Consider the following 279925-nt stretch of genomic DNA (forward strand, 5'->3'; position numbering starts at 1 on the left):
GAACAAACGGTCCTGACGCAAAACACACCTGAAGCCGGTACTTACTCTCACACTTCCTCCATCAGCCCCACAGGTGTGTGCATGCCACACACGCAGGGCAGGGGTGTGTAGGGCTCGTTTTGTGGGGGCTTCCTGGAACCATGTGCTCTGGAGAAGGCGGTCGTGTTGCTGTCATATCCTGCAGAAGCTGTTGACTCAACATCAGGATTGTGACACAAGGTCGAGCATGAAAAATACCAGGGACACTTATGCATTTTAACCACTAGATGGCAGAATAGCCTTGAGTATTTTAACAGTTATCTAAGCATCCAAACTATGTATGCTCTGATGATTAAATGATCTGAGATGACATACAGAATTACCCAATTTTGCCATAAGTTAAATATATTAAGGTTCTGCAATATATAAATATATTGTGGAAACTTAATTTCCTGTAGAGCTGCTTTGCAACGATTTGTATCGTAAAAAGCGCTATAAAAATAAACTTGAACTTGAACTTGTACAGAAAAATATGCGGTCATGAATTTTTACAAACATTTTATGCAGGTACAGAATAGTCTATTGGTATTAAAAGTAGTCAACATTTGAAGTGGATCAAAAAAGTTCATCAAAGTTGTCCTAAGACAAGAACACATTTTGGCTTTAGGTTTTAGGACAACACTGATGAAAGGTTTTGATCCACTTCAAATGTTGACTAGTATATATAAATATATATATATATATATATATATAAATTAAAAATTAAACTTAGAATTATTCAAGCATGTATTGATAGCCTATTGCATAATAATAAATTGTTTACAATAAATTAATTCATATATTGCAAATACGTGTATTCTTTGTATTTATAATAAATACACCAAATTAAACAGATACATGTCTTGTCCTCATTGGTTCCCCTTATTTAGAGGCATATCAGAAACAAAAAGTTAAAATAAATATAATAGCCTATAAAAAACATTGTTTCATAACAGTTTTTAGAATCACACATTTAGCGATTTCCAGTTACATTGTAGCATTTAAATGATCTTTATTCGTAATAACCGCTGTGGTCAACGAAAACACCTGGGTTGAAAGTCGATGCTGTTTCTGTTTCTTTTTGTTTTCTCTCTTTGTTTTCGATTAGTTACATTTTGTTCCAACATTATTAAACAAACCAAAAATATGCGCGTCTGTAGAAGTAATATCATGAAGCAAGAAGCCATGCGGTCAAAATCGCGAGTGTTTTCATAACATCCCAACTCCGTGAAAGTTTGTTTACTAGTTTTTAAAGGACGAAAACACAGCTTGTTTCGCTTTCAGAAGCGCGCCTGTGATTGGTTGTCGGCTCTTGTCAATCACGTAAGTGGGCGGTGTCAGGTGACATATGAGCGTGAGTTCCAGTAAAGCGCTCTTAAGAGTTCTGGTGCAGAGACATTCAACAAGCGACAGCAGCAGGGCTATCACATAATACTGGACTGGATTACAAAACTTCATAACAACACCAATCTGATGCCGTTCTTGCCACGTTGTGACTTTTCAGCCGTTTCCAATGTAACCAAGTAGCTGCATTTTCTTTCTGTTTGTTCTTTCGCGTTTCACGTCATATTTTCTTGTGACTGTCATATGTGACATTTTAAGAGACAAACAGTATTGCTGGTACCATGGCTGACGCAGCCCAAACCCAGATGGTCGAGATCGACCCGGACTTCGAGCCGCTCTCCAGACCCCGCTCCTGTACTTGGCCGCTGCCGCGTCCGGAGTTTCCCAACCCCGCCGCCACCGACTCCAACACATCGTCTCCGGCTCCGTCCGTCAAGCAGGAGCCCTCCAGCAACACGGACTTTATCAACAACCTCAGTTTGCTGGAAGAGAATGAGGACTACCCTGATCAGAAGCCCCTCATGCTATGCGGCGATTTCCAATGCCAGGAGAACTGCATCCACCAGCAGCAAATCCCGAGTCACCAGCAACAGGTGCCTGTGCTCTCCTCTCCGGTGGCCGCCGCCGCGGCAGCCGCTCAGCGCAAGAGCAGCTCGTCCAGACGCAACGCCTGGGGAAATATGTCATACGCGGACCTGATAACCAAAGCCATCGAGAGCACCCCCGAAAAACGGCTCACCTTGTCTCAGGTCTACGACTGGATGGTGAAAAACGTCCCTTATTTTAAGGACAAGGGGGATAGTAACAGCTCCGCTGGTTGGAAGGTATTTATGTTTTCAGTTTTGGTCTGCACACTCGTGCGTGAGTCGGTTGCACCTTGTGTTTTGGGTTTTCACGCCAAATAGTTTAACTTCTATAAACGCGTCTCGGTTCCCATGGTTTCCATTCAGATGCGCTCCCATCCAGCTGTTATGAAAACAAATAGGCTACGCGTCTTGTGCGAACGCCCCCGCGTCATGCGAACTTTTGGGTTTTGCTCAGCTGGTATTAATTCTTGCTGTCCCGTGTGACCTAATTACTTAGTTTAGGGGCTGATTATTATGCATCCTTCACTTATTGTTTTAGGATTGTCATGGGATTCACTGTCGTATAGGATAGATGATTGCCTCTCGTTACATGAGGTGGTGCACTGCAGTTAATAGTTCAAGTGCTGACCCATGTCACATGACAGGTCCCGAGTAACAAGTGTTTTATAGATGCCTGCTGACAGCAAAGACGTCTAGGATCTTTCCACATTTCCAGATGAAACTCGTTGGAGTTGAAGTTAGGACAAGAAAAAACTTGAACCCAGTTCAAATACCAGACCCCCAAGTGCCAGACCACTACAAACCCCCCTAAAGGTCTGGTCACATTTTGTGGGATGTGGGAAAGGCGATTTGTCTATTGTAAATAATGAAGCACCGCTCAGACCGATGTCACTTTTATATCAAGCACACAGTGAATTCATATGACTAGCATATGACACTGTATTTCATCTGCAAAATTTGCATAACAATGGTAATTTGACCACAGCTTGAGTTCAGGACTCATTCAAGAAACCCTAAACCAATACAAAACCCCTCAAGGCCCAGATACAGACTTAGACTAGCACTGAGAAAATGCTGCATGTATAGGGATTAACACTTATGAAAATTCATAACTTTTTATCTATTTTTTGGTAAATTGGTGGCCAGTATTAATTTGCATGAATCTCAGTTGTATTTTTTTATACAATCTGCCCACTTATGGTTAGATTTAGGGGTGGACCTTCATATTAAAAAAAAAAAAACTGTACATTTTCGTACAAATCACATTGTACAAATTCATACGAAATCATCACCTCGTAACTTATTTTAGGTGATGTTTTATCATCAGACCGGGATAAATTTATTGCAACATTCCTTAATCAAGAGAATCAGGTTTTCACATTATTTTAATTTGTCCAAAAATAGAAATTCTATTATAGGAAATAAATGTTATATGAATTGCTTTACCTAAATTAATAAGCATTGTAAAAAAAAAAAAAAAAAAAGTTTAAATGGGTTAATAAAGTTTTGAGGTCATGAAAAGACACCACACTGACTAGATGTTGAGGTTTTTCGTACTCTCCAATAAGAGTTCAGCGTAAGTGTGACACAGATCCATAAGACTGAGCTTTGGTCATGTTTATGTGTCATGAAGATCAAGACGTCAAACACAAGATATGTGATAAGATGGATCCTAATAAATCAGTTCGGGTGACAAGCTGTCTTACGTTGTTGTACCACCGGTATGCCTGAACCACCCTGGCAACCGGAGAAACAGGAAAACAGTGCTTTTTATATCCATGGAAACCTCTTCATTAAGTGGGTCCAAAGTTGTGTTGTTAGGTGTAGTGCATCATCACACCGCACGCTATTAATATCCGTGGGATTAACTGTCAATACCCCCCTGATGTTTGCCAAGTATGCAAGCATGGCGGTCTACGCATACAAGGAAAGATCCGCTCCACCCTCTGATTTATTGTGTGTCTGTGTACCAGCATTCCTCAATTGTCATGCTTTTGTGTGTCCATTGGCGAGGCGTATATGAATTGATGACTGAATGCATTTGGAAACGGGTGCGTTTAACCTCTCTTACCTCTGATGACACATAATTCTTAGTAGCACGGGCAGCACTCAGCGCCTTTCCCACTCTTATCGGAAGCACATCTGATAAACCCAATGTCAAATCATGTGTGTGTTTGTTTTATGGTAGTAAAACTGATATGATCTGTGCTGTGATTGGATGCTCAGTACATGTGACTCGTAATGGGGCAATGTTTTTGAGAACCACAGGAAATTTCCCGCAGGAACTGTTCAATTTTATTCTGATCTCATAAACAATGTGGCGCTGGTAATGATCAGTTAAAGGGTCCCTTGGGGGCACAGCTTCTGTCACTCCAAACTAATATGCTTGAAAGGAAGTTTGAAAATCATCGGGTTTGAATTGTTTTAACAACCAGACAAATACATAATTTCATCTGAGATTGTTTTGTTGGCGAATAGCTATTATGCAATATATTTAAGATATTATCATTATTAATATCAGTCGTAGTAATATCTTAAAAACAATTCATTTTATATTTAATTATTAAATTATTGCATTATTAAATATTTTATTAAATAATAATTTTTTGCATGTAATTAACAACAACAATCATACATTGAGTATAATAATTATTGTTTTAATTAAATAAGTGACTGCATGGTTTATTTGTACTTTTAAAATGTATTTGTTTTGCAGGTTATAATGTAACTTTTAACTTAAACTGTAAGCTGTAACATGTTGGCAGGCATCTTTCTCCAGGCAGTCAGTCCTCTTGGGGAAGACACAGGGACGCAGGCACTTTAATTTTTGCCAGCTTTGTTTTCTCCAGAGAGCTGGTAGTCACACAGAGAAAAAAAGCAAGGATGTGAGAGGGGGAGAAATCTATCAGCGCTGCTCCTTGCACGCTCTGATCGTGACAAGAGAATTGAATCTTTGACAGCCCCCTAACACCCGCCCAATCAACCCTAATTGCTGAATCATCTGGCTAAATTGTCAGTTCGTGAAGCAGAGAAGAGCTCTGTATTGCTGCAGTCTGGGCTTCAGTCCAGGGGATAAAGTAACTCTTTTTGACAAAGTAACTTACAGTTTAATGTCACACTTCCAAAGGGTGAATTCTTGAAGCCAGGTTACCATACACAGGTCACCCTTTATCCCGTTCCCACAATCTACTAAAAACCAGTGTTAGTTACACTAGTGCACTGATTTATTTTTGTAACAATATGTTCAGGAACTTTGGCATGTGAAATTTACATGGTAACAGATGTGCTTAAAGACTAACTGTGCATTAGTTAAATGCTGATGTTGGTTGTTTAATGAAGGGAAACAGAAAACAGTTCAAAGGAAAAGTGCATACCAGACACAAAATACACATTCCTCAGTGATCAGTTGAGATAAATCTTACATTTGCTGACTCTAGCTTCAGTTAAATCAATGTTTTGTAACTTTTGTTCAGGTTGGATACCTGCTTCATACTTGAATTTAATATATAATAATAAAAAACAAAACATATTTAGTCAGACAATTATTTTACTATACAAAGGTAACACAACAGGTAGCATACAATTATATATATATATGTGTATGTATGTATGTGTGTGTGTGTGTGTTATAATATGATCTCTATTTTTCATTTAATATATCTAATCTGAATAAATCAAATCTATTAATTTTATTAAATAAAATTAATTAATTAAATAACAATAAGAATACAAACCATTTATGAAATAATAGTAAATATGAAATAACATATTTGTCATATGTATGAATACATACAATTTGTTAAATAATAATAAACATAATTAAATACAATATTTGTCATCTTACATTCTTTTTAGAGTTCTGACTGTAATAACTGTTGTAATATCTAAAGAGAAAACTGTCACATTTAGACATGTATTGTTTAGAGCATTTTTCCTTCCAGATTTTAGTGAATGACAAATTACCTCTATTAATAGGAAATGGAAACTAGTGAGTCAACCATCTCCGAGCAACTTGACATGATAGCTCATCTCTTCTCCGCAGAGAACGTCCATAGCACATCATTTACCATCAAGGGACATTTGTTGAACAGATTTCAACAGATTTTGTACCAGATTATTGTTGTGATTTATTTATTTCATTATTTTTACTCCTCTATTATGAATAACCATTCACAGGTTCAGTCTGAGTTTGAGTTTTCATCAGAATTTGCAAAAGCACAAGCTATGACAATGCATATGAGTCTGATGCTTTCTCTAGAGAGGCTCTTGTGTTGTGCTGTGAAGCTCCTGTAGTGTATATCTGAAACTCTAGTTTCTCTTGCATGTGTTTTGTAAGGTTACACGTGATATGAGGTCTCTGAGTGTTTCTAAACAAACGTGCTTAGATGGTTCAGTTTGATCTGTCCTGTGTTGTTCCTCCATCTGCTTTTGCTATATCTGTGAAACATACGTCACTCTTGATGTGTAAATATTTGATGCAGGTCTCTGTCGCCAATCACTTGAGCGCTCTTTGATGTCCGCAATCGATTTTGCTGTCCTGTGGTACGTCACACTTTGCTCCTGTGATAACCCATCCTCCAATCAACTGGCATTTTTTGAAAACCGTTTTCAAAACATAGACCTCAGTTCAGGTACATTCACCTCGACCATCTAAGAAAACTAGCTCAGAAATGTAAAAGAGTTTTTGTGGATGTCATGTCATGATAAGATTAAAATATCAATGTAATACAGTTATAAGTAACCATAATAATATTAATAATTATTATTATTATGCTTATGTAATAATTGTATAATATTATAGAATTATAATACTGAAAGTTAAAAAATATTTGTAAACAAAAATATGCATTGTACATTAAGCTAGCCTATTTAGTCTTAAGTTTGACTGGTATATTTATTTTTATTAAATTTGAACGATGATTATTTTTATCTTGTAAAAATTTAGTTACATCTATCATGGTCAAACATTGGGTTGATATCAGTGTGTAACTACTAAGTTAATGTGTTGTGCAGATGTTTGCCCAGTGAAGATAATCTGAAAGAAAAGACTCTGCATATTTTTATATAATTGATGCAGCGAAATGCAATTTTTACTGAAACAAAAGTAAAAGTTTTCAGTTAGCGAAAAACCAAAACCAATACCAATACCAATACCAAAGTGTATTTAATAAGCAATTAATGAATCAAATTTATTTAATTATAAACACAAATGAGTCGTAAATAAACATTTACATTGCACATTAGGCAATCACTTAAATAATGAATATTTATTTATTTATTTAATGCCATATTTAAGGCTTTTTTTTTCTTCGAGGACGCTAATTGGGTTCAGACAGTGCCGAGACTAGACTACGCAAAATGTTTATTTTGAAATAAAAATGTTTATTGGTGAAAGAATGCATGTACCGCATTTGTCCGTGTTTCAACTCGTTTTTTTAGTCTCGAGCAAGAGACTGTATGACATTCACATTACTTTTGACTGATTTTTACATAGAGAGGGTGAAATGATCATTCATATGTTTTAATTTCAGTTTCGTTTTTGAGTTTGGCCAGTGTTTCGGGGTCCTACGCAGCTTGCGTATTCTGCGTATAGGGAGGATCGGCTCTGGGTTCTGAAAATCTGACCACATCTGCTCCCTGTGATGCTCACATTGCCTTCTGCTCTATTACTGCGAGAAAGAGCAGTTAATTCCTTGAAGAGCTGAGAACATTAGATGTAACATCATTCCAAGAATCTCATATTTTGGCCGAAGGAAATCTGTGTCTTGCTTGTGAAGCTCCTGCTGGGACAGTGCAGTCAGCCCTTGTACTTGAGTATGACCAGGATTCATTGCATTCATCCAAAAGCCCTGACCTCCCCTCCGTTCTCACCCCTTCCTTTGGCAACAGCCTCTCTTCCGGCTGTCGCTTGTGCTTACTCATGGGTCGCTACACTTAATCAAATATGACTCTGCATAAACTGGGTCTTTGGCTGTTATTTTTTAACTGTAAAAGCTGGACTAGGCCAAAGCGACGGATAGAGCACTCCTCAGTCATCCCCTCAGGCTTTTGCTGCCTGACGCGCGCTTTCGCTGGAGTTCAGATAAGGCGACACTCATTAAAGGTTGCATAATGAAACGTTTACTGGAATCCGAGAGCTTCAGGCCAAAGTCTGGTGCCACTTGTTAGTCAGTGGAACTCCTTCAGCGGAGAGTGAGCAAGACGGGGTGGTTCTGCCTCTCTTGTGCACTAATGTGACCTGCATTTCCAAATGTAGACCCAACAAACTGACATAACAGGGCCGGTGGACATGTAATTTCAGAGCACATTCCATCCCAGGCCTTTAGTCTTGCAATAAACCTCTTTTAACCTTTCCCTTCCTCCTGTCAGCTTGAGGTATCGCTATCCTTTCTTTCAGTCTACACCCTGTTATGGTGAATGTTTTACGTGGAAAAAAAAAGTGAGCTGAATCACTATTCCTGGCATGCGTGTAGTAGCCATGTGTGCATACAAGTGCATACATGTGTTAAGGTGTCCTGTAGGAAAAACCAGTGTCATACGGTTGTGCTTTTTGATGGAACGTTTAGTTTGAAAGGCTTGTTTGGTTTACTTCAGACTCTTTAAGGCCCCGTCCACACGAAGACGGGTTTCTCTGTATACGCATACATTTTTTACCGTATAGGCGTTTCGTTCACAGGAAACCGGCGTTTTCGAAGAGTGAAACCGATCATTTTTGAAACCGGGTCCCAGGGTGGATAAATTTGAAAACGCCGTTTTCATAATTTCGTGTGGACGGCGAATCCGTATATTTTCTGAAACGATGACGTCATCAGACCACGTCTCGCCCCTAATCAGACACCGCTACGTTACATAACAACGACAACAACAACAATGTCAGACTACGTGCCTGTGTTCGTGCTGTAGAACCTACTGAGCTCATTAGTTTTATTAAAGCAAAATCTTCTGCTTTGTGTGTTAGTTTATATTCAGCGCGCAAGGTTTACGCACATGGTCCAAGTCTTCTTCTCTGTTTTTTGTGTATCTCTGTGGCAGAATTACAGAGCCACATATTGGTCTGGCATGTGTACTACATCGTTTTCAGTCGGTTTCAGTGATTCCGTGTGGACGCAGATATTTCCTGAGACGACTCCGTGTTTACGGAATTTGAGGCAAAAAAAAAGATCGGATACGAGAAACCCGTCTTCGTGTGGACGTAGCCTAAATCAGGGATATCAGGGATTTATCCTTTTAAATCAGGGATAGTAATCTTGAAGTCCCTGATTAGCTGGTTCAGGTGTGTTTAATTAGGTTCAACGCTAAACTCTGCAGGACAGTGGCCAGGGACGGATTAACGCACGGGCCTACTGGGCACCTGGGCACTGGATTTCGATTTCAACCGTGCCCCCTCAGATTTTTGAGGCAAGTGGATTTTGAATGCAGCATCCAAAAGACAAAAAAAAAAAAAATTGCCGAATAATATTTTTTATATTTAATAAACGATCACACCGGTGTGATTAGATCATTCAGTGCAGCACATCACCAGCTGCAAAATTAAAATCTGTGTTCGCTCAACTTCGCTGGCTGGCAGCCAGAGACTAGAGCCCTGCAAGGGCTTCAAATTTAGGCCCTAGCCCGGCCCTGGCCCGAGACGCTCAGGCCCTAGCCCACCCCGTGTCAGACAGCTTATCAGAATTACCGGCTCGAGTCCGACCTGAGCCCGTCTTTTTTTCCCTCTTCTCCTAAAACAGTTTATACTACTGTTTCGGCTATTAAAATAGTTCAGTTTTCTATGTAATGGCAAAATGATTATATTTCGTTTCGTTTTTGTATTAAGTTAATTTAGAGAAACGTTTGGAGCATATTTTTTCCTTAAATAGCCTATAGTAATAAGTCCTAAGTTTTTGTTTTTTAAAGTAACGGCCAAGTGGCCAGCGGCAGACAGTGAGCTGATCATAGCCTATGTTTGATCAATTTAGCCTTCTCAAATCATCACGACTTGCCTAAAATAAAATCTATAGATATACTAAAACAGTTCAAGCATATAACAATGTTTAAACGTTAAACCTGCGCTATAATAATAATGTGCGCTAGCCTATATCTGAGTTTGTGCGGAGAGTGGAAGCTAAAGCGCGCTCTGCAGGACATGGAGGTACCAGCGCAAACATTTGCATTTATTTCAGTGGAAACAAATTAAAATAGCCTACGGCATAATTTATTTCTGATAAAGGTAAGAGTAATACATCATTCGGAACTGTAAAGAGTCTACTTTTATTTGTGGGCACTCACAATATCAACAAAACGTGCTTTTATAAAACAAAGAAAACAAACATGATGCGCTTTCTGCCGTCTTGAACAGGAGCGCTTCACAAAAATGAACCGAAGCTGAGCGAATACATGCCTCACAGACATGATAAATATATCTATAGAAAGCTTTAAATTATCACTTAACGAAATTAAAAATTGAAAACAAAAACTCTTTTATTATAATCTTGATCATAATCAATAAAGATGCATTTCTCTCTAAAGGCGCGTCTAATGAGGAGACGGCGAGTTAGGATCAGCAACTTCATCCTTGCGACACGGACTCAGAAAACCTAGTAGCTATATTAGTAAATAATTCAAATATCCCCTTAATATTTCACGCGGACACATTCATGGTTATTATATTTGCTGGGGCTTTGCAGCAAGCTTTAGCCTATTGCGTGCATTTGAACGCAGAACTATTCAGCCACGCTGAAGTCACTTGAGCACGCTCTCTGCTGCTGCGGGACGCTAAACACCGTCGAGTCGCTCTTGACACCAGTTTCCACCAGCGCAGCAATTTTTTTCATCACTAATTGATGGATGTCTAAAATATAAAAATAAGGAGAAACCTAAAACAGGCCCGAGGCCCGGCCCGCATCTGAACTATGATGTGAAAATTGGCCTTTTGCCGAACTTTATTTCCCCCTTTTCAAATCTCATATCACATCGTAAAGGCATTTATTTTTAATAAAAATTAAAGAAATAACCAAAAAGTTGAAAATAAAGTATCGGGTAGGTGTAGGGAGGGCTTTATTATCAATAAAGTGTCATCCATTTAATAATCTGAATTAAAATGATAATTTACACTCAATACGTTATTATAGCGTACTGTTTTATAAAGTACTACAACACTGAAGTGCAGATAATTGCCACTATTTTGCAACAAGTAGTATAAAAAGCAGAAAATCCTGCTATTTTAACATGTAAATATAATCTATAGCTATTTGCACTTAGTGTAAATAGAATCCATTGCTATTTGAACTTTGAAAATGGCCGCGATTTTAACTGAGGGGGGCCTTTAATCAGTCCGTGCCCAGGGCACGTCTGCGTCATGATCCGTCCCTGACAGTGGCCCTCTAAAAGTAGGATTTGGACACCCCTGCTTTAAAGAGTTCTCCCAAAAATGTTATATCTGTCATTATCTAATTAGCTTAACTCGTTCCAAATTACATACAGTCAAGTATGAGCTCTGAAGAAAAATTATTTATTTTGAAGAACATCCTGGTCACTCTTTTCTATTTAATGAAAGTGAATGACATAGTGCTGTCAAAGTAAAAATCACCATAAAAATGGTCCACATGAATAACGCACTATATTCCAATTCGAAACCTTTTGATGTGTAAATTTTTATTTTTCACTCAATGTCTTGACGTTCTCCCTAGCTCTCCTTGGTGCATTCATGACATTTCATAAGACAAGTAACATCTGAATGGTCAACACTTCATTGGAGTTGGATTTAGAATTCATTCAGTATTCAATTAATCAGTTCATATCTAGATTTAAAAAGAAAAATAGTCTTAATACTTTAGGATTTAGGAATCAAACTGATCTGGTCACAGTGGTAAGCAGCTCATTGGAGGGGAAGTGTTTTAGTGAAAAATGACTTAAATGACTTAAGTCTGTTGTATGGCTTCAGAAAATAGCTCACAAGTCTGTCACAAGTCACATATTATGGTCCTTTTTCCATCATTTTAGAACCTGAGAGCCCGAGTCCTCATTCACTTTCATTACATGGAAAAGGCCAGAATATGCTTTAAAAAAAAAAAAATTAAATCACTTTTTGTAGAATGTGAGGGAATAAATAGAAATAAAAAGAACTAAAACATCCAATCCTGTTTCTGGAAGGTAGATGTCCTGTAGAGTTTAGGTATAACGTACGGTGTAACACACTTAGCCAATTCCGATATGTTTGATTAGGATTTTAACTAAACTATTCACCCCTGCACAAAAAAAAAAAAAGATTTGGCTTGGCACATATTCTTTGCGCGGAAGTTGAGATTACTATCCTAACCCTGTATTTTTTCAATACTCTGTTTACCTTTTTGACCTCAGAGAATGCAGCAGAACCAGAGACAAGAAGCAGAGATTTATGTTGCACCCTTTTCCAGACTAAACATACCACTGACAGAGAATAAGGAATTAACAAGAGCAATGTTTGATATTCTTCAAGTACCGTGGGATCCAAGGGACACATTTGCAAGTGCTGAAAATATGTACTGCAGATTTCTGCTCTCCCGCAAGTTCTTGGCAGTACAGTGTCCAAAGAAATCAAACTCAAGCAATTCATTGTCATTACACTATTTTGTTCTGAATGGCTACACAATTTCCAAAAGGAGAGACCTTTGCGCGAAATTGTCCGATCCTTAACCTGCTTCAGAGTTTACTAACAGTTGTTCTTAATTTGTTTATCAACAATGAGCAAGGCAGTGTATTTTGAGCCATGTTACATAGCGATCTGAGGTCCCTCACCTATGATGTAAGAGTGCACTCTGGTAAAACCTTCCAAGTAGGACAGTTCCGGCAAGTCCGCAGCAGACCTTTAAAACCATCTGCTGCATTTAAACTGTGGACAAGGTGGACGGGGGAAGTATTTTGGGGCTCGACAGAGCCAACGGGGGTTAGCATGCCTCTCCCCACACCCTCCTGTGCCCATCTGCCTGTCTGGGCAGGGTGACAGGGTGGCGTAACCAGTCTCGCTGTGGTCAGAACACGCTGATATCTCGACGGACTGCTGGCCGCAGCCCAGGGACAGAACATCACATCCTCATGATTCAGTTTAACAGTGTTGGGGATTGCATGAGGCCACAGAGCTGCATGTTGGCAGGATTGCTGTTTGGGTTGCAACATGCTCCCCCAACCCCATAACATATAAATTCAAGTAGAAAGATGGCAAATATTTGGACATACATGTCGGACAGTTTCACCACTGATTATATGTTTCAGCGGTGATGTAGATGTTTGGAGCCTTGGGCTATTATAAGGTGACCAGATTTCTGAAATGAAAACCGGGGGGCGTTTCTAGTCCAGCGGTCAACATATAGTTCAGATTTCCGTGAATAAAAAAAAAAAAAAAGGATTGTCTGACTTGGCTGTTACCACACAAATAAATTTAGGTTTCCCGGTCAGTATTTAGGTAGTAACTGATTTAAAGTTTGTGGCTTTAAGTTTTGTTTTCCACTTCTACAGTGTTACAACATGGTTGCGTGACTTGAATCACGTAATATTAACCTACAGGTCAGAGATATTCTGGAAATTTGGCACAGCAAATCCCAACTGAAGGAATTTGCACCAACAGGTTTGTTTTTCCTTCTCTTTGCTAGATTTAAGAGCCCATCTGATGCTGAGGGTAGACATACTGGACCATTTAAAACCAAATAGTCATGGGGAGTGAGTCAGAGTGAGTCACAAAGTTGTTTGGTATGATGGCAGTAGGTGAGCACGGCACCAGTGTAAGAAACTCATCTACTCTATCTTCACTGTAAATCAACACTCTCAATAAAGGGCTCATCATGTGATGAAAAACAAGATTTTCCCTGAGTTAGAAACAACATAGATATCCTCTAACGTTCACAATGTTAAGCTTGCTGTACCATTTATTGAAAATATTATTCAAAAACCATATTCATTCAGTAATGCCGTGTGTTGTTGTGAAAGACAAAGCAGTTCTGGCTTTGTTTGGAACTATTTCTGTCGGTGACATTGAGCAAAAACAGACAATATTATGTCCAAAATGATAAACAATATTAACTTTTTTAACCATTAACTGTTTTATACAGTAGTTCAATAAACAAACAAGATCACATGTGCAATTATGCAGATATTCAAGAAAAAACATTTGCACTCTTGCACTCCTGCTCATGTAATATTGCTAAACTATATAATATTATATAGGTAAAAGACATTTGTTTTTACATACCGGTATTTTTTTGATCACTCTAATGACCAAAAGTTGTGCGTGTTGTTTAACAGAGACAGCCAAGCTAAACTTACTAGGTTATACTGTAAATATTTAAAAAAATCTTCGTCCTTATCGCCTGCTTATGAATTTGCTGGCTTCTGTGGCACAGCAGCTTATAACAGAACTTGTAAACGGTCATTTTGTTCATAGTGATTTTGTTCTTTCGCACATGTGGGTCAGTTCAGGACTGTCATTCGTTCACACTGAAATCTAATATTGGCCACATTTAAAAATGATAATGTGAACAGCCATCCAAAAAAAATCATACCTGAGCAATAAATCGGAATTGAGCACTAATGCTTGCAGTGTTAACGTAGCCTAAGTCTTAGTAAGCCTTTTTGTTGAAAAAAACTAATACTTTAATTGAGAAAGAGACTATAAAGGCTTTTACACTGTCACATAAAAATCCAAATTAAATACTTCTTCCTAGTCATCCAAAATCCTGAAATGTATTAGTTTCCACAAAAATATTAACTGTTTTAACCTTGATAATAATAATAAATACAGTATTTCTTTGGTTTTACTTTATTTTTATACATTTAAACACAGTATTTCTTAAGCGGCCAATCAAATGATTTCTGAAAACTGGAGACAAATGTTGACCCTCTTTTTGACCTTGTATACAGCCACTTTTATGTGTATGTAGGGCAGCACAATGTTATGGAAATATAACTGGTGTATAGGTGTGGAGAGCCGAGTTGCGATGAAAAGAAAATCACTTTGTGCACTTTGCCAGTAGAAATGATGTTTGTTATTAGGCAGCGCTTCTTCTGAAAAAGATTGAGCTGTCACGTCACATTTCCTGTTAAAAAGAAGAGGTTCATCTGCTGCTGAGTGACAAATGAGGGGGTCAGACCGATAAGAGCGATGGACGGGACCACCCAAATTGATCACAGGGGCCACCACTCAGCAAGCTACACTTTGCCCCTTTTTGGGTCATTTTTGTGCATGGAAGTGAAAGAGAGAGAGAACTATGCACCTTCATGGCAGAATTTGTGTGCAAGTATATTGTAGCCGTCACTTTTATGAGCCCGCCGGCTGCCGAGGCCCCAAACCGCAGGCATTACCCTCTCCACTGTTGTGCAACTCCTGCCCTAAAGCGATTATACGTGGTGCCTGTTAGACTGGCCCACTATTATGACACATAGACACAGAGTGACTGGCTCATGCTCACACAAACACACTCTCACACACATAGACATGCCTTTCCACACAATATTCAAACGTTGAACCACTTCTGTGCCAAAAAGCATATCAAGTACTTCATCTTGATTTTGTATCAAGATTGATAGAGAATATGGAGATGTTAACATTTTAGTTTTATCTGGCATACACTGTGGGATTTTATTTGACATAATTTACATATCTACATTTGCGTCTTCCTGCCTTTTTTATATATAAGAACAGACTATTTGTGTAACTGGTTTTAAAACAACCTCTGTAGTGCCAGGGACTGAATCAGAAATCAGTCATAAAATGTAATTCATATTGCAGAATGTCATGAAATTTGGCACATTTTTGATGAATAAATAAAAAAAGAGGTCTGTACAATCAGTCAAATTGTGATATAGACAAGTGTACGTAAATATAAAAATGTAAAAATCTGCTATTTAAATGTGAAGTCTGCCCATCAAAATAAAAGTTTGCTTGAAGAAATTGTGACAGAAATATAGGTTACACTTTATTTTAAAGTGTCCTTGTTAGTACTGATTAATATTATTTAACTACATGTACTTACTATATGGTTAGGGTTAGGATTTGGCTTATAATAATAATAATTTGTTACAATTATATAACGCTTTTCTGGGTACTCAAAGCACTTTACATGGAAGGGGGGGATCTCCTCATCCACCACCAGTGATATGGGGTTACTTGCATGTAATAATGCATAATTAATTGTGATTATAATAGTAAATACATGTAACATACAGTGCCCTCCACTTATATTGGCACCCTTGGTAAATATGAGCAAAGGTGGCTGTGAAAATAAATCTGCATTGTTTATCCTTTTGATCTTTCATTCAAAAAATTCACAAAATTCCAACCTATCATTGAAGTAAAACGATTGAAAGTGAGGGCAAAATCTAATTGTGAAATAAATGCTTTCTCTAGTTCATGTTGGCCACAATTATTGGCACCCAATAATTGCAACGTTCTTTTAAACTGAGTTTGTTTTTGGATGAGTGAGAATTTTCCTTGAAACCCTCCTGAACAACATGTTGTGATGTTGAATCTCTACAATTCTTCAGCTGTGATCTTTGGAGAGTCTTTGGCCACTCAAACTCTCCTCCTCACCGTGCATTAGGACGATATAGACACGTCCTCTTCCAGGAAGATTTTTAACATATTTAATTGATTGGAACCTCTTAATTATTACCCTGATGGTGGAAATGGGAATTTTCAATGCTTTAACTATTTTCTTAAAGCCACTTTCTATTTTGTGATGCTCAACAATCTTCTGCACATCAGAACTATATTCTTAGGTTTTACTCCTTGTGATGGATGATTAAGGGAATTTGGCCTCTGTGGTTCCTCATCTTTTTAATCCTGTGGAACAGGAAGTCATGGCTGGTCAATTTCATGCTCCTAGTCACCCTGGTGTGCTAAAACTGTAAATATGAATGGGAATATACTTCAGAGATATTTTACTCATAAGAATTTCCAGGGGTGCCAATAATTGTGGCCAACATTCCTTGGAGAAAAACATAAGTTTCATCATGATATTTTCTCCCCACTTTCGATTGTTTTACTTCAATGATAGGTTAGAATTTTGTGAATTTTTGAGTGAAAGATCAAAAGGATAAACAATTATTTTCACAGCCGCCTTTGGTAATATTTATCAAGGGTGCCAATATTATGTAATATATAATATTATCTATGTAATATATTACCGAAATATATTACTGTTGTCCAGTAGAATGTACTTAGTAATATAATAATCATGATCATCATCTTCAGCTCTTTTGAATTTTCATTCATTTTCAACAATTGTTAATGTTTTATGTCTTTATTTGTTTATCACCAGTTTTGATAGTTGTTTTGTAATAAATGATAAATCTAGAAAAATTTAAACCGACAATGCAGAATTAATTACTAATTAAATGATTATTGCAATGTGTCTAAACCATTCAAATGAAATCTAGGCATATTAAAACTTAAAATGGAAGAAAAATGAAATATGGGGAAAAAAAATAATAATAAATTAAATTGGTCCCTAAAAACGTAAGTTTTAGTTTCAAAAAAGGTTGTTAAATTCACAATGCTTATAATAATTATTAGTAGCTTATAATAATTAACAGTAATTAGACATGCTTCTTGATGAATAAAAATGAATTTAACTATTAAAACGGAAGCAGGAAAAATGTGAAAAAAAAAAGATTTGAGGAAAAATAAAACAGATTCATAGGCCCTACCCTGTGACTATAACCTGTTTTCACTGGTTCTTTTGAGCTGTGTGTGTGTGTGTGTGTGTGGCAGCTGTTTTTGTGATAGTGAATTCCTGGGTTGAGGCAAAGCCATTTGGGCAGATTAAACGTGTGCCCACATGTGTGCTCCTTTTTGTTTCAATGAATCATTCATGTCGTTGTTGGCCTGCCGACTCACTGACTCAATGTTAACTGAACACAACACAGTAGAATGAAAAAACAAGTGGCGGGAGTTTTAAGCCTCTTCGCTGTGTTTTGTTTTGTTTCTGCTTGTTCGCTCCATTTTGTGGATGTTTTGGTGACCAATATTTCCATGCGTCAGTCTCTTCCTGTCAAAGGCGCTGGGGTTTCTGTGACTCATACACAACTTGGAGTGAAAAGACCTCTATAGGAAAAAAACAAAACAATGAAATATTAAATAACATTACATTGTAATATTGTAAATATTTTATTATTAATATATTCATAAATATTATTTATATGTATTATAAGTGTTTTATTGTCAAATACATTATTAATTAAATATTAATTATTACAAAGTAATCAATTGTTTTCTATTATTTTTTTATTATTAAACTAATATTCTAGATATTATCATTTATAATATGCCAATAGTAATAATTGATCACCAAAAGTATATTGTAAAAAAAAAAAAAAAAAAAAAAAAAAAAATATATATATATATATATATATATATATATACTATAGTAGATGTAAAATATAATATGTAATAATATAATACAATAGATTATAAAATAGTTATATATTATTATATAAAAACTTAAAGAAAAAAATGATACACTGAATCCACATAAGTCAAAATAGGACCTTCAGTTTAAGTTCTCTTCTGTTTTGAACTCATGACTTTGAATAAAGTCAAGGCTATGTGGCAGTGCACTGTTGATTTCATCACTGAAGGAGAGAGTGCTGACTCTTCCTGTTCTCCCGTTTCCTCTAAATCACCTCCTAAGCCTTCCTTTCATCCTTCCCTTTCTTAACCTCTTTCCTCTTCCACATTCATTGTCTCCCACAAGGAACCGTCGGAATGTTACAGCAGTTGAAGTAGAATCTGCATGATAGGGCTTTTGGCTGATGCCACATGGAAGCCAAGAGAGATCGAATTCAACATGCAATTAGATCTGGCCTCTGATCCGCACATGTCTTTACTCAATCTGATCCAGAACCGCTTGTGTTATTACAAATCATTGCATTTAGACACTAAACCTTTTTATTCTCATTTATATAACTGCTCATTAATAGTTCATAGTTATTTTCCCTGCTGTAATATTTTTTTTAAGTCTGTATTATTTTAGTATCATTATATATTATATAACAATACTACTTGTATTTAATAATATTTTTAATTCGTTTTTATTTTTAGATTTTTGTTTTGTTTTAATTTTAGTTTGAGTTTGTTTTAGCTATATCTTTAGCTCTATTTCATTTCCGTTTTAGTAATTTTTTACTACTTCAACTTAACATTAAATACAACATTACTAATATTCAACATTCATGTAATTATATTTATATTTTATTTAAGTTATTTCTGTCAGGGTTGTGGGGAGAAGGGATGAGGCGAGGACTCAGTACTGCAGAGAATTGGCTTTATTAATAATAAAAACAAACAAAACCAACCAAAACTACCCTGTAGGGGAAAACAGGACAGCTGGCAGGCTTGGCAAGGCAGGACAGGACAGGACAGGACAGGGCACGACAAGGCAAGGCAGGATCAGCACACGACAGGGGAAGTTATGACGACGAACTGGCACAGGACTGCAAACACAAGGAGATTATTTGTAAGCAAATGAATTATAAAGGGAGCAAATGAGGAGGGTAAGGAGGTAACAGGTGGGGCAAATAAACCGATAATTAGAAATATTGACATGAGAGCACATGGCACATAGAACTAAACAAGACCAGCCATGTGCTCAAACAAAACAAAAACACAAGCACATGGCCAGCAAAACAAATCACTAGCCATGTGCAAAACAGGACACGAACACGCAGCTAATGAGAAGACTCATAAGCCGCGTGTTCACAAAAACAAACATAAAAGCACGCAAACAAAACACACACACACACAGAGGACTCGAAATCGCACGCTCCCCAGCAAGAACAAACAGAAACCAGTGTCAGAAACCAGAACCGAGTCTGAACAAGACAGGAGTGCCGGGATCCGAACACCACGCCCCAACATGAAACAGAGCACGCAGACAAGAGAGCGCGCAGCTCGAGCACACTCGAAGCCGCGCGCTCACCAGAAACAAGACAAGAAGGGAGTGTCAGGGCTCCGTCACAAAACCATGAATAAACTACACCGAAGTGACAGAACCCTGACAATTTCAATTACAAAATCATTTTTAATAGCTTTAGATTTAGCTAGTGCTCAACCAATATCGTCAAAGCTGATATATTAACCGATATTTGGGATTTATTCATTATAGACATCAGCAATCAGTTCTTCAGAAAAACAGTTGTTAACAATTTACTTAAAGCCTTTATTGTACCTAGATTGTACAATGCATCATAAGGTGCATTACAAGGCACAATTAATGCACTAAAACTATTTTTATAATGCATTATACATAAAGGGTTTAAGTTAATTATTACCAAACAGGACTTTCATCTGATAAGCCAGTCACCTACTACCTTCTGGTTTCAGACTACAAGTCTTACTTTTCTCACCTAATGCTTGTGTGAACTACCTCGATCAACATCTCACTGTTTTCGTTCTCTTTAGGCCAGAGGAGAACTTGTCCCCTGACTGAGTCTGGTTTCTCCCAAGGTTGTTTTCCCCTTAAATGTAATAGTATGGCTTCCTTGCCACTGTCGCCTTCTGTCGCCGCATTAACTGACATCATCAGATATTAACAAAATTTGAACTGAATTAAGCAGAATTGAATTAATCTTCCTGCATGGACACTTGTACTTTACCGAATTGAATCAACATGACAAAATGACTCTTGAATAAAATTAATCTGAATAATAACATTGCTGCATACTGTAGAACTGTCTGTAAATGATTGATTAACCTTAAACTGTTATTGATCTGAATTGACTTGCGCTAAACAATAACACTATTGTCTTTTAGAGTGGTTGCATGGCAGAATCTGAATTGTCTCCATAGCTGGGTTTCCTTAATTAATTTAGCTAATTTGCTGTTGAAGCTGCTTTGGCACAATCTGTGTTGTATAAAGCGCTATAGAAATAAATGTGATTGCTATTGTAGACCAAGCGAGAACGGAAGGCGTTATTATTGTAATATTATGCGCTTTGTACTGTAATGTTTTCTCAATGGTGAATGAGGTAATCTGACAGCATTGCATTCAACCCTCCACCAACGCCGTCTCTCATCGTGTGTCGCTGGTTAGCCTCTGGTCTGCCTGTGCGCGCGTTCATGTGCTTTGGAGGAGTCAAAGCTTTGGAGAGTGATTCGCAGGGAGGGTGGGATCTTAGGGAAGTCGTGGCCTAATGGTTAGAGAGTCGGACTTGTAATCCAAAGGTTGCGGGTTTGAGTTTCCGGCCGGCAGGGATTGTAGGTGGGGGGAGTGAATGTCCAGCGCTCTCTCCACCCTCAATACCACGACTGAGGTGCCCTTGAGCAAGGCACCGAACCCCCAACTGCTCCCCGGGCGCTGCAGCATAAAATGGCTGCCCACTGCTCCGGGTGTATGTTCACAGTGTGTGTGTGTGTTCACTGCTGTGTGTGTGCACGTTGGATGGGTTAAATGCAGAGCACGAATTCCGAGTATGGGTCACCATACTTGGCTGAATGTCACTTCACTTCACTTACACTTTCAAAGCTAGATTGCTATTGTTAGTCTCTCTGAAATTGCCTATCCTACATTTAAAACAGTGGTCTCAAACTCAATTCCTGGAGGGCCACAGCTCTGCACAGTTTAGCTCCAACCCTAATCAAACTCACCTGATCCAGCTAATCAAGGTCTTCAGGATCACTAGAAACTTCCATGCAGGTGTGATTTGGAGCTAAACTCTGCAGAGCTGTGGCCCTCCAGGAATTGAGTTTGAGACCACTGATTTAAACAAAGAAAGGAAAATACAAATTAAAAAAAAAAAATCTATTATAGTATTTGCTGCAAAAATATGGGTGACCAAACAGTTTCTGCTCCCCGTTCACTTCCATAGTATTTTTTTTTTTCACACAAAGTCAATGTCGACCAGCAACTGTTTGGTTACCCACTTTCGTCAAAATATCTTCTTTTATGTTCAACAGAATCTTCATTTTATTCAGAAGCGTAATAAACAAAATATAATTGTTTAATTCATTAGTTTGATTTCAGGGAAAAATATAACTCAGACAAGTCTGAGACATTTACTGTAATAAGGTTTTTCTTGCGTCATTACACCTATGAATATTTCACTTACTTTGTGTTTTCCATAAAAAAGTAATAATGTACAAAGAATTGCACTTCCTAAACTTGCAATATATATATATATATATATATATATATATATATATATATATATATATATATATATATATATATATATACTGTATATACATATATAAATTTACAGTCTGTAATCAAATTTACCTGCATCCTTGATTTGACCACTTCCTGTTGCTTAAATTAAGCGTTCCTTTCAAGTACTAAATCAAGTGCTAATTCTTTCACCATAAAGTGCGTCTTGACATTCATATATAACTGTCAGTTTGTATGTGCCCTGTAAACTCAGACAAATCCACTCAAGGCATCTGGTATGTTTTTTTCACAAAGCCGACGGACATATTCAATGCAAACCAAGCATCGTGTAATTAGAGTCTTTTTTTCCCTCTTACACATATAGTGGCATGACGAACTTAAGCAACTCACCGTTAGTCATTTATTTTGCGCAACAACACATTCATTCTACCTATTGTCATCGTCCGTCTATTGTATAGTGCTGACTTGCTTTATATCTCACCTCTAAAGAGACCTACATTGTTGGCATTTTAAACTGATTTTACTGAAATAATTAAATATGATGCAGTGTGAAGCAGCAGCATTAGCCTCATATTTGTTGCATGAGTTGAATATCTAATAGACCTCACAGTTAGAAATGTGCTTCATCTAAAACCCTGCAGGCCAACCACTCACAGTTCAAACTTGCATGACCTCAAATGAAGTTTAAGAATTGTTAACTTGCATTTAAAGTGAACGCATGTCAGAGATCATCACTCTTGATACCATTTGCATTTTCCTCAGCATGATCATAGTATGCAATTTCAGCAAGAATGGGCAGTGCTGCCAAAACAACCCAAATTTTCATATTTGACAAATTAGCTGAACAGTTATTAACACGCTCACTCTAAACTGTAATTCTTACTAAAACCATGGTTCAAGGTTGCGTGATTGTTAGCACCTACGGCACTCAAATAAGTTCTCTTGCAGCCTGGCTGCAATAACACCGTAGAGGCAGACATCTGTCAGACTACACTTGTCCACTGTGCCAACACTCGGACCCACCTATGAAACCCCACCTCACCACAAAGACATGAAGCAGTGTGCTGTGACCACACAGAGTCTTTATCCATGCACAGAAAAAGACACTTTCTCCTAAGCACACTCTAAAATGTCTCCCTTCATGACCGCCACAAACATGACTTTGTCCATGCACAGTGCCATTCTGTACAACCATTGGCTATATGGATACTAATACGATATGTGCAGCCCAGAGGATGCAATTAAACATCATCTGAAGTCACTTAAGTAGTTTTAAAGTTTGTTAATTGTGAAATTTGGGTGTAGAAGCAAGCAATACGCATGGCAGTGTTAAGGATGTGATTTATTTTTGGTCACTGTCACTTCATCACTGCATAGAATAATATGAAATAATATTTTGCATGCATATCATCAGCATATGGATTTTATTTCAAACACAACTGACGTTATGAAGTGAGTTTGGAGTAAAACATGCTATTAAATGTTGATTAAAAAAAATACCTAACTGCATCCCAAAGACCTTGATTAGCTGCTTCAGGTGTGTTTGATTAGGGTTGGAGCTAAACTCTGCAGGGACACCGGCCCTCCAAGATCAACTTTCCCCACCCCTGCAATAAACCAAATGATTCAATTGTGATTTTGATTTGATTTTGATTAGTTTGTGCAGCCCTACTTGTAGCATAGTGTAGTTACAAGTAGAGAAATTTAAGATACTGTACAGTTATTATATAGTCAAGACATTTGAAAAAAACTTACAAATAAAATTGAATTAACCAATTATTTTGCATACTAGCATAATACTTGTAATACTGTTTCTGCAATTTTGAAGGGATAGTTCACCCAGAAAATAAAATTCTCACCCCATGTCATTACAAAACCATAAGGGCTGATTGATATCATTCATAATATTTCTTTCAGCTCCTTCTGCTAGAAGATTGGGGTACAGCATATGAGGGGAGTTGAAGCTGGCCATAAAGATCTGTGCAGAAGACGTCTGGTTCTCACAGTCTTCTGCACAGTTGCTAAGTAGCACAGTGACTTCTTGTAGATTTAGGGTCTTTCCATTTTAAAATAAGCAACAAACCTGATCTCAGAAATTACAAGGGCAAGTTGGTACAGGGTTTTCACTGCAGAATCGCTACAGCAAACCGCCAACTAAAAGGTCACGTTGATGCACTTCCTGCCAATGAGGAAGCATCCACAACCTGCAAAATGTGTGAGAAAATAAGTGTGAGAGGTGCTATATCTATTTCTTTCTGAGACCGCCCACCCTGGCTCTGGCAGCTCTCTTGGTTTAATTCATCACCTGCATTTGCTGACGTCAACCCGATTCACATCTTGCTTGACACCCTGTGGCCAAAGCACGCTTTTCCACCAGTTAACTGCAAGCATAAATAAATATATGTAGTGTTCGTTTGCAAAACCAGATAACTTTTAACGTTTTTAAAAATGTTCAAAAATCATGTTTTTTTTTTGTCTTGCGTTCCAATTAAAAACAATCAAACTGCAGTTGGGTTGTTTTGATTAAATAATAATAACTAATAAAATGCAGCTAACAAACACAATAAAAACATGATAACAATAAAAAACATGATTTAAGAAAATTTATAAAAACGGAGTGATCTGTTTTTGCAAATAAACGCTTCATATAGAATTTTGTCCTTACATAAAGAGGCTGTGTTGTTTGTGTGTTCATAAGAAAGGTCACTTAGATTAGCGATTGAATCTTCTCCAATGACGTTAAGGTGACTCCTTTGAGACCAAAACAGGACCTGTATTTATAACATTAGCATGTTTTCTGACGGAACAGCTGTACAAATGCTCAAAGGAAATGACTTTTAGAATGAGGCTCTTAAAATATGGTGTGTAGTACAGTCATGGAAGTTCATTGTTAGCAATGCTGTTTTTATTCCAATGTATGCCTTTGGTAATAATTGTCGTTTGTTAGAATTACCCTGTGTTTTTTTTCCTCCCTTTCTCCCATATTTTCTGCTATCGGACGGGTATGTTTTGATAAGGAAGCATTCTTTCTCGAACCCGTCCTCTTCGGGGCCACGCGTGCTACTTGCCCTTGTGAGTTGGACTGTGGCTCCGGTGTTTTTGCATGGAACGGTGATATTAGCTGGATGCGTATCAGGGCTAGCCAGTACTTCCTGCTCTAATACAATGGAGAGGAAGCCAACTAGTAGTGCTACTCTCGACGACTTTGCTTTGCTCTTTGAAACCCTGTTAACCTTCCCTCCATCATTTTGTATGCCATGACAAGGCCATTGAGGGCATAACATACACCCGTTTGACACTCGATACAGTGTGGGTTGGCCAGGATGGTCAACTAGTTGACGTCTTCCTGACTATTCCTAACTAACTAATTTGATTAGTGTAGCTGATTAGTTGATTAGCTTCAACCCTTGTTAGTACTTGTTAGAAAATGTATTAGTTTAAATTTATATTAAATTCATTTACCTGAACTTTATATAGCTATAATTAGCATGTATGCAAAACTAAAATATACTGTATTTTATAGTTATTTCTTTGTTTGTGTTTAAATATATTAAAATATATATTAAAAGTATATATACTTTACATGTGCTTTAGTATGTTAGTCAATGCATCAAAATAAGTGTTCTTCTTTAAAGCATGACAAAAGATTATTAAAACATAATGATTTATAAAGTACTTTGAAGTAAAACCTTGAAATTTTACAAAAAATCACTTTTTAAAAGTGTACTGAAGCATGTTAAGAAATAGTCATGTAAGTGTATGTACACTTAGGCCTAAGTGGCCTTTTATTTCATATTGTGATACCTGCAAGTACAGTTTTTCAAAAATATATTTCTAAGATTTAAAGTGCATTACAAGTGCACATTCAGTACATTTAAGTGCCCTTTTTCACAGGTAATGTTTTTAGTAGTGGTGGTTAAAATTCTATTAATTAAAAGACAAACTCTCAGAAGGCTGTTAGCATGCTAACAGTATAAAAATAACTAATCATTTAGTAATGTTGAATATTTGTTTATCGACTAGTTCATTTTGAAAATATGTAAGAACCAATCGTTAGAACCAATCTTCCAACCCAGATAAAGATTTCAGATATATTTAGGACTCTGCCTGCTATGGGTATTTGTCTTTGCAGGCTAATGGGTTAAGCAGTAAAACCTAGAGCATGAAGAATATTTATGCAAAAACAAATTAGTTACTAGTTTGCATAACACTAAAGGACTGCCTTAGGAAACCACTGCGGTGTATCTTAGTGGGAGTTTGATCTCAAATGCTGAAGAAGTGCCCTTTGGCAAGCGCATAAAGTGCTTGGCTAATGCTCAGCTAAGCTAGCTGACTGATATTGTCTGGGTTGTGTGTACCCAGAATCTTTTTGCAAATGTTAGGAAAGAAATTTGCCAGCAAGCCTTCAGTAATGACAGACCGCTCTGTCTTTTCACACAACACATCAAAACTCTTTAACTCAAATATTACTTATGCGAGAATACATTTTCAAGCTAAATGCTACACGCAGGGAAGGGATTCGGATAATCTTCTGCTCTTCATATTATATAAAGTATGGAAGTATGTGGTTTGGGAAGCAGAGATGGAGTTCTAAAGGGAAACTATAGGTGTCCTCAAACTCCTGATGATAATTTTTCAAATCAAGTAAAAAATCTAAATATCTTTCATTTGAATCAGTCACGTTATTCATTTCAGACTGAGGGTCAGACTGTAATATAGTTTAGTTGTAATAAAGTTCAAAGTTATGGTCAATTTGCTCACTCTCTATGTTAATTTTGCATCAGAATGTTGGTAATTTAGTAGAAAGAAGGGTATTTCACGGATACCAGCAAAAACTAGGTTTCTTCCAAGAAAAATGAAGCACATCAGCGAGGAGCCCCCTCACATAAGAGAAAATTGGATTGAGGAGTTGCACACTGGGATCTCTGTCTGCTAGCTTCTCCTTGCCCATAATTCAATTAGTAGGAGCTGACATCATCGCGTAACATAGGTTTTCTTTTGTGATGGCCAGCCATGGCAGCACGAGTGTGTGATCAGCTGGCTCATGAGCCGATGGTGTGTCAGAGCGGCATGTTTCTAGATGACACTGAGAGAAAAGGGGGACAAAAGAGAGGACTCAGAAAAAAAAAAAACAGTCATGTCTAAATGGTAACTGTCAAAAAATGCATTGCGGGGTCAAAAGTACATTGAAATTATTGCAGTGTTGTTAGCAAAATTATTATTAGTAGTAGTAGTATTAATACATACTTGCTATAGTAATATATTATATTACAACCAGAATTCTAATAGGTTATGTCATTATATTACAAAAGAATTTCAAATCACATGAGCCAATATTTTATTCACAATAAAACATAGATAACATAACAATTGTTTAAACTGAGAAATTTTTAAATTTTACGCACAAAATAAGATAAATTCAAATTTGATGCCTGCTACAGGTCTCAAAATAGTTGGGACGGGGGCATGTTTACCATGGTGTAGCATCTTCTCTTCTTTTCAAAACAGTTTGAAGACGTCTGGGCATCGAGGTTATGAGTTTCTGGAATTTTGTTGTTGGAATTTGGTCCCATTATTGCCTGATATAGGTTTCCAGCTGCTGAAGAGTTTGTGGTCATAGCTGCAGGAGGTGGCTTTGCATTGTCCTGCTGAAATATACAAGGCCTTCCCTGAAATACACTTCATCTGGAGGGGAGCATATGTTGCTCCAAAATCTTTATATACCCATCAACTGAACGCTGATGACACGCTGGAAGGTCAAGTCACCTTTATTTATATAGCGCTTTTAACAATACAGATTGTGTCAAAGCACTTAACAGTATCAAATTGGATGATAATGATAATGTATAATGATAAGATTAAACACTCAATTTTCAGTTAAAGGCATTTAATTATTGAATTCAGAGATGTCATTGTCTAGCTCAGTTTAGTTTACATAGTATCTGTGAAATCAAATTGACGATAATCGCTAGAAATTAAGTGTCCCTAACTGAGCAAGCCAGAAGCGACAGCGGCAAGGAACCAAAACTCCCTCTGTGACAGAATGGAGAAAAAAGCCTTGGGAGAAACCAGGCTCAGTTGGGGGGCCAGTTCTTCTCTGGCCAGACGAAACCCGCAGTTCAATTCCAACCCCAGCCATGTCAGATTGTGCAAACGGCTTATCTGATTCCCGTGGTCTTGTCCCGATGGGGCATTTTAATTTATAATTTAATGTATTTATTATATTTGTGTTTATTCATTATTTTAAGTTTTTCATTTATATGGTTTATTCATTTGCTATAATTGTAATGTATAGTTTAATGCATTTATTGTTTCTCAGTCTATTTTTATAATATATATTTGTTTATTATCATTTTAATTTCTAGTTTAATTCATTTAATATAGAAGGTCTCCCTCCTCTTTAGCCCAGAGGACACAGCGTCCTTGATTTCCAACAAGAATGTTGAATTTGGACTCGTCTTACCATAGAACACTTTTACACTTTGAAACAGTCCATTTTAAACGAGCCTTGGCCCACAGGACACGACGACACTTTTGGACCATGTTCACATATGGCTTCCTTTTAGCATGATAGAGCTTTAGTTGGTATCATCATATGGCACGGCGGATTGTGTTTACCAACAGTGGTTTCTGGAAGTATTCCTGGGCCCATTTAGTAATGTCAATGACAGAATCATGCCGATGAGTGATGCAGTGTTGTCGAAGACTACGGGCATCCAACAAAGGTCTTTGGCCTTGTCCCTTACGCATGGAGATTTATCCAGTTTCTCTGAATCTTTTGATGATGTTATGTACCGTAGATGATGAGATTTGCAAAGCCTTTACAATTTGACATTGAGGAACATTTTTTTTTAAGTATTCCACAATTTTTTTACGCACTCTTTTTCAGATTGGAGAGCCTCCACTCATCGTTACTTCTGAGAGACTCTGCCTCTCTAAGACATCCCTTTTATAGCTAATCATGTTACAGACCTGATGCCAATTAACTTAATTAGTTGCTAGATGTTCTCCCAGCTAAATCTTTTCAAAATTTCTTGCTTTTTCAGCCCTTTGTTGCCCCGTGCCAACTTTTTTGAGACGTGTAGCAAGCATCAAATTTGAAATGAACTCATTTAGTGGATACAATTGTAAAATTTAAACATTTGTTATGTTCTCTATCTTCTATTGTGAATGTGATTTCAAAAGCCTTTTAGTCTTCATTTTATAAAAAAATAAAAATAAAATAAAACGTCCCAACATTTCCGGAATTCGGTTTGTATTTATAATAATAATATTACATTTCTTAGTTCTTTATTTATTTAATTATAATTTAAATAATAATGAAATGTAAAATATTATTTTGTCATATTAAATAGGGGAAAACAGATTTTCCTTTTATTTATGTCCTTAGCTTATCACATGCCTGAAATTTGTATTCTTTAATATAGTTTAAAAGTCAATAAGAACATTACACCCAACTGCCCAAACCACAAAATCATGCTGGTTCATTTTTACACTACTTTCTTCAGAGGTCCACCTTCTGTTCAGGGATTTCCTCTTGGACTGTCACGTTTCCTTAGCTGCCTTTCCTTGGCAACAAATTGCAGTTGCCAGGTACGTGAGGACTGTAATGACAATTGTCATTTCCGCCTCTGTGGATGGTTTTTAATGAAAGCAGATATGTAAATACAACAGGACGCCAGGTGCGTCACATTTCCCCATCCGCCTCTCCCTTGCAGGCTGTTTAAGAGCTCCTCTATTGACTTTCAAAAGTAGGCCAGCGCGTATTACCGTGATTGTGCCCTGTTGGCTAAGATAGCTTATCAAAGTGCAAACACAAGCTCGGAAATCAACACAAGCTTGAGGAGACACCACTGTCTAATGTGCACATAAATGCTGGAATAGTTATGATTTTTTTTGCACGCTTTTCCTTATGAGCAGCCCAGGAATTGACTACATCACTAGGCCAAAGTGTAGCAGTAACAGGTGTGGTCAATGTATTTAAGTTCAGTTGACTGATTCAGGGATAGTTTGTATTTATAAGCACACTAAATAAGATTAGACCAACCTGGAGGAAATCAGATGCTAAATCGGTTCTCTTACACCAGCATGATCCAGGATTACAGAGCGTGATCTTTATTTGGAATGAAAATGAGCCCACACTGAAGTCTTGTGTTGCGCTATTGACTGGATGTATTGAGTTCAGCTGGAGTCCAATGTTTCATTTGTGGAATCCGAAACAGAGAGACAGACTAGAGGCCTGGCGAGACCTTGGTTGGAGCTGGTTCTGATTTGGGAAACATTCTGATCCCGTGAGTCAGGCGGCCCCACAGACACACATTCAGGCCAAAGTCAGTCACGAAGGACTTGGCAACTATCACTCCAAGCTGGTTTAGTGCCCTATTCTGAAAGGCTTTGAAAATTTCACCCCTTTCTGAAAAAGTTATCTTCAGTAATCTTTAGTGGAATACTCCAGGTTTTTTACAGCTTAACTTAAAAGGACAGCTCCATTTTTTACTATGCAAATATAAATTTTTATTGTAGAAATAATAAAAGTGCTTAAACAAAAATACTTTTAATTTTTGGACTTTGGTGGTTTCCATAAGTAATGAACTTCCTGTTTTACTATGTCATAAAACTGTACTTTAGAAGTTGCATAGAATATGGATTTTTGGTGCCAAAGATCCCCATAAAGGACCATTTCTGTTAGACAAGGGCCCCCTTAAATAAAAAATAAATAAAAATATAAATATATAAAAAAAACTGGTAAAATATTAGCATTTAAAAAAAAATACTATTCAAGCATAAAACTCAAACATGCTTTGCACAATAAATACTGATCCCAAGACAATTTTTAAGTTAATCTATTTTTTTTAATCTTAAGAAATTTTTCACGGATTTCAACCCCCCCCACCAGAGATCATTTTTTAAATTTCTGGTATAGCATGTCAGTGGTAGAAAACAAGGACATGCTTGAGTAGGTTACTGCATTTTTACCATTCTGATTTGCACGAAAACCATTGCAGTCTAGTGTATGGACATTGTTGCATTGATGCCAAGTGAATTCAGAATAATTCTTTTGATAATGAATTGATAAATTACCATTGATAATCTTCATTTTGTTTGATTAATTGTACAGTCGTACCATATTGTCAGGAAGCTGGCGATATGCAGCCCAATTGCTAAATTAATTAATTGCTAAATTGCTAAGATTTTGATTATCAGGTGTGAATTTCATTTCAATTATTTATTCTTCTTCAGCTTCAGCATGCACTGACGGAATTTACAGGAAGTGCGCAACAGGAAGTGGCGAGCACAGTATGCCTGCCCTGCACAGTGCAAATCTAAGAGAAGGTTGTTTCCTTGTTAGTGCTGAACACCTGACACTCACACTGACCTGACTTGGCACGCTAAAAAACATGTGCACGTGTGTCTGTGTGTAAGGATAGAGAAAGAAAAAAAATGACTGGAATTTCTGCTGTTCTGAATTTCTGTACGTGTATGTATGCATGACAGGAAGACAGAGTTTGTGTGTTCACTTTTATGTGGCAATAAATCAATGTCTCCTTCTCTGCCGAGCACAGAGATATACTCGTGTGGGTGTCTTATCTGTTCCTGTCTCTTTATAATCTCTGTGCGACTGCATACTCGCCCTGTTCAAAGGCAAACCCCGTGCTATGATTAAAAACATTTTAATCATATCATATTTACATGATATGGTGAGTAATTAATCGAATGTTTCACAATTAATCACATGTTTCAATATTTGCTTTTAAAAAACTTAAATGTATGCATGCACTACACTATAAAACAAAATTTTAATTTGTGTCTGTCAAATTACATCTACTTTGACTAAAGGTTACTGTGACAAAAAATGAATGTTTTTTATTACAAATCAGCACAGTGTGATGCATACTCAAGAACTGAGCAACTGAACAACATGACAAAAACAGTCATCGAATAGTGTCATGTCTAGTTGGGGACGTAGAACAACAACAACTGAACATGAAAGTTGTATGCCACAACAAAGTTATAGTATTTGTGAACTCTTAACACATCATATTAGCATGCAGTATTAGTGGTCAAGGTAGACATGACATCTCCTGAAAGGCATGAGCTAAGTTTTGTAATGACACTGTTTTTTTTTGTTCAAGTCGAATGGGATTACCTTCTGTTTGTAAAGTATTTAATATGTTGGATTATCCAAAATTGTGCATTAGCAAATGAGTAATAAATACAGAAGCCATTTTTTTCCCATGGAAGTCCCCACAAAAGTACCTTTACTTATTGTGATGTAACAATACTTGATAATGTAATTTTATAATTTTGATCATAATGCTAAATTTCCCGTTTTTCTTCAGGGCTAACGCTTTGGAGCATTTGGGTTTGTTTCCACCTGACTGCTTCAGTTCTGGGGCTTGGGTTATACTTAGTACGTGTGAGACCTGCTGAGCTAGTGATGAGCTAATGACAGGTCTGGGCGCTCTCTCTGTCTCCTGCTAACCACACTCACACATTCTTGACGTCTGTCAGCAGAAAGCAGCGCTGTCTACACCAGACATGACCCAACACGAGGCCAACGTTCTAAATGAATGCATAATTAGACCCTCGATTTATGCTGGACTTTTTTGACCGTTGTGAGGAGCACAACTTCATATGTTGTAACCTTTAGCGGCCCCATGACTGCATAACACTGCTTTGAAATCCTGTAGGAATGAGGTTATGTCATCACAATTTTTGTGTTATTTGTTGTTTAGTCTTTTAAACATCTAGTTATCTAGAGCAGGCTGGAAATTGTCTTTTGTGTATTTTAACCAAAACAGAAGCTCTCACATGTAGCTACATCTGAGCCATAACAGCCTTCTTTTTGCTGTCTTTTCCTGGGGAGTTTTCCATTTTAGAGCATAGAGGACGATTATAGTGGCATTTAGTTCTGCTTTGGAAGTTGTTCCTTGCTTCGGAAGGCCTACAGGTTCTGTCATCACATTGAAATCAGACTGCAAACTCACAAATCAGCTAAAACACATTTTTAGAAATTATGCTGATTCGCCAACTTTAGTACATTGCACCTTCATGTAAATCAATTGGTTGAACCAGTGTTTTGCTTAGAATTTATTTTGTTAATTTATTTCAATAATTTTAGTTTTTGGTAGTTTGTTTGTTTTAGTTAAAATCATTTAGTTTTTATATGGTTTATATATGTGTTCCAGAGTTCAAGTGTGGTGAACTCTGACCTGCAAATTTGTATCACGTGAAGACGTGTGACCAGTAGAAAATCAAGATGTCATGGCATGACCTCTAAATTAAAAGAACATAAGAAACATCTATACCCCAAATCAGCCTTTGAGACTTTGAGTTAAGTCTGAAATAATCAACTAATTGTTCAGACAAGCCACCTTCTAATCAGTTCTGAAATGTCATTGTTTTAATGTTATTTTGCACATCCGTAGTTCTGATAAAGAACTAGATTTTGATTCCCAGTGCTGATGCCTTCAGTAAGTCTTGGATGCTTAGAGATGGAATGAGAGGGGGAAGGAGGGGTTGCAGTCACAGAACAGTGTGGCCTTTCAGGCTCCTTGGAGGAAGGGATTGAAGTAAGGAGGGAGAGAAATAGAAATGGAACTCTGTGTCCTTGGCTTGTGGACTGCCCCGAACACATGACCTCCATCTGCCTGTGCAGCTTACAGTGACACGCACACTCACTCAAATACACACACTAGTGTATGTTAGTGTGTCGCGTAAAATCACTAACATTTTAATGTATACTCAAATAGACATATACAACCACGCACCTAATCCAGACCAGAAATATACTTTACACAAGTATGCAGACACGAATGCTTGGTCAGCATATTGCAAGCATGCGTATTTGGCGGAATCCAACATCAGTACTCAAGGGGATGATAGAGTTACTTTGAAAAACCTGCGCTATATTATTCAGTTGGCTAGTTATAAACATGTCAACAGTTTAACTGACTTGATCCATGCTGCGTTATAAAGGCAAAATGCAGTAACTACACTTATGGACCAAAATTGTCCGTAAGAAAATTGGAAAATTTATATAAAATCAAAGTTTAATCAAAAATATTTGAAGCCATTTTCTCTGTTCCATTGTTGGTTTAATTGTTACAAGTTCAGCGAAGCGAAGTTCAAAATCCATTTGTACTGTTGTCAAAAATAGGTTAAGCCACATGGATTACATAAAAATTGAATATGGCACCAGTTTACTGTTGACGTCTCATTGTGCTATCACTAATTATAATGGTTTATCTATAATTTTGGCTCATTGCACAGACACAATGTAAGAGTGTCCAAAATAAAGACAAATTAAAATGATATACTTATTGTCCTTACATGTGTAATTTCATCATTATTTTAAATAATAATTGAATAAAATGAAATATTTTTCAAGGTAAAAATTTCTGAGTTTGTGTTAATCATAGAAGAAGTGTATATATGAAGTCATTGTATATAAATTACATTTTTAAGGTATTTCAGAATAAATTAATTGCTCAAGACAAAGAGAAAAAAGTCACATCAAAAACAATGTCACGTCATTAAAGCAGTTACCTACATTTCACTGCTGGTTATACTCTGTATAATTGTGTATGTGACAAATAAAAATCTTGAATCTTGAACTGTGCCTGTCATGAGTCCGGGCTGCAGTTCTGCACCATCTCCCGTCCTCCCGGACTCCACTCCCCTAACTGCACACACCTGCCGCATATCATTCACCTGACACTCATTATTTCACCCTCAGCTGTTCCCCATTGCCACAGACTATATAGTCTCCCCTCTCTCACCACTCTGCCTGGTGAATTAATTGTTATTTTGTGTATATGGTAATTGTATTATTGTAGTGTTTGCTCTGGTCTGGGGATACATGCACTGTGTTGCCGTCTCGTATCCCATTCCATTACTGCTTTGTTTTTGCCGTGTTGGCTTTTTGTTTTGAATTAAAAGAGATCCTTACTTGCATTTGGACCCTTACTTCGTCTTTCCACGGCGCTCTCGAAGTGTGCCGTGACAGAATTCACCCAGCAGACATGGGTCCAGCAGGGAGGTTGCTCAACATCCGCCAGGGAGATCGGAGCATTGAGAAGTATGCCAGGGACTTCGTTGGAGGAGCTCGGCGGTCGGCTACTGAGAAGACCCGTCTCATGGTCTTTTTCTGGGTAGGCCTAGCTGAGCCCTTCAAGTACTTTATGCCATACTGGACCGCAGAGGAGTCGCTGGAGGACTACATAAACCTGGCTCTGCATTTGAGCAGCTCGGCTTCAGGATGGAGTTAGCTGCGGAGCCCGTTCTCAGTTCTCCCGATGCGGCGATCCAAGGGGCGTCAGAAGCCACATCGGCCGCACCCAGTACTGTTCCCGGAGCGTCCTGGGCTGATACGCAGCGTGCAGGAACCCCCGCTGATGTCGCTCCCGAGGCGACGGGGCCCGCTCACAAGGCTTCCGAAGCGGCGTTGCCCACTCACGAGCCTCCCGAGACAGCAGAGTTCACTTTAGGCCTTCCCGAAGCGGCGGTGCCCGCTCACGAACCTCCCGAGGCAGCGGAGCTCACTTTAGGCCTTCTCGAAGCGGCGGTGCCCGCTCACAAACCTTCCGAGGCAGCGGAGCTCACCTCAGGCCTTTTCAAAGCGGTGGAGTCCGCTGATGTTGTCTCCGAGGCAACGGAGCTCGCTTCAGGCCTTTCCGAGGCGGCGGAGCTTGCTTTAGGCCTTCCCGAAGCTGCGGAGCCCGCTGATGTTCCCTCCGAGGCAGCGGAGCTCACTTCAGGCCTTTTCAAAGCGGCGGAGTCCGCTGATGTTGTCTCCGAGGCAGCAGAGCTCGCTTCAGGCCTTCCCGAAGCGGCGGAGCCTGCTGATGTTCCCTCCGTGGCCGCGGAGCTCGCTTTAGGTTTTCCCGAAGCGGCGGTGCAGGCTCACGAGCCTCCCGAGGCGGTGGTTCCCGCTCACAGATCTCCCGAAGCGGCAGTATCCGCTCAAAGTTCCCTCGAGGCGGTGGTGTCCGCTGATGTGCCCCCCGAAGCGGTGGAGCCCGCCATTACCCGCTCCAAGGTGGCAGCTCCACACACACCGCTGTGGTGGTTGCTGGTTCTGCCCTGGGTCTCCACCCCGCAGGCGCTGCCTCAGGCACCAGGTCCCCCTCCAGCACACGGACCTGGTCCCCCCCCATCCCACTGTTTCCGCCCCCGCTCTGCCATCCCCCTGGATAGGCTCTTGGGAACGTCTGGAAGCCGTTCCTTAGAGGAGGGGTCCTGTCACGAGTCTGGGCTGCAGTTCTTCCTTTCTCCACTAGAGGTCACCATCTCCTGTCCTCCCGGACTCCACTCCCCTAAATGCACACACCTGCCGCATATCATTCACCTGACACTCATTATTACATCCTCAGCTGTTCCCCATTGCCACAGACTATATAGTCTACCCTCTTTCACCACTCTGCCTGGGTGAATTAATTGTTATTTTGTGTATATGGTAATTGTATTATTGTAGTGTTTGCTTTGGTCTGGGGATACATGCACAGTGTTGCCGTCTCATATCCCATTCCGTTACTGCTTTGTTTTTTGCCGTGTTGGCTTTTTGTTTTGAATTAAAAGAGAGCCTTACTTGCATTTGGACCCTTACTTCGTCTTTCCACGGCGCTCTCGAAGTGTGCCGTGACAGTGCCTAGTAGGGAAGAGCGAAACATGATGTTTTTCAAGCTAATGCCCACAATATTGCCCCTTGTGGCAACACTCAGAATGCATGTGCACTTGTGCTGCATTATAAATTATGATTAAGTATATTTCTAAATGTAATAACACATAAAAATCTAAGAATTTGAGTTCATATACTTGGGTAGAGTATGCATACTTATATATCCTATATTTAAGTTTTTTTCACCCTAGTGTATCACAAGCATGGCATGCTATCAGATGCTACATGTGGAGTACTTTTGTTATAAAAACCTGGAGTATTCCTTTAAAGCTTTATGCTCTCTGTAAGATGTATAGTTTTCAGGCCATGGGGCAATGTTTTACAGAGACATTTTAAGGCATATTTAATGTCTAGATGTCCATTATTTAAGGGGGCAGTGGAGAGAGCACTGCTTTGGCTGTAGGTGAGCTCTTGGGTTTGTATCTGTGGTCTATAGGGCTTTGTTTATTCTCTCTGGAGTGAGAATGACTGCGGCTGAATCTGGTGCCAAACAGAAGTCTGCCAGAGGAGGAGTGCAGTAGGGCAGCTCTCTCTCCACCCCCAGCTTGGCTCTGTGGCCTGGCATTCCAGTCCGTTCCACACACACACACACAAACTCAGAGCCTCAAATACACAACCACTGCTTCCTGAAAGACAGGAAGTGAGGCCGGCTTCCTGTGACAGTCCTCTTTCATGTGGTCACTTCCTGGTGTTTGGCTCTTGCTGTTGACTTTCTTCATTGTTCCTGCAACAGGGGCTTCAAATCGTGTGTATGTGAAAATAGCTCTTGGAGTATGCAACAGCTGTACATGCGACAAATGTTGACACATTTGTCAGGGTTTGCATGATTATGGGCAACCTGGAATTATCAGGGAATTTAACATTTTTAATTTTCTTGACTTTTTTCAGGCCTAATCTAATAATCTGTATCTAATAAATCTTAAAATGGCAAGGGAAAGTTGTGGAAATTGTGATATAACCTAATAAATAATAATATATAAATGCAATGCATGATTGTAACTTTGACAGCCAACAATCGTCAAGCAATTTTGTTTTATGAGAACAGCAGATTTGATATTTTGATAATAACTTGTTTCCAATGCCATGTACGTTCAGTAAGCAAGTGATCTGCGGAAGTGTGACTCAATTGGACTGTTGAACACAGTAAACAATCTCCTCTTTTTTGTCAATAATTATGCACATGCAAAACAAATAGCGCCATTTAATTGTTTTTATTGATTTAAGTCACTTATACCAAATAAGAATTTCCTACTTTGAATGGAATACAGCATAATACCAAGTTACTACAACTTTATTATAGTATAACTGTAACAACTGTGGTATTGTGGACACCATAAAATAATTAATCTAAATTTATTGTATGTATTAGTTTAGTTTAATTAGAGTGAATAAAATATATAACCATATGAAATGACTGAAAGGTGGACAATTTTTAGCACATTATACCACATTTTCACCGTAGGTCAATATAATAACATGATTCAGTTGCATAGATGACACATTGTGTTCTTACTTGATCATAACATTCTATAAATTGCTCAGTTTTATATAATGCCATCTCATTGTGTGTACTGTTGTGGTATTTGTGGAATGGCAGTATTGTTGCAAACCCAAGATTATAGGATCTTCACACAACAAGAATGATAGTTGGGGTTTAGTATCCACAGACAGGAATGTGGATTGGGACACTGTAGTTCCAGAAGAGATAGGGTATTAGCGGGCTAGCTGTGATTACGTTTGAACTTTAAACACAGTGATTAGTTGGAATGCTGAAGTTCCTGTGTTCTGCCGCTACTAATACATCAACTATTGTCAAAACAGGCAAAAAATGTGTCAATCGGGAAGGAAGCTGCAGACCTGCACACAGGATGAACACGTTTTGATATAATTTGGGTTCTCTTTGTCGTTTTTCTGGCCGTTTGTTCTCATACTTTTAGGGACAGATTCAACTGCGGCTTGGAGAAACTCAGTTGACTTATGGTTTTTAGAGGACACAAACATACAGTGCAGCAGTCAAACAGGATAAATGGACTCTCTCATAGCTCCAGTTTGTCATCATTCCTAGGTAGCATCAGAGAGGGAACTGCTGTTTCAATAGTTCACCGCTAGTGCACGAACACTTTGATAACTCTCAACAGGAACCGTTTTGAGCCACATCCAAACATACTGATCTGCCAGACTGTTCCCACTCAGAATGCCGTGTTATGTCCTGGTATTCCCCTGACTCCCAGGGCTCACATTCTCCCAAACCTCTCCATATATCCATCAATGAATCCTCTTCTAATGTATTTGTGGTTAAATTTGTCATGCTATAAATATTTGCGGACTGGCCAAGATATATTTCACATGACATGCAAAGTTGTGTTTTAAAATAGCGACGCTGTTTTCAGTTCAAAATTTGAGAAAGATGGACAGTTTTAGTTAGCAGAGCGAAATGACTTCAGTTGGTATTGTTCTTCTTTGGATTCATGCGTGCATTGCTCTAAATTGTTGTGATTCATTTGATTTTTAGATTTTGCTTCACTCTGCAAATGCTAACGCACATAATGTACGTCATCATGTTATTTGAAGTTATTCTGATAATTTCCCCTTTTTGTGCCATGTGATGCATACTGCCCACAAGAATGGTGAGAGGTGTTTGCAATTGGCTGGCTTTATTTCAATTTCTGGGAGTCTAGTTGTTTTCATGCATTTTTGAAAATGGTTTTTTTTTTATTACCATTTTTGATCAAAATTATGATTTTGTTTTTTTTTTAAATGTAAAGTGCTTAAGCCATGCATTAAAAAGCACTTGAATGTGAAGTAAAAAGTAGTTGACCTATCTTGATGTTTAAAAAAAAAAAAAAAACATTGTGTGTGTGTCTGTTTTTTTTTTTTTTATTATTCCCAAGGTTACTCCATTTGAATATTTTAACTTAAAAAGGTCAAAATATGTGATAGTTTTAAAAATGGACTGACATAGTCATAAATGTGTGCAGGGCTTCTTTCTGTGATATAATTTCCTTTCTTGTCACATGACAAGAAAATGGCTTCCTGCATGTTGGCTGACTTGGGTGTTTCTCAATGTAAAGGCTGCATCTTAGTAAGGTTGTATATCTAGGCTGACACCTCATCAAGCTCCGTTGAAGATCATCTCAATTTGAAAGATCCTTTGGAGTCAGCCTTCTTTTCACGTACTTTGTTATTCGTATTTTGTGCTGTGACCATGGACGTGGAAACTTTAATGACGTAGCCAGAAGACTTGCTAGACTGTCTAATTTTAGAGTTTAATGCTGAGGAGGACTCTCAGAAAAACAGGACTAGGAGAGATGCAACCTCACTAGGATTACGATTGATAAATTTGATTTAATTTGATTAAAAATATATATTTTTTAAGAATAAGAAAGAACACATAGGTTATTGTTTATATGAATTGCATTCGATCTTTCAAGATCTGTTTCTGTTGGGCACGTAAGATTTATAGGCTAGATTTTCCAAAAATAAATAAATTAATTAATTAATTAATTAATGTGTCTCTGCATGTGCTTCATGTAGCCTTTTAGTTCACAAACAACTGCAAAGACCATCTTAAGCTGCCATCACATCCTGTAACTATCCATTAACAACTCTAAATTAGACACAGGAGGCATTAGGCCAGCATTTCAAAAATCCCCCATTTTCCACCTCTCTAGGGAAAATGGTACTAATGATTGAGATCACCATGACAACATAGGTAATGTGTCTATGCCAGGCTGAATGTTTACCTTTGTTTGCCAGACATTATGGGATGTGAGCTCATCAGGGTGAAAGAAAGCACATAATTTTTTACTTCATTACATGTGCCCTAGTGATACAAATATTCATTGGCTAGAATAGAATAACAAGCACAGAAATGGCTGTTTTGGTTGGTCATTAAGAAAGGTTGCTATTTAAGTGATATGTTGCTAATTAAGTCAGACCACGTGGCAGTGCATAGTTTCATTTATTTTTCTTTTATAATTGTTGCGCTCCTATAAATAAACATGTCATTGGTCGAAGTTGACAGGCCAAGCCATTCAAATAAACAAACCAATGTTCTGAAAACATCACAGTGTTTATGCTCTTTTGGTAAATCAACTTACAAATGGCTTACTCATAGTTGCATCTGCACTTAAATCTAAGAGTGCACATGTCATCTTTAATACCTTCAAATAAATCAGTTCATCCATTTTTGAAGGAAGAGGTTCATCAAGATGTATCATTTATAATATTCAGAGCTTTGAATCTGAGGATTTGGAATGTCCTTTGTCACTATGTAACGATCGGCCTTATCGGCCGAATTACATGGATTTAAAATGGGGTTAGATTAAACTGTGTGAGAGCGTTGCGTGTTTAAAAAGATGAGACAGACAACAATGTTAAAAGTGAAAATCATCCGATAAGGCTCATCATTACAACTAAATTTAGAATTATGTTTTCATGATTCACAGCAAAACATCGAAGGCACTCTCTCGTTCTGTTTGAATAGACCACTGAGAGCAATTTGTAAATATTTGCACGAATATGTTTATAAGAATGGCCAAAAGGAAAACTGTCCTCAAGTCTCCTTTGAATGACAGAAAATTATGCATATAGGTGAAGGAAATGGTGAGTGGACAAAAGTGGAGGTGAAGAGAAAAAAGGCTTTAATAGAAAACAGCTGCTGTGAGGATTTGCACTCTGCTGATTTACTGTCAGAGGGGAATTTACGGGAACAAGGCAAACTACTAACATAACACTCACGCTTTTTCTCCTTGCTGTCTCTCTCTCTTCCACAGAACTCAATCAGACACAACCTGTCCCTACATAGCAGGTTTATCCGAGTGCAGAATGAGGGGACAGGTAAGAGCTCTTGGTGGATGCTTAACCCTGAAGGCGGCAAAAGCGGCAAGTCATCTCGACCCCGGGCTGCCTCCATGGACAACAACAGCAAGTTTGCCAAGAGCAGAGGACGAGCAGCAAAAAAAAAGGTAAAAGCTGCACACTAGACCTGCTGAATTCTCTTCCATAAACAGTACACACTATACATTTGTACATACAGTTATTTTTCTTACAACTTTTTTCTTTCATCTCTAACTTTATAGCTGGCTCTTCAGGGTGGTCCCGAGGGGGGCGCAGATAGCCCAGGCTCTCAGTATGGCAAGTGGCCAGGCAGTCCGAACTCCCACAGCAATGATGACTTTGACGCCTGGACGGCTTTCCGTCCCCGCACCAGCTCCAATGCCAGCACACTGAGCGGCCGTCTCTCGCCCTTCATTGACGATGAAATTGGCGACTCTGATGTCCACATGGTCTACCCAGGCCCCGGGTCAGGTGCCAAAATGACCTCCACTCTCCCCAGCTTGTCTGAAATGGCTGGTTCTCTGGGTCACAGTGGCTCTGAGAATGTAATGGAGAACCTTCTGGATAACCTCAACTTGCTCTCACCTAAGAACCAATCAGTGGGGCCCACAGTAGGACCTGGGTCAGGATCCAACCAGTCCTCGCCCTCTTCGCTCATGCAGGCCAGCCCTGGTTACTCCCCCTACAGTTCCCCAGGTCTGGCTGCAGTCAACCAGCAGACCCAACAAGACTATCGTAAGTGTCTTTATGGCCAGGCAGGAATGGGCAGCATGTCCCCCATGTCGATGCAGCCTCTGCCAGAAAGCATGCCAAGTTTTGTTTCTGGCCCAGGAACCATGGGCCAGTTTAATTGCACAGCAGGGCTGCTGAAGGAGCTTCTTACATCTGATGGAGAGCCTGGAGAGCTCATGCCCTCAGTGGACACCGTCGTCTCCCAGTCAGCTGGAGGCAGTGGATGTATGTTGTCGCCCTACAATAGTGGGCGGAGTGAACTTATGGGAGGTGGAGCATCCCACAGCCATGCCCTTTCTCATCCACACAATATGCACGGACAAGCCACATCTCTGGCATTGAATGGGCGATCGTTGCATCCTCTGACCGGGATTGGTCACAGCAGTTCTGGTGGACGCTTGGGAAGCATCAAGTCAGCCATGCATATGCAGTATGGAGGCTCCAGTCATCTTGGAGGTGGGCTTCCTCCTTACTGCAGTGTCAGCAGCAACGGATATGGGCGCAGCCCAGGGATGATGCCCCACCTGCAACAGCAACACCTGGAGAAGCTGCCCAGTGATCTAGACGGGATGCCTGTGGAGCGATTTGAATGCGATGTTGAGTCCATCTTGCATGATACGCTCATGGACGGAGAATCCCTGGACTTCAACTTTGACCCCATGGCCACCCAACAGGGGTTCCCACCTCACAGTGTAAAGACCACCACCCACAGCTGGGTGTCTGGGTAGGAGCTACTTTTATTAAATTTATAATATTTTCAAAAGGACTTTTTGAGTAGTGTTTAAAACACATTTAAACACTTTGTAAAAACTTTGACTTGTGTAGATGATATATGAAGTGGCTTCTTTGACATTTTTCCTTTTATTTTTACAGGTAAGAAAACCTCTCAACTGGAAAACAGCAGCACGGAGCGGCTGTCCACATGCATCCAAACCCTTCGTCAGGGAACGTAGCCCCCATTATTCTTTCGCTTTGTTTAGCTGAGGTGGCTGAGATACGACCTCACACTGCCAAGCACACTGGCTCAGTACAGAGCTAAATTGCAAGGACTTTCCTCAGACATTGGGACTCACGTTCAAACTAAGTGCCAAACCAGGTGCCTGTGCTCCATTGCCAAATTGACAAGCTTTATTTTGCTGCCTTCTTCTTGCTGTAGAGAATCAGTCGTCAAATCAGGGCAACGAATACCTGAGGCCCTTACATCTGCTGCAACACAAACTTACCAATGTCCACACCAATTTTCAGAAATGATTTTACAGCCGCATTTCAATTAAGGGCAAACTGTGATAAGGTATAACCATAAAATCCAACACCAGGCAGCACACCTCAAGTTCATTCGATACACCTCAGAAAAGTGACTCCCAAGGTAATAGCTCATTCATTGTTGCGTTGTCAGTTCAAAACCCTACTCTGCAATTTTTGCTGAGAGTAACACATTCAAGCTGTGCTTCATGGAGACTCCACGATTGGCCTTATTGGGAAGAAGAACTGGAACAGTGGTAGGCAGGAATGACTGTAAATAGATTTATTTAGAAATAGTCCTGCACAAACATGACCTTGAAAATTTTAGGGAAATTGCTGCAGACTAGTTGAACTGTGTCACATACAGCACATCATGACACTTTCATTTCTGTCTTGTAGCACTTTTCATTTTGTCTCAGCATTTGACGTAGGGAAGATGTACTACATTTCTAAACAGTGTGTTACTATTAATTGGTGGACTGACAGTTTGCACGGTATCAACAATCAGGGCAACAGATTTAATGTTGTTTTGTAAATCTGAGAGAAACTGGACTTGACATTTTACATTTTGGTAGGCTTACATGGAATAGTGTTTCTCATCTGAATTATATACATCTTTCCACATTTCTTGTAAATACATGAAATATATTTCAAAAACATATAAAGTAGAAATATAAGAAAGCTATTATATATAGAAGTTTTTTATTCCTTTTGCAATATCACAATTATTCTTATTGCTGTTTATTATTGGCTTCAGGTTGAGATTTTTAGTTCACCCAATAATGAAAAACTTTATAAAATAATTTCAAATCAATTTATTTATTCTGTGAAACACAAAATAGTGACATTTTGAACAATATCATGGCTGCTCCTTCCCATGCAATGAAAATGAAGGGACTCTGTCAAGTCTTTTGAACTACAAAAATGGTTCATCTTTGCCATTTGATGGCAAACACCATTGGTTTTTGTGTGTTTCTTTGCACATCTTATAGTCAATTTCGATTGACCCAATACCTAAATTTTTTCATTGTATGGAAAAGAGGAGCCAAGACATTATTAAACAAAATGAATTTGTGTGTCATGGAAGAAAGTCACACAGGTTTTGGAATGACATGCAAGCAAATAAATGATCCCAGAATTAGAATGGTTGGATACATTACTTCTTCTAAGTTGTTTATAGTAGATTTTTTTTATGAGATTTGGGTCTTTAAAATCCTACAAAGATTAGGCCTCTCTGTGTTGTGACCCATATAAGAGCTAAATCCCAGGGTAAGACGCCTCCTCAAAATTAAAAATAATAATAATAAATCAATAAATAAACTCTTGTATTTGCTCTTCATAATTTCTCATGGGGCCGGGACACCACCAAAGCCTTTAACAGAGGTTAATGTAGTTTAGAGATACAGCGCTAGTAGACTTTGATGCCTTTGCCACTGTATTGAATTTGTGGCTGTAGTAAAGCTACAGTTCTCTGCCTTTAAGAAAGTGTAGAGACATTGGCAACATTATTTGGCTGAAGGAAAAGTGGTGTGATTGTATCATGTCGTGGTGTATTATTTACACTTGTATTATATTTCTATTTTAATTCACATCTCTCTCAAACTGCAGGCACTGTGATGTATATGTTCTACAAGTTTGTGGTGATTTTCAAAGTCTGTGGTGCCTCAACTTTTGTTTTTCATTTCCATTTCATTTTAGTTTCTTATTCCCTTTACCAAGAATATGCTGGGTTAAATACAACCCAGTGCTGGGTAAATATTGGACAGAACATGCTGGGTTGTTTTCAACCAACAGTTGGGTTAAATGTTTAACCCAACCTTCTGGGCAGTAACCCATTGCAAAATCTCATTGGTCCAAAATCCCACTCTACATAACTCTATATGTAACTTAAAATATGATTGGCTGTGCCATAATTTTCACTTTTTAGTATGGACAGACGAATTTCCTGTCACACCTGGTTCGGACACAGTGAGGTTCAGTCATGAGAAGAATGCCAGACGTTTGTTAACTTAAGCTCACATCATTAAAATATTATTATTAACCTCTGACCCACACTGTCTCACTCAGCACAAGAAGAAGACCAGATTACTTTGTGCCCAATTATCATGAACATGCATTTGCTTTGTGAATTTAGCAGGTGAGCCCACCTATGCACATCCATGTACTTTAATGATTATTAAGATTATTGTCATCTCCAGTATGTTTTTACGATGACGAGATATATGATATTTCATGTTTGATAGAGCTGTGGAGTCATGTTAATGTCACAGATGTTAGTTCATAGTTCTGAAGAATATGAAGTATATTTAGAGAGTAGAAGATCATTTACATGCACAGCTTTTTGTACATTGTACACTGTTATTCTTGTATTTAGCAGCAGTTTGTAAAAAACATGAACAATTGAAAAAGAAAAAAAAACTAATAATGATCATTGAAACAAATTTGGAAGAAAATGTAGCTGTTTTTCTTCAGATTGTGGAGTTTGGACCAATTTTTAATGAAAAAATAAATAAATTAATTAAAATATTGCACTTTGTCTATAGATGTAATGAGTTCTCCTAGAGAGATGAAAAAAGTGAAGATCATCTATTTTGAAACTAATTGTTACATTTCTTAACTTGTGTACAGAAATGATTTGATTCACAATCAAAATATGATATAACTAAAGGTGCAATTTGTTTATGTAGTTGAGAAAGTAATAATCTATAAGAGAGAAATGATATTGTTAATCTGACATGCAAATACTGACATATGTATATTATATCTTTATTCTTTAAGTTCATCAGCAGTGAGCAAACGTTTGTGAAATGTGAGGCCATAGCGCTCTGATTTTGTTCTTTATGCCGATGTTGTGCTTGTATTCCTGTACAAGAAACATGCTGCCGCTGTAAAAAGCCATGTGTATATAAATTATGTTATATAAAGAAGAATCCAATGTGACTGTCTCTTTATTCAATCACAAGGAACATTGAAACACTTTGAAAGCTTTGATGGCTTGTGGGAAATGTTGACACCAAAAATTTTAAAAAGGTATGTGACAAACCTGGATTATTTTGATTATGTAAAATGTCAAACATACATATTTAAGTGTATTATTATCAGGGATATCCACTCATTTTAGCAGATTTATTGAGTGTACACACACGCTCAAAGATGTTCCTCTAAGCCAGTAGCACTGAAAGAGTCATGCCAGATGATCATCTGTCAGATAAGGTCAGTCGAACTTTTAAATAACATATTTTAGTCTCATTTTGTTTTTCATAACTCAGCTAGAGGATGAGTACTTAAACATAGAATCAAACTGCATTATACGGCTAGTCTTGACTATATTATGTATTATGTTTACATTGCAAAGCCATTAAAATGATTATTATTAATGTGCAAATTCATATAAAAATTGAACATTATAATTTTACATTTAGTTTCTGCTTTTATACTTTTTAAATTTTACTTTTCAATGTTAATGCAAGAATAAAAATTGAATTTTATTTCCAGTTCCAAACATAAGTCCTTTTTTATCAACACATATTTTCTATCTTCAGGGATCGGTCATAGTATGTTCTTGAAGATTATCAATGGTCTGGAAGATTTTGTGTTATACAATATATATTTCTTAAGATTCAACACATGGTTGTTGAAATGCCCAGAAAGAAATGCTCTGAGGGGCACACAAGGAAAGAGGCGACATATTTTGGAGGTTATAAAGAATAAAAGAGTTTCTACAATTTCTGAAGTTTGGGGGGTTGAATAATTTTGTACATTAATGTTTAGAGCCTATTTGATCTTTTCATTTTTCATCAACATTATGTTTTTAGAATCACTCTGTAATTGAATGCCTTGGTTGAATTGTTTTCATAACATAGCAGTGGAATGTCTTGCAGGACAAGGGGGTTGAATAATTGTGATTGCAACTATATATGTGGCCCTGGACCACAAAATCAGTCATATGTAGCACTGGTATATTTGTAGCAATAGCCAACAATACATTTTATGGGTCTAAATGATCGATTTTTATTTTATACCAAAAATCATTAGGATATTAAGTACAGATCGTGATCCATGAAGGTATTTTGTAAATTTCCTACGATAAATATATCAAAACAAACAACATTTTTGAATAGTAATATGCATTGCTAAGAACTTTATTTGGACAACTTTAAATGCGATTTTCTCATTATTTAGATTTTTTGCACCCTCAGGTTTCAGATTTTCAAATTGTTGTATCTCAGCCCTATCCTAACAAACCAGACATCAATGGAAAGCTCATTTATTCAGTTTTGAGATGATGTATAAATCGCAATTTCAAAAAATTGACTGGTTTTGTGGTGGAGGGTCACATATGAGTGTGTGTATACTTTTTTACCTTTTAACAAATTATGAAATTCTGTACAGTGTTCAAGAAATAAGATTAAAAGCAAATGAAAAAAAACCAATGAAAATAAAAACAATGAAAAAAAAGGGACCAACCTTTTGTGGAAGGCTATCACTACTATGACTGGCGAGACTGTTTTTTGAAAAAAATAAAAAATAAATAAATCTTTTATGCTCACCAAGAAGGCATTTATTTGATCAGAAATACACTAAAAGCAGCAATATTGTGAAATGTTATTACAATTTAAAATAACTGTTTTCTAGTTGAATATACTGTAAAATGTCATTTATGTGATGGCAATGCTGAACTTTTGTAAAAACCTAAATCTGTGTCTAAAGAATTAGTTATTTGTTAAGGTGTAAAAATTGTTACAAAGCAAAACCTGACTTGCTGGAGATTTTTCGCTAATAAATTCTAATCAAAGTTTGTAAAAAGAGGAGCGCATTCACTGTTCTCCCCTGAAATAGCCCTCTGCTTTTAATCAGAATGAACTCAGTCACCCCATTTCAGGCTTTGGGTTCTTTCTGGCTCCTCCTCAGCACTGAGATGTGATCAGCTTGGAGGTTTCTGGAGCCAGATGGTCCTGTGGAAAGCAATCGTGTGAAAAGCAGTGGGGATCTTTGTCCTGGCTTTGATAGTAAAGGACGCCAGGAAAAAAAGTGCTTAACTGGCACTTTTTTCTCTTTGCACTTCTCTCCAGGTCTGGGTGTTGGATTTCTATTATGGTTCGGGCTTCCAGCTGGTCCGCGTCACTAGAACGATCTTGACATTGTGCCGTGATCTCTCTGCTTTTGGACAACACCCAGCTAACAGAGTTATCTGTTATATGGGTTATCCAATATATATTTCTTAAGATCCAAATGATTGTTGAAATGCCCAGAAGTGGGTCACCCAAGGACTTGAGCTGGGTTTTGGAAGACAATCAGGTGGTAAAGCTTGATGCAATATGAGAACTGACATGTACAGTACTACTTTTTCTCACTCATTCCTGAGTTTTTGCCTTGCTCTCCATCTCAGTCCTTTGTGTAGCAGTGTGGTCCAGCGTTCTCTTTAAACTGCGTGTGTTGACAGAGGGAAGGAGGAAGTGCGAGGAGGAGGGACGCCACCCCGCTGAAGGCCCCTCATGAGCAGCTCCTGTGGAATGCAGTGCGTGTGAGTTTTCCACGTATGTGCATAAGATTGGTGTGGACGGCAGCCAACCGCATATATGGCCCTTATATTGCAGAGGGCACAAGGCAAGACAGGTTACGTGAGGACACATGTCTGACGCTGGTACAGTCTGGAGTCTTTTAAAGTGGTTTTTCAGGTTCTTTTCAACAACCTCCTGCATTATTGAGCAAAAAGCTCAGGAACAAAATATTAAGGCAATGTGTGTAAAAAATTTAATACTGTTTACTATGCAGACAACTGAAGCATTTGGAGGTCGAATCCCCTGGAAAGATGAAACAATGTGTCTCTGTGGCACTTTCAAAACATTTCTTTGTTTGAATTTCCTAACCAGCCCAACATAGCAACATTGTCTCGACCAATGGCGTTAATTTGGGGGTGTTTGGGAAACCTGTTTGAAAATATTGTCAGTTTCATGCTGCTAGTAGTGCAGAAATCATACACTTTACTTTTAAAGAGAAACTCAGAGTTTGTTTCTGTCATCTTTAACTCTTTAACCCTGCATTTAGAATACAATGAAAGAGACTCTACAGTGCAAGGGTGTTCACAGTAGTGATGCCAGCTTTTCAACAGAATCCGAATCCAACTGAAACCGAATCACTGGAGCACTATCAAACTGCCAAAGTCACATAATTTCAGTAAACAAGGCTTCATTACATCTGATCTCGGATCAGTTTTATTAATTTGCAGACGTTTCAATGAGACATCTGTATAATTAAACAGAGTAATAGTAGTTGGTCTGTTTAGATGAGCCATCCATAGAACAAACAAAACAAGCGCTGAAAATTGCTACATTATACCTACGGCATTTAAAAACATTATACGACACATTATACCTAGATTTAATATATAATGGTATAAGATGATTAGTTAATGACATTTGATAAGATATATTTTGAATAAAACACTTGTATGTTTTGTTCATGTATGTTTGGCCTGAGTTTTCATTGCATTTTCATTATTTTGACTAGCAGGTGTCAGCAGTGTGTGGTGTTTCGAGCACTTCGAAGCGAATGGTTCAGTTGATTCAAAGCTTTGAAAAGCTTTGTTTGTCCCATCACTAGTTCATAGCGGTGATGTTTCTGTGTCTTTGTGTTTTGGTCGTGTTTTGGATGTTTAGTTTGTTCCGGTTCCTGTTTCCTGTATTGTGTTCACTTTATCGTGTGATTATTTTCACCTGTTTCTTGTTAGTCTATTACTCTGTGTGTATTTAAACCTTTGCATGCTTAATTTGGTTCTTTATGGTCCTAGTTTCTGAGTTACTTGGTTTTCTTTCATATTTTGTTTTTGTTTTTAATAAATCAGCTCAGTTGGCTCCTACTTTCCTTTGTCTCTACACCTGCATTACAATAATAGTAATTAACTCATTAAAACTGTAAAATAATGTATTAATATAGCTCTTAAATTAAGAAAAAATACTCAGAACTAAAGAAAAAAAAGTGTAAATAAGGACATTTAATTTTAAGTCTTGGTAAAACTTTAGGCATTAAACAACAGCCATCTTTTTCATGCTCATCAAATTTGGTGCTGCAGTAAAATAATGACCATTTTTGTTTTTGTTTTTTTCAATATACAACATTTTTTTACAAAATGCCTCTACAGCCAAGCTTTCACAAAACAGGAGCATCTTAAAATATGAAGTCATCATATGGTTTGCGTTGCAGGCTAAGCAGCAGCCTGGTCCCATGTGGTATATATATGATGGCAGTCTTTGCATGGAATTCATTCTGCTGGCTGGAGATGAGACGCTGAAGTGTCTCACCTTGCTTCTCCATATGGAGCCAGTTACTGACTCTGAAAAAGCATTCAGGCCCTAAATTGCGCACAATCTGCCAAGAGCAAACGTAACTAGCACATTCATCAACCCACTTGGAGAGAGAAAAGGATGAGAAAAAAGAGAAGCAGATGTAGCGGATGGTTATGTGAAGAGAGATGAGGCATCTCATCGTCCTGTCCTCAGTTGACTCCCCACTGTGTGACGATCACTGGACTGGGTGGGGAAAAATCTTGCAAAATTACATGAGTGATGTTACAAGTCTGAGTCTGAAATTTCATTGACTCATGGATATGGACATTTTCTATGCCTAAAAATTTAAGTTCTGTCACCAGTTTCTATTTCATGATGTTATAAACCTAAACAAATCTGTCTTCTGTGAAACACAAAAGCTATTTTGCAGAATGTCCAAGCTGCTCTTTTGCATACAACTTAAGTGAATGGTGATTTAGTCAAGCTACACAAAAGGCAACCGAAATATCATAAAAAATAATCCAAACAAGTCATGCACAATATCACTAATCTTGTAAAAGCATTTGAGTTATTTGTTGAAAATCTTTTTCTCTGCTGAAGCTCTCAAAATTCTTGCAGTGGGACTCATATTCAGAAACATGTCATTAAGATCACTCATATAACATGCAATAACTAATGATGTTTGATAATTGCAATCACCTGAACATTTTTGGAGCATGACAACCCCAGTTCCCATTCTCCTTCTTTGCATGGAAAAGCGCAGCTTGGGCATTCTGCAAAACATCTACTTAATGCAAAATAGAAGTTATATGTATTTGGAATGACCATCTAAATGATGAGTAAATTATGACAGAATTAGCATCTTTAGGTAAACTGTCACTTTAAAGCAGATGAGAAAGCAGATTTGTGATAAACCCTTCCAAATCACCTCCCGCTGTTTCAGCTGCTTAGGAGGACAATTTGACCGTTTGAGATTAACACAATAAGATCTCTTAATATCACACAACACATAACTACCCTTCTTGAGCTAATACAGTATGGTCTGAACAATCTGGTTTTAGAGGGACCTGGTTTTCCAGCTTTTAACCAAAGCACTGCGAAACCAGAGAGTCCTTCTGCTCCTCAACTTCAAGTTGATGTAAATAGATGATATAAATTCATTCATACTGCATATTAGTTTTTTATTCAATCAGTTATACAATTTTCACTTAGTGGGCGATGAAACAGGTGAAAATGTATCATAGACTTATTGAAGGAGGGACCTGGGTCCTAACTAGAGTTATCAGATCATAGAAAATTGTAGCTGGGCTCTTCTGATCCAGGCAAACCACCAAGAACATCTTAGTGACCACATATTAACACCCTGGCAAACACTAAACAACTCTAGAGCAGCATTTGAATATACATGCTTCCTTGTATACATTTTGGTGCTAAAGAGGACCATCTTTTTTAAGGTTCCATAAAGAATGCCTTGAAAGTGCTATATAGGATTTTTATGCTGTTATGAATAACCTTTTCAATAAGAGGTTATTTTCATAAATAAGCCTTTAAAGTATATTAGTATATTTGATTAGTATTAATATTATTTTTTATTATTTGTAGGTATCATTTATAGATTTTTTACCCCTCTATTTATGTGGTATTTTGTAGTACTTTGTAGTACTTTTCTTGAATCATCTTTTAAAGTACATAAAAATGTATCGCTTCAGATGAGCATCAAAACCAAATATTTGTATTTAATATACACTCACCTAAAGGATTATTAGGAACACCTGTTCAATTTCTCATTAATGCAATTATCTAATCAACCAATCACATGGCAGTTGCTTCAATGCATTTAGGGGTGTGGTCCTGGTCAAGACAATCTCCTGAACGCCAAACTGAATGTCAGAATGGGAAAGAAAAGTGATTTAAGCAATTTTGAGCGTGGCATGGTTGTTGGTGCCAGACAGGCCGGTCTGAGTATTTCACAATCTGCTCAGTTACTGGGATTTTCACGCACAACCATTTCTAGGGTTTACAAAGAATGGTGTGAAAAGGGAAAAACATCCAGTATGCGGCAGTCCTGTGGGCGAAAATGCCTTGTTGATGCTAGAGGTGAGAGGAGAATGGGCCGACTGATTCAAGCTGATAGAAGAGCAACTTTGACTGAAATAACCACTCGTTACAACCGAGGTATGCAGCAAAGCATTTGTGAAGCCACAACACGCACAACCTTGAGTCGGATGGGCTACAACAGCAGAAGACCCCACCGGGTACCACTCATCTCCACTACAAATAGGAAAAAGAGGCTACAATGTGCACGAGCTCACCAAAATTGGACGGTTGAAGACTGGAAAAATGTTGCCTGGTCTGATGAGTCTCGTTTTCTGTTGAGACATTCAGATGGTAGAGTCAGAATTTGGGGTAAACAGAATGAGAACATTGATCCATCATGCCTTGTTACCACTGTGCAGGCTGGTGGTGGTGGTGTAATGGTGTGGGGGATGTTTTCTTGGCACACTTTAGGCCCCTTAGTGCCAATTGGGCATAGTTTAAATGCCACGGCCTACCTGAGCATTGTTTCTGACCATGTCCATCACTTTATGACCACCATGTACCCATCCTCTGATGGCTACTTCCAGCAGGATAATGCACTATGTCACAAAGCTCGAATCATTTCAAATTGGTTTCTTGAACATGACAATGAGTTCACTGTACTAAAATGGCCCCCACAGTCACCAGATCTCAACCCAATAGAGCATCTTTGGGATATGGTGGAACAGGAGCTTCGTGCCCTGGATGTGCATCCCACAAATCTCCATCAACTGCAAGATGCTATCCTATCAATATGGGCCAACATTTCTAAAGAATGCTTTCAGCACCTTGTTGAATCAATGCCACGTAGAATTAAGGCAGTTCTGAAGGCGAAAGGGGGTCAAACACAGTATTAGTATGGTGTTCCTAATAATCCTTTAGGTGAGTGTAAATAAACAGAATGCAACACAAAATATATAACACAAAAATAAACAAACACAGATTAAGCGGAAGGTTCTAGTGTGTAAATTTGTCTTTTGTGTGGGAGATTTTTTTCACACTGTTTATAAAAGCTCTTCCATCTACACTGTAAAAACTGAGTCAACTTAAAATAATTTGTTACCCAGCTGCCATAAAATTTTTTTATTTTAAAACACTTTTATTTTTTACAGTGCACCTGACTCTTTCAGTCCGTGTTGGTCATGGTGTGGCATGAGTCTTTGGTTCTCTTACGGGAAGTGCATGAGACCGTGCAGAGTCTCATGGTTGATCATAACGTGGTATTTTGGAAGTACCACAGCACTATAACTTAATCTGTTTCCTCTTTTGAAGACTGTGCGGTTAGGATACTCCTGTTGAATTTCCAGTCAGCACCTCATGTTACATGAACAAAACAACAAAACTAACTACAGCAAAGTTTTTTTTTTTAAACTGCACTTTGTAAATCAATAAAACAAATTAAAATAGGTGACATTAATTTTTGGGAACCTAAGCGTGCGGGAATCACACTGCTCTATGTGCCAGTGATATTTCATCACTTTGAAATGATGCAGCATTTCTGCATCTAAGAAAGACCAGTTCCAAAGAAGGTCATGGAGTTTACACAGGGGAAGTGAAAGATATCTGGCCACATGTTAATAACCAATGAAAAAAATACACGAAAACTGCATCTGTATGACTGTAGCTAAGAATTATTTCACCTCAGGGGCACAAGTTTCAGAATATATATATATATATATATATTTTATATTTGTATCATGAGTGAATGTTTTGATGATACATATTTTGTTTTAGAAAACTAAAATGAATTTAGTCAGTCTTGTGACTAATTCTAAAAACTGGTCTAACCAATTTGAGTTAATTTGATGTAACACATCAATTTAGTGTGATTAATTTAATCTAAAGACACAGGAAAATTGATTAACCATGCCCCTTGATATATTTACAAATTCTGTTATAATGGATTTTCCAACCATTAGGGTAATTCAAGCTTCAAGTACCACATTCATATTCCACAGCCAGTGCAGCCCACCAGTTTTAAAAAATTGTTGGAGACCATAGTCACATGTTCACTGATATGAAAATAAATCATACAATATATTGAAATTCATATTAACATTGCCAAAATATTTAGCCTGATTAACTGTACACTCATCTTCATCATCTATTTTTTTTTTACCAAATAAATATATCCAGTAGTGTACAAATTTCCTATGTGAATATTAATATAAATTATTGAATATTATATACATTTTATATAAATTAAATTAATAACCATAAGACATGTATTAATATATAATATATTAATATCACACACACACACACACACACACACACACACATATATATATATATATATATATATATATATATATATGTATATATATATATACATTAATGTGTGTATTTTTAAATATAGAAAACATGTACATTTATTTTATTTTTTTTAAGTACTATACACACACACGATCAAAACAAAAATGTCCAAAATGACCAACATATCTGAAACTCCACTAATTTAAGATGTTTCTGACTCTCACAGGCAGTAATTGTCACCCCAAGATTACGTTTTAAAATGACAGCAAGCTGCACACAATTAGGAGGTAGAGGAGGAAGTGTGTTCTGCACGGGTGCAGCGAACTGATGATTACACGTGAGGCAGAAATGGGACTCATGGGTGGTGCTGTGCTGATACCCAGCACCAGTCTCATGACTCTCTTCCCTGTATTTTTGAGCAAAACACAGCTCATGCTACCCTTGTTGTATGGCTCTTAACATAGTGCGCTTAATAATATTTATGGCTTTTATTCATATTCAGTATATTTAGTTGCATTTCATTTGTTTAAGATCTGAAAATTGCTGAATCTTATGAAAACTGTCAAGAACACATCCATGTCACTAGAAAGGATTAAGAAATTGTTTTACTCAAAGAAAATGTTTGCACTGTAATATTATAGAGTGCTGCAGGGGAAAACATAGTTTTGTAGGCTAAACCCTAGAAACTTCTAATTCCATCATCCTGAAATCAATGTGATTTTTTTTTTTATATATATATAGATTTTTGGTTAAATGCCTAAAATAAGGTCAACACAAGCTCAACAAGAATATTTTCATGGTTTATTCTGCAACATTAAACACATCAATATAATATCTGCTTTTAAAAGGTCTAATTGTCTTGAAAAAGGCTGTTTGTTAACAATTGGTTAAATGTGACTACAGAGGTTATCGGGACATTAAGCATCATCACGCTGAATAGGTACACCCATCTACTCACTAGTCGCTCAGTGTGAATACTATAATCACACTCGTGCAAATTCGTCCAACTCAAACTATAATGGAAAATGTTTTGTTTTTTAAATTTAAAGAGTCTGAAGCTTAATGGTGGTGATGTTGATGTCATGTGACTGTGGTGTAGTTGGTTTTTAAGATTTTTACTTCTGGTGATTGTATTAAGGCTTCATAAAAGTTGAATTCATTTGTGTGTGAACATTATGATGAACAAAACGTACACTGTAAAAAAAAAGAAAAAAGGTTGGGCAAACTTAAAAGTTTAAGGCAACCAGCTTCAGCAGATTTTTGAGTTTTCAACTTTTTGTTGTATAAACTTAAAACAAGAAGTTGAGAAAACTCAAAAATCTGCTTAAGCTGGTTGACTTAAACGTTTAAGTTCTCTCAACACTGTGAAGATAAATAAATAAATAAAAAGTTGAGCCAACTTAAAAATTTTAAGACAACCGGCTTATGCAGAATTTTGAGTTATCTCAACTTCTTGTTTTAAGTTCATACAACAAAAAGTTGAGAAAACTCAGAAATGTCCTAAAAAAAAAAATAAGTTGAGAAAACTCAAAAGCTGAAGCTGGTTGCCTTAAAGGTGCCATAGAATGAAAAACTGTCTTTACCCTGGCATATTTAAATAATAACAGTTCTGTACATGGAAATGACATACAGTGAGCCTCAAACACCATAGTTTCCTCCTTCATATGTAAATCTCGTGATTAAAAAAGACCACTGAAAAACAGGCGAATCAGAACATAACACCGACTGTGACGCAACAGTCGGGATCACTACGCCCCCAACATTTGCATAAACCCGCCCTTGTTCTAAGCCGGCCGAACCATCAGAAGCTCTGCAGGTATTATAAATAAACAAGCGCGGACAACAGCGAAAATAACAAAATTAATTTTATGTTCCAGGCCGTGCAGGGGGTGTGAAGTGCAGGGATGGGTTGGTGTCTGTATTCAGAAAGGCACAGAAAGCAAATAACGCGAGCCACTAAAGGGACATGGTTAGCTCCTTGCTAGCGGTAGCCTGCTACAGTACATAAGATTTCACTCTCAGTATGGAGAGATGAGGATGATGGCGAATGACTTACAGATCCTGAGCACCACTGACAAGCATCTGATCTTGTGAAATGTGTGGTAAGTACTGTTGCTCCATAATGTAAACATAGTTTGTGTGATCGCGTCTCTTGAAAGTGAACTATAACGCGATCGATGGATCGTTCAAAAGCAGTTTCAATGCCTTTCATATTAATTACGGCTCCCTGATGCCCGCGTTTTATATACAGTATAATTACCCGACGATATAACTGCGAGAGAAAGTATTTAAATATATATTTTCCTCCCTGTGCTTCCTTCTTGCTGATGAGCCGTACTGTGAAACAGCCAATCAGAGCAGAGCTCAACATTGAGCAGCACTGTGAAACAGCCAATCAGAGCAGAGCTCATTATTATTCATGACCCTGCCAAATAAGCCAATAACAGACCATTTCATTCTAGGGAGAAATCCTAGGGTTGTAAATGGACATGTAAAATCGTTTCTGGAGATTTTTTGCCCTTACCTAAGCCACATACCTTCTGTGTAGATATCAGAGAACAATTTAAAATACTATATCAATGCATTCTATGGCACCATTTTATATACAGTGTAGGAATCATAAACATTTGCTGGTCACAGACTAATAATTCAAAAGCCAATGGCAATATCCTATTGGGTTTTTGTATTTGCAGTACTGCCTATAATTTATTATTAAATAAAACATTCAACACTATGTTTTGCAATGTCATTGAATTGTCATGGAAATATGTCACAGTGTGAAAAACAAAATCATAATTCTCCTAAAACAGGCTTCATTTTCTTTATGCAAATAAAAATTATAGCTATTTTTTATTTTTAAATTATGACTGTTTCTCAGTTGTCATGGTCTAAGGTTCCACCTCAATGAACAATTTTGCCTCTTTTGCAAATTGTTTTGAAAAAGTTTATTTTTTATACAAAAATGTCACTATGGTGACAAGTGTTGTGTAGAAAAAATTAAAATAATATCAATTTTATTTATATTGACTATAAACATTTATTATGTATTAGCCCAACAGATATAACAATTTAATCTGCATTATATTATATCTTTAATCTGTATTATATATCACCCACCCTGCTCTCTAGATATCAGCATCTGCCAATTGGAAAGGAAAAAACAACAACCAAGAATACATAGGAAAATCAAATGTTAATTAAATATTAAAATTAAATATATTGTATTAAATAAACACAGTATTACATGTAAATTAAACACCCAATACTGATGCCGCAAACAATAATTTCTCATCTGGAGAGTTTGCCATCTTTGCCCACTGATGTTTGTAATCGTGGCACAATGTTCTCAATGGCAGGACCCATGGTTACACGGCATCAGCACATGAGGCCAGTCAGAAGTCATGTAGATATTAATGAGTGTAATGGTGTCTGTTCTGCCTGCTGACCTCCAGTGTTTGTTTTTGTATTAATCGGGAACACATGGCGTTACCTGAACCCTCTCCTCACACTCCAACATGCCACGTGGGTGGCAAAGGATTGAAAACAACACCTCGTAGTGCAGCAAAAACAACCGTGTGTGTGTGAGCGTGTTTCCTTCCCCTGCTTTGTTACTTTACTCCAGCACGCTCCATTCAGAGAGGCTTTCAGGCCACGCTCTCAAAATGCAATAACAACACTGACCAATAACAAGCATGTTTGCTAATAACAAATTTATTTGCAGCACTGTAAAGGATATAACTTTCACCATGCCGCTCTGCTCTCACGAAAGCCTTTGTCGACAACCAAACATGTTATTTCCAGTTGTGTGTTAAAGCTAAATATTTGCATTCTAAGCCAATGAACAAACTTGGAAAACTACCATAAAGTTAAACAACTGTTTTTAATTAGTGTTACAAATTTGTCTGAGCTTTTTTTTCTTTGTATGCTTTGCATGTTTAAGCATCTCAATAAATCAGTGCAAGCTCTTTGTGTTCAACATGGACACTAAGGTATGTCTTTATTTTGTATGTTATTTGCTATTTTGCAATATAGAGGACAATCATATTTTTCTGTTTTTGTTCTTCAGTCTTTAGTAAAGTAGTTGCCCTTACACAGGCAAAAAAATAAATAAAAATACACGCTACAAAAACACTAAACTATGTTTAAAAATCATAATTTAGATCCATGGCTGGATGATAGGAAGCATCAGTTAAATATTTTTGGCAATGAAGTCCAAATCAAGTTTGTGAATCACTCGTTTGGACAGCTCATTTGAATGGTTTATTTGAGTCATCGCACAATATTGTTCCAGAAGTCCTTGTATTTTTACGCATTATTCATTAATTTATTTGTGTAGTGAACTTATTATTTCGTTAAATATTGCAGATTATGACCATGCTTTCAATTAAGCTACAGTGGGGAAAAAAATATTTGATCCCCTGCTGATTTTGTACGTTTGCCCACTGACAAAGAAATTATCAGTCTATAATTTTAATGGTAGGTTTATTTGAACAGTGAGAGACAGAATAACAACAACAACAACAAAAAGTTATAAATTGATTTGCATTTTAATGAGTCAAATAAGTATTTGACCCCGTCGCAAAACATGACTTAGTACTTGGTGGCAAAACCCTTGTTGGCAATCACAGAGGTCAGACGTTTCTTGTAGTTGGTCACCAGGTTTGCACACATCTCATTAGGGATTTTGTCCCACTCCTCTTTGCAGATCCTCTCCAAGTCATTAAGGTTTCGAGGCTGACGTTTGGCAACTCAAAACTTCAGCTCCCTCCACAGATTTTCTATGGGATTAAGGTCTGGAGACTGGCTAGGACACTCCAGGACCTTAATGTGCTTCTTCTTGAGCCACTCCTTTGTTGCCTTGGCCGTGTGTTTTGGGTCATTGTCATTCTGGAATACCCATCCATGACCCATTTTCAATGCCCTGGTTGGCTTCAATTCCCTGGCCCTGATGGTACATGGCCCCTTCCATCGTCCCTTTGATGCAGTTGTTCTGTTCCCTTAGCAGAAAAACACCCCCAAAGTGTAATGTTTCCACCTCCATGTTTGACAGTGGGGATGGTGTTTTTGGGGTCATAGGCAGCATTCCTCCTCCTCCAGACACGGCAAGTTGAGTTGATACCAAAGAAAATTTGGTCTCATCTGACCACAACACTTTCACCCAGTTCTTCTCTGAATCACTGGCAAACTTCAGATGGGCCTGTGTGCTTTCTTGAGCAGGGGGACCTTGAAGGAGCTGCAGGCTTTCAGTCCTTCACATATTTTTAGTTATTTAGTTTTATTTTTTATTTTTATTTTTATTTTTAGCATCATTGACAAGATGCTCCCGAGTTTTGGGCTGATTCCTCACCATTCTCATGATCGTTGAAACTCCACGATTTGGATCCTTGCATGGAGCCCCAGTCCGAAGGAGATTGAGAGTTAATTTGTGTTTCTTCCATTTGCGAATAATCGCAGCAACTGTTGTCATCTTGTCACCAAGCTGCTTGGTGATGGTCTTGTAGCCCATTCCAGCCTTGTGTAGGTCTACAATCTTGTCCCTGACATCAGTAGTAATGACTTTATGAACTACTTTACTTCCAAGATCGAAACTATTAGAGATAAAATGTAACCATGCAGCTGTCAGCCACAGTATCGCATCAGATAGTGCACTATAGATCCCCTGAGGAACAATTCCACTCATTCTCTTCCATAGGAAATGAAGAATTGTGTAAAGTTGTTAAATTATCTAAACCAACAACCTGTATGTTAGACCCTGTTCCATCTAAGCTCCTAAAAGAGGTGCTTCCAGAAGTAATAGATCCTCTTCTGAATATTATTAACTCATCATTGTCATTGGGATATGTCCCAAAAACCTTCAAACTGGCTGTTATTAACTTAACCTTGCTTTACTTTACTTAATTTTGTCATTTAGCAGACGCTTTTGTCCAAAGTGACTTACAAATAAGAAAAAGTAACTAAAACTAAAAGTTACAACTCTATAAATACTATATACCCACATATTTAAGAAAATAAAGAAATTAAATAAAATTGACACATGCATATAACAACATTTCAATAATAAATATATAAATGAATAAACTAAAAATAAAAAGCGATACTTCTATCCCTTGCCGGTGTCCCTGCCCGGTGGAGTCGCACGGTAGAGTTGATGGTCTTTACACTCTTTACTTTTTACTTTTGTCATTTAGCAGACGCTTTTGTCCAAAGCGACTTACAAATAAGAAAAAGTAACTAAAACTAAAAGTTACAACTCTATAAATACTATATATCCACATATTTAAGAAAATAAAGAAATTAAATAAAATTGACACATGCATATAACAACATTTCAATAATAAATATATAAATGAATAAACTAAAATAAAAAGCGATAGTTCTATCCCTTGCCGGTGTCCCTGCCCGGTGGAGTCGCACGGTAGAGTTGATGGTCTTTACACTCTTCGGTCTTCACACTAAGAGGGCTTCACACGACGACTGCCGCGACCGCTACCGTGGTATAATAACCTTTTTTATACCAATCCAACAAATCACCATTTCAATTCAGCAATACAGATTAAGCCTCTCAAAAAGAAAACACAACTTGAATCCAAAGAATTAATTAATTACAGACCGATAGTTGTGATGATACTACCTTTTCTAATATCTTTGACAGAAAAGGAAGATTCGGGATCGGTCTGAAATTGATTCTTTGGATTCAAGTTGTGTTTTTTTTTGTTTTTTTTATGAGAGCCTTAATAACATATATTAAGATTAATATAATATTCCATAATATTCCTTCTTTGAGAAAAATTATATATGTGAGGATTTCCAGTCAGGTTTTAGACCATATCATAGTACTGAGGCTGCTCTCATTAGAGTTACAAACGACTTGCTCTTATCATCTGATTGTGTAATTGATTGTAACTCTCATCTGATTGTAACTCTCTATTAGTGCTACTGGATCTTAGTGCCGCGTTTGACACTATAGACCACAACATACTTTTAAATAGACTAGACAATTAAGTTGGCATTAGAGGAAGTGCACTGGCATGGTTCAAATCGTACTTATCTGACCGCCATCAATTTCGTGGCAGTAAATGAACCGGTATCATACCAATCACAAGTGCAGTATGGATGGAGTACCTCAAGGCTCAGTACTTGGCCCCTTACTTTTCACGCTTTACATGTTACCCTTGGGAGATATCATTAGGAACATGGTGTTAGCTTTCATTGTTATGCTGATGATACTCAGCTCTATATTTCTTCGCGACCCGCATGTATAGTTGATATCAAAAATTGGATGACTAGCAATTTCTTAATGTTAAATTCTGAAAAAAACTGAGGTGTTAATTATTGGACCAAAAACTTTTGCATGTAATAACTTAGATCACTGTCTAATACTTGATGGCTGCTCTGTACGTTCTTCGTTATCAGCTAGGAACCTAGGCATACTTTTTTACAGCAATCTTTCCTTCGAAAAACATGTTTCTAGGATTTGTAAAACTGCATTTTTCCATCTTAAAAATATATCTAAATTACGACCTATGCTCTCAGTGTCAAATATTAATTAATGCGCTCATGACCTCCAGGCTAGATTACTGTAATGCTTTATTGGGCTGTTGCTCTGCACTTTTAATAAACAAACTCCAGCTGGTTCAAAATGCAGCAGCTAGAGTTCTTACTAGAACCAGGAAGTATGACCACATTAGCTTGGTTCTGTCAACACTGCACTGGCTTCCTATTAAACACTGTATACATTTTAAGATCTGGCTAATTACCTATAAGGCCCTGAATGGTTTGGCACCTCAATATTTGAGTGAGCTCTTATCACACTTTAGTCCTTCACATCCGCTGCGATCTCAAATCTCTGGCCAATTGATAATATTTAGAATATCAAAATCAACTGCAGGAGGGAGATCGTTTTCCTATTTATTGCCCAAACTTTGGAACAATCTACCAAACGCTGTTCGGGAAGCAGACACACTGCCAGTTTAAATCTAGATTAAAGACCCATTTCTTTAACCTGGTTTACACATAATACACTATCGCATTTCTAAAATTCTAATCCGTTAAAGGATTGTTAGGCTGCATTAATTAGGTCAACCGCAATCGGGAACACTTCCCATAACACCCAATATACTTGTTACATCGTTAGAAGAATGACATCTTCGCTAATATTAGTCTGTTTCTTTCTTATTCCAAGGTCACCGTAGCCACCCAGATCCAGACTGTATCCATCAGATGGTGGATCAGCACCTAGAGATGACCTCTACAGCCATGAACGTCAGCGGAGACCAGGACAACTAGATGAGCCCCAGAGACAGATCCCCAGTGAAGACCATGTCTCCTAGACGGTCATCGGGACAAGACCACAGGAACCAGATGAGTCCTTATGACTCCAGTGTGTCACCCACACCATAATGCTTTGCAAATCGATTCTGGTGTGACCAAACATGGCACACTCTTTTTGATTTCTGGAAACTAATGTCCCTTGAGAAAAAAGTTTGCTTAATTATATTGAACTTGCATTGTACAGTACTTCATGACTTTCATATGTTTCTTAACACATTTATATATACTTTTAGAAAGCACACTTTTTTGATAATGTCAAATTTAAAGTTTTACATTAAAGTACATTTTTAATCATATTTCAGCATTACAAGTTAATATATTAAATGTAGTAAAAAGCAACAATAGCTGTTGTGAAGGACCAGACTGGGTTGGATCCATTTGCAGCTTTTATTAAGAATGGTCAAACAGGCAGAGTCAAATACCAGCAAACAGAACAATAGAGGCAAGGCAGAGAGTCGAGGCAGGCAGCAAGAATCAGAGTCCAATTAACAATCCGGGTCGGGGCAGGTAGCGAACAATCAGCAAGGTAAACAGTCCAAGGTCGAGAGGTATAAATCAAACACGGGTAATAAACGCTCAGTAGTGACAGCCGGGGCAAATCAAGCCTTCGCAGTGAAGTGCTGTGTGTAAGTGGCTTATATGTGCGTGTAAATGAGATGCAGGTGTAGAGTGCAATCAGTCCCAGGTAAGAGGCATGATGGGAAATTGAGTTCAATGAGAGAGTTAATATTCGGGAGACGGATCCCTCTGGTGGTGAGAGGGAGGCGGTGCAGGAACCTCCTCTGTAACAGAGCCCTCCCCCTGCGACCGGCTCCTGACGCAAGGAGGCAAGAGGGTTCTTCCTCGAGGTCGAGGGGCCGGCTTCTCCGGGTGGGTCCGGTGAAATTCCTCAGTGAGTGTGGGGTCTAGGATATCCCCTGAGTTGACCCAGGACCACTCCTCCGGACCGAACCCCTCCCAGTTAATCAGGTACAGTCAACCAGGTACGGTTCCCTCCTCCGTCACTCCTCTCGGACCACCAGCAGGTTTCAGGAGAGAAACATGGAATGTGGGAGAGATGCGATAATTATTGGGCAGTTCCAATCGAAATGATACAGGAGAAATTTGCCTAATAATTTTGAATGGACCAACATACCTGTGACTGAGCTTTTTGCAAGGGAGTCTGAGTCATAGATCCCTGGTGGAGAGCCAAACCCAGTGCCGATCCCGAACCCCGAGAATCCAGTTCTCAAGCCACGGTCAGGAGTGCTGATCCCGAATCCCGAGAATCCAGTTCTCAAGCCACGGCCAGGAGGGCCGATCCCGAACCCCGAGAATCCAGTTCCCAGACCACGGCCGGGAGTGCCGATCCCGGACCTCGAGAATCCAGTACTCAAACCACGGCCAGGAGTGCCGATCCCGAATCCCGAGAACCCAGTTCCCAGACCACGGCCAGGAGTGCCGATCCCGAATTCCGAGAATCCAGCTCTCCAGAGCCCCTGCTGGTCCCGTCCAACTCTTCTGCGTCTCCGCTGGTTCCGCCCAGCTCTCCTTCGTCTCCGCTGGCTCCATCCAGCTCCGCACCTCCCGAGCGCCCTCAAGTGTCCGTGCTTCAAGAGTGTCCCCCTGTGTCTCCGCTGGTCCCATCCAGCTCTCCTTCGTCTCCGCTGGTTTTGTCCAGCTCCGCGCCTCCCGTGCGCCCTCAAATGTCCATGCTGCAAGAGCGCCCTCCTGCATCTCCGCTGGTCCTGTCCAGCTCTCCTTCGTCTCTGCTGGTTCTGTCCAGCTCCGCGCCTCCCGTGCGCCCTCAAATGTCCGCGCTGCAAGAGCGCCCCCAAGACACCGCTCCTCCAGAGCGCCCCCAAGAGCCCGCTCCTCCAGAGCGCCCCCTAGTGTCCGCTCCTCCGGAGCGCCCCACCGAGCCTGCTCCTCCAGTGTGGCCCCTAGAGGGGAACATCCCAAAAAAGATTTGGGGGGGGGGGGGGGGGGGGGGCATATAGTCTCTGCCTGTGTGGCCGGGCCACTGAGGCCACTGAGCTCCCTGATTCACCTTGGGCTCCCAAAAAAATAATACCGCCATGGCCATCCAAGTTCCCTGACCCATCATGGCGTCCCGAGTCTCCTGATCTGCCATGGCCTCTCGTATCTCCTGATCCGCCATGGCCTCTTGTGTCTCCAGTCCCGCCATGGCCTCCCGAGTCTCCAGTCCCGCCATGGTCTCCCGAGTCTCCAGTCCCGCCATGGACTCCCGTGTCGCTTGATCCGCCATGGCCTCCCGAGTCTCCAGTCCCGCCATGGCCTCCTGTGTCTCCTGATCCGCCATGGCCTCCCGAAGTCTCTGGTTCCGCCCTGGATGCCTCCCCAGTGTCCTACTCCTACACTTACCTCTGTGTCCGGCAGCAAATGTAACAGCGAGATACAGTATATTCCACTATTAACTTTTATTTATTATTTGTAGTCCACAAAGAAATAACGTGTATGGGTTTGAAATGACATGAGGGTGAGTAAATATTACTAGAATTTGTATTTTTTGGTGAAATGTTCCTGTAACACTGCAGGCTTGGGTGAAGTCAATCTGTTTTAAATACGAGGGAGTTGTGGACTACTAGCTGACCACCAATGAGAATCTGATGGTGTCTAATGTACAAGAAAGAGAGGGAGACGGAGCACAGGGCCAAACAATTAATCCTGGAGAAATATGTTATGTTGGCTCCATCTCAGCCCATCTGCTGTGAGTCTCTGCCTCCTCAGCAGATTTCTGGAGTGAAGAGAAATAAGCTCTGAGTCTTCATGAGTCGCCCACTGCTGAGACACACACAGGTGCTTCAAGACCAGAGCTTGAGAAACTGCTCCAACACTCCAAACCAAACCTGATCCATCATTTACAGCACTAGAATTACTCAAACAAATCTATTACAGAAGCAAAAGCCATGACCCCAGCCCATCGCAGCATCTGAAGACCTGTTGAACGTGATATTAGAGACACAAGCCTATCAGATACTTTAATTTTGCTTAAATAGAAATGTAAAATGTTTGAGCCATGTTACATAACATTTTATGCTGGTGTAATACACAAAAATTAAAGTAAACACATATGAAGAAACTCTACACACCCTATATTTTGATGTCAACATGTTGGGGTTGCCACAGCGGCATTATCCACATAACCATTTGGCCCTGGTTTTATCCTGACACAACCCAGCACAACTCGTGCAAACCCAGAACTGCGACACACACCATGTTGCTAAGATAATGGAATAAATACTATAACAGAAAATAAAACGCATACAAAAACAAGTATAAATGCTGAGTAAACTATTCCACCTTTAGTTAAAATTATCTATTTTAATATTTTTAATAATGAAAATATAAAAAAAAAAACATTTCTCAACTCCACCCACCATGAAATTTGGTAATTTGTTAATTTGAGTTTTTGTCCCAAACAGTCTTTATACACGACAGGAATTTAATTGTACAAACAGCATACAAACTATAACAATGATTATCTCAGGTATTGATTATATACTTTAATGTTCAAAGTATTTAATGTGAGTTTGAATATCAATTTCCGTGAGCTCACTCATACGCAAGTCATCTTTGTTTATATAGTGTTCTATACAATATAGATTGTGTAAAAGCAGCTTCACAGCACTAAACGGGAAAATAGTGCGTCAATAATGCAAGAGAATGATAGTAAACACTCAATTTTTCAGTTGAAGTCAGTTCATTGATGATTCAGTGATGTAATCATCCAGCTCAGTTCAGTTCTTTTCTGAAAGCAACAATGTATAATTTAGCTCAGATCTTTAAAGGAACACTCCACTTTTTTGGAAATAGGCTCATTCTACAACTCCCCTACAGTTAAACAGTTGAGTTTTACCGTTTTTGAATCCATTCAACTGATCTCCTGATCTGGCGGTATCACTTTTAGCTTAGCTTAGCATAGATCATTCAATCGGATTAGACCATTAGCATCTCGCTCAAAAATGACCAAAGAGTTTCCATATTTTTCCTATTTAAAATTTGACTCTTCTGTAGTTATATCGTGTACTTAGACAGACGGAAAATGAAAAGTTGCGATTGTCTAGGCCGATATGGCTAGGAACTATACTCTCATTCCGGCGTAATAATCATGGAACTTTGCTGCCGTACCATGGGTGCAGCAGGCGCAATATTACGCAGCGCTTGAAAGTAGTCCCCAGCTATATCATTACTAGTTACCTTGTTGGTCATTTTGATGACCAAATGCTAATGGTCTAATCTGATTCAATGATCTATGCTAAGCTAAGCTAAAAGTGCTACCACCAGACCCGGAGATCGGCTGAATGGATTCAAAAATGGTAAAACTCAACTGTTTAACTCTTGGGGAGTTGTAAAATGAGTCTTTTTCCAATAAAAGTGGAGTATTTCTTTAAAATAAAATAAAAAATAAAAAAATACAAGTGCTTATTAAATGTTTAGTGAGTCATGGCTCCACAGCTCAGGTCGGTCTAACCTAATATTCTCTTCTGGGCTTCTCATGTTCCCTAGGAATGTCTCCAGAGAGAACAACTATCACGGGATGGAGATTACAGCCATACAGGAACAAATGTTAGAAAATCTCTAATATATTGTCTTCTATTTATTAATGTGACATTTTTAGAAGGAAACAGACATTTGCCAAAATCAAGGGAACTGATTTTATTTGTCCCCATATATTAGTATGGTCTTCAAACCTTCAAAACTTCAAACCGCGTCTGACCTATGGGTTACACTGCCGTGATGTGAATTATGTGAAAGAATTACCTCAACTGCCACATGGTTAATTCAAAGGTGTTTACCACAGGTTTGGTCTCATTGATCTCATGTGGTCTGTATGCTCGTTCCGTGATGTTCACCGAGCTGCAGTCTCCTCTGTGTGAGTGCCGCAGGGCCGGGCCGAGCGGGATGCACAGCGGGAAGCGTTGAGCTGTAATTCAGGGGACAGATGAAGGCCTGCTGCTGCTGAATTAGAGATCCAGACTTCTGGAGACACTCTAATTTGCCCTGCCATGTGCAAAGGCATGCGTGGCTCGGAGCACTGGCCTGATCGCATGATTAGCGGGTTTGGCTTGGTTTTAAAGCGGAGGATGAGTCTATTAGAAAACATATGAAGGGGGATTTGAAAATGGTTTAGCCGAACAAACAGCATATTGGTTGGCTGTAAAATGATTAATAGTTTTAACACAAAGCATATTCTGACCATAAAGTCCAGTATAGCCAAATATGATCTGTGGTAGATTTTGTGTTAAATTTGCTGAACATTAACGGATGGAAATTACAGCCTCCTGAAATGTAAACCACACCACTGTTACATGACTTTATGAGTGATTATGTTAAATATGGATATGAAGACATCATATCATCCCAACTATATTGGGATGTGTCCTATGATGATGGCAACTTCTGTCTGAAAATCAAGTCTAAAGTTCAGCTGAATTTCACTGCTGTTGCATCGAGAACCCAGAAAAAATTCAACTGAGTGCAGAAACAGCAAAACAGCGGAGAACAATCCTTCCAACAGAAAATGACATAATTAATCAGAGCAGGATCATTAATCTTGAGCTGTGGGCCTCTTAAAAGGTTTTGATTATTACTTCCACAAAACTCAACATGAACACTATTGCAGAAACTCGAAATGAGATAAAAGTTAATTAAATCACATATAAACTTAGCAAGGGTCTTACAGCCTAAAAACCTTTTTTAATTTGACAAAATGTCATAAGAGATCATTTTGTCATTTTTATAATGCCAGGGCTTCACTTTTCCTTAATAGCAGATGATGCCTAGAACAATTAAACTGATCTGAAGACACATCAACAACTTCAGGTTCCTGATAAGAAAAAGGTTCTTTCCTCAACCTAATGTGTTAAAGCTCATTCATACCAAGAAAGATAACAATAATTACGGTAACTATAATGATATATTTATGCCCGCACTAAGCGACAATAATATTCTGTTTATTATGGGGAATTGGCAGTTTTGTCGCCTGATGCTTAAGTCCTCAAGCTTTTTAAAGTGGAAAAATCTGTTAAGGCCATTGCACACTGAGTCCAAAATTTTTGCGTGGGTTTTTACGTATTCCTCATCCTTTCCTATCAAAATGCATGCTAGGGAAAATCGAACCTGATCCGATTTTTTTTATGACGGACGTAAGTTTCGGAGGCAGTGTGTAAACGTGATTGATACAACGTGAGGTCGAACGTGCGAAAATTTCAAATGAAAATGTGCAATGACCTTTAGTTTGAGAAACAGGGCAAAATTTAAGTGATTAGTTGATTTCAATTAAAATCAAATCAATCAGTTCCAGTATGCAGAGCTCAAATCAAATAAGGAGACTGGTCGAATCAACAAACCTCATGGTGCTTATCTCATGATGTCATTATGTTAAGTCATGCCCTACATTTCACTGCTGGTTATACTCTGTATAATTGTGTATGTGACAAATAAAACTCTTGAATCTTGAATCATGTGACCCTCAAGAATCAATGAGGTTTGAAGCACTGCCATATCTGATGAGTGAATTAAATTATAAATAAAACCACTGGAATTGTGTGGATAACTTTTATGTTACCAACCCAATTTCTTGCAAAAATACATCTATTTTACAAAGTGGAAATTTTGTATGCATTTGTACAGTGTGATTTCTTTATATAGAAACAAGCATGAATGTCAAACCCTAAACCGAAATGTCAGTGTGGTGTGCAAATGAGATTGTACAAATTCATATGAATTAGCCATCAATTTGCCAAAACGTAAAATACAGCAGTACAGTCATGAATTGCCATTCAGGCTTCGTTTTGGACTTAGAACCTTTGGATCCTATATGGGTGAAAACAGTTGAAACCATTTTTCAGGCATGTTAAAATTAATCACATAAATTTGGACAACACAAGGTTGAGTAAATGATGACAGAATTAAATTTTTTACATGAGCTTCCCTTTAAGCTTTGGCATGTACAGTGACTCTTCCCGTATGTTTGTGCCAGTATCTTAAACAGTTTTAAAGAACAGTAAATGCAGCTATGACTCAAAAATCAATTTATGCTTCAAACAGTGAAAGTAGTTTTTCCTCCATTGCAGAGTCCAGAGAGGTGGGGCCTGAGGTGATTTTGGGGCCCTTGAGATGCTTTGACATACCCTGATATTTGTGCTTATTTCAGTTTCTTATAACATACTGAATTGACCAACATGTATTTTTTTTTGTATTCAGCACAAACTGTGCTACAATAATATGTGACCAAGATGGATGTACATGTTTGCATTTTTTAGAAAAAAAAAATATTATGCGTGGTTAGTAAGTTTTGGGAAACAAATGTAGCTGAAATAAGGCCATAAAACCCATACTAAATCGTCCTGAATAAGACAATAAGACGATGAGTAATCAGTCTGGTAGGCTAGAATATATACTTCACAATTATTTGAAAATCATTCTGCTTAATCATTCACAGAAAACAATACATTAATTTAAATGTTTAAAGCCAGACTTCAGTTTCTAGAATGAATGGAGTTGGGAATACAATCTTAACACTAGAGTGACATATATTCCCAAAACATCCAGAGCAAAGCACAGCTGACGGCCCTCCTCTGAGATCCACAGCTGAAACCATCAGATCATCCTATATCTAACAACTACACAGACAGTTACTCAATGTCAGACAGTGAGTTAGACATTTGAAATTGAAAGCATGTTATCACAAATTGAATTTGTATTTACCAGCAGTACATTGGGAAATCCGGCCATGTATTGTTTGAGGAATGCTCTGAGATGAGTTATAAGTGGCCTCTGGGCAATCCAAGTCTGGTTTCCGTGGTGAGAGGCCTCTACAGTGAACCCCACACCTGGGAAAGAGTGAATCGGGAAAGATCTGAAGCTCTAATTAGCAAACGAGGGAGACGCTTAAGTTTGGAGGTGATGGACTGCCAAAGGGGACTCGTTAGTTTGAGCATTACTAAAGAAAGCACACTGTATAAAGCATTTAAAATGTGCTTTGTGTAGCATCTACATGAACAGATTTTAGTCAAGTCTCATGTGTTATTACTATATCATCAACCTGACAGTTTACTCCATTTTAAATATAATATTTAATATTTACGTTCAATATAATATTTTTAATTACATATTTTAATTTTAAGTTCACATAAATCTAACTGAGTTCATGATCTGCCTCTGTGGGTTTTATTCATGAATAAAAATGCTTGCAAAAGTGGTATAAACTACTAGTCAGAAATTTGGCACTGTTAAAGATTTTGAAAAAAAGTTACTTATTCTGACCAAGGCTGCATTTATTTCATCCAAAAAACTAAAATAATGCAAAATATTATTACACCGTAAAAGTTTAAAAGTGGTTTATTATTATTATTATTAAAATCTATTTCCAAATGTACATTTTTGCTGTGATTGGCAAAGCTGAATTTTCAGCATCTTTACCCCAGACTTTAGCGTCACATGATCCTTCAGAAACCAGTCTTATGCTGATTTGCTCCTCAGAAACATTTCTTCTTATTATCAATGTTGTGCAACACAAACTTGTGACACCTTGTTTTTTTAGGATTCTGTTATGAATGGAAAGTTCAGAAGAACTGCATTTGAAATAGAAATTATAAATATCTTTAATGTTACCCCACTGTCTGTTACAGTAAATTTGATTAAACATTCTAGAATGTCGTAATTATATAATTTAACAGTTATTGAATAAATGTTTCATTTATTTTATTTAGAAAACATTTAAATTTAACTACACTGTGCACATTGTGCTTTTACTGCCTGTTGCATAAAAAAGGAAATGAAAGGACACGTTTTCTGGTATATACCATGATAAATACAGATACTATGAATTTTATTGCTGTGCATGTCTGTGACAGACTGCCCTTGTGAAATACAAGCGGCATTTCCAAAGCACTTAAAAGCAGGACAAACTGCCATTAATATTAAGACAAACCATTATCTTGAAGGTAATGACAGTTATTTGCTGCAAAATTCAACTCTCCCAAAATCCCACATCTTCAAGGTAGTCATTACGCAATATTATACCCTCTATCTACTTTGTTACTTCATAAGTGCAAATAAAAATCTATTTGAAGCCATTTTCTTAAGCATTCATTTTACAAAAGTAACACCAAATATCTCGCTTAAACTTCTTAAAAAATTATGATCTGTATCAATTTAGAGATAATTATCTTTTAAATTAACTAAGAGCTAATCAAGTTTTTATTAGTATTGTAATTAATGATCAAAAATACATTGTGTAATACATTGTTTATGAATTAAAAGGGATATACTATATACTATAGGGATATCAAAAAAGTTAAAAAAGTATAAAATGTTTTAAAAAAATTCAATGTATCCAAGAATACTAAGTAATAATTTAATATGAATAAATATAATATCAGACCGTGATTTAAATATGTGTATGTAGTAATATATTTAGACAATATATTAATATTTTATGAATATATTAACAAATATGTTTAATAATATATTTATCATATTATTACGAACTATAAACAGATATGAGATGTGAAATACTTTTTCACATCTCACATCATACTTTATGCCGACACACACACACACACACACACACACACACACACAAAGTTCAACTGAAGATGGTTGATGACTGATTTAAAATATCAGTGAAAGAGGTGATGAATGTGCGAGGAAGAGGTAGAGAGAGGGAAGCACTCAGCCGCACTAATGACTGTGCTCCCATGAGCCTAATCAAAGATTTGTACATCTAATTGCTGTCAAGTCAGCGCTTGCCACCTGCTACGCCATACAGCACATGTGCTTTCCTTCTCTATCAGGAGATTTTCCAAACCAGTCCATCAGTGACTGGTTAGAAAGAAATTACAACGCAACCTATAGTGACAGACACACAGCACTAAGCTCTTAAGCACACACAGTTGTGAACGTGCTATAAGTTAAAAGACTTATAGGGCTGCTCCAATGAAAGGTGACGTTGTTGCATCAGGGTCACTGCTGAAATTCACAAGGCCAGAGACATTTTAAACTGATAATAAAGGCCATATGAATGTTTCTTAGAATCTAAGAGGGTTACTTAGCAATATAATCTACTTATCTACAAAAAACATATCCACAAAATATGAATCATATGTTTCATGAATGGTATGCGAATGTTATATGTCACATTTTCCTTTCGTGTGTGTGTGTGTGGAGACTTTGTCCAGTGTTGGGGAGTAGTAACATTAAACAGTGATGCTATTAACAATATTTTTCAATTTGTGGAGTAATGTTTTCTTTATTATATCAAGTTTAGTTTTCCTTCAAGAATTGCTGGTTTTTATGTCAGATTGTATTTCAGCATCTGAGTGAACAAGGCAATAATTAAACGATCATTTGATTACAATAAAAATGTCTCTCTCATATGTTAGGAAGACTGGGTTAATTTAGTGAATCAGTTAATTTGAATGAATTATATGAAAAATAATTTATTCCCTGTTTGTTCTTATATTTTCTGTTTTTCAATGAGTGAATGAATGAACAAAAAAAGTAAGTAAATAAATAAATGATTTGCTCATTCCTTGGGTGGCTTTTTTTGTCTGCTTTGAATGAATGAATGAAAATATAATGTCCTCAGTTTTGTACTGAAATACTTATTTGCTGCTATTCATATTTTTGACTAAGTTACATAAATTACAGAGTTGTCTAGTTCCGTTGACTGTAAATTGATTTGTTCAAATGCTCCTTAATACTCTACAGCAAGTTGAGATAGTTGTTGAGCAGTGTACATACTTATTTGATATTTTAGGTTCAATGCAGTTAGCTATGTTTTGTCAGTAGCTTATAGTGTAACTTAATTCTTTTTTTTTTTAGGTAAAAAGTAGCTTGACTGTAGATTAACTTGTAGCTTTCCCAACAAAGACTTTGTGAAGCTGGGGGATCAGGTGTGCCCCCTGGACAGTTGCATTAGCATTATACAAGCTGGGTGAATGACAATATTGCATTCACTATTACAAATGTACTAAAAAGTACTAAAAAGCTTTACATAACCTGATTTAAGATTACTTTAACAAGGGATAAGATTGCACAGAATGTCCCGTAATGAATTACGTAAGCCAGCATGCACCTGTGGTGTTCTGAGTGGACTATCTATAGTTTAAGCTCTGATAACCTCTAAGAAGAGGTGTCTGCATTTTCCTGTCAACACACACACACACTGTCTCTCTCTCACGCTCCTGGATCCCAGGAGAATCAGTCTGCTTTAATTAATATGGCCTGCCTTTGGCTTGCTGAATCCAGGCCGCAGTAAGAGAGCTGTCTCGAGAGCTTTGAGCCCTTGAGCTGAAATACTAACCCCTCATTAGCCTCATACTAGGAGACTGTTAAGTATGGCCTGTGGTCTGGAACAGAGAATAGCCATGCTCCATCCATCCATCTATTCAATTCAATTCAATATTGCTTTATTGGCATGACTATAAATGATACAATATTGCCAACGCTTAGTATACATGTACAAAAAGATAAAAAAAAACAAAAACAAATTAGAATGTGTCACTTACATAGAAACATACATACATACATACATACATACTAAGCATCACTGTGGTGGACAATAGGTTAATACACATGCAGGTCAGTTCAGACACAATACACATCCACCTGCTGTCTCTCAGGCTGTGGCACATCCACATGTATCTCACAGCAAGTGCTGTTGTCTGTCCCTCTCCTAATAGTATCTTTATTTGTTTCCGTTTCACTAATGGCTGTAAAGTTTTTTTATTAAGTTGGTGAGTTTGTTGAAGTAGAGGTTTCTTATGGATATGTATTTATGACAGTGAAGTAGGAACTGTGTCTCTGTCTAACAGTGAGCACACACTCTTTGCTCTTTTGGTAACCAGCTCTTTCTGTGTCTGCTAGACTGTGCTCACTGAGCCTGTACTTGGTCAAGATCCGTCTCTGACACTCTGGAGATAATCTTCCAATTCATAATTTGATTTTATGGTCCGATATAGTTGTAATTTACTTTGTGTTTTTTGATCCCTATGTTCCAGATATGTATTTTTAGATTGTTTGATAATTTGATTTATTTTGATGTTTAGGTGAGAAGCAGTGCTGTTCTGAGACTTGTTAGTGTTAGTAGAGTTAGTCAGGTTAGTACGTCTCAGAACCAGCTGACTGAGTGGACTCTTTTGGGGGCTCAGTTCTTGGGTTTGTATTGCTTTAAAATGTAGCGATTCCGTGGGACTTGATTTAAGATGCATCCACAATTTGAGGGACCTTTTATGCATATTAATAATCAATGGGAATTGGTCTAATTCTGCTCTATATGCATTATTGGGTGTTTTACTTTGTAGTTTTAGAATCATTTTGCAGAATTCTGCGTGTAGGGCTTCTGTTGGATGTCTGTCCCATCTAGTGTAGCTCTGATCACTGAGTAGAACCCAAACCTCACTTCCGATACAATGCTATGGGCTGAATCACACTATCAAATATTTTACACCAAACTGGAAGTGGTATTTCAATATTTTGGAATTTTTTCTTGATTGCGTATAGAGCTCTTTGAGCTTTATCTTTGAGAGCATTCACTGCCATACTGACCCCCCCCCCCCCCATCTATCTATGTATCTCTGTCTGTCTCTCTATCTGTATCTCTATCTGTCTGTCTATCTATCCATCATCTGTCTGTGTATTTTCTTTTAATACAGTATTTTAAATATTGTATTTTAAAAATTAATGTGTACAAATATTATTCAATTATGTATTTAGGATACATACAATTACATAAACATAAAATGAATAGGGTAAAGGACACAACAAAAAAGATTGATGTGAAAATAAAAATATAAATTAAATTAATGTCCACCACCATCATTTCAGTAACAGAATGCTATTAAACACAATACATAATTTGAGGTGTGGTGTAAGAAAAAACAAACACATAAGAACAAACAAGTACTTATAGATAAACAGGCATATAAAAATTACATGAAAGAAAGAAAGAAAGAAAGAAAGAAAGAAAGAAAGAAAGAAAGAAAGAAAGAAAGAAAGAAAGAAAGAAAGAAAGAAGCTGGGTCCATCGATCTGAGTCAAAGTCAATTAATCATTCCGCAAAATGAAGATGATGTGAGTTACTCATTTCAAACCAAGTTAAAAATCCCCACCTGCAACTATAGTGTGAAACCTTCATTCTTGACAACACCTGATCCATCTGATGTTACAGTAAACAATATAAAATACTGTAGACAGGTCTGACTCAGCCTCATTGCTCTATTTTGGGTTCTATGATATAAGCTACTATATGACAACAGGCTTGATCGATACCAGCGGGATTTGGATTTGCTTCAGATCAACAAGTCTGAGCAGGATGCGTTGTATCTCTCGGGATGTATGTGACCAGGTTATGCAAACAGCTGGAGGGCTGGTTGGGTGATAGTAAAAAGTGTCACTGACTTCTTAATGTGGTTTCTAATCAACTTATATGAAAAAAAATGAGTGTTAGCGAACACATATTATGGTTGATATTATGGTTAATCAAGTCTAATCGCATGCTGCTTATTGAATGCCTACTTTTCCAAATCAAATTACGGTAAATGAATTAAAGCCCTGCTTCTCATTATTTCCCATAAATGTTCAGTTGCACTCTAAAAATATGCCTTTACTGAAGTTAAATCAACTGTTAGTAATGACTAGAACAGATATTTTGGTCAACTAGACATGTTTCGCCACTCATTCAAGTAAATTATAAAAATAGTTGTGAAATGGCAGTGGTGATTCCCAGCATTTAACGTAATCACACAACACAACTTCACAGGATTCTATAATCCAAAGTATGAGTAATAATTTCTAGTATATAAAATGAGGAACATTATAGTTTAGGTCACAGAGACTGAGAATGACTAGTTTATTACATGACAACCTGAGTAGCCAACACACTCTCATGGAAATTTGCATTATCATTGTTACATTTTTGTATCTGCTTACACACAACTAAAGGTTAGGTCTGTGGTGGACCTTCAAGCAGTTTTATATATTTATATATTATTATTTAATATTTGTCTTATACACACACACACACACACACACACACATATATATAGCCAAAAAACAACCGTTCTATATGCAAATTCTTAAATTATATATTTACAGCTGAGATAGACTTTGTTATCCGTAGGGAAATTTTTATTATAATAATTAAACATATTTAAAGACAGATCTACAATTTGTTTACAGTTTAATACATTTTTTAAATTATATTTACAAGTGATTTACTAATAAAAGTACAATATTCTCAGCACTGTTTAACTTTTGTCATATTTCAATCCATTATGCTGACACAAAATCGGCACTTATCTTACTATAGAGCTACCTTTGGTTTTACAATCTCAGTAGTAATTATTCTTGGTTTCGAGACCCTAGTTGCTCCTGATGGCTGCAGTTGGTGTACTGTAATTTGATTTGCAGGAAAAAAGCATCTGTTAAAATGGCAAGTAATTATATGAGTCGTGATGGCAATTATGCAATCAGCAGCGTTCTCTTCTCATATCGTGACAGCAGATGAGATCTGAGCAGTCACATCACTGACTCATGCTAGGTGGATCATCTGATCAACGGTTTCTATAACGACCAGCAAGCAGGACTAAAAATGAATCTGGACCAATTTGGTTTCTCTTGATATGATTCATAGCCACAGTACATGACCACAACAAAGCTCTAAAAGTGCTGCTACTATGGAAAATTGTCTGAATTTAATTAATAAAAAAAAAAAAAACTATTATCAAATCAAAATCTAATTTTAGACAGATATATAAATAATTGAAAAAATTGATATCTTAAAATTTTTAACGTTTAATTATAATATTACACAAACTACATATTTCTTATAAAATATACTTAACATCTTTAAAAAAAAACATAATATAAAATATATATAAATTATTGTTATACTGCGAACGAATATAATTGTTTTTTTTTAACTCTAGCTTAGTTTTCATTTACCATTGTTCCACATTATTTGCTTACCAAGCTTATTTTCAAAACTAGCTTGAAGCATGTTTGCCAGCGAAGGACCAAAAGTGAGTGGAGATCTGTCGCCGCTGAATGGCAGGAAATGACCTTAAGAGAGCTTTTCCTCAGTAACAGTAACTTAAAACAATATTAAACATTTCTTAGCCGGTAAATGGCCATGTTTTTCCGAGCGGACACTTAAAACTGTTTATTTTTCAACCTGTTCCGAAGTGGCCACCGAGTTCATTTGTTATTGTGAAGAAGACCAGCTGAACTCTCTCAGGCCAAATATCGAAAAAGGAATCCAAAATACACCCACAGATTGATAGCCATAAAAACACACCCCACCGCGAGTACCGATGGAGGCTCGTAACCTCGGTGTGTTGAGACAGCTGCTCTGATGACTTGGGCTCTCAACAGGTTGCATGATTCATCTTGTGAGTCAGGACTCGAGACTTAATCTCCATCCGTGTGTGATTCACCCACGGCCATTCATTTACATGGCTGTCCAAAGTAGAGCAGGCAAAGGAACAAAACGAGGAGTCATGTAGAGTGTGAGATAGCCTTTTCACAGTGGCGGTGGACAGTAACTTGCTGTAATGGCTTTGCTTATTGTCTTTACTCTGCTCTTTGTAGGGAAGTCTGTGAATGAAGCTTTTGTTCAATAGACCATTATTGATGCAACGCCAGGGAAGAAATGTGGGATTTCCATAGCATCAGCGTATGCATTTATGTGATCATTTTAGAGAGCTTTTGATTGGGCCAAACTTTGTATACACCCTATTTGGTTGATTTTCCCTGAGAGAGAGAAAAAAAATGATTGTAGTTTATTTTTTTCAACTTTGAATCTAAACGGTCAAATCTAAATTTTGCTTTCTTTGATCAAAGAGAAAAGGGGGGGGGAAGAGAAAAAAACATTCAATTAGTGCTGCTAGGCCTGGCAACGGTAGGAGAAACACCAGAGAGAGAGTGTTCATGTTTTACTTTTACAATTACAAGTCATCAGTGCTTCGCTGTACCCCTCGGTGACAGTACTGAAGTTTAGTTTGTTTCAATTAAGTCCCCTTCCCATTACATACTGTGTGGGGAAAATTTTTACAGTAACTTGAAATTTGTTGAATCATTTCTAGTCTGCTTTTGTTACATGACTTAAAGCAGCAGACCACAACATCTTTATCGGCGTTTTTAAACTGTATAAATACTGTTCTTGAATTACATATTCTGTCTCTGGTTGTTTTCGGATGGTTTCCAATGTTTATAAAATTCAAAAGGTTAAATAAGAGTAATGGTAAACAGCATATTCAACCACCCAGAAATCGCCACAGACACTTTTCTGTAAACAAAAAGTTCAAAGTTCAGTTAAAGCTCTATTATAGATTTAAGTATAATAATTTTTATAGATTTTATTATTTGTACATATACATATTCATTTTGAAAATTTAGAAGTTTTAAAAGTAAAAAGTAAAACAAACCCAATAATTTATGAAATACAATAATTATTTATTGTTCACACATTATCATTATTTAAAAAAAAATCAGAAAAGGATTAAAGTTTCTGATGTCAATTTTTATCTGTTTCATACAATATTATTTTTGTGTGTATTGTACATATTAGAATTATTAAAATGTCATATTTAAATGCAAAATATCATTTGTAAATAAACCAACAAATAAATAATTGTATATATTTTATTTACTTTTATTATTATCATTTTATAACTTTGTTTTCGTGATCAAAAAAAATATTAAATTAACATTATTACATATTTGTAAATATATTGTATTTTAATACAATATATATTATCCTTTTTTATGACTTTACATTTTATTATCCCAAGAACATGTTGCAATGCGCACTCATGACCTGGATGAAATTGAGCTACAGAAACTATAAAAAGCAATGTATTTATTCTTATTTATCTGTTTATTTTTTTAAATATTCTATGGCATCAAATAAATATTAAAATCACTATTCCAAACATGGTGTAGTCCAGCAACATATTATTATTATTATTATTATCACAGTGGTTCTCAACCTGAGGATCATAGGCACAGTGGTATTACATTGTCTTCATAGAAAAGTAAACAGCAAACATTGGGGCATCCATCATAAACAGCTCTTTTATTCCTGAGTCAGTCCTAATGGAATTACCCTCACCAGTCTTTGTGTTTGTACCATTCCGTGGGTTAGTCAAAATCCTGGCCTGCAAACAGCCTTCAGTCACACCCTCCCTGGCTGTGGAAAGCAGTCTCAGAACTTTGACTGGTTCAGTCTGGTTCCTCTTGCCACCAACCGTTCAGCACCTCCCTGTGCTAGTCTGGACGTGTGTGTATGTGTGTGTGTGACAAAATCCCAACATGCATCTAGTGCACAAAAGCAACGCCACTCCTCCAGTGAGTCACCCAAACCTCTTGGGCCTCTGGATTATGGTGCATGCGGTGAAGCTATCCGTGCATATTTCGCTGTATTATGGCTTTGGTATTGAAATGCAGAACGTCAACACAATCGTAAGAAGAATTGGTTGATTTGACAAGCTGTCATTTAAATAAACGCTCTGATCCACCACACCCAGCCCTGAAAACAATTGCAAAGATCACAAGGAGGAAGTCTATTTATGATCAAAGTGTTTTAGGCATTTCACGAAGGCTCTACAAGTCTCTCCCTGAAGGGTAACCAGCTTTCAAGAGAGAAAGAGAGCTGGCTGGTTTGGAGCAGTCCCTCTTCACGTGGGCCTGAGGGTGAAGGGTATTAGGGGAGAGGTGAGTGACAACTGTTGCTCCGGGTTACTGAGTAACCAGGGCGATTGCCTCCCTCTTAAAGGCCTCTCAGGCAGCGCTTCTGCATTTATCTATCCTCCTCTTCTAACCTCAGCCTTTCTGTCTTTCCTTAATATAGTTGGGCAGCACCCCACCGAGTGCTCTTCTAAGCTATTCCGACCTTACTAATGACCAAAGAAACAGATTGCATGATAAATGATCCAGTATCACGGTGGGAAATGTCTCTGTCCCCTTTCCTTCTGTTTTGTCATCTCTGCTCTGTTTATTTACTGACCTTGACACCCACAAGACGCAGCACAACAGTTTACCTCACCTGTCATGACCCTGAGATATAGATCTACACTAGTGAGCTGTTGACAAGGAGAACTGACTTCTGCGTGACAAAGCAAATCGAGTGGAAAGGATGAAGCTGTTTACAGTTTTTGTACTTGTAGTTGTTGTTGTAAAAATAACAAGTCAAGTTTTAAAAGTTTTAAAATAAAAACTAGTAAAATATATAGATAGTCCTAATAACACCACAATATTAATAATTATAAACCAATTAGTCACTGTTATGGTGAAAGTAACTGTCAACATCATGGTTTCTCACTGCCAGACATAAAGTCATGAATGAGTAACCCGACTCCACCCGAATCTACTATCAGCCCTCTGATGTAGTACACCATGTAATCATGACTCCGGCCAAGAGAGATTACGCCGGAGCTCTCAGAGCTGAATATTTACAACTGTGTCACCACCTTCCTGCCACTCAACAACAACAAAAACAATAACAGCATCACAGAGAGAAAAAAGAGCACAACAATGATCCACGACACAGCCAAAAACAGGGTCTGAAGTGGCACTATTTGGAAATTATGTAAGCGGTTTTGTAAAGTTTCCAGGAATCCGGACAAAGTGTTCACATTAGCAAAGCAAACATATTTCTTTGGTGTCGAAAGGACAATATTTGCACAATAGGGCATCGTTGGCATGTTCAGTACAGTAAACGCATTCTGGGGCACTGCGAGGGGCGTCCGGCTGTAGTGTGCATACTGTATCAACACTGTCTCATCTGTTTCCCCTAAAATTCCTTAGGAGAAATAAAAAGACGTACTGAGACAAAAGAAAGACCAATTGTTTACATAAGGCTATTAAATTGTATAGAAGCTTGGTTAATTTGATGCAAAATGTTGAGTTCATATTGAGATATATCAATCCCTGGAAACAGTTTTGAGACACTTCAGATCCCTTTTGAAACTCTAGAGAACACATGTGAGGGTCTTTTTCTCAGAAGAAGCAGAAGACTTGGTGGGCGTATCGATCCAAATATCGATAGTATTGATACCAACGTTGGTATTGGTATCAGATTGATACTAGCCTGATAAGATCGATACTTTAGGTATTTTTTTTCTCCTATACACGTAATAACATTGCTTAATACATACAACAAAGTGTAGACATGTCTGTGGGTGTATATGCTGCTCTTTTCACGTCTCATATGCAAACATTGCTGCTCCTCTCCTGCTACGCTGTGTTTGGTTGTCATGCCATCACGTGACTCAGCGGCTCCGAGCGCAAGCAGCAAATGGATACCTTTGGCTCCAGTGAGAGATGGAACGGAACTCCGAGATACAAAAGAAATGAAAAGGGAAGGAAGGAAATCCTTCACATAGTGCATATTACACATGTATACCGAATTTGTCCTTTTTATACAGTATCACTGTAAGGTGTGTACTGAGTTTAGCTTTTTAAAATTATTTCTTAATGCATTAAGACACTTAAAATTTGCATTATAACGGTTTTCTATGGGAGTAAAATGCTTAACGTTGTTTAGCATGTTTGCATATATATTCTGGGCTCAGCTGCTTGCAACATATTATATTTTTTTAACAAGCTGTATACCGAATTTAGTCTTTATTTATATATTTGGTCTTTATCACTGTCTTCCTCCATTCATTAATTGCACCATATTAAATGTTTTTATATTGCAATTAGAGAAAATGAAATTCAGCGTGTTGCATTCATGTTCTGGGTTCATCTGCTTACCTGTGCATACATAGTAGGCCTATATATTTTTATAAACTATACCGAATTTGGCCTTTTCATATCAGTTTTTTTTTATTGTGATAATAACAAACACATATTACAGTATGTATAAAACAAACAGAAAATACAGTACGTACACAACATACTAAAATCCTTTCAATAATAAACGAGTTATGGTTTAATGGTTCTTTTTCATATCAATGTCTTCATTCAATAAGAAACTTACGTTAAACTTTTCTTTATAATGGATATGGGAGGAAAATGCATAATGTGAAAACTTTGAGCGTTGCTTTCATATTCTGGGCACATCTGCTTGTATATCTAGTTTGTATATCTATATCTGTGTACTTGTATATCTAGTTTGAAACATTAATAAGGTGTTTACTGAGTTTTGGCTTTTAATATTACGTTCTTAATTTATTAAGCCATGTTAATTATTTTTATAACTCTTTTCTATGGGAGGAAAATACTTAACATGAAACTGTTTATTGCTGTCATGTTCTGGGCTCTTCTGCCTACAAAGTCCTTTTAGAAAGGCAAATAATATCCATGTAGCTTTAAGGTGAATATAATATTAGTCATATCAACATTAGTATTGTTAATTTTTTTAATTGTTGTTGGTCATTTAAATTTATGTTTTTTTTAAATGACAAGTATCGGAATCGGTATCGGTATGGGCGATACTGGCCCTGTATTTACTCGGTATCGGATCGATACCAAATTTTGCAGTATCGCACACCCCCTATTGTGCAATTTATTCTCCATTCAATTCTCAGTTCAACAGCTGTCTAAGAGAAACAACTGAGATTAAAGAGAAATCATTTAGAATATGTATTATTGTCACAGAAGGGCCAGGCTCATCCCAAGACCAATTACCACGATCCACCTCACCTGAGTTTTGAGCACCCTCACCTGCACCTCATCACTGCTGCAATCACCTCTCACATAAAGCCACCATCCACAGATCACCAGTTGTCCGATCTGGTTGTTTCTACAAGGACCGACTCCGTACGAAGCGTCTAGCTGAGTATACCTCCTGACATTATCACTCATTTATACTTACCTGTTTCTCTGTTCCTCTTCATCTTCCGACCGCAGACTCCAACTCCTGGTTCCCGCTGCCATTCCCGCACGCTCTGAGATTCCCATCTCATACGGACCTATAAAGGGAAAAAGGACTGTTAGTATCAAGCCTCAAAGATCACCGTCACGTACGGAGAAGAACCACTCACCTGACCCCACGTCCTTCACCGTGTGCTGTGTTCACTCACGATCTGTAAATAAACCACTTCACTGAAACCACTTACCTCTGTGTCTGACAGTTCCATTACAATTATATGAACTTGTATCTATTATAAACTATTTCGAATTTGCATTATACTGTATGGTATTATTCTATATATAAACAGTATATTGCTCAACAATATCTTAGATGTAGGATGAGATTATTTTTCTTCATAAGTATCATCTTTGTCTCAATTGTGACTCCTAAAATACGAATGAATAAAATAAAATAAATATAGTAGAGACAAAATAAAGACATTTATAAGACACTCATACAGTGAGATTATAGCCCTCTGAACTTGATGTGTCCATTTAATCTTTCTCTCTATTTGTTTAATCTCAGACTTAATGGTTAAAAAATTATTTTTATTTTTTTCTCCATTTGTGTCACCGATGGAGTTTTGGTTCTTTGTCACCTTTGGCTTGCTAAATTGTGGACGCTTGACTGATTGCACAGACATTATTGGAAGAGAGCAGAACTGGATGATGACATCAATTAATCATCAATGAACTGACTTTAACTGGAAAAATTACTCTTTTTATTGTCCTCTTGTATTATTTACAAACTAGTTTCCTGTTTGACACTGTAAAGCTGCTTAGGTATATAAATAAAGGTATAAAAAAGGTCAAGGTAAATGTAATAAAGATCATGTTTCTCTCGAACGTTTCTCCTATAATACTTTTATGAGAGGTTTCAGTTCATATTGAAATTTATGATTAGCAGGCTAAGCACAATTGTTGAGATTGAGTTTAAGTATCATCTTTGTTTCAGATGTTTCTCCTCAAAACCTTTGGGACAAATGTGACATTTGCTGACATACAACATAAGAGTATAGAGCTAGGAAATCAATCTCCATTTGCTTTTCATATAATCTCACTGCGTATAGGAGAAGCAAGTGAGATCTCATTTGTGATTCTTATCTCTAATGTGTTTATCACTTTATAACTGTGCAAACTTTATAACTATTTTTCTCCTAAGCAAAAGTAGAGCATCTATTTTTGTCCTCAAATTAAAGGGAGATTGAAAACTCTAGTATAATATTGACGTGGCACTGAGCGGCCCAAATTAGTTGGAGAGTGTTATAAAAAGTTCCACTCCCATTTAGTGTGTCAGAAATGCAGGCAAGGTTTTTTACAGCTCTTTAGAGTTAGTCCAACCATGAGCGTCTGGCTCTCTGACAGAGCAATGAATAACCACATGAAGAAGAGACCCGAGAGCTCCACTGAGCTTCCAGCTACAATCTCTGGGACACCATGTCTCTGTTTCATGTTACATTAGATACGCTTATTTTCTCATTCTCTTTCACTTAGATGTCATTCATTTATGATAATAAAGGGCACAAGTACTGCATCTACATATGCTCAGCCGCTGGATAGACGCTGCCTTTTCTTTTACCGTGTTGTCGGTCTTGTTTTGCCAAAAAAGGGAAGATTATTGCGAAGCTGTCTTGGTTTTGGTATGTTTCATTTTGAGTATTATTTCATTTGTATGTTCTTTCATCTTTATTTTTAATATGATATGTGAGTTTGTGTATAAATAATAAATATTTTTGGTGAAATTGCACCTCACTCCAAATGTCCTTCTTATGTTGCTTAGCCCTTTCAATGAGTGTTTAACTATGGGTCCATAACAAACTTAAGAAGGATTAAGACAAAAAAAACAACAACCCTAAAATCAAAATAAAATCTAAAACAAAAGAAAAACTCCAAACAAAACTTAAAATAAAACAAAAAACCCAAAACAAACATTTGTTTAAAGATGTATTTTTGGTGTTTTTATTTTTACCTTTTTATCATAGGACAGTTAGTTGACAGGAAGTGAAGTGGGAGAGAGAGAGAGGTCCAAATTGGTAAAGGTCCAAAAGCCAGAACTCGAACTCGGGACGCCCAGAGCACAATGGTGCTATACGAGGCTATCGGCATCGACACAAAATGTTATTGTTAGGATATTTCAGTAAACATGTATAATTTGCTATAGTGGACCTCCTATTTAAAAACAAGCAAACGAACAAAAAGCCTAAAACAAAACCATTATTCAAAATAACAAAACCCAACCCAAAACTAAAATATTAACATATTTTATTAAAACATCATACTTTAGATAGATTATATACTTAAAAAGGTAGAATTATGAACATGTTTCATTGAAACATGTTCAATGAATTCATTAACAGTTCATTGTTTCATTGAAAATCTGATTTAATGTATAATGTATAATTTATGTGTAAATGTTTTTTTTTCTCTCCATTTCTGTCACCGATGGAGTTTTGGTTCTTTGCCGCTGTCACCTTTGGCTTGCTAAATTGTGGACGCTTGACTGATTGCACAGACATTATTGGAAGAGAGCTGAACTGGATGATGACATCAATTAATCATCAATGAACTGACTTTAACTGGAAAAATTACTCTTTTTATTGTCCTCTTGTATTATTTACAAACTAGTTTCCTGTTTGACACTGTAAAGCTGCTTAGGTATATAAATAAAGGTATAAAAAAGGTCAAGGTAAATGTAATAAAGATCATGTTTCTCTCGAACGTTTCTCCTATAATACTTTTATGAGAGGTTTCAGTTCATATTGAAATTTATGATTAGCAGGCTAAGCACAATTGCTGAGATTGAGTTTAAGTGTCATCTTTGTTTCAGATGTTTCTCCTCAAAACCTTTGGGACAAATGTGACATTTGCTGACATACAACATAAGAGTATAGAGCTAGGAAATCAATCTCCATTTGCTTTTCATATAATCTCACTGCGTATAGGAGAAGCAAGTGAGATCTCATTTGAGATTCTTATCTCTAATGTGTTTATCACTTTATAACTGAATTCATTAACTGCACCAAGGGGTAATAATTTATATTGCGTTACTAAAGCATTCATTCTGATTTGATTAATGCAATAGTGAGGAGACAGGTGCCAAGATTAGCCACAGAGTAGCAGTCTAAGAATTTGGCTGCAATGGTGAATTCCTGCAGAAAAAGGTCTCAGGCACTTTCGAAGAAGCGTGAAGAATGGGGGAGAACAAGGAGGAATGCACAAATCTATTGAAGGAGATTAAACTAACCTCTGATATCGCCTTGAAAACAGATCAGTATTATTGACACCGATAGACTGGATGCCTTTCACTTTAATGAATTTGATATGCAACAGATCAGTTGGATTCAGTCTGAAGAATGTCTGACATCATCCAGAGCTCGTGGCAGCCCTGGACAAAGTCCAGCACCACTCAGCGTTTTAACCACTGCTTCCTATTGAACAGCTTTATCACATGGAATTGAGCTGGCCTTTCTGTGCACTTCCAACATCAGTTTGACCCAAATCTTGACTCTCACGCACCATTCCTTATTTGCATACTATCCATGTGTGTAAAGAATGAACAAGAGGCTGTGTGGCTAAAGATTTATGACATTTTAGCCCAGTATCATTTTGACCCAAAATGCTCAAAATATTTGTCAATATATAATAATTTAATACAGTGGATATTATGAAACAATTTTCAGGCATTCAATTTATTCAAACACAATTAAAATAAATTCAATTCAAAATGAAATAAAAGCAAATAAATATGCACGAGAGACATAAGTTGTACTGTATCTTTCAATATTCCCTTTGATATTCATTCATATGGTTTTTGTATATTTAAAAAAATAAGATATCATTGGTTTGCATAAGCATTCATATTGTCTTTGTATAATAAAATGAAAGAGATTATTGGTTTGCGTATGGTAAGTGCTGCCAGTGGAGGCTACAGCAATCTGTCACACATTAAAGAGAAGAAATTATGTTTATAAATGGAATTTTGTAATAATGTCATAATTCGAAACTGAGACACAAACAGGTTTTTTTGTTTATAACTGCATTTCTCCACAAATAACGTGTTATTTTTGTATTATTATTTTTTTATATATATTATTATAATATTTATTACTATTTTGGATTAGCTTTTATTTTTAGAAATTTTATGTGCTTTTGTGATTTTTATTAGTTTGTTTAAAATATTTCTATTTAGCGTTATTTTTTATTTCCATAATAGTTTTAATCAGTTTAGTACTTTTTCATTCAGTTATATTTGATTTCAACTTTATTTCAACTAACAAAATAAATGTTAATAGTTTTACTTTTAGTTAACAACAACCCCACAAAAGACTCATTGTGACTTCCAATTTAAAATGATCGCATCACATATTGTCTAAGAACACACTCAAAAGTATGTACCTAGTACATATTACAGTGAATTGGGACACAGCATGGGGCAAAGTGTTCCAAGCAAAACTGATCTCCTGTCAGCTGTAACAGCTAGTTTAATGTATACTGAAACTGGTTTGACTGCAAAGTAGGTCAAAAGGGCAAATGCTATTTCACATTTCTAGTTAATTAAGATAGAACAGACAGAGAAATGGATGGATGGATGGATATGTCAGCTGTGTGCGCTGAAGTGTTAACCCTAATGGTTCCTCTTACACCTGTCAATGGAACACAACACCTGTTGCACACTGCTGCAGCCGCCATATAACACGTGCTAATGGGAAGGAATGAGCGTGAGCGCGTCTAGTTAAACATGGCCACGTGCTTCATTGCACACTGATACATGCGCAAACCCAAACCACCAGCTGGTGTAATACTCATTAACACAGAACACTTTCACCGACATGAGCAGGTATAAATGTTTATAACACAGTTAGGCACTTTTTACGAACCTTTTAGTGGGAAGCGAAGGTGTAAAAAACAACTGATAACAGGCGACCAATCAAAAGAGTCATGTTCGTAGGTGGTATTTGTGTACTTGTTGTGGTAACAACCTGAGTTTGAGTCAAGAGCAGACAATACAAGACTTTATTTTAAGGTGTCTTTTGTTACATGTACACGTACTTACTATTATAATAACAATAAATTATGCAAAATTACATTTGAGTAACCCTAAACCATACCCTAATCCTAACCATATAGTAAGTACATGTAGTTAATTAATATTACTCAGGACTTAAATGTATAATTAGGACACCTATAATAAAGTGTAACCCAAGACCTAGACCATCCTAAACCAGACTAAAGCCTCGGTCTCAACAAGGGCACTAACTATAATGATAACTGTAACTACAGTGTTTACAGTCATTTTAATTCTGAGAGAAATATATATATATATATATGTTTTATGGTTTCATGCTTGAAGTTTTTAAAGTTTGACAAATGATTTTAGTTGCAACAGGCTACGAGTCCCTATACAGTTAATTTTCGTTGGATATACAGCAGCGTTATTGTCACTAAAGTGTGTTATAGTTTTTTTATGTCAATGTGAATGTCTATTTTCCAAAAACAGATAGAAAATCTATTCTATAATAATATATTATTATATATATCTAAAAAAAAACTTAAAATTTAAATTTGAAAAAAACAAAACAAACTATAATAGTATATCAATGCTACTAAACTAACGCTGCTCTATGTCCAACAACGATAAACTCTATATGTACTCACAACCTGTTGCAACAAACCACTAACGTTAAGAAGGCCCTTAGATAATACCCTTTAAATGATCATTTATTTTGAGCAACAAAACTCATCTGCTTATAATATAAGGACCTCATCAACTTTCGTTTGCTGGACTATGTTAGTCTGTGTTGATTGTGGGTTTGGACGGGTCGGGGTGGGGTTAGTCTAGATTTGAATCCAGCGGTTTCTCCACAGCCATGATGTCATCACATTACAGAGTCCCAACACCTCAGTATTGACCCCACTTAGATAACGTCTCATAGACTAACATTTAAAAGCATGTAAGGTTAAGAGTTGTGGCGGTACAGTGCAGCCTGCAGGGAGAAACTTAAAATAAACGTAATTGTGAGAAATATGAGTATCAATGTGAGTATGCTACATCTTGCTTTTGAGGAATGCTTATTTGTACAACTCTGAATCATCATTGCATTATATTCTTTGCCCCACAGAATTAAAAAACTACAGAGACTTTGATCATTAAACTAAGCATTTAAATATATCTTACTAAGTAATATTGGGATATATTTAGTGACAGCTGATGTTTATATGCATTTTATTTAAGTAGTCTGGTATACTATTATTTGCTATTATAAAGATCTATTGATTTACATTAAAGCTATCAGAATTTTATCTTAATGTTTGCCCATATAAATATCATCAACTGTACCAACTTGCAAATTTTTGGTTAGTTTGGACCTCTGAATAATACTGAGGTGTTTCCTCTTCTTCCTTAACTATGAACTCCATATTTTCACTATATCATACTACAGATTTTTTAGTCTCACTTAATATTAAGTGGCCTTAACTACTATGTACTTACATTTGGTACAATGCACTTATTGTGTACATGCATTGTACTTATAATTTAAAAAATACCTGCATGTAATTATATCTGTAATTAATTTCTGTAATTACATTTATAGTTACAATACTGTTGACCTATCCCTTACTCCCTAAAGGGATACTCCACCCCAAAATGATTGACAAAAATGGAAAGACATGGGGGTAAGTGATTAATGAAAAAAAAAATTATTTTGGCGTGGAGTATCCCTTTAACCCACCCTTAAACTTACCCATACCACCAAACCTGACCCTAACCTTACCCATATTGCATAATACAATATGAACATAATAAGGACATTGTACGGGAAACAGAGGAGTCCTCTGCACAATCTGACTTTATTGCAGCCTGGAATTAAACAGCTGGTTTCATCTGGCCAGAGGAGAACGATGGAGTTTTGGTTCCTTCGACACACTATTTTCCTGTTTGATAATATAAAGCTGCTTTGACACAATCTGTATTGTAAAAAGCACTATATAAATTAAAAAAGGTAACACTTTATTTTAAGGTGTCCTTGTTACAAGTTACATGTACTTACTATTATAATATCAATTATGTATAATTACATGCAAGTAACCCTAGACCGAACCCTAATCGTAATCCTAAGCATAGTAAGTACATGTAGTTAATTAATATTACTTAAATGTATAATTACACTGTAACAAGGACAACTCAAAATAAAGTGTAATGATTTTTTTTTTTTAAGTACATAGTTTAGGCCACTTATATATATATATATATATATATATATATATATATATATATATATATATTAATATTTTGTCTAAAAGCTCAGTAAATTGTACCATTTCCAAAAATGAGATTTTCTGACTATTATTTCACATGTCAGGCTTTTCCGGGTTAAATGTACGTATTACGCCACTGCACTTCATTGCTTAAATACTTTTTGCAACCAATGACTGTAGAAAACTCAAGTGCTTTTGAAACCTGCTCAGACTGATCCTGCACCGCACACAAAATGTTTCCAGTTCAGATGATGTGTAGCAGGTTTAGATGCTGTGTGATAACCAAAATGGGTTTCCATGCCTCCCACAGATGTGATCTGGGCTAAAAATAGTCATCTATATTCATAACACATTTCACAGTAAACCACACCACATTGTCGCACTTGTACTTCACTTGACTTTGCTTTTCGCTAGCTGAAAGCCTCGAGCTGAATGCGAGGCATGTGAGGGTTGGCTACGGGCACCGTGGGGAGATTCCCTTTAATGTGGCCATGTGACACGCTCAAAATATTCCACTAGATGAGAGGCCATGTGGCCCCCAGCGACTCTCACACACTGAGTTTACTGTAGTCTCCTCATATCCTAATGGTCTTTATCTGTCACCCTTCACTTCTGCTAGGCCTTACAATTCGGTCTGCTTCCATTTCAGAACTGGTACAAATTTCTATTAATAGTCTGAGAGTAATACAGCTTTTTTCTCTACTGTTTTTCTGTGTTCTGCTAAATTTAGTTGACGAACGAGCACTGGCAGGCGTTTTGTCGGCAATTAAATGATGGCGTGACTGCCCATTGGGCCGCTGACATGAAAGCACCATTGTCTGAGAGAATGCCTTCGACTTTCTCCCCATTGGTCAACTTCGCTGGGTGGCCACAAAATTTCATTTAACTATCTCTTTCAAAAGAGGCTGAGAGGGAAAAAACTGTGAGAAAGACAAGTCTGTGAACTTTTAAGTGTGTATTTTAATGCAGTTTAAAAAAAAAAAAAAGATTTAAAGAAGATAGATCAGTGTTTCTGATTACTGACTGACGCTGAGTCATACCAGATGCTTCTGTGGCGGTGAACGAAAAAGCCCCTGTGTATGTAATGTAATGACTGTATGTATATTTCAGTGCATGTGAATCTGTATGTGGCAATGAAATGGTCTATAGTTTGCTTCCCTGGGCTAGTGGAGATCTCCATTCACATGGGAAGGAAAAATAAATATTTTTTTGTCTCAGTGTGAGCTGTCCTCTCCTCTACTCTGGCAAACAGCAGCATCCGCAGGGCAACATTTGAGAAATCAAGACAGACCATTTTTCTGTATATACTCATTATCACTGGAGTATCTTTATTTCACATAATTAACTAGTAACAATGATAAACCCCTCCCCATCACCAGACGAGTATTTGAATATGGTCTTGTGGCCAGAATTCAGTGTCAGTCCCAGAACACTGAGTGTGGAAGTTCCTTGCTTGTCACAGTTTGTAGGGTGTGTATGGCACATTTCAGGACAGCAGGGTCTGTACCTGCTGTGGGGTTCTGTGCAGGACAGACTCTGCATCTTTATAGGCATTTGTAGGGTTGGTGACACCTTTGTACACCTCTGCATACGCACGACACATCAGCTCTGTGGACTGTTTGAAGATCTGCTCCCTGTGAGAAAGAGAGAGAATTATTCGGCATATACTTTGTTAAATTTACACATTCAATTTGAGTTAACTTATATTAGTTACAGATCACATTACAGTACTCATGTCACACTGTTGATATCATTGTAATTAAATAAAATGGACAACATTATGAATTTATTGTAGCTGACTACACCTTCATGTATCATGTTAGACAGACACAAGAGTTTCCCAAATAATAAAATTAGTAGCCGTTGAAACTTTTTTACCATACATGATTAAAAAGTGAAAGTGACATGACATACGGCCAAGTATGGTGACCCATACTCGTAATTCGTGCTCTGCATTTACCCATCCAAAGTGTACACACACAGCAGTGAACACACACACAGACACACACACCGTGAACACACACCCAGAGCAGTGGGTAAATAAATAAATTAGTAAATAAACCGGTCAAGGCTAACTTGACAACTATATTTTACATTTTGTGACTGAGCAAACTAAGTGAATCAAAACAACTTCATAGATAAATGACTCAAGGAACACTGCGGTAGCCATAACTCGGTGCTGTTTTGGTTCTTGAGGGTACATCCATTGATCTGGGTTCTTGGAAACCCATCACACATGAATCGCCTAATTGAAAACTACATAAACTGGTCCGAATATTGCTGGATGAGTGAGCAAAGACAGTAGAGCCACACAAAACACTGATCTGGATTCAGTTTAGGACTACTGTAACACTGCCCTCTACAGATGCACTTCTGCTTGTACAGCTACACATATGTACATGCTGCAGTCTGAATGGTAAATAAGCAATTAACATGCATGTGAACCTTTATATCATACATAAATAGGCCTCATATCTAATTAAGGCTTGGCTTTAAAATCACTCAAAAATAAAATGTCTCATTTATTCACTCTCAAGTTGTACCAAACACGTCACATTTTCCATTGAAACACAAAATGTTGCTCTCTTCCATGTGATTACAATTAAAAGGACTGCAGTCTTCATAAAGGATGCAAAAACACCATACAGTTATCATAAAAGTATTTCATATATCTTCACTTTACACACCGGCCACTTTATCAGGTACATCCCATTCTGCATTTAGAACTGCCTTAATTCTTCATAAATTAAGCAAGGTGCTGGAAACATTTTTCCGAGATTTTAATCCATATTAACATGATAGCATAGCATCAGACAGTTGCTGCAGATTTGTCGTCTGCACATCCATGATGCAAATCCCCTGTTCCACCACATCCCAAAGGTGCTCTGTTGGATTGAGATCTGATGACTGTAACTGAGAACATTTGAGTAGTGATCAAGAAGCCAGTTAAGATTATTTTAAATTTGTGACATGGCGCATTATTCTGCTGGAAGTAGCCATCACAAAGTGGAGGAGTCAGAATTTGGTTATCAAGGGATGGACATGGTCAGCAACAATATTCAGGTAGGTTGTGCTGTTTAAACAATGCGCATTTGTTACAAAGAGACCCAAAGTGTGCCAAGAAAATCTCTCACACACCATTACACCACCACCAGCATGAACTGTCGATACAAGACAGGATGGATCCATGCTTTCCTGTTGTTTACGCCAAATTTTGACCCTACTATCCAAATGTCTCAACAGAAATCCAGACTCATCAGTCCAGGCAACCTTTTTCCAAACCTCTTCTGTCCAATTTTGGTGAGCCTGAATTACCTATAGTCTCAGTTACCTGTTCTTAGCTGACAGGAGTGGCACCTAGTGTAGTCTTCTGTTGCAGTAGCCCATCTGCTTCAAGGTTCAACATGTTGTCTGTTTAGAGATGCTCTTCTGCATACCTCGGTTGTACCGAAGGGTTATTTGAGCTACTGTTGCTCTTCTATAAGCTCAACCAGTCTGACCATTCTACTCTCACATCAACAAGCCATTTTTGCCCACATATCAGCAGTTTCTGAAATCTTCAAACCAGCCTGCCTGGCACCAACAATGATCCCACACTCAAAGTCACTTAAATCACCTTTCTCCTCCATTCTGATGCTCAATTTAAGCTTCAGCAGACTGTCTTGACCATGTCTGTGCATTAGTCAGCAGCTGAACAGGTGTACCTAAAAAGTGTCCGGTGAGTGTATATTGCTATATTTATTCAGAAGCCATCGGGGTTTGTACAATAAATAAATTACTATCAGTGAATAACAGTCATTACTCTTTCATTCTAGAGAGCTGTTAATCAGTGAGGAACTGGATCAAGATAAATCTGATAACAGGATCAGTCAGATCCACAAACAAATCATTCAGAAGAGGTTTGTGAATTGGATCCAACAATTCACTACTATACCCGACCCAAAAGAACAATTCCTATATGAATCAGACATGAAAACATGGGCAGATATCAAGATTTTCAACAAAAACTACTTCATGAAGTTTTGAAAAGACACAAGGCTGATTAAATAACAGCTATTTGGTTGATCTCTTTAACATGAAATGTACAGAACAAAATTATGTGTGTGCAAATGGATCCATCTCTATTTAGTTTGTCTTTGTATCTCATGCAGAGTTCAGTCACGTGTGGCGTGTTTATGTGTGGGAGAGATAGCTAGAAAGTGAGAGAGAGAAATGGACCAGGAGCTAATTAGTTGTGCCAAGCCTGTGCACGAGTCCATCTCCATTAATAGAGAACATTAACCTGAGGGACAGTGAGTGCTCCTCAAGCCTGTTACATTTCCCAGTAACAATGTGACTCAGTGTGTGCGCCTCTCTACCGCTCAAATAGCAACATCACACTGATGTGCTGATGCTAAAAGCACCAGCTACAAGGAAGAGGGGGAAACAAGAACCATGACAAATGCACGAGAAACCTCTCATGCTCATCACCACTTCGTTAATGCGATGACGGTCGGATCGGTTTTATGGACCAAAACATTATTTGTTTAGGTTAGATGTGACTGAGTAATAAGAAATCGTGTAGCAAGCTAAATGATAGCTAGTAAACAAATGCATGTAAGAAAAAAAATTGAGACAAGAACTGAAATGTCGTTCAGTTAAATTGCATGAGGATTGAATATGTGATGTGTACTTTTACAAAAAATACATTTTAAAGGGATAATATTCTACACTAGCAATAAACTGAAATTGGCAGTTCCACTTCAGATGAACTTAACTGTAAAATACCAATAAATTAATAATTTTTTATTGTTAATTTACACTATCATTCAAAAGTTTGGGGTCGGTAAAATTTTTTAAAGTGTTTTATAGTTACCAAGGCTGCATTGATCACAAATACAGTTTAACGGTAACAATGGGAATTGTTATTACAATTTTACTGTCTCCTATTTTAATTTATTTTAAAATCTCATTTATTCCAGCAATGTCAAAGCGGAATTTTCATTAGCCCTTACTTCAGTCTTCAGTGTCACGTGATCCTTCAGAAATATTTCTAATATGCTGATTTGGAACTTAAAAAACATTCTGAAAAGAACATGTTGAAAACAGTTGTGCTGCTTAATATTTTTGGCAGAAAAACCTTTCCAGATTCTTTGATGAATAGAATGTTCAAAAGCACATCATTTATCTGCCCGATTTTTTTACATTATTAATGTCTTTACTGTCACTTTTGATCAATTTAATACTAAATAAAAGAATTAATTTCTTAAAGTTTCTTGTTATAGGAGATTATGATCCGCACTCACGAAAACAGTTTAAAGTTTCTTATTGACTCCAAACTTTTGAACTGTAGTGTATGTAGAAATATTATTGTAAAGTGTTACCATGAGGTTTTCGTGAATGATTTCTTCCTTCTCAGACTTAGAATCAAACATGCTGTTTTGAAATTTTACTTATATACTGTATATAAACTGCCTCTGTTATGATGGATATCTACAGTATTATGGGCTTTTTTTGGTCAATTTTATAGGTTATTATCCCCAGTCCTACTTTATTCTCATTATATGGAGAGCAGCAACTTAGAGATCTACATTTGAGTTCCACAAAAGAAAGAAAGTTATACAGTTTTGGTTTGACCTGACATTTTTTGTGAACTTACCATTTTCCATCATTCTTGAGCTCTTTGTTTATAAAAGGGCTTAAGTGTGTTTTGAAACAAAATGCTTCATGTTCTTTGCAATTGGCTGTATTATCGACAGAATATGTGTGCTAAATGTGAGCTGACTCATACTTGATAGCAGCACTGAGCAGGAAGTTGAGTTGCGGCATCACATGTGTATCAGGAGAGGACAAATAACGGTCAAACTGGACCTGTGAGTACAAGAGACAAAACAAGAATGTGAAGAAAAGGCTTGATAAAACTGTAAGTACTATTCGGAAGGGATTTGTTTTGATTTACAATTTTTAACAAAAGACGTCTGTGATTTCATATAAAAATTAATGTGAAATATCATTTCACCTAGACAGATCAATAAAAAATAAAATACATCAGGAAACATGAATTTATCTGACCTTTTGAAGAAAAAGTAGTCCTGTTCAAATAGAACTTAATAAAGAAACAGGTCTCACCATGGCTGTTTTTAAAGATGTGCTGTCCATTCCAGGGAGGTTGGCCAAGGGACCCTAGGAGGGAGAACACAGCAAACCATAAGTGATGAATACACAACTACTTTTCTTCAGCTCCGTGAACTGAGACAACCTGTGGCACAGATATAACACAAACAAACAAGAGAAAGAATAGGTGCAACAGCTTGAAAACAGACTAGGTGAGAGATTTCACATTTTAACCAAATTCATAGCTGCTATGTGACACTTGAAGAGACCAAAATAAATAAATAATAATAATAATAATAGGAGAGGAAAAAGAACAAAAAAAAAAAGCTAAAGTTCAGACCAATTCCCAAAGGTCCACTTGACCATCTATTGTACAGTGTGCAATGGTTCAAAGCTGAGGATTCATAACTTTTTTAGGGTTTTATGTTTTATTTAGACAAAATAGTAATTAACATATATCATACACAATCTTGGCCATTTATTAGTTAAAAGCCATAACATTAAAATCATTATCAACTTTGTATATTAATATAATTTCATGATAAAATAATTACTTTTTACTTTTACCATATTGCTTTTTCCACCACTTAATAACAGCAATAAAATATGACGGGACATTTATTACACTGAATTTTACTAAGTTTTAGACACTTTGAAGTGCTGTAACGCACAACCTCTTGTGAAGTCCGGGTGCTTTATTATAAAAATAATAATTCTGATCATGGTTTTAGGAACTTCACATTGTGCCTAACATGCTACTGCAACAGTTTAATGCACAGAGGACAAAGATTCGTTATTAGTGTCAAACATCAACAGGATCTTCATTTAGTGTCTAGTGGTCCATTTATTGTACACACAATTTGGAGGGTCATAACATTTTTTAAACGATGCCATCGACATAACACACAAAGTTGGCTTTTGAGGGCCAGATTCATGAATCATGTCTGATGTGGGCAGCATGAGCCATATAAAGCGAGACAGGCCGTAATTAACAGCATGAGTGGACAGAGAAGACATTGATGCAGTAGGCGAGACAGTTGTGGCCTGTGCTATGGACAGCAGGTGTCTAAAGACGCTTAGTCACACGCCAGCCTTTTACGGGGGTGTGTGATGAGGACAGGCGTGGAAATGCCCAGACTGCACTCCTCTGCCAAGACCCACACACAAACCTGTGCTTACTTTCAATGCTTCTGCGTTCTCGCCTGTCTTCTGTAATATAACACCTTGCTTAAAGTGCCTGTACATGTCCAAAAGAGTCACAAAGTTCACTGGACTTTTTTTTCACCTGACAATTACTCAACTGAACTCGAAAAACAAAGCTGGGTTGTAAACTCGAACACCCATAAAAGAGAGTATGTTTCACAAGCCGTAGGAACAACATAAAACAGTAACAATTCAAGTAATGATGAAAGTAGTACATTTTTAGTAACAATTTTTGTAGTTGGTTTAAGTGATTCATTAAAGAACGGGCTCATTTGTACCAGTTCATTAGCAGAAGAATAATTCATTTGAGAATCTGACTAGACTGGTCTCACTGTGTTTCTGATTCACTAAAATAAATGTCACACAATGTTGCACACCGAGTCTGAAATTCTCGTCCGAAATTTTCACACATTAAAAAAATAAACACAACCTCACGTTTATAACACTGCCTCCGAAACTTTTGTCCATCATAAAAAAATTTGAATCAGGTTCGATTTTCTGTACTTTCGCATTCGTAGCATGCATTTTGATAGGAAGAAAAAAAAACGCATAATGAGTTTCTGATTTACTCAAAAGAATCAGCTCACAAGATTCATTCATTCGAGAATCAGACAACACAGGTTGAGCAGTATGTTTCTGAATCACTAAAAATATTGGATCATAAGAGTCATTTATTTTGAGAATCAGCCCACACTGACTGCACTGTACTGGCTCAAAACAAACAGATTCAGAATCATTCACTCAAGAGTACACGGTTTCACTAAAATGAAAAATCAGACTACATAAGTTCCACTGTATGCTTCTGATTCATTAAAAAACAATCAGCTCATGAGAGCTATTCATTGTTCTTAGAAATGGCAAGTGACATATTCCAATAATCTTTGTTTTATTTACAATAAAAATTAATTTTAACACTGTATAATACGTCATGCAATTTTAGAGAGATGCTGAATGCCCTGAACATAAGCTGTGAGAAGCCAAATCATTAATGAACAACAACAAAACAAAAATAAATAATTTGCTCTGTCTAATCTGTAAATGCACAGGCAATGTGGACACAGATGTGGAAAGGTAATCGTGTTTACAGAATATGCTCTATTTTGTGTTCTTTTTCAGTCTCATGCCATTTCCTGCCATGTGATGAATTTGAGTGAAAATCCGCACTATGTGATTTTATTAATGAGCCTCTAACCGTAGGGTAACCATGGTAATAAGGTCCAAACAGGAGACATATAAACAATAGAGACTATTCCTGTGAAATGAGAGAAAGATAATAAGGAAGTAATGTGCGCTATTAGTGTGTGCGCTATTAGTGTGTGCATGTGTGATGGAGGTGATATGAAAGGGGAAAGATGGCCACAAATAGTGTTTTGCAACTGTCAGAAGTTGCAATGTCACAAACTTCAAAATACTATTCAAGTAATAAGCCACATCATTTGGCATCTTTCCCATCTGCATCTCCTTAACTGTGGTAAAATAATAATAATAACAAACAGCCTCTCATAGCTTCTTGCTTTTACAAAACAGCATCAAGAACAGCTGTTTAATAAATAATTACAATTATTAGTAATAATTATATATTTTTATTATTAATCTTTCATATTATGTGAATGAAACTTCAAATAATGTAATAAAAATATTGACAGATTACTTTCACCATGCAATATTGTTCATTAGACAACTTTACCATTTACATTCACATTAACTGACAAGATATATCTGATATTTTACAGCAGCTTTGATTATTCAATAATAATAATATTCATTCAGTCAGATGAAACTTTCTGTTTTGTAACACGCATTTGCTCTTGTGCCCTTGAGAAGAAGCGAAAAACACTCAAAATGTTCAGGCCGTGATAAAAGCAGCACTAATAGAACTGATAATAATAGAAAATGAGCTGCTCTGTGGAGATAATTTCTTTAAAAGCTTTATTTCTGGGTCTTGTGGAACTGTGAATAACTCCTATAATTCCCGTAACGCTGGGAAACTTCTGCAGTTTTAGAGCGGGCGACTGAGCAAAAAGAGAGAAGGAGAGTTGTCTGGATTTTAACATGTGTCAAACACTGTATTACAGCAGCCAGTTCAAGCTCTATCTAGTACTTAATATGTCCTACATAATTTTAAGTATACCGCTCTGACTCTACACTGAAGGATTTTCACCATGGGAGGATGAACTGTATACAGTCATTGTCATGTTGAAAAATCAACAACACATGGTAGCATCTACTGTTTCAAGTTTTTCTATTACATCACACAATGGTGTGTGAATTCACGACACCACTGATAAAGCACAACTCCCCCACATCTTCAGCACTCATAAATCCCTATATAAGAACGTCATGACCACTGAACTTCACTGTGGGAACCAGGCAGTTCTCACTATACTTCTCCCCTAGCGATGCCATACCATTTTGGATAGTTAGATCCAAAATGACTGACTTGGTCTCATGAGACCAGAGCATGAATTCCTCAATATTATATATATTGTAAATATTTAATATTGTGTAAATATGTGACTTGGGAAAAGCAAAACGAGTTAATTGTGCTTTAGTTACAGTGCGAATTTTCGATGTGGACAACAACCATGAAAAAAATCACTCATCACAAAATGAAAACTTAAAGTGAAGGCCTGATTATTTCAGGGACCTTATCATAAGTCTTTTTTTTTTTTTAATTGTGTGTTAATTTTGCTATTTTTTTTGCTAAATTTTGTTAATTTTTATGATTCCTCTATAGTACCACTGTCCTCTTTTGTGCAAAGAAAAAGTCTCCCGACAGTTCTCTCTCCAGTGTTTCCATTATGTCTGAGAATGATTCAGTGGGTTCAGCATCATCTTGGAGAGAGTTTTAGCATGTCATAACTGTTTGAATGCTGAATGGAGAATGACATGACAACTGCAGCAGGGGGAAAGGCTTCCAGGAACATACATTTGACAGCTTTATATACTTTCTGGTCCTCAAATAAAGCTATTGAAATGTCAAGTAATAGTGTTAAAAATGGAAAATAGCAGAATCAATAATGGAATTACAACTATGGAACTCTAAAAGATAATATCATTATTTACCTCAAATCAGTTCAGAAAGTCTTCAGAAGAACTAGAATATAATTGTTCTTTTATTATCATTTTTTTGCATCCCTTAGCATCCCTTTCTATTTAAGAAAAGCTGTTCCTTACCAAATCCTAAGCGGTTTTCACATTCATTCTCACCTGCTCTGCGGTGTACTGTTGGACACAGCTGTAGATGTGACTAAGCCCAGCTCTGGTCAACACGAAAGACGCCTGCTCATTGATTAGAGTGTCCAAGTGAGCCTCAATCTAGAGTATGTGGCCAATAAAAACAAATACAAATGTATTACATTTTAACACAGTTTGACTCATCACAATTTTAACTTATCTACATTATCGTATAATTTATATTTTTAAAATGTAACACACCTGAAACTCCAGCATTTCTAAGCGTTTGTCTGTGAACTCAAACAGTGCCAGTGTGGTCTTCATCATGTATAGGGAGTTCACCATGTAGGTGGCCATATCTGCTGTGCCCAGGTTACTGGCTGATACTGTGCACAGCTGCAGCAATGGGTCAAGGATGCAGGACAATACCTGAGAAACAGCATTGAGGATGATGGGATTAACAAAAAGCAAAAACTGTGACATAAATGTATCTGTCTGACATAAATATGAGTAAAGTACTCCACACCTAACTGGAATAGTGTATAATATTTTCAGTCTACTAGTGTAGTTGATAATATTGCACATGTACACTCACCTAAAGGATTATTAGGAACACCATACTAATACTGTGTTTGACCCCCTTTCGCCTTCAGAACTGCCTTAATTCTACGTGGCATTGATTCAACAAGGTGCTGAAAGCATTCTTTAGAAATGTTGGCCCATATTGATAGGATAGCATCTTGCAGTTGATGGAGATTTGTGGGATGCATATCCAGGGCACGAAGCTCCCGTTCCACCACATCCCAAAGATGCTCTATTGGGTTGAGATCTGGTGACTGTGGGGGCCATTTTAGTACAGTGAACTCATTGTCATGTTCAAGAAACCAATTTGAAATGATTCGAGCTTTGTGACATGGTGCATTATCCTGCTGGAAGTAGCCATCAGAGGATGGGTACATGGTGGTCATAAAGGGATGGACATGGTCAGAAACAATGCTCAGGTAGGCCGTGGCATTTAAACGATGCCCAATTGGCAATAAGGGGCCTAAAGTGTGCCAAGAAAACATCCCCCACACCATTACACCACCACCACCAGCCTGCACAGTGGTAACAAGGCATGATGGATCCATGTTCTCATTCTGTTTACGCCAAATTCTGACTCTACCATCTGAATGTCTCAACAGAAATCGAGACTCATCAGACCAGGCAACATTTTTCCAGTCTTCAACCGTCCAATTTTGGTGAGCTCGTGCAAATTGTAGCCTCTTTTTCCTATTTGTAGTGGAGATGAGTGGTACCCGGTGGGGTCTTCTACTGTTGTAGCCCATCCGCCTCAAGGTTGTGCGTGTTGTGGCTTCACAAATGCTTTGCTGCATACCTCGGTTGTAACGAGTGGTTATTTCAGTCAAAGTTGCTCTTCTATCAGCTTGAATCAGTCGGCCCATTCTCCTCTGACCTCTAGCATCAACAAGGCATTTTCGCCCACAGGACTGCCGCATACTGGATGTTTTTCCCTTTTCACACCATTCTTTGTAAACCCTAGAAATGGTTGTGCGTGAAAATCCCAGTAACTGAGCAGATTGTGAAATACTCAGACCGGCCCGTCTGGCACCATCAACCATGCCACGCTCAAAATTGCTTAAATCATCTTTCTTTCCCATTCTGACATTCAGTTTGGAGTTCAGGAGATTGTCTTGACCAGCACCACACCCCTAAATGCATTGAAGCAACTGCCATGTGATTGGTTGATTAGATAATTGCATTCATGAGAAATTGAACAGGTGTTCCTAATAATCCTTTAGGTGAGTGTATAAACAAATACAAATATATTAAGAAAAGTTATCCTTTTCTTAGCTTCTTCTACAAAATCATTTAATAAATGTATAATAAATACAGTTGACAAACAAAACAAAACAGAAACATGAGTATTTCTTTTTGACACTGTCTTTATATCAGCCACATTCCAGTCAGTGGAAACACTGGATTTTGCCAAAAAAACATGAAAAGAAAAGTCACCTGTGCAAAGTCAGCCTGACGGGCATCAAGAGGCAAAACGGATGAATCATGGGAGGCCAAAACCTCTCTAAGGAGAGACAGAGTTTGAGTAAGGGAGGAAGTGGGACCCAGATCAGGAGGTGGAAGCTCTACCTGAGAAAACAAGAACGCAAGAAGTCTTTTAAAAATCTTGTTTTAAAAAAAGTAGTATATACAGGTGCATCTCAATGAATTAGAATATCGTGGAAAAGTTCATTTATTTCAGTAATTCAACTCAAATTGTGAAACTCGTGTAATAATACATTTCGTGAAATAATAAATTCTGTGTGCATTAAATAAATTCAATGCACACAGAAGTAGTTTTAAGTCTTTGGTTCTTTTAATTGTGATGATTTAGGCTCACATTTAACAAAAACCCATCAATTCACTCTCTCAACAAATTAGAATACTTCATAAGACCAATAAAAAACATTTTATTGAATTGTTGGCCTTCTGGAAAGTATGTTCATTTACTGTATAGGTACTCAATACTTGGTAGGGGTACATGCCACGCTGCCTCAATTCGGCGTGGCATGGAGGTGATCAGTTTGTGGCACTGCTGAGGTGGTATGGAAGCCCAGGTTGCTTTAATAGCGGCATTTCAGGTCATCTGCACTGTTGGGTCTGGTGTCTCTCATCTTCCTCTTGACAATACCCCATAGATTCTCTATGGGGTTCAGGTCAGGCGAGTTTGCTGGCCAATCAAGCACAGTAACACCATGGTCACTGAACCCGCTTTTGGTACTTTTGGCAGTCTGGGCAGGTCCTGCTGGAAAATGAAATCAGCATCTCCATAAAGCTTGTCAGCAGAAGGAAGCATGAAGTGCTCTAAAATTTCCTGGTAGATGGCTGCGTTGACTGTGGACTTCAGAAAACACAGTGGACCAACACCAGCAGATGACATGGCAGCCCAAATCATCACTGACTGTGAAAACTTCACACTGGACTTCAAGCAACATGGATTCTGTGCCTCTCCACTCTTCCTCCAGACTCTGGGACTTTGATTTCCAAATGAAATGCAAAAATTGGTTTCATCTGAAAAGAGGACTTTGGACCACGGAGCAACAGTCCAGTTCTTTTTCTCCCCAGCACTCTGTAAACAGCCACACCTTTCAGTAATGACCCTCTGTGACTTACCCTCTTTGTGGAGGGCGTCAATGTTCATCTTCTGGATCATTGCCAAGTCAGCAGTCTTCTCCATTATTGTGGTTTCAAAGAACAAGAGATACCCAGAGTTCTAATATTTTGAGATACTGATTTTTGACTTTCATGAGCTGTAAGCTCTAATCATTAAAATTAAAACAAAAAACTTTTGAAATGTTTTACTTTACATGCAATGCATCTAAAATATATGAAAGGTTTACTTTTTGAAATAACTTACAAGAAAAAATTAACTTTTTCACAACATTCTAATTTATTGAGATGCACCTGTAGTGTATAAATTTCACAGGAAAATTTAAAACGTCTATTGTGAGATGTATTAATATCACAGTGTATAAAGTGCATTTTAATTATTATTACTTTTTTTTACATTCAGACAAAAAAGAGCATCATGTCACTGACCCTTTAACAACACATTTTGAACTCCATACATTCAGACTTTTAAAAGGGGTTTTTACCGTTCAAGACCATCAAAATCAAGCCAAGCATGTCTGACAGCGAGACTGACACCTCTGAAGGCTGACTAATAAACACCCTGCTATGCGAACACTACCTAGAGCTCTGCTGCCTCTAATATAGCTTATTAGCTCAAGCTTCTGTTCCCGGCACCAAACAACATCAGGGAGTGATACGTAACGTCCTAAGCCTGAGGTGATTTGATTAGTGTGCTGCTAAGGTGATAATTCTCTCAGAAGCGTTGAGCGGAGGCCATCTTGTTCTGGTTATTGATCCACTTATCAATGAAGTGGTGTTTTTTATTTTTTTAACTAGCCTGTTCGTGTTCAAGGATATTTTGGGGATAATTTAAAATCCCTGGTGTGAGAATGTGTTTTTTCAGCCTGGTAAAAACCAAATCCAACTGATGAATGACTGTGAGGCACACATTTGTTTTGTTGATCACTACAGAGATATAGGGGTAGGATGCTGTTTATTCTGGCTTTCATTAGCCAAGTGTTTTCATTGGCTGGTAAGGCATTGTTTACTGGTTTACTGGTATAAGAGTGAGTCAAAAATTCAGAATTTGTACACCTTTTCATATATGTGGGAACATTAGAACAAAATGAGAAATTTGAAGAAAAAAAAAAACAGGATGAGTGAGAGTTATTTAAGTATTGTTTGAATACTATTATAGTATTTATAAATATTTAGATTTTTTTTATATATATATATATATATATATATATATATATATATATATATATATATATATATATATATATAGTTTCAATAATTTTGTTATGTGCTGTTGTATCAGTTTCTGTTTTTTTTGTAATTATCTATATACGAGTTTAATTTATTTTAATGTTTTAGTAATTTTAGTACTTGAACTTACATATTTTAGTTAGCTGCCAAGGCAACATTTCTAATTTGTTTAACTTTTTAGGTTTAAGCTTTTTATTTAATATTTACATTTTATTTTATATTAGCTTTATTTCAATTACCCCAAAGTTTTATTTAACAAAAACAACATTGATAAGTACTTACTTTATCCATCAGGCGACTGGCGTGGAGACTAAGACTGTTGAAGAACATCTTCTTACTGAGCATGTTCATCTCATCTATGCTCATCAACAGAGAGGAAACACTGGTACCCATGATGCCACTGAGAGAGAGAGACTTATGCATTCAGAAAAACTGGAGCATCTTGCAATACCTAAAACTGGATCTATATTTTTGGATCTCTGTTCTTCAGTAAAAGAAGAACGATTTGTCTTCCATCAAATGTAGTATAAAATAAAGACAATAAACCCAATAAAGTAATTCACAGAGATGTTTGTGTACCTGATGGTGTGATGGTAGAACTTGAGAAGGTTGGAGAGTTTATACAGAAGAACAGCACCTGGCTCTGCAATGATCACCTGCTCAATTCGCACCTGGTAGAGGAATTAAAAAAACCAAAAAAAAACAATTCTGTTTTCACTATTCACTGTTGAGTAAGTAAAGAGTCTGTTAAAATATGAATCATTCACATATTACACTACAGTCGCAAGGAGAGCACAAAAAATTGATTAATAAAAAAAATATCAAGGAGTTTATGGGACTGAGATATGTTGCAAGCAGAATTTAAACTTGGGCTGCCCATTTGAGCATTAAAGCACAATTATTAACCAACTATGCCACAGCTTCAGGCTGATATTTTTTTAATAAAAGTTTAAATATCAGTCTGAATGACACAATTTCCATCTCACCTTGAGTGGTCTGCACACTCCTTCAGCGATGTGGCCAACTACTTCCTGCATGTTTTCTTCAACCCCTACACAAACACAGCACAACAGATTTATCTACAAAATCAACTAGGCTACATTCAGAAAAACAAGTAAAACCCCAACATGGTTTTAACCAGTTTTAAAATGTGTATGGTCTTAAAGAGTTAGTTCACCTAAAAACAAAAATTCGGAATAAATTGTGTCAATAAATTCTATCAACATTCTGTCTGCTTCATACATGTCTAAGTTATTGACAATGGACAGTGGACCTTTTATTGGCCAAAATTGTATTAATGTGACCACACCTTAAAGTGATAGTTCCCCCAAAAATTCTAATTCTGTCATTAATTACTCACCCTCATGTCGTTCCAAACACGCAAGACCTTCGTTCATCTTTGGAACACAAATTAAAATATTTTTGATAAAATCTGAGCGCTTTCTAACCCTCCATAGATAGCAATGCAGCTGAAATGTTCCCAGGCCCAGAATCGTAGCAAGGACATTGGTAAAATAGTCCATGTGACATCAGTAGCTCAACCGTAATTTTACAGAGCTATGAGACTACTTTTTGTGCACAAAGAAAACAAAACAAAAAAAGACTTTATTCAACTATTTTTCTCCCCCGAGTGACTTCCTCTGCTCGTAAGCAAGGTGCATGCGTCTTGGTGCTCTCGATAATTGTGGAAGATGGTAACCCGGGGGAGAAAAATTGATGAATAAAGTCTAATAAATCAAAGTCTGAATAAATTTGTTTTCTTTGCACACAATTTTCTGGGCCTGGGAACACTTGGTGAGCGAAGGTCTTGCAGATTTGGAATGACATGAGAATGAGTAATTAATGACAGAATTTTCATTTTTGGGTGAACTATCCCTTTAAGGTGTGAGCACAATAATAACATTTTGGCCAATAAAAGGTCCACTGTCCATTTTCAATAACTTAGACATGTATGAAGCACAGCTCACTCAGAAATCACTTGCAAAACCTTTCTGATGTAAGACCAACATGAAGCCATGTGAAAGTTAAAATCGCACAGATTCCTACTGAAATTGGAACTGACCTTTTTTACAGTGCAGTTTTGCTAATGTGACCGCACAACTGTACAGTGGATGAATGCATCCATTGATGTAAAAACTGATTTTCAAGGTTTAATTTTCAATTAAACTTAAATAATGTAATGAAATACATAACAAAACATATTTAAAAATCTAGATTAAATCTATAACAATCAACTGACATATAATGTATTTAATCTTTAGATGGACAAAAAAAAGTTAAGTGTTATAAAAATGGGGCACCAGTCAAATGTGCCTGACGAAGACCCGATGGTTGAAACACTGCAATAAAATATATATTTTTATGGAGCAGCCAATTCAGTGTGCAGACATTATGTGTGTTCCTTTGCTATAGTTTGAATTTTTTTGTCCTGCACCTGAGCCCTATTTGGGTTTGTGGGATGTGCGCAACTTTCTTACACTTTGGCACCAGTCAAATGTGACATCCAAACGTAGACAGATTTGTTCATAATGAAAGTAAACTAGTTCTGAACTAGAAAAGCTCTCTTCCAGTGCAAACACTGTGTTTGTGCAGTATGACATTTAGGCGAAAGATGTACCTTGCACGGTAACTTGCTTGAGCAAGGCTTCCAGGTGCTCCTTCTCTGAGGCTGTAGCTTGGTGGAGCCAGGCCAACATGTCCCCAACGTACCTGGTTGGATGATTGTATATGTATAAGCATAAACAAAGATAAAAATGCATGGAAACTATAAAGGCTTCCATATCATATTTGATAACAAATTTCTAAGGCCCCTAAATTTGTCATTCCAGGGAGTTGTTAAAATGAAATTAAAAGGAAGAAGTAAAATGAGAAGAGCCATCTGAGTGTGTCCTCTTGACTTTGTCATTTGCTTGCTTTCATCACTTCGGGTTTTCTTATGCACTGGTTCACTAAGTTAAACAAACCAACCAGACTGATCTCTCTCACTAACTGCTCAACATGCATCTGCTGTTTTAACATGCTCAAATAGCCAAAAAGCCACAGACAGGGTCCAACTTGTGCCGACGGTAAGGAGCATGCAACAAAAACTGAGCAGAGACTCAATGACAGTTCAATAATGGACAACTGTTAGCTTGGTGTGTAATGGCCTTAACCCTAAAACCCAAAGTATATTTCGTTTTTTACATGTATGCTTGGATATGCATATAGTAAGCAAGATGCAAATTTCATCATAGTATGTGCACAGTCAGATCTTCTTAATCATACATACAATGTACGCTCAACAAACTACTGAAGATGACAACAACAGACACCCACATGGATGAGTGCTTGTGTGAGGGAACTAAAAGATACTTGCAACTCTAGGTTAATCAAATAGAAATCCATTTTGAACTCTAGTGCACGTTGAGTGCCTGTGTTCATAAATGCATCAAATAGCATATATTTTCAGCATATTATGTGATAGAAACATCACTAAAAACAGCTTGGTGCTGAATTGCACAGTCAGGAACTGAATGGCTAGATGAATAATTATTTGGACTGTCTTCTAGATTTGTAGTTATATCTAATAGAGTTATAGATTTCCTGATATTTGAGGACATCACACAGTCAGCTATCATTACGTCGGCTCCATATCCTTTAATACAGGGCAGCAGGGGAAAGTGCTGTTCTGAGAACCACCGCTTCCCACTTTTATCGACGTTCTGCCAAGAACCTCATGTTCTCTCCTCAGGTTCCAAACGGGATGCGGGAGGAGGGCGTTCGAAAGCTTGACGGGGTGCTGGCCTGGAGCGCGTGTGACAATCCATAGATCTCAACAGCCGACCTTTCTTTGAACCTGCACTAAGTAATTCTCTGAAAGAGGAAGCACTTCCCTGAAAGAATCAGGTTGGGTTTAATGTGCTTAGACACTGAATTGGATTTTCAGCTTCGGGAGATGCGGCACATAGAGGGAGCATGGCGGCTCTGCGTGTGAAGACGTTAATCAGCAATGGAGAGGCTTTTACCTGCTAACAATGGCGTGACACTCAAAATGACCCCCCAATTATACCCGGTTTGAAGTAATTATTTTTAGTGCGCAGAAGAGAAAATGTCATCCGTTGTCTTTCCGCAAGCTTTTGAATGGAATTATTGGGTGGGAGGGTTGGGATGTGCACTTGTCGTAGACTCTACCTCATCGGATCATGAGAGTGCATCTCTATGGGTCTTGGGGTGCCGCCCGGTCCTCCACGGGTCAGGGCGTCGATAAAGCCTCGGACCACAGCAGACCGCCGAGCAGTTCCAAACTCATCCAGTGTGTATCTGAGAGAATGAAAACAAAGAGTGAAAATTAAATATGAATTCAAGAGATCATGGTTTGTCTGGTAAGCATGGCCCTGTTAGCTCAGTCGATGTAAATACAAGCTCTGCAGGCAAAAAGGATCTTTCTGTATGAAAGCCATTTAAAATGAGATGTTTTTCCCAAAAAATATTCTTTTACAAAGCCACATACAATATATATTGCTGTTTTACTAATGTCAATGATTCAGCAGTGCCTGAAATAAATAGATAATAATGAAAAATGTTCCATTCTTCTTTTAAAAATTTTTATCTGTGAATTCTTTTTTTTTTTTTTTATACTTTAAAATAAATGCAGTCTGGGTCAGCAAAACACATTTCTTAAAATAAAAAAATACAAATTTATTCATTTATTATTAATATATATCCAGGATTTCCTGCTTTTATTCCTAGTTCTAGCTTATTTTAATGCTTGTTTTGTCTTTGTTAAGTCATCGTATGGCCCCTGGCCAGTTCTGTGAGTTCTGAGGTCTCATAAGCAAAGATTGCAAGATTTCAAATCTCGCACTTCTGAGGGGACCTACTGCAGACCTCCTTGAATGAATTTAGAGATGCAACAACTTGGAACACAATAGCACATGCATATGATCATAATCCTCCTAAAATTTTACAAGGCATCCTTAAGACCAACTAGTTGGAAAGATTAGTTTATTTACAAAAAATATTATGTCATTTTGTACATCTCTAGTATAAATCAGATTAAATGGGCCGCAAAACAAAACAAACATTGCAAGACCTTCGGAACAGCCACTGAAATCAGCAAGAGAAAAATACTTTAGGTTAGAGACACCCAGGGTCACACACACAGACAAAAACAATGGAGGGCCCCATTTGCAGTTAGGAAACGTGGCTGTGTTTTGATCTACAGGCTGCGAACGGCCCTGTGTAGACTAAACAGCAGTGACCACAGCAGCCAGAGAAAAAGGGAGGAGAAGAGGGATGTAGAAGTTTGGCATGGTTTCCAGGAACTCTGGAGGCCCTGTCCTCTCACTCTTTCTCCTCCGGCCTTGGACTCCCATAGATAAAAAGGGGGAGTGAGAGTGCAGGACAAAAGACAAGGGCACACAAACACAAACACAAAGAGAGACAGAGAGAGAGAGAGAGAGTGTTAACAGTATGGTCTATGAAAAGATAAACTGAAGTGTTGCAAATGGTAGAAATACCAAACAGTGTGAGAGAATCTGAATATTTTGGAACTACTGAAAGATGCTTTTACAGATTGTCAGCAAAAAAAGTACCGACAAGGAAATGAGATGAAATATGACAACTGCATAACTGGGAAAATGTGACACTAAATATTTACTTTGTCTAAAGCAGTGTTTCCCATTAAAAAAATCAAATGCACAATTATTTAAATTAAAACTGAAATAGCAATATATATTGTGAAAATTCTAAATATTAAAAATCAAAGGTTCAAATTTAATTAAAGAAGTCTATACAGCAGTCTTTGCTGTGTGGTTCAGTGTAAAGAGTGGAACTTATTTACACATATGCAGCTTAAAGGGTTAATTCACCCAAAAATGAAAATTAGCCTGTGTTTTACTCAAGGCATCCTAGGTGTATATGACTTCCTTCTTTCAGACGAATCCAATCAGAGCTTTATTAAAAATTGTCCTGGCTATTCCAAGTGTTATTATTGCAGAGGGTGGGTGTTTCTGTTGAACAGTACAAAACACGTCAAATAAAGTGCGCGAAAGTTGTTCTGGCGGATGACGTAGGACGTCAGCGTTGCGTGATTAGTGGCAAATGCAGAGAGAGAACAAAACAAAATGCCGGTCATGAATTAGAAGTAAAAACCGAGGATTTGTTAAGAAAAATGTTGGATGATTTCGATATAAGCCAAGAGGAGATAAAAGAAAGGAAACTTTGCTTCCTTTGCTCCTGTAAACAAACTCGTGAGACTAGCATATCTCAGAGGTGCATGTGCGACGCACATGTCGTACGCCATTCGGAACGACTTCAGCGTACAACAGTCAACGGAAGTTAGAGAAAAGTGTTTATTACGTTTGAAATATGGATATTTTTCTTACAAAAATGCATGGATTTCCTACAGGAGGCCTTTATTCATCGCCCGGAGCCATGTGAGGCACGTTTTATTATAGTTGCGTGCACTTTATTTAACGTATTTTGGACTGTTGAACAGAGACACCAGCTGACTGCAATGATAGAGCTTAGAAGTGCCAGTACAATTTTTAATATAACTCCGATTGGATTTGTCTGAAAGAAGAAAGTCATATACACCTAGGATGGCTTGAGGGTGAGCAAATAACAGGCTAATTTTCATTTTTGGGTGAACTAACCCTTTAAGATACAGTGTTTTTCAGAGCAGCTCTGTTCACAGGGGTGTGCGATAGAGCTGCACGATTCTGGATAAATTGAGAATCATGTTTTTTTTTTTTTTTTGCCTCAAATAGATATCACGATTCTCCCACGATTCTGAAATTAAATTAATACGGAATTTACAAAAGGCTGTGACAAAATATTAATTGTTGCAGTCAGTTTAAAAGTGTTTAATTAATAACATTTTTAATTGTTAAGTGTTTAAATATATAAAATATTTATATTTATATATACGCAGATTTGAATGTTCCGGTAAAACTTTTTCAAAGGTTTAATAGGCACAGACGAATCATTGAGAAACGAGATCGCGTGGGTGTTTAAATCGACCTTTTAACGATTAATCATGCAGCTCTTGTGTGCGATATCACAATTTTTAATTGTGGATGATTAAAATGTTTCCACAATCGGCTTTTGAAGAAATATCATAGTATCGTGCTACAGCGCACAGTCTATCAGTTGCAGTTCTGGCGCCTCCATCTCAATATACAGTACTGTACAAAGCGACATACATTCACATCAAATGTTAACTCAGCAGTAGTTACACTCACAGGACACTGCACTTAATGACAATCAATAAAATTCATTATTGCATGAGCTTTAAAGCCTTACCAGTTAAAAATTTCATTTGTGTGCCATTTCGATTTTTCAGAGCACGTACACCTGAAGTGCGCGCTCACTAAAAAGCCTGTCAAACAGCACCTGATTAATGGACTAAGTTTGTGTCTGATTGTGCTAATACTGTCAAAAACACACAGGGTTTACATATAAACACAGTTGGTTGTGTCTGAAGTGAAAGTAAACAGTTGCGTGCCGGCATATTAGATGCGTGCAGGTCTTAAAGTGACAGCAGACTAATAGTACTAAACATGTTGTTGCTTGTCATGAAAGGGACAGTCCACCCACGACAGTTCTGCCATTATTTACTCACTTTCATGTTGTCCCAAACCTGCATTGATTTCTTTCTTGTGCTGAACACAAAATAAGATATTTTGAAGAATGTGGGTAACCAAACAGTCGCTGGTCTCCAATGACTTTGATACTAGTAAAAAAAATACTATGGAAGTCACTTGGGACCAGCAACTGTTTGGATACCCACATTCTTCCAAATAACTTTGATGTTCAACATAATAAAGAAACTCATTCAAGGTTTAAAACAACTAAACAGTGAGTAAATGATGACAATTTTCATTTTTGGGTGAACTATTACTTTAACATTAATAAAACAACAAAACACAAAGAGAAAAATCACTCACTGCTCTTTGACTTAAGAACTTTAATACAGTTTCTTTAATGAGAAACTGTTTTAATAAGAATCAATGTATAATTTATACAGTGATGTGTATTTTTTTCTTTTTTATATTTATTCATTGAATGCTACTGCTAAATACACCAACTGTACCCGAAAAATAATTCACCCCTAGTTCACAGAATACATTGATCAGCCACAACATTAAAACCACCTGGCTAATATTACATAAGTCCCTGTCATGCTGCCAAAACAGCTCTGATGCATCAAGGCATGGACTCCACAAGACCTCTGCACATGTCCTGTGGTACCTGGCACCATAACATTAGCAGCAGTCCTGAAACTTGCGAGGTGGGACATACTTGGATCAGATTTGTTGGTCCGGCATATCTCATAGATGCTCAATCATATTGAGATCTTTCGGGAATTTGAAAGCCAATGCTACATCTTGAACACTTTGTCATGTTCCTCAAGCCATTCCTGAACAATTTATACAGTATGGCAGAGTGCATTATTCTTCTGAAAGAGGCCACTGCCATGAAGGGGTGTACATGGTCTGCAACATTTTTTAAATAGGCGGTACGTGTAAAAGTAACATCCGCATGAATGTCAGGACCTAAGGTTTTCCAGTCGAACATTGCCCTGAGCATAACACTCCACTTTAGTGGCCCAGTCATCTCTTTTTGGCCTTTGTCAAAATCACTCCGATCTTTGTGCTTGCCCATTTTTTCAACAAATGAGATTCAAGAACTGACTGTTCAATTTCTGCCCTTGATAGGTGCCATTATAATACAATCATATAAACTGTTTGCGGTTTTAATGATGTGGCTGATCAATGTATGCTGTTTCACACAAATGCCGTCTCTGCATGTACTGTTTAACATGCATTTGGGACTGCAATATGCACCAAGTTCACTTTATTTACATTCACATAATTACATAAATATGTCAGCTCAAAAATGGCCATCATGATGCTAAAGTGTTGTGGTTTGTTTCCATGGTGGTGTTATGAGTTGTTGCTAGGGTCGTCTGGGTGGATGCATACTGGCCTAAGTCTCTATTTTCAGGTAGATATGGTTCAGGTTGATTATATGTGTCTAATCCCCTCTTCAACATGAAATTTGAGGTATCATTAATTTCCGTAGTATTTAGCATTTATGATTAGACGTTTGTTCAAATGACTATCCCTAAGTATGAGTAATAGTAAAAGTATGAATAATCTACAAGCTGCGTGGGCTTCACCAGAAATATGTTATGTAATTTAAACTGAATTCAAAATATACTGAAGACAGTTTATTTGCATTGTAGGAATATGTTATTTTTCTTGCTGTGTTCATTCATTCAAACCATGTTGTTACATTGTATTGATGTGGCTCTTTAACTAAAAAATACTAATCAATCTTGACAGTTGTTTTCTTTTATGGAAGTCTGAACATTTGTAATGTACTGACAGTTGAAGGAAGGTACACTAAACACAGGAAACTGCTTCTAAAAGAAAGTGAAAGACTGACACCTTGTGGTATATGTGATGGAATTGTATATCTCCCTGCAGCTAATCGGAGGTAGAGTATAGAGTACCTGAAAATTGAATTAATTAAAATTGAATTAATGTTGTAAAATATAACGTTTGGGGTCAGTAAGAAATTTATATTTCCAGAAACGATTCCAGAACGTTACATTAAAATATCCTAAAAACATATTATGGTTTCCACAAGAACAACAAGCAGCACAACTGTTTTCAGTATTGACAGCAATAAGAAAGCACCAAATCAGCATATTAGAATGATTTCACTAAGAAAATGAAAAACATCAACGCTGAAAAAAGATTGTTCTGCTCTGTGGGCACTAGAAAAGTGTGTTTTGGGACAAGTGTGTGTGTAAGGAACTCACTTATAAAGAACAGGACGATCCTGGAGAGATTCCATAGCTTGACTCAACACGGGAGGAATATCACACGTTTCCTGAGTCAACCCTCTGCACTCATCTACAGACACCAAAGACAGACACAGAAACATCTATAAGGCCTCCTATAATACTAAAACACATATATAACTTCTTAATTTTTTTATTATGTAACTACAACAGTACTAAAGTACTAAAATCATCATGTAAAACAGGAGTGTCATAAGTCGTTCTGTAAGCTATGAGTCAGTTTTCGGTTTCACATTCTCTGGCAGCAGCAACTGTGCTTATATTCCAGAAACTTCTCGCCTCCGCTGTGTGTGTGTAAGGTCCAGAGCACACACTCACTCTGAGCCCAGCGATAGAGCTGCTCGTATGCAGTCTCCTGTAACACAGCCATCTGCTCCATGATCTCCAGCCTGCAGTAAAGCACAGACATCACTGAACATCTACATGCAAACAGTCTGTGAGAATCAAGATGGTTAATTCTTATATTTTCCTGTATTTTTTACTACATTTATAATCTATTCTGGTCTATTTAATTCTATTCTACTATATTCTATTCTGTTTCACCCTGCCGTTTGCTGGTTAGTCCTCAGTAGGACCTTCACATCTTCATGGATGTTCTTCACACGGTTCAGTGCTCTGAAGAAGTCCTGCAGAGTACACACACAGTTCAGACAAATATTAGAGATGATTTTATCTGAAGTTTTATTGGTGTCACTTGAATATCGAGCTGAGAATTTTTTTTAATGGGAAGTTTAAAAAATTAAATATCTTATGTTTTTTATTATAATTTTTTTTATTATATTTTAAGATGAATATAATGATGCCAATCAAATCTCATGGTTCACTTATGTGCTTTGGATCTCAATTGAAATTTAATGGGCGATAACAAGCTGTTTTTTGTAGGATAACATGAGGCTACCTCAGTGATGGGACCATCCCGTGCGGAACGTAATGTTGCCATCTCAGTAGCAGACACCTGGAACTTTGACAGGAATGCCTGGGCCACCTGAGCTCGAACCTCCAACCGTTGACTAAAGAGAGAAGGTAATGCATTTAATAAATATAATACTAGTAATAATAATCATTTGTTACATTTATATAGTGCCTTTCTGGGTACTCAAAGCGCTTTACATAGAAAGGGAGAATCTTCTCAGCCACCACCAATGTGCAGCATTTTCCTATTTAGCACTCAAACTCTGGAATAATCTACCAAACACTGTTCGGAAAGCAGACACACTCTGCCAGTTTAAATCTAGATTAAAGACCCATCTCTTTACCTGGCTTACACATAATACACTATTGCATTTCTATAATTCAAATCCGTTAAAGGATTGTTAGGCTGCATTAATTAGGTCAACCGGAACCAGGAACACTTCCCAAAACACCCAATGTACTTGTTACATCGTTAGAAGAATGACATCTACGCTAATATTAGTCTGTTTCTTTCTTTTTCTGAGGTCACCGTAGCCACCCAGATTCAGACTGTATCCAGATCAGACGGTCACTGCAGCCACCCGGATCCATTCCGTATCAAGATCAGATGGTGGATCAGCTCCTAGAGATGACCTCTACAGCCCTGAACGTCAGCGGAGATCAGGACAACTAGATGAGCCCCAGAGACAGACCCCCAGTGAAGACCCTGTCTCCTAGACGGCCATCGGGACAAGACCACAGGAAGCAGATGAGTCCTTTGCACAATCTGACTCTGCTTTAGCCTAGATTTAAACTACTATTTTGTCTGGCTAGAGGAGAATGACACTATTTCGACACATTATTTCCCCGTCTAAATACTGTAAAGCTGATATAAAGCCACCCGGCTTTATATCAAGCTGATGTTAAGCTGCTATGATACTATTTGCATTGTTAAAAGCGCTATACAAATAATAGTGACTTGACTTGCAGCATCCACCTGGATGATGTGAAGGCAGCCAAATTGCACTAGAACGCCCACAACACACCAGCTTATTGGTGGAGAGGAGACAGAGTGATGAAGCCAATCAGCAGATATGGTTATGATTAGGAGGCCATGATGATGGACATGAGGATGGAATGGGCGATTTTGGTCAGAATGCTAGGATTACACCCCAACTCTTTTTCGTAGGACATCCTGGGACATTTAATGACCACAGAGAGTCAGGAACTCCTGAGCCAACCACTAGATGGCACCAAAGCTCTAGTCAAAACCACAACCCATAGTCACACTTCAAACTCCTGAAATAAACATATTACTAGTCTTTCGCCCAACATAACACTTTTTGGAAAGAGAACTGTAAAAAGGATTGTAGAACACTAAAACAAGGAAAGATGGCTCGAGGCAACATTATTAGAACAAGAACATCTATAAAGTATGACATCGGAACAATAGCAGTCATGACAACCGCTGTCCTCAGAGAGCAACTCACTGCTTATTCAGCCCTCTTTCATTTCTTCACTTTCCACTCACCACCAACCAGCAATCAGACCATGCATTTATTTTGTGGAGCTGCTTGTAATTAGACACTGTCTCTTAGTTAATGTTAAAGTAATACTAATGAAGCATAATAAAAATTAAAAAAAAAATCGAGCTTCCCTATTTTCTGCCTTGTTTGTGGAAAGCTACAGAGCAGATAAAGGTGGAAGAAAAAATATATTTCAATGCAATTTAATGCAAAATCTCAGTTTGTGAGTGAACCTCAAAATTTGTAGGGAAACGCAAAACTTTGCAAAACTTCTGCAAAACATTACAAGTCTTTTGACTGAATGTGAAAGTTTTACGAATAACACTGATAACTTTTGATACTTTTTTAATTGCACCCATTTAAACTCCTCGAATCCACTAAATTGTGTGTGTGTGTGCATTCCCGGTGCAAGTGTGACAAAAGTAAAGAAATCTTGGACTGTAATGATCAACACAGGATTTTCAGATTTTTTTTGAAAATTAGTTTCGGGTCAAAATGACCCGAGAGACGCACAAATGATACAAGCGCTTCCTGTGTCTATTTGCCTCTTTAAGATGAATCTCTTGATGTAGTCACCAAATGTAAGTCACTTTGGATAAAAGCATCTGCTAAATGAATAAATGTAATTGTAACACACACTCAGTTACACAGTCTGCAAAATCAGTTTTGTTTCAATTCATATTGCATTTGAATGGTCAAATACACACACAATTGTCATGTTAAATAAGCCTTTTGTATCTGAAAAACTATATGTAATTTTTTATATTTGTTCTATTGTATTTGTCCTATTACTTGTAATTTTACTTTGTTTTTATTTTTAATAAAACAAAACTATATTGTGATATTTCACAAACACAATATATGCTTCAAAGAATGCTTCTCATTGTTTCACATGCTCAGCAGATAGAGTCAGAAAATGCAAAGAAAAATGTAAAAAGTTAATATGCAAAGAATCTGATGACAAGGACAACTGCTAAAATCTGACAAAAACCTCGCCAATAGACATCAAGCATTTTATTCCCAAGACACCTGCAACTATAGTAGCGCAAACGTTTTTGAACGTTTTCATATGCACGAAATGAGAAAAAAACTCTTTAGTCTGAGGGCATCTTCAATCATTATCTCTGTACAATCTTCCCTCAGTAAATACATAATGTTACCTTAACTCTCCCCATGGCTATGTGCTTGTACCAATGTTTAATATGCTAAAAGGAAACACGTAAGCATGCAGGGAATGTGTTTAGTCGTGTGGGCTTGCTTTGGGATCATATTGCCTGTTTCCAGTGTCAATAAAGTATATGACATTTACTTTAGGCCAGTGGAAATATATCTGACCTAAAATATTTGAACAATGAGAACATATGAAAGATGCATTAAATGGCTGTAATGCCCTTCTACACAAGGTTTACCTCTGCAGGCTGGGTGCTTGTCTGAGTGATGTCATAAAAGTCAGAGAAGATGTAAATTACAACCCAAAGACAAAGAGACTAGATTGCTGAAAAAGAAAACTGGAATTGTAGGCATCCATAAGGAACAGTTCAGCTAAAGATGAAACTTCTGTCGTAGTGTTATTTACATACTATTGCAATATTTATTAATATTTTAAATTAGCTTCTATTATTATAGCTTTCATTGCTGTTTGTTGACTTGAACCAACAAGGCTAAAAATTTTGGACTTATTTACACAGCCCTACACAAGAAAACATATGTACCGTGGCCACAACTTAATAATTTGTTCCATCGTTTTGTAAATTAGTTTATTCATGGTCACAAATAAAGAATTCATTACAATAAAAATCCTGGCTATGTTGTACTAACATTTTCCCTTTTTTCATAAATCAAATGGATGGAACAAATTAGTACAACGTGGCCACAGGGAAACAAATTAATAAGTCACTGGAATTTATGAGTTCCCCATCAGTCGGTCACTCCGAGTCACGCTGGTGACTGACGAATTGGGATCTCGCTTAGAGAGACCAATCCCCTACGAGAGTATCTAAACAAACTAATGCATATTGGCATGCGATTATTGCATCCAGCTGCCACTAATCACAGCGTGAGTATAAGTAGGCAGCGGGTGCAGCGCATATTCAGCTTTTCGCTTCGGACCCGAGCGTGTGTCGTTCTGCTCCTGACCTTCCTACGAAAGATCTGCAAGACAGTGCGCTCTTCGAGGCATTCTTGTGCTGGTGACACGGCGCTTCAGCGGCGGTGGTTCCTTCCTGTCGAGTGGATTGCACACATCGGATTGCACTACCCTCTGATTGTGTTGCAAAGCGGCCATCTCCCCTGTGCGCTTCAGCACACTAAAAGAGTGATTTTCTCTGAAAGAGCATTCACGTTTCTGGATGCGGTCGTTACCTGGCGCCGGGTGATGGTCACGATCGTTGCCTCTCGTGTCTGTGCACTAATCACGCTGAGGCGGCTTTCGTGGACGAGTCATGCTCCCACTGTGGGAAAATGACCGTCGCAGAGTTGCGGACCAGACTCCGTTTCCTGCAAAGGGGCGGAGTGCCCGTGCCTCTGCCTAGATCTAGGGATCAGGGAACGAGGGTTACATATGTAACCGAGACGTTACTTATGGTCCTAAAATCTGATTGGTTGAGAGGTCTTTCCAGCCTTGCGGTATTCTACCAGTATCGCCACAAGAACCATTTCGCCATTTGTATCACTCTGTTTGCAGCATTTCTCACAGTGAGCATTATGGTGGAGGAACAAATCCAATATAATTTTACCTGTTTTTGTTGTGTCACGGAATATCATTTTCTATATCTATAGTCTTTGACACAGCGCTGTTTTGTTTATGAATGAATCTTTGCTTTTGAACAAATCTAGTGAGTCCTATTCATAAAGAGTGTCACATGCTTCGTTCCTAAATGAATCATCCGTTTGAACAGTGGCTGTATCCGAAATCGCCCCCTATACCCTCAAATAGTGCACTATTTGAGGGGACGGCCATTTTAAGTGGTGTTCGAAACTTTAGTGGATGTGCTCGAGTGCACTCATTCAATCCCACAATGCACCGCAAAAACGAGTGTACAACCGTGGTACACTCAACGGCTAGAGAATCCCCAGAATGCACTGCGAGAGTTGCGCGCCAAGTCAATTCCCGCGTCTCACCAGAAGATGGCGCCCGCAGCTGAATCATCCATTCATTGATTTTAGAAGCGCTGGTCCACGGCGTAATACAGTGGAATACAACAAAGGTACAACATTAATTGTAAATTGACTATTAGGGTTTATACATAATTTCAGAGTTCAAGATAAATCCTTCAATCTTACTATTGGAGCTGCCCGTTTCAAATGATTATTTAACAGGAAGCAAACTATGCAAAAGCGGCAGTTCTTCGTTTCTATACTCGAAGAACTTCGTTTTCTCACTCGTTTTCATTCACTCCTTCAAGTGAACTATATGAGTGGACTAATGTAGGGAATAGTGAATGAGGGTATAGGGGGCGATTTCGGATACAGCCAGTGTCTTGCTGCCACCTACTGGCGGTTTCAGTTTCAATTTTAAAGTATAAACTGAGTCATTTAAATAAAAAAAAACTCAAATTAACTGTAACTTGAAAAGAAATATTCTGTGATGAAGTAATCCATATGAAACCAATACGATGTTCAGTCTTTCCCGTCTAACTCATCATCTCTAATGCAATCCCGCCCCCTCGCGGCATGCACCGTTCATATGTAAATAACCATGTGCGTGTAAACGCCAAACATAAACAAAGAGCGAGGAGTGGCTACTGTTCGTTTCTGGAAAAAGACACGCTGAGTAAAGGCTGGATTTCACCTCAAAAGAAGAACAATATTTCATCCAGAAGAGAAGATCGATCTGATGAGTAAGCAATGTTTCTTTTTTGCATTAGTTAACTGTTATTGTGACAAACTTGAACACATTACTAGTTGGGTTGTTCCCAAACTACAACACGATGAATGCTACACATCTAAGAATGTTTAGACCATGTTTATTATTAATAATCTTTTCACAAATATATTTTAATAGCGTGCTAAACGATAACAATTAGTTCTCAGATATAAAATATCCTTTTTTATAGTACAAAGTACATCATTTTATAGTACAAAGCATGCGTGAGTCTATGACTGAGAATCATATCTTCTATACTATAAAATCATACATGATGTTCAGGATGGCTATATGACTACAAAATCATAGTTGGGTTTTCCCCAAACTATAATTCCATGCTTTTTTAAATTAATCAATTGATGCGCATTAGATGATGAATTGAATAGTCACCTCTTGTAGGTTATGATTTAGTCATCAGAAAATAATTAATGAAGAATTATGAGAGTTATTACATATACATTTCTAACATGTAAATTATTGAAGCCAAATACTTACATTTCTCCAAGCTGTTTAGTTGTAGTACAGTATTCATAGGCTTAAACATGAAGCAAACATTGGCCCCACTTTTAACTCTCTCTTTATATATTACCCTTATTGTAGATGGATGCATGGAGTAAGAAGTGCAACCAATACAAGGGAAGGCAGTTTTTGTCAGAGCCCTTGTTATTCTTAATTTTGACATTAAATTTCATTTAAAAAAAATTAACTAAAATGTATCACTTAGCCTAGGTGGAGCCTAGTTAAAACTCTTCCTACGCTAAGTGATACATTTTAGCTTAAAACCTGTGCAATTAACTAAAAGGTGACAACTTTGGGGCACTGATTATGTCTTACCTACAATACTTGCAGACCTTAATTATCAAATGTGTTGTTTGTTTTTTATTTTTTTATTTTAGAAACGGCATCAAATCTTATTAGCTCAAAAACCTGAGGGTTTGATTGGCCATGATGGATCTAGAACTAATTCTTTAAGACTAAACTACATTTATTTCACTGGAGTGCAACTGTGGAAAATATGACTGATAAATACGCAGACAGTTTTGTGAACTTATGGCTCAGATGAGCATGGGTGACTTCATCAGACACCAAACTGTGATAAAGGAGTGTTTTGTGTCAATCATCCTCTGAATCCTCCTCATGAGCTATTAATGAGAACTGCTGGTCCCAAAAGATCACTGCATAACCACAGGATGTCACAGGAGAAGAAAAATCAAAGTGAGCTGAAAATAGGGTGAAACCATCCCACATGTCAAGAAATGTACTGTAACTATAAAAAAAGCACAAAGTCACAGATGAAAACCTAAGAGCAGTCTGTAAAGCTCAGGACATATAATTGTTTCAGTACTCATAGTCATGAGCCTGAACATTTTCTGCTCAACTATTCTCTACAGCACCATGGTAAAATAAATTGTCTTACTGTGGTCAATCTTTAGAAATCAAGAAGAACAGGATTAAACCGTTTAGTCAAATTTAAAAAAAAAAATAATAATAATAATAATTAACTGCAATACATTTAATGGTGTAAAATATTAATGACAAACATTACACTGTGACAATTTACCTCCATAGTTAGTAGAATGTCTAAAGTGGACTATCAAAATAAAGTGTTAACCAATAAATCATCAAAACAATAAATGAAAAATAAAACAATAATAAAATCAAACAACAAATAAATCAACAAAGCGATAAATAAAACAAACAATTAAAATGATAAATCAAATCAATCATCTGAGCCTGGTGACTGAAAGCAAAGCCACTCTCACGGATACTGAGCTCAAAGTTGATAAATAGTTTCACCACTATACAATACATTTATTTAATAATGTTTGTAAGCTTTATGATGCACCACACAATAACCTTGTTACCACAGAGAAAAACGGCTGATAAATGATGTTATGAATTACTGATGTCTGATCTGTTAACGCTGAGACTCGTTCCTCAGGCCAACGCCTCCTCCAATCAAACCTACTAATTATCAAGCACAACATACTACAGAAAATGAGAGGTGAAGACATTAATCAATGCCTCAACCCAGAATAACATCTGCAGAAGCCCACAACACAATGCAGCAGGCTTGCCTACTTATTGACTTTCATTTATTTGCTGTGTATGAAAGACAGAGAACATTTGTGTGGCTTGGTAATAAGGTCCCAGCTTAATTAGCACAATCAGATAACGGGCCCTTCTGGATATCAGAATTTTCACTGCAAGTCTCCACTTACAGCAATATCACTACCAAAGAAAGGGACATCAAATTAAAAACCACAGTTTATCAAAGGACTTAAAATGATCCCTTTAGAAACCAGGACAACAAAACAAGATTTAGATAAAACTAGTGAACTAATTGGCTTAAATTAAGGACTAATAGTTGGCTAGAAAAATCTTTAGTTGGGGGCATTACATATGATGCATCACTGCAATCGCTGCAGACTTTAGACAGGTGACAGGCTACAGCCTTCAGAATTGTCACTTCCTGCCTCTTACTGAGAATGTCTCTCAACACCAACCAAAGCTTAAATGATACGAGGAAGTGACAATGAGAGGGAGTGATGAAGGTTGTGGAAAAACAATTCTGCCAGGTGTTGGTCTGTTTGCTTGTCCTTAAATTGGAGCTTTCATTGCTGTCGCAAACGATTAGGTATTTGTAGTTATTTTAAATGAAACAGTCAAACTATGACACTCACTTTTCCACTGACATCAAAGTACTTCCAACATCTTTGGTAAAAAAAAGAAAAAGAAAACATCATGTTATGGCACAGTAAGGTTTAAGAAGCCAAAAATTGGGGACTTGTGCTGGATGACATTAAACATAATATGCAGCAAAGCACCGCAGCATAAAGAATCAAAACTTCTTTACTTTATCATTTCTCTCACAAACTTCAGTCTCTACATCAATTACTTATTTTAGTTAGAAGAGCTATAAAAGCTAATAAATTACTGCATGTTGTAATACTCAGCTGTTTTTGCAGGTACTTTTGCAACACATTTTTCTCTTTTAATATCAGATCCAGAAAGGTCAGGGTGATCTCCAGATTTAAAAAACTGCACACCAGCAGGTGTGTATTAATATTTGAGATCCTACTTTCTGTCCTCTATGAAAGCATGACAAGCCATGTCCTGACCTTTCCCTTGCACAGCTGTCCCTCTGGGGACAGACACGGTCAGGCAAGGTTAAAGAGCAGCCGGAAAAGCAGGCACAATCCCATCTGTCTGATGAAAATGTCACTAAGACAGGCAATGTCCCAACAGAACAGTAGGACAACATAAGGAGGAGGGACACTCTATATTTATAGAGCACCGAATGTGACCCCATAGGGACAGTGCATTAAAACATATATTTTTTAGATGTAAAGTAAGTTCATCCTACACTTTTTAGCATTTTAGTCCACCTAATGTTATTCAATCACAGCCACAATTTAGTGTTATTATTTAGTTTTAGTTTTATTATTCTCTTGCTGACCCTGAGAATTGGGCAGTTTTTCGCTGCTGTACTACTCACATGCTGGAAATATAGTTTGTGCTGACACATCCTTCAAAATTAAAAAGGTTTCTGGCCATTTATACAAAACACATTTTTGAGAGACACAGGGCAGTGGAATGAAAATACAAAGGTCTAGAGACATTTTTTTAAGTTTAACTAGATTTTAAGATATCAGTGTCATGTGAGAGGTGCTGCAAAACACACAAGTAGTGGTCAACCAATATTGATTTTTTGATAGTCGATATAAAGCTGATATATGATATCACACTATTTAATTTAAAAAAGGTAAAAAACACATGCTGTTCTGTACAGTGTTTATTTGTGTCCTATTGTATTAAGCTATAAAAACTGCACTGTGTAAAGGAACATAACTGGAAATCTGGAAATCATTAAAAGAACACACTTGACATCTGTGATGTGTCAGAGATTTTAGATATACAAAGATGGTGCACTCATATCACATAGGAATGGGATAACACACAACACTTCCGCCTTCTAAATAAAAGAACCATTCGCTGTCCGCTTGTTAAGTCTAACGTCACGCGTCACCGCTTCCACGTCCAAACGCTCTATCAGATACCATGAGAAAACAACAAAAGGTGCTAATATACACTCACAATGAGATATAATACTACCAAAAAACTTAATCCTAACCTTTAAATCCATACTGAAATCCCAGATAGCCAGACAACGAAAATATGAATATAAATAAATAAATATAAAAATTATTTATGTTTGGGACGCTGGAGCATGGAGACTGTAGTGTACACCGTAAGTTTGAAAACATTTAGCTTAAATGTTTAATATGAATAAACAGTGCTCATAAACGGCTGCTGAGGTAGTATTCTCAAGTGAAGCGAGTTGAGGCTTGGACCCGGAAACAGCGCTTCTAACGTCACCACTTAACAAGCGGATTGGTAAAGTCATCATGTCGCTGCAGCTGCCATTATAAGCTCTGGTTGCTATAGAAACATTGAATAGTCTAACATGAAAAATAGTATGAAATTTTATTAGTACGCCTGGTGAAAAGCTTTGGAGATTTCGATTTTTTTCCTATTCGAAGACATAGAAGCTGTACTTAGATGACTGAAATAGCTTCCCGAAAGAAGTTGCAAAGATGTGAAAATGACTTGCCTTAAGAGTGATGACTTGTCTTAAAGGGATTTTGTCTGTATTCGGAAGCACACCATTGTTTTTAACTGCCTAACTCTTAATGTAGATAACAACTGTAAAAAAAAAAAAAAAAAGAAGTGTAACATTCTCTTGTGGTAGGCTGATGCGATATAACTAGTATGCTATCAGAGCTGTGCAATCACTTTCTCTATGCAAGTGCATATTGTTAAGGCATATGGGTTGTTTACAAGTTTTTACACAACCCTGCGTGTTGCCACATCTGACTTAGATTAGACTGCATTATTCTCAATGGCCAGTCAGCAATTTTGATAAAATTATAGTAACTTGGTTGAACTTGACAATAAACATCAATATTTCAAACTGCGCATTTAGCCTTACAAAATAGCCTACCGTATGCATAATCTTCCATTTTAAATGTGCAACATTATGTGAGCAAGGCAACAGGCAGCATTGCCAGTGTCACCACAGTCATGAAATAAACGAGGATCTGCTCAAGTTACTGTCGTCGGAGTAATCGGAATACACTTTTTTAAAAAGTTATTTTTAATGTTATTAGTCCAGGTGATGTGTGAAAAAAAGTGTTGACTTTTTCATAAAAGCATGAAATTTGGTGCACTTGTATAGTTTGCAGCCCTAAACATTTTCAGAAATGGAGCCATCACAAAAACCCCTCGTGGTTGCCATGGCGACCATTTTACGTTCCGCCATAACCAAATGAAAGACCTACGTGAGATAATATTCAAACCAGTGGAGTGCAGATCCGGTGATGGCAGACAGGATAATCTGATAATTCACAGTATCAAAAGTGGCAGATGAATCCAGCAGAATAAGAACTGATGATTTGGAATCAGCTTTCACTATCTGCAGGGCTACAATGACCGACAGCAAAGCAGTCTCAGTTGAATGGTCACTGCTGAAACCAGTTTGGTTAAAGTTCAGGTGTGTCTATAAAGGTGTGAACCAAATGGTCCAATTCCATTAGAATAACAAAGGAACAGCATTCCTCAGGAACGTATTGTAGATTGCAGGATCTCCAGCGGGAAGGTCCTAACAGTATTGTTTCTAGCCCTTTTGTCTTCAGGTATACAGTTATATCCCACAGTCAGAACTTTGGGAGAAGCTAGGATTCATACAAGGGTTAAGATTGTTTGAAGGAAGACATGCTAACATCGCTATTGAAGAACTGCTACACTGCATCTTCAAAAAAAAAACCTTCTCCCCAAACAATTTTGGCCACACATACTTAATTATTTATATTTGAGAAATCTATTACATTGGTGAGCCACCCAAAAGACTGCTCAGCAAAAATACAGTAAAGATGATGATACACAGGGCACATTTTTAGGTTAGAATGGGGTAGTATACGTGTTATGTTCATTGTTGAGAGAGAACAAGAATGTATTGGAAACATACTACCGCCTACCTTACTCTACCTGAGAGGTAAGAAAAAATACACTTACTTGAGATTATATTTTTTTCAGAGATATAATATAATATTATTATATCTCTGAAATAAATTATTATATTCTTGAAAACAATCTTTTATTGTACTATTGAATAAAACATTATTTAGCTGGTGTGTGGTGGGCGTTCTGGCGCAATATGGCTGCTGTCGCATCATCCAGGTGGATGCTGCACAGTTGAGATTGAGATTCCCCCTTCCATGTAAAGCACTTTGAGTACTCAGAAAAGCACTAAATGTAACGAATTAATAATTAATTAATTAAAACATCATTTTATTGTACTATTGAATAACATATTAGTTAATTATCAAAGAAAGAAAAAAGCCATAATATGGACTTGTAAATGCTGTGATACTGTGATGCTCAGATACTGTTATTTCCTTCTTAAATTGCTGATTTCACCATTAACTCTTCACCTGAAAAGTTTATGTGTTATCACCTTTTCTGTGTTATCATATTTGGTTCAGGAGATATGACACAAAATACATAATTTGGTTATGGCGGAAAGTAAAATGGGCGCCATGGCAACCACAAGGTGTTTTTGCGATGGCTCCATTTCTGAAAATGTTTAGGGCCGCAAACTATAGAAGTGTACCAAATTTCATGCTTTTATGAAAAAGTGAACATATCACCTCAAATTTTGCACATATCACCTGGACTATATTGTTTTTATTGTTGTGGCATGTTTATTATGATTAATCTCCAATCACTGCACTCAAACCCAGAGGACATGATTCGTTTAAGATAATTAAATTAGCTACTTTCAAATAAATAATGGGAAATATTGCATTTCTTTGGTTTAAAAAAAGGTGGCCAGACTCTATAGAATTATCACATATACATGCAGTAGGTTTGTGCACTCCCCTCTAAATCATGAAATAAAACCTAGCAAAATAAATATAAATATAATGAAATTAAAAGCCTAGTTATTCAAATGTGTAAGTGATTGCTTGTGAATGTGAAAATATTTGTGAATTTTGTTAATCACTTTATACTTTGTATCTTTTTTGTTTCATTTGTATTTCTGTTACACAGTAAAGTTAAAGAGAAGTGCATTAAGTACACACAAATGAAATTATGGAGCTTCATTTCTATAAGCTATCTGTCAGTGCTTTGTTCAGAACATAAATATCAGGGCAGAAAACATGCATGTTTGAAATTAAATTTATATTTATGTAATATTTACTAAATGAGAACAAATAATTTAAAAATGAATACTTCAAAAAAATGTAACTCTATAAAAAAAATCCTATTGTAATCCTATTGTAGTATTTTTCACAAAAAAATAAAATAATAAATAAAGACAAGGTAGTGCTAGTCTCACATACAGCACATGGTGAATATGACATGAATATATATAATGGTTATAGAGTATCAAGGGTTTAATGTTTGTCGATCATGCATATCTAGTAACAGCACAAACCTCCTGTTTCCATCCAATTTGCATAGACAGACGGACCATCTCTCTCTCTCTCACACACACACGTTTTTAGGCAGGCTACAATTGCACACTTCAGGAGATCCCACAGCTGGAATCAACAAAGTTTGAAAGGTTTATTAGATAGTCAAAGAATTGTTTAAATGATATAAATCTGTATTTGATGATTGCTGATGGTAGATGAAAATAATTTAAATGTTTGCCTTTCTATTATTAATAATAATAGAAAAGCAAATGCTATAATATTTTTTTTATTAGACAGAACTGTTCAACAGAGACAGTATACTAATGAAGGAGAATGTGAGCTTTGTGTGCGCAGACATTTCTGTTCACAGAGCTGTCGAAAAAAAGTTCTGCAACTGACACAATCACACCTGAACCAGCTAACAGTTTTAATATATATTTACTATATAGATCCTTCAAGGCAGGTGTAGTGGGAGAAGTTGGAGCTAAAACTCTACGGGACATTGGCCCTCCAAGAGCAGAACTGGACAACCCCTGATCTAAAGGACCAAGCTGAATGTGAAATAGGTGTTACTATGCACATTTCAGCAATAATTAATACATGATGATTGTAGCATCATAAACAAGCAAATTTTTGAAGAGAAAGTTTTGGCATTCATTAGACCAAACTCTTATTTCAGTAAAAAGAGAAAGGGAATATTGGTTTTTCATGGCATGTTCCCATGACATGAATGAATTTGAAACCTCAGGGAGTTGCACAAAACTAATGCTAAGCATTTTCATTGGCCAGGACAAATATTTCCTGACAGCGCTCCATTACATTACATTACAGAAAAATGACCTCATTATAGTTTCATCAATGTCTCTCTCTCTCTCTCCTCCCACCTGTCTGCCTTTGTGTGTCACTCTGTGGATTTAGTCAAACTGTTCTGCTGGATGAGTACACGGTTTATGGCAATAGAGCGTAAAAATGCCAACTGTCCATCACAGCTGTCAGCATCTGTTCTGGTGCCAAAATCAGGGGCTGTTCCACAAGGTCATAGATACAGTGGACTCTTGGTTCTCAAACAAAAGAACTAATTCCTCTTCCAATCTCAGACTAGTTTAATCACTCAAATCTCTGAACTTAATCAAAAGCTGTTGTTCGGAGTCACCACAATGTTTCCTACCTCATTGAAGTCTGCACCTCTGTTCCAAAACCTAATCAGAAAACCTAGTTGAAAACCTACCGAGACATCATAGATGCATGCCTGTCATTTGTTCCAAAAGTTATTTTGCCTTCTAACATCTCTCTGTAAGCCAGTTTCTAAGGCTGCAACACTGTATCTCTCATAAGAATGCCCACAATATAAGGTTTTAAAGACATTAAAATAGAAACCTTTTTATTTTAAATGTAAATAATACTTCACAACTGGTTTTGTGAGCATTTAAAAAATGCATGGTTGCACTTTGGGTCTGGGCTAAATGCCGAGCTCGTACCCTCTCCCCTGTCGAGGGGAGTACCCCGGGCTCGGGAATGATTACCGAGCTCGGAGCCCTCCCCCTGGACAGCACGCCAAATACGCATAAACTTGCTCCGCTATTATTATGTGTAAGTGTGAACTCGTGAAATCATGATAAAATTCCCCACGGTTAGTATTACCGTTTCATATGTTAATTATCATTAAAACTGTATTCGATTACCACGATTTGAACAACTCACGATAAATAAATACTGTCCAGCATAAAGCACAGTTTTAAGTTTAACAGTCTCACGTGCAGACTGCAGCAGAGTAGTTTTGTTTTGAGTGAAAATAGGGCGGAAAAGTTACGAGGTTTTAAAAGCGTGCTAAGGGAATTATACAAATTAATATATGAATTAACTAATTATATGAATGTACCTCTGAAGGTTCTGACTGTCTTCAGAAATGATTCGATGGCATTTTGTTTTCATCTTCGCTCCATGTAATACCTAAAGGAAGTGTTTTTAATCGCAATACTGCTTTAAGGGATGCAATTCAGCTTTTCCATTTAAAGCGCCACCTGCTGTCAGTGAGTGAATTTACAGACTTATATTTACATTCAGCCTGTGTGCAGCAGTTTCTGTCTGGCCAAAAACAGACCGAATTTGCATGCCCTGCTGTAAATTTTGACCGGTTGATGAAAAACAAGCTTATGTGGATTCTACACATTTAAATTGAGATAAGCTATATAGAATTATTTATGGAGCAGATAAAATACATAGCCTATAATCATTTATTAATCAATTATCATTTTGACTTAACCCTTTTCTTTATTTACAGTCTGAAATGTGAGGTTTACCTTTATATGAAACTTTTTCAAAGCTATGTTTGAACATTTACATTAGATATTTGAACATGCTATTAAACTGGTGTCAGTCAAGTTGTCATTTAAAATCCGAAAATCATTGGTAATGTTATTGTTTTAGTGATTATGCAAACAAAAAGTCATTTTAGAATCAGAATCCATTTATTTGCGGTTTGTTGATTTTTAAATATAAAACTTGTTGAAGTAATTTATGTGTCGATACTTTTTGAACATATCCACATTTTATCAATACTGTGATAATACTGATAACCGTGATAACTTTGGTCACTATAATCGTGATAAGAAATTTTGATACCATTACATCCCTAATTTGGACACAGGCACAAATTTTATTATTTTAGCTGCTGACCAAAACATATTCAAATTACAGTTATATAATGAATATGGACATAAAGTGCACAGTCCAAGCTTTAATTTGATGGTATTCTCATCACAACTGGAGGAAAGGTTAAGGAATTACAGCTCTTTAATTTGTACCTCTCCCCTTTTTCAAGGGACCATAAGTAATTGGACAGTTGACTCAAAAGTCATTTCATGGACAGATGTGGTCTATTCCTTCATTATTTCTACATCAACCAAGCAGGTAAATGTTCTGGAGTTGATTCTAAGTATGTCATTTGCATTTGGAAGCTGCTGCTCTGAACCCACATCATGTGGTCAAAGGATCTCTCCATGCAGGTGAAACAGACAATTGTTAGGGTTCAAAATCAAAACAAATCCATCAGAGAGATAGCAGGAACATTAGAAGTGGCCAAATCAACATTTTGGTACATTCTGAGAAAACAAGAACACACTAGTGAGCTACAGCAACATAAAAAGGCCTGGATGTGTACATATACACACACACACATTTAAATAATGTTTACTTATTTCTCAGCTTTTCAAACACATGCTACACTACACTCCACTGTCAATCCCGCAATTCCCCGCATCTCCCACAGAGATTAAACTGAAAACACCCACTCAGCTCCAAACCAGTGGACACATAAATGCTGCCTAGAAGGCAGCTGCCCATAGAAAGCAGACAGCGAGGCAGCTCACTGGGTTTTGGAACAGAGCTATTTGTCTCTCTTTACATCTCATTGGTTCACCCCATGGCACATGACAGCCCAGCAGTGTCAATGCCCTATCAGCCCTCTTTTCAATCACTTCCACCCAAATGACTTTCACTGGCAGCCTCTCAATGGCCATAAACAAGCACATTGCACCAGTGAGGTCCATAAACCTGATCTGTGGGTGGCAGAAAGTACAAGATACGCTGAAGCTAGAGCCTCGATTTATCATTCTGTGCCTTTACTTTGTCTCTCTGACTAAAGCCAAATTTCCAGATAGGAATTGGTTCAACCAATCAAGTCAACAAAAAAACTAGTCGCATATACCAGAATCCTCTTCTCGCAGTGTCATTATTAACTTTTGTGCATCACATTGTCTCATTATCAGCAGCTAGCTTGTAATCAGTCGCATTCACAACAAGCAGCAAAACAGATAAGAGAATATTAATTGGAAATGCAATACTGCAGGGATAACATGGGTCCAGCAGAAGATGTTGAATGATTCATTGACCTCATCAAAAGATGCTCATTGGTAAATGTGCACAATTTCTCTGATGTATAAATGAAAATGAGATACAATGTCATCTGCTCTGAAAGGCTGACCTGCTGACAGTGCTATGAAACAGAACAATGTCTATTTCTGCTGTACTGCTAAAAATAATCAAACATTGTGATGCTTACCAGAAATATGACACTGTGACATTCTGGAAGATGTGCTGGATAGTCATTAATTGCAAAGACAGAAGCTCTTAAATTAAATTACAGAAATGTTCTTCTCATCTAGGCACAAACATCAGAATAAAGTAGAATCTTACTGCGGTCAGTAACACACACTATATACACAAATATAAATATATATATATATATATATATATACACACACAGTACACAAACACATACTGCCGTTCAACAATTTGGGGTCAGTATGATTTTTTTTTCAGGTTTTTGAATGTTTTTATTTTATAAAAAGAAAACTTGTGAAATGTTACCATTTAAAATAACAGTTTTCTATTTTAATTAAAAATGTAATTTATTAATGTGATGGCAAAGCAGCAATTCTTCAATGTTACATGATCCTTCAGAAATCATTCTAATAAGCTGATTTGGTACTATAAGGGCCCGAAGCCTAGGGCACAGGACCCTCTAGTTTTCCTAAGGATTTTTATTAGGGCCAAAGCCCTAGAGGGCACAGCACCCCCTTTAATGCACTAAAAGAACTTGGTCCATATATCATACATACTTACACATACACGTACAAAACTGCACTAAGTCTGATCGCAAACAGAGAAGCAAAATCAGGTTAAAGTTTTAGAATAGAAATTTCCGCCTACCAGGGATACAGGTTTTGAGCCATTGTAGATTCTCAGTGTGACAAACTCCACTGATTTGATATAGAAATCTGTTGTAAAATTGTAAATGTAAAATTGTTCTGTCACTTTTGATCAATATAATGCATCCTTGATACATATTAAATTTATATAGTATTTAAAAAAAGTGACCCCAAATTTTTGAACTGTAATATATATGTACATTTGTGTATTCAATAGCAATTCAAAATATCAGTCTGTGCATGCTGTATGGTGTTTACTTGCTTTGCGCAATTCAATATTGTAGGCATTTCCAGCTTTGCTCATTAAAAGTTAACAGATATTTCACAATTTTGAATGATTATAAATGTTTAAACATTTAACTTAATAATTTATTTTAAAAACTAATAACAATTTTGTGTATATTTCATTTGCTGTACATTTAGCTTTGCATATATCAGGGCTCCAGACAAAAAAATCGAGTAAGGAGCCATTGGCTCCTATAAAAGAAAAACTTAGGCGCCAAATTATTTTTTTAGGTGCCACAGAATAAAAGTGGTTTATTTTATTATTATCATTTTATTTTTCCCCCCTATTTTAACATTTCAATCATTTTGTCATGTGTTTATGTCTTATCTTTTCTAGGCTTTATCAGCATTTTAATCCATCTTGTAGATGATCAGGTCGACCGGGGGACTAAGGTTCACTTAAAGTGTGAATTAAATGTCTTTTACAACTTGAAATATACAGTCACAAAGAATTGTTCGTTACACAGAATCTGTACCAGTATCATGGACCATAAGCATCACTTGGCAACTGAGTGCAGTGCATCCTATAAATGTTGTCACGTCTTTCACACATTCAGTCTGTTTTTCTTCATTAGTAAAATGCAATTTTATAGGAGGAGTTGAATCATGTACAACAGAATAAGTAAAAATATTAATATGCAACAGCGCATGAATATAGCAAAACGCTCCTCTTTATAGTTATTTTTCTAGCTGACTGATGAGTTTATGGACACTGAGTGGTTATTCTGAGGTAAATGTATTACAATGCAATGTTTACAAGCTTTATACATTTCCTCAGTTTGAAACACTGAATGAGCTTTTACATAAAACAGTTGTAGCCTACTATAGGCTTTCTTATTGCCTACCTTTTGATCATGTTCATTTCATACTATAGTAGTAAATCGAAATATATAATGGGTTCACTTGCTGCTTTAACTGAGGTGCTAAAGAGATCGCGCCTGCGCATTAAGTGCGATACTCTCCGCTCGCGCGATCCGGACGCATACACGGACCGTGTGGACGCAGGGTACTGGTGTTTATATTACCCAAAGTGTGCGCTTGTGGTCCGCATTAAAGAGCACCCAAACCGCATCATTTGAATTTCGTAGCATTTTAAAGCTGATACTTTGTTTATTAAAAAGTAAGACAGCACAAAGCTTTTTGCGATTACTGGATGGCAAGTACGCTTCAAATAACAGGAAGTCCATGCATTAACAGAACACAGCATATAGACTAAGATCTCGATAAGAAGATCGACCGGACACGTGCAAATGCATCTGGTTGTTGAAACCACATATGGTAATTTTACTCCTCCCATAATATTAAAATAACAGAAGTGTGAGAGCGTTTTATAGGCTATATGGCATGTTATAGTCAGATATGACAGCGCAATGCAACAAGCATCACCGCGGATGAGTAGCGGAGTATTTCTTCAGCAAGCGACGCGCAAACTGAATGAACCTGAAAGTAAGTCGCAGAGGCTCAACACACAATCTTCTTCATTAAAAGTAGCGAGACTAGCCTATCTTTCCAGTGCTGATGCCGCGCGCTCTCTTGATATTGAAATTAGCTGATAATTAATAAAATTATCCATTGCTTTCATTGACGTGAACTCCGTTATATTTGCATATGAAGCGGGAATTGAAGAACGGATTTATATCCGTTTTGCGAAGACACATTTATGTGGCCAAGTGTAAATGGGGAAACGTTTTAACAAATCATATAGATATCCGATCAGAGAAAATGCATGAAGTGACCAGGTGTAAACAGGCCCTTTCAGGTCTCTCTCACTGCGTTCAGCAGACTGTGTGCGGCAGAGACGAGGACTGTTTGAAACTCTTTTCCAGTAAAACTTTGATGCGCATCGTCTTATGTAAGTTTAATACGTGAACATAACAAAAGATGTGAGCGCAAAACAATCGGGAAAAAAGTCCTTTCATGCAAATTATATATAGTCGCCAGTGGCGACCTCAGCAAAAACTTCACTCGCAAATTAATATTTTTGGTCGCAAATGCGACCATTTTAGTCGCAGTTTGGAGCCCTGTATATGTAACAGTTAGTTCATCGAATTTGATTGGCCAAGTGGTATTCCAGATGATATTTAGTGCAACAGCAATGGGACTTTTGATGTTGCTTAAATTCATGCCATAAGCGAATCCACTCTCCAGATTAGCAGATCAGCTCTGAAAACCTCATATCACTCAAACACCTTAGAGCATTATATCAGACTCACTTCTCTCCCTGAAGTTTGTTGGTTTTCACAATCAAATCCTGGGTTTGTTCTTTGGTTGCCTGTTGACACAAAAAAACATGGAAGCTGAGTTATGGAAAAAGAGCATGTTGGCCCTTCAACAATATAAATTTAAATATCTTTTTTAATCCTTTGAAATGCTTTTCAAGTTTTTAAATAGTCAATAATCTTAGGCTTCTAATAATTGGCAGTAAAAAAAAAAGATGATTTTCCAAAAGAGAAATATGCTATTTAGCTATCCACTAAATGAATGCAAACATGCATAATTACCTTCAACCTGTTGGTCATTTCTTCACAGCAGGAGCTCATGGCCTGAACATCTTCATGAACGCTCTCTAGTTCCTAAAGCAGAAAGACACACTCAAGTCGTATATTGCAGCAGAAGTTCACTACAGTGGTCGTATGCAAAGTTTATTGTGTAAACCACCTCAACAGCATAATCTTTACATTTATTCAGATGCTTTTCTCCAAAGCCACATATCAGCGTTATTTTATTAGCGTTGTATATAATACTATAATAGCTTTTGTTAATATTTTGAATTTGTACATTTTTATTTGAATTTTAGTTCAAGTCTTAATTAATTTTGCTGTGTTTTTGTAATTTTTACAAAAAAAATTGTTTGTTTCTCTCTCTTTAGCTTTCATTTATATTTACTGTCTATATGTCTATTTTCTATTCTGATATATTGTAAAATGTTATTTATTTCTTGATACATTTTTTTCTGGATTCTTTCATGAATTGGGTGTTCAGAAGAACAGCATTTATTTGAAATATATACATTTATTGTAACAATGTACTGTCACTTTTGATCAATTGAATGTGTCCTTAGTGAAATAAGCTATTAATTAAAAAAAATAAAACATCTTGCCAACCCAAAACAAATAGTGTTAGCTAGACTTATAAAATTAAATGCATAAATACACTTTGTAATTTGAATATAATGTACCTTGTAAGATGTAGACAAGTACTAAAATTACTAAAACTGAAATTAATATAAATGAAAGCTAAATTAAAAAACACAACACACAACAAAAATAATTAAGACTTTAACTAAAATTCAAACAAAAACTATAAAAATAAACTAATTCAAAATATAGTAGTAGTTTTTGATCATTAAAGAAAGTCTCACAGGCATGTTATGTAATGATAAAGGATGATTTTAATTATACATATATATATTGCTTTTTAATTATACATTTTTGAGCTGCTGTATAGAATTGTCACTGTGAATTTACCTCCTTCACTTCTTTAAATATTCGTACAAACTCTTCATTGATGGACAGGCTGCGCCTCTCTATGTCTCCACGGAGGTTCCTCCTGGTTCTCAGACTGTTCTCAGTGAAAAACACAGAGAGAGATTTCAACGCTTCCAGCATCTCCTAGAAAGAAACAAAAATAGAAAATAAGTGAAGCAACAAGATCTTCAATGCTGCTTGTTCATCAACAGAATGTTGCCTATGAACAACAGATGACAACTGCATTTGCTAAATTTATAATGCATGTTCTGATCTGAATCTCCTTCGCCAATAAATGTACTATAGAATTACAATGGTACAGTACAGCAATGGTATGGCAATTCTGTGACTGTTCGATATAGACTAATGTTCAAAAGCTAATAAGATTCTTTAAATGTTTTTGAAAGAAGTCTCTTAAGCTGCATTTGTTCAATCAAAGATACAGTAAAAACAGTAATATCATGAAACATTATCTCAATTTTAAAGAACTGCTTTCTATTTTATTATAGTTTAAATTTTAATTTATTCCTGTGATGGCCATTACTCTAGTCCTCAATGTCACATGACCCTTCAGAAATTATTCTAATATGCTGAACTGATGCTCAAGAAACATTTCTTATTACTATCGATGTTGAAAACTGCTTAATATTTTTGTGGAAAGCATGATATATATTTTTAAGATTCTTTGATTAATAGAAAGTTTGTAACAATGTAGTAATCTTTACTCTCACTTTTGATTATTTAACGTGACCTTGCTTAATAAAAGGATTAATTTCTTTCAAAAAAAGTTACATTATTACATTAAGGTTACATTATACAGCACCATGATTTATTTTTGGGAAAAAAAAACAAAAAACACATGACATTACCATTGTACCATGTCTAAACAAACATGATACTGTCATGCTTCTCCACATACTAAAAAACAAAACGAACTAAAAATATTTTTCAGACATCAAACATGGCAGTACCATAGTATTCTTTATTTTGGAGTACCGTATAAATATCTAGTACAAGAATTTCAGTTTGTTTTACAAGTATTATAAATGGGTTAGACAAAATATTTTCAACAACTGGGAAATATGCAATATTTCTTTATTATAGCATTTTACCACCCTTTGACTTTAATACAACTTCCAGCCTTCTTAGAATGGATTCATACAACTTTTGTTTGTTTTTTTTTCCTTCCAACTCTATCCACAGTGGTTTGATAACAGTCAAACCAGGTGATTGAGCTGGCCTGTGTAAATGTTGAAGTTCATCTTAGCGCTCCAACTGTCCAGGTTTTGTTATCATAACACCATCTTTTAGCAGTAGTGTCTGTGATAAAATATTTAGCGATTAGTGTGCTTTCTTGGATGTTGGATTTATGAAGTTCTATGTGGTTGGTTTTGGGGGGAAACAGGGTCTTCAATGTGATCACTGAGCTTTGCTGTCACTTTGAGCTTTGTGTTGTTTGGACACAATCCCTATCGTTTACTTTCCGTCCACTATTCTTCACTAATGAAGTCTCGCCAAGGTTTGAGTACATAATCTTCATAATCACATTCTTAAAACACCAAACAGTTGAGCTGGAAAGGTTACAGATGCTCAAGCTAAACGGGCTTCCATTATTTTCTTTTTGGGAAGTTTTCCTATTTCACCCATGGTTTTTACTAAGCACTCCTGAACACAACCTTTACTACACTGAAATACAACCTAAACAATATAGACAATGCGATATTAATAATAATAATAAAAAAAAAGTAATTGAAACATTTGTTTTTTCACTATAGCCTACACAAATTATATTCACCCCTACAATAATTATTGTTCATATTAATTTGTCAAACCCCTTAAGATTTGCCATGTTATAACATAACCATGTACAAATGTGCTTCGCTGTAAGGGTTTGACATGCAGAATACCAATATTATTTACCGTATAAATTAGAAACTCGGAAATTACATTTAATTTTTTTATTATTATTATTACCAGTGTTGGGGAAGCTACTCTGAAACTGTAGTTTGACAAGCTACAAGCTACTCGTAAGTTAAAGTAGTTAAACTACAGTCAAGCTATCCTTTTGGAAAAGTAGTTAGCTACACTACAAGTTACTATCAAAAAGTAGCTAGCTACATTGAAACTACTTTTGATTTTTTTGAACAACGTATATTATAAATAACTGAATAAGTGTCTGAGGAATGTTTTAAGTAAAATATTTAGTGTTTAAAACAATGCAATACAATTATGATTTCAAAGAGTATTGTTTTATTACACACAACACTCAAATATCTCAGACTGTTACAAAAAGTGTAACCTTTACTTGTCGTTTCTTTGAGAGACATGAACTTGGACAAATAAGGCCATGGGTAATTAACGTTAGTTGTTTCTCCATCCTCCAAATCTGCCGCCACGTCTTGCTCCATCATGGATAATATGGGTGTGTCAACCCACTTCTGTACGTCAGTGAACCGTTAGCCGCAAGATGCGTGATTAAACAACAGGTGGCGGTAATGGCAAAAAATGAGTTTGTAATCAAACAAGAAGAATATCCTTGCATCGCGCTGATTCGCGCAGGCTCGACAAAACGCAATGTAGCTTTTGCTCGCGCTACACCGCTACTTGCTGCAAAAAGTAGTTAGCTACTGGAAAAGCTACACTGTTTAAAAAGCAACTGAGCTAACGTTACTGCCAAGCTACTGAAAAATGTAGTTAAGTTAGTAGCGTCGCTACTTGTAGTTAACTACTCCCCAACACTGATTATTACTAATTATAACTTACGTGCAAACAATTTGTAGTGACAGGTGCACTGCGATCTAACAAGTTAGCAAATGCGAACAGACTGTCACAAACCTTGTCATTATCCAGCCTGGTCTCCAGGATCTTGTTGAGTTTTCTGGACAGAGGGTTGTTAGGCTGTGAGGACGCATTCCCGCTGCTGTTAGAGGTGTGAAGGTTTGAAGCATCAATTGACAGCTCTGCTTTAGTCTCTGCCATCATCAACATCCACGTCAACCTCCAGGAACCTGTTTTGAGTAACCAGAAAAACGTCCCACTGCAACAACGAGAGGTCGACACATTAGTTCCGCGCCTCGAGCTGGTGACATTTGCGCAGAAAACTAAAATCTCCAGAAACGTGTCACCATTGAAGGGATATGTTTCATTAGCCAATGTTATAAATAGACCAATAATGTTTTAAGTATTTTTATATACTTCAATAAAACATATATATATATATATGACAACGATATATTGATATAATATTATTGTAATAATTATTTTTATATAATTTCTATTGTTTATAGTTTTATTGTTTGGGAGTTTTGTGTTTTTAATTATAGATAATGTTATACTTAAAAAATATACTAATGAAATCCTCATCCTTAATCCTCATTTAGTTAAATACCGTATAAAGCGTAATGTGGATCAGGTTTTGCATGCATGCAGGGACCAAATAATTTGCATACAGATAGGGTAATAATGTCCCCATAAATATAAAACCTGAAATTACCTTCATTGTGGGAAGAAGCTAATGATTCTTATGAGGAAAAAATAATGTCTTAATGAAAAAGTAGAAATGCAAAAAAATAAGTATATGTAAGCAGTAAAAGTCAACACAAAGTCTCAAACGTCAAACAAAAAAAGGTAGATGTAAGCAGTAAAAGTCAAAAGAGGATCTCAAACGTAAATAAATAAATAAATAATAAAATAAGATGAAAATTAAAAATAAAATAAAAATTCCAATTTAACCACCTGAACTCTTAAGTTCACAAGCACAATAAAAACAGTGATCTTTTGAGGTGACACAACTTTCTGACTATTTAATTCCCCAACCAATGGCACCTATAACTGCTGTTGAAATGTAACAAATCACTTCAAACCAGTGCCTTGACATTAACTTCACCTTGCCAGAGGGAAAAGGGGAGTTACCTTGACAATGAATAATCACAACTACAGATATTGCGCCCAAGAGGGCAAAAACAATTGAATTTCAGCCTATTTCTCTTCAGAGGGATTAAATGGAGAAAGGAGGTGAGTCACAGGGTTACGCTCTCTGTGATGTTTCTGGATGTGATGCCTTTGTGAATTATTCACAGCTGTGGTCACTCCTCTAGCATGCACCACTTTGCACCAGCATCTCTTGAGCTTTACACACATGCTCCACCTCCTCCATCCTATCAGCCCTATCACAAATGCCCCATACGCTGCTTTTTAGTCAATGGCTTATTTTGAACTCATTAGTCAGGTCCTAATTTAGAGAATTTATTTCAGTTTCTATCATACGTGCTCAATGCCATAGTAAAGAGTTCCTAAGGAGAACAAAAAGTCATGTATGTATGCATGTGTATGTGTGTGTGTTCATTATTATTTTTATGCCTACATATAAAAAAATATAATATTAATAATATTATTATAAAATATAATATTATAAATATGTGTAAAATATTATTTGGAAACAAATGTAGTTTCTTATGTTTAATTACGTTACATTTATTGCTTTTTTCCCGTTATCTTATGTTTTTTATTATTATTTTTTTACCCACTTCTGTTAGTTGTATAGTTTGTTAGTTGAAATTATTTGTTATTTAGTTAGTTGGTTTAGTATATTTAGTTTGTTTAATCTTATTAAGTTCAATTTTAATAACTTAATTTATTACTTATTTGATTGTACTTTTTTTTACTTTTTCTTCTTCTCTTCTTTCTTTTCTTCTTCTATTCTTCAGGGGAAGTCGTGGACTAATGGTTAGAGAGTCGGACTCATAATCCAATGTTGCGGGTTCGAGTCTCGGGCTGGCAGGGATTGTACGTGGGGGGTTACTGCTGTGTGTGTTTACTGCTGTGTGTGTGCACGTTGGATGGGTTAAATGCAGAGCACGAATTCCGAGTATGGGTCACCATACTTGGCAGTATGTCACTTCACTTCTTCTTTTACTAAACTTTTCTATTGACCCCCTAGTACTCCCTTGTGGCCCCTGGTGGTCCATGAACAGGCTATTTATTAGGGGCCAAGCACCGAAGGTGCGTAGGCACCTATTGTAATCGTTTCTTCCACCGAAATTCAAAGGCAGCCCATGGAACTGATTGCGGAAAAGTTGTAAAATTTGGCATACTGATAGATGATACTGTCAATAGTAACCACGCCAAATTTGGAGTCTCTAACTCAAACTCTCTAGCGCCACCACTTGTCCAAAAATTCAATTTTGAAATAACTTTTGAACCGTAAGCCACAAAATGAAAATTCCCTTTTCCTATGAATCCTTGACTCAAGCCGAATCGAATCAAGTCCAAAATTCAAAAATCGTAAGGTTTCGTTTTTTCGCTATCTTCAATTCGTAAAACCTACTTTATTGGATTGGATTGGATTGGATTCAATTTATTGTCATTGCACATGTAGGTACAAGGCAACGAAATGCAATAGAGAAGAAGAAATACAGCATAACATGAGGAAAGAGAGGAGAAAAAAAAGTGTCCTCGCACTGCGTTCTTGGAAGAGAACGCAGCGCGAGAACAGACAAAAAACCTCAGCATAAAGCACAGTCAACACAGGAACATAACTTGCATAGTAATCCTAGTTCAGACGAAACAGCCATCCGGCCAGCCGCCATTACAGCGCAAACCCACGGACCCGTTAACGCCTGACAGGATGAAGCGACGAAGGCGTGGGATGGGGTTAGGGAGGTGTATGAGTGTGTGTATGTGTAAGTTCGTGTGAGTTCGTATGCCTTGAAATCCGTTTCGCCAGCACTCCAAACCAGTCGACTCAGTTCGCAGGTTGTGATGCGACATAGCAATTGCCATGGAAACGTCCTTGGACAGAGCACAAGCGCCCGACAATAACAAGGTGTTTTTGGGAGGAGGGAATGGAAGAAAGAGCGTCTCCCTGCAGTATTCACCGGAGAGTTGATACCAGAGCGGCCTTGCCAAGCCGTTCTGTTGTGGGAAGCCGGAAAGAGATAAGATTGTTTTGTCTTAGTGCGAACAGCTGTCTTCCAGTTTCACAGCTAATTCTCATTGTCCATTCTGATCTCCATGTCCGTCGATTTATCTATCCAAAGCCGAGAGCTTAGCCGTGATTGAATCCATATTGCGGTTAATCGCCTCAGTCTCCGAGGCGACCGCTCTGCCTACAGCCTCAATCATGACGGGCAGCCGTGAGAGGTTTTGGACAGCCAGTCCCGTCTCCTTAATTTTCTGATAATTTAGGGCAACGCCTAATCCAAATAGCAGAAACCCAGTTATCATTGTTCCGAATAAGAAGATGTCTTCAATGTCCTCCACGGAGAGAGCCGCCAGACACACGATCCGCCATCTCTCCCATGCGTCCATCGTGTAGCCAGCAGCAAACGTCCCAGCGGGACATTCCGGTTCTCCAGATCCCGCTTTCCTAGTCGAGAAGATGGTGTCAATTGCATTTAGAGACCAGTTGATCAGATCCATAATTTCGGTTTTGCAAATAGTGCAGCGAGAGTCTCTTAAGAGGACAGGACAATACAAGAGAGCAAGCAGGGAAGTTCAGGAGGGAGGGAGGGAAGAAAAATGCGACCGCCTTCGAACAGAGCCAAATTTATCGAACTCGTCCTAGATTCTCACCAAAATTGGCTCAGATCATCAACAGACCATGGTGGCAAAAAGTTATGGAATTCAAGTTGATTCGCTTAGCAGTTCTCGAATAATGAGCGAACGAATTCGCCGAAAAGCACGCAAAAATGGATCTGAGGCTATATTTTAATTTTCTTTAAAAACCTACTTTTTTCGAAAAAATCGAATCATATCATCTTCAGACCATGCTGACAAAAAGTTATGGATTTCGTGTTGATAGACAAAACGTTTTTCACATACCACAACAACGAATTTGAGGCATGATGCCAAAACGACACTTGAGGCCGTATCTCTGCAATGCTTTGGCATATTGACACCAAACTTTGTGTGTGCCATTGTCAACTCACACAGAACACACCACATCGATTTGATAACGGTGCCACCTGTTGGTCAAAAGTTCAAAAGTCAATCAATCCTATTACTGCTAGTTTTAAATGATTTTTCACTCATTTGGACTGCAATAATCTTAAAATTGCTTCAATTACTCATTTCTGCAGTTGTTCTGATGCTCCGTACTATGCTTGGGTGGGGTGGTGATGGCGCAGTGGATAAGACACATGCCTTTGGTGTGAGAGACCTGGGTTCGAATCCACTGTGAGACACCAATGTGTCCCTGAGCAAGACACTTAACCCCTAGTTGCTCCAGAGGCGTGCGACCTCTGACATATATAGCAATTGTAAGTCGCTTTGGATAAAAGCGTCAGCTAAATGAATAAATGTAAAAAATGTAAATGTATGCTTAGCTCCTAATTTTGCCGCTGATGTGCTTGGCCCCGTCATTGCTGCTTGCAGCTATATTTTTATTTTATTTTATTTTCTCTTTCTTTTTTCTTTCTTTCTTTTGTTTTTATTTTTTATTGTTTTTTATTTTTTAATTAGAATTAGAATTAGAATGCTTTATTGTCATTGTACACAAGATACAACGAAATTGCAGAGATTCTGCATAAGGTGCGTGGGACATAATAGACAAAAGAAACTAAAAAGAAATATACATCCAGGTACTCACTGAAAAGCTGTAAGTACTATGCATGATACATGAACTGCATCTATTTCACCTGGGCATATGTGATCTTTTTCTTTTCTTTTTTTTTTCTTTTTTTTTGTAGTAAAGACTTTACGTGTCTGTACAGAAACTGGTTTCAAAATAAATATACCCTGTGAAATATACACTGGCGTAAAAAGTGTGACAACTAACGCCACTGTGATTAAAAGGCAGCAGGACTTTGGGAGGAGCCTCGAGTAAGTGAGCCAAGCGAGCGCGCCTCGGACTCGTGTAGTCCGTCTGCTGCCACACTGCGCTCAGTGCGTGAACACGGACACAGCCTAACATTTCTTGTGTCTTCTGAAATACTCTGGGATTATTTTAGCGTTTTCCTGTAGGAGTGACAGTGAAATAAACAGAAAGATAAAATAAACAGATTTCAGCAGACTCCATGTAAGGAATTTAATGCATGTTTTCTGCGCGCGTTCAACGGACAAAGTTTATTTCATCTCCACGGTCCCACGAAGCTGGACAGGAATTTGAAATTAGCACACCAGTCAGAATATATCTATGTAAGTTATCACATACAATGTTTTTATGCATATTTATGGTTTGCATGATGGCGTCTTTTGCGTGGCAGCTGTTAATAACAGGACTGTCATGAAGTGGCACTAATAGATGATCAGTCTGTTGAGCTTTGTAGGATTTTCTCCCTTTTATCTTCTGTAAATATTAGACGTTTGAGACTTTATAGTAATTTACATTCATATTACTGGATTAATGATTACATTAGATAATAGGCTAATTCTTAACATCCTAAAATATAAATGCACATATGCTATATGAGCACAGCTGATATCATGCATATTATGTCTTATTAATAAGAGTTATAATTACTGTATTATTGTATAAGATTCATACAGTGAAAAGTGCAATTGTTACCATAAGGAGTTCCAACCCTTAAAATGAGTTTCTTTTCTTTTCTTTACTTTTCTTTTCTTTTCTTTTCTTTTCTTTTCTTTTCTTTTCTTTTCTTTTCTTTTCTTTGCTAGTATCCACCTGTAATCTTTTGTGTAAATATTAGATGTTAGACTCAGCCTTATATGAACTTCAGAAGCTTGACATCATTAGTTAATGTTATAAAAGTTTGATTCATATATTTTTTATATCATATTGAAATGTGCAACTAATCACTAGCACTATAAGAAAGAAAATGTGCAGTAAAATGATCAAATTAGGTGGCCAGATACATTTGGGCACATAATCTAAACTTAAAAAGTTTGGGGGCTGTTTGTATAAATCAGCTGTGCTGTTACAATAAACCATGATTTTCAGGATTCTTTGATTACTATAAAGAACATAATTTATTTGATTTTTATTTACTAAAAAATGTTACTGTAACTTTTGATAAATTTAATGCAGTCTTGTTGAAAAAAATATTTTCTTAAAAAATATACATATATGTGTGTGTGTGTGTGTGTGTGTGTATATATATATATATATATATATACTGTATGTAGTGTATATTAATGCTGTTATATAGCAGGAACTGTGTATCTTTACTGTAATGACTGAGGTGACAATGTGTTTTATTGCTTCTTTATCAGGTGACAGGACACAGAACAATGGTGAAGACTGTATGGAGATAGACATCCTCTTTCCAACAAGGCAAAAGGAATTATTATTTTAATTTTTTGTGTGTGTATCTGATATCCTCTTTTTCAAGCTCTCTTCTGGAATTGTGGCCAATATTTAAAGACATTTCTCCAGAATGGCATCCAGCCTCACGTGTACGGGGATTATCTGGGCTCTGGTGTCCCTGCTGAGCGCAGCAGCTTCCTGCGTGGGGTTCTTCATGCCCTACTGGCTGCTGGGCTCACAAATGGATAAGCCAGTTTCCTTCGGTACTTTCCGGCGGTGCTCGTACCCTGTTCGGGATGAAGAGAGGCAGGCTACAATCATGCTGGAGCAGTGCGGGCGCTATGCGAGCTTTCAGGGTATCCCAAGCATGGAGTGGCGGATCTGTACAGTCGTGACGGGGGTTGGATGCGGCCTGCTGCTGCTGGTGGCACTCACAGCGGTCATGGGCTGCTGCATATCAGAACTCATCTCCAGAACCATCGGACGTGCAGCGGGGGGCATGCAGTTTCTTGGAGGTGAGTAATAGACTGTCAGCCTGACGAATTAGAGTGTATTTGGTTTAGGGTGAAACTCACGAAGACACGTACTGGTCACATTTCACTCCAAACTTTTCTTTTCTTTTTTTTTTTTACTGGAATGTATTTTTTTAGGTTGAAATATGACCATTTCATGTTCTAGATTTCTTGAGAAATTTAGTAAAACTTACCCTATAACACCGGTCAGCAATAATAGCCATTCTAAGTATTTAAAAAGTTTGGGGTCTGTAAGATTTTTTAATGTTTTTGTAAGAAGTAATAATGTTTTATGTTTACCAAGGCTGCATATATTAATTTAATTTAATTAAATACAGTAAAAACAGTAATATTGTGAAATATTACAAATAAAAAAAATCTATTTGAGTTCATACATACACTGAATACAAAAAAAAAAATCCTGTAATGGCAAAGCAGAATTTTTCAGAGGTTGAAAAAAACAAAAAATAATAATAATAAAAAAACTGATCCCAGACTTTTGTACTTTTGTTCTACATGCAAACGTAAGGCGTGTTGCATGCATACATGCTACATGCATAATTAAGGTTTGTTTTCATGTGTGTGGTATAGTTTTTCCAGAGTATGAGATTAAAATATCTGTGCTAAAATCAGCATAAGCACTTATCAGGGTCATTATTGATTGGTACTGATATCATTTTCACGTAATGAGTGTTCTTAAGTTACTCATATTCATATCATAATGACGAGATCATCGAGTTCAAGCCCCTATTTCTTTGTCTCTAGTTCAGTGAACATGGATTCCATCCAGTATAATTCAGGGTGCCTTTGCCTCAGTGAGGAGAGAGGGAAGGGAATCTGATTGAGTTTAGACTGGAAGCTGGGGCCTGTAATTCCAAACTCAGTTTAGTTCTCGCCTGCAAGGTGCCTTTTATTTGCTGCTCTGATAGTCTTGAGGGCTGTTGGCACACGACAGAGAAGGTGAAACAAATACTGCGTGGAGCGTCTTAGAATGAAGTTTGCTTTGTACTGCAGTGGCTCAAAGTGTGGAAAATTCTAGTGTGGCTCTTGGTTTCCTGATGTTTAAATTGCTTTATCTTCATTTATCTTTGTCTTCATTAACTCAACCAATTTGTCTCTGTTGTGTCAGCCAAATAGACACTATCGCATGTTCATTCTCATTAGCTCAGTATATGTGCAAACTCACGTAGCAACAGCTAATCACTCTTTTTTAAAGTCTAAATTTAGCCTCATAATTCATATTCTTGTATAAGCGTGCACAATTCATCGAAACATTAGCCACACCAAGGTCATTGGTTTGACCAGGGAGTACATGAACTAATAAAAAGTATACCTTGAATGGCATGCAAGTCGCTTTGGATAAAAGTGTCTGCCAAATAAATAATGTAAATGAATAGGCCTACCTTGCCTGCGAATCACCTGCTTCTTTTCTGTTATGTGACAACCTCTTTTCACTATAAATACCACCGAAGATGGATATAACCAAGTTTGCAATATTTTTGTCTCTTTTAATATCCAGTTTCAATCAGAAATGGATAATTCATGTTGTAAAATGGTATTTCATGTTCCTGAGTTTTAAACATTTTCGCTGTAAGCTTTGGAAACTCCGAATAGTACGATGAAGCTGAAAATAACATTAACTTTTTTTCTTATTGTAGTTTTTTCTTATTACATACTACACTAAAAATCTAATTTCATTTGGTAAAAACTCTGAACTTCTAACAACTTGCAACTTTCAGGAACAATGCATCTCAAGGCAGCTTTTGTTACAATATGTATTAGAAGTTTTGATAATACATATTTTTAATTTGAAACCGCAAGCACAGCAGGTGAGCTGAACATATTCTATATTCAAAAAGACTACAATCATGGTTTTGTGGTTCAATCCCACTCACCCTTTGAAATTCATGAAAATGCAAATAATTTGCATAAAACTCTTTTATATATATATATATATATATATATATATATATATATATATACTGTATATAAAAGTTAATATAAATAGACAATTGTTAGAACAATGACTGTTTTCAATTATAATGATTCAGTAAATTAAAATCTTGTCTTTTTTGTGTGTTCATGTGCTGTCCTCATATATAAATCCTTTTAGGTTTGCCCTTATAACTATTCTGACATTAGATTCTCCCCAGAGCTAACAGTGTCAGGGCAGATTTCACCTGATCTCCAGTTGGCTACCCAGCTGCGTCATCATTTGTTCATGGACGACAGCTGAGGTGTCACCGTCGCTTCTAACTAACAGACAGCGGGATTTGACTTAAGAGACCAAGACACAAGGAGGTTACAGGACTGCAGGGCTGCTGAACGCATCACATCCTGTCATGTTGCCCATAGCACTGCCTTCATCACACAGAGTAATGTAGTAACTCATGGCTTATGCAAGCAAGCATCATGCCCCTTATCAGCAGTTTGTCACTTACAATCAATAGAAACTGACAATTAGTCATTTGTACTTATCGTGAAACTGACGTATGAGCTTTTGCTGGTCTTTAGAGAATGTGAGTAGGACTGAGTAGACATTTTGAATGTCTCTATTCCTATACACTTTAATTTAAGGTAAAGAAGAGATCTATAATGTCTTCTATATGTACAGTATATATATATATATATATATATATGTGTGTGTGTGTGTGCAGTTTTACTTTTTGATCAAATAAATGCAACCTTGGTGAGCATAAGAGACGTCTTTCAGAAAATCTTATGGATGGTATGATTATAAAAGGTGCTTCAAGTTCAAAGAATACAATAATGAATGTGGAACAAAATTTTTTACTCTTACAAAAAAGTACTGTGCTAGTAAAAATGGTACAGTGATGGCATTGCATGAATTTCACATACATTTCAGTACCATGATGTATTTCGAATATACCGTAGTGTTATCATCTGATAACACACTGTTAACCACAGTCCCTTTTTGTGTTATTACTTCTAAATATGTGCTACCATGGTAATGCCAAATACTATTGTGTATACTACAGTGATGTCCAAAAATATAGCATTACCATAGTGTTATCATGGTAAGTATTCACAAAATCATAATATTACAATGGAATTGGTAATAATATAACATGCTTCAAGAAATACCATAGTTTTATTATGATAAAATCATGGAATTTCAATGTCCAAAACATGGTATTACTATGACATTTTTAGCAAAAGTACTTCAAAAAGCAAGCTGGGTAACACTTTATTTTACAGTGTCCCTGTTACGTGTTACATTAACTAACAGTACTTTAGTAATAACATTATATTATTACAAGCAACTAAACCTCCCCGTAATCCAAACCCTATAGTACGTTGTAAATTTATATCACTTAGTACTTATTATATAATGTCCACAAAACATGGTTTTACTATACTACTCTCATGTAGGTGTAGGTAAGACAGTGTGGTCATAATGTCTGGTTTATCAAATAGTGTTTTATGAGTTCCAGGAAGTTAACAGAGCGTTGGAGAGCAGCGGCTGAACTCTTGACATTGAACTAACTGCTGAGTTGAAGCGTGGCCTTAAATTGAAGTATGCAGGACAGAACAAGAGTGAATGAGCAAAGTGAAAAGCACCAGACAGGGGTTAAGAGAAAGATGAGTGACCCAGAGAGAGAGAGAGAGAGAGAGAGAGAGAGAGAGAGAGAGAGAGAGACCCTGATGTTAAATCACTGGACCACAGTTGTCCTCACCAATTGAGTCCCTTTCATTTGTATTGTGGCGTGTTAATGAGTGCTGTCTGGCAGTGAGGGCTCTGAGCAGCGGGGCTTTGGCAAAGGCAGCACCTCGCTGCGGTTCAAATTGATTCATCTGATGCCCATTTTACTGATAATGAGTTCGATAAGCCCTTTATGTGTCACCAAAAGCATCTTTGATTAGATCCCTCCTCTTGCCCTCTTGTTCAAAAGTCTGTCTTTGTTCTTTCAGAGATGAATGATGTTTCCCTTTGTGATGTGAAGTACTGGAAAGCCCTTCCAGAATTATGTAATTTAATCTCATCTTTTATAAATCAAAGGTTCCTTGTCATGGTCTTGTTGGTCAGAACTGACTTGAGGTTATTTTAAGCACATGAACTATAGTTTACTCAAAAAAATCTGTAATTATTACTATTAACAATATTATTTACTCACTCCCTTGTTCTAAACCAGTGTTGTTATTGTTAGCTAAATCTTAAACTAAATATTATTTAAAAAATGTTTGGTAATGGAAATAATGCTGAAATAAAATGAAATATGAACATAGGTGGAGGGTGAACCAACTCCAGGGTAAGGCTAAAAGCAGCCAAATGCATTAAACATCATAAACCCATCTTTTTAGGCAAGAAACAGACATGGGTGTCATGTAGGCTAATAAAATATGTTTAATGGGTCTGAATTTGTATTTAACGTGATTACGATAAAAATATAAAATAAAAACATTAGAAATCGATAATTAGGCTATATAACTTTGCCTTTCCATGGTTATTCAAACAGCGAATAAATTTTATATAGAAAGTCACATTATCACTGATCTATCGCGAGTTTAAGCACTCTCAAAAAAAAAAACCTATAGTTATAATCGCTGAAGCTGTATACACTGTGAAATGATGAATCTCTTACTTAGTCAAGTCACCTTTATTTATATAGCACTTTTAACAATGTAAATTGTGTCAAAGCAACTGCACAATATCAAAAAAGAAAAATAGTGTGTCAATAATGTAAAATGAAAAGATAAAAAAAAAGATTTTCAGTTAAAGGCATTTCATTATTGAATTCAGTGATCTCATCATCCAGCTCAGTTCAGTTTAAATACTGTCTTTGCAATCAGGTCGCCGTTATCGCTGGAAATGAAGTGTCCCCAACTAAGCAAGCCAGAGGCGACAGCGGCAAGGAACCAAAACTCCACAGAATGGATAAAAAAGCCTTGGGAGAAACCAGGCTCAGTCGGGGGGCCAGTTCCAGTTTAATTCCAACTACAGCAAAGTCAGATTGTAAGGGCTCAACTGGTTCCAGTGGTCTTTCCCGATGGCTGTCTAAGTGGCAGGGTCCTCACTGGGGATCTGTCTCTGGCGCTCATCTTGGTGTCCTGGTCTCCGCTGACGTTCAGCGCTGTAGAGGTCGTCTCTGGGTGCTGATCCACCATCTGATCTGGATACGGACTGGATCTGGTGACTGCAGTGACCATCTGGGCTGGATACGGACCGGATCGGGTGGCTACGGTGACTGGGGATATGTTCCCGGGGCTCATCCAGGTGTCCGGCCTCCGTCGACGATCAGGGCCACATACATCATCTCCCGGTGCCGATCCACCATCTGATCCGGACACGGACTGAGAAACAGAATAGAAACAGACAAATATTCTTTGTCTTTGCCATTCTTCTTATGATGTAACGAGTACATCATGTGTTATGGGGAGTGTTCCCGGTTCCGGTTGATCTAATTCAGGGGTTTTCAACCTTTTAGGACATGCGCCCCCCCAAGTTTGTCTAATTTCACTTGCGCTCCCCCAATAGTGTTCTAGGTTATTACATGTGGGGTTTTTGGGTCTGATAATTAATACCTCTGTTTTTTCAGAATTTAGCAGTAAGAAGTTACTCGTCATCCAGATTTTTATATCGACTATGCATTCCATTAGTTTCTCAATTTGGTGTGTTTCACTGGGCTGCGAAGAAATATAGAGCTGAGTATCATCAGCATAACAGTGAAAACTGACACCGTGTCTCCTGATAATATCTCCCAAGGGTAACATGTAAAGAGTGAAAAGTAACGGCCCTAGTACTGAGCCTTGAGATCCTCCGTACTGCACTTGTGATCGATATGATACCTCTTCATTCACTGCTACGAACTGATGGCATTCAGATAAGTACGATTTGAACCATGCTAATGCACTTCCACTAATGCCAACAAAGTGTTCTAGTCTATTTAAAAGAATGTTGTGGTCGATAGTGTCGAACGCAACGCTAAGATCCAGTAGAACTAATAAAGAGATACAACCACGATCAGATGATAGAAGCAGGTCATTTGTAACTCTAATGAGAGCAGTCTCATACTATGATACGGTCTAAATCCTGACTGGAATTCCTCACAAATACTATTTTTCTCTAAGAAGGAATATAATTGCGAGGATACTACCTTTTCTGGTATCTTTGACAGAAAAAGGAGATTTGAGATCGGTCTGTAATTAACTAAATCTTTGGGGTCAAGTTGTGTTTTTTTAATGAGAGGCTTAATAACAGCCAATTTGAAGGTTTTGGGGACATATCCTAATGACAGTGATGAATTAATAAAAAGCAGCTCTTTTAGTAGTTTAGATGGAATAGAGTCTAACATACATGTTGTTGGTTTAGATGATTTAACAAATTTATATTCTTCTTTAACAAATTCTTCCTCTCCTATAGTAGAGAATGAGTGAAATTGTTCCTCAAGGGAATCTATAGTGCACTATATCTCATGCGATATTGCAGCTGATGGCTGCATGGTTATAATTTTATCTCTGATAGAATCGATCTTGGAAGTAAAGTAGTTCATAAAGTCATTACTGCTGTGCTTTTGGGAAATGCCAACACCTGTTGATGCTTTATTTTTCGTTAATTTAGTGACTGCATTGAATAAATACCGGGGGTTATGTTTGTTTTCTTCTAGAAGAGACGAAAAGTAATCAGATCTAGCAGTTTTTAATGCTTTTCTGTAGGATAGGGTATTTTCCTGCCAGGCTATACGAAATACCTCTAGTTTTGTTTTCCTCCACCGCGCTCCATTGTCCGGGCTGCTCTCTTTAAGGTGCGAGTGTGCTCATTATACCACGGAGTCGGACTGTTTTCTTTGATCTTCCTTAAGCGTAAAGGAGCAACTGTATCTAAAGTGCTAGAAAAGAGAGAGTCCATAGTTTCTGTTACATCATCAAGTTTACACTGTAGTAGCCTACATCTGCGCTTTGTTGTTTATGATGAGAGAATTCGCAAGAGTCCGGAATTCAGTCAGAGAACGCGCCCGCACTCAACAAAACTGATGAGTTTCAGCGATGGCTCGCCTGAACGCTACTGATTGGCCATTGCATTCCAAAGCTCAACAGAATTGTGCGTGATTGGTTAAAATGCGCAACACTGTAAAAACGCCTAAAATGAAATACGGTGTGTGCAACATGAGCAGACCTTCATTTAATGTCACAATGGACACTGTCTATTCATTTTCACTTTGTTAGCAACAGACGTAATAGATTTCATTTGCTTGTGCAGGGGTATTTTTGTCCAATTTAGTGGCATTTTTGCTTCAAGTCCCCATGGCCAGGGGAATGCTAAGCCTATGAATATGAATATTAGATGAAAAACATAAAAAACTAAAACAATATAAATAAATGAACTGAAATAAAAAATAAATAAATAGAATAAATAGAAATATTAAAAAACTAAATATAACGATATATAAATAATAAAATAATACTGTTACAAACCATTTTTTAACTGATACATCAGTTTAACAGTGAATACGTTTTTTTATTTGTTTTGTTTATTACACAAATCTATGAAATCACTCAGAGGGCTAAAGACTGAGTCAGATGTTCATTGGCTGCTTATGTGATCAACTGTCTACAAAATATTTTTTAAATTTGGAAATTTGTCATTTTTAATTATTTAAAGTGATCTAAACATTATTTATTGATTTACTATTTATTATTATGATTGATCTATTTTTGACATACATTTATAATTCATTCTTGTTCTTTATTTAAAAAAAAAAAAATTCCCCATGATTACAAATGTACCAGCATGTGTTCTTCTGCACAGGATAAAGATAAACAGGCATGGGTAATTGCATTGTTTGTGTGTGTTAATGTGTGTTTTGTTTGTGTGTGTTTGCCAGCTGGAATTGAACCAATAAAACCTAATGGAAAACCTTCCTCAGTCAAACTAATGGACATATTATTCAGTTGCTGCAGTGGATTTGAATTCATTTTAATGTAACATGCATGTCACCTATGAAAATGTAATACCATGTTTTTGGAAATGTACAATAGTAATTGCATGGTGTTTTTTGAAGTACATTTCAGAGGATCAGAGAACAGGTTCTTCCTGCATTGTGTCCTTTTGGCTAAAAGACGTTAGATGATTCATTGGGAGAATTTTTCATCGTAAGCGAAATTGTTCATCAAAGTACATATATTATCCTAAATTTCCCTTTCATGTTTAAAGTTCTGGGTTATAGATTTATCTGTCTGTCTGACATCCCTCTTTGACACTTTCTTGAAATACTGAAAACTCAAGTGATTCATTGTTGGGTCCTTTTATGATTCACACTGTGAAGAATTGCTGACCATGTACTGTTGGATTGGAGCCAAGTAACTCATACTGAATAGTTGATTTGTTGTCAGTCAAAATATACTGAGTCAAATCTGAATAAAAAGCTTTCTGTTGTGAGGTGAACAGTCCGGGGGCCAGATCTTCTCTGGCTAGACAAACATTGTGTGGATAGTTCTAGTTATATTCAGCTGGCAAGAATTTTGAGATCCAAGTAGATGTGAGGAACTATAATGTGATAAGAGCTCAGTCAAGTACTGAGGAGCTATTTAGAGCTTTGCAGGATTTTAAAATATATGTGATGTTCAATAGGAAGCTAGTGCAGTGCAGAACTTCATTATTTGCCATGTTGGCCTATGTTTAAAGTCAAGGATTAAAATCAAATTGTTTTGTTATGAGCAAAACCAGTAAGGTTATTTTTTCTTTCCTTCTAAAGTTCTGAGGTCTCCTTATAAAAATGGCTGCTTTATTTATTGAGAAAAAGAAGTCATTTCAAATGTTTTGTGTATATACATTTGTGTGTGTGTGTGTGTGTGTGTGTGTGTTTATAAATTATAAATTAAAATTATAAACACATCACTTTTGTTTTTGCCCCCATTTTTCATGAGCTGAACTCAAAGATCTAAGACTTTTTCTATGTACACAAAAGGCCTATTTCTCTCAAATATTGGTCACAAATCTGTCTAAATCTGTGTTAGTGAGCACTTCTCCTTTTCCGAGATAATCCATCCACCTCACAGGTGTGGCATATCAAGATGCCGATTAGACAGCATGATTATTGCACAGGCGTGACGTAGGCTGGCCACAATAAAAGGCCACTCTAAAATGTGTAGTTTTATCATACAGCACAATGCCACAGATGTCGTAAGTTTTGAGGGAGCGTGCAATTGGCATGCTGACTGCAGGAATGACCACCAGAGCTGTTGACCATGAATTGAATGTTCATTTCTCTACCATAAGCCATCTCCAAAGGCATTTCAGAGAATTTGGCAGTACATCCAATTGGCCTCACAACCGCAGACCACGTGTAACCACACCAGCCCAGGGCCTCCACATCCAGCATCTTCACCTCCAAGATCGTCTGAGACCAGCCACCCGGACAGCTGCTGCAACAGTCGGTTTGCATAACCAAAGAATTTCTGCACAAACTGTCAGAAACCGTCTCAGGGAAGCTCATCTGCATGCTCGTCGTCCTCGTCGACGTAGTTTGTCGACGTAACCGACTTGAGTGGGCAAATGCTCACATTCGATGGCATCTGGCACTTTGGAGAGGTGTTCTCGTCACGGATGAATTCACTGTACAGGGCAGATGGCAGACAGCGTGTATGGCTTCGTGTGGGTGAGCGGTTTGCTGATGTCAACATTGTGGATCGAGTGGCCCATGGTGGCGATGGGGTTATGGTATGGGCAGGCGTATGTTATGGACAACAAACACAGGTGCATTATATTGATGGCATTTTGAATGCACAGAGATACCATGACGAGATCCTGAGGCCCATTGTTGTGCCATTCATCCACGACCATCACCTCATGTTGCAGCATGATAATGCACGGCCCCATGTTGCAAGGATCTGTAGACAATTCCTGGAAGTTGAAAACATCCCAGTTCTTGCATGGCCAGCATACTCACCGGACATGTCACCCATTAAGCATGTTTGGGATGCTCTGGATCGGTGTATACGACAGCGTGTTCCAGTTCCTGCCAATATCCAGCAACTTCGCACAGCCATTGAAGAGGAGTGGACAACCTGATCAACTTTATGCGAATAAGATGTGCTGCACTGCGTGAGGCAAATGGTGGTCACACCAGATACTGACTGGTTTTCGGACCCCCACAATACAGTAAAACTGCACATTTTAGAGTGGCCTTTTATTGTGGATAGCCTAAGGCACACCTGTGCAATAATCATGCTGTCTAATCAGCATCTTGATATGCCACACCTGTGAGGTGGATGGATTATCTCGGCAAAGGAGAAGTGCTCACTAACACAGATTTAGACAGATTTGTGACCAATATTTGAGAGAAATAGGCTTTTTGTGTACATAGAAAAAGTCTTAGATCTTTGAGTTCAGCTCATTAAAAATGGGGGCAAAAACAAAAGTGTTGCGTTTATAATTTTGTTCAGTGTATATATACTGTATATATATATATATATATGTGTGTGTGTGTGTGTGTGTGTGTATGTATGTATGTATGTATGTATAGCATATATAACAGCACGTTCGTTCTTTGAACTGTTTTAATCCTCCTCTAAAGCAGGCTGCAGGCTACCTCTTATAGAAAATGTATAGGAAAACTGGTTGAATGTATGAAATGATAGGCAGCTGGTCTTGTGTGATTTCTCCTCTTTATCTGTGCCTGACCATGTACTGTTCATCTTTCACATCTGTCATTTACTAGCTCTCTTTCTTTCCCTTTCTGTCCTCCTAAATTTTTCAATTACCCACATTCAGGAGGTGTTATCTCTTTGTGACCTGATCTCCTGCCCTCTATTTCAGCTCTCTTTAACCTCTCTCACTCACAGCTCTGTCACCCATGGGGTAGTTGAGCAGCTCAAGAGAGGGAGCAAAATAAAATAAAATAGAAACTGAGAAAGAGAGAGCTTGTGAAAGAATAGAGAGAGTGAAACAGACTCGTGGAATGTCCAGCTTAAGCAAAGATTTATTTCAGACAAACAGGAAGTCTGGCCTGGCAAAGGACAGACAGGAAGTGTTATTTCAGCTCTTTAGGTTGTTAAGTCCTTGTTTTCAGCAGCACAGGGCTAAGCGCACCACACCGCTCTGCCACCTCACACTCAGCACTCTGCAAAATGAACCGCGCTGACATAAGGGGATTGTTATTGCACAGCCAACCTTAAAATGAAAGGAGCAGTAGTGGAGAAAATTTTTTTCATAGCTGATTTATGGACCGTAGTTTCAGATTTCTATTTTATGGAAGTAAACTGTACAGTTTTGAGAAAATGAGTGTCTGGAAGGCTGATCATTAAAACAACTCAAAGCTCTTTCAGCTGATATATAGAACCGTTTTACCTGTTATTGAAATATTTATTGTGAAATTACCTTGGAAAGAACGGCTCTGGGTCTATAGGAATGTACTGTATTTAAGCAATAACCAGGGAGGCTGTGTTTATCATAAATAATGGGTGTTGTTTGGTATGGTGCGAAACTGATTGATTGTGTTATAGGAACGTGTTTTTTTTCTGTCATTATTATTAAATAAAACTAAAACTATTGCAAATTGTTTTTGTTGATTGAAACTAAGTTGAAATAATATTAAATGCAATTTATTAAGTGAAAAGCTTAAAAATGAAACAAAAATAGAAATGTTGCCTTGGCTACTGACTATGAATAAAATAAGGTGAAATAAAAGTTAATAAAAGATCATTTTTGTTTCATGCATTCCATTAATTGAATATATTAAAAATACGGGAATCGTTTAGGCATGTTGTCACCTATATGCAAAACCTTTCAAAAGTGCAAATACATTTTTTTGTGTAAACATATAGACCCTCCTGCATCCATCCTATAAGAACAAATGACTTTGTGATCTCCAATGATTACTTGTACATGTTCTTATGTACTCCTGCGTTTATTGTTAAGTTCCTGTTATTTGTTTCTTCAGAGATTCCCTATGAATATATTCTGTTTACCTGTCCAATGCATATTCTCCAAAAGACCTGATTCGGTTTTTTTATATATTTTTAATAGTATAAGGAAAACTTCTTGTAATTTTTCTCAATTGACTTTCATGCACGGAAAAGAGCAGCAAGAACATTGTTAAACACAGAAAACCAAAAACCACACAGGTTTTCACCCTATGCCGCTCTGCAGTGACTCCTTGTAAAATGACAGGGGCAGTGACCACTTCTCTAGTGAAATGCAGTCCTGTCAGCAGCCTTCCGGAGAGCTCTGACAGCTCAGTCATCTGTCACAGCACAGTGAGGGAGAGGAAGGCACTTCACCCTCCTCACCACCTCCCTCGTTTTACACTCCATCTCTCTCCACTTCATCCAAACAGCATATAACATGGCCATATGTTCAAACATAGATTTACAAATACAGGTGATTAAGCAGCCCTTTGTCACATAAGAAGGGTATTTTGTTCTGAAAATGTTTTGGGAGTCTGCATTTGGGCATCTGGACTCTTGTAAAGGCTTATATGTTAATGGATTGGGACTAGTAATTTCAGAGGTGTTGATGTGACCTACCGTGATGCAACTCCACAGGCCTAAAAGAGAGATGCTGTGTCTTAGTTGGCAAATCTCAGTGCTGTTTGGGCAGAGCCCAGCTAGAGCTGCATCATGTTGAGGAATAAAGTGTTGTTGAATTTGCTGCATTTCAACTGCAGTTAAATTCTAATTAAATTAAAATCAATGCAAATGAGGGTGTAGAGGATATGTGTTGAAAATATTTGATGTTTTAGGATATTTTAATGGAGTTCTCAACTTGCAACATTGTCACTGGCATTGAACTGTATTGGCTCAACACTTAACTGACTGGAATTGAAAAACGCCATTGCCGCTTTTTGTAGTACTTTAGTACTTTGTAGTACTAGAACTGCTTTATAGCAGTATCTGAATTGTCTCCAAACTTGAGTTTCCATAATTGATTGTGCTAATTTCCAGTGATTATCCCTGTGAAGCTGTTTTGACATTATCTATATTACATAAAGCATTGTAGAAATAAAGGTGATTGACGACTATTTTTGTAGTCTCATATGAGATATCCATTTGGTCTTGGAATATCTTGGTGAGAAAAATGTGGGATCTTCTTGAGATTTTAATTGCAGACTTTGGTCTTGTCAAGTCTGAGCACAATATGAGACATTGTTAAGATCTTTTCTAAAACTAGAGGAGTCACATGCTAGATATTTTGGTTTTGGAATAATTCATGTTGAGATTTTTGACTTGCATTTTTGACTTTTTGATTTTTTGATTTCAGATTTGTAGATGTTGTCTTACGAACAAAGAGAACAGTTTGAGACGTTGATGAGATCTCTTCAGAATTTCTGTTTTATTGAAAGATTTAACAACAGATTAATGGAAGAGTCATCCTTTGTGGGAGGTTTAATCTCAATGCTGTCTTGAAGCGACGGTAAAGACATTAAAGAGATCATCATTTTGATTTTTCTTTCCTACTTGTTTGTGAGAGTGGAGATATTTTTGTTAGAGGGAGATATTTGAATTACTGTCTGGAAAGAAACAAAGAGAAAATCAACCCATTCAGATGTACAGATAGCAGCATTTCACATAGGATAACAATGGTGGTAGTATACAATACATGCTGACTCACACCTCTCCTGAAATCATCTTACCTCCACATGACCACTTAGCATTAAGTGGGACGCTAGACTTATTAAACTTCACCTTAAACACCCTGTGAAACCTCGTACCTATCCCTACTATTAAACAGGTGTTTGGAGATACTGTACAGGAAATGGTTCCAATGTTGCACGTATTCATAGGTTTGGGTGGCATAAATTGCCACCAGCTGTGTAAGGAAGAAGACGTGTCTTAGTTGACATTTGATGACTGAGGCGTGTTGCTGAGAAGGTGTTTTGGGCTAAACTATAAGACAGCTGGCTAAGATTCAGGTGAATATGTGTAGGTGAATATATTTAAATGCCTGAATGTCTGTAATCAAAGAAAATTATTCTTTTAATTTTGCAACAATATGTAGGCACCATGTTTGTGAATGTCGATATTTGAGAAAACTGTAATTTAAGGTTCTGTATTCCACAATGCACACTCATTTCCATAAGTGCACAAGTTGACAGCTCTTGAAATATAATTTTATGTGAGAAAATGCATACTTCTCACCTTGGTAATATAACACAGTGTAGTTCTGTGTGACTGGTGTAAAAAGCTTCTGTGCATTAGTGACCGACCTCCATTTAAAAACACCACAGGCACTCATATATCTCAAAGATCACATTAAATGTAATTTTCTTTCTTGTGTTGGCATATTTCCACAAAATTTAAGGATTTTTTTTTTTTCAAAATAACCGATCTTTTTTAGATTGTTTTTAAAATTGATATCGCTAATACTGTAGGTAGCATGTGATTTTATTCCTCAAGCCAATTTACTGTAGCACAAACCCAGCCCCACAGTCAATTTTCTTTGTTAACTTTATCATGCATTACCCTGTCAAGAAACATTTTTTTAACTGTAGAGTTAAATGTAATATTAATATAAATGTAATATAGAGGAATGTAATATTTTATCTAGTTGCATTTAAAAGCTGTTTTTGCCCCTGTGAACAAGATTAATTGCTTTTTTTCTGGAAACTGTGTTATTTTTTTATTTAATTTTATTATTATTTTTTAAATCTTTGATGAATAGAAAGTTAAAAAACAGCATTTATTTGAAATATAAATCTTTAGGAATGGCTTTCCTGACACTTTTGTTCAATTTAAGGCATCCTTGTTGAATAAATGTATTAATTTCTTTAAAAAAAAAAACACCTTACTGACCCTGAACTTTTTATCAGTAGTATAGTTTTGACTTTTGACAAAATAGTGGTTAGTGCTTTATTTAAATATCTATTTTTGATTTCAAAGCACGTATAAGCAATAGCAGGTTTTTGTTGTTATTCTCGTTTTTTTAGGGCCGATGTGGACTATAAACTGATAAGATTAATGGAGATGTGAGAAAACCACTCAGCAACCACTCAGAACACCCTAGCAACCACATAGCAACATGTTAAAAACACCCAGAAAACCTTAACAGCAGCATAGCAACAGCCTCAGTTAGTGGCAGAAACTTTTTTATGAACAAACACTATTTACATTTACTGTGGTTGATATTAATTAAATACAATTTAATGGATTTGCATGGATTTTGAAACTGTTATGTACTTTAAATCTGTATGGACTTCAATGGTCGTCCAATTTACCAAATACATGTCCTTGTGATATTTGATCATTCTCTTCTCGGTTTCATGATATACTGTAGCTTCATAAGGAGAAACTTTGAACCATTTGCATCTTGTTATCTGTCTTATTCTCTCCTTTACTGGCCCTCCAAATCCTAAACACTGGTGGACAGCAGTTGGGTAGGCTTGTGATTATTATTGGATCTTGTTTCCATGGTAGCAGGAGGGCACAGGCATCTAGTGGGTGAGCAACAATTGGCATGAACACATACTTGATCATGTCCATCAAACTGTCAGTGCTTACAGCGCTACAACATGCTACATCCACAAGTTTGCACGGCACACTGCAGCTCTCCATTGGTTTTACACTCCATTGCAGATCCTTGTGAACTGTCTCAAAACCTTTGTGGACAACAAGTTTCCAGTGACAAAGAATGTTCTTAGCTGTCACCTACTACACAAAACAGAAATGGTAAACTTAAAAATGAACCATGCAAGAGACTCGACTGTCACTCACAGCTGATTCCCAGCCTGGTCTCATTGTTTATACGTATTGTTTACAAGTGTTACGGATTGTGGTTGTAGAATAAAAGAACAAACGGTCATGAAAACAAAGTAGCATCAACGCACGTAAATCCATTTATTAACGTTAAACTCAGACAAAGAAAAGAACAGAACTGAGGACTTAAAAAGGAAATGGAACAAAGAAGTTAACTAGATGATAAATGCAAAACAGGTGAAAGGAATAAAGGATGATGAACCTAATTAGAACAGGAAAACCCAAATAAGGACAAGCAGGAACTGAACAGAAACCAACCCGTGACAACAAGCACAAAACATACATTTTTGTATGTTTTTACTGATGCTGAAATGTACCATTTGGACATATTTCAATGCTTAAAATTTAAAAATGGCATATTTTTAGCTTAAAAAACTTAAAATATTTCTGAATCTTTTATAATATTTGTATCAGTGCATTTTTAACATTTTTATTGATAAGCGATTTAGATATTTAGACCCCTTAACCTACACCCGAACCTAAACCTACCCATTTTATAATGAATATAAAAAAGATGTAAAACGTAATTTACCGAAATATGCAAGGAAATTACAATTTTATTATAAATTTAGCATTAAAAAGTTTTTTTATATTCGTTAATCCCACTCCTATCTCTAAACCTAACCATAACTAATTCTGTACAGTATGAAGAAAAACATGACAGACAGATAAATGCAATCACAATAATTTATTTATTGCAAAAATGTCAAAAGCCATACCAAAAGTTGACGATGCGTTGCAGCCGCAGTCCTCTCTGGTGGAATACAACAGTTTTTTATTTATTTTTATTTTTTTTTGATTGCTTTAAATATTATGCAGATTATTATCCCGATCCACTCTGTGAAAGCATGCATTTCTCATTCAAACACGCCTCACCAGAAACACGACATGTCACAATTTGTGTTGAAGCAGATGAGACTCAGTGAGCGTTCGATTTTCCTCCTGTAAAATCTGTCATATAGTTTCTTGAAGTGGCAGCTTTTGAATTTGTTACGAGTGTGTCAATGCGAGTTTTGATGCTTACGGTCGTTGCTCAGGATGAAAATGAAGATCGCTGAATAAAGGCTTCAGTTTGATTCTGTTCCTCGCAGTCGTATGGATTCTGAAGATCTGGATTACAGCGCACAATTAAAATTGATTTATTTTGCAATTGTGTCGTGTTTTTGGTGTATTTTATAGTTCTACAGTCACAGCATGTCAGAGAAAATGTCTTTTGTGTCCCATGGCAAACAAAGCAAATATTACATGATAAGTAATGGTTAAACGATTGCAGAAATGTTATTCATTTGAAGAGTTTAAAGTCTAGCCTTGTTTAACATGTATTCTTCAAAATGAGTTGGCAGCATAAATCACACAGAACAGAATGAAATGTTATCATTTCATATTAAGTAAATGAGTAAACAATTTAATAATGCAATTGAAAACATAATGCAATTGTAATGACAATTAAATACAATAATAATAAAATTAATGTCGCGTTTGAGTATTCATAAGGATTGATTTGTAAGTCTCTAAAGTTGTTCATATACATAATTTAAATTTTAGGTGTCTTAGGCTTTGGTGTCAGTATGTTTAAATGCTGAAAATACGTAAGTATTGTACATTTTAGTACGTTTTCTAATAAGCAGAAAAATGCACAGCAATGTGAAATTAAACAATTAGATGGAACTAGTTTTATTAATATTTTTCAGTGCTGAACTATAATCTTGGCCTAACTAAATTTATATTTCACTCAAAGCTTTCGGCCATCATGTATTATTTATTTATTTATTACATAGTTTTCCAGATGATTGTTGTTTGCATCTAAAAGTACTTAGCCCTTTAAATGAACTTTTTTTGTAATGTGTATTTTTATCATTATGCTTTGCAATGATACAGTAGATTTATTAGTCCTGATATCTAAATGTTTTGCACAAATGCACTGTCATATTATATTTTATTTTTGTTTGATTGTATTTGATTGATTATATATTGATTATAAATGATAAGCTTTAGACATTTAAATCCAAATATTTGCATATAAAAACAGGTTTTAAATATAGAGTAAAATGGTGTGGCACTACCATTCTAACGTTTGTAAGTAAGATTTGATTTTAAATAAATAAATAAATTCTTCATTCAGTATAAATGCATTAAATTGATCTAAAGTGACAGTAAAGACTTTTAAACTGTTAAAAAAAAAACTTATTGTCTTATTAACTTATTAACCTTCCCTTAAACTGTCTTTTCTTCAAAGAATGCTGAAAGAAATGTGAGTTTGTGATCCTGATCTGACTACCCACAGCAGGGGAAGTACAAGGATACATAGAAATGATCTCAAAACGTGACCCAAGAAGACCTGTGAACCTGTAACACCACACTTCTGGAATCCTCCTCTTCAGCTTAATGTTCAGTTAATGTCCCTAAAGGGTCCGTTTCATAATGTATGGGTTTATACTGGTTTAGGGTTCATATTGGTCTATGCAGAATGAACTTCATATACGAGTCATTTTTCACAGAAGATCTATGGATGAGGTTGAAGCGTCATGTAGACTAACAGGAATATCTTATTTGGTTTCTCCTAGACAGCAGTGACATTTTGCAAAAGAGAAGCATCCGTGACATTCATTGTTTTGAAGAACAGCCAGTGCTTTTGTCCTGAACTTCAGTCAGGGATATGGAGATGTGGGTTTGATTTCAGTCACTTCTGAACTCCTTCAGTTGCTTGTTTTGTGGAATGACCTGAATTTATAGTTCCAGTGAAATGTGAGATGCAGGAACGTTCCCTTCCTTTATACTCTGTTTTTCACTTGTCTGAATGACAAGCACTGAACAATGTTCTCTTTCTGTCTGTGCTGTCTTTGTGCAATCCATATTTAATCCTTGATTTCCACATCAGGTCAAGTGCTCCAAATGTAGCCAGATGGGACAGTTTTTGAAACAAGTAAACAGTATCCGACAGTTAGAACTGCATGTTGCAGGTACAATTACTGTCTACACCTTGTACTGAGCAGTAAACATTCTACCAGATGGAGCTTTTGAGTCTGAATTTTCTATGAACTGTCAATCAAATCCAACAACTGCCTCAAGATTGCTAGTGGCAACCAATGTTTAGCTAGAAATATTTAAGTCAGAGACGATCGATTTATGACATTGTAAGAAGTGACTGCTTTGACCCAGAATCCATTTGCACCGTTTGAGAGGATCACATCCTGAGCAGTGGTCATCAATTTGGAACAGGTGTGGGAAACTGAGACCCAACTCTTACAACAAAAGCAACTTCATTTAACAATAGGGGTGGTAAACTATAACAGGACAAAGTTTACGATGTACCGGGTACATTTAGACACCATTGAACTGCAAGGTGATTTTGCCTTTTTTAGTAGAATATGACAGGCACATCCACAACTCAGGCTCATGCATAAGGAATGTCTTCAACAAATGATTATTTTGATAATCAATTAATCTGTCAATCATCATTTGGTATATCAGATAATCTGATGGTATCGTACATACCATTTTTTTTATCCAAACAGCGCCAACTGTAGAATGTACCAATGTAGGCTGTTATACATTATCTGCAAAAAGGGTTAAAATATTAACATTACATTCTTGCAACAGTCAATGCACAACAGCCTCTTTGCATTTTGCTCTCGTAAAAATAAAACTCCTTATACATGAAGCATTTTTAACATCCTTAACGTCCACCAGCGTTCCTTATCTGTCCATGTTGTGAGTGTTACAGAGAGCAATTTGCAAAAACAGTAGAAAAATGAACTGCATTACACTGCAGTGCCCTAGGACAGATGTGTCACCCACAGAACCAGTTTCAGCCAAAAAGCACAAATTCATGCATATGTGCCGAATCCAAATACTGCATTTAATTAGCCACACCTGTCTGTATGAGCAAAATGTTCATCCGTTTGAGAACATAGACATCTATGTACTAAATAATAATGGATTTAATTAATTGTTGAGTCTAAATATTTTGTGTACAGTCATTGTGCGTTAAATTCATGTCAGTAAAGTAATTTTGACAAATAACACTGATGTTTTTTTCTCTCATGAATCAGTGCTTGTTATGAGCGTCATGCACCATTTTTGGGGGAGAAGTAACATATGTAACAATCTTGGCTCACTTGCCGTCTTTATTGAGATAAGATATTACTGAAGGAAAAAAAAAGTTAATTTGGGAGTTCATCAACAATAACACATTCCTTAAAACAATGTTAATTTTATGAAATTACACATGAAATGTTTGTTGACAAAGGTTTAGATTCATTGTAAATTAAATAAAAAATATGTCATGATGACAATTAAACACTATTAACGGAAATAATGTTAACCAATTATACTGCAAGATGATGATAATGCACCAAAAATGTTTTTAGAAGAATGCATGTTCTGCAGCTGTGCAGTAAAGTTACTTTGTACAAGTTGAATGTTCTTTCCCTTTTACTTTTTTAACAAGTAAGGCTGCTTTTTTTTTCTCCCTAAATAGAACAGATTTATCCCAACTGCCCATAGTAGCGACCCTTGTCCCAGCATAATGGGTATTTAGACTGCTGTGGCTCTGGATGTGGCCTTGGCGATAATGGCTCCCTTCTTTGAGACAGAGAGATCACCATGCAGTGGGATGCAAGTGGGGAGGCGGTAACTCAAAAGCCTGGTTCTTTCAGAAGGCCCACGATGCACTCAATCACGGCAGGCCTTAATGCCTAAATGGGAAGTTCAGGGCTAAGAGGCTGATAATAAGAAAGAGGACACACTTGGGGTCTTGGAGCCCTTGATAGTGCCTAGGGCCGGCCCCTCGGCTATTGTAGCGGCAAATCTCCCATCATTATGGGCTTTGCGAGCCGCTGAGCCATATTTCATTCATTTCCAGCTATTCAGTTTCTCCAATGAAGGCGTTTGCAAAGGCCACAGCTCGGGTCAGTTTCTTGTGGGGGTGAGAGGGGGAGATATCACAATTACAAATGGAGTCAATATGATGTTGGTTGTTTGCATGCTGACTTAAACGCTTTTGGCACATGCATATCAATGCATTTTGTATGCTTGTTGGCAGTGTTTTCAAACTTTTAAACCTCTTGACTGGGTCAGCTTTGTGTAGAACAGAGCTATGGGAATGAACAGTACTTGGACTTGGGAAGAGAAGGGTCCTTTGCATCCAGGAGTTGATCATTTAATTGAAATTTAAAGTAGGCACTCAGAACAACGAGGCATGGACCATCAATGCTTATAACAGTGACTCTCAAAGAATCTCAAAGCTTTTATAAAAAGCATTTATGAGCCAATTGGCAAAAATTAGCCAATTTTACAAAAAGCACAAATAATGGAAGCAACAGTGATGTATTTTTTCACAACTGATTGTGGTAAAATTGTGATTTTTTTAAAATTGTGAATGTTAGGAAAAGGAACATTACAGGAACATTCCTTCTGAAACCACCAGTTTAAGTGCCTTGCTCAAGGGCACGAAGGTAAGACGTCAAGGATCATTTCGTGTGATGTTTAACCCTGACAAATGTTATACTCCTTGTCCATGTCCTCAAAAACCTGCTGGCCTCTAACCTCTGACAACTAATGTCAAAGGCCAGGGGGAAGAAACAAATTCTTTTAGAGAATTTGAAGAAACAAATTCTTTTAGAGGTTAAAATAATGCCACAACTTGTACGACTCCCAAAACAAAGGCCACTGTGTTCATTTTTTGGCAGGTTCTGTAGTACCATGGTCTGCTGGATCATCTTTCATCTCTTACAATGTTGCAAAGGCAGGCCAGAGAATTCTAAGAGAATTCAGCAGATCCTGCAGCTAAGCAACAACTGACACTATTGCAGTGGAAAAAGGGTATCAGTTACTAGCTCATATCTTTACTCCTTGGGCTCAAACTAGGACTCCTCTGGAAATTTAACTGAGAATGTCTGGCACCCAAAGTGAGAAGCATACCCTTACACTGTGTCCAAACCTGTTCCTGAAAGAACAATGTCCTGCAGAGTTTAGCTCCAACCCTAATTGGACACCTGAACCAGCAAATCAAGGTCTTCGGGTTCACTAAAACGTCCAGGTAAGAGTGTTAGATCTAAATTCTGCCTAACAGGTGCAGAGTTTGACACCTCTGCCTTAGACCATTGAGCCCCTACAAGCATCCTGATACGAAACTTTTAGTACAAGTCAAACTTCTCACTTTCATCACACATTTGTTTCTCACATCCCACCCAACATACTCACCTTCAGATTTCCATAGATAAGAGGCCGATAAATGAGAGAGTGATGTTTAAATGGCAGAGTTAAGCATCGCTATGACCTTTTACAGCCGTGAGATTCACTTCTGATGTGAGGTATCCCATCTAAAGAGGGAATAAGTCTTCAGCCAGAGTAACAAAAGCAAATGAAATGTCAAAGGCTTATGTGAAAGTCTAGCAGCTGATTACGTTGACTCTACAGCCCGCTCTAAGCCCTGTGAAATACTGTGTTTGCATTTGGGATTCCTGTCATTCTTAAGACTTGAGAAAGTGTTTACATAATGATCATTGACTGAGCCAGAGGGCTAAATATTCTCCTGGTTTGTGTGAACTAGGCATTCTCTCTTAACTCTCAACTAATGCATTGGCTAGGTTTGGCATACATTAATACTCCATGCCTTTGTTCAGATCTTCACAATCAAATGGAGGGAGAAACGTGTAATGCACAACACTCTTACACTGTTTGTAAGGTAATATCCACTCTTTCCGCATTCTTGAAGTGATGCACTCAAGAGCAAATTGAACAGAACTTTTTGCAATGTCTTTAATCAAGACTGGATCTCTGTTTCAAGAGAGAATGTCATTCAGTTAGACCTCGCTAGTGATGGAGAGACTGTTTTTTAGCCAGTCAATAAATGTAAGAGGAATCCCAGAGTTTTTTTTTTAATGTCTGAACCAGATGCATTATGGGAGGGGCCCATGTGGGTGTGGTTCATGTGGTTTTTCCATCAGGTTATTCCAGCTATGTGAGCTTTGGCTTGCAACACTAAAGTAAAAATGTGACTGTAAGGTTAAAATAAGCGAGTTATTTGTAGCTTTGAGGAGGCTGGTTTGGGTTGTGAGCATTACAACACTGTGATGGAAAAAAATCTGTACTGTAGTTTGCCTTTAGTGTGTTGAGGTGGTTTTATTGACGGACATACTTGATCCGACAACAGCTGCTCGCATCTCAGCGTGTCTAACAGACATTTCTTGCTGGATGATGGACCATCACCTTCAACTCAGCCTAGCTAAGACAGAACTGCTTGTAGTTTCAGCTAACCCATCGCTTCATCACAATCTCACCTTCCAGTTAGGCTCATCTACCATAACTCCTTCAAAAACAGCCAGAAACCTTGGAGTTGTGATTGATGATAAGCTGAATTTCTCAGACCACATTGCTAAAACTGCCCGGTCCTGCAGATTTGCATTATACAATATTAAGAAGATCAGGCCCTTTCTCTCGGAATATGCAACACAACTCCTTGTTCAGGCTCTTGTCCAGACTTGACTATTGCAATGCTCTCTTGGCAGGTCTTCCAGCCAATTCTATTAAACCTCTACAATTAATCCAAAATGCCGCTGCAAGATTAATCTTTAATGAGCCGAAAAGAACGCACGTCACGCCTATGTTCATCAATTTGCACTGGCTACCAATAGCTGCTCGCATTAAATTCAAGGCATTAATGTTTGCCTACAGAACCACCACTGGCTCTGCACCCCTTTACCTAAATTCATTACTTCAGACTTATATGCCCTCTAGAAGCTTGTGTTCTTCAAGTGAACGACGCATTATTGTACCATCCCAAAGACACACAAAAACACTTTCACGGACTTTTTCATTAACTGTTCCCATCTGGTGGAATGACCTGCCCAACTCAATCCGAGCAGCCAAATCCTTACCCATCTTCAAGAAATGGCTGAAAACTCATCTGTTCCATCTTTACTTGACCCTCTAACTCTAGCACTCTCTATTCTAATTTTATTTTATCTATATGTCTTTTTATTTAAAAAAATAATAATTAATAGTAATAATAATAATAATTATCTGTACTGCATTAGGCTAACCAAGACTTGTAATAGCACTTGCACGTTGTTGCTCTTTTGTTGGTTTTGATTGCTTCTTATGTCCTCATTTGTAAGTCGCTTTGGATAAAAGCGTCTGCTAAATGACTAAATAAATAAATACTTTAAAGAGGTAGTTCAGCCAAAAATAATGACCCTAATGTCATTCCAAACTTTTTTCTGCAGGACTCAAAAACAGTTTTTGCAAATACTGTGAAAGTCAGTTTTTTGTGTTCTGCAGAAGAAAGGAATGTAATACGCATTCATGTTTTTTTTTTGTTTTTTTGTTTTTTTGATCCACTCAAAAGAAGTGAAACATATTTTTAGGAATCAGTACACTCATCTCTCTGTATGTTTTTGCTTCATTTAAAAAAAAAAACAGCTTATAAATCTCATTTATTCGAGAATCAGATGACATGCTGTATACTGTATGTTTTTGATTAAAGTAAATATTACCCAAGTCGGTCAGCATTTCATTGTTTAGGAATTGGACTACACTTGTCTCTCTGTTTTTTGCTTCACTAAAAAGAACAGGCTCATAAGAGTCTGTTGATGTACTGAAAGAGTGTAAATTTCAAGTATATTCAGTAATAAGATTTCTACTTTGTTTTCAAAATGAATTTAAGTTCTCCAATGAGCTAAAATGCTCAGGTACTCTTAGTATTGTGTCAGTGTTGGTAGGGCAGTTCCATAGAGACACCAGTTAGTTAAATTGAATCAAAGGGAGAGAGAAAGACTTTTGAGACATAGACAAAGAAAGAGGGTGAACTAAAGCTTTATAAATGTTATCAAAGCTCTCATCTCTTCCATGACTCTATTCCTGCTGAGGCCAGCTCTTTAGTTCCAGTATTATGGAGAACTCTGTTTTCCAGAATTCCCAGAGGAGAACGACCTGGGGAAAATCCACACAAGCACTTTCAAGCACTACTGATCTGTAAAAAGAGATCAGTCTTCTTGCCTGTCCTGTCCATTTGCAGAGTCAGGGATGGCCTCTATTTGTTACTGGTGAGATGTCTCTGGCTTGCTGCACATGCACTCAGATACAAGGAAGAGAGATATGTGTCCACTGAAATTCTGCTCACAGTCAACTGGATTTTTATTTGCAAGCAGCTGAGCTATTTCCAAGCTTTATATCGTCAGTGCATTCTTAAAAATACAGGTCTTCAGTGGTCCTGTAAAAGAACCCACATTTCAAGAGTCAAAAAATGTGAATTTAATGTAAATAATTAAAAAAAAGAAGTTAATTTAAGTTCAAATATTACACACCCTCATGTCATCCCAGATCTGTATCCTTTCATCCAATTACTTCCATACTAGGTGTGAAACGGTTCTCTGTAAAAAAAAATGTAACTGTACCATTCTCCACCCACGGTGCACTTGCACCGCAGTTCAACTTAAATCTGACAATGCATCTAAAAGTAACAACTCGTAACGTTTTGCTAATGTGCGTTTCTGTCAATGGATATGCATTCTGGATTCCCAATACATTAAAACGACAGCAATGGAGAAAATAAATAAAATGTGGACAAACCAGTCACTCTTTGTTCAATGTGAGTGCCGTATCCTCAAATATGACCGGGGTGATATATCCGGGTGTTGATAGCACACGAGCGCAGGTTAAACCTAAACAGCACATGTTTCTATCTGTGTTTAAACTAAACTTATTTAAGCCTTGCCAGTTTAAACATTTAAGATACAGAAGACACGAATAACAACTCACGCTCATAGTAAGAAGATCTGTGTTCGCTCATCCAAAGTGTGCGAATCCGCGTCTCAGATATCGCACAAATATTGAGCTCTCTTTCAAGTCTTGTTTGAATGGACAAATTCACACAAAAATTATGTCAGCATGCCTGTCTTGGTAAGTATTCTAGCAGACATAGTCAGTTAAATGTATCCGTGCATTGTCTTATAGGGACAGCACTTTTTAATGTTAATCAAACACCAAAAGACAAGGAAATTACTCACTGCTCTTGATTGAAGAGCTTTTGTAACTTTAATAATGATTGATCTTTAAAGGTGCCATAGAATGCATTGATACAGTATTTTAAATTGTTCTCTGATATCTACACAGAAGGTATGTGGCTTAGGTAAGGGCAAAAAATCTCCAGAAACGATTTTACATGTCCATTTACAACCCTAGGATTTCTCCCTAGAATGAAACGGTCTGTTATTGGCTTATTTGGCAGGGTCATGAATAATAATGAGCTCTGCTCTGATTGGCTGTTTCACAGTGCTGCTCAATGTTGAGCTCTGCTCTGATTGGCTGTTTCACAGTACGGCTCATCAGCAAGAAGGAAGCACAGGGAGGAAAATATATATTTAAATACTTTCTCTCGCAGTTATATCGTCGGGTAATTATACTGTATATAAAACGCGGGCATCAGGGAGCCGTTATTAATATGCGAGGCATTGAAACTGCTTTTGAACGATCCATCGATCACGTTATAGTTTCACTTTCAAGAGACGCGATCACACAAACTATGTTTACATTATGGAGCAACAGTACTTACCACACATTTCACAAGATCAGATGCTTGTCAGTGGTGCTCAGGATCTGGAAGTCATTCGCCATCATCCTCATCTCTCCTTACTGAGAGTGAAATCTTATGTACTGTAACAGGCTACCGCTAGCAAGGAGCTAACCATGTCCCTTTAGTGGCTCGCGTTATTTGCTTTCTGTGCCTTTCTGAATACAGACACCAACCCATCCCTGCACTTCACACCCCCTGCACAGCCTGGAACATAAAATTTATTTTGTTATTTTCGCTGTTGTCCGCACTTGTTTATTTACAATACCTGCAGAGCTTCAGATGGTTCGGCCGGCTTAAAACAAGGGCGGGTTTATGCAAATGTTGGGGGCGTAGTGATCCCGACTGTTGCGTCACAGTCGGTGTTATGTTCTGATTCGCCTGTTTTTCAGTGGTCTTTTTTAATCACGAGATTTACATATGAAGGAGGAAACTATGGTGTTTGAGGCTCACTGTATGTCATTTCCATGTACAGAACTGTTATTATTTAAATATGCCAGGGTAAAGACAGTTTTTCATTCTATGGCACCTTTAATATATACTGTACAGTCAATGTTATTTTACATTTGATTACTTTTGTATTCATTTCTACTCTAATTTCATATTCTACTGTAATTTCTGTACATAAAAACTGTTAGACCTACCTAAAAAACCTGAAAAGAACTGTTCATTTTTTTTTTTATCTTTGCGCTATTATATTTATTTGTGCTGCTAGTTAGATAATTTTTTCTTATTTTTTTTATTTGACTGTATAGTTTTTCCCCTAAACATAGCACTTACCGAACCGTACAGAAAAGGTGACTCTAAAACTGTGATACAAACTGATACAAATTTGAACCCTTACTCCCCTTTTCCCAATGTAGAAGGTCAAAAACCGTAGTTGAAAAGAGTAGCATGTCTGAATTTATAGTATTCATAAAGCAGTAGGCAAAAAATACCCAGATTAGCTACCAATTCTGATGATATTTCAAAGTGCGCATCTGATGGACACTTTGCTATCCCATGAGGTAGTGGGAGAGGATTTTGTGAATGGTGGTAAAGCGGTGCAACTGATGCTGTTGCTCACGTGACAATAACAACATGACCATAGTTCATTCTGACTTCATTCTATACATAATGTTTTTAAACTAATTTTAGTATTTGTATTTAAAGTACTGCATGGACTTGCTCCTACATACATTGCGGATCATTTATTTCTGAATTTCTTCTCAGAGATTACTTAGATGCTCTTTCTAGCTGCTATAGGCCTACTAACTGTTCCAAAATCACGACTGAAAACCAGAAGCGACAGGGCTTTTTTAATACAGGCTCCAAGGCTTTGGAATACTTTACCCTTCCACATTAGATATTTATCTGCATTTAAATCTTCTCTTTTTTTATTTTACATATTTTTTATTTATTTATATGATTTAATTTTATTGTTTGATGATGCCTTTGTAGATTTCCTCTTATATTGTTTTTTCAAAAAGATCTTTACACAGCCTGTTTATCCGCCACTTTTACTTTTTCTTTTTTTCTTTGTTGTTGTTGTTTCATTGCAGGATGTTTTGTTTTATGTCAGTTGTGCTGTAGCTCTCAAATCTCATTTGCATTTGTGTCTTTGTAAAATTGTAACATTGCTACAGGTTTGACATCAACGACAGCATCCATTGCTATTGGTTCTCAAAATGTTTTGTAACATCTAGTTGGAATATGTAGAAATGTGAATAATAATTTTCAGTTTGTGTTGGGAAATATTCTTTCCTAAAATCTTTTAGGACATCATATATACATGTTTGTGTGTGTGTGTGTGTGCATGTTTATGTGGTTTATGAGGACACAAATTTGTATAATGACATGGGTATGACAGAGGTATTACAATATGAAGGTGGTTTATGAGGACACTGCCTATGTCCCCGTAATTCAAAAGGCTTAAAAAACATACCAAATGGTGTTTTTTAAAAAATCTAAAAATGCACAAAGTCTCCTTTGAGGGCTAAGTTTAAGTGTAGGGTTGGTGCAGGGCAATAGCACACACAGTTTGTTCAGTATAAAAACCATTACGCCAATGGAGAGTCCCCATAAACCACAAAAACCAACGTGTGTGTGTGTGTGTGTGTGAAAGCAATTAACTTTCATACTCAGGTCATGGCCCTCCAGTGGCCTCATAATTGCTTGACCCTGGCACATTGGCCCAGTCCCATTAAGAAAGACACCTTGTGTTCAGGTCAAGTGTGATAGACTGCTACATTTATTGTCCCTTTCACCACTTCTATCAGTTAGCCAGTGGGCAGCCTTGAAGTTGTAATGTTAATTGTTTGGGGTCAAGGGCAGACTGCAGATCTAGTGACTTGGTTCACAGGTATGTCAATGGATTCCAACTCATTCATGCACAGAAATAGAGAAGGTAGACTTATTTTGTGGACAAAAGCTTGCTTATACTTCAGTGCCTTCTGCAGTACTGTGCCTAGGTTTGAGTGGTAGCTATAGCAAGTATGCCATGTACTGAACAATTTTTTTCCCCATTTGAGGCTCCTTTATTCCCCTTTCTCAGTGTGTCTGAGCGTCAACATTTCTAAATCACCTGAGTCTCAAATACCTGATTGCGGTAGAGCTGTTTTCTGGGTCGAGTGCAGCCAGCAGACCCTCCAGGGCATCATCCCTCCCAAGGGTGTCAACACTAATCCATGTTTAATCCAACAACCTGGTGCCCTGATCTCAGGGGGTCCAGAGAAACCCCAGACTGAACCTTATTACCACATCTGTCTTCAGTAGAGGAGGACAGCAAACTAAGCATGAAGCAAAGGAGAGGTCAGACTGTTCACAAGATGACCAGACGATAACTGCTGGGAAGAGTACGTTGGAGATGGGCTTGTTTATGACCCTTGTCTCTAAAGTTAATGGGATGCTAAATTATAAATACTTTATTGCAGCATTGTTTTAGAAGTTGTTAATGCAGGCATGGTATTATCATCATTTGAGAATTTCAGACTGATTGATTAATAGATTTTTAGAAATAGAAATTTAGTCTTTTTGTATGTGTGAATATGTGTATATGCAAAAAAATGTACAAAGATAGATTATAAAATTAAATAATTGTCATAATGTTATTGTCATAATTAGAATATCATACAATTAATTGATCATTTGACACCCATACTCAAAAAAATAAAAAAAAATAAAGGAAAAAATACATGTTTTTTCTTACTGTGAGCTAGTGTGACATATTTATGGACTTTTTTGTGGTCTAAGAATAATAAATTTGTATTCAATTTGGATCCTGTATGATGTTGTTATTATCAGCGTGAGAAAAAGAGCCCTAAATTTGGAGGTTTACAAGGCCTGTTGCCTGCTTTTCTGCAGTCACAAGTGACAAGTGAGTGACACACAGCTCTGGATGGAGATGTAGTTTTCTGTTTGTTCCTGTATAGCAGATTTGTGTCAAGTGCAGGGGGCACACATCATCTGTCAGAAGAGACAGAGGTGAAAAAAGAGCAATGACAAAGAGAGTGAAAGGTAGAAAGTTAAAGAAAGAAAAATCATATTTTACACCAAAATCTCTATCTATCTATCTATCTATCTATCTATCTATCTATCTATCTATCTATCTATCTATCTATCTATCTATCTATCTATCTATCTATCTATCTATCTATCTATCTATCTATCTGTCTATCTGTCTATCTATCTATCCATCCATCCATCCATCCATCCATCATTTATTACATTTCAACAAATCTGACTGACTGACTCTGACTGACAAGCAGAAAACAGATTTTTAATTTATGTATTTATTTCTTTAAAGCAAGCTGCTCCCCTCACAATTTATTTCCTGTTTTGAGAGCCCAGGTCTATCATACAGACAGGTGGGATTTTTCACTACACCTGTTTCAGTGATATTTGTCAGGTGTAGGGACATTTTATGTATTCCAAAAAAAATAAAATAAAATGCTTTATAGGCTACTTTAAAATGTCACTGAAACTCAACAAGGAAGAAATATCATCTATGAACATATAAAAAAATTAAATAAAAAAAGTAAAGTTAAGAAAATATGTTGCATATGTAAAAACTGGTATATCATTTAAATTATTTAAGATTATTATTTTTATTATTATAAAATATATTTTATTTTTATTTTATTTTAAATTTTAAAAGAATTATTGCAATTTTTTTCTGTTAAAGCTTCGGAGTAATTAAGTTGTTTATGTTTTTGAAAGAAGTCTCCTTTTAAGCTCCATTTATTTGATCAAACATACAGTAAAACAGTAATATTGTAAATAAATTGAAAATTGTTTTCTATTTGAATTTATTGTAAAGTGTAATTTATATGATGGCAAAGCTGAATTTTCAGCAGTCATTACTCCAGTCTTCAGTGTCACATGATCCATTAGGAATCATTCTAATATTGCTGATTTGTGATTTTACATTTACATTGTGATTTCAAATTTCACATAAATGCAATTCATTTAATTTTTTATTCATTAGAGAATCAAAAAAAAATATATTGTATTTGTAAAATTATTAATAATAATTGATAATAATTGAGCACCAAATGCACATGACAGCTTTCATGCATTTCATGCTGCTTGAGCTTACTAAATGACCAGTTAAAAATATCACTAGTTACTATATGTTTGGGGCACATTAATGCTGGTTTTAACTGGTAGCTCATCATATATTGGTAAGGGTGGTTAACATGCAACAATAATCAACTTACTGTAACCAGAAGCCAGCTGAGAGAATGAAAGTCATGCTTTATTGCATTAAGAAAACTGAGGCTCATGCTTATTTCACCTGGTAAAAACAGTAATGCTTCTTCATTAGGTGCATGGTGTTGTGAGCTCTGCTTTGATAAAGATGAGTGTTTTACTTCTCAAAGTTTATACGGCAGTTAGCGTTGAGGCAGTCTATGTGCTAATGCTTAATACAACTTAAAAATATAAAGAAATATAAAATATACAAAATATAAAGAAATTTGTCAACAGATATAATGATACCATTCTCATAGTTATTGTGTGACCAACATCTGATTCTCAGCTTGTTCAGAGTTGCATGCAATGTTTCATCCTTAAAAGAATGAATTAAGAAATATGAGACCGGCCTATGCAATACTTTCCAATAATGCTCCATTTCTAGGAAGTAAACTGTGAGAATTATATTTATGGTGAAAGGAGAAAGAATTTAATTGAAGTTCAGAAGCAATGGGAACATATAAAGAGTGTGTAATAAAGCACTCACATACTGTCCTCCTCCCCCTTCTCCTTTTCCTCCTCCTTATAAACTCAACAAGATGCCCTGATTGCTGCTTTGTGCCAGAAGAGTGCCAAACCAAATGCCAGAGATATAGTTACTCCTCACCAGACACTCGCTCCATCCCTTTTAAATTTCTTTGGAACATATGTACATGTTTATAATAATTAAAGCCATTATACTGTAATAAATGCAGCCCAGTTTACTGTTAACTTGCACATACCCAGACATTGTTTCTTCATATAAACATCGGGGGGATGGAGGGGGGAAATGATCCACGTATTGATTTATTTATGTATGGTTAAGTCTTCATGACGCTCTTTTCTTACCTTTCACAACATAACCTAGGTTATACCTTCAGCTTAGTCCTTATAAAAGTAGCATTCGTGCATGGTATATTGACAATACTAATAATTAAGTACTTGATTACAAAATATAACTTTTTAAAAACTGTAAATATATATATAATTTAAATCATTTATTATTTATTTTTAAAGGAAGTCTTTCTGCATTATTGGTAATACAAAGCACTGACTCAAGACAACTGAAAATTGCTCATATGCACGTGAAGCAAACTTATCTCACAGTATAATGCTACTGTGCAAATGACTGGTCAGATGCACTTGTCAAAATGCTTGTCTTGCTAAGGTAAAATGTAAACAGTTTATCATAGGTGAATGTAAACAGAAGGGATTCATTTGTGTCAAAATATAGGATTTGTGCATCAGGCCTTGTGGTGTAAATGTAGTTGCTGGCCATTATTTTTATCAAACAACAATAAGAAAAAAAACAATGAAGCACTGTTTGCTTAATTGAGAAATAACTGACATTATTATTTAAATAAAAATCTTTAGGCTTATAGTAGTGTATAGTATATAGTAAAAAATACATTCATAACCATATTATTTTTTTAAATAATTTGTTAACTGATAAGCTTTTAAAAGGACAAAGGGACATACATTTTCTATGACAATGTACACAATGTTTAATTTTTTTAGATGCTATAATGTTTAAAAGGCATCAGATATTAGGAATTACCCATAAATATAAAGGAGTGTGTTCATAGTTCATTTTTGCTGTGGTCTCAAAAATTGTATTGAGAATTTTTTAATTTTAGTCATATTTGTATTACAACTACTAATGTTTGGTATGTTGATGCCCCTGAAGGGCACTTCAAGAAATACCGTGGTCCCACCCAAGCACATGTCTAAAAAAAACAGTGGTAAAAAAAAAATAATAATAATCTTTTTTGTTAGTGAAGTTCAACCTCAACCGCTGTGGACACAAAAACAAGCGTCAGGATCTGCTCCTTAAATAAAAACTGAGGGTAGAGGTGCCATGTCGCCAAAGAGAGGGACAGACCGCAAACATCCCCACAGCGAAAGACCAGATGGAGAATCTAAATCAGGCCGCAAGGGTATAAATATATCGGAAAATGTGCACGGAAGCATACCAAGTAATCACGCTTATTTTTGCTTCTACCCCACTAGCGCATGATGGAATTCAGCTACTGTGGATATTTACAGCATTGCTAAGTCTACCATGATTACTTTCTGTGTTCTATAATGAAAATCATTGTTATACATTGTCAAGGCACGCTATCTAATAATCTGGGAAAGTAATGTAGAGACGCAGGCACACCCGTAGCTCTGGTTCATTCCATCTCTCTCTGGTAGATTTATGTCCGTCTGACAGATGGGAGATTGAATGTGGAATAGGGGAGGTCCAGACGGTCGCTTATCATGCCTTATCAGGTGCCGTAGTCTTTCAGAGGAAAGCTTAGTTTTTCAAGTAAAGATAAAGGCGCCACCCCATGGGTTTTGGTCACAAGGTCAACATGAGAACCCTAGAGGTTCAATTAAGACATCAGAGAGCAAGAGGTAACAAGAGGTGTAAAGGAGGGTTTGGATCTCAAGTGGAAATGTTATTTATTCATCACCCCGCTAACATGCTAACATTTATCACGCTACATTAAAGAAAGGCTATCAGTCACACGTTACACTTTCTAGACAACAAAAGCTGGGGAATGGCAGGCCAGACACACACACACACACACACACACACACTTCATGAAACCTTAGCACAGTGCTATACTGATTAGCATATACTACTTGCCCTGCTATATTCTGTATTTTCGGGGAAAACATGCATGTGAATCTAAGTCACACCAAATTAAAGATGCATTGTTGAGAGAGAAAAAAAACACAGATAAGTTGTGGTCAGAAATCGTTGATTTGACCAAAATCTGACCCCAAAAAAAACTATCAAAACTGACTAGTGCTAATGCTATGTTCCCATTGCTAGTGCTCTTTTTCTCCTTCATTCTATTGCTAACTAAATGCAAATCTGAATGGTGTTCCATTTTAACCTTAATCAACAAGTACAAATGACCATTACATCCTTAACTTATCTTATGTTGCCTTCACAGGCTAATTATTATTTAGTTTTTTGTTTTTTATATGACTTTTTAGTTGGAAATTGGGCATGAATGCTGTTGTCATATTTTCTACTTTCTACTATAATTTTTATACCCAAGTTTCTGAGTTGTGCAGGCCATAAACTTTAAACATGGTGGAGGGGAAAACAGTTGCTGCTGGGACAGGTATGCTTTTTCCCCACAAAAGCAAGATCACCTTGTTTTAATGTTAAAGTCATGCACATAGTAGTGCAATAACCATTTCAAGCATTGTGTATGTTTTATACAACGCAAAACAGCATGTATTTGACTGAAAATTCAGAATCGTCAACAAGCTAACTATAAAGGTACTAAGGTAGCACTGTGAATGTTTATATAGTTGTCAACGAATGGGATGCTACATTTTATTCAAAATTAAGGGGTCATATGATGCGATTTCAAGTTTTCCTTTCTTTTTGGAGTGTTACAAGCTATTCGTGCATTGATTAGATCCCTGAAGTTGCAAAGACTGAAGTCTCAAAACCAAAGAGATATTCTTTATAAAAGTTAAGACTCGACCACACCCCCCTAAAATGGCTAATTCAAACACGCACCCACACGTCTACATCACGGTGTGGGAAGATTTGCAAAACACCGCCCAAATGTTTTGTAAAATTATTAATAATAATCACCGCCATATCCTGGAGATGCTATGTTGGTTGTGAAAGATAAACTACTTTGTTTGGGCTTCCAAAAGAAGATACAACTAGAAATCAGTAGTTAAGTTGTATTTACAACACTGTTCCAGAACAGTTCAACCCAAATATTAGAGTGTGTGCAGCGCATTTTACGGACGACTGTTTCCTGATCCTGGGAGAGAGTAGCCTACAATGCTGGCTTATAAAGTGGGGCAATTCCAACTTTGCAAGGACAGTATGGCGCTTCTGACTCCCATCCTGTAAGTATGTTTTCTTATTTAAAGAATTTGCCACTGATGATTCAAACGTGTTTTGAGCAGTGTAGAATAGTGCTTGTTTGTCTTTTCTCCGATCACAAATCCAAACACAGCGATGCAAAGCGACACGTAAAAAGACAGTATAAGTCATTATAATAAGTAATTATGTCCCCAATGGATGCAACAAATGCCTCGTTTATAATCAGGTTTATTGTTTTTATCTCATCGCGCAGGGACACGGCATCACAATACGGTGAGGGGCGTAACATTTCCGTCTCACACTTGAGGTATTCGGCCAATCACAACGTACTGGATAGCTGGCCAATCAGAGCACACCTCGCTTCTCAGAACGATGAGCTTTGTAAAAATCAATGCACTTCAGAAAGGCGGAGCATAGAGGAGGAACAATAATGTACAGTATGTAGAAAATAATGTGTTTTTTTAACCTTAAACTGCATAAACACATTGCATTACACCAAATACACAAAACATTCTTTTTAGGAACATCATATGACCCCTTTCAATATCTTGAATATCTACGATTTTGGATTCAATAAGATTTTCCCAGGAAACATGGCATCCTCCACGATTCCTATTCAGTCCAAGAGAAAAGCACTTGAATGCGACATCCTTGTAATCAGGACTTCTGAAATTGGAAGTAGGCAATTTTGATAGTACACACAGGCAGTATTATTCCTTATTTCCTTACAGGAATCCAGAACATTTCATTACCCAATTCTAGATGTCATACAACTGCATCTCACATGAATGAAAGTGGCATGTCTGAACTAGTTGATACAGGAAATCAGAAGTCTAATAAAGAGGTTGATTGGCAAAAAGTTTCATGTATTTTGAAAATACAAAAATACTAAGATTAAATGTATTTAAATACAAAATACATTTGATTTTTTTCAATGGTATTTAAATACAAAATACAAAATTGTATTTTGTATTTCAAATACGTATTTTGAATACATGTATTTGAAATACTGCCCATCCCTGGTTGCGGTAAGTCACATTTTAGTTTAACAGAAATAATGCAAAACATCTGTAAATAAAACTAAAATATTCAAAGATTATAAACACAAACATGTATTTTAGTTACCCTCACGCAATACAGAATGAGAATGTAAAATGTAAGCATCCAATAAACAGGCCCTAAATTATAGGGTTGCGGGGATGCTGGAGTCTATAAACATAGTTTTATAAATTAAGTCTATGAATAAAATAAAATGTTAGTAGTCGTACTGATAATAATATTAATATTGATTTTATTTTATTATTTATGTATGTATGCATACTGTATATAAGTAGATAAGAAAAATATATTTTTCAGAGTGACAAAATTATACCATAAACAAAATGATGTCACACTCTAGGGCTCAGGTACCCAAACTTGAAGGGCCAAGATCAAACTTTATTTAAGACCATGGCCTGAAAGTATTAAATTATAACTACTATATTATATTATGTGATTATTTTTTTAATCAAATTACTTATATTCAATGTAATAATAAATCAAATAATGTTAAAGCAGAAAGGTCATTTGAAAATGAATCTTTGCTTCAATGGGACCCTCTCCAGTTACATGGCATAGTGGGCCAAATCAAAGGTCATCTTTGGCCCAAGGACCCTGGTTTAGGAATCTCTGCTCTAGGGCATTAATTTAAGAATTAAATTTTAGTTTTATAATATATATATTTTCTGCACTTGCATGCATGGTCAGTCAAACATTTTTCACAGAATTTGGTAAACTATGAAAGATTAAATTTTGTTTTTGCATTTAAACTCTCTCGTGTTCATATGCGTAATTGTGTATAATTAAGTCAGTGGAGCACAAAATCTAGTTTAAACACATCTAAATATGGATTTATCAATTACAATGATGGTAACTACAAATATGTGGTTATACATTGTGTTCTTAAATTGTTGTGTTTCAGGATTATTTCCATTTTAAGCCTTTTTAAAAGGACAGAGCGGCATAGAGAAACAGATTCTCATATCACTCTGAAGACAAAAGGCATTTTAGTGAGTTGGGGGCATAGTAGGCCGAGAATGACCTTCAGAGAGGAAATTGGCACTATAATAACATCGCAATTGGTGGGTGCCGACCAGCGACATACACCCCCTCGGTGTAACCTGAAGGGGATGTGACATTTAACTGCGTCTCCCTTGATGAAATGTCTTGACAAAAGACACCGATAACATCTTTTTTCTTCCCCCTGTCTACACAAGTGTCGTATTGAATCGCCCTAGAGAGCCAGCATCTTTGGAAATGACATCACTTCACCTGCGAGGGTGTATTTTCAAAGTGCCGGCTTTGTTCGCTAGATAACACAGCTGCCCTCACTTTGAAGGGTTTGTCACTGAAGAAAACGAGTAATGAAACACAGGGAAAGGCATCTAAGAAGATGTGGAATGATTTGTAAATTATGAATAGCCTGGAGGTGGCGTAGAGGTTATTGTAAAGCGGGTGACCTTTGAATGGGACCCACAGGACTTCATCGCCATCTGTGCCCGCTGGGCATCTCTAATCCCTCTGCCACCATCCACAGCAGTAATTGGTACCCACATATTGGCATTGTGCCTACACATTTGATTACCCTTCTACATGTCTCACTTGCAGTTTATCTTTCTTACTCCCCCATTTGAAAATCATTAGCATAGTTTTGCATGTTTCCTCCTCGGGGTCGAAAATGGATACTCGACAAGCAGAAAATGTTAAAAAAGAGTTTGCAAAATAGTGCTTGGTTTAAATCACAACGGGATAACAAGAATGATAGCATAAACTTAGCTTTTTATCTAATAGAAGATGATTATTGTCTCATTGCAAATAAAGATGACTTAAAGATTATTTAGAGATTAATTGGGAAATTAATGTACCACTAGTGACACTAAAAGGAACTGCAAACATAATGACTTTTTTAAACAGGTTTCCCAAACTCACTTCTAATAAATCCAGAATGCTGATAATCTGTTTGCATGACCACATAACCTGCATTCTCCAACTGAAACCCAATTCTCCTTAATCCATTAAACAGCAATCATATTTACTAGGGCTGGGTAAAAAATATCGATTCTCCGATTTTAATCGATCTTCAGTTTAACGCAACGATATCGATTCGGGAAATCCCCGAATCGATTCTTAATGCGCGTGCATGAACGTACGTGAAGTAAGAGGATATGAATATTCACCTCTCGTCCTGAAGGTGTCACCATCTATAGATATACTTACCTGGCAGGGGAGACACCATGATCAAGAAGGCGGTTCACCCAGAGCGAGGCTTGGCGAGTAGCTCCAGAGTGCAGTCTGGACGATGGGGCGGGGCGACACATTAAGGTGGGGCGACACGTGTCGCTCCGCCCACCCCAAATTTCATTGGCTTATGATACAGCAGAGTTTATTGGTGTAGACGTTTGCTCATGAGCATTCTTTTATATACGTTTTTATGTATGATCTACGCTGTGTGGCTGTACTACAGAAATATTAAGTGCTAACAACAGCGATTTTAGTTAGAATCAATTAGCAAATGTGTTTTATTTGTATTTTTTTACTTATGACGAATTAGTTAGAGTAAGTTCCTATCAAACGCTTGGTGGCGGCATCTCCGAGTATTCGGGCAGAACAGAGCTGTTTAATATGAACGGCTCACGAATTAAGTCTTCAGAACAAATTCTTAATTTGTGGCCATGATATAGTTCTAATCATGGCACGTTAAATTAACTCATATATTATTGCACTTTTCACAGTACACGAAGCAGACATACTTAAACATTGAGCAGTTTTAGCTGGGCGATGCTGATAAAAATTATCCACTGTTTGAGATTTAGCTGTTTTGTATAATTAATATTTACATGTAGCCTATATTCTTTATTTTAGGATCGATGGATAAGCACAAACTTCATTCACTGTAGTTCAGGAAAACATAGGACAAACCTGCAAATGGTTTTAATTTAAAGAACAACACTGCGGTGACAAATAAGACAATAATACCAAATAGCCCATCAGCATGAACTGGGGTTTTATGTGTGGATAATGGGAATAAAAACCTTGCTGAAACACACACACACTCATTTATTTATTTATTTATTTGCATATGGGCCTAAATGTTTTTGTTTACTAAAAGAGCTCTTATTAAATCTGACCTACAGCAAAATGTTATTATTAATGTGCTTTAGTGCGTATTTAAACATTTTTATTTATACTTTTATATATAGACTATGCACAAATTTAATTACTGGTTGTGTGGTTCTCTCCTTTAAAAAGAACCAATCACTGTACTATATTAGGCCTACAGATGTTAGATTTTTAGTAGCTATATAGTCTTTAATAAATAAAAATATTAATCACAGAGAAGGTCTTTTATTAAAAGTGCGCACGCACCTTTTGCACAGATTCACAGCGCCAAATTATTTAATATTTGATATTTACGCAGGTCTATATGGCTACAATGATCCCGTACACAGATTAACACGCACACACACACAATGAGGGCGTGGATACAGAAATTATAGGATTTTTAATATTTGATGTCACGGACACTTATTTACTATAAGATAGGAAACTTTAAAAAACTGTAAGAGAATCGATATGTGTTCAAATATTTTATTGAGATATAACAAGGAAACATTGAGCTTCTCATGAAAATATCACTTTATATCTTACAAGTTTGTGACGCATTGAGCAACATATAGGCTAACTCATCTCTATAAATAACAAAAAAAAACGGTGGTGCTTTAAAACATATAATTTAAAACATATTCGCGTTATATAACAAATTATATTCGTGTTTGTCCATGTCTAAAATACAGTAAATTATCACCATTTGCGTATAAAATCACAATTTAGTGCTGATCCGTGGCCTTCTGATCCTCAAGGAAATATGAATGAAGTGCTATAACCTGAAGAACCCGGAGGTGCTGTCATCAAAAGTTTATTTTTAAATAATGACTTCATCTGACTAAAATTACTACGGTTACTAAACAGATAATAATTAAAGCCTATGATTCTAGAGATTCACATATTTCTGTAGTATGTCCAAATCAATTTTACAAAATTGTACACAAAGGAATGCGCATGCTCGGGTCTACACCAATAAGGCTTGCCGTGTTATAAACTATGGTTATAAACCAATGAAATTGGGGGTGGGCGGAGCGACACGTGTCGCCCCGCCCAACATGTCGCCCCGCCCCATCGTCCAGACTGCACTCTGGAGTACTTGGGCTTGGCCATTGCACTCCGAGTATGGGTCACCATACTTGGCTGAATGTCACTTCACTTATCTTTCGAATTGCTCCACTAAAAAAAACAACTGTGTGCACCCTATTATTAATGTAGATGTGTATTTCAGTAATAAACTTAAGTAGGAGAGTTTCAGTTACCAGCATTTATATCAAAATATGGATCCCATGTTTGCAAAACTAACATTTTAAATGAAATATTGATAGCTAATCGATATCGAATCGAATCGAATCGAAATCGGAATCGAATCGCAGAATTGGTCACAATACCCAGCCCTAATATTTACATTGCTTTTCAAAAATAATGAAAAAATCTAAATCAAACGATGGATGGCTATTGGCTACTTAAAATGTCGAGTTCTATCATAAAACTCTAGATGGCTCAGGCTGATGGGTCATTAAAGTAAACTAGAACTGATGTTATTCACAGCATTAAACTACTTGGCACAAGCTAATTGGTTCATCTGCAGCCAATGAGCTTACTGCTTTACATTTAAATGGCTGGTTAGCATTTACTAGAGCATTTTGCAGTGCGCTTTCAGAGCTCCTCTGAAACCCTCTAGCCTCCCCAGCTCCACCTGTATAGATCTGCTACAGGTTATTATATATGCTACTTGTGCAGCAGCAGTATGTCTTAAGCACTCACATCACTGTAAAGGCGTATGTATTGGCAGTAGCTAGTTCCTGTACTTGCTTTGCAGCAGCAGCAACATAGTCTACAACAACAGCAATAGCCAACAGCAGCAGGAATTCAGCAGCGTTGCAGATCTGTTCCGCCAAGACCAAAAACATTAACATTGTCATAACCATTACCATGTTAATATCTTCAGAGAGAATTAAACTATTTTATCATTACACTTTGCATTATTTATTTGTGTCAAGCCTGGTGAAAAATAATTGTATATCTAAAAATAAAATAATAGTTATACCCATCCATTATTTATTTATGCATTTATTTATTTGTGTGTTTGTTTGTTTGAAATAAATAATTGCAAGCCAGTATTAAAATAAAACATCTAATGAAAGTAAGCCTGGCTACTGTATTATCAATTATACTATTTTGCAAACAAAATATTTTTGTAAACACATGGGAGGAATTTCTTGTTTGGGTTCTGCTGGTCTTGTCTGTTTTGCTTTCTGGTTTGTTTTAAGTCTACTTTTGTGTTCTATGCCAGGTGAAGAGAAGTAAGAGATTCCAACTTTGCTTCCTCCTTTAGAAATCTTTATGTGTTTGTATATTTTTATATATTCATATCCATTCATATCAGCCTTTCAAAACAACACTAACTTTTAACGAAGTTTACTTCATATTACCACAAATAAAAGTGCTCTCGCCCCCTTTCTCCATGAATCTTGACTCTTTGAAGCCTGTTGAAGCCATCGGAAGCTCACATGCCTTCAGAGGGCTGTCTGGATTTGTTTGTTTGCTAGTTCTTTAAACAATTCTGTTGCATTGCTATGTCTGGCATCATACGTCAGCCTCTTTTAAGAAGCAAAAGCCCCCTGCCAAGAGAAATCCTATTTTACAGTTGACTGCACAACAAAAGTGAAATGCAGCCCAGATTTGGAACCACCATAGGCAGATGAGGAAGAATTACTGTCAGATTTACACTGATACCTTATCAAACCATTTATTTTCTGTCAGTGTTGAACTTGGACACCACATGAATGTGCGTGTAGCTAGTTGTCGTAGTGTTCTTTTTTCCACTCTGGAAAGCTTCAAATATAGCGTCCCGCTGTATTTTTTGTAATGTTTCTTCTTTTCTGGCTGTCTCAAATATGATTCAGTATACATTGATTTAAAGCTCTTGGCACTGGTTTCTCTGTGTTTATTCCAGGCATGCTTTTCTTTCCATGTCCTACTTTCTGCACTACATTTTCTTATTCGTCTCCTCCAGTGCCATTGGATGGAAGCTCCTCTTGCCCTCTTGTGCTCTCGGCTGTTGAAAAGTTTCACCCCATGATCAAAGCATCTCTCCCACATCCTGATGGTGGAAACAAAAAGACGAGCTCTGCTATATAACTGGAATGTCTCAGGAGGCATGCATTGCTCAGATAGCTCTCGCTCACTGTTTCTTTACTTTTAGCCCTGCTCAGAGGAAATTGAGCTTTATCATTTCATAACAACCTCCTCTAATGTTCAGTACTTACATTTTTTTTTTTTTATCAATAATGGTTAAGTTGCACTTAACAAAAGAGACATAGTTTGGTGTTGCAGTGTTGTCCCATTACGGTATGTTTACATCTCTTCACTGGGAACCAAACCCATTACCTTGGTGTTGCTAGCACCATGCTCTAACTGTTTGAGCTACAGAAATACAAAAACGGTATACCCACTAGTAAGTTTTAGAAAATGCAGTTTTGCATATTTAATTATTGTCCTTCACACTCATGGTCAGTTGCATATAGCGTATAACCAATCTCTTCTGTGCTGGTTGATTTATTGGCTTGAGGTGCTCATGTACTGTAGAATGGGATTGGTGAGTTTCATTAAACTGGCTGAAGTGTGTGCCTTCGTATGGAGTGATTCATTGCAAGTAACAGAGAGCAGCCTGGACTCGTAACATAATTTATGAATCATTAGAGAAGCCATCAGGATTTTTGAACAAGGTGTCTCACTGCCAATACTTATTCATTCTTCCCCTTTTAGATTTTGCTGTGTGATTTTTCTGCAACACCAATTTCTTGTCTTATATGGAAAAGTCATGAAATGTCATGGTTTGTAACAGAATGCAAATTGCTTCAAGTATGGAAGCTGGAGAAAGGATGTGCTTGTGTTGAATAGCCAGCTGTTTTTTTTAAAGAAATAAATTTATTTATTTATTTTTTCGCAAATCCCCGCTGTGAATTAAGATGAATGGGAATAAATATGGATCACATTAATGTCATGTATTTAGAAAGCACATAGTAGTGATAAAAATGTTGAACAATGACTTCTCTGTTTCGTCTGGGATCATAAGATCATTTATGGAGCTGGTAAGGACACTGTGACATTGAGCTTTAGGACAGCGGTTTGTGTGTGTGCGTGTGAGATTAAGGGACTGGAGCAGTTTTCATTGTTCATGCTCATGTGAAAGGGGGCCGTCCTGGTTTGGTAAGGCTGCATATTCCCACAGATGTGTGTGTGCGTGATGTGTGAACTCATAAATGCATGGAATACTAATGAGTAGTCTGGGACAGAGGGGGGTTGTGACACACATCTGAATCTGTGAAGGAATTTTCCCCTCACTCTCATACAATGTTTGATTCAGAAGATATCTGAGGCACACATTTTGAAAAGTGTGTTGAACATAAACATATACGTATGGAAATAAGATGCTTTTGCATATGAGGCACTTACATTTTTTACACGCCATTAGGAGTATTTTCTTGGTCTGGATCACTAATCAGCTCAGAAACCAAATATAAACACCCTAAGAGAGGCTTTAAATGGGTTATGAACTGAGAAGCCACAATTCCCTTGATCTTTTGACGTATAAGAGTTCATTATACTATAAATACATTCTGTAAGTTTCAGAACTCAAAACTTTGTCTTTAGTCTAAATACAGATTATATTGAAGGCAGTCTGTCAAAACGAGTTTTTGGAATGTTCTACTCTATGATGTAATAGTGTGGATAAGCACCACCTCCGCAGAAGAAGATCAATGCCTCGACATCATGGCCTGTTTAGCCCCACCCACCAGTTTGCGAATGTAGGGTTTACGAGAGAGGCAAATGTGCAGGTCTACGCAGAAACCAAACGATAAAGATGGCTCTGAATACAACAAAATGCTGTGCAGTGTTGTGGAAAAACAGTCTTTGCATTTCCTTCTGATCCCAACGTTAGGAAAGAGTGATGAATGAACTTTATTTTTAATGAAGATCCAGAATGCGTAAGTAAGAACTTGGTCCTTTGTTTACTTCATTTTACCGCGGCTTCGTTTACAAACAAGCCACAATTCGAAGCTTTCCGAATCTTTTTGACAGTTCAGGATTTTCAAAAAGATTGAAACTAAAAGACGATGCTGTGACTAGAAGACAATGCTGTGCCGACTATATTGGATCCAACTGTAATGTTGAGTAAAGTGTGAGTTTTCATTATGTGGTCACCGTTGCTTTATCTCTTCTTACAGATCGTTGGATATGTATTGAATTCTTTATGCGCTGTCAAACATACACCACTATTAGCCAATCATAGAAGTGGGCATTTACTTCTGAGTCTACAATCCGTCACACCTACAGTACTCACACTGTAAAAGGGGATAAAAACAGGACAGAAAATAGTTTATTACTTCTAAATTATGATGTTTTTTGATGTAAAAATCTTGAAAACATTATAAGTGGACCTCAGAGAACAGTACAAAATAAAATAAGCACTGCAGTTTGTAAACTCTGTTGTAAGCTCTGTCCTTTGTCATGACTCCAAATTAAAAGAACAGACATTAAAGCAACTCGTTGAACTCATGGAGATTTTAGAAGCAGTCATCAGTGAAATGACGGGAACACAGCAAAAGCCTAGGATTATACTGCTGTGGTATTGTAGTAAAGGTTAATTTTAACCACTGATTCTTCACATCCTCATCGTTTGGATGTGGATATAAACCTGAAAGTGAAAGTGAAAAAAAGTGAAAATTTACTTTCACAGCACAGAGTCTTCGCAACATTGTTATCCACACGAACAAGATACGTCGTTTGAGTGGGGTTCAAGTTTTCTCGGGAAGTCCACGCAGAACGTACAGTAGGTAGGCATTATGCAAATGTGATAACTTGTGACGTGTGAACTTCACAGAAATGGGATTCGAATTACAAACAACTTAAGTGGTTCAGAGTGGACTCTTTCTTTTGAGAGACCATAATTTTATTTATGATGCACTTTCAGCTTTACAGCTTTGCAGACTGTTTACATTCACTTACAGCTACATTACAGTCTGCATTAAAGGTAATTTTCAAAAATCCATAGTAAGGGCACTTAAGTTAAACAAACATAATTTGTTCACGTAATTTCAGCATCATGAAATTAAGTAATTTTTTAATGACCCAATTGACCCTTCAAAAAAACTCCTTAGTTACTGTTACTATGTCTGACAAGAGATGGTGCTCTCACGCCATATATGCTCTCACGCCAAATATGTAAGATTTTCATTATAAAATATCCAAAAACTACTTGCACAGTGTGATATATTTCATGCAGTTGTGTGCTTACCATACCTCAAAAGTTCCTAAGGATTTGTAAATCCAGAGAAATTCCAATTTTAAATAATCAGTGATGTAATATCCACATATCCCCAGTTTCTGCTTGTAGAAACTATGGCATCACACGGACACAAATGCTGCTGTACAGTTAAACTAAATTCATTAGGGCTGTCACGAATAAAATGAAAAGTGTTGACTGCAGCATTAAATTTAGATCTGCTCAATGTTGCGGCATGATTTGTTTAACACATTTTTACAGTGTTGTGCATTACAACCAATCACACAGGAGTCTGTTGAGCTTATGAATGCAATGGCCAATCAGAGGGGTTCAGATGAGTTCTTAGTTCTCGCTGATTGAATTCAGCTCTGGCGATGTAATATTTATCCAGTGGGTGGTGTGGCGCAGTGGATAAGACACATACCTTTGGTGTGAGAGACCCGGGTTCGAATCCACTGTGAGACACCAATGTGTCCCTGAGCAAGACACTTAACCCCTAGTTGCTCCAGAGGCGTGCGACCTCTGACATATATAGCAATTGTAAGTCGCTTTGGATAAAAGCGTCAGCTAAATGAACATGTATAGACAGCTTTACTGATTATAAGGGGAGTTTTTTGAGAGTGCTTAAACTCGCACTAGACCGAAGTCAGTCATAATGTTCTTTGACAATATAAATGTTCTTTGCTCGCTTTATATCATTTATTCCCTGTTTGAATAACTGTGGAAGGTACAGTAATAAAAAAAATAATTCATTACCTCATCCATGAACATCCTCCTTCATAGCGTCATCAAGCTTCACCTTTATTATTGTTTTGAAAATGTGACCTCTAGCGGTGAAAACTTACATATTGTGCCTTTATCATTAAACCACGGAAAGACGTCAATACACACCACTTTTCAAGTTTAAGTCCACCAAAGTTAATTTACTTTCCTGTCTGATTGGTTGGTCGGACAAGATGGCAGATTCAGCGTTATGATTGGTCTGATTGCCTGTCAGTCAAGCTCTTTGCGAAGGGTCAATTAAGTACTCTCATTACTTAAGTTTTTTGCCGCTATACAATATTATGACATTTTAACACTGTCCTTCCCTCACGATTACCCCCCATTTATTTTGGACACTCCTTCCCTTTGGACACTTTATTCCCCAATTTTGGACATTTTATGTTTTATTTTTGTTAAATAAAAGCTTACACTATATATCAAGAATATATATGCTTCAGGAATGACCACAGTGTGAGTTATTCGTCTAATCAGCAAGGGATAATGGCATAATTTTTTCATATCAGGTCGGTGCAGATGTTTACATTTTATGCCTCTATCAGCCAATAACTTTACGATAATCAGTGGCGTATCAGTGGCCTTTGGTGGGCCCAGTTCACAGGGCATTCTAAAAGACATTCACAAATCACATAGAATGTGTTTTTTTATTGAAAATCGCAAGACGTGGCAGTGAAATTTGGAAAGCCACTTTTTTTAAACTTTTACATTTATTTTGACACTGCGTTTTTAGAACAAAAGATGTGAGACGCGAGTGCAAAGGAAGTGCAATGGAGTAGAAAAGCATGTGAAAAACTCTTAACGTTACTTAATGTTCTAAAACAACAACCAGGGAAAATCACCTTTATCTCACATTTCACTTCTCATAAATACTATACTTTTAACTTAGACAATGGCACCGTAATCGAAGTGGATATTTTTACGCTTGATTTGGCTTATGCTTTAAGCGGTAAATATGACAGAACTATTTTAATGTCTGTTGAATGTATCAACAATAGCCACATCTATGCAAGTAAGGAAATATTTAATGTGTGACTATACAATGATTTATACATATTAGTGTTCCAGTTTGAGTACAATGATTTAACGTTGAACTAATGTATGAGGCAATATTGCGGACATGAATTTGTATCTGGGAATCCTCGTTTTATTCAACTGCAATGTGAATAAATAATTATAAAAAGTAAAAGATGGACATGTCACGTTGTCCTTAACTGCATTAGGTTTGGAGAATAACATGCCAACCCATCTCATACTGTAACTATTTTAGAAGGTGGTGTTTTCACATGTGATTTGTATGAAAACATATTTTTTGGATAAAAAAAGCAGTAAAGTCCACCCTAACTACGGCCCTAAATCTAACCGTCAGTGGGCTGTAAGCAGAATGCACAAATTCATATGGATTTGCCACCAATTCGCACAAATGAAAAATGTGTCTAAAAAACACCACTAATTTTATACATTAAATTGGAAGATGGCACTCATAGTAATATACCATGTAAAAGAAAAAGTTTAAACCATTGAAGTTCCATCTGAAACAGAATACTCAAGTAAGTCTTAAGCGAGACAATCACATTTCCATACATTCTGTAAAGTAGTACTGGGGGGGGGGGTCCACAGGATGAAAGTGCTGTTCCTAATGCAGTGTCTCTGGCACACAGTCTGATGTCCTGAAGCTGCTAAAGTGATTGAGGAGCACAGGGAGGCTGAATATGGCTGTGGTGTATTGAAACACTGATCCCTGCTGAATTTCCTGTCAGCACACTCGTTGCTGGGTCGAGAGCAGAGGGAAGCGGGTGAGGGAAAAGCTCTATCAGGCTTCTATCTGCAGCGGGATTAATTAGCCGCTTAGACGGGTGGTCTTGAAAGTGTCGAGGCATCAGCATGCAGAGGGCTTCTGGGACATGAAAGCTGCGAAAGCGAGGCAAAGCAGAGATACTGATTTAAGAATGTTTGTGCTTGTCAGTTTAGATAGATGTGGAATGTGGATGAAGTACTGATGGAAAATCATTCCCATGGAGTGCACAGACATGCTTTAAACAGTTCAAACTTGAGTATCTGGAAAGATAAAGAGCACAAACATCGAAAGAGTAGAGTTCACTTATTTAGGGCCAGTGCCAAAGCTGAGATACAGGGCAGTGGATTAGGAAAAAAACACACTTTTCTGAAAGTCAAGGACATTTTCAAGACAATGTCATTCCATCTCAAATGCATTGTATTGTGTTTTTTAACGTATTAACAATAACATATGAACATTTATGTTTTGCTAAAACTTAAACTAAACAAAAATGATAAATGTTGCCTTGACAATTATTGGAAATAAAATACGTTTTTGTATTTTTAAATAATATATTTAATAATATACTTCTTTGTTAGCGATAATAACTCTGTTAACTGGTGATTTTCATGATAGGTGATATCTGTTTATATATACACTATACTGCCAAAAGTATTGGGTCACCACCTTCTAATGAACAGGTTTGACTACTTTAGTAATTTCCATGAGAACAAATCTTAATGTTTAAGCATATAATGATATTCTAGGGAATTGTGTGCTTCTAATTTTAGAACTTGACTGGTCTGCATAAAGCAAAGTCCTAATCCCAGCTGAACACCTCTGGTGTGACTTTAAATGCAGACCTTGAGCCAAAAACTCATCATCAAACACCATTGATTTGTACATACACTATATGGACAAAAGTATTGGGACACCCCCTTCTTTAGAACAGAAGAAGGCACTAACAAAACTGTGGCAACAAAGTAATAATAATTCACGTATTTAAAAACTGTATTTCCATCTCTGTTGCAACAGTTTTGAAAGTGTCTAAAATGACTGTACCAAGTAGTGTTGTTTTTGGCAGCCTGTTTTAATTTTAGTTTTAGTCTAGTCTTTGTGTGAAGCTGTCATTTTAGTTTTTATTAGTTTTAGTCACGTTCATACTCTTTTTAGTCTAGTCAAGTTTCAGTCAACTAAATGTCTGAGCATTTTAGTCCTATTTTAGTCAGAATTATCCATGACTACTTTCGTCTAGTTTTAGTCAACGAAAACTAATGACATTTTCGTCTAGTTTTAGTCGTCGAAAACTGATGACATTTAGTCTAGTTTAAGTCAATGAAAATTGCATTTTAGTCTCTTTTTAGTAATGCAATTCTATTTAACCCAGCCAATATAGTATAAGTACCTAGTAGCAGTGGCATACCGTGGGGTTTTAGTCAGGGCCTTCAGTAAACAACTGTAAACTATATGTACACATCTTACACATCTCTGTTACAGCTAACGCAGCTATATACATATAATGCACATATTATGCTGCACACAGGCTCTCAACAAACAATGACGGCTGATCAACTATTTTAATAGTAGTCTAGATTGGGGTGGGTTAAATGCCGAGTAAATTTCCCTACATGGTCAGTAAAAGTAATCCGCCAATACACAGGTCACTATACACATTCATGTCACTCTAAAATGACGACGCGCCCAAAGCAGCAAAACTGTACAAATGCTGGACATCCACACACCGCACCACAGTATTATCAACGCACCACCTACACCTCCATAACAATGTGCATGATACAATACTCATCAAATAATAAAGCACTCACCTGTCACTTGTAAATAAAGTCCATGGGTCTGTCATTCCATGCCCCTTTACTCGGATTTGAAGGTAAACACAGCCAACAACATAACTTGTGCTCGGTGCTAGCTGTTAGCCACTCATAGTTGCAATCTTTGAAATGACGCATAAAACCTTTGCTGGCCTTTGTTAGTGAATTCACTTTGGGTGTAGGTCTTCCTTTCTCAGTTATTCTCTTTTGTCTGCAAAAGAGCGCCTTGAGAAAGGCGATTTTAATAGATTGGCAACCATATCTGGTGTAGGCGTCGATGACTGCAGCTGTCATTTTCTTTTTGTTACACAAATGAAATTGATACCTAAATAATCAACAAAACATTTTTCACACAATTTTATTTTTTATAGGGCCAGCAGAGAAGGACCTGCTTCCCCTGACGGCCCACCACTGCGCTAGTGGTATAGACGAAACCAAAATTTTCTTTTAGCCAAACCCATTTCAAACAAGGTTATCTTATTATATTATTGTTACCTTATAGACTTAAGAATACATCCATTCCAGACAAGGAAGATACTCTGATTTGAATTTACAACATTTATTTTACCAACCAAACATGTTAACATGTTTGTTGTCGTCTTCTAAATAATGCCGCGAGTGGGGCTTGAGGAAGTGACATCGCCTGCGTCTGCGCAGTGCAACCTGATGCAGCCCCAGAAGTGAGACACAGGAAACAGAAATACTGCAAAATAATAATAATAATAACGCAACTAAACGAAATAATTGTATAACATTTAGTTTCGTCTCATTTTGGTCAACGAAAATGAAGAGACATTTTAGCATAGTTTTTATTTTGTAAACCACATTTAGTCTCGTTTTTATTCATCAACAATATTGCATTATATATTTAATTATAGTCATCGTCACATGACCAGCATTTACGTTGCGTCTCGTCTCGTTTTCATCACGTGATAAAGGTTCGTGATGAGTTTTTGGATCAAGGTCTGCATTTAAAGTCACACCAGAGGTGTTCAGCTGGGATCAGGACTTGGCTTTCTGCAGACCAGTCAAGTTCTTCCACACTGACTGAATCAATCATTTGTTTTTGAACTGTGTCTTATACACAGAGGCACTGTCATGTTAGAATAGAAAAGGGTTCTGTCCAAACTGTTGCTATAAAATTAAAAACACACAATTCCCTAGAATATCTTTATATGCTTAAACATTAAGATTTGTACTCATGGAAATTACTAAAGTAGTCAAACCTGTTCAGTAGAAGGGGGTGACCCAATACTTTTGGCAATATACTGTATATAAGTGCTGTCACTACTGACATCTGAGCCACTCAAGAGGCAGAAGATTAACGTTACTTTCGCTTTGAAGTGAATTCGCCGATCCCTGATCTACATAAATGCATCTATGTTTGCCCGAATCATTCATGATCTAGTTTTATCTACAGATGAAGTGAGTATTAGGAAAGGCGATTTGCAAAGATTCATAAAAACCCTTATTATGTGCTAGTTAGCCAGTTTCGCGGCTGAAGTTTAGTATGCTCCATAGATATATATACCTAGATAACTCATTATGGACTGTTTCTATGGGCTGCCATATATAAGCCATCCGCCATTTTTGGAACGGTCTGCGAATCTTTGAGCGCATTGACTGTGTGCATCTACAACAGTTATACGCTTGTATATCTTTGAATATTCATTGGTTATTCTGGTGAATGCGAGATGGCTGACGCATCAACATATCTGGAGTGGTTAAATAGGGAATCTACACATTTCTATGGCCTGCTCGTCATTACACGGAGGAGAGGGGTGGAGTCAGCAGAGCTCACTAGGATTTAAAGCAACATGGACTAGATCAGCGTGCTGAAAACAGAGCTGATTTTGACAGGGTAAAGAAGGTGTTTTTTGCACTACCACTGAGAAATTTTAACCAAAGTATGTTATAGACTTTTCATTAAGACCCTAAAGAATCATATCAACTTATGTAAAATGGGCATCCGATGACCCCTTTAAAAAAAAAAAAGTTGAAACATTGCAAAAATAAAGATGAAGGCATGTTTAAAGTTTTAATGTGACCTTCATGTGACAAAAAGGGAAAAAAAGTGACCAAAGTTGAAGAAGCACCCAGTCATGCATTAGCATAGTACAAATGCTTTCTTGCTCTCCATCAAAACCTCCCACCCGCCAAAGAAAGCAGCGATAAATTTATATTATTCTGCCTCTGGTCAGGATTGTTGTCAGAATCCTGCCCTTGATCTACTGTAGAGTCTGTTTTGGAAAAGTCTTGCCTCAAGACATTTCTGTGTGCACGACTTTAAACCCAAATGTTCTCATGCTGTTGAAATTACCTAAAAACCATAAATAGCATCTGTCAGTCATGTGCCCAGAGGTGAACACACATCAGACAGGACCTCAAAAAAACAAACCCAACCTAAGCACTCAGAGAGTTGGCTTAGAGAAGCTAAGCAGTACATGGTGACTTTCATCACAGTGACAAGTCAACAGCCAGTGCGGCTACATGAAATGAGCAGTTAGATCTTCTTATATTCATGCATATTTTTATATATAGTTCATTACATTTCAGTGTGCACATTACCTAAATTTTACTCGGCTCTTTGGGTAAGATGCTTATGTAAACCATGTAAATGCAATCAGTGTCTATTTACAGAAACTATTTCACCAGAAAATATGAGTACTTTGGTTGTAAAATGGTTGTAAATGGGTTTCTATATAGTTGCTAGGGTATTCTGGATGTTGCTAGGTGGTTGCTAACTAGCCCTCTGTGATATCCTGGTCTCTAGATGTGACTCAGACCCCTCTTGGGATTTCTTATAGAAAGTGTTCAGTTTAGTAACAAGCATGTTGTCAGCTCAACTTGATGATTTAAGCTGTTTTTTAATGCCAGCAGACTTTGAACTGAGCGCCTGTTTGATCAGCAATTGCAAAAAGAGGCTTACTTTGATAGTCCACTGCCCGTTACAAAGACTAACCAAAGCGGCAAAGCGGCTTAACTGGTTTGGAGGTCATTATCGTAACACAGAAGTATGCAGCAGAGATTCGAAATGATGTATTATGGTAAAAAGGTTTTTTTGGGGTTGATTTTTTTGGGGGTTTGGGGATTAATTATACCAAAAAAAAAAAAAAAAAAGTGTGAAAACAAATTACAACCTAGCAGACCACTGCAATAAAAAACTCCATACATATTTTACATTCTGCCCTGTATTACACTTGGTACCTCCTTTACTCATCCAGTGTGGCGTATTGCTGTATGTTCTGGCTCCAGCAGTGAAATGTTGTTAAACGCAGTTTTAGTGACTTAACACAGCACATTGCGCTCTTCTCATCGGTGCTCAGTAACTGCTGTTGTAAAGATCTTGACAGCCTGACTGAAAACCCTGGGGGAAAAAAAACTCACCTTGTGTGCGTCAGAGAAGAAAGAGGTGTGATTATAGCCTAGTATTGCACAGTTTCTTGCTGATGAATTGTGTTGTGCTTTGCTTATCCCAAGGCGTGAAGATCAAGTGTTATTTTTAAGAGTTACAAGTAGGCATTTTAAAGGAATAATTCACACATAAACTGTCATCATTTACTCCCCTTCGTGTTGTTTTAAACATGTATATTCTTCCCCAGAGCACAAAAGTGGATGTTTGATGAAGACTTTTGCTGTCAAGCTCCAATCAGGAGTCTGGTACAAATTTTGCGTATTAAGAAACAAATTGTGTACACTCACATTAGATGAAGACTTCTCTCTAATATAATAGAAAACGCTTGCTAAACTTACCTGTACATTAAATTCACTGTAGTTTTCAGTTGAATAGTGGCAGTAAACACAACCACTATTATTCCTTTTAACACAAATTACAGGTTCAGATTATTGATTAATAAAGACTTATTTTCACACAGTTCCTTGCACAGTATTACAGTATGTTATGACCTCATAACACTAGTAAACCATAGTGCATGAACTAATACACTTTGACGTTTGCATCACATATGTGACTAGTATGACTTTCCAAATGTACTGTAGTAAACTTGCTCATCTGGTACAGCACTGCACTTGCGATGAAGAGCACTCGGGTATGAGTCCAGCGAGACACAAGTCATATAAGCAAGCTACTGTAAAACGACACAGTTGTGTTTTTAATCTCATGTTTGCTTTTGTTAACACTTTTGATTAGGTTTAGTGTTGATGTTATTTTCAAACGCAATAGAACATGAACTTTTTAGCACCACTGGCATTGACTGAATATTTTATTTCCGAACTGCCACATTGCATATAACTACCAACATAATAAGACACTGCCAAATTTATGTTTATCTGTTTTTAAATAAACTGAATGTAATATCATTTTTCAGAAATTTTGCCACAGACATGTTATTCCAGTAAGCCTGACACAATCCTGAAACCCCATATCTGAAAATGTCCATATTCAAATAATTTTATTAAGATATGAAGAGGGAAATATTTTTCAATGGATAACTTAAAATTACTCCATCACAGAGTTGTCTGAACAATTCAATCTGATTTGACAATGCTTTGCCCAGTCCAGTTCAAAAAAAAAAAAAAAAGTTTCTCGTTATTCACTGAAAATCTTGACATCTCTCCTATAATCCACTGTCTGACAAATGATATATGACAAAATTAAATAATAATAAAAAAAAAGAGTCATAAATTGTCTTAATAAATAAACGAAAATCTCACAAGTGTATGCCTAACTTTACCTGCAGTTAGCATGCTTTTCAGGTCATATCCCATACTGCATGTGAATGTTTTCAGTTCTGAATTTTCTTTTCTCTGCTGGCTGCTACAAAGTTTCCCATTATTAATGGAAGCCAGAGATGTGTGGGGTCATGGGAACTGGGTGAAGTCCTCTGAGAAAGGATCACGTCTTTGAGATACTGCTCTTAGCATTTAGAGCAAAGGAATAATTAAGTGTTTACTAAAAGATTGGTGCAATAGAGAGACATTGACGTGCTTTCTTTGTGGTGCAGATGTCAATCAAAATCTTAGAGGATGCTCAGATTCCTTTCAAAAATCCTCAAGCATTCTGAAGCACCCCATTTGGCTTAATAGCTCAGTCACTCACACTTTGTACGAGTTCGCAAGGACTTATTTGGTGTCTGAGCTGTACTGCAGCAAGGATTTTAGTGACAATTAAGTAAAGTAGACAGACAGACATGTCTGCATTTTTTAAAGGAGGAAAAACTGGAGTATTTCACAAGCACTAATACATTCCTTAGCCCTTCTTTTTAAGTCTCCACGCACCCTCCTCTGAATCTTCTTTGGACATGTCTGAAATAAGGCTTAAGGAGATAGACGTTCAGTGTGCAGTCATAAAAATGCCTTTATATGTAGGAGGGATTGTGGTATTAGTTTGAAGGATTTTACCATTCCTGTTCCTACAAGCTGCACCTCAATGGCTCCCCTCATCTGAAGTCTGTTAAATCGGAGTTGTGAGCTTCTGATATCAATCTTAAAGTCATTTACAGCGAGACTGCAGTTTATCATCATCCCACACGCTGTATTAACGCTCACATTTCTCCAAGAAAATCAGAATAAAGCTGAATTTAAAGGCACAGTTCATCCAAAAATGGAAGTTGTCATTATTTACTCACTCTCATGTCATGAGACATGAGAAACGACAGAGAAATTGTGAAGTATGTATGGGTTCAACAGCTTTCAAGCTATAAAATTATGCATCATAAAAGTGGTCTATGGTCCATGTCTTCTGAAGTCATGTATATATTTATATATAAACGGCAAAGACAGAAATTAGTATTTATTAGAGAAGAAAATGCATTCAATTATTAAAAATGTAGTTAGTTTGTTTTTTAGAAATGAATCATTTGATCTGGTTCACAAAATTCACAGTTCTGAATAATTGTATTATGATTATTTTTGTATGATTATTTAAGTTTTATTATGATTATATAAGTTTGAAAGAAACCAGTAATCATTCATTCCAATTCCATACCTGTTTCCAGTTGCATTCAGGTTGCATGGAAAAGAGCAGCAGGTACATTCTTCAAAATGTCTAATTTTTCACAGAAAAAAAGCCATGCAGGTATGCAAATGACACGTGGTTTATTTAATTTGAATTTTCATTTTTGAGTGTACTGTCCCTTTAACTTAGATTTAAAGCTTTTAAATTTGCTGTGAAAATATTCTTAGATAATTAACAGGGCTTGATTTACTAAGGGTTTGATTCGATCAATCCGGCTATTGGCTAGAAATCTCTGACATGTTCAGTGGACAACAGATCAATGGGGATGAAGTGGGGATTGCTGAAGTGAGATGTATGGGTTTCAGGAATGACATAGTAGCCATGTGGACAAATTGAGTTCCTGCCAAAGAACTGCAGAGGTCTGTCTCAAGGGAAGTAGCATAGACATCTGCTTGTTCTGCTGAAATTATTACCAATCCGGCAATACTTTGTGTAAGACATCACTGGTTTTTATGGGGATTCAATTTGGATAAATCTGCTTTGGCCTGCAAACAAGACAGTAATGACTCAAACATCCAGAAGAACTATATTTATCCAAATTGCTTAGCTGTTTATTAATACTTTTGTCCCAAAAATCAAAGATATTTGGTGCAACCAGCATATAAAAACTTGCAGACAACAACATAACATTGAAATATTCATGTATGCATGCTGTGGTGTGAAAACACTTTAAATTAAGTGGTCAATTGTATTAATAAACACAATACACATTATTTTAAAGCATCTTTACGGAATAAAATATTGCAGCAGTAATGTCTTAAATTGCTAAAGTCCTAATGATGACATAATTTAAATTTTTTGTTAATCTACTTCTTTAAATAGATCTAGTCATGTTCATTAGCATGCCTTGACCTCTGTCTTCATTGGGTCAGTGTCTGCTGAGATTAATGCAATCTGACCCGACCTTGTTCTCATGGGCTGACAGCCATCTCTCTCCCTTTCATACAGCAGATTTTCTCTTTTATGTGTGAACTAATGAAGATGACACTAGTGAAAAACAATGGCTTATTTATAGCGATTTGAACTTTGACTTGCCTCAAATCTCCCTCTAATGCCCTAAAGTCAGAGCTACATTCCCAGGCTGCTTCACACAGAGATATAATCGGAATTAAAACACATTTGATCCACTCAAATTCAGCTGTCTAATGGTATAAGACTTTTAGCTATCCAGTCTTCAACACATACATTAATTGCTACAGCCTCCACTTACTGCACTCCAGATCCAAACTTTCCCACCAAAGTAGCCCACCCCCATCCCCTCCCACTCCAAGCTGCGGTATACATCCTTTCAATGACCCTAAAAGAATCCATAGCACTCCCTCACTGGATTATGGGAAAGCTTTCTGCAATGATAAACTCGCTGTAGTAAAAAGCTGCTGCAAAAATTCTACTGTGATCCTGTTTGGACTGTAAAAGAAGATGAAATGTTACAGAAATAGCAAGGGAATATCAAAGCACTTCGCAATAACAAACTTCATATCCCAAACCTGACAAAGAGGATGGCTACTCTGGAAAAATATGATTCTAATAGTCTAAAGATATTCACAGTATACAAGACTGTTGTGCAATATGTTTTAAGAGAGCTTAACCATAAAGAAGGCATAATGGTATGTTGAGACTGTAAAATTAAAGATAATACAGTTTGCATGTATGAGCAGAATCTAATATGAGGTAAAACTATATAGACATATTTAAAAAAAATAATAATAAATAATAATAATAATAATAGTAATAAAAATTACAAAAAAAAACTAATTACTAAAATTTAAGTAAAACAAAATAAACTTATTTAATTATATATTTATTTTTATTCATATTTATCACTTATATTATCATTTATGAATGGTTATATTAATTATATAATATGTACATTTTTATAATATATTTTTTATATAAAGTAAGAAAATTTTATAAAATTAAGAACATTTAAAGACTACATTTTTGTGGCTGAAGAAAGCATTGAATACAAACAATGTCTTTAGAAGTCAGTAAATTGTTTATATTATTTTCATTTCATTTCATTAATTAATTAATTTATTTCATTAAATATTTTACATTTCTTGACAAATTAATTCTTGTCAAGAAGAAGAATGTCATGGGGCATAGTAACATTTTTGAATTGTTGTCTTTAATAAAGATAAACATATTTGTAATGTTATTAATATTATTTGTAATATTTATATAAATACTATGCCTTATTCTGTGTAACTAATGCCAAATTTACACTGCAAAGATGGCACAGAAGTGCGTCTGAAGTGGCATTTAGGTGTCTACACAGACTGTTTAATGGTGAGATGGCATAAATGCAATTACAACTGGATACTTTGATACTTAGGGGCTGAGGTGGGTCAGAGCAGGCATTATTCAGACTTTGATGGCTTTGATAAGGCATTGCATGTTTACACTGAATTTTGAGCCCTCACTTTGGCTTCTGTTGGTTTTTTCTCATCCATCTTCATGTCTCTCTTTCTTTCAGTTGTTCCTTGTACTTCCCCTCATATTCTTTTCTCCTCTCACTTCTCCTCCCTCTGCTCCCATTTGCCCATTCTTTTCTCCTTCTATCAGTCTTAGTCCCTGTGAAAGTGTCTGAGGGAGAGGCAGGTCCCGTCCTGGCAGTTCATTCACCTCAACAGCTACCACGCTGCCTTCAACCCTCGGTGGGCCGTTTTTCACTGTGCTCCTCATTCTTTTAAAGCCTCTGACAGCAGCCCTTTAAATCCAGCTCTGACGTGACCTATTCACAGCTCCCATTCTCCTCGCTCCCTAAAACTCAACTGGGCTTATTTCTTTTTGCCCTGCCCTCTCCTTTCTGCCCCTTTGAATGCTAAACGTGAATGGTATTGTGTGGGCCAGAGAGCAGGGGTGCAGAATTCCTGAGGCACCATTGAAGAGGACCAGGAAAGGATGACAAAAGGTACAAGTGATCCCGAGGCATGCAGACAGATGAAAGAAGAAAGCCTTTTTCTCACTCCAAAGAGCATTTCAGTAGAGAAAGTAAACCTCTGATGGCTGGATTAAGAACTTACTTTTCAACCTTTACTACTTGGATAAACATAGACCAACATTTCATAAAGCAGCATGCTTGTGCTGCATAGCATGAAGGCAAATATTAAGTTATGTTGGCATCTCAGCGACATTTAGAAATGACGTTCAGGACACTGCAAATGTTGCCTATGGAAATATCCAACTAAAACTTGAGAGTCCATGAACAAAATGCAATCCAGAAAAACACCACCTAGTCAGGAAATTTGCGACTCACAAGTGATAATGACTTTGTGTGAATGTTGAAAATGATTTGAGCATACCAAAATCATAAAATATCATGAATTTAAAAACAAGCAAGTTTTTCTCACTCTGCATTTGGTTGCTTTTCTTTACTTTCTACTGTATACATTTGAATAATTTTTAGGGCTAGTATTAATATTAATATTAATAATAGGAATAATAATAATAATAATAGTTGAAAATCACTTCTTCTTCAAAATTCTTCCTACTAAAAACATCTTCATTAAAATAATGTGTTTGAGTTTTCGTTCATGTTTTAGGTAATGTCTTTCATTTTATTATGAGCTTTTGTTTTGAAGTTCTTGTTAATAGTCTTGTCTTGTTTATTGTTTCTCTGAAGTTCCTGTTTCCATGTTCTAGCTCATTATTTTATAGAAAAAGATAATCACAGGCAAAAGAAACAAGGGAGAAGACAAAAACGCAACAGCTCCACTAGCAACATAAATACAATACCAGACAATACCAGAACTGATCAAATGGAGGGCATATATATGTTAGGAATAATTGACAACAAGCCGTTGAATTATTAGACAAATATTTTTTTTTTTTTTCGTCTGTCATTTCCAAGTTCAACCAATAGGCAACTGGTCTGGTAAGGTGTCATAAACATGGGGCCTGCTCTGCTTTTCACATTTACCACTTCAATTAAAGACTCTAGTTCAGTATTCTGATCATGTGATTTAATCTTTAATTACTTGTAGGGATGTAAGAGGTAGGTGGCTTTTAGGCCAGACTGAATGAATGGCACTTTGAATGAATCACAGAGTGTGTGCATGCATTAACAGCAGACTCATTATGACCCACTCAGGAGTGGATATTGAATGCTTCTTTAATGGACGACACTAATGGCAGCCTGTAATGGACTGCTTTTACACTCCCAGTGATCGATGTCTTCTCAAATGCAGGTATCTGATCTTAATAGAAGGTGAGAGATTGTAATAGATTTGAGATGGATAGTGTGGAATAGTTTGTGTTGACCCTTGGCACATGGATGAATGCCTGTTGCAAAAGTCTTTTTCATATTATGATCTCACCCACATCCACCTGTTCAGATGGTTGTCAACAATCCCAATTTGTTGGTGGCCATGCCAACTTGTTTAACTGGTCTATATCAATACTGTCTGGCCAACGTCTGACTTTAAACGCCAGCAATTATAAGAGTTTGGCTTTATGTTCAAAATTACAATCCCTGTTCTGAATGAACTTTACAGAAGTCATCTGGTCATTTTCACAAAATAAACATACCATGTGTAAGTAATGACAGTTGTATCAATATTGTATATTATATGATATCAATTATATAATATCAATATTGTATGACAGTTGTATGTATTTTGTTGATTTTGATTGCTTCCATTGTCCTCATTTGTAAGTTGCTTTGGATAAAAGCATCTGCTAAATGACTAAATGTAATGTAAATGTAAATGTATCACAGGGCCGTTTTGAAACACGTAGGGGCCCTAAGCAAAATCCTTCTTTTTGGCCCCCACCCACTACTCTTTCTTAATCATAATGATAATAATAATAATTATTATTATTATTATTATTATTAGGTTTTAAAATAATTATAAATATATAAATAATCATAACATTATTATTCGTATTTATGTTTTTAATAATTTATTAAAATGATTACAAACAGCTAAACTTGCCAATTATTAATAAACCAAAGAAAAAGGTAAAAATACTTAAATAAGTTTCAGTGCAACGGCCCATTGTATAGTTTAGCAGTTAATATACAAATATATTTGACTGCAGAATGCAACAACTGAGCAGTAATAATGAAGTATTACAGATTAATTGTTTTGTTGATACCCTCAATATTCTGTTTTTGTAAAACAGTCATAAAATTACACATTATAATGCCAGACATGCAGAGATAGTCATTTTTACAAGTACACAATAAAGTGTAACAAGTGTATCAGAAATTTTCCAAAATAACCATCAGCAACATCAGTCACTGAAACAGAGCTGTAGATTTTCGTAGTAACTAATTTTCCTTTCCCACGACAAGGGTGCTTCTAAAAACCAAAACACCTCTTGTTGCATGTCAAAACCTCTCTGAAATAGATGGAATTCATTATAGCATGTTTATGGTGGTTTAGAACTTGCCACTTTCCACCTCAAACGAGTAATTGCATGCACATCTGGGACACTGACGTGAGGTGAATCATCAACGCACTTGCAGGGTTTTTGTTTGTGTCTATCATTGAAGTAGAAAAACAGACATAAAGAGGTCACAAAGTTTGATGTAGCAGGAAACAGAAAGACAAGAGACACATCATAGCCCAGTTTTTCGAGAGCAACTTTTGAGGCCCATGAACAAGTGCTTCTCCTAGCTGGTGCTCAGAACCTCCACCTCCCTGTGGTTTCTTGGCACATCAATAAAGTTGCTGTTTCCATTCTTGGTAATCTCCACCCACCCTCTGTCCCTCCTCTTCCCATCTCAGTCTTTCAGTAACACACATAGTAAGTGTGGAGGATGGGATTAAACTTCAGGGGAAAAACACTTAATGAAATGCAATCAAATAAAGATGGAAAAATAACAGTCTTTATATGGTGGGCGCTAGTTTTAAAACATATGCCTTGAGGTGGGTGTTATGGGCTGTGGTTGTAGAGGAATGCGCACGACGAGGAATGGACGAAAAGGAGTATTCTTTATTAAAAATGAACACACTTAGCCATAAATACAACATTAAACCAAGACCAAGACTGAGGGAAAACTGAGGACTTATAAAGGGAACAACCAAACGAGGAAAGAAGCTAATAAATATAACAGGCTTTATGCAGCTAACAGCTAAAATGTCCATAACTAAATGAAGAATGGATAACAGAAATACAGTTTTATCACTATGCTAATTAGCAGTATTAGTGCTATAGGTCTCTCAGTGCTAAAATGAGGACAGCACCCACTTCATGATTAATGAAGACCAAAATAAATCTCTCATGCTGCATTCCTTTATTTTTTTAGGATGGAGGAGGCTGTACCCCTTTTGTTTTTACTTTTGAGTGCTGCGGGGCATTTCTAGCTGATTACACGTCTCTTTATCTCTTGACATTACTGACGACTTGAAAGAGAATTTATGATTTTGTTTAATATTCAGCAGGAATACATTAGCGTCACAACATGGCTGGGCTGTTGGCAAAGACATTTGTGCTTCTGCTGCAGCAAAGATTATATAAACGCAAAGTTTTCACATTTCTGTGGTGCTAAAACTTTTAGTGGCACTGAACACAAAAGCTTGAATTTCTTTTGGATGATTTTGTTTGATGAAGGCTCATTGGAAGAAAAACAAAATTAACTTATATAATGTAAAACTCATGCTGTATGGTGTTTTTGTGGTTACTAATGTGGTCTGAGTGGTTTTGTAGCATGTTGCTATATGGGTTGCATACTAGCCTAAGTCTCAGTGTTCTTTTGGATGAGATTATATTTGCACATTTGGCAGATGCTTTTATCCAGAACAACTTCAAATGTATTAAAGGTATACAGTTCCTGCATACCCTGGGAATCAAACCCATGTTCTCACAAGGGAGTTAGTAATTAGTACTAGCTCACAGTTTGGTTGCACATTTGTTCTTAAAGCAGGACTTGTTCTTAATCTCTCCATAATGAATAGCCACATAACTTTTATTGGTCAAAGGGAAATAAATAACATTTCCATTAAAATACTACACATAAATAATAAAATAAAATACATAGATTTTTTTTACATAACCTTGTCATTCTTCTGCATTTCTCTTTGACACACTCCTAAGCGTCTTTCTTTCTTTCTTTCTTTCTTTCTTTCTTTCTTTCTTTCTTTCTTTCTTTCTTTCTGTCTTTCTGTCTTTCTTTCTTTCTTTCTTTCTTTCTTTTTTAATAAAATCCTGTACAGATTATTGTTGTGTTAAAAAAAAAAACAGTTAGATCTGCTTCTTTCTTTGACATAATGTATAGTAAGCTGTCATTTTTCATCTTGCAACTATATAGAGTTATGCATTTTTGAGGGTGTGACATAGTTTCATTTAGAGCTTGCCCTTAAAAAATATTGGAATCAATAAGACATTTCTAATTCACACTGCCAAATATCTCAAGTAATCTCAAATAATATCTCAATGTCTTTTTGTGTGTGTGTGTGTATGTGTGTGTGTGTAAGGACATCTCCCACCTTGCTCAAACTGTGTACAGCAGTGTATAGATTAGCCTAATTCCTGTCAGTAAGTCTGTGCAGTGTGACGGGGGTTAATCATTGAGCCTCACAGTACCTATCCCTCTCTCTCCGGCCCTGCTAAAACTGATGAGGGAAAAATTGGAAAGGATTAGGCTAATGTGATAGAAAAGCCCCTTAGCCAAGGACTTGTGTATCTATCCGGAGACAGCAGCTGGAGTGAGAAGGGAGTTTGTGTCAAGACCCCAACTCATCATGGTAATCTGGAGAAAAAGCGCACTATCTTTATGTGGCACTGGGGACCTGGCCGCAGCCCACTAGTTTTAGCAAGGATTCAAGTGATCTCAGTCCATTTTTAGTTTTATGATAATTTTGGGAGGTTATTTTTTTTGTCACTAAGAAGTTTTGATTGTTACTGACCTCATTTTACAATTAAAGGCAGTTTCTGTTTTGTTAAAATATAAATTAGAATGTTTTAATATATTTATTTTAATGGCATTAAATTACAGAAAACTGTTTCTTTTTAACGAACCTGTTGAAACAGTTCACAAAACGCACTGAACGATCCATTTGCGAACTGGGCTAATCCAATTGTAGCTGTTCTTGATTCAACAACACCGATACAGTGATTCATTCAAAGTGACTCAAAAAAAGTCAGCAAAGAACGACAAGATAACAAAACAGTTGATTACAGACTTACATGTACTGTAAGACTAGCTTTGCTGTATCAACAGGATTTGAGAAGGGAGAGATGAAGGAGGACATGCCAAAGCTTTCAGAACCAAAGCTAGGCCCCAAGTGGGGATAGTAGATGGGCGAGGAGGGTTTAGCCATCTCGTAGCATATAGAAATCTGATTACCAGTCCATTCCTGCCCACTGACTGCCTGTCAACCTCGCAGTGGATGGCCGATATAGTGGCAATTTACAATTTGAGTGTTTTCCAGGGAGCGATTTTATTTATTTATATATTTATTTTACTCAGTAATTAATGTGTTTTAAAATGTAGCAAAGTACAATACTTCAAACAAAATATACTTAAGTAAAAGTAAAATTACAGATTTTAAAAATTACTTTAAAAAGTAGAAGTACACAAAAAAGCTACTCAATTACAGTAACTCGAGTAAATGTAATTCGTTACTTTCCACCTCTGGATATGCTCATCAACCACCTTCAGTGTTGGGGCTCACAATCAACTTCCAAAGAGCTGTCTGCAGCCCACAAGTGTTAACAACTATTGCTACTCCAACTACTCCATCTACCACACACCTCTATGCTTATAAATGGAAAGTCTTTGAGAGCTGGTGCTCCTCAAAGGAGAAGGACCCAGTTGTTTGCTCAGTTCCAGTTATCTTGTCCTTACAGGAGTGCTTACATGGCAGTTGTGTGCCTTCTACACTCTAAAAATGCTGGGTTAAAAAATAATCCAACCTTAACCCAGCCGCTGGGTAACTATGGGACAGAACACGTGCTGGGTTGTTTTGACCCAAGTGTTGGGTTGAGCAATTTGACCCAGAATGCTGGGTTGTTTATTTGACCCAACCAGTGGGTCAGGTTAACTGTGTTGCTGGGTTAAACATTACCTAAACATTGGGTTATTTGTTGTCTCATTGCCTTGCTACCTTTATATTTACCAATATTACCAATAATAATGAATAACAATCACAAAGGAATGTAAAATTATTAGTTTTCTGTAATACAATTACACAACACAAAAAATGCAACTGTAAATATCAATTTAATGAGTTTTCAATTTATTTATTATTTAAATTTATTTCTTTTAAAAAAAAAATTTGAATGGGTGCTATTGTTAAACATTATATCCAACTAAGAAATGGATTATATCAGTCCAAACATTGTGCCATTAAACCTAAGCCAAACAAAGATACCTACAACAGACAATACGTGTGATAAAACAAAATTACTTTACAAGTGGCCAGAAAAAACTGTTGCCCTCAAATACTTCACACATAAAGACTCTTGTCCATCAATATGATATACTGCATGCTGGAGAAATTCCCAGGAAGGAAGATGTTAGTGTAAAAAAGGACTTCAAAAAGATAAACAGCCTCAAGCAAGAAGTCCATTCCAATGTCAATGGGGAAGGTATGGGAGGTCGTTGTCTTGTCAACAAGGCACAAAATGTGCAGGAATGCATCACCATGTTAGTCCCCACCTGTTAATTACACAACACTTAGTCTTGCAACATAACTTAAAATTTTAAGTTGTAACATTTAAGTTGACTTAAATAAATAACGTTTAAGTGTATTTTATGGAAACCAACCAAACCATCAGGGTTTTCCTGTGAACTGGGTTGGTAAAGGTTGCTCAAACTAAATATTTATTGTGTTACTGATTTAGGTTTCTTTCTGTTTACTGGCACTTGGTTGTCTACCTAAATTTAATCCAACCAACATGGCATACATTATGGGGTATTTAAAGCCCCCAATATATATATACAGTACTGTGCAAAAGTTTTAGCCCACTAGTATTTTAGCCAGCTTAATTAAAAAATGGTTTTAAGTCAGTTATTTCGATCTTTTGCTGTAATGTGTCTGTAATGTCAGTTTACATTTCCAAACATTCGTTTTGCCATTAATTGTAATAATCCAGTGAGATTTTTGTCTGACAACAGCCAGTGCTCCACACAGAGATCTGATCTGATCATCATCCAGTCTGTCTGGAATGACATGAAGAAACTGAGACAGACTAAATCCAGAAGTACTGTGCCAACGTCTCCAAAATGCTTCAAGAAACTTCCCTGCAAAGCTCATGAGAAACTCTGCTCAAGTGCACCGAGGGCAAAAGCTGCTTTAATTTTAAAGGATGCTCACACCAAACGTTTATTTAATTTAGTTAATAGAAGTTAATTGATAAAGAAAATCTATTTATGACATTATTTTTGACAGCATCCTCATTTTACAGCATTTTTTCACAAGTGTCTAAAACTTTTAACAGTACTGTAGCTTTGCAGGTAGGTTTCTGGAAGCATCTTGGAGATGTTGCCACAGTTCTTTTGGATTTAGTCTGTCTCAGTTTCTTCATGTCATTCCAGACAGACTGGATGATGATCAGATCAGATCTCTGTGTGGAGCACTGGCTGTTGTCAGGCATTCACTGTATTATTACAATTATGTCGTGGCGTAATGGATAGAGAGTTGGACTTGTAACCCGAAGGACGTGGGTTCGAGTCTCAGGTCTGGAGGGGATTGTAGGTGGGAGAGTGAACAACCAACACTCTCTCAACACCACGGCTGAGGTGAGACCCTTGAGCAAGGCACCGAACCCCCAACTGCTCCCCGGGCGCCGCAGCATTAGCTGCCCACTGCTCCGGGTGTATGTCCACTACTCTGTGTACACTTGGATGGGTTAAATGCAGAGCACAAATTCTGAGTATGGGTCACCATACTTGGCCGCACACCACTTCCTTTCCCTTAAAGGCAAAATGAATGTTTGGAAATGTAAAGTGACATTTCCTACTGACACACTACAGCAAAAAGATAGAAATAACTGACTTAAAACCGTTTTTAACTGTTGAAAATACTAGTGGCCTAAAACTTAAAAAAAAAAAAAATGTACAGGTTGTACATAAAATGAATGACTTCCAGGATTTTGTGGTTGTGGGTCTGAAGACCTTTCCTCCGTTCTTGAATATTGATTAGGGAAGCAGAGTGAGCAGGACTTTGAAAGCACTCTCCCTTTTAGCATCTAAACCATAAGAATAATACAGTGCAAGCTGTTAAACTGATCTCACAATAAAAACGACACATTGAAACACTTTTCCTGTGAAAATGTCTTAATTCCTTTAAATAGCTTGGATCGGATTGGATTGGGTTATAGATTGGATCAGAAACAAATGACACAGGCAGACCAAGTGACAATGGCATGGCTGAAGTGTGACTTAGTCAGCCTACGTTAATGATTCCTGAGACAAACATAATGTAATTTATTAGGAATATGTAGATGTTAGTGGCGGTCTGGCAGAGGTGCTGCTGCTGTGAACAATCACAGAAAACAATGTGCTCAAATTTTAAAGATGTGGGGCAGCTCCTGTAATATCGCCTTGACTATCAACAAAGACATCATCTCTCAGCGATATCGTCTGCACAACCCCACTAACAATTTAACTATTTCAAATTTCTGTAAACGAAACCATAAAATCAAAATGATTTCTTACCGTGCCAAGTTTTTCTTGAATTCTGGGGAACTCCTTCAAGATTTCTAGGATGATTGTAGACCCATTGCTGCGAATCCACCATGTCTCAAAAATTTTTAGGAGGCAAAACAGATTCTGTAAAATAAGGATGAAAAACTGTTAAATGCTAGTAAAACCATACAGTATGCCAGCCTGGAAATCCAGAGATCTGCCTATTATTCATCAATCTCAAATACAAATTATTATTTCTAACAGTAACATATAAAGAACACTTTACATGGCCTCTCTAACTTACTGTTAACCTGGATAAACCTCTTGTGTTCTGATTAAAGAAACACAAGCATTCACTAAAACAGAGGAAGAGTAAAAGGACCTCAAACACCATGAGAGATTACCAAATTTTGCCATAAGTTAATATAATAATAAGTTATATATTAAGGTTCTGCAATATATAAATATATTGTGGAAAGTTAATTTCCTGTAGAGCTGCTTTTTGTATCGTAAAAAGCGCTATACAAATAAACTTGAACTTGAACTTGAACAACATTACATTTAAGTAACAATATTTAAGAATAATATTACATACCATTTAAGAATAATATTACATACCTGTAATATGGTAGCTAATGCAGCTAACGTTACCTAAGGAAAAAAGAGGATGAAAAACAAAACAAGATGGTGCCACTGTGTTCGGACGCCGTCCAAGTGGCTCCGCTTAGATTTTGCTTTTATTTACTTTTTTACTTACTTTTACTTTCTCTTTTTACACATTTCACGTCGGCACTGATCACCTATAACAAAGAAACACTTTTCGATATTGGAAACCGCTACACTAACCTGTTCCAGGACACTTTATCCACGAATCCATCGTGGCCTCTGGAGATTCTTCGGAATGCGGAGATGAACAATAACCCCCCGAGGCGACGGATCAAGAAACAACGCGGGAAATGCGCTGGGATTCGAGACAGACTCAGGAAAAGGGCTCACAGTCCTCCTCTTCCGAGCATTCTGCTCGCAAATGTCCAATCCATGGGCAAATCTCCCAATCCCAGGATTAGTTTCCAACGGGACATTAGGGACTGTAATATCCTTTGTTTGTCTGAAACATGGCTTTCGTCCTCGGTTCCGGACACTGCTATAATGCCAAGATAACGGTTTTAAGGATGGACAGAACAGCAGAGGCCGGTAAATCCAGGGGTGGAGGAGTGTGTTTCATGATTAACAAGAAATGCTGTGATCCCAGGAATATCTCCATTCTGTCACGTTCCTGCACGCCTCATCTGGAACATCTTTCCATTATTTGCCGCCCATTTTATCTGGCCCGGGAGTTTTCATCGATCATTTTTACTGCTGTGTACATTCCACCACAGGCAGACAGCTGGGCTTTGTCTAAGCTTCACGATGTGCTCAGCGGCTACATTAACAAACATCCTGACGCTGCCTTTATCATCGCGGGAGACTTTAACAAAGCCAACCTCAGGCAGGTCATGCCGAACTTTCATCAACATGTATCCAACTAGAACCAAATACACTGGATCATTGCTACACTCAGTTTAAGAATGCCTACAAAGCCTGCTCACTACCGACTTTTGGCAAATCGGACCATGCCACCATTTTCTTCAAACCGGAATATAAAAAAAGGCTCGTCCAGGATCCCCCGGTGCAGAGATTAGTGACGCGCTGGTCCTCCCACTCAGAAGCTATGCTACAGTCTGCTCTTGATGACGACGACTGGGACATGTTCTGGGCGAGTTCATCTGATGTCAGCGAGTTCACGGATGTAGCATTAAGCTTTGTAAACATGCTAACCGAGCAAGCTACAGAAACAATAACTGTAAGGACATTCTCCAATCAGAAACCGTGGGTGGACAGAACAATCCGTGCTGCGGTTAACACATGCACATTGAGGCTCTTCTGACCGGGAATATGAGCGAGTACAAAGCATCGTGCTATGCTCTCCGACGCGCAGTAAGAGCCGCCAAACACTGATACAGAGAGAGAATTGAGTCTCATTTCCAGCTCAATGACTCTCGACGGATGTGGCAGGGACTGAAGACCATCTGTGCCTTCGGAAACAAATCCTCCGCAGAGGTGAGAGCAGATCCGTTGCTGGCCGATGAGTTAAATATCTTCTACGGCCGCTTCGATTGCAACGGCGGCAGTGTGACTCTGTCGTCGAGTGCGTCAGGAAGCAGCAGGCAGAGCAGCGATAATCCTGTAATCACCGTGTCGGAGGATGAGGTAGAAGAGGGCAGAAAGCGCATCATGTTTGTTTTCTTTGTTTTATAAAAGAACTACCTTTTGTTGGTATTGTGAGTGCACACAAATACAAGTAGACCCTTTACAGGTCCGAATGATGTATTAATCTTACCTTTATCAGAAAAAAAAGACGGTGTAGGCTATTTTAATTTGTTTCCACTGAAAACAATGCAAGTGTTTGCGCTGGTGCCTCCATGTCCTGCAGAGCGCGCTGCGCACATTATTATTATAGCGCAGATTTAACGTTTAAACATTGTTATATACTTGAACTGTTTTAAAATATCTATAGATTTTATTTTAGGCAAGTCATGATGATATGAGAAGGCTAAATTGATCAAACATAGGCTATGATCAGCTCATGCCGCTGGCCGCTTGGTCGTTACTTTAAAATAACAAAAACTTATAGGCTATTTAACGAACAAAAATGCTCCAAACGTTTTTTCTAAATTAACTTAATAAAAAAATGAAACGAAATATAATAATTTTGCCATTACACACAAAACTGAACTATTTTAATAGCTGAAACAGTAGTATAAACTGTTTTAGGAGAAGGGGGAAAAAAGACGGGCTCGGGTCGGACTCGGGCCAGTAATTCTGATAAGCTGTCGGACGTGGGCAGGGCTAGGGCCTGAGCGTCTCGGGCCAGGGCCGGGCTAGGGCCTAAATTTGAGGCCCGTGCAGGGCTCTAACCTGATGGGATAACCGGCCGTGTTCTGAGGTCCTGTGCTGATCAGCTCGCTGGTTTGTTCACTTCTATCTCTAATGAGTCCCTTGCTACCTCCGTGATTCCCACCTCATTTAAAAAATCTGTCATTATCCCTGTGCCTAAGAACAATAAACTCTCTTGCCTGAATGACTATCGCCCAGTTGCCCTCACATCTATAGTCATGAAGGTTTTTGAGAGACTTGTAAAGAGCCACATTTGCTCCTCCATACTCGTTTCTTTGGACCCTTTTCAGCCTATCACCCCAAACGGATCTACTGATGATGCCATCTCTCACATCCTCCACTCTCCCCTCACACACATGGACAGCAACAATGGGAATTATGTAAGGCTGCTATTCACTGACTATAGCTCAGCTTTCAACACTATAGTCCCCTCAAGCTGGCTTCTAAACTCACAGACCTCGGCCTAAACTCCTCACTCTGTGACTGGATTCAAGACTTCCTCACCGGCAGACCTCAAGTGGTGAAAGTTGGCCAGTTCACCTCAAACTCCATCACTCTGAACGTAGAAGCCCCACAGGGCTGTGTCCTGAGTCTCCTGCTTTACTCTCTCTACACGCATGACTGCGTGTCCTCTCACAGCTCCACATCTATTATCAAATTCGCTGATGATACTCTGGTTCTGGGCCTCATCTCCAACAATGATGAGACCGCATACTTGGATGAGGTAGCACTCACATCATGGTGCCAGGACAACTGTCTCTCTCTGAATGTGAGCAAAACTAAAGAGCTGATCATGGACTTTAGGAAGAGACAGCAGCGGCCCTACACTCCTCTTATGATCAGTGGGACCCCTGTGGAGAGGGTGAGTAGCTTCAAATACCTCGGTGTAAACATCACCGAGAACCTGACTTGGACTACACACATCCAAACACAGGTTAAGAAAGCCAGGCAAAGACTGTACCACCTGCGACAGCTGAGGAAATTCAGGGTATCACCAGCAATCCTGAGAACTTTCTATTCAGGGACCATCTCAGTGTTGACTTAGTGCATCTCAGTGTGGTATGGAAACAGCTCCAATCAGGATTTGCAAAGCACTACAGAGAGTAGTCTCAGGGTCTGCTCTCCCCTCTCTGCAGGACATCTACCTCAAACACTGAAAAAGTAGAGCTGTCAAAATCATCAAGGACTCAAATCACCCTGGTAACTGTCTATTCACTTTGCTGTCATCTGGTAAGCGCTTCCGTAGCCTGATGGCAAAAACTGAGAGACTTAGGAGGAGCTTCTTCCCCGCAGGCCATCAGGCTCCTAAACTCTAACTCTGTGTCATAACATCACTTGACTCCATGTAAATATCACTATTTCAATAAGCTATTCATAATTGTTCTACCTCATATTGCTGCTATTTAAATACCCTGTACAACGTTTTTGCACATTCTTTTGCACATTCCTCTTATATTACTATTTAAGTCAACAACATACTGACCTGCACATTTATATTTTTTATCTTTTATTTTATTTTATTCTTTTATATTTTCTACTTTTCTTTTTCTAAATATTTGTATACTATATAATTGCACTGTCCTTGGACTTGACTTACATTTCACTGCTGGTTATACTCTGTATAATTGTGTATGTGATGAATAAAAATCTTGAATCTTGAATACCGCGAAAATAAGTTATTATTAGATTCGGCACGAAATTATCTAATTATGACAAAACATTACAAAGCCGTACAGAAACGATACACAGACAGTAAGTTAACTGAACTTACCCCTGTATTTCTGACCTAATGACAGCTCATACCTTTTCCATGAGGCGTTAAAATATATAAAACTTTGCGCACGCACGCACGCACACGCGCGCGTGCACACACACACACGTTTGTTTTTGTGAAAAGTGGGGCATCCCATAGGCGTAATGGTTTTTATACTGTACAAACTGTATGTGCCTGTATATACAGTATATATATACAGTGCCCTCCATAAGTTTTGGATCAGTAAAGACAAAATTGCTTTGTTGGCTGTGGAGTCAAGACATTTGCAAATATGATTAAAAGATGAATATGAGACTAAACTACAGAATGTCACATTTTATTATTAGCCGTTTCAACACATACATGTTTTACCAAATAAAAAGAACAGCACTTTTAGAGTTCATCCCACTCATTGATGTGAGCATAAGTATTGGGACAGTTGAACATAAGGCAGATATAAAAGATTAAAAGGTATTACAGTATTTAGTTGCAGATTCCTTGCGCACAATCACAGCAGTGAGTCTGTGAACCATAGACATCACCAGACTCTTGGTCTCATCCTTTGAAATACTTTTCCCAGCCTTTAATGCAGCCAATTCCAATCGTTGCTTGTTTTGGGGAGTTTCTGCCTTTACTGTCCTCTTCAGCTGGTGAAATTCATGTTCAATCGGATTTAAATCTGGAGATTGACTTGGGCAATCTAAGACTTTCAATTTCTTTGCCCTTATTTATCCTTGACTTAACTGGCAGGGCGTTTTGGGTCATTGTCCTGATACAATATGAAGCACTTCCCAATGAATCTGGTGGCATATTGGTATGCAAGATGGTTTTGTACCTTTACAAATTAATTCTGCTACTGTCATCATACATTAAGTCATCAGTAAAGTTGAGAGGGCCTGTTCCAGAGACAGCCATGCATGCCCATGCCATGACACCACCTCCAACTTGCTTTACAGATGAGGCTGTATGCTTGGGATCATTTGCAGTTCCCTTTTTTTCTCCACATTTTTGCTTTCCCATTACTTAGATAAAGGTTCATCTTTGTCTCATCGGTCCATAAACACAGTTCCAAAACTCTTCTGGCTCACCTTTGTGCTTTTTTGCAAACTCTAATCTTGCCTTTCTATTTTTGGTGCTGGTCAGAGGTTTGCATCTTGCTGTGTAGCATCTGTAATTCTGTGTCTCCTGAGGACAGTAGATTGTCAGAGCATCACCCCAGCTTTCTGGAAGTTGTTGGTGATTTTACAGACACGTCTTTTAGGGTTCATTTTAACAGCTTTTATGATTTGTCTGTCATCAACTACTGTTGTTTTCTCAGCCAATCAGGTAGTTGTTGGTTGCTGGTGTCACTGGTGGTTTCCAAACTCTTCATTTCTCCATGCCCTTTATTTTTGCTATAGCTCTAATTGACTTCCTCTTTTCCTTTAGCATCCAAATTGCTTGCTTTTCTCTCAAAGTCAGCTCCCTCATCTTTATCCTGGTTTGTTTTGTGTGTGTCATCATCGAATGTAAGATTCAGAATGCAGAAGTAATGCATATAACTGATATTGCTGACACCTATTGGCGGTTTTAATTTGACATTTAAAGTATCTTGATTTTTTTTTTTGTTATATATAATGCATTCATGTCCTGCATTAAACAGTTAACATTAAATCTAAATGCCACTTCAGATGAAGCTTCTGTGTTTCCTCTGCATTTGCAAAGATGAATTTTATTGATACTGATTTAATTTGCCTGGTAACAGCCCAAATGTCTTATTATTCTAAATAACTGATTCCTTTAATTAAAGACAGCTAGTTTGAAATTTATAAGCCTATCCCAGGGGTGTCAAGCTGCAAGCCCTGCAGAGTTTGGTTCCAACCCTGCTCCAACACACATACCATGTAATTTTCAAATAAGCCTAAATGATTAGATTAGCTGGATCAGATGTGTTATATCTAAACAGTGCAGGGCTGTGGCCCTCCAGGAGCTGAGTTTGACACCCTTGGCCTATCCCAGTTTTGCCTCCCTCCCACTGTTAAAATGTAAGTCTGGTAATTTTAAATGAGCTACTTTTTACTTTTACTTGAGTAGATTTTTAGACTGGTACTTTTACTTAAGTAAAATTTAATTAATGTAATGGTATTTTTACTTAAGTAGAATATTTTTGTACTCTTTCCACCTCTGAGCATAGCCCTTTATATGGCATTTTGGTAAGTCTGATCAGATCACTTAGAAAAATAATAGCACTTGATTTGACATGTTATTCATGTTTATAGTACAAACTGTGTGAGTTGAGTTACACAACAAAATGTAATACACTTAGGGTTGGGAATCTTATTCTTATAAAACACCACTAAAACTTTCTGAGTGTGTTTAATCTATTATACATGAGCAACGTTATTCATGTCTTGTTCTCTCTCTGTTTTGCAGGTCTGCTCATCGGTTCAGGATGTGCTCTGTATCCTCTAGGGTGGGACAGTGAGGAGGTCCGGCAGACATGCAACAACAGCTCAAATCAGTTTGAACTTGGTACGTCCTCAAGTCACCCACATTCTGAAGTTCTCATACATCTTAAAATATCTGCATTAATTACACAGTGAGAGCATTAAACACTTAATGCATTACACTCAATGTCCAGCAGTTGACCTTGCTTAAAGAGATCCCTATAAAAAATGAATAAATAAAATAAAATAAATAAATAAATAAAAAGTACACATTAGTATACTTTTAAAAAGTGAACTTTGTATGGAAATAATACACTGTTAAAGAATGTAATGCTTTCAGACAATGAAAATATGTATATAGTTTATGTATATAGTTTAAATTATTTTGATCATAATTCAGTAGGACTTAAGTACCTTTAAAGTATCTTTTTATGTAATTTCATAATTATTTATCTTTGGTTAAATATGGTTCAAATCTAATGCTGAATATATACTGACAACCATTTATGATGAATTAAAATGAACTGTAATGCATTTTACGTGTGTGTCATGTTTTTAATTTTATTTGTAATTGCACATTTGTAATGATGAAGTAGCAATTTAGATATTTTAATTATATTAAATAAATATATAAAATTTTATATGTAATATAAAATAATGCACCACAGTTACATAACAAAACAGTTACATACATAAAACATAATGATTTAAATTATGTTAAGAAACAGTCATGTTCTCTTTTTAAGTACATTTACATGACCTTTTTAATTGTTATATTATCAACATTTCATAAATATATATTTTAAGATTTAAAGGATGCTCCATAACATTCAATACAAATAAGCACATTTTTTTGTTTTAACAAGGGATAGTTCACCCAAAAATTTTAATTCAGCTGCATACCTCCTCTTTTGTTGTAGACCAGGTGAATATCTTTCGTCTGACTGGTTAGAACAGTAACGGCACCAATTCACATTTACACCAGTAAAAAAGTATTAGCAATAGTAATAGTTTTCTTGACTTAGCAAATACCACTAACTGTTGCAACATAAAATATGCATCACTATGAAACTAGAAGGATAGAATGCAAATGACCGTTGCTTCAGAAGTCTGATGTGATGCTGACAAAGTACCCAGACCTAGAGAGCATGTTTTGCATTCAGCGCCCAAACTACTCTTATTCAAATTACATACTGTGTTCACATTAGGCAAATCCCAGACCTCAACTATTTTTAAGAAGATATTTTTCATAATAAAAAGTATTGTGTTACTATTTCAAAGAGCTATTTAGAGTGAAAACGGCTTCATGATTTCAAAGTAAGAGAAAGCATTATAGTGTAACCTCAAGTGGGTATGTCTTTAAAAAAAAAAAAAAAATTTCCTGATGTTGTCTGCTCTCACTCTGAGGAGCTTTGCTATTGTAAAGGTTTCACATAATTTAAAGCTAAGAGCAAATGTGACAATGTTGTTTGAAATGTTTGCTGCAATAATGAAACAAATAAATGTCACACACAAGTTTTGTCTCTCACCATATGAGTGTTGCTTTAAATGAGACATCAAGGGGTTTTGTTCCTTTGACATACCTGTAGGGAACATGTAACAGTCCTTAATAAATGTCTTAAGGTCTTCCTTTCTTTCTTTCAAGTTATAAAACCTCATCATTCCTGTTCATTTTGTAATTTGAATAGTCTGCTGATCCCCATAAGCTTTGACAGTCTGTTTAATTCCCTTCAGTCTGATACTATGTTTGGCATGAATGCCCTTGAACTTAACAGCACAGCACACATCAATTTTGTGATTCTCTTTTTAAGTAATTAATCATCATTATGATGCCACTGTTTTTCTGCCTTTAATTAGCAGCTTTATTTGTACTTATAAAATATTCAACACTTCACTGATTTTAGAAGCTGTAATGTTCATTTGACTTTGGCATGAATGCTAACAACTTTATATTTTGGTGCTAAAAGTTTCAAGGTTTTGTTTGTTTGTTTTCTTTTCACCTTGGGTGAATTATTGTCATTGATTCTTCTGAATTTTTCTGTGAACATTAATTTAGATTACAATTTAGATTATTAGATTACAAAGGTACTGCTAATACTAGTACTAGCTACAAACATAAAATACATTTAGTTATGTAAAAATGTTAATAGAAAGGGTTTTAAGCATTTAATGTTTCTAAAACTGAATGCATGCTTTTGTGATATTATGTATTATATGCCAATACCTCCATTTTTGATGTTACAACTATATATCCAATTAAACAAAAATTGTATGTGTGAATGTTACATACACATACCTAGGAATACTAATCAGATGAGGTAGGGAGATCTGTTTCAACCAATGACTTTTTTTTTGGACCGGATGATCTGAGCAAATTTTATTGGAGATTGTACAAACTTTGTAGGAAATGAGAGAAAACTGATGAGATCAAAATGGCAGAGAGGTTTAAAATGTTAATCATGGTATTCCAGAAATATTTCATTTTTGATCACCATTGATGATCTGACCTAAATTTGAGGACAAAAAAATTATGAAAAAAGATCTTTAAAAAAATAAATAGGTAACAAAGCAATTTTGAGTAAAATATAGTCAGTTCAATAGGAACTGGCCAAATTAATGGACTTCCAGTGGCAAATAAATTTGGCAATGAATTTTACGTTGAGTTCAAGTTTGGTGATTTTTGACAAATTCACACAGCAAACCTCTTGGTTTGGCAGTGACCTCTGTGTGATCAGAGATACATAACTTGGCAACAAAGCAAAATTGAAGATCCATCATAAGCTGGGTCTAATCGTTCAGTTTTGGGAGTCTGTTTGAAAAGCAGTTATTTAGGGTTAGTTGCTAACTGGCAGAATAGCTTTGAATGTTTATTTCATCTTCATTATTCCTATATCACTGATCGAATTTTGTCACATCTTGTCCCAGTTTCACTGAGCAATGTTAAATCCTTAACTTGAAATTTAAAATTGCTGTTTCCTCGTGATGTGGAAATTGAAACCACTGTGCGAATTGCAGGGTAAAACTAAAACCATAAAAAAAACATTAATTGAAATAAAATAAACATTATGTTACGGGGCGAACAAGACGTGAGACGTGCGGATCCATTTGCAAGCTTTATTCAAAGGCAAGGTCACAAAACAAGCAAGGTTCATGAAATGGCAAACAGTAACAACACAAAACAAAGAGTAATCCTAGGGCAAGCGTGGGTCGACGATCGTCGAACAATATCCAACAGGGCAAGGCAAAGGGTTAATCCAGGAAACACGGGCAGGTATCAAAAACGAGAAAACTAACAAGGCAAGACTATAACAACTAAGTGGGCTCCGTAGAGTAGCTATCGCTAGGATATATACGCTATACAATACTCGGCAGAAGGGAAGAGGAAGTCCATGGTTTATGTAGGGTGTGTGATCAGTGCAATCAGCTGTGTGATCAGTGCAATAATTTGTGTGTGTCGTCAGTGCAATGAATGATGGGAATTGTAGTCTGAGGTGACATGCAACAGGTAGTGCAGTGCAAGAGTCCATGTGGTGAGCGAGTGACCTCTGGTGGTGAGTTAACGGATAATAATTAAACAATAATAATAATAATAATTACAAAAAAATAAACAACATTCCTAAACATTTGACTAAAAATAAAATGAAAACAAAAATATTAAAATATAGTGTAATATTTTTGTATTATCAAAATATTAACAAAAAATATAACAGTACAGCAGTGCTAAACTAACAGTAATTCACTTAACACAGCATGTGCCAAAGAAACAGGAGTAAATTTTTGTATCTAGACTAACTGGTTAAAATTTTATTATACTTTAGGATCATTAATTCAAATGAATATTAGGAGATTTTAGAAATATTAAGAATCAGTGGTGAGTGACATTTTTAACTTGGTACTGAGTGCTACGTGCTATGAGTAATGTGTACCTACTTTTTTATGCCAAAAAAACTTACATAACAACATACTTTTAAAAATAGCTTTGCTTGAGAAAACATGAAAATACAGTTAAAGTGCAACAATACACTATGATTTTCAGTCAACAAAAGCACGCTTCTGCTTGGGTGAGCAATTTGCTGACAGATTTTCTTGCACATGAAATCCCCACATGCCAACAAACCTATGAGAATGTGAATGATTTATAACAATAGGGTGTAGGCGCCAAAACTGTGGTGGATCCGTTCATCCTAATCCCTCCATAAATGGCACAGATTTTAAGAAAAAGAGTGCCAAATAAATATGTTATGGACAGTTACATATGTATTCAGAACATTTTATTATGTAAGCTTTATGTTACACCTCAAATGACATGGGAATTTATAGTAATGATAATATTAATTAGCCACTCCCCGAACTCATATTCTCAGATGGCTTGGTTATTCAATACATTTGTAGCTTATATGGACTGAACACCTCTGTTTAGAATTTTCCTAATCGGTGTGCCAAATTTCACAACTTTTTAGCATATCTTTCCATAAGCTACAAAACATCACATACCATTTCTTCATAAACTTCATCCATCACACATATGATCCCTTCATTCTTTGACATTTGAAGCTTTCAGAAATTCATGCAGTGTTCATGCATTTATGTCAGTGCTCTTTCTCTCTGACTTTTCTTCAGGCTCTTGTCAGATCGGCTGGGCATACTACTGCACTGGGGCCGGCGCCACCTCAGCCATGTTGCTGTGCACCTGGCTCGCCTGTTTCGCAGGGAAGAAACAAAAGCAATACCCGTACTAGAAGAACCAACCTCAACTACAGCCTGAACCACAGCAGGACAGATGCCTTAGACTCAGTGGAGACCGACCGGCTTTGCAGCCAATGGCATGATGGCTTTCCTCCATTAATGCAACTCCGACTCATTAAAGACTCAAAATGCTCATATGGACATTTGTGTGATTAAAATGAGTATGCACTTTTCAGAGAGACTTTTGGCAGTACTTCCTCTGCTCTCTAGAAAAAAAAATAGAGAGTATTTAACGCGAAAGGACCAATTATTGTATGTGTGTGTGTCTTTTTTTATGTCCACTGTTGTGAATATTACAAGTGTGTTTTTTTTTTTTTTTTTTTTTCTTTCTCTGGAATTGATATTGTAAAATTAAGCTTTGGTTTAGATGTAAAACAGTCACTTTAGATGAAGTCTGTATATATATATAAAGTATTAATATTACTATGCCCTGAAATATGCCTTACATATATAATTACTATACTTTAAATACTATAATGCATTCAAACTAAAGCTGGCATTAAAAATGTTTAATTGATTAAAATTATATTTAGTTACATTTAAGAATTAAATGAAAAATTAAATCATTTGTCAGCACCAATAGCCAAAAACTCCAAAAATAAATCTTAAAAAAAATTAATGATTCAAAAAAAACATTTAGTTGTTCTGGTATGTCACCTTTATTTATATAACGCTTTTAACAATAGATTGTGTCAAAGCACTTAACAGTATCAAATTGGAGGATAGAATGTCAGTAATGTATAATGATAAGATTAAACACTCAATGTCTCTTTTCAGTTAAAGGTATTTCATTATTGAACTCAGAGATGTCATTGTCTAGCTCAGTTTAGTTTAAATAGTATCTGTGAAATCAAATTGACGATAATTGCTAGAAATTAAGTGTTCCTAACTGAGCAAGCCAGAGGCGACAGCGGCAAGGAACCAAATGTATGTTGTTATGGACAGTGGTGAAATATAGTTTAGTAATCATTATCTACAAATATTTGACCACTCCAGAATAAAGTATTCCAGAGTCGTGTTATAAAATTTATTTATTGTTTACGTAACCGTATACAATTATGTGTATTAAAAATAATATTAAGCATTATATATACAGACTTCATGTAAATTGTTATCAAAAGATATATTCATCATTATTGTGTTTATATTTACATATCCATTGTGAATTGCAATAATATTCATGGTTAATATCTATATATTGCCTTTTTGTTTCAAAGCTTGATAATTTTTACATTAATTAATGCTTGAAATATAGAATACAATATATGTTCTGATTAAATATGACTCATTGACATGTTGTGTTAAAAAAGACTACAAAGAGGAATCATTGCTTATTTGATTCATCTTGTGTTTGTGAATAAAATCTAAAAAAAATAAAAGTTTATCAACATTTTAGTTTTTATGTTAATCAGACAACATATTAGCTTATAAGAAAATATTGCACACACTACAGTACATTAACTCTCTCTCCACAGATGTGTCCACATTAGTTGTTATGAGGATTTAGGTATCTACTCCCGTTCTACAACCGTTCTTCACACGGAACTTTTTACACACCATTTGCATAATGATGGTTATCAAAAGTTAGAATGAAATGGCATTTTCAGCCAACTATGCTTCCAAAATCTGACATATTTCAGAGTAAAACAAGACATTCAATGGAATTAAAGTAGGTTGGGACTTCATTTGATCCATCAGGATTTGATTGGAGTGTTCCATGTTAGTTGTTACATTTGATAAAATAAATTATAAGGTACTTTATGCTTTCTTTGGAATAATGTGCAGCATTTAATGTTTATGTTAAATCTTATTCCAAGTGAATCTAATATCAGTTGGTAGGCAGGTACTGCTAACCGTGTATGTGGTGTTTATAATTCATATCCCGAGCTCACACACTCATTAGTGGGGCATGAAGCTGCTCCTCTGATCTGTTCCCATAATGATAATACCCACGATACCTATAACACACAGAGGAAACCTCGGAAAATGTTGCTTTCATTCTCACTTCTAAGAGATCCTGTTCTTTTGGTGCTAAGTGTCTTGCAGTTCTGTGTAAGATCTTTTTCTCCCATTGATATTGCTGGAGATTGTTGGAAGTTTGAGGTGCACAGCATGACACATTGGGGTCAAGTGAACAGAGTACTTGACTCCTCTATTATCTCAGCTTGACATCTCACCACTGGCAGACAGTGAGAGAAGATACAGCAAAAAGACTGTTTGATATCGTTACAGCCATTATATGCAGCAGTTTCACTGAACACATTGCTATTATTAGCCCTGACATGTGAAAGAGATGTGATCGTGCGATTTCGGATGCTAATAAATGTATAATTAATACCCAGCTGTGCCAATGACATATAATTATGCATATGAACAGAACACTGTTGCTCAAACTACTTACTTAAAGTGTTTTTCACATCAGCAAAACCATTGTCTATTGTCAATGGTGTAACAATGTATGATGTGCAACCCATGCAGAAATTACTTTTAAGTCAAGTCAAGCCAAGTCAAGTCACCTTTATGTATTATTTACTTTAGTTGACCTAATGCAGCCTAGCAATCCTTTAATGGATTTGAATTATAGAAATGTGATAGTGTGTTATGTGTATGCCAGGTTAAGGAGATGGGTCTTTAGGTTAAATTTAAACCGAGTGTGTCTGTCTACTGAACACTGCTAGGTAGATTATTTCTGAGTTTAGGAGCCATAGGAAAATTATCTGCCACCCGCAGTTGATTTTTATATTCTAGATATTATCAAATTGCCAGAGTTTTGACATTGCAGTGGACATGAAGGACTATGATGTAATAAGAGCTCGCTCAAGTATTGAGAAAATAAACCATTCAGGCCTTTATAATAGTTCCTGCTTCTAGTAAGAACTCTAGCTGCTGCATTTTGAACAAGCTGGAGTTTGTTTGAGTGTGCAGAGCAACCACCCAATAAAGCAATTAAATAACCTAACCTTGAGGTCATGAACATATAAATTAATGTGTCTGCACTTGACATTGAGAGCATATGTTGTAATTTAGATTTTTTTTTTCTCTATATTTTTAAGATGTAAAAAATGGGGTTTTACAAATACTAGAAACATGGTTTTCAAAGGAAATAAATAAGAATGTTATCAAATAGCACACATAGATTCCCAACTGATGACAAATAGTTCACAGAGTAGCCATCAAGTGTTCGACAGTGTTTTAGGTTATTACATGCAGAGGTTTTTGGTCCAGTAATTAAAACCTCAGTTTTTTTTTTAATAGGAAATTACTAGTCATCCATTTATTTATAGCAACCATGTATTTCATTAGTTTTGCGAATTGGTATGTTTTATCGGGCCGTGAAGAAATATAGAGCTGAGTATCATCACCATAACAGTGAAAGCTAACACCAAGTTTTCCATGTATTTATAAATTTTTTTGTGAAAAAAAACAAACAAACTTAATTAACATTATTAGTAAACCTCAAAGAACATATTAAAATAATTAAAAAATGTCATGACCCCTTTAAGGCTTTATCTGCAGCCAGCTTATGGGGGTCAGCCAACTCTAGATAGAAAAATCTACAAATTCTTTAATAAAGTCTGTATGGTGTCCTGGTGGCCTGTATACAGTAGCCAGTACAAACATCACAGGGAATTTATCATTAACTATTGTTTCTCTGGATAATGTTATATGAAGCACCATTACTTCCACCATTAAATTATACTTGAAACCAGACCTCTTAGAAGTATTGAAAATATTGTTATAGACTGTAGCAACACCTCCCCCTTTTAGCTTTTGGACACGACTCATGGGGGTAGACTTTAAATTGGTTTGGATGTTTTTTTTGTATTTGCTAGTTCAGGGAACAGACACAGTCTCTATAGTATGAAATCTAGGTGAAAGAGTCTCTGTGTGCTAAGAATTAACTCATTTCTGTGACGTGAGGCAGCTAGCAGACAGTTGGTTTAGTTGTCTGCTTCCTGACCTGGACCCCAGTTTGGTCAAGTACAAACTTTAAGACTATGTGCTATATTTCTGGAGAGAAGAATGATACCACTCTCGTTTCATCAGATCAGGTCTGCCCCAAAATCTCATGTAATTGTCTATGAAACTTATGTTATCCTGGGGGTACCACTTAGACATCCAGCCATTTAGTGACAAGAGTCTGCTATGTATCTCGTTACTACGGTAAGCAGGGAGGGGACCAGAGCATATTACAGTATCTGAACTGGTTCTTGCTATTTCACACGCCTCTATGTTGTGTTCTATCTCCGACTAGCAAAGTCAAACATATTTAGTGCCAACGAGAATAACAACCTTACTAAGGGTTACTAAGGGCAAGTTCGGTCCTAGAGAACTGCAGTCCTGCAGAATTCAGCTCCAACCCTGAAAAAAACTCACCTGCCTGTAGCCTTAGTAATCCTGAAGACATTGATTAGCTTGTTCAGGTGTGTTTGATTAGAGTTGGAGCTGAATATGTGGCAAGCAGTACAACTGACAATAAGAGGAGAAGAAGCTATTACTCGCCGTGACCGTAGAAATATGTTCCAACTTACCACAGTTGTTTGATGAACTCGTGGAAAATGGAACAAGAGAGAAAAGAAATAGAGCGAGACAGAAAAAAGAAATGGTAGAAAATGCAAAACGTCAATGACAAGCTAACAGACTAACGGAATGCTAACATACTGTGCTAGCGGTTTAGATTAAAAGCGAAAGATGAAAAATTTGTTTCATATATAATTTCAGTAATATGGTGAGAATTAATTTATATTTTAGCAGTTTAAACAACAGAGAGTGATAGCCCTTACGCAAAGAAAATATATTTCCTAATATATGTATGATCAATATATTAAATGACTTAATGGTACAGCATTAGAAATTATATAGAATAATATATTTTGTACATATATTACAATATATTGAATAATACAAGGAATTGCTGCTTTTATATATTGAAAAATGTGACAATATATTTACATACACTGAACAAAATGATAAATGCAACACTTTTGTTTTTGCCCCCATTTTTCATGAGCTGAACTCAAAGATCTAAGACTTTTTCTATAATAATAATAATAATAATAAACTTTATTTTCTATAGCGCCTTTAAAAGTTACATCTCAAAGCGCTTTACCAAGGCATACAGAAAAAATACATTGAAATTGACAATCAGAGAAACATATCACATATATGCTAACCGGAAAAAATAAGTTTTAAGAGAAGATTTAAAAACACTAAGGGATTCAGCCTGTCTAATTTCAGTAGGGAGAGAATTCCAGAGTTTTGGTGCCACAGAAGAGAAGGCCCGGTCACCCATAGAGTGTAAACAAGTTACAGGAATAGTTAAAAAGCCAGAATTAGATGAGCGAAGATTACTCCTTGGGGTGTAGACAGATAAAAGTTAAGTCAGATATTCTGGAGCTAAACCATGCAGGGCCTTGTAGGTAAGCATAAGAATTTTAAAATCAACGCGAAACCTGACCAGAAGCCAGTGCAAGGACTCCAAGATTGGAGAGATGTGCTCACTTGTCCTGGAACTTGTCAGGATTCTGGCAGCTGCGTTTTGAACATACTGCAATTTGTTCAGAGTAAATTTAGAGACCCCCGCGAGCAGAGCATTACAGTAGTCAATTCAAGAAAAGACAAACGTATTGATCAGTTTTTCAGCCACGGAGAAAGATAACATGGGGCGCAGTCTTGCAATGTTTCTGAGGTGAAAAAATAATACTTTAACCGTGTTCTGAACATGAGGATCAAATGTTAATTTTTAATCAAATATCACCCCCAGATTGTTTTATTTTGTTTGAAACTCCATAACAGAACCATCCATCTTTAAGTTTAAAATGCCAGCTTTATGTATTTGATGGGGTGAACCAATCAGCATAACCTCAGTCTTGTCACTGTTGAGACAAAGAAAATTTTGAGGCATCCATATTTTTACCTCCAATATGCAATGTTCAAGAAAGGCAACAGCCGAATTATCACCAGATTTTGAGTGAATGTAAATCTGAGTGTCATCTGCGTAAAAATGAAACTTAAGACCAAGGGATCTTAGAAATTGCCCAAGGGGAAAAATGTACATACTAAAAAGTAAGGGACTCAAAACTGAACCCTGGGGAACACCAAAGTGCACTGAACCAATATTGGACCTGCAACCACCCAGGGACACAAACTGCCTACGATCTGATAGATAAGACTTGAACCAATTTAAAGCAGTGTCAGTAACACCAAAAACTTTTTCCAATCGAGAGAGTAAAAGAGAATGGTCTACAGTGTCAAAAGCTGCGCTGAGATCGAGTAAAATCAGGATTGACAGAGAGCCAGAGTCAGCAGCAATTAACAGATCATTGGTGACTTTAACCAATGCTGTTTCAGTACTATGCAGTTTGCGGAAGCCAGATTGGAGGGGCTCAAAAAGATGGTGTAAAGTAAGGTGAGTATTTAACTGAGAGGCCACAATTCGCTCAAGCACTTTAGCCAAAAAGGGCCAATTGGAGATGGGACGAAAATTATTGATGTTTACCCAGTCTACGTTGGGCTTTTTTGGTACAGGATTTACAGCAGCGATTTTGAGTGCAGCAGGTACAACACCCGTGTTCAGTGAGTCATTTATTATACTCAAGACGACTGGGCATAGTGAGGCAAAACATGATTTAAACAGACAGATGGGTATAGGATCAACTATGGAAGTGGCAGCTTTCATTTGTGAAACCACATTACCCAGAGAGACAGGATCAAGTAAGCTAAAAATTGAGAAAAAAGTGACAGAGAAATTAGGGATACTAGGAGCAGAAGCAGAAGTAATGGATTTGCGCGCATTGGAAATTTTGGAACTAAAATGATCAAGAAATCCATTACAAAGCTGATCTGAGGCAGGGACATTAGAGGAACTGTTACCTTTGAGCAGTTTGTTAATGGTATGAAACAGTTTTTTGGGTTATTTTGATTATTGTCAATTATCTGAAAGAAATACTGAGATCTGACAGATACTATCTCCGCCTTATATTCAAGTAAGTGGTCTTTCCAAGCTTGGTAATGCACATTCAGGCCAGAGGTACGCCGCTTACGACCCGCTGCCTTCTTAGAGAGCAGCTCACCATTATACCAGGGAGCAGATCGTACAAAGGCCACAGACCGGGATTTCATAGGTGAAAATAAATCCAAACCAGAAAAGAGACGATTTCACCAGACGCAGGGGCATAGGGAGTGATGGAGAGAGCTCCGCGCGTTTAAGCGCTAACAGATTGTTAACATCCACCGCATTGCACCGAAGTCTGTTGGTTTTACGTTGAAATACCGGTACAGAGAAGCAGTCTGATGCGTCATGAATAAACTTGTGCCTTGGCGCTCGATGTATGTATCGCGGTGGTCGAAGAATTCCGACATTATGGCAAAGGACATAGGTGTCCTTCGCTAAATAATAGCTCCTTTTTAGGTTCAGCAGATTGCAAGCAGCGTACCTTAAAGCGTACCTTAAAGCCATGAGGGAAGGATCCACACCAACGCCAACGTGTGTCGTGTTTTTTATTAAATAAAAAATGTTTTCAATACAGAGAAACTATTGATAAAACTTGGCTTACTGAATATCAGGTCCCTTTCTACAAAAGCACTTTTTGTAAATGATTTGATCAATGATCATAACCTAGATTTGCTCTGTTTGACAGAAACATGGCTAAAACCAGATGAATACATTACTTTAAATGAGTCTACCCCCTAAGATTACTGCTATAAAAATGAGCCACGTCCAAAAGGTAAAGGGGGAGGTGTTGCTACAATTTATAGCAATATTCTCAGTATTTCTCAGAGGGCAGGCTTTAAGTATAACTCGTTTGAAGTTATAGTGCTGCGTATAACATTATCTAGAGAAACCCATGTTAGTGATAAATCCCCTGTGATGTTTGTACTGGCTAATGTATGTACGTGATGAAGTTAAATCGGGTAAAAAACAGAGCCCAATGGGCTTGTCGGGGATTGAGCCTCTTGGCTTCTCTGAGATATTGTAGGTCTTTGTGGTCTGTGATGACAGTGTGTCAGACTGTGTCTCGTGTTTCCCCTCCTCTCGTGTCCATATTTGGCCTTCCTGTTCCTGTCCTCGTTCTCTGTATCATTAGTTCATTAGGCCCCAGCCCTGTGTTTAATTACTCCGCACCTGTTTCTGTTCTTCCTCGTTGATTTCCCAGTGTTCTTAAGCCCTGTGTCTCCCTGTCTCCCATGTCCTGTATTGTTTGTCATTTCCCTAGCTCCACATTCCGTGTGCTGGATTTCAATAAACCTTGTTGTTGGAATATCTCCGTGTCTCCTCGCTCCTTGCTCCGAGAACAGCATGACACAGTGCAGGGATGTTTAGCTCCCTCCAGCCAATGCTGCCACCCTTCAAGGGCTAACTTGATGGCCAACAGCTCCCTGTTACCGATGTCATATTTGTGTTTCTTATAGTAGTATGCGCAATGCGATTGTCGGCCACTTTCCAGGAGTAGATGAGCATATCATCGATGTAGACGATCACAAAGTTGTGGAGGAACTCCCAGAACACCTCGTTCATGAACTCCTGGAAGACAGATGGGGATCCGAATGAGGTTATACGCGCTCCGCAGGTCCAACTTGGAGAATATGCATGCCCCATGGAGTTCCTCTAGAGCAGCAGGGACTAAGGGAAGTGGATAAGGAAGCTCGACCGTCTGTGAGTTCAGAGCTCTGCAATCAATGCAAGGCCACAAGCCCCCGTCCCTCTTACCCACAAAGAAACTCGATTCCGCCGGTGAGCTGGATGGTAGGATGACTCCTTGGCTAAGAGCCTCCTTGATGTACTCCTCCATAGCCTTGTGCTCCGGGATGGACAGTGTACACTCTACCCTTGGGGACGGAGGGAGTCACACTGGGCTTGGGACTCTCAATATGCGTGGAGATGACCTGGATGGTAGGTGACTTGTGGAGTGGAAGTTCAGTGAGACAGTGTTGGTGGCAAAACTCACTCCAACGAATAACCTCACAGGAGCCCCATCTGATCTCTGGAGAATGGAGGATGAGCCAGGGGCGTCCCAGGATGATGTCCACTGTGGGTCCCTCCCTTTCCTCTTCATGCAAGTTACCAATCCTGAGTTTTAATGGAGGAGCCTCATACCTCCCGTGCCCACGCACTAGCGGCTTTCCTTGGATGGTTTCGACTCGGAGCTCCTGGGCAGATTCAGGCAATTTAGGAGGTCTTTCGGTATGAAGTTGCCTGAGGAGTCAGAGTCGACCAGGGCTGAGGCTGTAACGGGCTGGGCTGGAGTGAATAGTTGAACTGAAAGCGTGGAAATTACTGGATCTAGCTGAATGGTTACGGTTTCCATTCGCTGGACGTGGGGGGTCGGATGGAGCAGGTACCGATGTAATGACCGTAGTGGCACAATAGAGGCAGAGCCCAGCCGCAAGTCGGCAAGCGCGTTCGACATTAGAAAGCCGGGTGGAATCCACTTGCATTGGCTCTGGTACTGGGGGACCGGTGGTGGGTGAGACTGACTGGTGAGCAGCTTCAGTGGTGTGGCAAGCGGCTAAGTGCTGAGAGATTTGATTGGCTCTTTACATAAAACTCTCCAATCCAACGGAATCATCATAAATCGCCATCTGAGCCCGGATACTGGGATCCAATACTTGCCTGTATGTGCTAAGAGCTGCCTCATTCCATCCACTAGTCGCTGCCAGCATTCGGAACTGCAGGGTGTAGTCATTGGTGGAAGAGGCACCCTGGCGCAACCGCAGCAACTGGTCGGATACAGAGAGCGCTCCTGTAGCTGAGCCAAACACTTCCTTAAAATGGTTAGTGAAAGCTTCATAGGAGTTAATTATGGTACTTTTGGTGTTCCATATTGCTTTCGCCCATAACAATGCTCGACCGGAAAGGAGCGAGATAAGAAAAGCTACCTTGGAGCACTCAGTCGTAAACTACTGCGGCTGCATTTCGATATACAGTGCAACTTGGAGGAAGTCGCCACACTCAGCTGAATCACCCACATAGGAAGCAGGCATAGTCATGGGACTGGCAGAGGCAGATGTAGGGTTGGGTGCTGGCATGAGGGAAGCCCAAAGAGTGTTGACCAGCTCCTCCAGGACATCCGCAGGTGAGGGAGATCAGGGATCCATGGAAGTGTCGGTGTTGGTACGGTCTTCTGTCATTAACAGAGTCGGGAACAACAGGCGAGTGAAACAACAGGATGATTTATTGACAGATTGATAGCAGATCGTGAGGAGTGCATGGCAGGTGAGAGTCTTGGAGATTGGAACTGTTAAATGGGTCTTAGCTGTCAACTGAAGAGAGTTATCTATTTGCAGGATCAAAGGAGAGCGGGAACCAGGAACAAAGGGATTCTTCGAAGGAGTATCGCGGGAAGATCGTAGGAGATCTGCAAGGTAAGTACACACAGGTAAGCGCACACTGGGTCTGGTGTCAGTTCGGGGTAGTAAACGATAGACCAGATGATGAGTGTCTGAGTGAAGCATGTATTTGAAGGAGTGCCGATTAGCGGTTGCAGGTGCGGGTGATCAGAATTCAGGTGACTGATCTGGTGATTGTTGTAGCCGGTTATATGTGACCCAGGACCACAAAACCAGCCATAAGGGTAAATTTTTTGAAATTGAGATTTATACAAAACCTGAAAGATGAATAAAAAAGCTTTCCATTGATGTGTGGTTTGTTAGGATAGGACCATATTTAGCCGAGATACAACTATTTGAAAATCTGGAATCTGAGGGTGCAAAAAAATCTAAATGTTGAGAAAATCGAAGTTCTTAGCAATGCATATTACTAATCATAAATACATTTTTGATATGTTTATGGTAGGAAATTTACTAAATATCTTCATTGAATAAATCTTTACTTAATATCCTAATAATTTCTGGCATAAAAGAAAAATCGATAATTTTGACCCATACATTGTTAGGAATCGCTACAAATATAAAAAGTGAAAGTGAAGTGATGTGTGGCCAAGTATGGTGACCCTAAGTACCTGTGCTACTTAAGAGTAGTTTTGTGGTCCAGGGTCACATATTGTCAATGCATATATTGCTGTGTACTGAAAAATATAAGCAATATAACTATATAATTTCCAATATATGGAAATGTATTATATAATATCTCACATTATGTTTTGCAGTATATTCCCATATATTTTTGTTCCGTAAGGGAGTGAGATATAGATTCCAACAGAAAAACAAAGCTACATGGAGCTACAATTGCAAACCACTCAACAGCTTTTTGTTAATTGGTACAGCAAATTTGCATGAGTAACTTGAACACATTACAAAATTCATGTGGAAATCGTCTGCCCTCACACAGAATTCACATTCACACACAGAGTCCCATTGAATGGCTGGATTTTGCATGTGAAAATTCATTGAACAATAGTAAATGTGGCTGCACCTACAGTAAACTCTCGATCACATGGACTATACATTGAATGACTGTATTTTGACTGCAAAATTTTACTGAACAACGGTGACCACACTTTTAAAATATTTCCAGTTACTTTATGTATTTTGTTCTGTCAGCGTAACTGGTTCCAAAGTTAAAGCCAAAGAATCATCAGTGACCACACAGTAGTGGAGTTTAATTCCTTGAATGAATTTAATTCCTTCGATTTTTGGACATAAAGATTCAATGACGCATAAAAATTCACTTGTTTCGTTCCTAAACCCTTAACTGAATCACCCATAAAGTCACCTGTCACCACTTATGCGTAATGATGTAATGTGCAAAAAGAGTACGCTTGGAATGCTGGAATCAGTTTTGAGGACTGGAACTTGTGGAATTGTTGTATAATAAATAATTATATAAGGTCCACACACTTGGCCCAGAGAAGGTATCCAACGGTGGATGAAGGTTTCCTGCGTGTTCGGTCTTTCCAGTGTGCAGCTATTAAAAAAAAAAAAGGTTAAATTCAAATCTGACTCCATTCAAATCTGGTCCATTTCTAATTATTATTATTCTGACATTTTATTATTCGATTTAACTCTTTACTTTATATTTACTTGTTAATTTAAGAATCTATGTCGCTCAGGGTGCCTAACGCTGGCCGTTTTACGTGGGCCCCATGATCACAAACTCACCAGTCTGAACATTAGCCAGAGGTCTTGACTAATACTGTAGGGAAGGTGTGCTGGTTCTTAAGTATACTTGGTCATCGCCATGGAATGTCAGTAAGGACACGGAGACAGGAACTCCAGTTAGTTTACTTTAATGTCCAACAAGTTTACTGGTTACATTGGTTTATATGAACTTGTGCATTGTCGTGTGGCTATATGTGTGTGTGTGTGGTCTAAACAAAGGAAAGGAGAAATAGAATTACATAAATTGAGTGATTTAGAACAAACAGGAAAACATTATCATATGTAAATTATCAGGTATAAAACTGTATGCAGTATTGTAAAGCAATAGACATAATGCACATCTTTAAGCATATAAGCTTTAGAAACTAACAGCATAAGTAAACGTGAGTAGACACATTAAGTGACATTAACCACACTTCTGAACTAACTAGCATTTGAATTAGGCAGAAATATCTCACAATCGCATTAATGAGTTAAATAGGACGATTCTACATATTTGGTATACAGCCCAACTCTTTACATAAACGATCGCTCGTGCAGGGTCGCGGGTCTTCCGCGCATCTGTCTAATCTTATATAAACAACTCGATAAATAATCTTAATTAGCATTAACAACACTATACAAGGTAAAGAAACACTTACTTTTGGTCATTAACGCACACAACAAGGAATCAGGAGAAAACACACGAACCATATCTTTCTGACAGAGCAAAATCCCAAAAGGAATATATTTTAACAGTCGTCAGACAATGCGGTTATTCGATTGGCTGTCCCTTCACGTGATCGGTCCATGATAACTACTGCGGCCTGGATGCTTGTTAACCTGGATGCCTGAGAGTGTCCAGCAGATGGCGCAGTTGAATTCCCTCTTCTACAAATACTATTTAATATGTCGCCCATGCTTACCATTCTTTAAATAGTAGTTCTGTTTAGCCCCCTACAGTAACCCATGTACAACTTAGTTAAAGCTCAAACAATAATCAGCGGTTATGCTAGTACCTTTTGTCTAGCCCCCAATAGTTAATATAATTACATACAACTTAATTAAAGCTGAGACAATAACCAGCCGTTATGACCAGTACTTTAACTAGTACAAGTTAACTAAACTCGTACTTTAACGAGTACAACTTAACTAAACTCAAGTCAGAAATCTAGAATCTCACCTGATGTGGCCCATGCTCCATCTAACCTGAGATCTAGTATGCACTTAACCCTGGACGCAGATTTGCGGAAACATATGCCTTCACTTAATCTACTTGAGAAAATAATTTCAGTAGTAAAACAGAATAAATCAAATGTATGGAAGCAGAAGAATGCCAATAGTTTTTGAAACAAAGCATGCTGAATTCCACAAATCGAAAAAAAAGATGCATTGCAATTAACAGTACTTGCATTTTAATGCCTTGTATTTCCAGGGCTTGCATTTTTAGGTCCTGAAATTGAACATCGTTGTTTATTTAAACTGTGAATATTTCAATTCTAAATATTTCACACACATTTTCATAATTAAAAATTCAATAATTCATATTCACCTTACAGAATTCACTTCCAAAATATTCAGTCTGTTTGAAAATGCGATTGTATAATATTCGACAGGCAAATTTCGGTCATTTTATTTCACTTTCCGAATTCGCTGCCACAAATTCTGTGGTTAAAATTCGGCCGAAAATTCGACGTTGCACATCCGGGACCAGCAGGAATAGCAGTAGAGCACCGATGCATGATCTCCAGCTGATGTCAGCCGCTCACCAGCAGGTGGCGCAATCGGCTGTTGATGAAGGCCATTCATTCACAAATACTGATTTGCAGAAATGGAGCAAGCTCTAAGTAGAAGTTTGGATTATTTTTAATTCTTTATTTCGGTTGCTTAGTTTCTGTAACTTTGTATCATGGCTTGTGTGACTGTGCTGTAATACTGGGGTTCCCCGTCACACTCCAGCATTCCCCGATAACGCGTAACACACCTCAGTGATACAACTAATACAGTGATACAAGAACTCAGATCTCAGAACACATTACTGATGATTATGCCAACTATATACAGGCAAGCAGATGTGGAATATGAACTAACGCGCAATGTTTCACGCTGTTTTCCTCATAAATCGGTTAAAGAAAACGCGTAGCAATGACAGCTATTATCAGGGTTGATTGAGATCAAAGGCGGATATTGCGTTATTCTAACTCGTGCTGTGCTGCTGATAAACGTGATATAATTTCAGTTCTGTTGTTTTTATATGTATATAAATATGATGAACAAGACACTCAAAGTGCTTGCTATTTAATCCCATACGAAACAAAGGCGTATTTGTCATCCATTTCAAACCAAACACAACTGTAAATATCACTTGCATTCATGTAGAACATTATATTCTACTGTTGACCATTCTGAGTGAGCTGAGTGAAGGGAATGATGGGTGAGGGGAAGGAAGGGTGCATATGTGAGAGAGGCGTTTTCCCGCATTTTCTCTCAGTGGGATGTGGAAACAGATGTCTGTATGTTAATACACTGTGTGTGTGTTGTCCATATCAGAAGTCAAAGTGTCTGAGGTCCTGTAATTCTTACAATTAGTATATTTATTAATGTGTATTGTGTATCTTTTTGAGGTGTTATTAGTTTTCTAAGAAATTTTGCAAGCCAGAAAACAGAGTATCATAGAGATTTGAGGCTCGCTCTTTCCATTTTGTCTACCAACAATCAACCACCCAGAACATCCTACATAATAAACACATAATAAAATATATAATACAGTGGCAACGATAATCACGTATTCTGCAGGAAATATAGATATGTAAAATGTAATGGTTACTACGCCTCAGGCTGGATGCTTTCATGACACCTATAAAGCCTTGAATTGGTCCCTGAAGGAGTAAGATATTGTTAGTTATTATAAACAAATATTCATAAATCTTTGTTTGCGTGTTAAAACTTAACATGGTCTGCATATCATCATTTGATCAAAGTTCAGATTTCATATTTGTCTTTGAAATAAATATCTCTTTTAGAAAAAGTTTACCTGGAAATGTCAGCTTAAAACAGCTACTTTGTGTCATCTTCAGATGTTTCAAACTGATTCAGACTGCTCAAACTATTTTGCATTTATCTAGATTGTGTCTGTGAAATTCTTCATGGTGAATGGATGACATTTAAGTTTTTCCCCCATAATACATGATGATTTTTACATTTGCATGGATAAATTTGTAATATAAAATAAGCAATATAATAGCAGTACATAACATTTACTTAATGTTATAGTTCTGCCTTTACAAGCTCACATAAAGTGTATGATAACAATCACAAAACCTGCAGAATTCATGTGAATGTAAATGTATCTTCTATATTTTTACATTAAAAACACTGTCAAGATTCAAAATTCAGGCTGCTGTTATATGGATGTGTTATATTGACCGATGTGTTAAATACAGAACTGTTTCATACTGGCTATAATGTAAATGTTATCTGCCTCTTGCTTCAACTCACTGCTGTTACATTGTCCAAACACAGCCTTGAGTCCTTGAGATTAGCATGTGTGGATGTTAGAGATGTGTGGATATATGTCATACGTTCACTGACATCTGTATGCAAACACAGCTGCATGTCACAGCACAACCTAGTTAAAAGATTAACCAAAGAGACAATTACAATATCTTACTCATTTGTGTGCAATAACTGCATGTATTATTGGTGGGAAATCAATGTAGTACAGTATTTATTTGATTTGACTGAGACTAGTGTTCCCATTTAGTCATGTACTCTAAATCCAGCTGAAATTACATTTAAATCCAGAAGTATTTTCCATTGGGATAGCCAGTGAACTAATGGTTCAGCGTTGACATAAATGGCATGTGGTAATGGTTACACAGGAGCTCAATGAGTAGACTATTGCAAACCATAAAATAAATGTGTGGGTGGATAAGGTTCAGTGAAATGGAAATTAGAGGTTAACTGAAGGACGCAGCAGCTAATTTCAGAATAGTGTGACTTCATTTTTTTTATGTTCTCTGTGGGAGTCCACTTTGAATTTTTTAGAGATGTGACTGTGTTCGTGAAACAGTCGTGACTATCTAGTTTGTTTCCACAACAATGCATTGTACTGTGGTGGTTAATCAGCATGTTATTTTGTTATTGTCACACTTCACCAGGGTCACGGAACCAGGAACGAGGGAGCGAGGAGTACTTTCAAACACGATCTTTTAATAGTCCAAACACATAGGGAACACAGGGAAAAGACGTTCAGAACCAACCCAGAGGCAGGGAAACACAGGGCTTATGAATACAGGATAGTGAGGGAACTAAGGGAACACACCTGGGATCAAATTAACATGAGGGAGAAACTGGGTCACAGAACACATGGGGAGCAAAAAACAGGTCCATGATCCTGACATGTCGCCCCTCTCCCGGAAGGTGCGTCCTCGCACCGTTGAAACATCCAAAAGGGGAGGGGCGGATGGGAACTAGGGAGGCGGCTCAGGAGGAGGACAGTACGGTGGCCGAGAGAGCTCAACGCGCTGCAACTTCAGAAAACACATGCAAATAGACAAAACACCAGCAAATCAAGAAAACATCATCATCATTTTGACAACACATGCGCAGCAAATGCTCACAACACATGCAAATTGAGAAACGCTGCAAATGCTCACAACACATGCAAATTGACAAACGCTGCAAATGCTCACAACATTTGCATTTGCAGCGTTTCTCAATTTGCATGTGTTGTGAGCATTTGCAGCGTATGTGTTGTCAAAATGATGATGATGTTTTCTTGATTTGCTGGTGTCTTGTCTATTTGCATGTGTTTCCTGAAGTTGCAGCGCGTTGAGCTCTCTCGGCCACCGTAGGACAGACCCCTGGGAGGGGGCCGGCAGCCAGAGACCAGGGATGCGACGAAGGAGGGAGGAGCCAGGGAAGAGACAGGAGGGACCCGGAGCAGGAGGCGCACAGCTGGACCCAGGTCACAGCCGTGAAGATGGCCCACGGTGGAGCCAATGGAGGGAGGAGCCATGGAGGAGGGAGCCGCCGACTCCAGGGGGCCGACCAACGGCACCGGAGCAGGTGGTGGAGGAGCCCAAGGCAGAGACGGAGAGCCAACGAGCCAGGGAGATGGCGAGGATCCGGGGGGCCAGGGTGGAGCCGAGGGCTCTGGTGACCGAGGCGGAGACCCGGAGATCCGCAGCGGAGCCGGAGCGACTGAGGACCCAGGTGGAGCTGAAGGGAGGAAGGAGCCCAACGGAGCCGGTGGGATGGAGCGACGAGGCGCAGCCAGAGGAGAGGAGTCCTGAGGCGATGGCGGGTCGACGCCTGACCAAGGCAGAGCCGGAGGGACGAGGGAGCCCGGTGGAGCTGGTGGATCGAGGGGTGACGGTGGAAGCGAGGGAGCTCGGAGCCGAGGTGGAGCCACTGGGTCTATGGGCCGAGGCGGAGTCCGGGCCTCGGAGGCTGGATGCGGAGGTGAGAGATACTCCAGCCCCGGCGACGCTGGAGAATGGCAGACCCACGGGGCTCGCACCGTATAGATAGGGGGCTGAGGGCGAGCTGGGGGGCTGCCAGACGACAGCGGTGGAGGAGGCAGGAGAGGGTGGGAGGGTGGGCATTTTCGAGAAGCGGGCACAGGAGGGCATTTTTGAGGAGCAGGCACTGGGGGGCACATTCGAGGAGCAGGCACTGGAGGATCGGACGCCCCCTCTCTGTCCAGCAGTCCCAGATCTCTCCTCAGCTCACCCTCCGCCGCGGTGCAGGGGGCGGAGCTCCACTCCACGCTCACACCGTCCACGGCTTGCTCCCCCGTGGTGGGCACTGATGCCGGCTCTCGCACCTGGTCTGATGGGTTGGGCTCAACTTCCGGGGCGATCATCCGCTCAGTCACTCGGCTTTGCGCTGGCTCGTTGATCGCGGCGGGGAATGGCTCTCCGTCATCGGTGGGCTCGGGCTGGTGCTCCGCACCGCGGGGAGATGGTGGGCTGGGCTCTGGGTCTGGAGTGGATCCTCAGGAGACACTGTGAGGGGCGATTCGTTTCTCGCCAGAGTCCACTCCACAAAGGTGGCGAAATCCTCTCGAGGACCATCTTCGGACGACAGCGCTCTGCACGCGGTGTTTAGGCTTCCATGAAAGAATGAGCAGACCGCGTCGTCCGGGTAGCTGGTGACGTTAACTAACATCAGGAACAGTCGTGTGTGGTCCTCGAGAGATCGGTCCCCCTGCTCCAGCAGGAGGAGGAGGAATTCGGGACAGAGGGATCCATGGGGCACAACTGAAATAAAAAACACTGAGAAAAAACAGAAAACAAAACGGAGGGTACAAACGGAGGTATCTGTTTAGGTCGGTTCTTCTGTCACACTTCACCAGGGTCACGGAACCAGGAACGAGGGAGCGAGGAGTACTTTCAAACACGATCTTTTAATAGTCCAAACACATAGGGAACACAGGGAAAAGACGTTCCGAACCGACCCAGAGGCAGGGAAACACAGGGCTTATGAACACAGGATAATGAGGGAACTAAGGGGACACACCTGGGATCAAATCAACAATTAACATGAGGGAGAAACTAGGTCACAGAACACATGTGGAGCAAAAAACAGGTCCATGATGCTGACAGTTATATGGGAAATACACCCCATGATGGTCGTATTATTGGGAGATATGAGGGTCCATGATTCTACCATTAGAGAAAGCATAACGGTCAATTTGGATCACATCACAGCCTTGACGTTATAAAATTTTAGTGACCTCTTGCCAGAGCCTTACAGGATGCAACCCCCCGGTTGAATTGTCCCTAACTCCTAGAGGCGAAGCTTGGCTACACGCCTCATAGGCTAGGGCAATAGCATCCCTCACCCAATGTGACATCTTTTGCTAGTGGCAGCCACCCCCTGCTTGCAGCCCCATAGCATATGAAAAACTGTTCTGACTTATGCCACTGGCTGGTGGACGTAAATCTGAAGAGCACGGACTGGACTGTGAACGGTGGAGGGCAGAATGCTTCAAGAATGACCTGATGCATGGTCAAGAATGGTACTTAAGAAAGATAACTAGGGTAAGGTTGCAAAGTAGCTTTGACCAGTCCATGGGGCAAAGTCTAAGCAGGATGGTGAGACTGACAGAGCGACAGAGCTCCTGCATTCATATGCCCCAGAATGTAAATCACCCTGAGGGACAGGAACTTGCCCTGTGCCCAAACCAGAACCTGCTGCACTAGCCTGTTCAGACAGCCAGGGTTTGAAATTAACACCTGGCATCAGATGAGGCGGTTAGCACTGTCAAATCACTAGCTGATTTGGCAGGTCACTTTTCGCAATTATGTTCATTCATTAATTTCTTGGGAAAGTTAATTTAAGCACACTGGGCACACTGGTTTCCTTTGTGTTGAAGCAATAACGAAGAGTTGAAAAACAACTGAAGACTCACACCGTGTCTACACCGGATGCAAGCAGCACGACAAAATACAATAGAATCCATTATGATCAGTTATGCTGTCTACACTGGATGCGGCAGAACACAACAAATTGGCTGGTGATTGAAAACGTTTAACTCAAACCCTGCAGGCAGCGCAAACACAGTCCATCTTGGCAATTTATGTAAGAGACATTGTTTTCTACCTTCACTAGGACATGGTGGCCCCTTAACTGCTGCAGGAAGCATTTCAGGGCACAAAATACAGCCATCAATTCGAGGCGATTGATGTGCCAACCGAGAAGATGATCTTTTAAACACAAATTATAAACAATTTTAACAATTTTAATGCACGACGTGGAGGCCAAGAACCCCCAAACATGAAGTGGAGGGTGGTTGACTCTGCGGAGTGCATTAAAATTGTTTAATGCACAGCTAGCCGTGCATTGTCCCACTTATACCATGGTAATTTGCCAGCATTGACAAGTTAAAGCTGTTAATGATGTTTGCAGCGCAATATTTGACCAGAAAGGTAAAAATTATCGTTATTTGAAACAGTGTTTACTTCAAAAACAGCGATTCTTCACCTTGTTGCTGAAGAATATAATGTAGGGATCCAGTATCTAGACTAATTTATTAATGAAAATCATGGGGCAGCACTGACAAGTCATTGTGTGCGCAGCGCGATTTGTGATCTCCGACCTCACTCTCTGTCTCTGTGTTTGTGTGCGAGTGATGTGTGTGTGTGTGTGTGTTTGTGTGCATCAATTAAAGCGGCACATTAGTATAGAGCACTGATTAAACTGACTTGGAACTACCTGTGCATTAAACGGCCAAAATTGAGTATTCAGACAGACCATAAGTACATATAAGCATCACACTCTCTAAACACAGACACAAACACTTAGTCTGCCAGAAGAACTGTTCACTGATGATGTTGACCTGTCTTCAGATCGCAGAGTTTCAACATTATTTTTATTTTTAGTTTATTTGCTCTGATTACTCAGTCTAAATGGTGTAGTACGTGAATACATGTAGTAGCTATTAAGGCATGTCAAGGTGGCTTGTGGTCTTTTGGCATCGCCATGTGGTCCTGTTGGAATCGTACCTTGACTCCAGGGCAGAGTCCAGTGAGTGAATTTTGAGGGGGATGGTGTTCCACTGCCAACTGGTTAGGTTTATTTGGAAATTAAAGTGATTTTTATATTTTATCCATTAAAAAGACTAAGAAAGCGATCCCTGTTCTGCATAAACGTATCGCAATATCCACCTTTTTCTTCCCGTAAAAAAATGGGCAATGAGCCATTTGTAAATTCTGTGGGTCTGGCTTCCAGTCTCATTCCCATGCAGATATTTTTAGTTGTACAAAACATTTTGTTTTGCTGCTTGAAATTGAAAATTGGTGTGTCTTACCATGTTATTTTAATGTATTATCTTAATTGTGAACACACTGGTTTGTAGTTTTACTGTTTACTGCTCACTGCTCGTTGTTATTCTTTTCGTTATTTCCGTATAGCGGCTACAGGGAAAACTCAAGTACATACGGAAGGAGGGGTTCTAGCAGACCAATCACAGCGCTTGCGGTCCGCATAGAATTGACCTTGTTACTTCCTGGTTGTAGATTTGCCAGCTCAGTCATTTCCGGTCAAGTGTACTGTGCCGTAAGAGGAGCGCTCTTTGCTCGTTTTCTCTACATAATCCATTCACAATTAGGAGAAAAGTTTTGTTTGTCTAAGATGACAAAACGTCCACATATCCCATTTCAGGAATGACAAAATGCGAATGTTAAATTTATGCGAGGGAATCCGTTAAATCATGCCGCGAGTCATTGATTGACAGTGGCATCCGAATGAATCATCTGACCAGCCAATGTCAAAATAAAGCTGTGCATTAAGTGATTCACACTAAATTCAGACTAACAAATCTAGGTCTGTGTTGGATAAAACTTAAACGATGTAGCCTAGTTATTAAATTAAATATAAACATTTCAAAATATTGAATGCATTATTTATTTGTTATACCAACTTATTTTTTATTTGACTATATAGGTATTTAAATAATTCAGCATTATAGGCTGTGACTTTGTGACTTCCTTGCTATACTTTATACTTCACTGCGACAAAGTTCTAAATTCATTAAAATATTTATTTTATAATGAATCAAAAGACGTGAAAAACTAAGTTGAAATGGCAGCTGCAGCCAATGATTGATCCTATACTGCCATCTCCTGCTTATAATGGTAATTTCATTTTCATCTTAAAAAGTCTATTTTTTAGAGTTGAGAAATAATAAATGCTTTAAAATTTTTATAAGATTTTAAAAATGTGTTCATGGCTATGAAGGTAAGATATTGATTATTGAGAACACCATTACAATGTCCTTTAAGAGATTAGCCAAGCTCCATAAACAATTACGACAGTGTTTATTTGTCAGCATTTAAATGTACAGTTTTACTTGCGTGGGTACTTTCCTGGGATTACCAGACTCTGCATATAAAATTATATGTTCTTTAATAACATGAAACTGTATGTTAATTCCGCAATCATTATTTGCGGTGTTGCAATTATTTTGTTTCTCAGTTTATGATAAGATTGAGGCAGGAGATGTTTCTGTGAGAGTCTCTACCTATATATAGCACATATAAAATTAGCTTCACCGGAAGATTACGAGCTGGGTTATCTTTATCCGGAAGTTCTAAATAGCACTCCGTGCATATGGTCAATTGACGAGCTGTTAGATTTTTGGAGAGGTGCACATCAGATACGGCATAGGTTACGGTGCAGGCCTGTGTGTCTCCGTGTAGGCTACGCCGTAGGTTCGACGCAGAAGTATAAATTGGGTTTAATGAACCAGAAGTCTTGCCCATAGGCTTACTTCCGCATTAAAGAAAGAAGTGGACAGAGGTCATATAATGCCATTTTTGTACAAGTTAATATGATTCTTTAGGGTCTAAATGAAAAGTTTGTAATATACTTTAATTAAAAATTCTCATTAGTATTGTAAGAAAACACTAATTTTACCTGGTCAAAAACAGCTCTCTGGTCAGCACGCCATTTCAGTGAATGTGCCTTTAAATGTTAATGAGCTCTGCTCCCCCCGCCCCCTCTGCTCTGTGGGGCATGACACAACACAAGTGGAGTGTTGCCTTGACAACAGTTGTGGGTATCTTTTGGCACCATGTCCAATTCTTCTGATGTGCTAGCCTATACAAAAGCAAATAAGTGATCAGATAACATAACTTATGTTGTTATATTGGAAACCATAAATGAGAGTATTTATAGTCTTGAATCATATGCATTTGCAGGATGTAAACAGTATTTTGCAGGTATTGTGTTAAAGTTACCATTCATCTTCATGCCGTTATAACTGTTACAACACGTTTTTTTTGTTACTTATTAATCAGTAACAGACACCGTTATAAACCATCTACAAAAGTAAGCTTAATGTACTGTTACCACCTTAACTTTACCACAGCGTACATAGTTTATAATAACACATAACGCGTTGTTCATTACAAACGTGGAATTATGAATTATATTGAGAACGTCATACATAGAAAACATGCCGTAATGAACATTTGATTTCACGTAATGAAAGTTAGTGTAAACTTTAGCCACATTCATGGTGAAACATTAGCAAAGATTAATATAAAGGTTAATAAAACGTTATACTCACTTCTTCTGGAAGTGCAGCAGGAACACGAATAGTTGGCACCGATCCTTTTTTCAGGAGCAGCTTCTTGGCAAAACCAGCTGACAAAACAGCTTGGCAAAACCAACTGACCCTCGTTTATAAAGCAGTCTGGTGAGAAATGATTTGCGCAAACATGAAAGAATTGAGGTTGTTCTGGGGGACTATTCCCTTCGAAAACAAAACTCAGCCACTGCGTCTTCAGCGGTTCTGATTTAGGAACATCAAAACGACTGCTGTGTTCATTATTACACCCAAGAACAGAACACCACGATCGCTTAGACGCCATTCTGCTCCAGCGTATAAACAATGGCGGACTATGACAATGACAGCTCGCTCAGGGCGAGTCTGAGTTGAAATGCTCCTGTCAATCAACAATCGTGGGAGGGGCCTCCGATCTTGTGACGTCACAAGACGAACGAGCTGTTCGAGATTTGAGATGGGGAAAACATATTAGGAGATTTAAAAAAAACACTGGATGTATTTTTATTATTATAGGATGGTTGTGTACAGGCAGTGCCTACACACATCTCAGTACAATCAACTTGTAAAATTACCCCTTTAAGGACTTAAAATGGCCGGCGCGTGTGTATGTCCTTAAGTCCACAAGACCATACGGTGTCCCATTTGTCATATTAGCATTGTAGGATATCAGAGACTGAATCAGACCATTTTAAGATGCAGCATAACATTGAAACCTGAGGAGCTGGAATGCAGAGAGGCCTTAAGGAACAGGACGTCATAAATCTAGTTTGGAGCAACTCCTAACTTAGCAAGCCTCTTGTCACCAAACAACTTACAACACTGAGGACAAAGAAACACTTATTGATAATTCCAATTCAAGAAGGAGACTGTCAAATTTGTTGCAAGTAATCAAGACTGATGTTCACATGTAAACCTGTGATAGAAATTCATTAGCTACAGACTCTTTCGGGCGTGTCTCCACACATAAAAGACCGTCCAAACCAACATTCCTTCGTTCTCCTTAGAACTATACAAAGACTTTATTTTTCATATGCACATAAAATCATCCTAAAAGGACATTTTTATGCAGAACCCCACATATGATTTTAATATCCTTGTTTTAATCACTCATTGTGTATGTCTTGCTTTTAATCATTATTGAATAGCTCGAGCCTTAAAGATAAATATTGCATATTTAGTATGTATGAGCTCGAAAATGCATGCTGTGAATGTTTCTTCCAATCAATTCTTTGTCAAAGGCATCATAGTCTTATTATGAAATCATGTTCAGAAAGGTATGCTTTGCCAAGGCCTGTAGAGTTTGGACCATGTGACTGATAACAAGCTGATTTATGATGTGAAGAACACACCCTAGCTAAGCAAGGACCGTATCTGGTTGGTCGGGACGTCCAGATGGGACGGTCCAGAAGCTGAGTTTAAAACCTCAGGACATTGTAAAATACTCTCTCTGTTACATCACTCTTACTCTTACTTCTTCGCTCTCTCTCTATCTCTCGTCCCTCTCACCGCGTGCGTGCTGCTCTTTGAGCGTGCCCTGGCCCACGTGCCATAATGAGAAAGAAAACAACTTAGTCTCATTACATCATTTTATTTTATTATTTTACTTTAGTTTCTTTTCTTTCCGTGGAGTTTCGTGTTCTAATGTAAGTTTGCTACAAAGTCTAGCTCCGACCCGTTTCAAACTTCAACCAGAAAGAACTCTGCATCCTCAGCCAACGCCCAAGAGACATCACTTCAAAGACTACTGAACCTCCAGCCAATCAGACACTTCGGGGAACCCCCTGTCTGCAACGACGACACAAAGGAAACCCCGTAACACAGGCAAGCAAGCAATGCCTCCAAATACTGAATTGGTGACTTTAATGTAAATTTTAGCCTCATTGAGAAACTCAAAGCGAGGGTTAAATAAGTGATTGATGGTTGTTCAGGTCTATGCAATAGTACATATTGCTGTGAACTTGGGATTTCACATTTCCATTCTCTTAAACTCATCCTTTCCTCACTCTCTCTCTTTCTGCAACGTGTGAATGTGTGAATGCTTGTGTTCATGTGTTAGATTAGTTTATGTCTTAGGTTTATATAAATAAAACTGATTTATATTTTAAAAGAGAAGTATCTTGTGTTTTCTGCTCACAAGTTAATGCCTTAATCTGTCGATTTCGTTACTGTGCTATTTAATAGTGTTTTCACTATATTTGGGATTTTAATATCCAGTGCAGAGTTTGTTATACGGCTCGTTCAGTGAATCGCCGTAACACTGATTCTGTTCAAATCCCTATAAAATCATAAATGATTCCCTTTGAGCTAAATTAAACTATTTGTTTAAATTAAGTATTAATATTATATGTAATAACCTTACAGCATTCAGAAGGGTGCTTGCGAGCGCACCCTTTGTGGCCGCTATGTGCCCTCGATCTGCACTTCCAGTAGCCCCTCACTGCAGAACAAAGATCCAGGGGGTGGGGTTGGATCCACATCTAGGGGCTGGAGATGGTAGGTTTAGGGTGGAGATGGGTAGGTTTAGAGATCAGGGGGTGGAGACGGGTAGGTTTAGGTAATGTGGGAGGAGTTGGATCTGGATCCAACCTCGTACCCTTGATCTTGTGTTCTGCATTGAGGACCATCTCCGCACTTCTGTCGAGCCTGCACCGGGGCGAGCTCCTCAGTAGACTTCTACCCTACAGTCAAATCGACATTAAGTCACAAAAGTGCGGACTCAGAGGAAGACGGTGAGGGTTTAGGGTGCGATTTGGGGCAGGGCCACAGCACAGATCATGAAAGCAGACAGTAGTTTTTGTCATTCATTAAAAGAACAAAGCGTAGAGACAATGTAAATAATAGATTCAGTGTACAGTGTAGAGAGCTTCATTAATTAAAATGGAAGTTTGTGAGATCGCGATGAATTAAGACGAGTGACAGCTTTTTAATTATTATAAAGGGAGTTTGAAAATGTGAAATTGAATGCATACAACCGTTTTATACAGTTTTGATTTTATACAAAGGTTAATATTAAGTGATTTACATTTTACAAACACTATTGTCTGATTGTGCTCTATTTCATAAATGAAAATACTTCCAAAAAGTCATAGCTGAGCTCATCTCCAAGCAAACACAACATTTATGTTTCAAGTTTCATTTATGAATGAATCTGCAACTTTGAAAAAAATCAATCATTCAATGACCCATTCACAAAGAGAGTCCCATAATTCGTTCCTATATGAATCAGCTGTTTGAACGAATCGATTGAATGAATGATTCAGTGAAAAAGACAGTGACTTTCTGCCACCTACTGGCGGTTTCAGATTTATTTTTAAAGTATAAATTGAGTAATTTAAATCGTTTAATATTTCTATATTCAAAACTTTATATTTAAAACATTATCCTCATAACATTGTTATTATGAAATGCATTAATACCACCTCTGAGTCTTGTTGAAAATGCTATAGCCTAAATATTTCTTAACGCCACATTTGTGCTGTTCTGTGCCATAAAAAGATGAATTGTTGATGCTGACTTCATTTGACTGATAACTTATTCTTCCTGATTGTGGCTTATTATTTTAATTAAATTTATTGTTTAATTAAATTTTTTGATAAAAGTTTAGCAATCTAAATTTTTGGCACAAAATTGTCAGGGTTCTGTCACTTCGGTCTAGTCTAGTTCGAGTGTGCTCGAGCTGCGCGCTCTCTTGTCTGCGTGCTCTGTTTCATGTTGGGGCGTGGTGTTCGGATCCCGGCACTCCTGTCTTGTTCAGACTCTGTTCTGGTTTCGTGTCGGGGTTCGGACCGTGCGCCCCTCTGTCCTCTGTGTGTGTGTGTGTGTGTGTTTTGTTCGGCACGCGGTTCTGTTTCGCGTGCTTTTTCTCGTTTTGTTTTGCTCCGTGTTGCATGCAGCTGGTGTTTTTTCACTGGCTGCGTGCTTTCATGTTTGTTTTTTGTGAACACGCGGCTTATGAGTCTTCTCATTAGATGCGTGTTCGTGTCCTGTTTTGCACATGGCTAGTGATTTGTTTTGCTGGCCATGTGCTTGTGTTTTTGTTTTGTTTGAGCACATGGCTGGTCTTGTTTAGTTCTATCTGCCATGTGCTCTCATGTCAATTGTCTTGACTCCACCCACCTTGTTTCCTGATTATTGGTTAATTTGCCCCACCTGTTACCTCATTACCCTCCTCATTTGCTCCCCTTATAATCTCCTTGTGTTTGCAGTCCTGTGCCGGTTTGTCATCGGCCTTACCCTTGTGAAGTCCTGTCCTGTCCTGTCCTGTCCTGTCCTGTCCTGTCCTGTCCTGTCCTGTCCTGCCTTGCCTTGTCCTGCCTTGCCAGTGTGTTTTCCCCTACGGGGTAGTTTTTGTTTGTTCATTTTATAATTAATAAAGCCCTATTTCCTGCAGCAATTGAGTCCTCGCTCTATCCCTTCACCCACACCTGACACAAAATATGACATTTAATAAAGTTAGAAAAATGGCATTACAACTATTTAATAAATAAACAAATAATAAAACTTAGGAGTCAAATATCACCTTATAATGGGAAGGTTAATTTCTGTCATTGACCAGAGGTTTACTTAATTTTTTTTTTTTTTTTTTTTGTCGGAGCACAAGTGTTCATGAAAAGAAATGTAAGTGTATAGATTCCTTAAGAATGCAATGTTACCTTTTAAAAACAAACTGCAAACATTTATGCAAATTGTAAACTATTAAATATAATCTGCAAAACATGCAATACTGTACCATTAAACACTGAAGTGTTTTGAGGGCTTAGCTAATCAGGCCAACGAGAGACTATTACTAATTATCCTCATTTTTTATTAAATAATTCTTTCATTTCACTAATTTTTTATTTTTTATTTTTTTTAAACACAACGTGTCATTAATAATGCTTACATTATAAGATGTGCAAATTCACACAAAACGTATCTTTAATAACTGCAGGTGCCTGTCTTCATATCCAAGAAGGTTTAGAGAAAATATGAAAAACATTTAATGTTATTACAGATTATAAAGAGTTTTATAGGCTAATTAAATACATCCGAAAGGTCATCTAAAATTACCATTATTACCCCCAACCCCCAAACCCATTCCAATCTAGAGTCCCCCCAGTGAATTTTGGCCATTTCCACTGGTACAACCATGAGTAATTCTGATTTGTTGACAAGAAATTATCAAATGTCTGGTGTCAAAAGAGCCCAGGATTATGCTTCATCAGATTCTAGACTAAAAAAGAGCTGCAGTCAGTTTGGTATGGCGATTTCTGTCAAAATGCAAAGACTTGATTAGAAGTATGCAGATAAAATTCACTTTTTCAGACACTAAGCACATGCTCTCTATTACGTATAACACGCTTCAGGATAGGAGAGCCCCAACAACTGCAAGGACTGCTTATATCAGATCCCAACAATCTGGAAGCAAGCCTACATTACTCCCCTGTTCAAATCTGGTGATCGATTTGATATGAATAATTTTCGACCCATCTCTAATCTTCCTGTTCTTTCTAAAATATTGGAATCTTTAGTTGCTACTCAACTTAAATCATACTTACACTCACATAATATTTTAAATGAAATGCAATCTGGGTTCCGGTCGGGGCATAGTACAATATCCGCCACTTTAAAAGTCATGGATGATATCAAAGAGGCTATGGATAGTAAACTTAGCTGTGTTTCTCTGTTCATAGACCTCACAAAGGCGTTTGATACTGTGGACCATTCATTATTGGTTAATACCCTGCTGAGAGCTGGTATTGGATGTAACGCGGTCAAATGGTTTCATAGCTATTTGCCCAATCGTTCACAAATGGTCAAATATGGCAATGACCTGTCAAATCCAGTCCTTGTAACTAAGGGTGTTCCACAGGGTTCTGTTTTGGGTCCTTTGCTTTTCCTAGTTTATATTAACAATGTTTGTGATAATTTTAATTTTTGTAAATATCACCTCTATGCAGATGATACAATTCTGTATTCGTGTGCCCCCACAGCTAAATTAGCTTTTTCAAATCTGCAGGCAGATTTCAATATCCTGCAATATGCCCTATTAGATTTGAAGCTGTTGCTAAACCCACATAAAACTAAAGTTATGGTTTTTTCAAAATGGGCGAACAAAACTATCATCCTTCTCCATCGTCACTAGATGGAATTTGTATCCAGTCTGTAGATAATTACAAATATTTGGGTTTTTGGATGGATAAAAACCTAAATTTTAAATATCATGTTGGTTTCCTTGTAAAGAAATTAAAATTCAAATTGGGTTTTCTGTATAGACTAAAGTCCTGTTTTTCTTTGGTTTCAAGAAAACGTTTAGTTGTTAGCCTTTTTCTGTCACAGATTGATTATGGGGATACTATTTACAGATTTGCCTCTCTGTCCACCTTGTCCAAACTTGACCCCCTTTATCACTCTGCTCTCAGATATATCACAAACTCTAGTTTTAGGACACATCATTGTTTACTTTACAGTTTGGTAGGATTGTCATCTCTGCATTTGCGCAGGCTTGAACATTGGTATATTTTAATTTATAAAGTTATTTTAGGAAAACTTCCAAAATATCTATATAGGAAATTTTTATCATTTCAAAATTCCTATAATCTCAGGTCACAAAAATGGTTACAGATTAAAGTGCCGGCTATTAGAACAGAGGCTGGAAAGCTAAGTCTGGTCTATTATGGTCCCTGGTCCTGGAATGATGTGCAGACTAAACTTAAACTACAATCCCTCATCTCTTTAAATGATTTTAAACATAGAATAAAAGAATTGGTCATTGCTAAGTGTAGATGTTTTGATAATTCTACTTCCACTTAAATTCATTGTCAACATGATCTTATTAATGTTGTTTTTGTGAACAGTATTATACAGGGTATTAGGTAATACCTAAATGCTTATGCTACTGTATTCTTTGTTGTATTGATTGATGATGTTGGTTTTGTTTGTGGTTTGTTATTTGTTTAATCCTTCTATCTGACCCTGTCTTGACTAGGTCTCACTTGTAAAAGAGGTTTTAACCTCAATGTGACTTTCCTAGTTAAATAAAGGTTATATATATATATATAAATATATATATATATCAAACATTTACTATATACTTTTCCTGCCATCTAGTGGCTAAACGTGAGCACAGCCATGACAGAACCATTGTGTACCTCCAGATTGAGTTTTGCGCTTTAGAAACAGAATCATCCATTGAGCTGCTTTAAAAAAAATAAAAAATAAATAATAATAATTCTGTACACTATAAAATGCGTATGCGTTGAAATACACCGGTTATTTAAACATATGAATAGAATATGAATCTGAAACAGCGATCTCTCTAAACGATTTTTCTTTTTAATTCTTATAAATAATCATAGAGATCTAATTGGCCCATTCCGACCAGCGCTGAGAAAAGAAGCGGGTATCACGCTATTTGAGCAGCTGTATGGACAATATTTTAAAAACTTGGTTTTAATGAGTTTTTTAAAAACTCATTAAAATTTAAAATTATTACTTAGACCTATCGAGATGGCTAGTTACACAATACTGAGAGACCTTTATTAATACCCAAATTATTTATTTAATATTTATAAGTATAGTATTGCACCTGATGTTATATTTTTCTCGCATTCAAAGGCAGTGCGGTCCACGCAACACGGGTCAAAAGCGTCATCACCACGTCATGTAACAATACGGAAGTGATACTATTGCTTCCATCTGAAACAAACAAATGGTGGTAGGATACTTGCGCGGCCACTCTTCTGTCCCGAGCAAATACATCCTTAATCTAGTTTTGCACTGGCTAAAACTATTTATACTATATTTAAACTATTTAAATACATACATATATTGCCTTTTAGTTGTCTGGTGTTCTGTATAAATTTCGAACAGGTGAATAATAAACATATAATTCGTTTTGTAGTGATACCTTAAGAAAGAAGAAGAAAAACAGCTTTAAGCATTTATTCTGTCTGAAGTTGCTATTATGGATCAATATTCATTAGTGAAAGTCATTGGTCAAGGGTCTTTCGGTCGAGCTCTTTTGGTTCACCCAATAAACGAAGAGCAAAATTATGTTATGAAGGAAATACGACTGCCAAAGGTAATGAAAGCTCAGAATTTAAAAAGATTACAGTTTTTATTGATCATACTTGTAAAATGCATGAAAGAGTTCCTGTACTGATTCATAGGCTGATTCTGGGATAAGAAACAGCAGAAGAGAAGCTGTGCTTCTGTCCAAAATGAAGCATCCAAACATTGTGGCATTCAAAGACTCATTTGAAGGTTTGTCAGGGTGTTTTATATGCTGTAAATGACACAAATTTCATAAGCTCAAAAGTCAAAAACAATGGACCCTCTCTTTTCAGCTGATGGTCATCTGTACATTGTAATGGAGTTCTGCAGTGGTGGAGATCTTCTTCAAAGGATACGGCAACAAAAAAATGTTCTGTTCACTGAGGACATGGTATGACAAAGATGACGGTCCTGTTCTCAAATTATTATTTTTTTAATTAAACAGGTTTATAATTTTTTTTAAATACTATATTGTGTATCACAAAACACAAGAACCTCTCTGGTGCAGTCGTTAATATATGTCTTGTTTTTGTAATGAGTACTAACATAAACTTGATAGTAAGTTTGGGATATCAAGAATACGGAGTTACTATGTTTGGTTATTTTTATGCAGTTTATACGCTGTTGTCATCTCTTTGTTGTAGATCCTGAAGTGGTTTGCACAGATATGTCAAGGCACCAAACACATTCACGAAAAGAGAGTACTTCACAGGGATTTAAAATCAAAGGTACTTGTTATTGTGTTTGGTGACTTTTTTTTCCTTATTTTAAAAAGATGTATTATTTATGTTGCAGGGGGAAAATGGAGTAGTAAGAAGGGAGGCCCGAAGTTATTTGCTTGCACATACATTTTTCAGCCCAGTTATTCTGGCCTACAAAGGCAAAACGCAGTACTGTAACTATACCAACCACATCAATGTTTGATGAAGGGATTCAGGAGGAAATTGTGATTAACAAATGATTTATTCATTAGATAAAAAAGAAATGTATGAAGGATCAATGACGTGGCACCCATTTTTTATTCTATTATCACAATAAAATACATTAAAATTACTTTTCAACTCTTCTATGATAAGCATGTATTTAATTTCTAATTGTTATTATTTAATTCATTTTTAGGGCATAAAATAAAAACTTAAGTGTGATGCAACTGTCCTGGTATCTGAACATATCTGGTATCTTTGCTCTCAAAATGTATAGTTACTGTGTTTGGTTTTGGTTAGGCCAGTGTTATCACTTCACCATACCATCACTATTTGATTGCCATCAAAGTAGAAAGTTGTCATTCAAGTAGAAGCACCATCCTGGAACTTCTTGTGAATTAATGAAAGATTTTATTTCATGCATAAAATCAGTGCTGGGTTCCTTTTCATTTTCATTACAGAATATTTTCTTGACAGACAGTGGAACTGTGAAGTTGGGGGATTTTGGTTCGGCATGTTCTCTAAACAGGTATTCAGCTATTTTTTCCCAATATTTTTTGTAATTTCATTTTGGTGTTTAAAATTCTGTGCACAAATATAATCATTTGAGTAATTTTATATGTATTTCTGTAAGTGCAAAAGCATACGCTCAGACCTATGTGGGTACTCCATATTATGTGTCTCCAGAAATATGGGACAACAAACCTTACAATAATAAAAGGTACAGTTTTTAATGATATTACAGCAATTCCCTCAGAAATCAGCTTTACATTTCAGGTTACATTTGTACTGATATGCATGTATATTACAGTGACGTCTGGTCTCTTGGCTGTGTCTTGTATGAACTTTGCACACTCCAACACCCGGTATTTTCCTCTTAACATCATAAATTGTATAGTAACAATGGCTTTTAAATCAAACAATGTAAAATGTTGAGCTAATGATACATGGGGCAACTTATTGAGCAATTTTTCTTGGCAGCTTTTTTGAGCACTGTTGCTTGGGCACTTTCCCATTGAGAATGGGTAACAAATTTCTATCTGGATACTGTAGATTGGCCCTGTGTTTCATCTGGTTGCCTGTTGATGGCAACATTGCTCAAAACCTTGCCCCGTGTATCATCAGCCTTTGAGTTGCACTGCTGTTACTATGTTTTGGATGTTAATGACACTTGTCCTTACTTTTTCCTGTCTTCTTTTACTGCCAACCTTCCCTTCATTAGTTTAAGTCTTGTAGCTGGAAAAGTCTGATCTTGAAGGTGTGTCGTGGGGCGTATGCACCTTTACCCAGTCACTTCTCCTATGAGCTGCATTACCTCATCAAAAACATGTTCAAGACTAACCCGAGAGACAGACCCTCTGTACACACAATCCTCAGCTCTCACCGTGTGTCTCGACTTCTGCATAAACACCTGGTGCCAGAGGTACATCAGCTCTTCAATTAAATTATTTTAAAAACACATATACTTAACCAGCCACATCAATATTTGATGGAGTGATGCAGGAGGATCATGGTTAGGATCATTAAATCAGAATTATTCAGATTATTTGAAAAAAAATATTATATATTTGTATAATTTTTATTACTTATATAATTATAAAAAAAAAAATACTGCACTGCTAAGTAATATTTAACATAAAATCAATGTCATGTAGTGCAGCCAAAAGGCAGAAATATGCAGGGGAAAATAATATAAAATAGGAAATCATCAAGAGGATTGCCATGACTGTGTGTCAAGGTCAATAAGTCTTTTAAAATGTCAGATCATTTGGCATATTGACAAGGCAAAGTTAATTAAGGAAAAATGGCATGTGTTGCAACTCCCCCAAAAAACTGATGATATTTAAGAACTGGCAATTCAAGATAGTTGTAAAAATTACCTAGAAAATATATTTGCAAAATATACAAAGAGTATATTTCTAAGAACTAGTGGTTAAACTGTGTGGCGCATGTGGTTAGATTTTTATCGTGGACACTCTTATTTGTGACCCTGGACCACAAAACCAGTCATAAGGGTAATTTTTTCAAAATTGAGATTTATACATCATCTGAAAGCGGAATAAATAAGCTTCCCATTGATGTATGGTTTGTTACGATGGGACAATATTTGGCCGAGGTACAACTATTTGAAAATCTGGAATCTGAGGGTGCAAAAAAAAACATCTAAATATTGAGAAAATCGCCTTAAAAGTTGTCCAAATGAAGGTCTTAGCAATGCAGATTACTAATCAAAAATGTAACTTTTGATATATTTACAGTAGGAAATTTATAAGATATCTTCATGGAACATGATCTTTACTTAATATCCTAATGATTTTTGGCATAAAAGAAAAAAATAATTTTGACCCATACAGTGTATTTTTGGCTATTGCTACAAATATACCCCAGCGACTTAAGACTGGTTTTGCCGTCTAGGGTCACATTTGTTGCTGACTCTTAAATTAGTTTGAAAATTATATTACGGTAGCTCTTTATTTCTCTCTGTTTTGCTGGACAGAATAAGGAACTGGTGCAAGAACGAACACAACACTGGAGGAGAGAGGAAGGAGAAAAAGTGGCCATGTTTTTAGGACAGAAGAGTTTAGTGATCACAACTACCACCGAAGGTCACTAGTTCAGATCTGCTACACATTAATTCCCAATTTTAGGTAAAACCTGTAGTGAATCACCCTGATTAAGTAATTTATTTATTTGTGATCAGGAACTATGCAAGTAGAACAGTCCACTTTGGAAAACAACTGCATTGATGACCCAGCTTCTCGTAAGAGGTGGGCAGTCGGAACTTGTAATACCGTGCTGGGGGTCCTAAGAAATGCGGACATCATTTCCACTGGTAGCATGGAAAATGCAGAATGGACTGATCGCATTTCAGGTACTGCACCACTGATACATTGATTGGTATTACCCTGTTCATTGGATATATATCTTGGTAGTTGTTTGGGTAGCACTTTATTTTACGGTGTCCTTGTTAAATATGTTACATGTAATTACTATAGTATTAACAGTAAATTATGCATAATTACATGCAACGACCCTAAACCAAACCCTGATTCTAACCCTACCCCTATAGTAAGGAGTACATGTTGTTAATTAATATTACATTAATGTGGTGATGGCGCAGTGGATAAGACACATGCCTTTGGTGTGAGAGACCCGGGTTCGAATCCACTGTGAGACACCAATGTGTCCCTGAGCAAGACACTTAACCCCTAGTTGCTCCAGAGGCGTGCGACCTCTGACATATATAGCAATTGTAAGTCGCTTTGGATAAAAGCGTCAGCTAAATGAATAAATGTAAATGTACTCAATACTTAAATGCATAATTACACTGTAACAAGTTTTGCGTTCTCTTGCTGTGTTATAGAGGCTGAGTGTATGGAGACCCAGGAAAGACGAGTAAGGAAACAATGGGACAAAGATCCACCTGAGAGACTCCTGAGTGTTCTGGACAAAGCGCAGCTCTGCTATGGCTTTGAGACGTACACTTTACATAGAGATGGTCAGTCTGCACACATCAGGACACAGAGTTTTTCACATTAATAACAGCAGAGTTAACAATTGAGTACAATAATTACATAGAAACAGACACCAAGCATAATTATTCCAACGATTGTACTCCACAATCATATTACTGTGAAAAATGACTTCATATTGTAAACCAATTCCCACTAGACACTTATTTTGGGAAATTGGCATATAAAATAACATAATTTAAAATTTGTTGCATTGCTTAATGGCAAAGCTGAATTTCAGCAGCCATCACTCAAGTCTTCAGTGTCACTCGATGCTTGAGAAATCATTCATATTATGCTGATTTGGTAAGAAATATTTCTAATTATTATCAATGTTTAAAGTTTTTCAATTTACATTTGACATAATATAAATAATAGCATGCAATTCCGCTGTGTATACGCACCTTTACAAAGTCATTTCCTGTATGAGGTGCACTACCGTATACTTCACAGATAAGAAGTTACATAATATATTATAGCGCACATTACCACACATACATACACTAACCTTGTAACGGGGTGAACGAGACGTGAGATGTGCGGATCCATTTGCAAGCCTTTATTAATAAACATAGTCAAGTAGCAGACAGGGTCAAAACACCAGCAAATGGGTATGGCACAGGCAAGACACAAGAGTAATCCTAGGGCATGCGTGGGTCCTCGATCGGTGAACAATATCCAGAGGGCTTGAGAACAGGGGTAGTCGTCTGATAACCTGAGCAATATTCCAAATTAGGTAAACACAGAGTCCGAAACGGTGAGACAAGGGTAAATCCACGATACAAGGGCGGGAAACAGGAAACGAGACAAGATAAACTAAACTTAGACTTAGAGAACACAGAAGGCTCAGTAAGGCAGCTAACACTTGAAGAGTGCTAAACGCAGAACCAGACTCGGAGCTACACATAAACACAGAATGGCTCAGTAAGGCAGCTAACACTTGGGCAGTGTTATACGCAGAACAATACTCGGCAGAGAGGAAGAGGAAGTCCATGGTTTAAGTAGGGTGTGTGATTGTGTGATGGTTCTTGATTGAGACAGCTGTGTGTACTTGTGTGCAATGAATGCTGGGAAATGCAGTCCAGGGTAATATATGACAGTCTGTGTGCTGTGAGAGCCAATATGATGGAGAGGCGACCTCTTGTGGCAGTTGGACAAAAGACCACGAACCGGTTTCGTGACAAACCTTTAGAAGTCTGGGGTTTGTCACTCTCTGAAGGTGTTTGATATAGTAGATAAGTATTATCCGTTGACATATGACGTCAGAGAAGACTAAAGTTCATTAAATTTGAATGCATGCCATGTGGTCATATAACACTACCTACACTTCTCAGTAAAATCCCAAAATGTTTTTTTGTGAGTCACTTTCTTTCCTCATACTGACCTAAATTTGAAGAATGTTTACACTGATAACCAACCACAGCAGAGCAATGTGGAGTAAAGACATTTAAGCCACATGTCACTGCAGTAGTTACAAAATATCAAAGCAAGCAACATACATTTTTTATGAAGGATAGCTAATCTATTTCTATTTCTTTTTATATTTATCTATCTGTATGTTTAAATGTTAGCTGGTAATGTGCTCTGATGCTGCTGTCTTTAAAATAAATGTGTAACACATGTAGTGCTTGTGCATAATCTGATTATTGGTCATCATGTGCTTTGACCCCAGAGCATGGAGACAAAGTGGACGGCCCTGAGGAGATGATCACAGACTACAGTAGACTGGAGCCACGCTCAGATGATGAAGACACGTGAGTTTCTCTCGTTTTCCCTCTGTTAGTACTTATATCTTCACCAAGCCCATTGTTTACTATAAACCTCACATTACTCTCCTTGACTGCAGGGATTTTGAAGAGGAGTGTCCGTATGACTGGATAAATGAACTGGAGGAAATGATGAGCTAGAGAAACTTGAGTCATTGTATGTGTTGTACATACCATTTTATGTGTATTCAAAGTTTTTAAATTTTTTTTAATTTCTCATCATAAATTATGAAAATATAACACTAAAGTGATTCTAATATCACTTATAACATTACATATAACATTAATACATTCCTAATTAAAAAAGAGATCTGGTTTAGTTTATTATTAAGACTAAGACACTTTATGTGTGATCCAGGGCCGGCGCCAAGGGGGGGGCACTCGCGGGCCGTGCCCCCCCAAACGAGTTACTGTGCCCCACCACTTTCCATCCCCCCTCCTCCTTGTTGAACGCGATTGATTTTGAAAGCGTGATACTGATAAAACAGCGCTCATAAGATAGTGACACCTGTCAGGAACAGGCCTGGGTCTTATTTCACTTCAAAAGCAAAATAAAACAATTAGCCTAATCATGACTCCTAAAAAGGCTAGATTTCATTCATGCAAATTATAATTTCTCTTTTTTCTTTCTTTCTTTGTTATGAAAAGTGTGAAATACAAATGTATTGAAATTCTTCAGTCAAGAGCAGTGAGTGATTTTTCTCTCTGTTTTGTTTTATTACCATTATAGGGATAGTTCACCCCAAAATTAAATTATATCATCATTTACTCTTGTTTTTGTTTAGTTTTTTTTTAACTCAAATGAGTTTCTTTCTTCCATTGAAAATAAAGTCTGCTAGTTCACTTGCTTTGGTCTGGACCTACGGAGCCCCTAAGAGCTCATGGTGGTGGAAAGATTTCGGGGTGGGAGGAAAAAATATTTTTCAAATCTTTTGCGTTCTCTCGCAAAACTTTTGCGTTCCCTCGCAAAGATGTTTGCGTTCTCTCGCAAAACTTTTGCGTTCCCTCGCAAAGCTTGAGAACGCAAAGTTTTGCGAGGGAACGCAAAAGATTTGAAAAATATTTTTTCCTCCCACCCCGAAATCTTTCCACCACCATGAGCTCTTAGGGGCTCCGTAGGTCCAGACCAAAGCAAGTGAACTAGCAGATTTTATTTTCAAAGGAAGAAAGAAACTCATTTGAAACGCATGAAAAAGTCCGTCAAATAGCGCCTGATTAGTGAACTAAGTTATCTTTTGTGCTAATGTCAAAACACACAAGGTTTATTTATAGACTCAGTTGGTTATGTCTAAAATGAAAGTAAACAGCTGAGAGAAACAGATGTGCCTGTGTATTTGATGGGAGCAGGTCTTAAAAGGATAGTAGTAAATATGATGCTGACTGTAATTAAAGGGATATTTCACCCTAAAAAAAAAATTCTGTCATTATTTACTTGCTCACATGTTGTCCCAAACCTGTATTAATTTATTTTTTTGTGCTTTTTTGTGTTTATTTTATTTTTATATTGTGTGTATTTGTAATGTGTATCTTTGTTCTCAGTTTTTAAAAACAAAGATAAAATAATGACAAAAATTTTTATCTTCACCCACTTTGGCCTAAATATCGACCACCCTTTTTTATATTTTGTTACCTTAAAAGGCTGTCTTTATAATAAGGAAATTAGTTTGGCTGTAATGCTCAAACAACTTGCAAAATAGAAAAACCAACATGATAAAGAATCGTGATATTAAAAAAAAAAAAATAAACATTTTGATATGATATTTTTGGCATTTCGCCCACCCCTATAGCCGAGAGGGACCAAACCCATCACCCAGCCCGGGTCTGTGATTGTGTCCTTGTAACGCCATTTCGCCCCTGCCCCTCCAGAGGCCTGTGCACGCCACTGTTATTACATGCAGAGGTTTTAGGTCCGATAATTAACACCTCAGTTTTGTTTCAGAATTTAACAATAAGAAATTGCTAGTCATCCATTTTTTGATATCAACTATACATTCCGTTAGTTTTGAAAATTGGTATGTTTCATCGGGTCACGAAGAAATATAGAGCTGAGTATCAGCAGCATAACAGTGAAAGCTAACACCATGTTTCCTAATGATATCTCCCAAGGGTAACATGTAAAGCGTGAAAAGTAAGGGACCTAGTACTGAGCCTTGAGGTACTCCATATTGCACCAGTGATTGGTATGATACCTCTTAATTTACTGCTACGAATTGATGGCGGTCAGATAAGTACAATTTGAACCATGCCAGTGCACTTCCTCTAATGCCAACATAATTTTCTAGTCTATTTAAAAGAATGTTGTGGTCGATAGTGTCAAACGCGGCGCTAAGATCCAGTAGCACTAATAGAGAGATACAACCACGATCAGATGATAAGAGCAGGTCGTTTGTAACTCTAATGAGAGCAGTCTCAGTACTATGATATGGTCTAAATCCTGACTGGAAATGCTCACATATATAATTTTTTCTCTAAGAAGGAACATAGTTGTGATGATACTACCTTTTCTAATATCTTTGACAGAAAAGGGAGATTCGAGATCGGTCTGTAATTAATTCATTCTTAGGGGTCAAGTTGTGTTTTTTTAATGAGAGGCTTAATAATAGCCAGTTTGAAGGTTTTTCGGACATATCCTAATGCCAATGATGAGTTAATATTATTCAGAAGAGGATCTATTACTTCTGGAAGCACCTCTTTTAGGAGCTTAGATGGAACAGGGTCTAACATACAGGTTGCTGGTTTAGATGATTTAACAAGTTTATACAATTTTTCATTTCCAATAGAAGAGAATGAGTGGAATTGCTCCTAAGGGGATCTATAGCGTACTATCTGATGTGATACCGTGGCTGACAGCTGCATGGTTACAATTTTCTCTCTAATAGTTTCGATCTTGGAGGTAAAGCAATTCATAAAGTCATTACTACTGTGCTGCTGGGTAATGTCTGCACCTGCTGATGTTATATTTTTTGTTAATTTAGACACTGTATTGAATAAATACTTGGGGTTGTGTTTGTTTTCTTCTAAAAGAGATGTAAAGTAAGCAGATCTAACAGTTTTTAAGGCTTTCCTGTAGGAGAGAATATTTTCCTGCCAAACAATACGACATCTCTAATTTTGTTTTTCTCCAGCTGCGCTCCATTTTCCAGGCTGCTGTCTTTAGGGCCCGAGTGTGCTCATTATACCATGGACTCTTTTCCTTAATCTTCCTTAAGCGTAAAGGAGCAACCGTATCTAAATTGCTAGGAAAGAGAGAGTTTTTCTGTTACATCAAGTTGTTCTGAGCTATTGGAAATGCTGAGGAACTGATATTAGTCAGGAAGCTTTATAAAGCAGTCTTTTGTGATAGAAGTTATGGTTCTACCATATTTGTAGCCAGGAGTTGGCTTTACAGCTTTAGCTATATTGAATATACCCGAAACTAGATGATCTGAGATATCATCGCTCTGCTGCAAAATTTCAACGCCACTGACATCAATTCCATGTGACAGTATTAAATCTAGGGTATGACTTCGGCAATGAGTAGGTCCTGACACATGTTGTTTAACACCAATAGAGTTTAGAATGTCTATAAGTGCTGATCCACACAAATCTTTTTCATTATCAACATGGATATTAAAATCACCAACAATTAGGACTTTATCTGCAGCCAGCACTAACTCAGACAGAAAATCAGCACATAAAGTCTGTATGGTGCCCTGGTGGCCTGTATACAGTAGCCAGTACAAACATCACAGGGGATTTATCATTAACACTTGTTTCTTTGGATAACGTTATATGAAGCACCATTACTTCAAACGAATTATACTTGAAACCAGAGCCGGCGCCAGGTCACCTCCGTCGGGGGGGCATTTAAATTTCTAGGGTGGGGGGCACAAATCACGCAGTCACGAAGTAACTCGTTTGGGAGGCACGGCCCGCGAGTGCCCCCCCTTGGCGCCGGCCCTGCTTGAAACCCGACCTCTGAGAAATACTGAAAATATTGCTATAAATTGTAGCAACACCTTCCCCTTTAACTTTTGGATGCGGCTCATGTTTGTAACAGTAATCTTGGGGGGTAGACTCGTTTAAAGTAATGTAATCATCTGGTTTTAGCCAGGTTTCTGTCAAACAAAGCACCAGGGGCGGACTTAACCAATAAGAGAGGTAAGCGGCCCAATCACAGACATATCTGTTAATTTCTTGAACGCAGTGACCAGAAGAGTTTAAGTTAGAATCCACTCACCGCTCAAAATGCAGAGTTTGCTGAGTTCTGCAAGCTCGGGAATCCTCTCATTATACGATGTAAATAAGAGATTCATTGTGCAGTGTAGGGAGCTTATTAATGGAATGTCGTGAGATTGCAATGAACTGAAGTGAGTGACAGCTTTTAGTGATTATATGATGGAGCACACTTTGCACGCATTCTAGGCTGTATATTACTGTCTGACTGTCTCAGAACAGAGATATTCTCAGTAAAGAAAGTATTTTGTTTAAAGTCATAATTTTATTTGTCTTGATGGTTCAAAATGTCTCTCTTGTGTGCTTTTCCTTGGCACACCGGCACGAACTGCCGCACATTCGTATGAAATGCACATATAAATGCACTCGTATAAATGCACGAATACAATGACTGGAGATTTTTGCTTAATAATAGATTACATTTTTGATTTGTTTCTCAGCCAACCCTACCGTATGCCTTCAGAACACTTGGACTATGGATTGAGTTGCATGGGATTATTTCATGTTTGTAAAAAGATTGAAGAAGTTTACAATTTATTAAATGGACAAGTGCAAGCATTGCTAATATCGCACATCAGAACAGAACGCAAATGAAATTTTTAACTGCAAGGATATATATAGCACATGCAAATAATGTATTTTTGTGATTGTGAATAATTGCAGTGTCCAGTGAATGTAACGCTACTTCTGAGTTAACATTTGATGTGAATGTACCTCGCATTGTACAGTATTTTGAGACGGAGGTCCTGTAGCACAATACTACACTATTTTTTCAAAAGTGGATAGTGGAGAGAGACATTTTGTTCGTCCATGATAAAAAAAATTGTCATATCACACCCCTAAGCACAGGTGTTTTTTGACATTTATAATAAGAAGAAATAACTCTTGAACACAGAGAAAATTGTTGATATTAGTTGAGAAAATAAATGTTTAAACCAGTTGAAAACTAAAACGTTCAAACGTGTGTGTAAATCTTACTTTTGTTTAGTTTTTTTTCAACTAAGGTCTCTCATAAAATGAATGCTGCCACACTCATGCCAACACCAAGGACAAAGTCATTTTGCAGTTTTGCCAGCTCTGCTTAATTTATGAGTGGTTTCTGGCTAACTGTTGAGGCGCTTGGTGTGTAGATAAATGCCCTCAGTTGTGTTGTTAAGGAAATGCTGGCCCAGTGTTGAAGCCTTATCTGAAAGCCACATGGAGTGCCTCAAGGACCAAGTCTATGCCCTCTAACCATTTTTAATTTTCCTCATTTACCTCAGTCAAAGCTTAATGTCTTATGAGAGACGAAGATAAACATAAGGATGTGCAGCACAAGAACTGTTAAGATGATAGTAACCCATTCTGAAAGACCCCTGTTTCTGATAATGTGGTTTTGGGCTGCTATTTTAAGATGTTAAATATAAGTAATACATGTTACAATAGATAGTACTGTTCAATAAATAGTACTGGTGTTTTTTGTTTTGTTTTTTAATTCAATTACAATGAATGCAGCTTTTATTTATAATGTCAGTTGATGGCCTCCACAGTACTTGGGTGGAATAAATTATATTCAGTATAAGTGAGTTACAGTGAAACAGACAATGTATAGCTGACAAATTAGACTGTTCTGCTCTCATCTCCAAAAAGAGCATTGCCAAATAACACAAACATCAAATATATTTCTGTCATGACAACTCTTGGAGGGATTGGCATGGTAATGTACATGACTATGTTAATGTATTTGGTCTTGGCAGAATAGATCTGCTATGCTGCTGTGGGAAAGTAAGTACCAAGACTTGTTACTGCCGGTACATCCACAACATGCTGCTGTGAGCATGTAAGATACAGCTGCTGCACATATAACATACTGTATATAAAATAACCCCTATATAGCATACATGAATCACCCCATAGCAGATCTATACAGGTGGAACTGAGGAAGGTGGAGGGTTCTGAAGTGCACTGCAACTGCTACAGCAAGCACTAGCCAAGTATTTGAATGTTGAGCAGCAAGCTTATTGGCTGCTGATACAAAAAGAACCAATCAGCTATGCCATGTCATGATGTCATTATATCAGATTGAGTTAGACATATCGGACTGCGTTATCTAGAGTTTTATGCCAGAATTTTGGATTTTGGATTTATCTATATTTTAGGGCATGTCTTTTTAGAGCAGTGACAACAGAATTACATTGAAGGAGAAACCTAAGCCTTAAAAATAACAAGAATTGGGGTTAGGATCGTTTGGGCAAGTAAGCAATGACCTGTCCAACCACCCAAAGCATGCCAGCAAGTGAATAGCAACAGGTTAAAAACTTTATGACAGCATTGTGCGGCATGTTTTGCATAGGAAAGCTCCACAGACTACATGAAATTTGTGCTTTTAAATGCCATTTATCACAGTACAAAACTATATAAACTGATCAGCCACAACATTAAAAACACCTGCCTAATATTGTGTAAGTCCACCTCGTCCTGCCAAAACAACTCTGATGGGTCAAGGCAGAGCCGGCCTAAGGCATAAGCGAACTAAGCGGCTGCTTAGGGCCCCGTGGCCACCAGAGGGCCTCCAAGAGTAGTCTACATTAAAAATTACCGTTTATTTTATCTTATATTCGTGATGTATGTCAATGGACAGTGGTAATTATACAAAAGTGAAATATTAAATAATTAAATATTCTATGCATATCGTTTGATTATTTCCATAGCGACGTGTCATGCAGGCACAATAATGAGCATTTGATAATATGCGCCGGACGCTGCCGTGTGGATCTGTCGGATTAACATGACGTAAATTTACCTATTTCTCCCGAAATACATGAAAGTAAGTGGTCAGTCAGCTGGGAGAAAAACAGAGTAAACTTTATGGTAAATGTGTAGCCTATTTGATAGGAATAAACCATGTCGTCCATTAATTGAAAGGATTATTATTGCCGCTTTCCATAGAAATCATCGTGTTGCCTATAGCCTATAACAAACTAAATGTCTTTTTTTTTTTTTTTTTTTTACTTAACTGAAGTGTATTTAAATGCCTGAAACCTAAACAAAACTGTATTTAGTTGAAAACACTGAACAGTTATGAAAAATGAAAAGCACAGAGCGCGTCTTTCTTTTTATTTTTTTCGGAGGTCGTCTTTCTCTGGCTCAAAGGGTTAAAATCAATGGTGTTTTGCGGGTGGAGGGGGACAAATTCAACATGGGGGTTTTGTGGCACAAATCAGAGGTGCGTTTCTCAAAACCATTGTTAGCTATAACTATGGTCGTTATTTCCACTGAGCTCTATTTGTAACGACAGAACTTGCGACCATAGTTGCTTTTTGGAAATGCACCCCTGGTCAGATCAGTAAAAATTGCCATAACTTTCCTGGGTATATATTTTTGTAATAAAAATAAGCTTCTCCTCAGCCTACATTTTGCGTCTTTGCTATTATATTCCAATATCATTATGCCTCAATTAGCTAGATATAAATTAAGAGTTGTTGTTTTATATGTACAGATGCTCTCTGTTGTGTTTAATATTTACTATAAAAAAAGTACGACTTGTAATAAAAGTACAACTTCGATTAATATTTATGTTGTTAAAATAACATTCTGTTCTGTAAATGCATTGTCTGCTGGTTTATTTAGCTACTTTTCAGCACATTAAGTATGCCACTTAATACTTTAACCCCCGGTTTCTTGTTTCACAGACAAGGCTTAAGCCTAGTCCTAGACTAAAATGTAAATCTGAGCTATTTCAGCTGAAAGAAACTTGCACTGACTGATCTTAAAACATGTCAGTGCTTTTGTTTTGTCTTAAGATGAACACCTGCAATGCTTTTTTTCTAAGGCACGTTTATAAAAATCACTTAAATGTCCTAATTGAACTATGGCTTATGAACTCTTAAGCCCTGTCTGTGAAACCGAGCCTAAGACTTTGAATGTTAAAGTGCAAATTAACACCTGACCACTGTTGTAAGTTTGCAACTGTTGTTCAAAACCACAGAAAGGTACAAACATGCAGGCAGACAATGGTATGATGTAAGCAAAACAGCTACAACAAACAAAACTGATAATGGGTGTGTTAGATTTATAGTGTGTGAATAATCAAGCTTTGACAATAACCAGTCATATTGGCGGCACCGAGGGGCCCCTGAATAAAATTCTGCTTAGGGCCCCATAAGGGCTTGGGCTGGCCCTGGGTCAAGGCATCAATTCCACAGAACCTTTGAATGTGTGCTGTAGTATCTGGCACTAAGACATTAGCAGTAGATTCTGGAAGTTTAAATTCCTGCAAGTTGCGAGGTAGTGTCTCCATTGATTGGATTTGTTAGTCCAGCACATACCATAGATGCTCAATTGGGTGAGAGAAACAGTCTTTAGGTAGGTGGTACTGTACATGTCAAAGCAACATCCTCATGAATTCAACATTACCCAGATCGTAACATTGTCCCCAACGGCCTGCTTTCTTCCCATAGTGCAACCTGCTGCCATCTCTTTCCCAGGTAAATGACAAACCCACACACAGATGGCCATCCATCTGATCTAATGTGATCCATCAGTTCAGGCAATCTTTTTCCATCGTTCCATGGTTTAGCTCTGATGCTCATGTGCCCCATTGTAGGCACTTTCATTGGTGGACAGAGGTCATCATGGGCACTATGTCTATGTCACTGTGCAGCCCGATACACAGCAAACAATGATGTCCTGTGTTTTGACACCCTTCTATCATGGCCAGCATTACGCTTTTCAGCAATTTGAGCTACAGTAACTTAAGTGTGTAATCAGACCAGACGTGCTAGTCTTTGCTTTAAAACTTTAAAGACGATTTTCTCAGTATTTTGATTTTTTTTTTGCACCCTCAGATTCCAGATTTTCAAATAGTTGTATCTCAGCCAAATATTGTCCTATATCATAAACCATACATCAATGGAAAGCCTATTTATTCAGCTTTCAGATGATGTATAAATCTCAATTTCAGAAAATTGACAATTATGACTAGTTTTGTGGTCCAGGGTCACATATATTCGCTTGCTCATTTTTTTTCCGAATGAATCACGCAACAAAATTTACTAACGTTTGCGCTCGTCAAATTACTGGCATTTGCGCCATTAGTTAACACTCAAAAAAAGCATGTCTTAAACTATTTTGCACTTGAAATGGCTACTATTATTGTTGCAAGGAGGAAGCACTGGCAGGGAACAAAAAGCGTGTGGTAGAACAGAGAGGATATTTTCCACATATATTAGCCTAATTTTATTTGGAATGCCAGAAGAACAGATTATCTGAACATCGTTTGCCAAGCCATGTTATTTTTAATTTGCTTCAGGAAATAAAATGAAATGGCACATTGTATTAATTGTTAGGCTGCACAATGCTTACACATTGTAGACTAACAATGTATTTGTGCTGACTGGTGTCTCACTTTAATCTTCTGTTACATTTCTTACAGATGATGGTGCTTTAAATGTTGCTTGGTTAGTTCATAGAATCAGAAGCTCAGGGTTAGACCTTGAAGTGTTGAAATGCAAACTGTTATTTTAAATGTTTAAATGAAAGGTGTGAAACCACTCATTGTTGCTTGCATGTAGATCTAGTATAACACATTCTAAAGGATATCCTGTAGCTTCTCTTTGCTTTTGTTTTATTTCATTAAAGCAATAGTTTAAAGCAGGGGTGTCAAACTCAGTTCCTGGCGGGCCGGAGCCCTGCAGAGTTTAGCCCCAACCCTAATTAAACACACCTGATCCAGCTAATCAAGTCCTTCAGGCTTATTTGAAAACTACATGGTTTGTGTGTTGGTGTCACAGATCGACCAGGCTCTCAGACCAGCCAATCACAGCGAGCACCTTCACCCGAGTTCTAATGAACACACCTGCACGTAATCTGCACCTCATCAAGGCATACCATAAAACCACACACCTCACTACACTCAGACGTCCGGTCTCGTTCATACGAAGTGGACTCCTGTATGCTATCTCACCGACCTACCTACCTACAGTATATACTCACCGTTGCAATCTCCATCCACTGCTCATCTTTAAAGGTCCCACGACATGCTGTTTTTTGGATGCTTTTATATAGGCCTAAGTGGTCCCTAGTAGCCTTACTGCAGAATTTCAGCCACTAAGAGCCAGTCCCGCAATGAGCTTTCCTTAGGACGTGCCATTTCTGTGTCTGTAGCTTTAAATGCTAATGCTGATGCGGCCACGGTACCATGCGCTAATGTTGACAGTGCATGTATCGCAATGGCTCGTAGACACACAGTCGTTCAAGCTATTCAGTTTGACCCACAATCTGATCCGGAAGGAGAAGCACCGGATGAAGAAGTTGCAACTCAGCGGCTACGGCAGGATGTCTCCGAATGGTTAGTTTAAAATATTGTGTCTGGATACAGTCAGTGTTTCCCACACATAGACTTTACCTGGGCGGGCCGCAACAATATCCACCGCCCGCTGCCATTAGCTCCCGTGTCTCACACACACGAGCGTGACTTTAGAACAATATTTAGTAACTTTCGGACCCTTTTGGCGGTTTTTTTCCCATAACGGGTACATACTAACAAACCTAGCGACTTTAATAAAAAAAAATCATTCAGTTGAAAGCTGTCTCCAGTACTGCCCCGCGAGCACGAGGTCTAACTCTCCCGGCGCAGTGTCGCCTCTCTCGGCGTTTGTTCTGAGCAGCGAGCGGCAGAGAAGCAGCGCTTTCAGTTTGCCTTAAAGCAGCAGACTCATCAATAAATAATTTACAAAACAACGTTTCCAAGCACTTGTCGCTTACTGACTGTTTGGACTTTTAAATATGAACATAATTTGTCTGTTAATATGCGCAGTTTATTACTCAGACGCAAAACAGTAATATAGCCAAAACCACTGCATATAGATGATGTTGCAAATATAAATCAGGATTTATAGTGAGAGTGATTCAGGGTTAACATGTATTATTAATGGGTCGTGTTTACTATTTATACTTGTTTTATGTATGACAACAGAAAATATGTAAATGTGAACAGCTTTATTGGGCATTCAGTTTTATTACAGTATATTGCAGTTCATAGAGTAGAACAGATCTGAAGTGCCAAAAAACAATGTTTCGCTCGTTTGGAAGCCATGATGTCTCTCGAGGAAAAAAAATAAATATTGTGCTCGCCTCGGTAACCTTTCCCCGTATGACGACATAAAGGGAAGATTCCAGATTGGGCCATCTGAGCTTTCATTTTCTCAAAGGTGAAGCAGGATACCCAGGGCTTGGTTTACACCTATCGCCATTTCTAGCCACTGGGGGACCATAGGCAGGCTAGGGGAACTCATATTAATGTTAAAAGTGAAGTTTCATGCCATGGGACCTTTAAATAAACCTTACCTATTTTTGATAACCTGTGTGTGAAGTCTGCTTCCGTAACAGTTGGAGCAGGGTTGGAACAAAACTCTGCAGGGCTGCGGCCCTCCAGGAACTAAGTTTGACACCTCTGGTTTAAAGCAATAGTTCTGTCATCATGTACTCACCTTAAAATGAGCCAAAAAAAAAAATGTATCATACCCAGCACTATTTCCATATGAAAATGTATGGGGACTATAAAAAGCATGAAGAAGGTATAATAAAAGTGACCCATACTGTAGAAATGTTTGTGAATTAATAATATAACAATACAACTTACATGCTAATACATGTAAAATAAGAAACATGAGAAAAACCTAACCCTTACATGAAACGGACTACTACGGTTTGGTAGTCTGCATGAGGCAAATTTTGAAAATCCTAAAAGATTCCTATAATCCTAGGCTAAAATCTGTAGTCTTTGATCACTGGTTTGACATGTTCACCGACATTAATGGCTGTTGCGATCAAAGTTTACCTCTGACGTAATTCTGGCAGTGTCAGAAGATTTGGCACACAGTCTAAGACGAAGGTCAAACTGTCTTCGTTTTTCAAGGTAAGCCATAAGCAGAATTAATGCTAGAGATTTCTTCATACTTCTTACTGCCATAAACTCCGGTGCTCCTGACTGCAGCTCACGGAATTCATAATGATATGTTGCCTTTGCTATGATAAACACCGGTTGCACCTCTGTTTTCTTTTGGGTGTATAGAGCTGCTTATACTATTCTTCTTAAATATGCTGGTATTACCGCCATTTATATACTTTTCATGATAGCCAACATTTCAGCCCAATAAACCAATAAAAATGTGACATGAAATCAATAAAACATAAAACTGCTTACCTCTTTCACCACTTCCACTTTTTTCAGCACACATAAAAACTACTACTACTAAAGTGTGATTTATCATGCTTTTTTTGTTTATCACTAGCGCATGCTGATGACGCTTTATTCTTCTATAGTAATGTGTGTCGAGTCAATACGTGTCATCATCGTACAGTCTACACACATGTCGTAGCCAAGTTTATTAGATCGATGTCACACAGTGTGACATGCAATGATCTTACAGGATTGCTAAAATCATGCATTGTGTCTCGGGCTTAATGCAGCTCGCAGTCACTGAACGTGTATGGGTTGATAATATAAAATTCTGGCCAAGTTTTCTTGTGCACAGCCATTTTTAACTCGTCTTGAATATTGTACAGTCTGACATTAATGACAACTAAGATCCCACAGTGTGACATGACCATCATGTTCGTACAGTCTGACAAGCAACAATCATAAAGGACTAGGCCTATTAAAAAACACACAGTGTGTGTCTGGCTTTAAAGTACCTGCCCCTTAAAACAGGTCATTTTAAATAGAGGGTCAGAATGAGGGTTGAAAATAATCATTTTTCCACATATTTATTTGTTTTTTGTTGTTGTTGTTTTGTTTTTTTTGTGCAAAAAAAACTTTATTTATATTATAAGTAAACCTCAAAGAACATATTAAAATAATAAAGAAATCCATGTCATAACCCCTTTAATGCATTCTTGCTGAATAAATGTATTAATTTCTTTAAAAAAAATTGCTCATCTTAAATGTCTAAATGATAGTGTATACATGCCTATCTTGCATCAGCTGTTATCACACATCTCCCTTTATACCACCTTGTTTCTTTCTCTCTCGTTTGTCTCTGACAGTCTTTACTTTTCGCCTCCACCTCTTTCTCCGTCTCTGTGTTTTCCTGGCAATGTCATCCGTCAGCACCGCTCTCCCATTTAATGTCTGAATCAGACAGCACAGGAAGAGGATGAGTCCAGCAGATGGACAGTGACCTACTGATCTTAACTTTCTACAGACTCCTTTAAGCTCATTTATTTGTCACAGCTTCTGAAATTACAGACACAAACCATTTATAAAATAAAATGTCTGGTTAGGCTTTCCTTTGGAAATAACTAAACTGAACCAGAGCATTCACTTATGAAAATGGTCTGTTGATAGTGCTGCACAAATTCTACTTATCCTGACAGATTTCCATGTTGGAAAAATAATAATATATAAATAAAAACTAAAAGAGTTTGTTTTTCATAATCTTTTTTTTTTCTTTCTTTTTCTTTACTCAGGAAATGCTTATAATTACAACAAAAAGCTGAAATTAACACACTGACTTATAATAACAGTCTGTCTTGTAAAATGTACTTCAATCATTTTTGTTTTATTTACAGCTTTTATTCATAACTATTTATAACATATTCGTTCATATTATAGTTTTTTTCAACTGCTTACATTTTCAAAACTTTGCCTCTTTTTTTCAAAACTTCACAAATCCAAGAATTGCACACACAAAATGCAAAACGCCTCACATCTCTTGCAAAATGAAGCTCTGCATTCAAAATATCATAAACACATCTAAAAAAAAACATTTGCAAACACCTTTGCCATAATATTAATTCCTGTTAGATTTTTGTGTTACATAGATAATTGTGTGTTGCATTTTGCAAAAAGTGTTTTATGAAATTGAAAACAGAGTCAAAGGTTGAGAATTAGTGTATGTTTTTGCAGATCTGGTGTGTGCTTCTGGTGTTTGAGTGTCAGGTTTCAGAAATTGTGTGACAAGTAAAGATTTTGTGTGTAAGCAGTTGAAAAAAAAACTGTAATATATGCTGGTTTTAAGTTTTTTAACTATTTTTACGGTATTAAAATAGTAAAAAAAATATATATATATATAGTATATAGTAATAATAATTGACATGAGATAAAAGAGAACAGTAATGTGAATTTGAGATGAAATATATCCATGAAAAGGAGAGAAAAGTCACAAAGAAAGAAAAGTCTTAATCATAGGGTTAATTACTATTATTTATTATATAATTCAATATAATACAATTGTACATTAACAGTATATCATAAACAGAAGCTTGAAGTGTGACATTTAAGTGTGCATGCAAAGTTAATAGAAAACGCTGAAAGGTGTGAAACCACCAACAGCCATAAGACTTTTTTTTCACTACAGTTGCTGCTTGCATGCAGGTTTAATATCAACATGTTCTAAAGAATATCCTGTATAGCTTCTCTTTTTTCACTGTTTCCTGATTAAGTCTTACTTTATAGTGTGTTCTAATGTGTCCCACATTATGTAACTGCAGAGGTGAATACACGGGTCACTTGTATCTGTTTTCTGTTGCTGCTGTGGTGATTCTATTTAAGATTGCATGTTATGATTGAGGGAAATTCACAAGAGTTCAGCTTCAAAAACTATTTATTTCATGTGTCACCTATGTACTTGTTTCAAACCTGTGTAACACAAAAACTATATATAGAAAACTAGATAACTATATACTGTGTGTGTGTGTGTGTGTGTGTGTGTGTATGTGTGTGTGTGTGTGTACATACAGTGTGTGTGTATATATATATATATATATATATATATATATATATATATATATATATATATATATATTTATATATATATATATATATGTATATATATATATGCATTAAAAATGTACCATTGTACCATTTTATCATGGGTCAAAATGTGAGATAAGATATATTTATTGATTCTTATGAATAATGCTTGTCTGTGTCCATTGGGTTAAGAATTACCTTCCCATAATTATAAACCTCACAGTAGCACCATAAGTCAAAGATCCTGTGT

The 279925-nt window shown here is 37.3% G+C and overlaps 4 protein-coding genes and 1 long non-coding RNA gene across 5 annotated transcripts; 3 read left to right on the forward strand and 2 right to left on the reverse strand.

Annotated features, from left to right (window-relative positions):
* The first annotated feature begins 1395 nt into the window (after nucleotides 1–1395).
* On the forward strand, nucleotides 1396–46486 carry LOC306851522 (forkhead box protein O1-A). The gene is made up of 4 exons (XM_079387815.1): nucleotides 1396–2186; nucleotides 41516–41707; nucleotides 41822–43035; nucleotides 43185–46486. Exons 1-4 carry the CDS (start codon nucleotides 1644–1646, stop codon nucleotides 43186–43188), a joined length of 1953 nt encoding a protein of 650 aa, XP_079243941.1. The 5' UTR covers nucleotides 1396–1643; the 3' UTR covers nucleotides 43189–46486.
* A 46082-nt stretch (nucleotides 46487–92568) lies between these two features.
* Nucleotides 92569–141605, reverse strand: LOC306851138 (conserved oligomeric Golgi complex subunit 6-like). The gene is made up of 19 exons (XM_079387254.1): nucleotides 141411–141605; nucleotides 138576–138719; nucleotides 137610–137681; nucleotides 137322–137380; nucleotides 117250–117361; nucleotides 116895–116977; nucleotides 116670–116740; nucleotides 116310–116403; nucleotides 110669–110797; nucleotides 109116–109207; nucleotides 107485–107549; nucleotides 107078–107169; nucleotides 106781–106898; nucleotides 104117–104248; nucleotides 102362–102529; nucleotides 102134–102241; nucleotides 97736–97789; nucleotides 97398–97477; nucleotides 92569–93261 (listed from the first exon to the last, which is right to left on the reverse strand). Exons 1-19 carry the CDS (start codon nucleotides 141561–141563, stop codon nucleotides 93114–93116), a joined length of 1974 nt encoding a protein of 657 aa, XP_079243380.1. The 5' UTR covers nucleotides 141564–141605; the 3' UTR covers nucleotides 92569–93113.
* Nucleotides 141606–146385: 4780 nt separating this feature from the next.
* LOC306851495 (LHFPL tetraspan subfamily member 6 protein-like) lies at nucleotides 146386–228756 on the forward strand. Its single transcript, XM_079387774.1, has 4 exons — nucleotides 146386–146711; nucleotides 147747–148295; nucleotides 222612–222710; nucleotides 227246–228756. Exons 2-4 carry the CDS (start codon nucleotides 147911–147913, stop codon nucleotides 227362–227364), a joined length of 603 nt encoding a protein of 200 aa, XP_079243900.1. The 5' UTR covers nucleotides 146386–146711; nucleotides 147747–147910; the 3' UTR covers nucleotides 227365–228756.
* Nucleotides 228757–234854: 6098 nt separating this feature from the next.
* LOC306850929 lies at nucleotides 234855–240215 on the reverse strand. The gene is made up of 4 exons (XR_013782456.1): nucleotides 240073–240215; nucleotides 239432–239640; nucleotides 239171–239237; nucleotides 234855–237729 (listed from the first exon to the last, which is right to left on the reverse strand). It is a non-coding gene; the product is annotated as an uncharacterized lncRNA (long non-coding RNA).
* Nucleotides 240216–258156: 17941 nt separating this feature from the next.
* Nucleotides 258157–266131, forward strand: nek3 (NIMA related kinase 3). Its single transcript, XM_079388131.1, has 13 exons — nucleotides 258157–258552; nucleotides 258641–258734; nucleotides 258818–258915; nucleotides 259169–259252; nucleotides 259909–259976; nucleotides 260082–260168; nucleotides 260259–260313; nucleotides 260670–260870; nucleotides 261945–262053; nucleotides 262149–262319; nucleotides 262812–262946; nucleotides 264632–264713; nucleotides 264806–266131. Exons 1-13 carry the CDS (start codon nucleotides 258436–258438, stop codon nucleotides 264864–264866), a joined length of 1362 nt encoding a protein of 453 aa, XP_079244257.1. The 5' UTR covers nucleotides 258157–258435; the 3' UTR covers nucleotides 264867–266131.
* Nucleotides 266132–279925: the final 13794 nt, after the last annotated feature.

The sequence above is a fragment of the Barbus barbus genome (genome assembly GCF_936440315.1).
Source record: "Barbus barbus genome assembly, chromosome: 31".
Lineage (NCBI taxonomy): Eukaryota > Metazoa > Chordata > Actinopteri > Cypriniformes > Cyprinidae > Barbus > Barbus barbus.

Bases quoted from the DNA above. Each gene is read 5' to 3' on its own strand.
- LOC306851495 (XM_079387774.1), top strand. From the start codon at position 147,911: ATGGCATCCAGCCTCACGTGTACGGGGATTATCTGGGCTCTGGTGTCC. The intron at 148,296-222,611 runs GTGAGTAATAGA...TCTGTTTTGCAG, and splicing joins GGGCATGCAGTTTCTTGGAG to GTCTGCTCATCGGTTCAGGA. The intron at 222,711-227,245 runs GTACGTCCTCAA...ACTTTTCTTCAG, and splicing joins CTCAAATCAGTTTGAACTTG to GCTCTTGTCAGATCGGCTGG.
- nek3 (XM_079388131.1), top strand. From the start codon at position 258,436: ATGGATCAATATTCATTAGTGAAAGTCATTGGTCAAGGGTCTTTCGGT. The intron at 259,253-259,908 runs GTACTTGTTATT...TTTTCATTACAG, and splicing joins ACAGGGATTTAAAATCAAAG to AATATTTTCTTGACAGACAG. The intron at 260,314-260,669 runs GTATTTTCCTCT...TCCCTTCATTAG, and splicing joins TTTGCACACTCCAACACCCG to TTTAAGTCTTGTAGCTGGAA.
- LOC306851522 (XM_079387815.1), top strand. From the start codon at position 1,644: ATGGCTGACGCAGCCCAAACCCAGATGGTCGAGATCGACCCGGACTTC. The intron at 2,187-41,515 runs GTATTTATGTTT...TCTCTTCCACAG, and splicing joins ACAGCTCCGCTGGTTGGAAG to AACTCAATCAGACACAACCT. The intron at 41,708-41,821 runs GTAAAAGCTGCA...CTAACTTTATAG, and splicing joins GACGAGCAGCAAAAAAAAAG to CTGGCTCTTCAGGGTGGTCC.
- LOC306851138 (XM_079387254.1), bottom strand. From the start codon at position 141,563: ATGTTGATGATGGCAGAGACTAAAGCAGAGCTGTCAATTGATGCTTCA. The intron at 116,404-116,669 runs GTGAGTGTGTGC...TGGTGTCTGTAG, and splicing joins GCTCTATCGCTGGGCTCAGA to ATGAGTGCAGAGGGTTGACT. The intron at 106,899-107,077 runs GTACACAAACAT...TCTCTCTCTCAG, and splicing joins TTCTACCATCACACCATCAG to TGGCATCATGGGTACCAGTG.